The 288358-nt window shown below is 45.9% G+C and overlaps 3 protein-coding genes and 1 non-coding gene across 13 annotated transcripts in view; 2 read left to right on the top strand and 2 right to left on the bottom strand.

The window, feature by feature from the left end:
- TBC1D5 (TBC1 domain family member 5) overlaps positions 1-41271 on the top strand; it is a 498316-nt gene extending 457045 nt beyond the window's left edge. For all 7 annotated transcript variants that reach the window (XM_064490964.1, XM_064490965.1, XM_031470042.2 and 4 more), the window contains 4 exons: positions 17140-17239; positions 32421-32500; positions 33320-33436; positions 37536-41271. In XM_064490964.1, the coding sequence (XP_064347034.1) occupies positions 17140-17239; positions 32421-32500; positions 33320-33436; positions 37536-37817 (579 nt within the window). In that variant the 3' untranslated portion in view covers positions 37818-41271. The remainder of the gene's footprint in view (positions 1-17139; positions 17240-32420; positions 32501-33319; positions 33437-37535) is intronic.
- Positions 41272-96966: 55695 nt separating this feature from the next.
- PLCL2 (phospholipase C like 2) lies at positions 96967-270063 on the bottom strand. 4 transcript variants are annotated; one of them, XM_064490928.1, is made up of 7 exons: positions 269719-270063; positions 162226-164712; positions 159600-159803; positions 132560-132601; positions 131867-131942; positions 109668-109777; positions 96967-97831 (listed from the first exon to the last, which is right to left on the bottom strand). In XM_064490928.1, the coding sequence occupies exons 1-7, from the start codon at positions 270046-270048 to the stop codon at positions 97652-97654; spliced, it is 3429 nt and encodes a 1142-aa protein (XP_064346998.1). In that variant the 5' UTR covers positions 270049-270063; the 3' UTR covers positions 96967-97651. The 4 variants fall into 4 exon arrangements, 3 of the variants coding, with proteins under 3 accessions (XP_064346998.1, XP_064347003.1, XP_064347005.1); XM_064490933.1 differs by lacking the exon at positions 132560-132601; XR_010382904.1 differs by lacking the exons at positions 131867-131942; positions 132560-132601 and having other exon boundaries at positions 97693-97831.
- Positions 221026-221098, bottom strand: TRNAA-AGC (transfer RNA alanine (anticodon AGC)). The gene has a single exon. It is a non-coding gene; the product is annotated as a tRNA-Ala (tRNA).
- Positions 270064-270206: 143 nt separating the features above from the next.
- LOC135319021 (basic salivary proline-rich protein 1-like) lies at positions 270207-271268 on the top strand. Its single transcript, XM_064478127.1, has one exon. The coding sequence runs from the start codon at positions 270207-270209 to the stop codon at positions 271266-271268; it is 1062 nt and encodes a 353-aa protein (XP_064334197.1).
- Positions 271269-288358: the final 17090 nt, after the last annotated feature.

The following is a 288358-nucleotide window of genomic DNA, read 5'->3' as shown; positions in this document are numbered from 1 at the left end:
TAATAAGAAACACAATAATTTACACAGAGCACTCACCATTCACGCTTTATTAAGCCTCTTAAAATTAGCATGTCTGTCATTACAAATGCATCTGATTAACTTGTATTTGATTTGATTAGTAAACTTTGCTCATGTAAGTCTGACCTTCCTCTGGGGTGTTTGCTTGTGAAGGACAGTTGGTCACGAGCAACTCTTTCAGATACATAAAAAAGCAGCCACCAAGACCATTCTCAGTCCTAACACTACAATGTGGCTGAAGGATTTTAAAAAGCCTTGAATATGTGGATCATCAGAAGATAATATAATCCCCCCCCCAAAAAAAGATAATATAATCCAGTTCGCACACAACCTTTTTATCTAAGATGGTGGCAAAGCCATGCGTCCTTTCCCTCGGAATTGTGACCGGCTTAGTGCAGTCCTGTCAATAGTCTTACTGTGTCCAGTCAAAACATCATTTTCCAAAGTTACTTAGGTCAGTAGATAGAAACGTACAGCAGTAATTCAAAGAGCGATGATTGTAGTTAAGCCATGGACAAATTAGCTTTATATGAAATTCTAAAAAGTTATGGGTGACACTGGAAGACGAGGGAGAAAAGAATAAAGAAAACTATTTCACTCCTGGGCTTGTATCCAGAAGGAACCCTACTTCAGGATGACATCTGCACCCCAATGTTCATAGCAGCACTATTTACAATAGCCAAGACATGGAAACAGCCTAAATGTCCATCAACAGGTGACTGGATAAAGAAGATGTGGTATATTTATACAATGGAATACTACTCAGCCATAAAAACCGACAACATAACGCCATTTGCAGCAACATGGATGTTCCTGGAGAATGTCATTCTAAGTGAAGTAAGCCAGAAAGAGAAAGAAAAATACCATATGAGATCACTCATATGTGGAATCTAAAAAACAAAAACAAACAAACAAAAACAAAGCGTAAATACAGGACAGAAATAGACTCATAGACAGAGAATACAGACTTATGGTTGCAAGGGGGGCGGAGGGCAGGAAGGGATAGACTGGGATTTCAAAATTGTAGAATAGATAAACAAGATTATACTGTATAGCACAGGGAAATATATACAAAATGTTATGGTAGCTCACAGAGAAAAAAAATGTGACAATGAGTGTGTATATGTCCATGTATGACTGAAAAATTGTGCTGAACGCTGGAATTTGACACAACATTGTAAAATGATTATAAATCAAAAAAAATGTTAAAAAAAAAAAAAAAGAAAACTATTTCAACTGGAAAAGCAGTTATGAAGGGGGTTGCTCCTCCCCCAGCCCCACCCCACCCTTGATGCCTAGACCCCCGACCAGACTGACTCCTGGCTTTCTGGTCATATTTCTGAGTTGTTTTTTCACCTTCGATGTTCTTATTATTCTGCTTCCATGCTTCTTATCTTTCTCTTTTTTGCATTGTGCATTTATTTATTAAATAAACCCTTCCCACCCACACCTTGTCCCTGCAACAGGAAAGCCTCTCAGGCTGGCATCTAGAGTCACTCTCAGGTGATCACTCTGACGTCATGATCGTCCTCACTTTTTCTCTTTGGAAGCCATCCCAAAGTGAGGACAGAATTATAAAGGAGGTCTTGAAAGTTTGCAACACTGCCCTGAGTTCTTGAGTCCCCTCAAATCTCTCAAGGATTCCACTCACAAGGAAGTGGAAAGACCTGGCAAATGATGTAATTCACCGGCCCCACATACACACACCCACCACCACACAGTCCAAAAATGACAGAGGCCTCAACATGCAGAATAACGCTCCAGTCGGTCTCGAATGAACAGAAATGCTGCCACATCACTTAACATCAGGATGTACGCGGTCTGGACTCTGGGCAGTCTTCTCGGTCTGGGCATCTCTTATCCTTCATGGCAAGATACATGTTTTATAAAATATGAAGGATAACACCTTGGAAAATGAAATTAAGGAAAATAAGAATGAAGCCATCAAGGAACCATTAGATAATAATGCTAACGTTTATAGAAATCTTGAATCCATCTCTAGACAGCAAACCTTAATATCACCCAGCTGGACTATTAATAGCTATTTATTGGCCAGGATAAATGAATGTTGGATTTTTTCCTCAGCGTCTATAGTCAGAGCCACTCATCCGTAGTCTGTACTGTGATTAAACTCCTTTTTTGATACCCTTGATGAAAGTCTTGAGAATCAGGTTTGAAGGCTGGGTAGGCACGAGATCTTTTTCTCAAGTAAATGAGCCTAATTCCTTTGCCAGGAATCGAGATTGAAGTTTCTGAGGTGGACTGATTAAATGTAAAGACTGTTTCAATGCCAGAACTTGCCTCTCATTACGAAGAGACTGTCATGGTTTAGGATGCTTTAAGCTGAGTGTAACTGAGATTCTGACTCAAACTGATACAAATAATAACAAGTTACTAGCGCCAAGAAGTCCAAAGGGCTTCCAACTCCCAGCTACACAATAGAATCACCTGAAAAGCTTAAAAAGACAAGTGACAGAAATGAATCAGAATCTCTGAGATGAGGCTTGGGTCTTGGTAGTCATTAAAAGCTTCCCAGATTATTCAAATGTGTAGCTGAGGTTTGGAGCTGATGCTTCCTCTGGTTGGAAGCAAGAAGAGAGGGAGAAAGACAGACCAGGCCTTCCTGGGGCTCTGGATTGGGTCAGAGTCCCCCGGGGAGGAGGCTCTGGGCGGCAGGGTCCTCTGGGGAGGAAGACGTGGAGTGAACAAGGGAGCCCCAGCTCCTCCCTGCAGAGTCAGAGTTCCGTCAGCCCTACCGCGTGCCACCGCGATCTCCAGAATGAAGCTCGTCTGCAGAGTTACCTTTGTGGGAAAATCTAGCACTTTGTCACCAGTATGTTTGCCTTCAAATGAACAGGCATCCTCGGAGTAGTCCATTTTGTTGTCAGCAGTTTCTATCTTCCCCCAAATCACCGTGCTGTGCAAAATCATGCATTAGAAACCACCAGACTCGTGGGGGAAATGGGATTGGGGAAACAACGTTCAAAAACTGCATCAGTGACACGTAAAGTCGGAACCTAGCAAAGGTGGCAGCTTGGTCTTGCACGTGTTAAAATGATTACAGAGTAAATAAATGCTACAATAAATATCGCCCCTGACCTTGAAAGAGACCGGAAGCTTGGTTGGGGCAGTGAATGTTGGAAAGTTTGCAGCCCATGAGCTACCAGGGAGCAGTGGAAGGAGGATTCTCTGGAATCGGGCAGATCTGCGTCCTGGGTGCCGCCCATTGGCACACACGGTGTGCGCTGAGGTCGTGGCCTGTGTGCGCAGTGTGCACGTGTCTGCGTTGTGTGTATTCCTGCGTGCCGGGTCCGGCTCCACGCGGTGCTCTGCATCCACCTCAGGTTTCTTGTGGATGCAGCTGTGTCTAAGCAAACATGGAGGTCACGCTACGCTCTGTTGTCCCCTAATCCATCAGTCTTGTTGGAACAAATTCACATTTTCAAAACAAGCATTATAACAGAACTGCCTCTACTCTGGGCCTGACCTGCAGCATCTGAATTCAGTTGGGCTGCGGAAATGAAGATAAAGATCATATAAGATTAATTTTTTGCTCTTGGTTGAGTCACCGAGTTCTCAGTACTCCGTTCAGTAACAATACCACGTTAATCAGAAATTTTAGCGTAAGTCCATTTTATTAATGGTCACATGCATCCATCCTGAGTATTGGTAACACCAGCCTTCTCACTGTGAGCATCGGACTCGATGTGTGGCTCCCCATCCAGGCTCCCTCTGTCTGGAACCAATCCTGCGGGTCTGAGGCACAGCCTGCCCTCAGAGTGTGCACCCTGTCCCGCCTCCTCCGGAGGGCCTCCCTCCAAACCCTGCCCAGCCCCCGTCAGGAACGCACAGCTGTCTCAGTGGCCTCAAACCTCGCATGGCGTCTCACACTGTGCTGTTTTGCTCCACTGTCTCTTCTGACCAAAGTGATTCGTGTGGCCGCAAAATTCCTAGAGTTCCTTCCAGGCCCTGCCCAGGCACCCCATGTCCCGTGGAGCCTTCCCTGCCACCCTCTGGAAACTTCCAGCCCTTTGAGTCGATGGCTTTGGTGCTACTTGGACTGCAGATTCCAGGGTCCCTCCTCTAACCTTCGGAAGCAGCACCTTGAGATAGGGGGCATGTCCTGGGTTATCTGCAAATGCGTCCTTTGCGTTCCCTGGGGAAGAACTGCTTGTGTTTCGTGGCAAGGCTGTTAGAGGCACTTGTCTCTAGCACAGTGTCTCCTGTGCCGGACAGCGTGGCCCTCAGTGAGTGTGTAGGAGTGAATGAAGGCCGACAGGGGTTTCGTGTGCTGCGCAAGGATTTGGATGCAGCAGGCTTTCCTCAGGCCTGAAAACTCACCTCGTTTCCCAGTGGCATGCACCAGCCACATATAAAAAATAGCAAGAGTTGTTGGGGTTTTTATAAATTAGTTTAAGGGATAAATCTTTTAAAGTGGGATAGGTATGTTTTAATAAATCAGGGAATTTAGAGAATTCTTTCTCACTTTTTTTTTTAATTTGAGGAGTCTCAGAATTGGTCGTGTTTGTGTTCATCAGAGCCTTCCCAACACTTGGTTTCCTTTACCAGTTGTAACTTAAAGTACTTCTTAACCCAAGCTTGATCCCCAGCTTGGATTGGCTGTAGGGCGCCATGTTTTGTCTGTCTCTAATGGGACATCATGGCGTCAGCGTAGAGATAGTGGTACAAGGATGGACAATTCACTCTCAGTCTGGGTCAGCCAGTGTGCAGACGCCTACTTTGGTGCCAGAAACAGCACGGGAAAGCACGCAGGTGCTGGCTGGGCGGTTTCATCAGTTGGTCTGATCACATGGAAGTGGGGAGGGGAAAACCCTTGATAAATAAGGTAACATCTGTGCTAATTGATATGGTGAAGAGAGAACTGTTCTTCTGGTTTACAGATGACTGGTCAGGCTGCCTAATTTTAAAGCACAACATGAAGGTGATAACCTCAGAGTCCCAAAGATGAGGACCTTTCCCCACAAATGCCATTTAATGAGCCTGCCAAACACAACCCCTTCTAAGAGAAGTCTTTTTTTTTTCCCAGTTAAAATGTTCAGAAGACAGGCAATTGCCTTAACAACTACGCTTAACATTTTACACCTTTTGAATTTTTAAATGCTAGGAAATTCCTAAGACATACTGTATGCATGTGATTATTTATTTAAAGGAGCAGTAATGGGATTTTTGCAAGTAGTAAGGTTTGTAACTATGAAAGTAAGTTTTATTCTTCCTCTGGTGACACCTGTGTGAGGTTGTCCTAGGTGAAGATTTTAATTTCTGGTATTTTTATTTCAGGATTGTAAGTTTATTCAGTCTACTTCAGAATTTATAGTACATGATCTAGTCTTCTGTCACTGTTCCTATCTTTTCTGTGTACTGCATTTATTGTTTTTTTGTAAACAACCTCTAGAAAGGCAAAGTTAGATTAAAATATCCCACAGTGTTGAAATGGCATTAGGCATAAAACATGTTTCTAAATGCACAAAGTAATTAATAAATATTACTTACAATTATTTTTAAAATAGCTTCAAAAACTCAGGGGAGAACTGAAATATCATAGATTATGGATATGTTCTACTATTTTCTTTTTATTTGATTTATGCTTGAAAAGCATCCTTTATTCTCTGATACTTCATACACAGCCTCTGATTTTTCGAAAGGTACAGAAGAGAGCATGCAGAACCCAGTAAAATCAATGTATATTTGGCTTTAAAAGAAGTGCTTGTGTTTATAGTAGAATAAATTGATACCCAATAATCTAAGAGTCAGTTCTGAATAGAATAATGAAGCCACTCTGGACAGAATGGACTGAGGGGGATTGGAAAGCTACCTTACAAGCCTGTCACCCTTCTTCCCTCCACCCTGCACCCTCCCTCGTCTTGAGAAGAGTCTTTTGGACTCTTACCAATAGGCATCTAACCATGCAAACATCTGTTAAAACTGCCTTAGAGCAGGGAAATGTTAAAGTGCTTCCCAGACGTCCCAGAGGGCTTGGAAGCTCTGTTCAGAAGAAACAAGGAGGGCAGGAGATGGTCATTTAAATCCTTGCCACTCAGAGTGTGGTCCATGGACCAAATGTGTACTCATCCCCTGGGAGCCTGTCAAATACGGAATCTCAGGCTCCACCTCAGACCTACTATGTTAGACCTTCTCCGGTAATTTTCGTGCTTATTAAGGATTGAAAAGAATTAGTCTAAGTAAGATTAATTGAATACCAAATCGGAAATGAGGTTGTCTATAGATAGAGCCAGCTTCAAACGTATCCTAATGTGAACATGTCCTCCGTGTGGGTGATGGGTAAACAGTGTACTTTCCACGCGTGGACTCTGCTCTTAGGACATTTTACATGTATTAGCTCCTTTAATCCTCAGAAGGCTGGATGAGGTCAGTGCTATAATTATCTCCCGTTTTACAGATGAAAGAACTGAGGCATAGAGAGGCATGTTTAACTCCCATCTACGAAAAGGAAAGTCACTAGTCATGACTGGACAGCAGGTAATCTCTGCCTTTTCAGGTAGAGGCAAAAGAATAGAATGGGGTAAGAAACCAAGATCTTTTTTTAACTTCCTCAATAAAAATGAGAGGCAGTTGAATAAGAGGAAATGTCTTTCTCTTAATTTTGTGAGCTTTACATGTTCTATTTTTAAAATATCACTTACAATCCGTAACCCATATGTCCCACCCACGGCAAGCATGTGATCTGAGTTAATTATTTTAACCTGACAACACCTGACTTCAAAAGGCTATTTGGATCATTTCCGCATGTAAACCAATGACATGAATGTGGATTTAAGATATAATTGGTCAACTTGAGGGATATGCTTAAAGTCAAGCTGCAGTTTGGTGGAGAACATTTTTGCATGGAAACGTAAGTGTCTCCCTATCCTTGGCCTGGTGCCCTGCCCTCCCCTCCTCTTGTGCTGCTGCAGGGAACAGGTTGGGACCATCCCTGTGGGGACCAGCCAAGGCTGTGTGATCAGAGAGCCCAGCTGCCAGAAGCCTGGCTCCTGCCTCACCTGACCATGCTGTTTTTAGGACAGGCAATTTTTAACTTTTTAGGGAGACAATAGTCTCTTTTTTATTTTGATAAAAAATAGATATAACTTAAAATTTACCATCTTAATCATTTTTAAGTGTAGAGTACAGTGGTATCAAATTCTTTCATAATGTTGGGTATCCATCTCCATAACTCTTTTATCCTGTAAATGTGAAACTCTAGACCCGTTAAACAATAACCTTCCACTTACCCCACCCTCCTTGCAGTAACCACCATTCTGCTGTCTGTGGTTATGATTTTGACTACTCCAAGCATTTCATGTAAATGGTACTTTATCCAAATACCACACAGTATTTGTATTTTCTTGACTAGCTTATTTCACTTAGCATAATGTCCTCAATGTTCATTCATGTTGTAGCATGGGTCAGAATTTTCTTCTTTTTAAAGGCTGTATAATATTCCATTGTGTATATAGACCACATTTTGTTTATCCATCCATCCATCAGTGGATGCTTTGGTTGCTTCCACATCTTAGCTATTATGAATAATGCTCTTGTGAGCATGAGTGTATAAATATCTCTTTGAGACTCTGCTTTCAGTTATTTTGGGTATATACCCAGAAGTGGAAATGCTAGATCATTCAGCAATTCCATTTTTAATTTTTGAGGAACATTCATGCTGTTTTCATATCAGCCTGTACCACTTTATGTTCCTGCTAACAGTGTACAAGTGTTCCAGTTTCTCCAGATTCTGACGAGCATTTGCTATTGTCTCTTTATGGTTTTGATTTGCATCCCCTAATGGTTACTGATGTTGAGCATCTTTTCATGTGCTTGTTGACCATTTGTATGTCTTCTTTGGAAAAATGTCTATTCAAATCCTTTGTCCATTTTTTAATCAGGCTGAATGTTTTTGTTGTTACTGAGTTTTAGGAGTTCTCTGTATATCCTGCATATTAAACCTTTATCATATATATGATTTGTTAATATTTTCTCTCATTCTGTGGGCTGCCATTTTACTCTGTTGATTGTGTTTTTTGATGCACACTTTTTTTTTTAATTTTCATGAAGTCTAGTTTGTTTTTTCTTTTGTTGTCTGTACCTTTGGTGTCATATTTAAGAAATTACTGTCAAATTTAATGTCATGAAGCTTTTGCTCTATGTTTTCTTCTAAGAGTTTTATAGCTTTAGATCCTACATTTAGGTCTTTGATCCATTTTGAGTTAATTATGTAATATGTGTATGGTGAACGATAAGGTCCAACTTAATTCTTTTGCAAATGGATATCCAATTTTCCCAGCACCATTTATTGAAAATACTGTCCTTTCCCCCAGTGAATTTCTTGGAACCCTTCCAAAAATTATTTGACCCTATATGTGACCATTTATTTCTGGTTCTTTATTCTGTTCCATTGGTCAGTATGTCTGTCTTTATGCCAGTACCACACTTTTTTGACTGTAACTTTGTAATAAGTTTTAAAATCAGGAAGTGTTAGTCCTCCACATTTGTTCTCCTTTAGGAGTATTTTGACTATTCAGATTCCATATGAGATTCCATATGAATTTTAGGATAAACTTTTCTATTTCTGCAAAAATGTCACTGGGATTTTGATAGAAACTACATGGAACCTGTAGGTCGTTTTGGATAGTACTGACATACTAACAATGTTAAGTCTTCCAATCCATGACCATAGAATTATTTCATTTATCTCTCTTCTTTAATTTCTTTCAGCAATGTTTATGATTTTCTACATATACTATTATATCATTTAAAAATAGAGATAATTTAATTTCTTCCTTTCCAATTTGAATTTTTTTTTATATCTCTTTCTCACCTAAATCACAAACAGAAGTTGTGAAAAGTGGAACATCTTTTTTTTCTATTCCTGATCTTAGAGGAAAAGCTTTCAGTGTTTTACAAATGAGTATGATGTTCGCTGTGGTTTTGTTCATGTATGATTTTTATTATGTTGAGGTGCTTTCCTTCTATTGCTGGTTTATTGAATGGTTTATCATGAAAGGGCGTCATGAAAGTTTAATTTTTTTAAATGCTTTCTCTGCACCAACTGAGATGATCATTTTTTTTCTCATTTTGTTAATGTGATGTTGTTCACACTTTTATATGTTGAACCATCCTTGCATTCTAGGAATAAATACCAGTATAGTTTTTCAATATGCTGTTGAATTTGCTTTGTTAGTATTCTGATGAGGGTTTTTACATCACTGTTCATACGAGAAATTGGACTATAATTTTCTTTTCTTGCAGTGTCTTTGTCTAGCTTTGGTATCAGGGTGATATTGGCCTCATAGAATGAGTTGGTCAGTGTTCCCTCATCTTCAGTTTTTTAAAAAAGTTTGTGAAGGATTGGTATTAGTTCTTCCCTAAAAGTTTGCTAGAATAGTTACATAAGATGATTTTGCTAGTGCAGTTATTGTGCAGGTGGGAAGACAGATTTCTAGTGGTTCCTACTCCATCATCTAACCCAGAGCTGTATTCTTTAATGAACTTGTTTCATTCAGCCTACTGGAGGAAACTGAAGTATGAAAATTCATATAAAGTGCTGTCAAGTTTAGGTTTTAGTGCCATTCTAGGTGACAGCAAGCAGGAAGGAGCATCACCATTGCAGCCTGGCATGGGGCAGAGGGGAAGGCCTCAGTGGCTGTTGTGAAAACGCCGTCCTGGGAGGACACCCCTGGTATCCCCAGGTGGCATGCGTCTCGGTGGTGGGACCAGCACTCCTCAGTGCCTGAGAAACAAGGAAGCCTGCTTGGATAAGTTCTGCTACCAGCTAGCCACTACCCGTATCAAAGTTTATTTGTAAAAATAAGGGGTTGAAATAAATTATCTCTAAAGGAAATGCCAGCACTGAAATTATATGATTTGCTAAACACCTTAAGTTTTAAATTCCAGTTCAAAATTTCTAAAGGCCTTTTTCCTTCACATTTAACATGTTTGTTTACATCCTGTCTGAAAATAGGAACTCTTTTATTTACTGCGGAATTTGAAACTATCTTTATTTCCTGAAGTATCTTGAAGAATCCCATTCTTTCTGGGCAACCCACGAAGAATAGCATCCTTTGATGTTCCCACGTTAAGTGCATAGAAAGAAGCCGTTGCCCTGAAAGTACTGCTCAGGGTTCGGCCATTGGACAAGATATTGTAATTATTTACTTTTTGCAAGTTATTTCATTTAATTCCTCATACTGTTTAGCGTTGTTTAGAGAACAGATTTGTGTAGACTACAGTGTAGCTTAAAGTTTGATTTGGAATCAACTTTGGTGATCTAAAAATAATAAATACCTCCTTTTTTACCTTGGTAATCACCTTTTAATTTTCTTCAAGTTTCCTCTCTATTATGTTACTGATTTCATTATTACAAAAATATGATCTGATTTCATTGTAGCAAATCCAGAAAAAAATAATAGAGGAAATGACCTATAATCTCACCTTTTGAAGAACAACCAATATAAACAGTTTACTGAATGTCTTTCCTTTTTCCCCCCCAAAACAGAATCAGAACCTTTGAACAGAATCTTTACCTACTGCTTTTCCAATCAGTATGTGATATGTTTTTATTAAATGTTTTCCTCTGAGAACGTTTGATTTCAGGTTGTGGATACTCTGTGCATCAGTGTACCACGAGTTACCCAAGTCTCCTGCCATTAGACGTTTAGGATTTGTGTGGAATATGTGTGTGCCTGTTGCCATCAAGAGGATGAGGAATTTCCTGGGATTTGTTTTGCATGTGTCCATAATTGCTTGGAATGTTTCTAGAACTATATTCATAATTTGGAGGTAATAAAATGAACATTTATTGAGTGCCAAGCCCTTCAGCTGGACTATCTGGGGTAATTCAGTCCTCCAACAATCTGCTGAGATGGGAATTATCATCATCCCCATTTTACAGATAGAAAACTGAGGCTCAGCCAGTTCTGCTCTCTGGTCGAGGTCCCAGAGACAGTCCGTGCGGATGTGAGACACACTCATCTGGGGCTTGTGACCACGATCCAGCTGGCCCCCAGCAGGGCTGACCCCCCAGCAGGGCTGACCCCCCCAACAGGGCTGCCCTGGGTCACACACCCAGACCACTTAATTTTATGCTCCTGAAAAGTCTTCCACGTGCTCCATGTTTTTCCGGTGGTGTCTTCCTCTGCTGATGCCGTCTGCTCTAGCTGGGTTCCATCCATGCTGTGTGTGTGTGTGTGTGTGTATATGTGTGTGTGTGTGGAGTTGTGCCCTTGTGTAACCCTGGCTTCCTCAGAACATCCATGGCCATCCCACTTTTTCTCCTAAGACTTTCCGTTTCTGTCACTTCCCACTTCTTGTTCACCATCTGCTCGACAGAGACGGGGCATCTCTCCTGTCGTCTGCTGGCTACATTTGGCCTGTCCCTGCCACCTGCCCGTCAGTGTCAGATCCTTGTCTGTGTCTCTGTGATCTGAGGACCCCTGCTCAGAGGTGAAGCAGAACGCGGCCCTGGTGCCTTCCTGCCCCACTTTTCACCAAACCAAGCCGCTGGGGTTTCCATTTGTCCGTCCAGGGACAAGGACCCTGCCGCGGACCCTGGGGAATCATTATGAGGGGGCGCATGTTAGGGCAGTGACCACAGCATCAGCACGTCAGAGCCCAGCCCCCAAAACATCATCTTCTAAAGTGAAGACATAGTAGGGATGAAGGTGAGCAGAGGGGAGAACCTTGCTGCCACTCACCACACACCACCTCCACTCCGTGACCAGCTCTCTGCCCGTGCCTTTCACTTTTCTGAGTCCACGCCTTTGTTTACTGGGTCCCTGCCTCCGAAAACATCTCATTCCTCACTTCCTCTGAACCAATTTCTGTTTCCTCAAGACCCATCAAAAATGCTGCCTCTCGGAGGGAAGAGTGTAGCTCAGTGGTAGAGCACCTGTTTAGCATGCACGAGGTCCCAGCTTCCATCCCCAGGACCTCCATTAATTAATAGATAATGCTGCCTCTTCCAGAAAGTCTGCCTTCATTCCCACCTCTATGAATTGGAAGCCGTCTGCCCTCCTTGTGAAGGTTCTTTCCTGTCTTCTGCAAAACTTAACCTCCCACCTCTCTGGGCTTCATGTATATGTCTTACCTCCTAGACATGCAGAGGTCAGAATACACATTTGTTGATTTCCCACAAGGCCTAACACAATGCGGATGAATATATTTGGTGAATAAATTAATGAAAAAATGAATAAACAATAAACTGCAAAAGCTCGTCATGTTACTAACCAAAAAACAGCATAAGAATGTGGAAACCTTTAACAAAATTAATACATAAAATCCATGTATTATAAAACAATTTAAGCAATTGAGATGTATGCTATTTCAGTGGAAGGATAATAACACATCAACTGTTTGGGGGTAAATGATGGTAGTAACACCACTGTTTAAAAAGCAAATCTGAAAAACATTTCTCCAGAGACAATCAAAACAAAAATTATTCCACAAACGAAACAGAACACAGGCAGTCAGGCCTGAATGTTTTTAAAGGCAAACAATTCAGTAAGCAGTTGGGGGTTAGGACTTAACATTGTAAATAGTGGATTTCTCTTAAAGGAAAAGGAGAGATGGAAGTGATACATTGGAAGGGCCTGGTAATTTAGCATGAAAACATACATACACAGGGAAATGGGAACAGTGGGCCACGTGACTTGGACTCTCAAAGAGCTGTCTCAGACTTGGCCTACCCCTCCAGAGAATGTGGCGTACAGAGAAGGAGACCACGCTTCAAGTAGGAGATAATGAGAGCTCTACCTCATAGGTCTGTTGTGAGGATTAAATGAGTTGATGTGTGCAAAGCTCAGTGTCGTGCGTATTATAATTGCCGTACAAGGGTTAGATGCCAGCTGTTTTGCTGTTCCGAGGGGATGACCCCCATCCTGTGGTCCTCCCCTCCGGGGCTGCCAGGCACTGTTGAGGTGTGGTGCACACAGAAGTCTGCACGTGGCCCTGCTTCATAATCCCCCATCTGTTTCTTGCCTTGTACGTCAGTTTGCTGTCCAGAACTTAAGACAGTGCTGGGCACCCCCGCCCTAATTAATCTTCCTGGGCTAAACCCCCTAAAGGTTTTTAAACCAGAAACCAGTGTTTTCCAAGAGTGACTCAGAAAACTCTGTATTTAAAATCTACTTCACTGTTTTGACCTAATTAAAAAAACTTTTTAAAGAAAAAGCAGTTGCCTTTGTTGAGTACCAGCTCCGTGCCAGACACTCTCCATGTGTTACCATTTTGTCCTCCCACCAGTGCTGCCAAGTGAGGGTGAGGGCGGACCAAGAAATTAAGGAACTTGTTCAAGAGGATGCCGCTCCTAACTGGTAGAAAGAGGATTTGAACCCAGCTTTGTCTACCCCGAATTCCATCCTGTTCCATCACTGTACTCCCTCCAGCCCTGGGAGGCAGACCATGGATGCAGAAGTAAATCTAATAAGCATTTCTCTTCACATCTTATTTATACATAAAAATGACACTAACTGGTTGTTTCCACAAAACCTCAAGGCGATTAGCCAAGCATTTGTTTTTGATTAGGGAGGACCAACTTAATGAAAACAAATGACTAAAGCTGTCAATGTTTGAAGCACGTTAGCTGGGAGACATATGGAGCAGGAGAAGCTGAGCTAGAAATGTGAAGGCGAGTCCCACAACTGTGGAAGCTTGTTCTTGGCTTTTTCTTTTATCTGTAATTATATCAAAGAGCGAAGAGTAAATGACAAGCCGCCCTTTTGCCTCCAAGTGATTCTATTCCTATTTATAAAGTCTGAGTGGTCGTTGAAGGGTTTAGGAACGTTTTAAGATGAAGCAGACCCCAGGGAGAGAATACACTGGACTTCAAACTTCCAAACGGAAGAAGTTCTTGGGCCCTTCAACCTGTTTCAGCCAGAATGCTCCTCTTATCTCGTAATTGGGCTCTTGTGCAAGCTTTCCTTTGAAAGAAAGGTTTAAATGAGTGAACTGCCATTTTCTACTGTGTTGATGCCATTTGTGTGGAGGTTTCCTCAGGATTTAGGCAGGCAAGATGCTCCTCGCTTGCCACCAGAACCCTAGGCCAGGTTGCACACTTGGAAGACTGTTTTATGCTCACCTGGCAGGTGCTCTGGGCTGCTGTGCTCTTGGGTCCGCCCTGTATGCTTGTGCAGGTTGTGCACTGCACAGGTTGGGAAGTGTCAGTTGCATCACGTTTTCTTTACAGTAATGTTCCTACTAGCACAGCGAAGTGTTTTGAGGAAGAGACCCCTTTGAGCTGCATACTCCCCTCCAGCCGTCCGACACCTCAGCACCCGCAGCGGGCCTGTGTCCTCTAAAGGGTCTTCTCTCAAGCTCTTCTTCCCTCCCTGCCTTTAAAAAGAAAACAAACTGAATAAAATAAATCCATTTAGGTAGGAATGATGGCTGGAGATGAAAGCTTCCAAGGGCTTTTGAATCTTACAAGAAGTGATTGCTTAATCCAGATTAAACTACATGGAGTAAATAGAGATGATGCTTTTAAGCCAGGAGGTAGGACAGTCCTAGGTCCTTGGGCCATTCTGGGCTGTCAGCACCCCAGCTGGTAGCCAAGTGCAGGGACAAACTCTGGCCACGCTGGGTCCCCTTCTTTCAGAAGACTGCCAGGCTCTGGCTTCAGTACAGGTCTAGACTCAGCCAGTTTGTAAGATGTTGAAAAGGTGACTTGTTCAGTAGAAGGGACAGGAGGTAGGACCAGGATTATCAGAGCGATTATTCTTATCTCATTATAAGACTTTCATATCTTCTGCCTCAAACTCTAGTCAGTGATATAACCCTCCTATTCCAACTACAAGCTTGTAAGCTCCTTGGGAGCAAAGTGTCTGACTTACGCCTTCTCCAGAGCAAGCTGAAGTTAGCCCCAGGCTGGGTGGAGGGCTACTTAAGGTTACATGACTTGTTAATGGCAGGACTGGAAATAGAACTCAGATTTCCTCATGCCATATACCAGTCCAGCGTTTTCTCCATTCCACCACTGTGTCGGGTATCTGTTGCTGTGTAACAAACCACCCCCAAACCCCACCCCTCAGAACGACATTGTTGCTGCTCATAGGTTTGTAGGTCAGGCCTTTGAACGAGGTTTGGTTGGGCTGCCCTTCTGTTCCGCAGGATGCTGACTGGATCACCCATGGGGTGGTTTCAGGTGAGTTGGGCTGAAAGGTCCAGGGAGATGTCATTCACATGTCTAGAACCTCGTTGCTTCTCCTGTGGCCCCTCTCTCTCCACATTTCTCTGCTCCCTGTCAGTGTTCTAGCCTGAGCATCTTTACAACATGGTAGCTAGCTTCCTGTAGGGAAAGCAGAAGTTGGAAGGCCTCTTACATTAGCCCCCGGTTGGCACAGTGTGACTTCTGCTGCATTCTCTGGATCAAGGCAAGTATTAGGCCTGCCCGGATTCAAGAGGAGGGAAACAGACAATACCTCGCGAAGAGTGGAACCACAGGCACGCTGATGGGAAAGAGTTGATGGTGGCCATCTTTGGAGACTGACCACAACCACTGATAACCAACGGATGTAGCCTTCTTTCTCTGCTTCCCGTAGGGCCCTGGTAGAACAGGGAAATTCAAGATTGTGCAGAAACAAAGGCGAAAAGGAGAAGAAAAATGCCCCGAAACACCCCATCCTTTTCCACCTTCAAGCCCAGCCAAAGAGTAGGAGGGTGGCCCACCTACCTGAGGCCCCAGTAATGCATCCTGGGCTGAGCTGCTCCTGGCTGTGTTTGTCTTTATTTGAGATCGGAGGAGAGGCTGCTGAACCCTGTGGGATATGTGAAGTTCACGGTTTCTGCTTGTGTAATCCTACAGAGGGCATTTCACAGTCATTTGTTTTTAGAGCTACTGCTGGGTCTGTTTTCTGCATCAAGCATTTAAATGCATATTCCAAAGGGCTCATTCTCCAGGCAGCCGTTAAAAATGATACTTTTCAGCGCTGCATATGTGTACTGCTAAAATATGGTACACCCACGAGGAACCTTTTCAACCATTAATTTCCATGTATGTGTCAGATTATCTCAATCTCTGAGAAAAAGCATATCTTGGTAGGTTTCTGTTCCCTTTTAATGACACAGGGGATTCTTATGTAAAGGGAGCAGCATCTAAGATTGGAAGAGCAGTTTTATAGCCTAGCCAGCTTTGGCAGCCTCCCTTCATTGTATTCCAACTACCTTGGTTTAAAATATCCTACACAATGAAGATTAGTCTCTTTCTCTGAGAAAAACTCCCTTCATCTTGTAAATTTCCTTGGGAAATTTTTGTGTGTGTATTCCTTTCTTCCTTCAAAAACACCAAAAAACAAAAAAACGGGGAAGGTAAAGCTCAGTGGTAGAGCGCATGCTTAGCGTACACAGTTCCTGGGTTCTATCCCCAGTACCTCCGTTAAATAAATTTATGAGTAAATAAGTAAACCTAATTACCCCCCCCCCAGAACAAACAAACAAAAGACCCAGACTTTATCCTTTTGTTACAGTTAGATTGTCTTTTACCACTTAGATATTTATCCCACCCAGAGTATTTTTTCCTAGAAACAATCAAAATAAATGTATAAATAAAAAAATAAAATCCTCTATTAAGAGAGGAAATGTAAGAGCCGCTAATTATGGGCTGTGGGGACAAAACTCTTCCCAGTGCTTTGGGAAATCTTGCATTTTTAGAGATTATCATTGTCTCAAAAATGATGAGATTTGTCTCACACAGATGGAGGATCTTTGGTTTGTCAATTGCTTGTGAGAAAATGTAATAGTTTTGCACCAGATGTCCAGGGAGTAGGGTCCAGTGAACCCATTTACTCTCCCAACTTATGTAACTCAGTAGTTGTTGAAGATGTTTTATGTGCTTTTTTTAATACAAGGCTGTATGGGTAAACAGTTATACATGGCACAAAGCTGGCGTTCAGTTCAGAAAGGTCCAGATTTTTTTTCAAGCCTCCACCTTCCCCTTTCTCTGTGCTGTGGGCGGCGGCGGTCGTGGGCTTGCTCTTGTTTGTTGCTTTCTTTTGTTTTGTCCAGGACTAGAAAGACATTGTGGCTTAAAATAGTCCAGATCGTCTGGAGAACTTTGGGGATTGTCTTTGATTTTTTTTTCCCCCCATTTTCTTATCCTTGCCCCCTTCATTTTAGGAAGAAGAATTAGAAGCCCAGATTTCCTTCCTGCAAGGACAGCTGAATGACCTGGATGCCATGTGCAAATACTGTGCAAAGGTGATGGACGCTCATCTTGGTGAGTGAGATACTTTGGCCGTGCGGATGATGACAGTCACAGCCACCAGGGCCTGTGCTGAGCTTGCTTCATGTGAATTATGTCATGTAATCCTCACAGCCGGGCTCCAGTAGATGCATGGTTCTGTCCACAAAGATTAATAAAATTTTCCAGAATTGTGACACTAGTAAGTGGAGGAGAAATTCAAAATCAGTCTGACTATAGATTTCAACTCTTTCTTTAATTGAAGTATATTTGATTTACAGTGTTGTGTTTGTGGTGTACAGCATAGTGGTTCAGTGATACATATATTCTTTTTCATATTCTTTTTAATTATAGGTATTACAAGATACTGAATATAGTTCCCTGTGCTCTACAGTAGGACCTTGTTGTTTATCTATTTTATAAATAGTAGTGTGTATCTGCTGATCCCAGACTCCTAATTTATCCCCCCAGTCCCCTTCCCCTGGATTTCAGCTCGTAACTGCTACACTGCCCTTTGTGTACGTCTATCTGCCGCAAAGCAAAATGAAACGTCGAGCTTTCAAGATAAGATAATCAGCTCTACTGTGTGCTAGCCTGTCCATAGTCCCTAATGTGATTATTATTTTGACAGTGCTTTACTTTTTAAATAAATGTTTTGAGCCACCTGCCTGAAACGTCTGTCAGACTCACATGACCTTTTCTTCCTTCTGACTTTATGTTCTAGGAGATGTCTTAGTTTGAAGTTGTTTACATGTGTGTTGTACGTATGTCACATAGGAAGTCTTTAAGCATTACTCTTCACCTTTATGAAAACTGTGTATTTTGTATTAGAAATGGTCTCTGCTGGATCGCATATGTATTGCTTCAGTAACTCCAGGCTGCTTGCAAAGCTTTTGTAACACATACAGTTACTACGTTTCAGGGAGAAAGGAAAGGACATCCCTTCCTTCTCCTTCCTCCAGTGTCTAGCATCTGCAGTTTGGGAGCAGATTAGGGAACTGAGTCACGTGCCGTAATGGAAATGGCCAGGATGCAGCCCTGTGAGTGTGGAGAAGGGGCAGCACCACGCACTGTGAGACATCAGGACACATCCCACCGGTGCAGGAAACCAGACCGAGCCCACCAGGGTCTCCTCCCACTGGCGGGGGCCCTGAGAGCGGCCCATATCCGGGGCCTTCGCTGAAGGTGGACCCCACCGGGCTCTCAGCTCATTAGGTCACAAGTCACTGCATGTGGCCAGAGTGGCTCTCATTGGTACAGCCTAAAACATCCTGGCCTCAAGCAAGTAATAAACGTTCTCTTATGGATTTGAAGAGGTGCTTGATTGGGAGTGGCTGGCCGCCTCCCAGTGTCTTACCAGGCAGCCGGCTGGGCCCTGTTCTGTCCTCGGCCTTCTTTCTGCTTTCTAGACCCTCCTTCAGAGGAAGGGCTCAAGAGAGGGAAACAGCAGGAGAAACCCTGGTAAGTGATCAAAAGGGTAGTATCTCTAACCAAGCAAACATTCCCCTGTCACAAATGATTCCACCCTCTTCAAAACTCCATTTAGAGGGGAGGGTATAGCTCAGTGGTAGAGCACATGCTTAGCATGCACGAGGTCCTGGGTTCAATCCCCAGTACCTCCGTTTAAAAAATAAATAATATTTTTATAAACTCTATTTATATGCTTCTTTATGCTCAAGTTTAAAAGTGCATATAGAATTTTACAAGAATCTTATCTGATAGCATCATACTTAAAAATGCCTCAATAAGAAATAATAAAGAGATAGTTTATATATAAATTAATATGTATTATACTAGTTTCAGTTAAATATTTTAATTTTAAACTAAATGTGTGCACACACATGTGTGTATTTTTGGCTTCTCTAGCTACGTGACTGACCTTTGTATGACTTGATTTGGGTTTTGATTGAAGTCGGGTAGCAAAAAGTGACTGAGAAGGTTTACTGAAATGCTGGAAAAATCCTGTTAGGAAATTTCCAAGTTGTTTGGTCCACATAGCGGCTTTTAAAGCAGCTTTACTTAAGCCTGAGAGTTTTCAAACAGTTTTTGTTCTGATTTTGTTCTTTCCATCAGCACTCAAAGAGCATTTTCTCGTTGCACGGAAGGGGGAAACACCACAGTTAAAGACAAGCCCGTACCAGCTGTGAATTTTCAACTGGCTGCAAAACTCGATTTGTTTTCGGGTGTCCGTTTCACTTTCAGCCAGAACCCCTCCGCATAGCTGTCGGCTTCTTTTCCTCAGATAAATAGCGTGACTACATTTTAACAGTGGGGGTGAGGGTTGCTACAAAGAATTTCTCGCCCTAAGGCCTACAGGTGCATTTTATTTCTTCTGTGTATATAACACTGGTTTGTTAAAGGGTGTTCCTGTGTTGTAGGCAGTTTTGATTCTCAGCAGAAATTTGAGGAAAACACAAAGATTAATTGAGGTGAGCCTCTTGATTTACTTTTTGACTTATTACACTTCCCTTAAAAGTAACTTTAATACCCTAATATTTTTTCCATATGAACTTTTCCATTTTTCCTGATCGGTAAAGTGGTGTAAAATTGGAACAACTGAAAAATTTCATTAAGTGATGGATTATAATATAGTAATGCAATCTTTATAATTTTAAATACTTTATTGTTAACTTAAGGAGTTGTTCATGATGTACTATCAAGTGAAAAAAGCAGGTGGCACAGTGGAATATATTTGACGTGAAAATCACCACCAACAGAGGTGGCCTGAGCGAGAGGAAGATTACGGAGGGACTTTCCAAGGGACCTCATCCTCTGTGCTTGGAAAATCTGTAGACAGCTCAAGTGCTCAAACCAGCACCTGGGGGTCGATCTTTGCGCCGTAAGCAAGAGTCCGCTCTAAGAGCGGCTGCAGTGGTACCTGAGAGGGAGAGACAGCCTAGTGGGCATCAGACAGACACAAGGTTGAAACCAGGCTCTGCCGCTTCTGAGGTCAGCCTGCTTGTGGTCATGTCTTCACATAGAAAATGATAATACAGGTGTCTGTGTTGTAGTTCGTTGCCAAGACTGATGTATTTTTTTTTTTTAAATCGAAGTACAGTCAGTTACAATGTGTTAATTTCTGGTGTACAGTCATGCATATACACACATATATTCATTTTCATATTCTTAAGACCGATGTATTTTTAAAGCCCAGCATGGGCTGGGTGTTCAACACAAACCCTTCCCTCTCTCCCCTTAACTCATAACTGCCCCTTCTCCTGGGAGACCCTGGGAGACTCATCCAGCCCGTGACCAGAGAGCTGAGTAGTGACTTGTCTAGGGCCCCAGGCTAGTGAGGGGAAGAGCTGGAAGCAACACGTTTCCCGACACCTAACTTGAATATTCCTGAATCAGATGATGCAAAAAGATGCTGGAGTTTGGGCTGTGCGGGTCCTTAGAAGGGGTGTGTGAGCTCTTTGAGCAGGAACAGCTTTGTCAGAACTGAGCGGTGTGTCTGCACTCCCTGGCATGAGCTCTGCTGAGGCTCCCCGGGGGCCCTGAGAATTGCCTCAGACACTCATCCTGGGAGTTACTGCTCTGAACCCTGTGCTAAGGTTAGTTAGTTTCACTAAGTTCCTTTCATTTGGAGAGAATTCCATATCACCCTGTGTTTCATCAGACATGCAGTGATATCTTAAAACTGCCAGTATGATTGAAGGCTACTTTTACAACTTATAGAACATGTAGAGAGAAAAACATCTCAGGTAAAAATTACATAAAAGCACGTGTTTCAGTGGTCCTTCAATTATAGCGATAATAAAACTGATTAGCAGTTATTTTCTCTCTGGTTCTGGAACCCAAAACTGAAAGTGTATTTGCTTAATTGAAACTCTACCAAAGGTCTCATTTCATTGCTTCCACATAATTGAACCATGTGAACTCAAAGATTTAGAGACGGGAAATTGAAAGTATGTGTTTTATTAAATCTAAATTTTTCCTATCCACTCCAGAAGACTTTTTTTACATGTTCATTTGTCTGTTGCTATAGTTACACCCCTTCCTGTCATCCTGACAGTTGAGTTGAAAACCATGGCCAGTGTGAACCTTCGTAGCTGAGTCAGGCTATTTTTAGGTGTTCGGTTTGCTGTCCTTCACACATAATTGCACGTGGGTGCGCCGCCCGCAGGCTCTGATCTGTGAGCAGTGGGGCCGAGTGTGCCGCCCACCCTGCCTGCTCGCAGGGGAGGTGTTTCTGTTCATCTGTTTGGTATTTACACGAGTTTCCAGCCCCGTGCCCTCTCATTGGTGGTTCACACAGACAGTGGGAGGGTTAAATGCAGTGAATTAGGGGAAATTAGGTTTCCCATGAACGGGCTGAGAGCACTGTGGTCCACAGGCCCTTAGACAGGTGAGGATGCAGGCGCCCTCCAAGCCCTCGCTGCTGCTCTCCATCTCACAGGTGGAGAGACCTCGGCCCAGCAGGGTCAGTGGCGCACAGCTACAGTATCTACAGGATCCAGACACACAGCCAGGAGCCCAGACCCCACTCCAGGCCTTGGCTCCTCTTCCCCTGAGGCTTGTGCTGAGGCCACCCTTCAGTCAGTGGTTGGATTTCAGATCTGCTGTTTTATCGCACACATCCTTCCTGATCTTGTACTTGTCATAATATTTATGCAAGAATTAACTGTGAGAGGAGGCCATTTTTGAAAATCAGTTTATTTGCCTCTGCAAGAACTTTGAGTCTGATTTTCTGATGTTTATAAAAACAACGTTCAATAGATGTCTGTGGAAATGTTCACTAGGCAATTAACTGATGACATTTGAAAAACTGAGAAGGAAAATGTGATCACCAGACAGCTTTTTCTCTGTCAACCGCACTGTGATAAAAGCTTTTTGTAATTATTTTAAGAATTTTAAATGCCGCATTTAATTGTGAGAGGCCAAGTCCTCTGGAGAAGAATGAGCCATACTTCCCCTGGGGATCTTGTTAAAAATGCAGATTCTGATTCAGTAGGTCAGAGGTGGGGCCCAAAGAGATGTTATCATCTCTACTAGCCCCTGGGGGCCCTGGTGATACTAGGTCATGGCAGACTTCAAGCAGCAGGAGAACCTAAAGTCCTTTGGGAAAATGTAGTTCCTGTGTTCCTCACCCTGTTCCCGCATTCGTGACCCCACTTTTGGGGCGCATGCGCAGCTGGCTCTGGGCGGAGCCCTCTGCATTCTGAGGCGGCCTTCAGCCCCCTGGAGTTCAGTGCTGTTCTCACCTCTGTTCAGCCTTGCTCTCTCCTAATGGAAATCATTTGGTCCCTGGTTTTATTATCAGAAGACTGGGAAGCATCTTCCTTGCACCAACTCTGTACCTATTTAGAAAAACTTAGCAGACTGTACACTGGCTTCTCCTTTCCTGGGCTCTGGTGACACATCCCTAATCACATGGCCTCAGTACAGACCATCCATCCTGTTGTTTTTTAATTGAAGTAGAGCTGATTTACAATGCCATGTTAATTTCTGGTGTACAGCATAGTGATTCGGTTTTATGTATATATATATTCCTTTTCGTATTCTTTTTCATTATAGGCTATTACAAGGTATTGAATACAGTTGCCTGTGCTATGCAGTAGAGCCTTGTTTTTTTCTCTGTTTTATATGTAGCAGTTACTATCTGCAAATCCCAAGCTCCCAGTTTTTCCCTCCCTACCCTCTTTCCCCACTGGTAACCATAAGTTTGTTTTCTATGTCTATGAATCTGTTTCTGTTTTGTAAATAAGTTCATTTGTGTCTTTTTTTTTTTAGATTCCACATATAAGTGGCATCATGTGATATTTGTCTTTCTCTAACTTACTTCTCTTAGTATGATAATCTCTAGTTCCTCCATGTTACTGCAAATGGCATTATTTCATTCTTTTTTATGGCTGAGTAGTATCCCATTGTATAAATATATCACATTTTCTTTATCCAATCATCTGTTGATGGACATTTAGGTTGCTTCCATGTCTTAGCTATTATAAATAGTGCTCCTATGAACATTGGGGTGCATGTGTCTTTTCAAATTAGCATTTCCTCCAATATATGCCCAGGAGTGGGATTGCTGGATCATAGGTTAAGACAGACCAAACCTCTTTCATCATTTTATTTTCCATGTCATGGCCTCTCCATTTTCCCACATGCTTTTTTCCACAGGAGGAACCCAAATTGGATATCTTTCTCTCTTTCTTTCTCTTTTTAAAATATAATTCCCAAATCCTTTGTCTTTCTTAAACTGTCTACCTGAACACATAACCTGTCCTCTGCCATCCAGTACCAGGCTGCCTCTCCACCTCCTCCAAACCCAGCCTCTCCAGCTAATGACCCAGCGGCAAAAGACTGGTCCACCCCATCCCCCATCTCAGTAGAAACCAGCTCACAGCCAATAGCTTGAAGGCTCAAGGACTGTGTGGCCACCACAGGCATCTCATGCTGAGCCTAAGGGCTTGTGGAGGCAGGGCTGGGGAGGCAGAGCCTGAGGTGAGGAGGCTAACGTTCACTGTCACGGACTGTGTTTACTGCTGAGGAGTGGTGCTTAACTTTCACCAGGTCCTCATGCCCACCAAACCTTACGGCCTGAAATTCACACACACACAAAATCCATCTGAAACCCAGTTCAAAGGGTCTCATTGGACTAAACGATGTAACTCTGGACAAAGAGCCAAACTTCTCCCTCCTTGCTCCCAAATGAGAAGGCGTGATGGCAAAACACCAGGGTGTTTCCTGTTTGTAAGGCCCTAGCTCTGTTTCTGCTTTTATTTTTAGAAATACATATCCTGACAAAGACATCTGTCCGTTACTGGAGCTTAGAGACCTGTTCCTGGTTGACCCTAAGATGGCAGCCATATCTTGAATCGGGTGGATTTCACCATGAGAAGCTGTGCTTCCATGACCCCCTCTGGCTGGCAGGGTGGTCAGTCCTAAGAGAAGAATCTGCCAGACAGTTGAGATCAGTACAGATTTGGAACCCTGTGCTAAGCACACTCAGCTTGCTTTAGAGAACTAGCTATTGGCCCGAACACTAATCTTTTTTTTATTGAAGTGTAGTTGATTTACAGTGTTGTGTTAGTTTCAGGTGCGCAGCAAAGTGATTCAGTTATACGTACATATATGTTCTTCTTCATATTCTCTTCCATCAGAGGTCGTTACAGGATACTGAATGTAGCGCCCTGTGCTACGCTGTAGGTCCTTGTTTGTCTGTTTTATATACAGTAGTGTGTGTCTGCTGACCCCACCCAAGCCTAACCTTCAGTGCAAAGCACATACCTGCCTAGTCTTCCCTTGGGCTTCCCTGAGTCGTGCTCCTCCCCAGTGCTGCGTTTAGGCTCGTCACCCATCCTGGCAGCTGAATGCAAAGTAGGCCCCTTGATTATGTTTTCTGTGCGATCTGCTTTTTGCTTTTTAAGAAAATACTGAGCTCAAAACACCTGACTCAGTACTTGGCGCTTAACAGGCCATCAGTGACGGTCTCTGCCTCCCCTGCCCCTCCCACCGCTCAGGCCAGGATCTGCTTAATCATGTTGGCGTCCCTTAATTCTTCATTCAGAAACAGCGCACCTGCATCCGTTCCTCAGGAGATAAAAATCAGCCCTGATGCTGGCAGGAAAGCCTCACGTCGGTCATTCAGCCAGTGTTTCTTAAGTACCTGATTGATAGGGAGCAGTGGAGGAGAGCTTTTACCGTTGAGCTCCGTGTGTATGGAAGAGGTGAGCAGAACTCCAGGGAAGGGAAGGAGCGCAGCAGAGAATACACCTCATCGGAAATCCCTAAAGTGACACGTAGCTTCACAGGATGCAAACCAGGGCCCCCCCCCAGAGCACCAGTGACCTCGGGAACACTGGCAGGGACAGGTGGGGTTCTGAACTCATAGGAATACAGTGAACAGACACCACATTTGGAACCAAAAGACCTGGAGTCCAGGACTTACTGTGCAGAACTGTGCAGGTTCAGGAAATTTTTCACCTCTGAGCCTCATCTCTGAGTGATAGTTGCAAGAGTAAAAGACAATACATGGCACCCAGTGTTCACAGCAGCACTGTTCACAACAGCCAAGACACGGAAGCAACCTAAGTGTCCACCAACAGAGGACTGGATAAAGAAGCTGTGGTATATTTCTGTAATGGAATACTACTCAGCCATAAAAAATAATAAAATAATGCCATTTGCAGCAACATGGATGGACCTGGAGATCGTCATTCTAAGTGAAGTCAGAAAGAGAAAGACAGGTATCATATATCACTTACACGTGGGATCTAAAAAAAAGAAAAAAGAAGATACTAATGAACTCATCTACAAAACAGAAACAGACTTGCAAACATAGTAAACAATCTTAGGGTTACTGGGGGAAAGGGGGTGAGAAGGGACAAATTTAGGAGTTTAAGATTTGCAAATGTTAACCAATATGTATAAAAATAGATAAAAAACAAAGTTCTTCTGTATGGCACAGGGGAGTATATTCAGTATCTTGTAATAACTTTTAATGAAAAAGAATATGAAAACAAATATATATATATGTGCATGACTGGGACATTATGCTGTACACCAGAAACTGACACATTATAACTGCCTATATTTCAATTTTTTAAAAAGGATGGGAAAAAATCAATATAAAATAAAAGAAATAAAATTTAAAAAATTTTTAAACAATGTAAGTTGAATCAGGATGGAGTCCAACAACCGGATGCTTGCAGAGGGAAGCCTTGATGCCTGACAGTTTTAAGGTGGACTTTGGAAAAAAGGAGAATGCAGTGTATTAAGGAGAGTGGGAGGGCCTTCTGGACGGGGACTGGCATTTGCAGGGACGCTCAGAAATACACACCATGTACTAAAGGGTGGATCTGACCTGCACCATCTTCTCCTAAACCTGCCTTCTCCCAAGATCAGGACAGCTGGGGCACGCAGTCTGTGGGCAGAAATCCCTCTGCTAATGGTCCCGCCAAAGCCATAAGTGACTAATACATGTCTGCCCCCTCCTTGACCAACAGCCACATCATAAACCTCTACCACTCTCAGCAAGTGTGTGCCCCTGGGGCAACCCTGCATTTGACCCCTGCATATTTCCTCTGGGACAGTCCCTTATATGAATTTGTCAGAGGTCAGGGTAACTGAATCTCTATCAGAGATTCAGAAATCTCTGGGGTAAGAACCCACTAATCTGGGTACTTAAGGAACTAGAGAAGGAAAAAACATACTAAGCAATGACAGACAAAGCGAGGCAGTATGCTAGCAACCGGCCGCCGTGATTATCGCACCTGTCTTCCGAGACAGCTGTTTCTCCATCTTACTGATGGGTTTAATGACAGACCCATCAGTGTTAAGCCCAAGGTCCTCAAAGTCCAGGCTGTGTGATGCTAGTGCCAGTGTTCTGAAAAGCTCCAGGGGAAGTGACTGGCAGTCTGTTTTGTGCAAAGGTGACTCTTGCTGGCTGACCTCACTTAGGTCATTCTGCCACCAGATAAAGGGCTTGGCATCTCGAGGCAATGGAGTCAGCGCCAGGACACCATCCTGTGCCCCTTCACATCTCCAGCACCCCCATCAGCGTCATAGGCATCATTGTGGATGTTGGGAGGGTTCAGGGGTCCAGTCAAGCTGGAATCTGCTCCTCGCTCCCCCACTGTCTGGTCGGGAGACCTCAGATAGTGACCTGGCATTTCTGAGTCTGGCTCCTGCTTCTGTGACAGGGCATGGTCCCCATCTAGAATGGTCATTGAGACAGTCAGAGGAGGCCAGGTGGCTGTGCAGAAATGGAAGCTGTGGGTGCTGAGCGACTGTGGTGGGCTGGGTGCTGGGCTGTTTACTTATTCTTCACAGTGATCCTATGAGGAGGGTCTGCCATCAGCCCTCAGGCACAGGGAGGGTCAGTGACTGCCCAGTTTCACCTTCACTGTAGGCAGACGGTCATTCGGCTTGTACCCCCTTTCCTGATCCTTCTTAGTGAAGACAGGCTCACTTACCTACCTCTGTTCCCGCCATTTAGCTGAAAACGCGTTTACTCTGGCATTGCGGAGAGGAAGAATTTGAGGAAATTGGAAAGTAGTTTGTGTGCCATTTCCATTATCCTTAAAGACCGATTTTTGTGGCAATGACATTTCATTAAAAACAGTGGAGGCAGGGAACGTGTAGCTCAGTGGTGGAGCGCGTGCTTAGCATGCAAGGGGCCCTGGGTGCAATCCCCAGCACCTCCATTAAAATAAATAAACAAACAAACTGAATCACACTCCCCCCCAAAAAAAACAAAAACAAAATAGTGGAGTCACCATGGGATTGTTATGTTGATGAAATTTTTGTGTAATTTCCACAGAAGTGGTTAGTTCTGTGAGGTTTTTCCCTTCAGTTTCAGTGCCCAACATTTATAATACGTGATGCTTAAATAGAAGAAGGTTACAAAGAACTTAATTGTCCTGCTACACAGGGGAAAAAAGAGACCTTATAACGTCGTTTATTCTGCCTCTTGCTATAAGGAAGCATGTACATTACATTGGAAATGTAACACAGTTCACCTCTCTGCTTTTAATATTTTAAGGTATGAAAAGGCACCATTATGTTTTCCTATTTTTACATGAAGATGCAACTTAAAACAATGGATTTGTTACTGAGAAGCTATATATTAGGAAAATGTTCTTAGTTGGTACCGGAAATCAATTTACAGTGGAACTAGCTAGGCAGAGGATTTACATGGTCAGTACTTTGTTAGTAAAATAAAAATTCTTGATCTGAAACACTTAGTAGCCTCTGAAGATGCCTTTTTGTTGTGATTTGAATTTCTGTACCCTGGATTCCTTCAAGTGTGCTAGTAAACTTAGTTGACTGTAGCAGAGTTTATCCTTAAAAGCAAGTGAATGTTTTATGTATACATGTGGGTTTTGGGGGGAGAAGGCCCTGGTTTTCATCGTATTCTAAGAGGTGATCTTGGACCCAGTCTGAAGATCAAGGCTGAGGACTGTTGGGTGAGACTGCACTGCCGATGACGCTAAGACCCTGGGCTCTTCTCCCTCCACGGGGGTGCCCTCGGCCTTGGTCCCCTTCCATTAGAGAAACTGGGTGATTTTCAGCCTGTTTGGCAGTTTGGCTGCTGTCCTGGTGTTCCCCCCAAATTTGTGTTTATCCAGAATCTGTGAATGTGACCTTATTCGGAAGTAGGGTCTTCCCAGATGTGATGAAGTTGAGAGGAATTGGGAAGGAGGCAAGAGAGAAAGCTCCCCAAGAGCCTGCAGGGAGCGCAGCCCCCAGCACCGGGCTCTGACTCAGTGCCCCCAGAACTGAGAATAAACTTCTGTTGTTTTAAAGCACCCAGTTTGTAGCACTTTGCAACTAATACAGCTGCTAGTCACACCAACTCCCAAAACAGTAGAACAAACAAATCAGGAGGTTATTTTTTTCTGAAATCAAAGGAGCCTAGAGGCAGGCAGCGTGAGCAGGTGTGGCAGCCACGTGGTGTGCCCCCAGCCCTCGGCAGTGACCCTCTTCAATCTGCTCGCGAGGTGACTGGCCCAGCTCCTGCCAGCATTTCCGGCAGCACAGGTGGGGAGGGTCAAGGCCCCAAAGGCACAGACTGAGTCCCCACGAGGCTCCGCCCCAGGGACTGGCCTTACAGCTCTCGGGTCACAGCTGAGTCATGTGACCGCCCTTGGCCGCACAGTAACATCTGGGATGTATTGGTGAGGAGGGGGTGGAGGTTGAGTTGGGGAACCCCCCCAGCCCTCTGCCACCTCTTGAGGCCTGAGAGACAGTGAAGGGGGAGGATCTGGCTTGTGGAGGCTCATGGTCTTATCAAGAGAGAGCACAGGAGGGGAGTGGACTTTAGAAACCTTGAGTGTGGGTCCCACTGGAGCCAGACAGACAGGAGGCTTCTGTCATCTGTCTTCCCGGTGTGCTCCCCAGCTGCCCCGCCAGCATCACTAACACCACTCTTGAGCATCTGGACTTGCCGGAGGCTCACAGCGGAGCAAGGCATCCACGAGAACACAGCGAGGGCCCCCTGGTTCAGGGGATTGTCAGCTAGTGTGGCCAATGTGATCTTGTCAGGCCCCAGGGCTGTGGTGGGAGAGTAAATCTGTACACCCAAACGTGGCTGTGCAGAAACCGTGCTCCAAGGTTTCATTCCCACATAGCAGTCCAGCAGTCTCTTGCCAGTTGAAGGCTGCTCAGTCCCTTACCAGTTAACCATCTTTTCAGACAGAAGCCCACAGTCTGCTTCTCTGCCTTGTCTCTCCTCCTCCTGGGATGGTGTCAGGATTCTGGGATGTCTTACATGTCTGTCTGCTGTTTGAAGAGGGGCCTCTGAGTGCCTGCCAGGTCCTTGCTGGCTCTTTTCCTGCATATTTCTGGGCCTCTGTCCGCACCAGAGCCACTGACTGCCCTGTTGGCTTGTGGCTTATGACCCTAAAGACCTTTTATCCTTGTTGCTGGTGACCATGAGTCCCACCACTAGGTTGGGGCAGAGACCAGGCGATCTGGCCAAGGCCTTCTGCTTCATTGTCCATCCCACAGCAGACTGTCCAGGAGGCAGACAGGAGACGAAGAGACTGTCAGGGCAGATGGACATGTGCATCACTTTTTGTTTCTGCAGATTTCCTCTTTTTCTGCCACCTAATTTGCTGGAGGAGCCTCCCCTCCATTAGTTCCTTGAACCCAAGAACCCACAGATGTGCTGGTTCACTCGCATCCATCAGCTGAGCTCCGCTCAGGGCCCAGGACCCATCCCCCTGCCACCTGCTAACACAGCAGGGAGCCGGCAAGTCTGTCCCCAGTGGCACCCCTCAGGCCTCAGAGCTCTGCCTTAAAAGACATAGCATAAAATCAAAGGTAACCTCCAGTCCTGGAAAAGGGGTACAAAAGTGTTTCTTGTTTCCTGCCGTTGGTTGTCATTAATGTCTTGATGAGTGGAGTTTGTGTTTTTTTATTGAAGAGAGAACAAATCGTAACAGGCTTTTAAGCAAATTGAAAACATTCACTCTCTAATTATATCTATTATTCTGTTCCCATTCATTTTGTTTTCTTGTTTTGAAGCAGGCCTTTCTGTTAGCCAGAAACTACAGTCACATTTTCTGAACCCATTAAAGCTGCCGTTTTCCTGTGCGGTCTGTATGAGGACTGTCAGCCGGTGTGTACATGTATTCTTAGTGAAGGTTCTAATAAACAGTCAGGCTGGACTCGTGATGGTACCAGACTTTGCCCCTTGCTGAAAGTACTTTTGGGAAAGGTTTAGAATAGCAGTATTTTCAAATGCAAGGGTGTTTTTCCATGTATGTTCAGTCAGTCCATACTTACTGTTCACCTGGAATGCACCAGCCACCCTCTTAAGGGCTGGGGGTATTGCCCTGAACAAGACCCTGTGGGGCGCGTTGGACGACAGTTAATCCAGCAGGTGCATGTGCTAATGTCCGGTGGTGGCAGTGCTTACTGTCAGTGCACTAGAGGAGCTGGTGTGGCGGAGCCCAGAGGGTGGCCCACGCCGCTATGGTTTGGGTGGGCAGGAAGGCTGCTTGGAGGAGGCGGCAGGGTGGCCAAGAGTGGACCCTGCCATGGGTCCACTGAGCTCTGGTGGCCGTGGGGCCTCATGTGGACCCGAGGAGTCCTGAGCAAAGACTGGAACAGTATGGCTGAGTGATGACCTAGAATGCGGCATGAGGGGCCTTCTCCATAGGGTATTGTTAAGGCCCCAGGAAGTGAGAAGCAGATGTTCATGGAGGTGAGCCTGCTTGCTGTACTGAGCCTCAGTTTGGTACTCATATGGCATCTTTCTAAAAATGTGTTGTATAGTATGGAGATTCCTCAAAAAACTAGAAAGTAGACTTACCATATGATCCAGCAATCCCACTCCTGGGCATATATCCAGAGGAAACTCTAATTCGAAAAGATATGTGCACCCCAATCCTCACAGCATCACTATTTACAATAGCCAAGACATGGAAACAACCTAAATGTCTAGCAGATGGCTGGATAAAGAAATTGTGGTATATTTATACAATGGAATACTACTCAGCCATAAAAAGAATAAAATAATGCCATTTGCAGCAACATGGATGGACCTGGAGCTTGTCATTCTAACTGAAGTAAGCCAGAAAGAGAAAGAAAAATACCATACGATATCACTTATATGTGGAATCTTAAAAAGAATGACACGAACTTATGTACAAAACAGAAACAGATTCACAGACATAGAGAACAAACTCATGGTTACCAGTGGGGAGAGAGGGTGGGATAAATTGGAAGTTTGAGATTTGCAGATACTAACTTTTTTATTTATTAAATATTTATTTATAAAAATAAATAAACAAGTTTATACTGTATAGCACAGGGAACTATGTTCAGTATCTTGTAGTAACCTATAATGAAAAAGAATATGAAAAGGAATATATGTATGTATATGTATGACTGAAACATGATGCTGTGCACCAGAAGTTGACACAACATTGTAAACTGATTATACTTAAATTAAAAAGGGGAAAAAAATGTGTTTTAATCACCCCCCCACCAGCACAGTCCTCTGCATGCCCCAGGAGAGAGGGCCTTCCCTCCTTAGGCACCCGCCTCGGAAGCCACAGTCACCAGTCGGGCTGGGTGCACCCCGCGGGGGGCGGGGGAAGGTGAGGTCCACTGTGCTGAAGCTGTCGGTGGGCAGCTCCGTGTGATGCTGAGGCTGGTGGGAAGAGCTGGCTGGGTGGGGCCTCAGATCAGGTCCAGATGAAGAGCCTCTCCTGTGGAGGCCAGGCCTCCAGGCCAGCTTCTCCTGCGGAGACCAAGCTGCGTGCAGACCCTGGGTTAGGTCCTGCTGACTCCATGGGCACCATGGTCTGATGACAGCCATAGTGCCGTGAGTCTGTCCTTTTATTGTTACCATTGCGTTGAATCGACAGCCTGATTTACTGTTGAAATTTTTTAATACGGTGTCTTTAAGTCACCTGGGTGGACCTGGTCCTTAGAGAGAGGGGGTGAGTTAACATCATTGAACTGGGAGACAGTGCTGCAGGAAGCCCACCCGGACGTTGGATGAGTTCTCCCTGCCACTCACCAGGTCAGAGGTCAGCAAGGGGGCCTGGTCTGTCTGGGGAAGAGAGACTCACCTGTCTGTAACATGACATGTGCATGTCACACAGGAAAGGCCGGCATCCCGGCACTGGCCCATCATCCTTGTGGAAGAGTTGCTGTGAAATTTTGCAGAAAAATTCCCAGGCTTGCCCAGGTTGTGGTTTGGCAGCAGATAAGTCATGCTCAGAGCAGTAGTTACAAAATGTCATTCTTCTCTTTTCAGTGAATATTCAAGATGTGATACTACAAGAAAATTTGGAAAAAGAAGACCAAATTCTGGTTTCCCTGGCAGGATTAAAGCAGGTATGTCCGTGGATCTGACTTTGTGTCCCCCAGGCTGCCCTTTTAGTGCCTGCTGGAGAGGGTACCACAGGGCAGGGTCCGGTGACATCAGAGCCAGCATCCCCAGGCCCCACATTTCCTCTGAGAGCCCCTCCTGACTCCGCACCTTCTTACAGCCCCTGCTCCTTCCAGCCCTTATGTCCGACTGACTCCCAGCCCACACTGGTTTCTCATCTGCCACCCCGCCGCTTCCTTTTGGCAAACTCATTTTGTTTTCCTCCTCCTCAAAGCTGCAGTGGCGTGTGGGCTTCAGCTGACGTCCAGTCACTCACCGTAAAGACATGAGGGCCCTGGGAGCACACGGCATAAATCACCACCTCCTAGGTCAGGCCTCAGCCCCTTGAGGGCCGCACTTACTCAGTCCTTGAAGGGCCAAGTGGAACAGGAATGTCACTGGAAAGAGCACAGGCCCTCGGTGTCGGCCTGGTTATGCACCCTCAGCTGGGGCAGGGCCACTTCAGGAGCTGAAGGCTGTTCCAGGGGCCGAGTAGCAGACATGAGTGCTTCTGCTTTAGGGTAACTGCCAAGGATGTGACCCCGTGTCTGCCCCTGGCCATTAATAATGACTGAGAAGTTTTCCTTGGCTGTTCGTAAATCGGTGGTTTTGATAGAACTGGGATTTTTTTTTCTGTTCTTTCTTTCTTACGGTAAGATATTCGCACCTGTGCTATAGTGGAATTGTCAATGACCAGGCTAGTGTGGAGGGATTAGAGGTTTAGCGGACGTTTAAAAACAAACTCATTCCTCTTTCTCATTTGTTTTCTTCCTCTTTGGAAATAGATCAAAGACATCCTCAAAGGTTCCCTGCGTTTCAACCAGAGCCAGCTGGAGGCTGAAGAGAACGCACAGATCACCATCTCAGATGACCACTACCAAGGGCCTGGGGCCATCAAGCAGGTACCGGTGGGCTGATGAACACTGTCATGTTCCCATGAGGGGGGCACAGTCAAAGTTACGAATAACAAAACCCAACCAAAGTTTAACTGCAAAATACGAGTGACCTGAGCCCGGGGTGCTGCATAGAGCTACGCGGTAGGCAGTGCCATTCGGAATAATTAGACTAGCGTCTCCCTGGAATTGTGCAGTGCACAACCTAAACACCTGTACACAGCAGCTTTGGTCTGAGCTTCCTGCCATTCCCCTCATGCAGCGTTAGAAAGCCGGATCTCTGCTCAGATCTTGGTCAGTTGCCTCCAGCTGCTGCCTCCTTCCCCTTTAGCACAAGCAGTACTGTCCACGCTCTCCTCATGCTGTCTGGAGTATATTTCACTTGCCTAAAAACCACCTGCTTGCCTCACCAGTGAGGAGACACAGGCTTCCCAGGCGTGGTTTGCGGGGTCCCCACCCCGGTCCCAACAGCTCCAGCCCCACCACACGGCCTCCCTGCGCATTAGTTGGTGGGACTGAATTTCCCTAATAACGTTCTTTCTAAATGGTTTGCAGAGTTTCGTCTTGAAAAACGTACATTAGCAAAATCTCATCTAAGTTTCTCAAAAACTAGCATCCAGAGGATTATGAATTATGTATTTTGTATGATTTTTAAAAAGCAGAATGACACTTCAGAATGGGAGTTTCTCTGTTTGGAGAGTACTCTGCAGGAAGAGAGAACCCGGTGTGGTTAATGTCATCCAGCTCTAAAAGGAAGTTTTCAGAGAGCATTTTGAGTCTGCACTTTTAGCCACGTGAATACAGCGTTAGCATCGCAAGGTTACCTGCATTAGTTTCTCGAAATTCCCCTTCCATGCACAGATATTTGATTTTTAAGAATTATTTACCTCTTCAAGCGTTATTGAGCTTACGCTTGCCCCCACCAATCATTTTTAATTGACAGTTTTATTTTAAAATATAGCGTGGTTGTTTTGGTTAACTGGGTGAAAATATAGAAAAAGACCTTTCAAAGACACTAACGAGTTTGCTAAATTTAAAACTTCTTAATTGTGCTCTGTCATCGTCATTCCCAGTTTTCATATTTGAAAGAAATTTCCTGTGGCCACCGCTGCCCCAGTGAACCCAGTGTGATGCCCTCGTCCCGGCAGGGCCAGCCCCCGTGCAGGCTCCAAGAGACCTTCGTGCCTCTGAAACCCCACAGACCCCACTGCTGCCTTCTCAGCTCTGTAGGGTTACGTGGGGAAGGGCTGCCCTTCTCCCCTCACCCCCTGCCATGCCAGAGGACCGGGCCCGCCCCCTGGGGGCAGAGGGCTCAGGGTCCTCCTGCCAGGAGCTGAAAAGCGCTCTTCCCTGGTGGGTTTGTAGGCCCCCTCGCTCCCCAGTGGAGGTCGGTGGAGATGTGGCTGTTCTTTCCATCTCATTTACACATCTCCTCTCCAGCTCTGCCGACAGCAGCGGTGAAATCGTATTCCCTAGACTGAAAAAGCCGTATTCTCTCCCTCCCTTCTGGAGTCTGTTCCTCACACCCTCCTTTGTTTGGGGTGAACTTTGCTCAGATCTCTGCAGTAGACGGCAGGATGATGTAGGGTCCTGGACCCATTGGTCAAGCAGCCCATCCACATGCCTCGGTGGTACTGGGTCCTCTGTTTTGATCCGTGGTCTGCAGCCATGTGGTCTATTACAGGAAAACTGGCCACATGTGTCTACCTAACATTCAAATTAAATTCATTAGGATTAAGAAGAACTAAAAGTTAAAAAGTCTGTTCCTCAGTCACACTGGGCACCCTTCCAGGGCTCAGTGTCCACATGGAGGGGGCCCCTGGCCCAGACAGCACAGAGAGGGACGTTTCGTCAGCGTAGATCACCACTGTTGCGGAGCACTGATCAGTAGCTGGACTCACCTGCTTCCACCACGATCCTAAATCAAGCTGAGAAATGAGGCGGGGCCAGGGGGCCCAGGCGGTGGTCCTGGCCTGTTTGAGGCAGGACTGACAGGCTGAGAAACTTTGTAAATTGTGTTGTATGTGCCAGGGTCTGGCAGAAAGAGAGGACTGACCCAGAGGTTTACAGAGTTTCTGTGAAGGATGTAAGTGGCACCAAGTAGTCACCAAGGCAGCTGTAAAAATCCAGAAAGCAAGCTGATTTGTGTCTGGAAAAAATTCCAGGTCGGGGGGTCCAGAAGGGTGGGACAGCAGCCAAGCCACCAGGCCTCTGGCCTGGGCTGCAAGATACAGGGGCCGGGGGTGAGCACGGGAGATGGTTGCGGAGGCCCTGTCAGCTCGAGTGTGCTTTGTCTAAGCCAGTCGTGACTTTCTCTGGGGACCAGGGGAGGGCACTGTCAGCCACCACTTACCACTTAGACCCACTGCTTTTCCAGAAACAGGCCAGATAATTAGTGTTGGCAGGAGCCATCATTCCTTCTGGTCACAAGTTTGTAGCCTGTTTCTCCTCTTCAAGTCCTTCCCCTGTTGCGACTGTGCACTGAAGGGGGATGGGTTCTCGCAGCCCTTCTGTGGCAGAGACACCGCTCTGAACAGGGGACCCGCTGTACGTGCTCACTCCGTTTTCAACCAAAGACAAACGCTGCCAGGCAGCAGTCCAGCCCCAGTCCCCGTGTGGGGTGAGAGGGCAGGGTTCTCAGGGCTCCGGTGCGGGGTACCAGTCCCATGGACAGAGCATCCACCGTCTGGAGGTGGGAGGGCACGGCTGGGCCCCGGCCCTGGCCACCTCACACAGGCATCTTTCCCACCAGACTGCCCCAGAGCTGCCTGAGATGACGTCCCCCGCGACCAGGGTGCCAGGTGCCGCGGGTCACTTCCGTTTTCTGGGAATTGATGTGCCGATAGGCTGTAAACAGCTACAAAACTTGAGGCGAAGAAACTCCAGGCCTGGTGTCTCAGCACTGGGATCTTTAGTGCCAATTCTGTTTCTGTTCTCCAAGTCAACCTGTCTTTTTTTTAAAAAAAAAGATTATTTATTATTTATATAACAGAGGTACTGGGGATTGAACCCAGGATCTTGTGCATGCCAAGCACGTGCTCTACCACTGAGCGATGCTCTGCCACCTCGACCTCTTAGAGGTAGGCAGCTTGTCAGAGGGGTAGGCACCTGAGCCGTTAAGAAGCCACTTGCTCCCCATGTCACTGAGGAGACAGATTCAGAGGGGTCTGTCCATCGGGCCTGGATTTTCCTGAGAAGCATTGCCAGCTCCCTTCCAGGCTCTGCCCACAGCCCACAGGTGGCCTCGGTGATACCAGGCTGGAGGCCAGAGGACCTGGGGGCCTTCCAGCCAAGGGGCTCTACACCACTTGTTGGACTTTAGACCCTGCCCCCGTCCCCGCCCGCTGCAGGGGGAGCAGGCTGATGGGGCAGGGGGCAGGCGTGGGCATTACATCCACTTAACCGCACAAGGCGAGGGGCTTTTCCTGCCACGCTGGCAGTGCAACCTCCTTGGTCAGACGGTGGCTTCCCTTCCATCCCAGGGCTGGCAGGAGCATCTCTGATCTTAACCCAAAACCTTTTCCCAGTGTACGTGGATGTCAGCTTCCTTAGTTAAAAAACAAAACACGTAATTACTTCGAAAGAAAGGGAAATAATTATAGAGTAAAGCAATTCCATCTCTATACTATTTGCAAAGTACCATTCTCGGTTTATGTGTTTGTAGAACTCCCCAGTCCCCACCATTGTCCCTGGAGACCCCCAAGGGCACAGCTAGAGGCCGAGCTGGCTGGGAGGTGTAGGGGAGCGGGTGGAACGTGCTAGGCCCTCCTGACTCCCTCCCGCAAGCAGTAGTCATGTCCCTCCAGCTTTGGGGCTCCTGTGGCCTCACATGTGGGCACATCACTCCCTGCGCAGTCACCTCACCCTGGGGTGCAGATGGAAACGCTGGGCTTATCCTTCCCGGCTGCAGATGAGAGACCTCGACCCCGAGGTGAAGGGGTGATGAGTCAGGCCGGGCAACAGCCCATCCCACGGGAGGCCTTCTCTGCTCCCTGGGGCCGTGCGCCCGTCTGCATGCCCATCTGGGAGGATCCCACAGGCCCCGCCCAGCCCCCCCTTTCCCTGTTTCTGCCCACCCCCCACCTCCTGTGCTCTGACTCCTTCCCAGGCCCCTGCGGCTGCGCCAGGGCGCACGGATGGAGGCGGCATGGACGACTTCATCCTCCTCTCCAAGGAAGATGAGGGGGGCAGCCCCAGGGTGCCCCTGTCGGGCCAGGCCCAGCCCCTGCGCCCCATCCGGAGCTCAGCCCGGCCCACCCTGGTGTTCTCCGACCCACTGACCGGCCCGGCCTCGGCCTCCTCCAGCAACCCCAGCTCCAGCCCCGACGACGACAGCAGCAGCCACAGCAAGGACTCGGGCTTCACCATCGTGAGCCCCCTGGACCTCTGACAGCCGCCTGGCCACCTCCGCCGCCCAAGGCCCCACCCCGGCCCCCCGGGAGACGTGCCTCTGAAACCCAGCCTCTTCCCAGTGTGCATGTGGCCTTAGTGCGGCCCCAGGAGCCCTGCAGAGAAAGGCAGGGGGCCAGTGAGCGTGCAGATGGACAGACCTCCCCCAAAACACAACCAGGGCTTTCCGGCAGTCGCTCACCCCACCCACCCTCGCTCTGGGGTGGAGCTGGGTCAGGTACCCAGTGTCACACTCAAAAAAGACCACACCTCAGCAAGATTCACTCCCCCATCCCCTCCTCCGCAGCCAAGAAGGGGTCGTCACGCCACCAGGTGTGTCCGGAGGAGGAAGGGGGTAGTTCCAGGTCCTCCCTCCCCCAGCGTCGGGCAGAGGAAATCTCACTGACAGCAAGAAAACGTTCCCTCTGGAAATTGAAGCTCTCAGCCTATTTTCTCCTTCATTCCTCCCCCAGGAAGCCACACAGCAGAGCCAGATGCAACCAAATGGACTAGAACTAGTGGATTCCAGGAATGGGCTGGAAGCAGCCTCGCAGGAAGTTACAGTGATCCTTGGGAACAGGGTCTAAACTTAGGGATCGTATTTAGGCGTGAAGCGGCTTAGAGTACTTTCATGTATTAAAGAAGATACTTCCAAACCTCAGGCCAGATCAGCTCTGGCCATCGGTGCCCCTCCTGAAACGATTGCACTTCACCCTTTAGAATCCTTCACAGCCAGAAAGGAGGTCACTTCACGCCAGTCTTTGCCACACTCATTTCCAAAGTTGTAAGAATGTTCCTTCCTTGAATAGGAAAATGTGACTCTGACGTTAAGGGATTAACATCTTTCAGACGGCCGATTCTCCAATAGAGTTTCTGTCGTGTGGGGGCCGTGTCCCCCTGTCAACTGTAAAGGGGGAAACCCAGGCTCATTCCCACCCAGAGTCGGGAGCTCCCACCGGCCTTACAGGAGTGGGAACAGGGACTTGGACCTGGGGGACCAGGGCTTCCTCGAGAGCTCTCCGGGTGCCAGGAGGATGCAGGCTTCTGTGGGAGCCAAGTGTGGGAGCTGCCAGGCACCCCAGGCACCACCCCCGGGGCCGGACCAGGGCTCCTGCACAGAGCAGAGATTTCCCGTTGGTGGGCAGCTTAGGGAACCGTTGGGGTCATAAGGCACCACCGGAGCTGTTTCTCCCCTGGAGGAGAAGGGTCTGGGAGAGGACACTGTCCCCCTCCTTGCCCGAGCAGCTCCTGACCGGGTGACCCAGTGCCCTGTCACCTCCACCGGGGGGACCAGCCAGTGCCCTGGGCTTCTGCCAGGACGGCAAGGCCTCTGGGCAGTAAAAGCTCTCATGGCAACAAGGGAGGAGCTGGGTGTGAAGGAAGAGATCTCCCCACCATGCCCCTGCCCCAGCTCTGCTCACCATGGGTTTCTCTGTAGACGTACAGAGAACCCTCCAAAAAACATCAGTGCCTCGAGTCAGCCACTGTGGAGAGAGTTCTAACTAGCTCTATAAGTTGGGTTTTTTTTTCCCCTTAACAGGGGCCCTGGGGAGCGAACCCAGGACCTCGTGCACGCCAAGCACACACTCTGCCCCTGAGCTACACCCCCATTCCTTCCATCTGGCTCTTAACTGGAGCAGGGAAGCCTCCTCCTGACCCAGCGGCTCAGATGACAGGGCCGTCTGCCTTCCGCCATGACTGAGGTGCACTGACGGCTCTCCAGCTCCTGACCCTGAGTGGTCCACTCGGCACCCGGTGGGGATGACACCCTGAGTAGGGGGCTGCCACCTACACGACCCCTGGATGACACCCGTGAGCTCCTGAGGTCCCCACATGGCAAGTGGCCCGGCGGCTGTGCAGGACCTGGCAGGAGGCAGGCAGTGTGGAGCTATCCCCTGACAGCTGGGCCACGGGGGCGCCAGACCCCCAGCACACCCGCAAGGCTCGAGGCTAGTGCCCCTCCCCCGCCAGCGTGCCAGGGCTGGTGCCCCATCTATGCTTCCGCGCCGGTGCCCCCCACCCAGTGAGAACCAGGGGGTCACTCCGAGTGTCGCTTCTTGCCCCCTCCCCCCAGGGCCGCTCCCTCCTCAGAGAAAAGAAACCCACGAGGGGGAGTGGGGCGTGGGAGGGGCGCCCTCAAATTCCCATAGGTTCATGGGGTTCATGATTGTATTACTGTCTTATTTTTTTTTAAGAGACTTGTTTTTATTCTTCAGAGTTAAGCACCATTTGCCTTTTTATTAGTTACAGTGCTTTTAAAGAATACGTTTTCCTTCCTTTTTATTACTTTATCAAGTAGTTATGCTTTGTTGCACATTTTTTTAAAATCCTGAATATATGAAGCCTTTAAGTTTTTCTTTAACAAATATGGTAATCATTGGAAGCTTCTCTTGTTTTGATGTTTAGCAGTTAAATATATTTTCAAGAGGTCAGGTATAGGTTAAGTCTCATTGTCTTCCTCTTTTTTTATACATGCCCCATTTCTCCATTCCTCTCAGATCTGTTTGGAAATTTGAGTTAAGATGGATCTCTGTACGTTATAGTTGCGAGTTACAGAATCAAGAAAGTCACTCTGACTTGCCTTACCTCGTGTGTATGCCAAGGGGTCGCGTAACACTTCAAACAGTTAATTGTGCTGGATTATTCTTCCAAAGATGACCTCCTGCTCATCTCCCCTGCCAACTGCAGTCTGACAAGAAGTAACATCTTTGCAGAGTAAATGTGACTAAAAGGAAACCAGGACCCCCGTGACCGGCCTTGTCTGCCCACAGCTGAGCTGACTCGTGTGCTCCGGTCCCCGCCACTAACACGAACGATGCCTCTCCTTTGTCAGAGACGACGGACAAATGGAAAACTCAGTGACAGTTACGACAGCCTGCCAGAGGTGGCCACAATTATTTTTTGTTTTTATGTTAGTGTTTCTCTAAGAAGTTGCCCCCGGGGGTCATTACGGAACAAGGGTGTGTGGAGGCCCGTGTCCCCGTGTTCTGAGGGGCTGTCCTGGAGCACCTGCGGCCATCCCATCCCTCCTGCCCCACAGGTCCCTACCTGGCTGCCCATGGGTCCAGAGCAGGGCCTGGGGGAGGCCGTAGGGGAGGCGGGGGTGGAGGCTGGGAGGAGGGAGTAGGCAGCTGAAGCCGGGCTTCCTTCGCACGGGCCAAACCAGCTTCCCAGGTGTTACTTTCAAAAGCTCTCTTTTTACGGTGTTAAAAATACAATGTTCTTGTAAACAGGCTGGAGACCACTTTGATGTAAAAGCTGTCATGATCACGCTCCTCCCAGGGGCACAGCTCATTTGATTTACGGGATACGCAGCTGTGCTGTTTCTGTCCGATCGCTGCTTTTCTCACTCATCTTTACTCTGTAACTCATGTTGATTTAAGAAATGACTTATCTGTTGGGCAAAGTGACCCCATCCAGTATGATTATAATAAAAGACTCATTGAAACTGAGAACGAAGCTTGACTTGTTTCCACCGGGGGTGGGCACACAAGGTGCTGGCCGGCCAGGCCTGACCCCGGCAAGACCTGCCCGAGGCCGGGCGCTGGGGCGCAGGCCTGACCCAGGCTCACCCCTGACCCCACCACTCCCTTCCTCTACAGTTTAGGCAAGTTGCTTAACCACTGGGGCCTCAGTTTACCTGCAAACTGGGGTAACAGCAGTCACCTCCTTCCTGGTTGTGGTGAGGACCAGAGGATCACACCTCATGCCTTGGAACCTGCCGCGTGGTGAAGGCAGGACGGGGTCAAAGGTGACACTCCATCCTGCAGGAGCCCCCAGGGCCCATGTGGTCCCACCCTTCCACTGACAGCGAGCCGCCCATCCCCACCGCCTACCCTCAGCACCATGTCTGCCCCAGTCACCTCACTTACACCAGCTAACGTGGGGCTTGGTGAGGAGGGCACGGGGAAGGGTGGGGAGAAGGTGGAGATCCCAAGTCTTAAATGACAGACTCAGAAGGTAAGAGCCGTCTTCACAGCGTCGGCAGAGCCATGGAGCCAGCACACCTTGGATGGATTTTGTGCCTGAGCCCAGCCCCAGCCGAGGCCTCTGTCCCAGGCCCAGCCAGGAAGGGGCCTTCCCTACTGGGCCACAGCGCCCCCAGCCAAGGGACTTTGTGGACCACAGGCTCTGCCATCAAAAGGTTGGAGGGCCCGGCTGCTCTTCCGACAGTTCCCACTGGTGACAGTGATGGGGACCCTGCCTCCCCTGATGGGTGACACCATGAACACCTCCTGCCGCCGGGAGCCCAGACCCTGTGCAGCAGGTGGGGCTGGGGCTCATACGCCCTCACCCCAGGACCACCCTCCTGCTCCTCCCAAGCCCCCAGGGCTGCTCTGTGCCTGCAGAAAGGGGTGGGGGTTCCAGTGTCCTGAGAGCAGCGCCTTCCCCGACTGCCTCCCCCACTCACTCAGCTCCTGGTGCTCCCCCTTGGGCACAAGCCCCTGACACCCTGTCCCTCCAGGACCCCTCCTGCAGGCAGAAGGCCAGCATCAGGCGAGTGCGAAGAAACCAGGGGTCAAGGTGGGTCCAGAGTCTTCGCAGACCAGGGCTCTGTGCTCCTCTGTGCTCAGCAGAGGCACCAGGCCCAGGCCCATCCACGGTCCTGCTGGCCCTGGTCCTAGTTCCTGCTCCTGACCCAGCGCCTTGCCAAGTGACACCCAGGGCAGACTTTGGCCCAGAGGGGCAGTGACCAGCAGCCTTTTATTACTTTGCAATTCGTCTCCATCACAGCCAGCAGTCCTGTCCTTGGTTTTGAATCTTTCTTTAATTGAAATATAGTTGGTTTACAATGTTGTGTTGGTTTCAGTTGTACAGCATAGTGATTCAGATACATATATATATTCTGTTTCAGATTCTTTTCTATTATAGGTTATTATAAGATATTGAATATAGTTCCCTGTGCTACATAGTAGGTCCTGATAAAGAAGATGTGGTATATATATATACAATGCAATATTACTCAGCCATAAAAAAGAATGAAATAATACCATTGGCAGCAACATGGATGGACCTGGAGATCATCATACTAAGTGAAGTAAGTCAGACAAAGACAAATACCTACGACATCACTTATATGTGGAATTAAAAAAAAATACAAATTCTATCTACAAACCAAAAACAGACTCAACGGACATAGAAGACAAACTATGGTTACCAAAGGGGAAAGGGCAGGGAGGGATGAATTAGGGGTTGGAGATTAACAGATGCACATTACTATGTATAAAATAGGCAAACAACAAGGACCTACTGTATTTGCCTTTTCTTGAAAAGAGGACCTAAGCTTTATCTGATCATTCACCCATATTTGTTGAGCACTCACTAAGTTCTAGGGGCTAGAGAGACGTGGCGAGCAAGACACAGGATTCCTGTCCTCGGAGCTTGGAGTCCAGTCGAGGAGAAGGCAGTGCCCCCCTCATGCAACACACGGCCTTTGTGAAGGGGCGAAGGACATCGTTTCAGGTGAGGACGGTGTAGCAGAGGCTCTTCAGGAAGTCCAGGTCCCTCTCCCCACGGGGCAGGGGCACAGCTGGACCGCATTCCACCGTCTCCCTTGCAGGGACTGAGCTCAGACCCCTGTAATAGGAGCAGTATATGGATGGAAAGGCGATGAGTTGGGACCCTGGGAGCCAAGGATGCTGGGGGGGGTGGCGCTAGGAAACCCCCATCTCTCCCCAGATTTGGAGACCCAGCCCGTCCCACATTTTTCTTAAGCCTGTTTGTCATTCTTTGCTTTCATTCCAGCTGTGACAGACTGGGGAGAGATGGAGGTCAGCGTTACTCCTAACCAACAAATTCATTCAGAGATTTCAGCGCCCATCAGACACCAGTTCCCTGGACTCTGCCTGTCTGACTCAACCTCAAGGTGTCAGGGCTCCAGCCCACCCCAGCCCATTATGAGGGGACTTGGGATGAGACAGGTAAGCTCTGCCAGCCTCCACTTCCTCATCCCTAAAGTGGGGCGGGCACCAAGCTCGGCCATCTCACGGGGGTGTTGTTTGTTAAATGCCAGGCACTGGGCATGATTAACTCCCACTGACAACACCCCACGGGGGTAGGTGGTGGGCATCACGTGGCTCCCTTGGCCAGCAGCCTGCAGCCCTGCCCCTGCAGCCGAAGGGCAGGATTTGAGGTGGCCCGGAGCACCCAGGGGTGGCAGGCTCTGCCTGCCTGCGGGACCAAGGCCAGCATCAGCACCAGGACCTAACCTCACCGTGTAGCCTCACAGACAGGTGCGACTCCTGGACACCTGTGCGTGCGTGTGGTTCACCTCGTGTGCTGATGGGGGTGGCCAGGCTCTGCTGGGTTTCTCAGAATTCTGGGCCTCAGAGATTCGGAGAAACTCGGGCTTTCAGAGAAAGTCTGCCGACTTGCCGCAGAGACATTAACCACAGAGCCCGAGCGGCAGCCAGGTGAGAGCTGGCTCAGCAGCCTTCCTGTCCCCGGCTGTGGGCAGCGTCCCCAGGCGCAGGGTCAGTCCCTCCTAAGGCACAGGTGGCCTGGGAGGAGCACCGGACCCGGAGTCCATGCCCCGCGGTCAGCCCTGCTCCCTGCCTCGGTGCCACAGCCCACCCCACCCCCGGCAGGCGCCCTCCCACCCAGACTCGGGGAGGAGACTGTGGGGCACCACCACCCTCCCTGACGCTTGGTTTCTCCCACCTGAAAAGTAGAGGTTAGATTAAGTTAGCGCTTTTCCACACTTTTTGGACCGTAACCCACATTAAGAAATACACTTCACAGCGTATTACGCAGGGTGACGCCTGCAGCGGTAACTCACGGTCCCAAGATGTCAGTGGCTTCACACGAGGCAAAGTTCATTTCTCACTCACAGAACTGCAGCGCGGGGCTTCCTGGTTCGTGGGTAGCCCTCCCCACGCAGTGGTTCGGGGACCTGGCCGCCTCGAGGCTCCACCGTCCGCTCATGCTGCCCCACCAGTGTCAGAGGCCCCGGACCCCACGGTCAAATGTTATTTTCAACCACATTCCATTGGAGAGAGCAAGTGGACACACACACACACACCCCGAAATAGAATATGAGTCGCAAAACAAACGTGCTCAGACTGGGTGTGACGCCTTCTGGTTCTGACTTTCTGCCGTATCACATTACATTACATTGTATTATATATTTTTTTTTTAAGATTTTTTTAAATTGAAGTATAGTTAGTTTACAATGTTGTGTTAATTTCTGCTGTACAGCATAGTGATTCAGTTATACATTCTTTTTCATATTCTTTTTCATTCTAGGTTATTACAAGATACTGAATGTAGTTCCCTGTGCTCTACAGCAGGGCCTTGTTGTTTATCTATTTTACATCTAGTAGCATGTATCTGAGAGTCCTGAACTTCCATTTTATCGCTCCCCATCCCCTTTTCCCCCTGGTAGCCATAAGTTTGTTTTCTAAGTCTGTGAGTCTGTTTGTTTTGTAAGTTCTTTTGTGTCATTTTTTAAAGATTCCACATATGAGTGATATCATATGGTATTTTTCTTTCTCTTTCTGGCTTACTTCACTTAGAATGATGATCTCCAGGTCCATCTATGTTGCTCCAAATGACAAATATTGTATATCACATTATATTAGTGACCCACTAAATTAATCTCTGCCGCCCCAAGGCCCCATCCAGGGCCTTGACCAACTATTGGGTTAATCTTATAACCAACTAATGCCTACAGTTTAAAAACTCAGACAATTCCTCAAGGAAGTGACCATAATCTTACCCAACTCTGAAGAGCACACAGAGTTCAGTGGCCACGTGTCTGGAAGGACTTTTTCAGCCAAGAAGAGAGCCGCTCACAGCTGTAGCAGAGCTCGGCTGCCCCTCAGAGGAGGAGGCAATGCAGGAAAAGTGGCTTTTAATCCACAAAGATTGGGATGTCCTCCTAATCTATCCAAGGAAGGGAGGCCTGGTCGTCTGTCCAGGGGCAGGAGGCGCTCCCGGGACAGGAGGCAGGAGGACGGTTCCAGAAACCAGTTGCAGACCAGGTGTGGAGGATGGGCGTGCTGGCTCCAAGCCACTCTCTGAGGAACTCAGCAGGTGCTCGTCCCAGACTGCAGTCGACTCTGGGCGTAAGTCCAGCCCCGTGGCAATGGGGATTCGCCAGAATGCTGGAGGAGGGGCAGGCATCTTGGTACCTTAGTACCTGCTTAGTACCCAAGGGTTGCCCCCACCCCCAGGAGAGGTCTGGTCCACCCGCCTCCTTACCCATGTTCCCTGAGCTCTGACACGTCTGCAAGACGCCCTCTGAACCTGCTGCTCTTTTTTCAGACACACCTGGGAAGAACCCCGTCACCGTATGTGAATCAGCTCATGACCAGGGTGACAACGGGGACGCTGGCCCTTTTCTTTAAGAAGACCAGTCAGACTGCAGTGAGTGACCCAGATTTTCCTGCACAGGTACGGCTTCAGAATCCTCAACCCCTCTGGGCCCGGGCACCGCCCTCTGTGCGCCTCTCCTGTCAGGAACAGAGCACGGAGCCTCTCCAAGGACACGGCGTGGTGGCAGGAACCCGGGACTGGGCAGCCAGTGGAGCTGGGTCCAGGAAGGGCCTCTGCCCCACGCAAGCTGGGTGCCTTCAAGCAACTCGCACAGCCTCTCTGAACCTCAATTTTCTTACCCCAAAACAGAAGGACTGCCTGCTCTCGGGCTGAGAGGAGCAGATGAGTTCAAGCAAGTAAAGTGTGGGCCTGTGGTGAGAGCCCAACAGATGCTGGCCTGTCCCCCCACCCCATGAGGAAGGCCCCCAAAACCGCGTTTGCAGGGCGGGGTCCACTTCCTGCCCTGCACCAGGGATGACACAGGCCAGCTGACCCTTTACCAGGGACCGAGGTGGGATGGACCCCGCTGCAGCTCCCCGCCCAGCAAAGGAACTGCCTGCCAGGGGGGCTTACTGTCCCCTGTGGAGCTCCTGACGGGTCCAAGTGGGACAGTTTTTGAGTCAAGATGGGTGGAAGGACATGACCTGCCCCAGAGCAGGAGGAAGGGCAGTGGGCCAGCTTCCCCAAGGAGGTGAGGTTTTGAGCCGGGGCTTGGGGTTGACCCAGCAGTTTTGGGGGGCGGTGATCCAGACAGAGAGGGCAGCGTGTCCTGGGGCCCTGGGCAGGGAGCAAGGTGCCCAGGCTGCTCGGCATCCCCAGGGTGGGGACTGGCTCATGCTGGGCAGCCAGGCAAGTCCTGCTCCAGGAGCTGCCCAGGGTCCCTGCAATGAGAGCCTGTGTGGTCTGGGGATGCCAAGGCCTCTCTGGGACCCTGCCACCATTCCAGGGCTGTGTGTGTCAGAGGTGAAGGCTTCTAGAATGTCTAAGGGTCTGAACTTAAGTTGACTTAAGGAATCACCTCAGATTGGCCCAGGCTGTCATGGGACACAGGTCGCTCCTCTGTGGATATGTAGCCATGGGTGGGCGGCTTTAGGACTTGGCCAAAACACCTGTACCATGAGGCTCCTCCCCACCCTGGCCTCTGGGGGCAAGGCCCCTCTGCCTCCTACCAGCTGGTCCCCGTGTTGCTGACCCCCAGGCCCTGGACAGCATCACAGCCAGAGCCAGCAGACAAGCCTGCTTGGCCTCGTTACCGCCTGGCCCAGGCCTGGAGTGAGGCCTTCTCCCAGAGGAAAGGACCATTTGGAGGATGAGGGAGGGTGGGATGGGGAAGCTTGGTGGCCTGAGGAGGTCCTCCAAGCAGAATCCTGCTGTGAGGGCTCCCATCCCCCCCACTCCATGTTTAGAGGAGGAAACAAAACCCCAGGAGCCCCAGAATGGCCTGACCTGAGGCCTCACGCTTCCTGAGGCCGGACCAGACATCAAGACCCCCACTGTGGGTTCGGCAGATGCCCCTTCCAGGGGGACCACTTAACAGAGCTGCGGGCCACAGCTCATCACATCCTTCAAGGCCCCGGGGTTTTTCATCCTTCCCTCTTTTTCCCTGAGCAGAACCATAAAAGCTGTTCATAGGGGTCCTCGAGTGAGCACTGGCCTGTGCGGGGTCTCCTGCACCCAGTGACCTGGCCCCTGTGTGTGATTCTCACCCACCATCCCAGAGACATCCCAGAGCTGGAAGGACCCCAGCCAGGTTCAAGTTCACTCTACCCAGCCCGGCCCCCAGTGTTCCCCTAGGCAACATGGGATGGAGGTGGGGAGCCCAGGGCAGCCTGTGAGGAGGTGCGTCCTAAGGGGGCCCCTGAGGCATTGATGGAACTGAAGGGAGGTTAGCGCAGCTGTAGGGGAACAGCATAAGCAAAGGCAGAGAGGTCAGGGCAAAAGAAGGACATACAAGACAGACTGGAGACACTTCGTGTGTCAGGAGGGAGCATGGGGCGTCAATACCACCCTGGCCCTGCTTCAGCTGGATGACCCTGGGCGAGTCACCTCCCTTCTCTGGGCCCCAGTCCAGTCTCCTTACTGATGAAGTGAGAGGCAGGGACTGGACAGAATTACATGGGGGGCTGTCAAGTGTGGACTCCTGGAGGCTGGGGTTCAGGCACTCTTCTCCATCCCTGCAGAGCCTGGAATCTGGAGCTCTGAGCTCGCGGCTGCAGAAGCAGAGGGTCAGCCAATCAGTGAGGGAAGCCACAGTCTCTTCCAGTAACAACAGGTGGTGTCTGATGGGAGAGTGAAGAAGGGGAGAAACCGGGACTTCCGTCATTTCTGGGAGGAGTGGGAAATGGTGCAACGACTTTGGAAGGCAATTTGGCAGCTGCTAAGAAAGTGAAACATGCACTTGCAGGCGAGCCCACTCCTGCATCCTTGCCCAGGGAAATGAAGTGCGTGTCTCACACAGACGCGTGCTCGTAACAGCCCCAAAGTAGAAGCAGTGCCATGTCCATCGATAGGAGATAGAGAAGGAAAGTGTGGACCAGCCGTACAAGGAGAAGCTGCTCGGCCGACGAGGGAATGAACTTGAGGTACACCCTACAGGATGGATGCCACAGACGAGGGCGAGCCCCAAAGCCAAACCAGGGGGAGGACCTACGGGAGGTTCCACTTAGATACAGTTAAAGCAAAGACAACCAGGAATCTAGACTCGCAGATAGCAGAGCGTGGGAGGAAATCCATCTCCAAATATCACGTATGTTGGTAGTATCCCCCTAAAAAAGACAGACAGACCCGTGCCTGTTCTGTGGTCACATCGACACGTACCTCTGGGCCCCCAGACGTGCATTCAGTGAATATTTATTGAGCATTTCAGACACTGTTCCAGGCACTGGGGAAGCAATAATTTTTAAAAAATCAATATATGTCCTTCTGGACGTGACATTCCAACATCACCGCTCCTGCCAGCCCCCTCCCTGCTCTGAGCCTCCTCTGGGCTCGTACCTGTTGTAAACCTGGGCATTGGTTTGGGTCAATGAACGAGTTCAGAAAAAGTCGTGAGGAATAATAATTATTTTTATAATTATAATAATAACAAAAAAAAACAGAAAGGAGAGGTTGGAAAACATGATTAAATGGGCCATCAAGGCATATTAAATTATACTGCAACATTATACACAAATGAAAAACACCCCATTGGAAAGGGAAGATGGTAGAATTGAGAACACAAGATCACCCAGAAGGGGTTCCTACGGCTTTCTTACATAAGCTTTTTTTTTTTTAACATTTTTTATTGATTTATAATCACTTTACAATGTTGTGTCAAATTTCAGTGTAGAACACAATTTTTCAGTTATACATGAACATATATATATATTCATTGTCACATTTTTTTCTCTGTGAGCTACCATAAGATCTTGTGTATATTTCTCTGTGCTATACAGTATAATCTTGTTTATCTATTCTATACTTTTGAAATCCCGTCTATCCCTTCCCATCCTCTGCCCCCTTGGCAACCACAAGTTTATATTCTATGTCTATGAGTCTGTTTCTGTTTTGTATTTATGCTTTGTTTGTTTGTTTTTGTTTTTTTCTTTTTTTTTTTAGATTCCACATATGAGCGATCTCATATGGTATTTTTCTTTCTCTTTCTGGCTTACTTCGCTTAGAATGACATTCTTCAGGAGCATCCATGTTGCTGCAAATGGTGTTATGTTGTCGGTTTTTATGGCTGAGTAGTATTCCATTGTATAAATGTACCACTTCTTCTTTATCCAGTCATCTGTTGATGGACATTTAGGCTGTCTCCATGTCTTGGCTATTGTAAATAGTGCTGCTATGAACACTGGAGTGCAGGTGTCACCCTGAAGTAGGGTCCCTTCTGGATATATGCCCAGGAGCGGAATTCCTGGGTCATATGGTAAGTCTATTCCTAGTCTTTTGAGGAATCTCCATACTGTTTTCCACAGTGGCTGCACCAAACTGCATTCCCACCAGCAGTGAAGGAGGGTTCCCTTTTCTCCACAGCCTCTCCAGCATTTGTTATTTGTGGACTTTTGAATGATGGCCATTCTGACTGGTGTGAGGTGATACCTCATTGTAGTTTTGATTTGCATTTCTCTGGTAATTAGTGATACTGAGCATTTTTTCATGTGTCTATTGATCATTTGTATGTCTTCCTTGGAGAATTGCTTGTTTAGGTCTTCTGTCCATTTTTGGATTGGATTGTTAATTTTTTTCTTATTAAGTCGTATGAGCTGTTTATGTATTCCGGAGATCAAGCCTTTGTTGGTTTCATTTGCAGAAATTTTTTCCCATTCCGTAGGTTGTCTTTTTGTTTTACTTATGGTTTCCTTTGCTGTGCAGAAGCTTGTAAGTTTAATTAAGTCCCATTTGTTTATTCTTGCTTTTATTTCTATTTCTTGGGTAGACTGTCCTAGGAGAACATTTTTGAGATGTATGTCAGATAATATTTTGCCTATATTTTCCTCTAGGAGGTTTATTGTATCTTGTCTTGTGTTTAAAGTCTTTGATCCATTTTCAGTTAATTTTTGTGTATGGTGTAAGGGAGTGTTCTAGCTTCATTGCTTTACATGCTGCTGTCCAGTTTTCCCAGCACCATTTGCTGAAGAGACTGTCTTTATTCCATTGTATGTTCTTGCCTCCTTTGTCAAAGATTAGTTGACCAAAAGTTTGTGGGTTCATTTCTGGGCTCTCTATTCTGTTCCATTGGCCCATATGTCTGTTTTTGTACCAATACCATGCTGTCTTGATCACTGTAGCTCTGTAGTATTGTCTGAAGTCTGGGAGAGTTATTCCTCCAGCCTCTTTCTTTTTCTTCAGTAATGCTTTGGCAATTCTAGGTCTTTGATGGTTCCATATAAATTTTATTATGATTTGTTCTAGTTCTGTGAAATATGCCCTGGGTAATTTGATAGGGATTGCATTAAATCTGTAGATTGCCTTGGGCAGTGTGACCATTTTAAAAATATTGATTCTTCCAATCCAACAGCATGGGATATCTTTCCATTTTTTAAAGTCTTCTTTAATTTCCTTCATCAATGGTTTATAGTTCTCTGTGTATAATTCCTTCACCTCCTTGGTTAGACTTATTCCTAGGTATTTTATTACTTTGGGTGCTATTTTAAAGGGGATTGTTTCTTTACTTTCTTTTTTCTGTTGATTCATCGTTAGTGTAAAGAAATGCAACTGATTTTTGAACATTAATCTTGTAACCTGCTACCTTGCTGAATTCTTCGATCAGCTCTAGTAGTTTTTGTGTGGACCTTTTAGGGTTTTCTATGTATAGTAACATGTTGTCGGCATAGAGTGACACTTTTACCTCTGCTTGCTGACAGGCACTGGGAGCAGCACAGATGAGGGCGCCAACAGAGGGCCTCTGGAAACAGCAAGCTGAGCTTCCAAAACATTAGCTTTTAAAGAAAGAAATTTAACTTTTTATTTTGAAACAATTTTAGACTCGTGGAGAAATTGCAAAAACTGTGGACGGAGAGTTCCCCTGTTCCCCTCACCTGGCTTCCCCAATGATAGCATCCTAGGTAACCAGCACAGTTATCAAGGTCAGGACATCAACTAAGATGCAGACCCTACGCAGATTTCACCCTTTTTACCTGCACTTTAATGGAAGGGGTGTGAAGTGCTGTGAAACATTATCCCACGGGCAGATTGACACAGCCACCATGCGGTCACCACACACACCACAAGGAGCTCCCCTCAGCTGTCACACCTCCCTAACCCCTAGCCTGGCAGTCAGCCCTCCACTGCTGCCATTTTCTCATTTTCCAGCATTGGATAACCTGGATCAGTGTGTAGCCTTTCAGGGACTGGCTTTTTCCATTCAGCCTAAGGCTCTTGCAACCCGCGTCGTGTGCATCACTAATCGGTGCCCTCTTTCTGCCGCAGAGTAGCCTGTGGTTGCATGTTTATCTATCCCCTCATCCACTGAAGGACATTTGGGCTGTTTGTAGTTTGGGGCTCTTAGAAATAAAGCTGCTAATTACGCCTGTGTACAGGTTGCTAAATAGCCTTCGATGCATGAACTTTATTGTTTCTGCCCACCTCCAGCCCATGGATTTTCAGCCTCAGATCTTCACTTCCGTGGATGTAGTATATGTAGCAACACAGACGTCTGGAACACAAGTGAGAGCCGGGAGGAAGGCAGACCAGACACGGAGAGGCAATAGGAGGTGTTGTAAATGTCGCAGAGTCCCGGCGGAAGTGCCGTTGGCCGTCGGCCCGGATTCGCAAGGCCCATTTTACACACACCCAAAAGGTCTGGCCGTCTTGTCTGCTTGCCCACAGCAGTCTAGAGTGTGTGGAAATGGCTTTTGACAGCAGCTGGAGTTACAGTTGATAATTGGACAGTGGAGGTGAAACTTAAAAACCATCCCGTAAAGCAGAAAGGCGGGCGGGTCAGGCGGTATATCTGTGTCCTGCCGCAGGGGGGCGCTCACAAGAGACACAGAGCCCTCGAGAAAAGATCGGAATTCGTACGTTCCTCAACAGGCATTAACAGATGGAGTGCATTTAAGAGATTTAAGAGTGATTTTCACCTGAAACCATTGACAATTAAGAAGTCAAAGTGCTTCAAGCAGAGAGTTCTAGCAAAGTGACCTGAGGAATACCACATTCCCTGATGCCAGACGAGGAAGGTATCGCTTTGGTTCATTTTAATGAACACATCCCAGCACAAGGCAGGCCAGGAGTCCCACGTGTGTTTTTACCTATAACTGTAGGGCAGAGACAAGAATTAAGCGTTCCCCAAAGAGAATGGCTCTGAAGTCACTCACACTGGAAGGATGCGATTCTCAGCAGGGTGAGCCCAGTCAAGTCATTCAACCGCCCAGAGCCTCAGTTTCTCCTTGGGTAAGGGGGAGCTGCTGGGCCTACCTGCAGGGGGCATCACGAGATGGACTAGGTGAAGGGCTGTGGCACGTGGCACGTGAGAAACAGCTTCCACAGGAGAAGCAACTTTCCCGTGAAGCAGTTCCACCCCCCCACCCACCCACCTGGGTGTGACTGGGCCGGTTGGTGGTGGCAGTGGGGTCTCTGCTCTCAGCACTTCCTATCTCAGTGTCCCCTCTGTGCCTCCCCCAATCTGATCCCACCCACCCCCGTTGAACCCCTCGTGCCTACTGGAGGGGAGGAGCTTTTGCAACTGGGCGTGGTGTCCCAGGGACTCAAATCCAGAGCCCCTACCTGAGACCAGAGGTGGTTCGTCAGAGTGCGCAGGCGCTGGGGCTCCAATCAGTGGCGTGATGGGGGTAAAAGTCCCAGGACTCCAGTGGGCCTCAGTTTCTTTGTCTGTAAAATGGGTTGACAAGCCCCTCTCCCAGGACCGTGGTCGGAATTCAAGGGGATTTTCTACGTTAGGCTCTCTGAACCGTCGTCCTGGACCAGCAAGGCGAGGGCAGTGTGAGCCGAGCGGAGCAGAGGGGCGTGCACAGCCCTCAGGCCTCTGCGTGCAGGAGCCTGCGGACATCCTCCAGGCCGAGCACGTCCCGAAGCCAAGCCTGGAGTCAGGGAGGGGGAGCACCTCCGCTCACAGTGGATGAGGCAGGAGGCAAGCCAGAACAAGACTCCAGCTGGCCCGGGTCTCCGCCGCTGAGCGGGTTTCGAACCTACCTTCTCTTTGGGGGCAAAGCCCGCACGCTATTAACCCGCAGCGACTCAAACTGAGAGCAAAGACTTCGCTGGTTTACTTACAGGAGTCTTTCATCAACCTCCATCTGTAAGTGGCCTTACACTGTTTTCCCAGCAGGGAAAGGTCTCGTTAGCAGGCATTTACAGGCTAAGACTGGGAGGGCTTTACGTATATTAACTCATGGAATCATCTGCACAGCCCTAGGAAGTAAGTATTGTTGTCCCATTTTAGAGAAGGGAAAACTGAGGCACGGAGAGGTTGAATAACTTGCCTTGTGTTTCACAGTGAGCGAGTGGCCGAGATCAGATGTGGACCAGGCTGGCTCCCCCAAGAACCTGGTTCTCACCATCTCAGCAGGGATGCCCTGCCCAGAAGCCCTTCCGGGTCCAAGATGGCCCTTTTCCGGCCTGCCACTGGGCTGTTGGCTTGAACGGAGAGCATCAGAATTCGTGGTGGGCCCCATGGCCCTGCTGTCAGCTGAAGGGCTCTGAGGACAGGCTTCCAAGACAATGTGGGAAACGGGCACTGGGACTGGGGTTTCTGTGAGCACCCCTCCCCGTTCTGCATGTTAGGCGTTAGCTGCCAGCTGTTACAAACAATGAGATTGAAAATCAGGACTTCTGGCTTCTCTTGAAACCTGGAAGGCTCTGCCCCTGGGGCCCACAGCAGGGAGACCAGGGGGAGCAGGGGGCACCCGAGGAGCTCAGGGCTGTGCCCAGTGTCCAGGGGGCCGTGGCGGCCAGGGAGGGGCATCCCTGTCTGTGAGGCCGGTCTTTAGGGCTGGTGGATGCCTTGGTTTTCCCTGCAGCGACCCCGACCTCATCCTGCTCCTCTGCTTTCCTCCTTTTTCCCACCTTTCCTTCTTTTTCATAATTGGCGGCCAGTTTTTCTGTAACTGGGTTAGAGTTTACGTAAAGCAGATCTTAGAGAGTCAAGTCAACGAGTTTTGATGAGTGTGTGCACCCTTGTAACCATCACCCCATCGAGATAGAGAATATTGTCCTCACCCCAGAAAGCTCCCTGGGGCACCACTGACCTGCTTCCTGTCACAGGAGTACCTGCGCCTGCTGTGGATGGGCACGGGGTGGGGGGTATCACGCAGCATGTGTCCCTGTTGCTCAGTCCGTGACACTAGCCCGGGCATGCAGGCTTCCCCAGTGGCTCCTTTTTGTGGCTCAGTGGTGTCTGCTGTGTGCACGTCCCACATCTGGTCCAGTCTTTCTTCTGTCGAAGGACGATTGAGTGGTTTGTGGGATGGGGCGAATAAAGCTGCCCAAGCCTCTCAGGGGAGTTGCTTCATGGGAGAATGCGGACGAGTCCCAGTCTTCCCCACCTTCCTCCCTTCCCCCAGCTTTAAGAAATCGCCCCCTATGTCATGTGCCCACCCTTTCTGTGCGCTCACAGACTGAAGGGTCTGCAAGGAGGGGCGCGGGGTGGTGAGGGGATTAGCCGCGGATGGGAATTTAGTGAAAGGCTGCTAAGGCACCACACACACGTGCATACACACGCGTGCACAGAGGCAGGCAGGCACACGTGCACACATAGCCAAGCCACTGTGCACTGGGGCTAGGTTGCATCTGCTTAGATCAGCTTCTCCTCGTGGAGGCTCCAGTTCAGTCCGTTTTCTGGCTGCTGCCTGCCTTGCCTCTGACCCTGCACCCCCCCCCCCGTCCCAGAGCTGCCAGGTTTCTCTTCCTACACTAGACGTTGTTTTGCTCACACATCTTTCATGCCTGCAGTCTGGTCTCTGCCAGCCAAGACGGCTGCTCCCGCCACGTCCCTCCTGCACACACTCCACACCCAACTCTGCGGGTTCTCTCCCCGAGACCTTTGGGCTTCAGCCGTGCGGGCCTGCCCCTCTTTCTAGCCCAGCCTTCTCCTGGTCAGTCACCCCTTCCTGGACAAAGCCATTCCCAGACGCCAGCAGGCCTGGAGCTCTTTCCACACCGACATCTGCCCTGGCCCTCCCTCTGCTGCCATTGCTGGGGGCAGGTGTCCTGAGGCCAGACCCTGGCATTCTGGGCTGAGTGGAGAGGTCTGACCTGTGTGTCTGTGGCCCAGGAGGGAGGGAGGTGGTGACTCAGATTCAGAGAGACAGACTTGGTCCTCCATCGCCTTGACGGCCTCCTGGGGTCTCTGTTTCCCCCGTGGGCGTGCCAGACCCCACACCCCCCGGACACAGCTCAAACATAAAGGCCACCTTTGCTCACCCATTAGTGACCCCCACATATAGAGCTTTCCCCGTTAGAGCTCTCAGATCATTTGGTGACCACCAGGGTGCTTAGGGATGGGGCTGGATTACTCAGGTGTCCTGTATAATATTTTATTGATTAATTAGCTGCATATACATCCTAAGCGTCTCTTGCAGCTGGAACGTCTTGTGCTACTTTTCTGCCTCCTTAGGTCTAAGCCATCCTGAGAATAAAGCTGCTTTGTGTGACCCAGGAACAGGCCCATGACAGGGGTGCGTGGGGCAGGGGGTGGGGGCGACAGGGACTGAAGCTCCCCAGAGGGGCCCGTGGGGCAGGATGAGGCACGGGGGGCCGGACAGGATGTCTACTCAGGTCCTGCAGGAAACAGATGGCATGTTCCCCTTCAGATAGACCAGCCCTGGCTGCTTTCCCTGCGGTTTCCAATTGCAGCCAGCTTTGACCCATCCACGTCCGCATGCCGAGATTGCTGGACTAGATCAGAGAGAGAGAGAATGAAACACAGAGACAGAGAGACAGAGACAGAGAGAAACAGATACATGCACAAATTGAGAGAGCCAGACCAAAGCAGAGAAAGAAATAGCCAGAGAGACACACAGAGAGATGGACACATGGAGACCCAGCGGAACATGAAGACAGAGACACACCGGGAGACATCTGTGCCTCCGAGGCCGATGCAGAGATGGAGAGAGGGAGAAAGGAGCCAAAGAGAGACAGACTGTTAACATCTGCAGAGGGAAAAAAAACCAAGCACACAGAAAGCTCTCCTTGGCGGCCAGATCCCCAGAGCTCATCTGGCCTTTCATGTCTGGCAATCTCCTTGAACTGCTTGGAAGATCAAAGGCATGCAGCTCTTCACGGGTCTAATAACCTCTTCACCGGAGCCAGATCCTGACCCTAGAACGCTTTCTCAGAAAGGGCTTTGAGAAGTGAAGTTCAAGGTCCTACCCCGAAGGCCGGGAACACGGGCCCCCCACCCCCGTCCCCTCAGCGCAGCCTCCTGTCAAGTCACGTGGCCGAGGCCACAGGGAGAGGCCGGCACAGCTGCGCACCACCGCCACGTGGGGAGCCTCCAGGGAAGTGGTCTGCAGCCCCAGAAACTGTCCCGGTCAGGAGGGGGTCTGGCTGACAAGGAAGGCCCTGCCCTGCCACCTCTCCGCACCCCAGCGGGACCCGGGCTCAACTAAAGGCAGGGGAAATGGAGAGGAGGTGACTTGGGGACCATGGTCCCAATCAGAGCCTGGCTTGTGTTGGTTTGTGTGTGTGTCTACACCTGCTACCCCGAGGAAGCCAGGGGACAGGGGAAACGCTTCTCAAAATGATGGGTAGAAATAAACCCGGAGCCACGTGGCTTCAGACCAGGCAGACAGCAGGAGCTGGAACCAATGCTGGTCCCCAGGGAAAGAGAAATGCCATCACCTCCCCCCAGCACCTCCCTCGGGCTAGGGAGTCAGCGCTTTCCTCCGGGTCTCCATCTGGGCCAAAGGGGCGGCCGGACACCCACATCCTGGGCAGCACGGAGGCCTGGGCTCCCACACGTACGTCCACACATACGCTTCGGCCAGAGGACACTTTATGTTTGCTGACCGACTGTGCAGACAGGTGCCCTAGCAGTCCCTGAATACAGAGCACAGTGGTCGTGCCCCCCGGAGAACACGCGTTCAAACTCTTTAAAAAAAAAAAAAAAAAAAAAAAAAAAAAGGCAGCCCAGCAAGGTGGAGCTACTCCGCGCTGCAGAACTGGGCACCGAAAAATTGCTGAAATCGTCATTTTGTTATGGATGTCTTACATAATTTTTAGCAATGAAAATCTTTGCGATTTTTTACAACACAATTTTTAAAACTTTCTAAAATTGAAGTTGAGTCGATTTACAATGTTGGGTTAGTTTCTGGTGTACAGCATAGTGATTCAGTTGCACATATATATGCTTTTTTGTATTCTTTTTCATTATAGGTTGTTACAGTTTATCCCGCCCTCCCACCCTTTCCCCTTATAACAGTTTTTTTTAAAGGAGGGGTTCAAACAATGTCATCAGAATCTCTCAGCTCTGATGTTCTCCATGGTAACCTTTGTTGAAAAGCAGACTCTGCCCACTGGCTGTTAAAGTGACCAGCCCACCCTCTCCAGCTCTCAAGTTCACACACAAGCAGATTCCCTGCCCCAGAATCAGCCAAGTGCCGGGCCTCAGGCCATGAGCACCTGGGGTCCTGTGAGCCTACCATGGGCCAGGGCACAGACCCTCGCACTGATCAGGTTTGGCTCAAAGCTCCGGGACATCCGTCCTCCATCCTCAGCCAAGGACACTGCTACTCGCCAGCCCGGGACACTCTGCCTGAGGCTTTCTCCTGCAGGAATATCCTGGGCCGTCCTGTGCCCTACAGGGGCTCTCAGCACTGAAGAAAATAATCAACAATCAACGATAAGAATAGAAAAGAGTTTTATTTGAACCAAACCAAGGACTAGCCCGGAAGCCTATTTCTCAAGTTACTCTAAGGAACTGCTCTGGAGAAGCAGAGTTTTCAGCACAGGTTTATATCTTGTCAGAATAAAAAACATCAAACAAGTCAGGGTTACAGTTCTTCAAGGTTTCCAAAAAATAAAAATAAAAAATTAACAGACCAGCACAGCGAGTCAGTATGGCCTTGGCACCTGGGAAGGGAGGGCGTCATCACTGAAGGAGGACCAGCACTGGTGTGTCCCGGGACGAGGGGCATTTAACCTTTTTTATTTATTACTTTATTTATTACAGATACAGCTTTATTTATTTATTACATGGACATGCTTTACTTCTTGCCAATGCATCCTTTTCTTTAATAATTTAAGCTGATGTATGATGTACATTGGAGAGGCCACAAACAGGCTATTTTAGTTGTCATCAAAGCCAAATTAACTCATGTGTAAGCCAGAGGATTTCCCAACATCTCAACATGTGACAATTCCTTTCATCGATTTTCCTGCAGAAATATGCTGGGCCTTTCTGTTCCCTGCAGGACTCTCAGCCCCAGGGAAGGACAGCAGGAGAGGGATCCTGCACCGCCTCCCACAGTGGCACCCGCCCCTTCCTGTCTTACCTGCCCACACCTCCAGTGCTTCCACAGCGCCTTCTAAATGAACTACTGGAACCTTCTAGGCACTTCCCGGGACAGAGCCCTCCCCCATCCTCTGCTGTAGCTCCTCTCTGAAGGACCCAGATAACGGTCAGATGCTAAAAACCACCACCAAGTGGGAGAAATTTACTATGTGATGATCATGAGCACGTGGCCCCCAGACCTGGCGCCTAAGGATTGAGCACTATTGACGGATCAGAACCGTGCACAGCTGGTGACAGACCTCGGGACGCCCCTCCCTCACCAGAGCCTTTAAAAAGTTTCAGCTGAAACCCCTCGGGAGGTTTAGGGTTTTTTTGGGCCTGAGCCATTCATTCTCCTTGCTCGGCCCAGCAGTGAATGTTTCTCTGCTCCAAACTCCGGCATTTCGGTTTGCTTGGCCTCACTGTGCGTGGGGCACACGGACTCGTGTCGGAAACAGTTTCGGGGGAGCCAGCGGGGATCCTGTGCCCGGGCAGGGTCGGCCCCGGCCGGGGGCAGCCCCTCCCCGGGTCCCAGCAGCGGCCTGGGCTCCTGTCGCTCCGGGAAGCAGGAGGGACCCTCCCTGAGGTCAAGGCCGCCCCCGGACAAGGCTCTTTGGAGCCGAGAACCTTCCGGAACTGCGTCCACACTGCGGGGGTGAGTGTCTCCGGCTCGCGCGGGCGGGGAACCTGCCCACTCCATCTGGGCTCGGTCCCTCCGGGAAGGGAGCCGCCCCGGGCTCATCGTCAGCCCCCCCGGGTCCCTGCCCCTCCGAGAGCCGGGCCCACCTGTCTGGAGGCCTCGTCTGGGGGTAGAAGTGGAATTTTTAGGCGACACCTCCTCTGTGGCCTGTGTGACCAAACCTTATCTGCTGTTTGTGTGTGTGTGTGTTTGGGGTGAGCCACTCCGGTTGTGCAGGATGGAAGATTGTCCCCGCTCCACCCGGGCTCCTTCCCTCCCGGAAAGTGGGTCATTCTGGGCTCACTGGGAGCCACGCTGGGTCGGTTCTCTTTCGGGAGCCAGGCCACTGGGGAGCCTCCGTCTGGGAGAGGACGTGGAATTTGGGGACCACACCTCTGAGCTTCTGTTTGTGGGACCATGTCTGGTGTTTGTGCGTGTCAGCACTTGGACTGGCTGGTTGAGACATATTTGAGAAACAGGGTTCTGAGTGACGACACCTGGGTGTCCCCCCTCTCGCACTGGTCTCTCCTGCGGCAGGGCGTCGGTCCGGATGTTCCCTTTCCAGCCTTGGCCTTTCATTCAGCTTCGTCTCTGACGGGGCACTGGCTGGGCTGCTCCCCTTGCGGACTGACAGGGCACTGGTTGGGAGTCTCCTTTGCGAGCTAGGGAACTGTGACACTGAGAGATGGTTTCGCGTTGCATTTGTTTGCTTCAGGTTTGATAACATCAGCTGTGAATAATAATTATGGGCATTCAGAGCTGTTTCACCTGACAGTCCCCTGGGGTATTTTGGCAAAACTGGAAGATATTCAGCTATGCTCCCATATGTGAAAGAAAATGGTGTTTTTATTGTAACACTGTGTGGGCTCAGTGCTCCCTGAGATCTGGGGAACAGTGGCCCCTAATGGCTCTGCTGTTGCATCAAAGTGGGCGGTGTGCAGTTTGGCTTTTATTTTGGCGAGGGGGCGGTGTGTGTGTGTGGGGGGGGCTCAGTACCTGAGTCCAAATCCTGTTCTCTCTTCCTGGTTTTGCTGAAAGTAAGGCGTGTGAGTGTGAGAGTGATTAGATATGTACGTATATAAATATATACAGTCTATTACTGTTATTTCTTTAAACTGAAGTGAATATTTTTGGGAACTGGAAACAAGAAAAAACCCTGAAAATAGCCGAGATGGTTTTCTATAAGCCATTAGAGCAGGAATTTGCATTTCCCTACCTGTGCCTTTGAGATGTAATGATCTACCTGGGCTCTCAAGGGAAAAAAAATAGTTTTAAATTCAAGCAGAAAAACTGAGATCTCTGGTTCTGTCTGTCTTTACATAAAAAATTGTAAATGAGCTGAATTTAACTGAAGAGTAAGCGCTTAAAAATTAAATACTTCTAAGTATAAAAGAAGCTAGACAGAACAGATTTCAGGCTCCTGTGACCTAGGAAGTGAAAATCAGTACTGAGTTGACATCTAATGTTAAAGCTAGCTTAAGCTTGTGGTTGTGATCAATACAGACATGTCTCCTACTGTACCTAGGGTTACTGAAGGTCAGTAGGTTCTGGTTTCTGTTGCACAGTTTGTCAGCAGGAAAAAAAAAAAAAACTAACTCGGTATGATGAAATTCTTACAGGTGAATGGAGTGCAAGAGAGGAGGTTTTGGGTAAACTCTGGAAATGAATTTGTTGGAAATGTCTGCCTTCAGGTGATGTCTCTGGATATTTGATGGCTTGGAAGTTTAGAGTTGTGCTGAACTGGGTTACATGATGGGAATTCATTGAATAGTTGAATGGCTGGGTCATTCCTAGGCAGACTAAGACACTGAAATATTCACTAGAAGCTAAGATTTTTATGAGTTGTGGATTCTAATTTAAATATGTAATTAAGACTACTGGAGATAATGCAGGAGGAATTTCAGTGTAGGGTGGGAAGGTAGGCTGTGTGTTTTGAGTTTATAAAAAAAAAAAAAAAAGGTGTGAGGAATGGAACAGTATTTTGTGAAGGGAAGGTGATCCGGTCCTGGAGCTGATTGTCTCTGGATGGGAAAAGGATAAGGGACAGACTGGTCTAAATGCAGGGAGCTGTGGCTGGGGAGCCCCAGAGAAGGAGTTCTGTGCATAGTCTGGCTGAGATTGGATTAAACTTGATGAGGTAAACGGATTTTGTTATAAAAGTAGGCTTGTGCAGGACTAGATCTGGTTCCTCTCTGTTAAGAGAACAAGCTTACTTAGAATGTTTCTGATAACAGACTGTGAGAAACTTTTTGATATCTTTGACAAACTTCCTATCCATTTCTAATTACAGTTCTTTTGACTTCCGCTAACTTTGGGATGCTTCCAAGGGCCCCTGAGGCATCTCGGAGAAACACGTCATAGTAGGATTGCTTGTTGTGTTGAATTACATGGGAAGCATTGTCAAATGAGCGATAAAACACCTCAGATTATACGGTATAGATAGGTGTGCTTAATATAGATAATCTAGAAGTTGTACAAAGAAGTTTCTGAAATTTAGGTCTGTCTGAGTATAGTGCTGTCAGTCATGATTCTGGCTTGATATCTTAGGCTGCTGTATGTCACAGCAGCTTGCTTACACTTCCTTGTCAAAAACGTTTCAATCAGGCCTTTCACCTTGCCTCTTTAAGCCTTCTGTCATTCGCGGACAGTTAAGCCGATGCCTTACAGGACTACTTCAAGAAGATCCATAAAAGACTTTTGACAAGAACAGATTTCTTTTAAATCACACTGCTGAGCTGGGAATTTTAAAAGTCTAATAAACTGATTTCATGGAACTGTTGGTAAGGGTGACTGGGAGTGAGTGAACTGATGAATATGGTTCTAATTTGGGGGTTTTGTCTGAAGCACTACTGGCTTTTAATCTGTTTTTTAATTATTTTTTAAAATTTATTTTTATTGAAGTACCGTCAGTTACAGTGTGTCAGTTTCTGGTGTCCAGCACAGTGTCCCAGTCCTGCATAGACATACATATATTCGTATGTTTTCTAATTGAACTATTTACCAAATGATTGTCTTCCTATCCGTACTGCCCCCAAAGTTTAGGCTGCCAAACCTCTCTGTCCCAAATACTGTTCCTCTTCTTGTCCCTCACCTGTTCTCCTTGAGATTGAGGGGTATCCAATAAAAGGGGGGAGCTGTAACTGAGCAGGGACCTGTGAGGCCTTCCTGGGACAGACACCACCCCCCGCCATCCTGTGCTCTAGCTTCTCTCTGAAGGACCCAGTAATATTCAGATGCTTAAAACCACCAAGTGGAAGAAATAAACTACTTGATGATCATGAGCACGTGGCCCCTGACCTTCTAGCACCTAAGGGTTGATGAAGGCTTGATCATCATCAACCAATCAATTGTGCACAGGTGATCACAGACTCGGGGTGCCCTCCCTCACCTGAGCCTTTAAGACATCTCAGCTGAAACCCCTCGAGGAGTTCAGGGGTTTTCTGGGCATGAGCCACCCACCCTCTTTTGCCTCAGAGTGGCTTCTGGGGGAACCCAAGCCAGACAGGGCCCCGGAGGAGCCAGGATGCTGCTCGGAGAGGGGAGAGTGGATCCTGGGGAGGCCAAACCCAGCTTCATCTCTCTGCCTCAGATGTGCCAGGGGCTCAGCTCAGGGGCGGGGGGCTGGGCTTTGTTTCGGTGCCGCCTGCCCAGGGGAAACGGCTGCATGCAGGCCCTGCAGTTCCCTCACACCTGACCATCTCCGCCCCTGGGTGAAATCCTACAGAAAATTCCAGGGTGGTGCTTCTCAGGAAGACATTAAGCGCTAAACGTCAGAGCCCACAAGGCTACAATGGATTTGGGCAGAAAATAATCGTCTTAAAGAAGAGATACAGGTAGAGAGAGGGCCTGGGGCGGGCACACGGGACCACATCTCTGCAAATCGCTTTCTGGATGTTGATCTGTCACTTGAGGCGGTGTCGCTCAGTCCCAAGTAACCTTTCATGAGAACCCTCCTACCAGGGAACCATAATTAAGGCTCTGGAGAAACAGAATCCCCTCTAGTTTGTAGCCATAAGAAATTAAGGACAGGAGGGATTCCTGATGACTGATTCTGGAATGTTCTGCTCTTCCAGGCAGCCTGGGCTGAGCTGTCCCCCCACTGTGCTCGGCCTGTCCCGTGGTGGTGGCTGTCATGCCATCTGGGGTAGGACCCCAGCAGGCTGGGCTTGAGGACTGGCTCACAGGCTGGGGGTATTAGTACCAGCACTTACGATTTACTGGGGGCTCTCTGGGGGGCCTGCACCTCCTCTGATTCTCACAGCAACCCTACGATCCCCATTGTACAGATAAATTACTTTGGTGTGCCACAGTTCTTCATCAGCGAGCAAACAGCTGGTAGATGGTGGAGCTAGGATTTTAACAACCCAGGTAGTCCAGCCCCAGAGACCTCTTGGTTGCCGTGGGATTCTGCGTCCAGGGGTTGGGGGATATCGCTGAGACACACAGGAAGATGCAAGCACCCTCCCCTGCAGCACCCCACGCCCAGGCGGCCCTTCCTGCATCAGCAGGCTCCCTGCATCCCCGCGGAAATGAGGCCACTGCGTCCTTCAGCCCATAATGAGTGGCCATGCAGAGCGCTCCATCCGTCACTTCACAGGGGAGATGAAGCTTGACCGGCTGGAAAATTGGGATGAGGACGGCGGCAGAACCCAGCACAGCCCCGGAAAGCCTGCCCTCCACGGCCAGGGTGCGGGACGGAGAGGCCAGGACGCGGCGGTTCTCACGCCAGTGCACAGCATGAAGGGGCCGCTTGTGCCGCTCACATGCCAGCCTGGCTGGAAGGGCTTTGGCAACCGATTTCTAAAACCTGCCCCTCCCTGCCTCCTGGGCCTGCATCATCTGGGGTTACGCTGTGAGACAGGCTCTGTTAACGTCCATTCTGAGGGCCCCTCCCTTCTCTGGTCCCAAACCAATGGCTTAGGTAAAACGTCTCAATTGTCACTAAGGGATGCTGAGCTCTCTCTGCTCAGTCTCCAAGATTTCCGAGTTAGGGGATGTTCCAGGGGCGGATGGTGATGTGCTGTATCCCAGGCCCTCCCCCCGAGACAATTTCACCCAGTAATTTCAGCGCTTGTGCTGGGCGGAGCCCTGTGCTGGGCGGAGCCGTGTGCCAGGCGCTTTCCCTGAATGATCTCATATCGGCCTCCCAGCAGCGCTGGAGCTGGTGCTTTCATTAGGACTGTGTTCAGCAGTCGGTGAAGGCTGCTCACACCAGTGCCTCTCAAACGGTACTTTGCACGCAAATCACCTGGGGACCTAGTTATAATGCAGACTCTAATTCAGCAGGTCTGAGCAGGGGGGGCCAAGAGTCTGCATTCCGAACAAAATCCCAGGTGGTCCTGATGCTGCTAAGCCGGCATCAGAGGCTCCCAGTAGCTGGTGGTTCATTTCTCTGCTGGCTCGGTGATGCTGTCCTTGGCTGGTGTGTCTTTTTTTTTTTTTAAGAGAGAAATCCACAGTCATTAATACGCTTTTTTTAAAAAACTTTTTTTATTAAGTTATAGTCATTTTACAATGTTGTGTCAAATTCGTGTAGAGCAAAATTTTTCAGTTATGCACGAACATACATACATTTATTGTCAGTTTTTTTTCTCTGTGAGCTACCACAAGATCTTGTATATATTTCCCTGTGCTATACAGTATAATCTTGTTTATCTATTCCATATATGCCTGTCAGTATCTACAAATTTTGAACTCCCAGTCTGTCCCTTCCCACTGCCTGCCTTGGCAACCACAAATTTGTATTCTATGTCTATGAGTCTGTTTCTGTTTTGTATTTATGTTTTTTTGTTTTTTAAGATTCCACATATGAGCAATCTCATAGGGTATTTTTCTTTCTCTTTCTGGCTTACTTCACTTAGAATGACGTTCTCCAGGAACAACCATGTTGCTGCAAACAGCGTTATGTTGTCAGTTTTTATGGCTGAGTAGTATTCCATTGTATAAATACACCACTTCTTTATCCAGTCATCTGTTGATGGACATTTAGGCTGTTTCCATGTCTTGGCTATTGTAAATAGTGCTGCTGTGAACACTGGGGTGCAGGTGTCTTTTTGAAGTAGGGTTCCTTCTGGATATATGCCCAGGAGTGGGATTCCTGGGTCACATGGTAAGTCTGTTCCTAGTCTTTTGAGGAATCTCCATACTGTTTTCCACAGTGGCTGCACCAAACTGCATTCCCACCAGCAGTGAAGGAGGGTCCCCTTTTCTCCACAGCCTCTCCAGCATTTGTCATTCGTGGACTTTTGAATGATAGCCATTCTGACTGGTGTGAGGTGATACCTCATTGTAGTTTTGATTTGCATTTCTCTGGTAATTAGTGATATTGAGCATTTTTTCATGTGTCTATTGATCATTTGTATGTCTTCCTTGGAGAATTGCTTGTTTAGGTCTTCTGCCCATTTTTGGATTGGGTTTTTTTTTTTTTCTTATTAAGTCGTATGAGCTGTTTATATATTCTGGAGCTCAAGCCTTTGTCGGTTTCATTGTTTGCAAAAATTTTCTCCTATTCCATAGGTTGTCTTTTTGTTTTACTTATGGTTTCCTTTGCTGTGCAGAAGCTTGTAAGTTTAATTAGGTCCCATTTGTTTATTCTTGCTTTTATTTCAATTGCTTGGGTAGATTGCCCTAGGAGAACATTTTTGAGATGTATGTCAGATAATGTTTTGCCTGTAGTTTCTTCTAGGAGGTTTATTGTGTTTGGTCTTATGTTTAAGTCTTTGATCCATTTTGAGTTAATTTTTGTGTGTGGTGTGAGAGAGTGTTCTAGCTTCATTGCTTTACATGCTGCTGTCCAGTTTTCCCAGCACCATTTGCTGAAGAGACTGTCTTTATTCCACTGTATATTCTTGCCTCCTTTGTCAAAGACTAGTTGACCGAAAGTTTGTGGGTTCATTTCTGGGCTGTCTATTCTGTTCCATTGGTCTATATGTCTGTTTTTTACCAATACCATGCTGCCTTGATGACTGTAGCTCTGTAGTATTGTCTGAAGTCTGGGAGAGTTATTCCTCCAGCCTCTTTCTTTCTCTTCAGTAATGCTTTGGCAATTCTAGGTCTTTTGTGGTTCCATATAAATTTTATTATGATTTGTTCTAGTTCTGTGAAATATGTCCTGGGTAATTTGATAGGGATTGCATTAAATCTGTAGATTGCCTTGGGCAGTGTGACCATTTTAAAAATATTGATTTTTCCAATCCAGGAGCATGGGATATCTTTCCATTTCTTTAAGTCTTCTTTAATTTCCTTAATCAGTGTTTTATAGTTCTCCGTGTATTAAGTCTTTCACCTCCTTAGTTAGATTTATTCCTAGGTATTTTATTACTTTGGGTGCTATTTTAAAGGGGATTGATTCTTTACTTTCTTTTTTCTGTTGATTCATCGTTAGTGTAAAGAAATGCAACTGATTTTTGAACGTTAATCTTGTAACCTGCTACCTTGCTGAATTCTTCGATCAGCTCTAGTAGTTTTTGTGTGGACCTTTTAGGGTTTTATATATATAATATCACGTCATCAGCATATGGTGACACTTTTACCTCTTCTTTTCCAATTTGGATCCCTTTTATTTCTCTCTCTTGCCTGATTGCTGTGGCCAGGACTTCCAAGACTGTTGAATAGGAGTGGTGAAGGTGGGCAGCCTTGTCTTGTCCCAGATTTTAGTGAGAAGCTTTTGAGATTTTCCACCGTTGAGTACTATGCTGGCTGCAGGTTTGTCATATAGAGCTTTTATGATGTTGAGATATGTTCCCTCAGTACCCACTTTCGTGAGAGTTTTAATCATAAATGGATGTTGAATTTTATCAAATGCTTTTTCTGCATCCATTGAGATGATCATGTGGTTTTTGTCCTTCCTCTTGTTGATGTGATGTATTACACTGATTGATTTGCATATGTTGAACCACCCTTGTGTCCCTGGGATGAACCCCACTTGATCATGATGTATAATCTTTTTTATGTGCTGTTGGATTCTATTTGCTAATATTTTGGTGAGGATTTTTGCATCTATGTTTATCGGTGACATTGGTCTGTAATTCTCTTTTTTGGTGGTGTCTTTGCCTGGTTTTGGTATCAGGGTGATGGTGGCTTCATAGAATGAGTTTGGGATTATTCCCTCTTTTACAATCTTCTGGAAGAGTTTGAGAAGGACTGGTATGAGTTCTACTTTGTATGTTTGGCAGAATTCCCCAGTGAAGCCGTCCAGTCCTGTACTTTCACTTGTAGGGAGATTTTTTTATTGCTATTTCGGTTTCATTTCTAGTGATTGGTTTGTTCAAGTGGTCAGTTTCTTCTTGATTCAGTCTTGGTGGACTGTATGTTTCCAGAAACTTGTCCATCCCCTCTGGGTTATCCATTTTGGTTCCATATAGTTTTTCATAATATTCATATGATATTCTGTATTTCTATGTTATTTGTTGTAATTTCTCCATTTTCCTTTCTTATTTTGCTTATTTGTGCTGTCTTTTTTCTTCTTTGTGAGTTTGGCCAGAGGTTTGTAAATTTTACTCTTTCAAAAAACTGTCTTTGGTTTGATTTTTTCTATATTTTTTAATCTCTATTTTATTTATTTCCTCCCTGATCTTTATAATTTCCTTCCTTCTGCTGCCTTTTGTGGTTTTTTGCTCTTTTTCTAATTCTTTTAGCTGGTGGGTTAGATTGTTTATTTCAGATTGTTCTTTTTTGAGGAAGGCCTGTATCGCTATAGACTTCCCTCTTAGCACTGCCTTTGCTGCGTCCCATAAATTTTGTGTGGTTGTGTTTTCATTTTCATTAGTCTCAAGTATTTCTTAATTTCAACTTTGATTTCATCACAGACCCATTAGGTTTTTAATAGTATGCTGTTTAATCTCCATGCTTTCCAGTTTTTCTCCTTTGTTTCTCTGTAGTTGATTTGCAGTTTCATGGCATTGTGGTCAGTAAAGATGCTTGAGATAATTTCTATCTTCTTAAAATTGTTGAGGCTTCTTTTGTGCCCAAGTACATGATCAATCCTAGAAAATGTTCCATGTGCACTTGAAAAAAATGTATAGCCTATTTTTGGGGGGTGTAATGCTCTGAAAATATACACCAACTCTAATTTTTCTATTGTATCATTTAATTTCTCTGTTGCCTTATTTATTTTCTGTCTGGAAGATCTGGCTGGTGTGTGTCTTGATGGTATCCTGCTCCTCTGCCCGCCTCAGTGTATCTCGTGTCTTCCTCCAGCACAGGACAGCTGCCCAAGAACCCTCGTTCAGACTGCAGGGAGGAGGGACCATGGAAGGGAACACATGCTCCCTTGGGAGACTCCCCAGGAGTGGCAGGGGACACTGCTGCTTAATTCGCATCATCCAGAGCTTAGTCATATGCCTCAAGAACGCCCAGAAAGTGTACTCCTTATCCCAGGCAGCCAAGTGTGCAGCTAAGAATTGGGTTGGTGGTGGAAGGTCTATTAGGAGGGAAGAATGGTTATGGGAGACAGCTGTTCTCAGTCCCATTTTACAGAGGAGGACACTGAGGACAGGGTACTTACAGGTAGTCTGACTGCAGATTCACTAGTATGAATGAGTTAATGTGTGAGCATAAAGGAACAGTTAGCTATGGTTTTATCCATGAGTCTGTTTGCAGGATTAGAAAAGAAAACAAGCAACAAGGGCAGATGTGTCTAGAAGTCGGAGCAGACATCTGGAGGAGGTGCCGGGAGGTTCCAGTGACTGTTGAGATGGGAGGGGGAATGACCTGCCTCAGCCCTCTGGGCTTGCTGGCCCAAAGGAAATAGAAAAGGGGCATTGGGCTTTGTTTTCCGAGTTCCCAGAATGCCAGGTACTGTGGTCAAGCGGGAATGAGCCACCTCTTCCCTGAGGAGCTTGTGGCCTAGGGGGGTGACACACCATCTGCTGGACCAATCCAGGTGAGGCTGGGCTACGCTGCAGTAATGATGAACCCCAGAACGTCAGCTGGCAGAGATCCTCACTTGGGGACCAGGCTGATGGAGCCTTCACCTGTGGCTGGTGGTCTAGAAGGAGAGAAGAAGGAGTCCTGGGGTGGTGCTTAGAGCTTCACGCAGACAGGACACCGTGATCACGCCCACTCACATTCCACTGGCCATCGTGAGTCACATGGTCACACTTCACCGAAGGAGCTGGGGTATTGCAGACCTACCACATGTCCTCTCACTGGGGGCGTTTTGTGAAGGGCACGACTGACTGCCCCAGATGCACGGGATGCCTCTCAGGGTCTGGTCGCATCAGGGAGGACTTCTTGGAGGAAGTGGTGCCAAAACTAAAAATGCAAGAATGTATACAATTAGAAACTAATTATTGCTGTTAATATTAAAATAGAAAAAAGAAAAAACTAGACTGACACTTCCTTTTTCCATCAAGCTCACTGGGAAGGAAAGTCACATTATGATCAACCTCTGGGAGCTGAATACTTTTCTAACCAGCGTGTCACCCTCACAGAACCCCTGTGAAGGAGGAACTGTTATCGCAGATGAGGAAACTGAAGCTCAGAGGGGTAGAGCAACTTGCCCCTGAACACACAGGATATAAGTACAGAGCCTGGATCCGAACTTGAGTCTGACTCCAAGGTGTGTGTGTTTCTTGACAACCCCCACCTCCAGGGCCTTTGGGAACATGGAAGCAGAGTCAGCGAGAGTGCTGTTCATCCAGGCAAGTGGCCAAGCCATTCTGGACACAGGTCATCTGATGACAGTCATTGAGCTTGAATCTGGCTATTTGAGTGATTTGGCCAGTACAGTTGTCCCTTGAGATCCATGGGGGATTAGTTCTAGGAACCCTGCAATACCAAAATTCACGGATGCTCAAGTTTCCTATATAAAATGGCATAGTGTTTGCATACAGTCTACACACATTCTCCCATGCTCTTTAAATCATCTCTAGATTACTTATAATACCTAATACAATGTAAATCCTATATAAATACTTGCCAGTGCGCAGTAAATTCAAGTTTTGCTTTTGGGGACGTTCGAGAATTTATTTTGAATGTTTTCCATCTGCGTTTGTCTGACTCCTTGGCCCTGGAACCCATGGATATGGGGGCGGGGGGGGGGCGACTATACAATGCAGTAGAAGGAAGAGTGGGCCTTTTCCAAGCCTAGACCTGAGGATGCCTTGAATTGTGCTCGCTGTCTTGGACCCCTGCTGTGTCCTGAGAATAAACCTAGTCTAGCCTGGTAGGGGATGGGGCAACGTGGAGCAAAATGGAATCAGGCATTCGTCCTAGAAGCACAAGGGAGCTCCCCCAGGATCAGAACTGATATGCTGAGCCCACGGTGGACTACACGTGTCCGAGTAGGCTCATCCTAGACCAGCTTACCCCCAGCCAGTCTGCATGTGAGCCAAATGCGTGCCTGTTAACTTTTTGAAGCACCTCCATATTGTTCCCCACGGAGGCTGCACCACCGATGGACACGCCCACCAGCAGTGCAGGAGGGTTCCCTTTTCTCCGCATCCTCGCCAACTCTTGTCATCTCTTGTCTTTTTGATGATGGCCATTCTGACAGGGGTGAGGTGATATATCACTGTGGTTTAGATTTGCATTTCCCTGATGATGAGTGGTGTTGAGCATTTTGTCATGTCACTTTTGGCCATCTGTATGTCTTTTTTGGAAAAATGTCTATTCAGGTCCTTTATTCCTTTTTTATTTTGATTATCTGGTTTTTTTGCTGTTGAGTTACTTAGATATTTGGATCTTAACTTCTTATCAGAGATGTGGATTACAAAATTCTTCCCATCTTCACTCTGTTGCTGGTTCCCTTTGCCATGAAGAAGGATTTTAGTTGATACACTCGCATGTGTATATTTTTATTTTTGTTACCTGTGCTTTGGGGTCACATGTAAAAAATCATTACACAGGCTGATGTCAAGAAGTTTTCCCTATATTTTCTCCTTGTTTTTTTTTTTACAGTTGCAGGGCTTACATTTTAAGTCTTTAATCATTTTGTGTTGATTTTTTTGTATATATATTTTTATTGAAATATAGTCAGTTTACAATGTGTCAATTTCTGGTGTACTGCACAATGCTTCAGTCATACATGAACATACATATATTTGTTTCCATGTTCTTTTTCACCGTAAGTTAGTACAAGACATTGAATATAGTTCCCTGTGCTATATATAGTATAAACTTTTTGTTTATCTAATTATATATCAGTATCTGCAAATCTCTAACTCCCAATTTATCCCCTCCCACCCACCTCCCCTCTGGTAACCACAAGTTTGTTCTCTATGTCTGAGAGTCTGTTTCTGTTTTGCAAATTTTTTTTTTTTTTTTTAGATTCCACATATAAATTATGTCATATGGTATTTTTCTTTCGCTTTCTGGTTTATTTCACTTAGAATGACAACTCCAGGTCCATCCATGTTGCTGCAAATGGCATTATTGTATTCTTTTTATGGCTGGGTAGTATTCTATCATATAAAAATACAACTTCTTTATGCAGTTATCTGTCAATGGACATTTAGGTTGTTTCCATGTCTTGGCTATTGTAAATAGTGCTGCTATGAACATTGGGTTGTATATATCTTTTTAAAATAAGATTCCCTCTGGATACATCCCCAAAAGTGGGATTGCTGGATAATATGATAAGCCTATTTTTAGTTTTTTGAGGAACCTCCATACTATTTTCCACAGTGGCTGCACCAAACTATATTCCCACCAACAGTGTAGGAGGACTCCCTTTTCTCCACAGCCTCTCCAGCATTTGTCATTCGTGGACTTCTGAATGATGGCCATTCTGACTGGTGTGAGGTGATATCTCATTGTAGTTTTGATTTGCATTTCTCTGATAATTAGTGATACTGAGTATTTTTTCGTATGTCTGTTGGCCATTTGTATGTCTACATTGAGGAATTGCTTGTTTAGGTCTTCTGCCCATTTTTGGATTGGACTGTTTGTTTTTTTCTTATTAAGTTGTATGAGCTATTTATATATACTGGAAATTAAGCCCTTGTCAGTCTCATCTTTAGCAAATATTTTCTCCCATTCTGTAGGTTGTCTTTTTGTTTTGCTTATGGTTTCCTTTGCTGTACAAAAGCTTGTAGGTTTAATTAGGTTATTTTTGCTTTAATTTCTATTGCCTGAGTAGACTGCCCTAGGAGGACATTGCTGAAATTTATGTTGGATAATGTTTTGCCTGTGTTTTCTTCTAAGAGGTTTATAGCATCTTGTCTTATTTGGTTTTAAGCTATTTTGAGTGTATTTTTGTGTATGGTGTAAGGGAGTGTTCTAATTTCACTGAGTTACATGCAGCTGTCTAGTTTTCCCAACACCATTTGCTGAAGAGACTGTCTTTACTCCATTGTATGTTCTTGCTTCCTTTGTCAAAAGATTAACTGACTAAAACTTTGTGGATTTATTTCTGGGCTTTTTGTTCTGTTGCACTGAGCCATGTCTGTTTTTGTACCAATACAATGCTGTTTTAATTACTGTAGTTCTATACCGTTGTCTGTCTGAAGTCTGGGAGTGTTACTCCTCCAGTTTCATTTTTTTTCTTCAGTAATGCTTTGATAATTCTGGGTCTTTGTGATTCCATATAAATTTTAGGATTTTTTGTTCTAGTTCTGTGAAAAATGTCCTGGGTAATTTGATAGGGATGACATTAAATCTATAGGTTGCTTTGGGTGGTTTGGCCATTGTAACAATATTTATTCTTCCAATCCAAGAACATGGAATATCTTTCCATTTCTTTAAGTAATCCTTAATTTCCATTGTCAGGGTTTTATAGTTCTCCGCATATAGGTCTTTTACTTCCTTGGTCAGATTTATTCCTAAGTATTTTAATTTTTTCGATGCAATTTTAAAAGGGATTGTTTCTTTACTTTCCTTTTCTGATATTTCATTGTTAGTGTAAAGAAATGCCACTTATTTCTGATTGTTAATCTTGTATCCTGCTACCTTGCCAAATTCTTTTATCAGCTCTAGTTCATTTTGTGTTGATTTCTGTATATGGTATGAGACAGTGGTCCAATGTCTTCTGCACACAGATGTCAAGTTTTCCTGACACCATTTACTGAAAAGATTATCTTTACTCATTTTGTATCCTTTGTACCTTTGCCAAAGATCAGTTGGCAGAAAACATGTGGATTTATTTCTGGGCTTTCTACTCTGTTCCCTTAATATGTGTGTCTGTTTTTGTGGCAATACCATATTGTTTTAATTCCTATAGCTTTGTAACATATTTCTAAGCCAGGAGGTGTGGTGTCACCAGCTTTGTTCATCTTTGTCTAGGTTGCTTTGGCTATTTGTGACTCCCTGTGAATTTGAATGTTCTTTTTTCTAGTTCTGTGAAAAATATCATTGGAATTTTGATAGGGATTGTGTTGAATCTATAGATTGAATCCTTGGGATTTCACAGTTATTAAATTATGGCACCTCGGTCAAAACTTCCAATTTAACATGCTGTTACATACCTAGAAATGAGTTTGTTGATTTGACTTTACCTTTTGCTTCACGCAGGTAACTTTTAACTTACGAGTGCCAGTTCCTGGTGGTTTCTGCCTCATCTCTGTCCCTGTCCTTTGAGTCAGGTGTCCAAAGTGGCCTTTGTACGTCCAGCAGCGCCACTCACTTACTGTGAGAATACACACGGTAGTTAGGCCCTTATTGTAAGAATCAGCCTACGAAGCAAGTTTTTCTCTTTCTAGAGTATTTCACACCTCCTCTCTCAGGTATAGGAGAACACACTGTAATGTATGCAGGGCAGTTATTAATGCCCTCATTTAATAGATGGGAAAACTGGGACAGAAAGAGATGGATCGACTTGGCCAGGGATCCTGACTCGTGGCCAAAGTGTCTTGCTCCTCTTCCTTTCACCCCTGTGCCCTTCATTCCTTCCTGAGTCAAGGAGCTTGTGACCTTGTAGTCTCTTAATCAAGAGACAATAACATAGATACAGACAGGTGCTTTGGCTTGGGGCTTTTCTTAGGAAGTCCGGGCTAACCCTAGCTTTGAAATCCCTCAAAGGCAAGGCTCAGACATCCTCTTCAACAAACAGTAAACAAGCTGACTATAAAGGAAAATCACAGGCCGATTTAGTTGAATTTTAGTTATTGTTATGAGAATTTACAGGATATTTGTCATCATGAAAGGCATTTATCTTCGGGCAACTAAAGCAATGAGAGAGGCATAGCCTTTCATTTTACCCACAACATTTCCTTTAATCCAATCTGACACCACACAAAAAGAATCAGTTGGAATTTACTGGCTCAGGATAATTTGTAACTCTCAGGTGGCAGCTGCCAGAAAAGCTGATTAATTCAGATCAACTGCTGGGCTTCATTTTTATTTGGATTTTTTTTAAATGAATGAAGGTAGCAGATCAATAGCATATGTGCAGTCTGGACCCACGGTCTAAGACGCTGTCTGCCAGCTGGGTTCCCTGCCCTCCCAAGACTCCATCCCACAGAGGACTGTGCCTTTCAGATATTAGCCTGAGACATAGCTGTCTGGGCCAGGTTCCAGAGCAGGGCAACCAGGGAAGGTCTGACTTCTGAGTTCAGGCAGGTGTGGTCTCGTTGGATCCTTAATAACTGTGCGACTGTGAGCAAATTGATTCACTAGGTAAGCTCAGTTTCCCCATCTGTAAAATGGGCCTGACACTCCCTGCTTTGCAGGCTGGGAAAGGGAATTAAATTGCAGAGTTGGGGATAGTTGGATGGACCACTCTGTCTTCATTGTGTGATGCTGTCTTTTAGAAACCAGATTACCAAGCTCCCGGCCCTGATGGTGTTTACATTCCACCTGGGGGACACTGTCCGGACACCAGCAGGCAGGAAACCCTTGGAAGAAACAAACTAAATGAATGAGCTGGAGTGTGCGGCAGGAGATTGTGTGGCCAGGGGCACCTCGGGGACATCAGGGTTGAGAGCGGGATGATGAGAAGGGGCCCATCTTGTGAAGTTCCTGGTGGGGACTGAGCAGGGTGAGCACCTGGAGTGCATCGGGGCGGGAGGCCCACCTGGACACGGGCTGGGGTGGCTGGCGGCCAGGTCCCATGGGCCTGCTCTTCGGGGGCTGGTACACCTTTTCTGGAAAGGGCCAGATGATGAATGCCGCTGGCTCTGTGGGCCGAATAGGCTCTGTCACAATTTCTCAGTTCTGCTGTTGGAGCTGGAAGCAGCCCTAGACGTGTGCAGAGATGGGGTGTCACTGTCTTCTGATTCTTCTGATAAAATTTTATTGACAAAACCAGCTGTCCAGACCTTGTTCTAAATCATGGCAAAAAGTTTGCCATTTATTCCAGGTCTGGTGGGCTGCCATGAGGCGGCATTTAACAGGGGGGTGACATGATTGCCCCACGCTGATGGCTTCAGTCTGGGGCTTCACGCCAACAATGGGCTGAATTACAGCCGGGCCCCAGGTGCTCTGTACAGAGTCCCCGAGAGCATCGTCAGTGAGAGGACTTGATGAGGGGGAGGGGGAGGGGCAGGAGGAGAATCAGAGAAAACACAAAAAATGTACCTTCCTTGTGTCGAAGAGGCGCCCTTCTCTCAAAGTTACACCTTGTGCGGTGAGCTGTGGCATTTTGTTCATCATCACTGCTCTGACGTGTTCTGCTACGTGCATGTACTGCGATTTATTTCTGAGTTCTCCGGTTGGATACATAACCGGGAAACTTAGGTTCACTTCAGGTGTTGGCACCCAGAGCTGGTCCCACTGCCAGGCCCTGGGGTCTCTGAGCCCCCCGCACCTGTGGGTTTTGGAGGCCCTCGCAGACAAGAGGGAGCAGGTGTGAGAGTGTGCGTTCCCTGGGAGCCCTGGGCCAGAGCCACTCTTTGAACGTGAGCTGATTGATTTCAGATAAATGAGCATCTACCACCTAGATTTGTGTCCAGCAAGGGTACATAGGTGGGCATGGTGGCCAGAGTTGGGGGCACTCTTGGTGTTTGGTTCATTTGTCCCCACCAGGTTAACAGACGCAGGCTGGAAGGATCATACGTGTTGCCAGAATGTTGATATATGGCCATCAGAGTAGAAAATAACCACTGCCTGAAATTTCTTCTCCCCACCCCCACCGCACCAGCCAGGCCCTGTCTGGCTTAGTTACCGCGTGCATTGTAAAGAAAAAGCAAGGCTATCGGGGTGGAACTGGATAGATATATGCATGCTGTGGCTGAGGATAGACAATGTTCCTACATATTTTGGTTCGTGAGAACTTTTATCAGTATAACAGGGAACTGTGAGTGTTTAAAAATGGGCAGAACTTATATCTGTGCCTCAGAAATAACTGTAAATAGTATTATAAATTGAAAAGAATTCAAAGGAATAATCCCAAATATACACATATGGATAAGAATTGAGAAAAGGCTGCATTTTGGGGGCTGCCCCGGGTCCCCACCAGCCCATCTCTGCCCCTCTGGCCAAAGCAGGCCTGGTCCTGGAGGGAGGGAGGGGTACCTGGTACTGGGGCTCACAACTGACCTGCAGGCTGTGACCCCCCAGCCCCCCAAGGCCAGGGGCACCCCACGGCACCCACGATGCTCTGTGCCAGTTGTCAACCATTTGTCACGTCACGTCTGCCTCCCTTCACCTCTTTTCTGCCTCAGACAGTGGGAGCGGGAGCTGCTTTGATGGCAAACTGTGATCGCTGGGAAAGCACTGTGAACAGGAGGAGGAATGAGACTCTTAACGGAGGTGGTGCTGGGGACGGTGGTAGTCAACGTTTCCTCCGCTCTGAAGGGGTCCCAGCCACCATTCAAAGCAAGTCCTCACAGTGTCCCTCTGGGGTAGGTGCTGCAGCGACTTCTGTGTCACAGATGCAGAAACTAAAGTCAGTTAAATTGCCCGGGGCCACACAGTCAGCTGACGGCCAAGCTGGGACTCAAGCCCAGGCTGTCTGACTCCAACGTCTAGAAAGCCAAAGGGAAGAGGAGCGAGTGCCCGCAGTGCCTTGTGCGTGTGTCTCTGCTGCTCCCGGAGGGTGGGAGCAGCGTGTGAAGGAGACAGCCTGTAACCTGAGCAGGGGCACCAAACACCGTCTTAACTGCCTATCTTGGCTCATCAGTGTCCTTTATTTCTCTTCTTCCTGTGTTTTTAAAATCTGTGTTTTTTAAATCTGAAAATGGTCTTACGTAGGAGACTTTGGCGATCCCAGGCGACGCTTCTGTGCAGCAGGGGAGGGAGGCAGCCCATGCAGGTGAGGGAGTGGGTGGAGAGGGCCTCGCTGCTCCTGGTCCAGGGAAAACCCAGGCACTGGCAGGATGTGTGCCCCCCAGGCCATGGCTCTGGGCATCCAGGGTCTCTGCCATCTCTCTCGGGCTCATGGATGAGCTGGGACCTTGCGTGGGGGCGTGTCCACACGGGGCCCCATGGGGACGAAGCCTGGTTGGGGACAGAGCCCTAGTGTTTTGCTGGGCAGCTGGGCTGCTGCTGCTGGCAGTTTTGAAATACGGCCACTGACCTTTCGACTTTCCTCCCGTGGAGAGGCTGGGTCCACACCCCTTCCCCTGGAGCCTGCTTGGGCCTGTGACTCCTTCAAGGCGTGGATCAGGCGGGAGTACTTACTGACCGCTGTGCGGGTCCTGAGGCAAGGCTGTACACGGCCCCGCAGCTTCTGCCTTGTCACCTGGGGACGCTCCCTGCTGGAGCCTGGGGGGTCTGACCTCCTGGAATCTAGAGATTTCCTCTCCACCCCGGGATGCCCCATTCCTCTCAGCAGAGTCACCCAGCTCCATAAGAAGAAGGAATGAGGTCTTGTCAAGGTGGCTCACAGCTGTCCTGGGTCCTCTGTGCTCTTCCTCCGCCCCCTCCCCAGCTGTTCTCGTCACCTCCCTCAGCAGGACGTCCCAGGTACATATGCTAATGACCCCCAAGTTGGATTCTCAGTCTTGAATGCCCCTCCACGCTCCAAAATCATCCAGCCATCTTTGTGACAGCCCTACTTAGATGTTTAACAGGATCTCAACCTCAGCGTGTCCACGAAGGACCTCTTGGTCTCCCCAAAACGTGCTCTTCCCTTAGTCTTTTAGGTATCATTTCTTTTTTTAAAATTTTATTGATATGGTTTATTGTGTAATTAGGTTTTTGAATGTTTTTTTCAACATCTTTTATTGATTTATAATCATTTTACAATGTTGTATCAAATTCCAGTGTAGAGCACAATTTTTCAGTTATACATGAACATATATATGTTCATTGTCACATTTTTTTCTCTGTGAGCTACCATATAGGTATCATTTCTTAAGTCAGAATCCTAGAAGTTATCCTTGGTGCCTCCTTTTTCTCATCCTACTCATCCAATTGCTTAGAAACTCTTTTTCACTCACATCCATCTTGCATGTACCCTCCTCTCTCCAGCTCTGTGGCAGCCTTTGTAATCAGGCCACCATCCCCTCTTGCCATGGATTATACCCTGACAGGTCTTTCTGCTAAAACTCATGCAACCCTCCACTGTTTCCTCCAAGGTGCAACAGAAAGGATCCTGTAATGAAAATTGAACCCTTCGACACCTGCCTAATACTATTTAGAATAGAATTCACACCTCTCATCACCTTTGTCCTAAAAGGTCCCAAGTAGTCTGGCCGCTTCCTACCATTCCAGACTCATCTGGTACCACCCTTTCCTGGGTTTATCTGCCCTTATTTTCCCACACACTCTGCTCCTCTGGGCCTCAGGGCCTTTGCACGTGCTCTTCTCTCTGCCCAGAATGCTGTTTCTACCACACTTGGTATGAGTAAATCCAGTCTCCTCAGTGTCATTTCAGAGAGGCCTTGCCTCCCCTGACATCTGCAGCTGAAGTGGAATCCCTCCTGCTTCTCTTGACTGTGACTCTTGGTTTGTTTCTGTAATGCTCCTACTACAACTTACAGCGTGTTTCCATGTCTGTTTGCTTGGTGCCCGCCTCCCTTCCGAGAGTTGGCTAGTGCTCTTTCTTCAGCACCTGGGACAGCGCCTGGCACACAGCAGGGCACACTCAGTAGGTGCAGAAGGAATACAGACGGTGTGATGCTGTCATTGAACGTTGACCTGGAGAACAAGGATCCTGTCACAAGTATACATGTACGAGGCTCACTTTGTTTGCGAGGATTTTCTTGCTGATACACTTCTTCCATAAGATATATTCATTTAGGTCAATTGAAGGAATGTCAAAAGAGAGAGAGAGAGAGCTTCAAAAAATACTCAAGATGACCAAAAGCTCCTGGCCAGAGACCCCCAAGCTGGACATTCCAAGTCCACTGGTAAAGGTCTGTTGTGTGGTTACACAGGCGCTCAGCCCTGCCTGATTACTTGCAGCTAAATGACTGCACGCCCATGGCAGCGGGAACCTCTCCTAGCTGAGCGCCAGCAGCCAGGCCGTCTTGCTTCTAGGATACAACACTCATTTCTTCTGGACGCCTGTCCAAATCCACTGTGGGGGCGGGGTCCACTGCAAGGAGAAATCCATTTGAATCCAAAACTCTGGTCAGATCTCTGAGACTGTATCTGTTGTTCAGAAAAAAAAATGCCGATGATGACAAAGAAAGCATGGTGCTGAGGACAGAGTGGGTCAATGTGTTGGCAGGTCTGGGGGCTCAGTCCCCCTGGGGAAGTCATTTTCCTTCTCTAGGCCAAAATTTCCTCATCTGGAAGCCGTGGTTTCCAAACTTCCTTTTTCAAATAGTCACAGCTGTAAGAACTGAGGTATAACTTCCATCTCTACCTCCCCCATGGTGGCCCCTGAGTCACATCTGTGGAACCCAAGGGCTCCTGCCAGCCCTCTGTGCAGTCCGTCTGGTCTGCCTGGAGGTCCCTGGGGCTCCCTTCCTTGGCCACAGGCATGGGGTCCACGGGAGAAGCCTTCCCTTGCTCACTTAAGCCAACAGGAAGATTTTCTGTTCTTAGGAAAAATCAGTGATCATTTACTAATGACTCAAAAATTATGGTGAGTATATATGGCATGTCATAAAAATGAATGATAAATCAACACTGATTATAAACTTGTCATATATTCTCACTTATAAATACACTCAGTTTTCCCCCAAACTGTCCATTTTTCCAGTGAGAATCAGTGGGCAAAATTAAATGCCTTATTTTATCTGGTTGTCCAGTTGAAAACCCAAGAGTCATCCTTGATTGCATTTTCTCTCCTGCTGCGCCCAACGAAGACCCCAAATCTGATTGCGTCTCCCCGTCTCTACTGCAACACCCTCTTCCAAACCCCATCACTGCCTGGTGCGTGGAATGAGCTTCCCAGATGGTCTTCCTGTTTCTGCTCTCCATCCTGTATAACCCCATTTTTCATAGGCAGCCAGAGTGATCTTTGAAAATAAAAATCAGACCATATGACTCCCTAATATCTCTAGAATAAGATCCAAGCTCCGTGCAGGCTCTCCTCCTGTTTGCACCTTTGCACTCCATCTCCTATTGCTTTCAGCTTTACTCACTAACTCTCCAGCCACCCTGGCTTATTTCTGTCCCTAAACACTTTACGTCCATTCCCACCTCAGTCCTCCGGGGTTGTGTTCCCTGCAGTGTGACGTTTTTCCCCAGGTCTCCCCACGGCTCCTGCTCATTAGTCAAGGCTCTGCTCCAGGACCGCCTTCTCAAAGGAGCCTCCCTGACCACCTCATCTGAGCAGTCCCCATCCTGCCCGTTTACCATGAGCCCCACCCACCTGTTGTGTCGTCTTAGTGCCTGTCAGTATCTGAAGGGGTCTCATCTACTCATTTGTTCAGAATTTATTGTCTGTTTCCCACACACCAGAATGTCACGTCTACGAGCAAAGGGAACTTAATTGCCGTCAAGAGTCCAAACTCTTTCAATAAATAAAGGCCAGTAAATCAGGAGACGAGGTGTTGGGAGGAATAGCGACTTTATTCGGAAAGCCAGCAGACTGAGAAGATAGGGGAGTAATGTCCTGGAGAACCATCTTCCCCAATGATTCAGGCTCCTTTTATACTAAAAAGGGGAGCGGGCGTGGTTGGTTGTTGCAAACTCCTTGGTGTCGGAATCCTTGTTCTTGCAGCTGTCCACATGGGTCAGGTCATGATGTTCCTGTAAACCCCCAACAAGGCAAATGTTATTCTCTGTTCTGCAACTTTTTATCTCTATGTGAGTGAAGTGTTACATCCTTAAAGGTCAGAGCCTCAGAACGGGCTCTACTGTGTATTTCAGGCTCTAGGCAACAATCTTTTACAGAAGGTGCACAACCAGCAGGAATGAGCCCAGGAAACAGAGCACAGGGTTACAGCCAAAGGAATAGAGCTAACGTGGAGTCAGATTTGTCCTTCCCTATTACTCTGTGTTATTTCCAGCCTCTTGGGTTCCTATTAATATATATCTACAATAAATGTTTATTGAATAAAAAATATATATATATATATATCTTATCACAACATTTAGAATATCAAAAGTAAAGGATAAATCCCAAAAGTGCCCAGGAAAATGAAGCGGGTTATCTACAAAGGAGTAGAATCAGAATGGCATCAGTCTCTTTATAAGCACTACTGGTGCTAGAAGAAAATGAAGTGATACTCAAAGCTCAGAGAGAAAATTGTTTAGAGCTGAGAATTTGATACCCAGGCAAACTCCTAATTAAAAATAAGAACAAAGTCAACAATTTTTGAACATGGAAAGACAGAAAATTTGCCTTTCATAAATACTCTGAAAGAATTAGGCACAGATTACCTTAGCAAAAAACAAAAACAAAAAACCCAACAACCAAACAAAACCTTAGAAACAGCAATAGATAGTAAAGCTAAGTTAGCATCATAATAAATAAAATAAATCCCAGAATTAAATCTGTGCAGCAGGCCTAGCATGCAGTTAGTCCAAATTCAAAATAAGAAATCAGAAGAAGAAAACTCTCCAAAAGGAAATAATCTGAAACAAATTATATGATTAATAAACAGGAAGATTCTACTTTAAGGGGAAAAACCATGAAACAACAAGAATAATATATCATATTCCCTTTTCTGACTCCTACTCTCAGCTGTTTTCTCCTAGTTTTTAAGTAATATTCTTTTTAAAAGCAGAAAGTCAACTTTACTGAAGTATAACTTATATACAATAAAGTGTACCAATTTCAAATATACAATGAGTTCTGACAAATGTCTGGCACATTATAATTATAACCAGTGTAACTACACTCAATCAAGATGCAGATTTCCACCTATATTGCATTTACATCACTCCGGAAAGTTCCCTGTGTCGTCCAGTCCCCCACCAGCCCACCCCAGACAACCACTGATGGGAGCCTATCACTGTGTCTTTGCTTTGCCTGCTCTAGAACTCCTGTGAATGGGACCCGACAGTAAGTACCTGACAGTGTCTGGATTATCCACTCAGCAGGAGGTTTTCTAGAGTCACGCACGTTTGTGGCAAGTACCAGCAGTTTGTTCTTTTTATAATTGAGGAGTATTCCATTTCATGAATATGACACAATTTTGTTTCTCCTTTGTCTTGTTGACCATCACTTAGGTAGTTTACAGTTTTTGAATGCTGTGAATAAAGCTGTTTGAGTCTGATGGAGGATACCAGTATTGATTTCTCTCCAGAAAATCTCAGATTGGAATCACTAGATCATAGGTGCATGTTTACCTATATGGGAAAACTTCCAACTGTTTTCCAAAGTGGTTGCACCATTTTCACATTTTAACAATAATGCATGAGAATTAGAGTTGTTCCTCGTTCTCAGCAACATTCAGTTCTGCCTGTCTTCAATTTTAGCCATTTCGGTGTGCGTGAAGTGGCAGCTTTGGGGTCTTGAATCTGCATTTCTTTAATAACTAATGATATTGAGCATCTTCCTATGAGCTTTTGGTCACATTTTCTTTCATCAGTTGTCTGTTATGCATAATTTCTATGATATTGCTTGTTTTTTAACTGAGTTGGAAGAGTTCTTCACATACTCTGGAAACAAGTCCTTTGTCAAATACAGTGTTACAAATGTTTTATCCTGGTCTGATTTTTAATTCTCTTAACAGTGTCTTTTGAAGTACACAGTTTTTAAGAAAGTCAAATTTATTGAATTTTTGTATTTAAGCTTTTTAATTGTTTTCTCTTTGCCCCATCTATTCCTCCCCCTCCCCTTTTCTGCCTTTTTTGAGCATTTCTTATTCTTCTACTTCAATTCATTTGTTGGCTTATTAGCTATAACTCTTTGTTTTGTTACTCTAGTGGTTTCCTAGGGCTGATTATACAAGCACACCTCTTTTTCTGCTTCATTATTTGCACGTCACAGTTAATACATTTTCTTTCTTCTTCTTCTTCTTTTTTTTTTTTTTTTTTTACAAATTGAAGGTTTGTGACAACCCTGTGTCAGCTGATAGTTAGCTTTCTTTTAAGCAATAAAGTATTTTTAAATTAAGATATGTACATTGCTTTTTTAGCCATAGTGCTATTGTGCACTTAATAGACTATAGCGCATTATAAATATGACTTTTATATGCACTGGGAAACCAGCACGTTCATGTGCTTGCTTCATTGCGCTGTTCGCTTTATGGCAGTGGTCTGGAACTGAACCTGAAACATCTCCAAGGTCTGCCTGTAAGCATCAGTAATTTATAACAGCCTACTTTTAAGCAATATTATGCCACTTTGCATAAAGCATACGAACCTTATAATAACATACCTCTTTTTCTCCCCTGTAGGATTTTGTATTACTGTTGTCATACATTTTACTTTTACTCAGGCTATAAATTCCACACTGCATTGGTATTTTTTTAAAAAGTCAGTCATCTTCTTAAAAAGATTTATGTAATAAGAAAAAATCTTGTATATTTACACATGTAGTTACCATTTCCAAGACTCTTCCTTTCTTGGTGCAGATCAAATTTCTATCTGGTATCACTTTCTTATTGAGGATTTTTTTTTAAAAGAGTTTTCTTGCATGAGTCTGTTGGTAATAAATTGTTTCAGCTTTTGTACATACGAAACAATTTTTATTTTGCTGTTTTTGAAATATATTTTTGCTGGGTATAGAAATCTAAGGAGACCATTCTTTCAGTCAGTACTTTAAAGATGTTGCACCTCTGACTTCTCACTCACATTGCTGTCACCCTTGTTTTTGTTCTTCTGTGTATAACGTCTCTTTTTCTTTCCAGTTGGTTTAAAGATTTTTCTCTTTATCACTGTATTGAGCAATTTGATTATGACGTGCCATGGTGTAGTTTTCTTCATGTGTCTTGTGTTGCGATTCCTGGATCTCTGGGTTTATACGGTGTTTATCAGTTGTGAAAAATGTCCCACTATCACTTTTTTCGAATATATTCTGTCCCTACCACACTCTCTTCTCCTTCATGTACTCCAGTTACACCTATATCAGGCCACCTGAAGTTGTCCCGTGGCTCACTGATCCTATGTTTTTTGTTTTTTTTTTATTCTTTTTGCTGTCTGTGCTTTATTTTGGAGAGTTTCTATTATTTCTATGTCTTCAATTTCACTAATTTTTTCTTCTGCAAAATCAAATCTGCCAGTAATTCTATCCATTTGTATTTTTCATTTTGCACATTGAAATGTTCATGTCTTGAAGCCCAGTTGGAGCCTTTTCAATATCAATTATTAGCTACTTAACTTTTTGAACATAAGGAATACAGCTATAGTAAGTGTTTAATATGCTTGTCAACTAACTCTAACATCTGTGTCAGTTCTGGGTTGGTTTTGATTCATGGATTTTTCTCCCTATTATGCGTCCTATTTTTCTGCCTCTTTGCGTGCCAGGTAAATTCTTTTTTGGATACTAGACTTTGTAAATTTTACCTTTTGGGGTTGTGAGTATTTTTATATTCCCATAAATACTCTTGAGCTTTGTTCAGGAATGCAGTTCAGATCTTTTCAGGTCTTGCTTTTAATATTTTTACATGGGACTAGAGCAGGATATATTTGGAGTGAATTACTTCCCCACTACTGAAGCAAGACCCTTCTGAATACTTGAACCAATGTCCTGTGAATTATGGAGATTTCCAGTCTGGCCGGTGGCGATCAGCACTGTTCCTGGCCCTGGTGAACACCATGTACTGTTCTAATGCATGCATTCTCAGTGGGGGTACTTCCCCCCAAAGAGGCAAAATTTATTTTTTGAGAATAATTTTTACTGTTTATATATAAAGGAGACATATGCATAAATTTCTATATACATATATAAACATACATACAGTACATAACTAGCTGTACAGATATACTTTAATATCTGTGGTATGAAAGTCTCATGGGGGAGAGTGAATTTGAAAATAAATGTCTAAAATGACTCATTAGGGAGTTGATCATCTTTAGAAGGTCGAGAAGTGCTGTTCTGCTGATTTGGAGCGGTCCTTTCCTCTGCCACAGGGAGTTTCCTCACATGTGTGGCCCAATGCTGTGCTGAATTCTGGCAGGGGACCCCTGCAGGTCTGCTCATCCTCTTGGCGGCTCTCTCCTGCCTGGTACCCTGTCCTGCAAACCCCAGCCACCTTGGCCTTCCAGATCTCTCAGCCCTTTTCCTCGGTTCAGGGGCTCTTCCAGGCTCTGCCTGGCGTCCCCCTCCTCACAACAGGTCCTGGAAACGCTCTCAAGGTAATCAGCTGGGGCCGACCCAGGGCTCACCCCACTTGTTTCCGCTCTCTGCGGAAACACTGTCTTCTTTCCCTGCCTGATGCCCAGTGTCTGGAAAACCGTTGTTTCGTGTTTACTTTCTAGTTTTGGGTTGTTTTACACGAGAAAACCGATATGCTCTCATAACTCTATCTGGTCTAAAAGTGGAACTTAACCATATTGACCTTGAATGGTACAGGTCTGGGGACCTGGGATCAAAAATGTCTCCTTCCAGGAAGGTTTAGTCACACTATTTCCCTAACAAATGAGTTCCTATGCAATTATACTATTATGAAGCCTGGTTACTAGTTTTTAATTTTATAACCAACCTTAGACAAAGCATGGAAAGTTTACCATTGCAGGACAGAGTATTAATGCTCCCCAGAGACCTGGTCAAGGCAGCAAACAGTGACGTGGGGGCTGGGGTTGTAAGTGCAGGTGTCATGGATGGAAACCACAGGCAACACAAACATCGCAACCTAACATAGTGTAGAACGAAAGTGTTATAGCCAACAACTGGTGTATCAAGAAATAGCTTTAGATTTATTACTAGAGCTATAGAGGTAAACCCACAGAACTAAAATTAAAATATTCCCAGCAGGGCTTGGGGAGGGAAGGCGGGCAAAGAGAATAAGCAGTGCAATGAGCTGTGTTTGTCATCTTCTCTAGTGTGGAGCCACAGATGCAAAGGAACACACATGCTCTCTCGAGCTGCGCTGTCCAGTATGGTAGCCATTAGCCACAGGGGGCAACTGAGTTATTGAAACGTGGCTAGTGTGACTGAGGGACAGAAGTTTTTATTTTATTAAATATTTTATTAATTAAAATGTAAACAAACATATAGCCACATGTGGCTAGTGGCTGTTGCATATTAGATTGCATATTATAGATGTTTCTATCATCATAGAAAGTTCTGTTGGACAGCACGGGTCTAGAGTTTGGGAGACAATTATCAGAAGAATCAAAACCAGCAATGATTAAGCACGGTATGCTGTTGGTATTGAGGCTAAGGGGTTTGGGAGAAAGGTTTTACTTTTCATATGATACCTTTTTTATGCTTTGAGTATTTACCTTTATCATATTTTGTTACATGTCCAGAATTCTCACCCTGTCATCCCGATGGCCACAATAGTCCACTCCCAAAGAATTTTTATGATTTTTGGCTTAGACTAAAAAATATTTTTAGAGGGAAATATTTGTTCTTTTGAATTCTAGCAGTCACATGTGAAACATGTTGTTAAGCTGATAACAACTATTCCCTCCCTCACATCTGTGGCTTTGATAAAACACAAACTTCCTCTAGTTCATAAAATTGACTCGGCATTTATCGCCTTCTGGGCCACAGAGCTTAACTTCCTAAAAACTCAATTGTTTGATTTCTGTGATCCTTAAAAAAAAGCAGTACCTTTTCTCGAGAGTAGAAGTTAGAACTTCTCAGAGGATGGGGGGCCTTTGTTGGTGGCATGAACATTCCATGTAAAGAGGGCCTGGCCCAGCCATTACCCAGGGAACAGGACGGGCGCTGTGAGGGGCTATCGCGTCTACATTCTTCAGCATTTGACCCTTTTCGTGACAATAAGCATATAATTATTTTGTAACCAAGTAAAACCAAGAAAAACTGGATTAAATGTAAGAAAACAAAATGTTTGCCAGTAACCATTGAGGAAAACAGACCAACGTCCCTGACAAGGCCTGCAAGCCTTTCTCAGTGGGCCCCGGTGCCCCCAGCTCCTCATTCCTCACCCCATCCCTTTTATTCTCCGTGCTCCGGGCATGTCCTTTTAGGTCTTCAAGCACGCCTTGCTCCCTCCCACCACTGGCTTCTGCATCACACTGTTTCTCAGCCTAAATTGTGTGAATGGCTTGACTCTCCCCTGATCATTTATGCTTTCAGGTTTCAGCTCAAAAATACACTGTCTCAGGAAACCTCCTATGGCTGCTTGTATTTCCAAAGGTGGTCTTAACCATACCTCCTATCCCAGATCCTCTTCTGCAATGTCACCTTGCCACTCCCCTATCAAGAGGAGGAGTGATATCTCCACCCCATTAAACCTGGGCCAACTTTGCCACTTTCTTGAAGAATAGGATGCAGAATCGACCTTCTGGGACTCGCAAGGATAAACCCCAGAAGCTTCAAGAAGACTTGCAGCTTCCAGATGGGTCTTATAGAACATTCATTCTTGGCACGATCTCTCTTGGAACCAAGCGTCCTGCTTTAAGAAGTCCCAGCCGCATGGAGAGACCACGGGCAGATGCACTGGTCAACAGCCCCTGGCCAGGGGCCAAGTGAGCAAGCCATCTTTCAGGTCCAGCCCAGCGATGAGCACAGCCCAGCTGACGTCAGCAGCCACAAGACGGATCCCGCAAGGACCACTGAAGAGAGCCCAACAACCTCAAAGAACCACGAGAGATAATAAAGAACCACTGGAAGTTTAGGGGGTTGTGTTACAGAGCAGTAAATACCCGGCGCACCTTCCGAGGAGGGTGAGCCCCCATCACACATGGCTGCACCTTTCAAGAATAACTAATGGTAATAACACAAGTCCACTGCGAGCCAGGCACTGGTCCCAGTGGCCTTACAGGCACCATCTTAATCAGTCTTCCCAAGAATCCTTTGGGAGAAGAAGCATTAAAAAAATCCCTCTTAAGTTATGCTCCCCTCAGTACTCAGCTAGGATGTGGACCCAGGTGTCCCCTTTACAGCACTCTCGTGGGTTTGTAACGCTGCCTGTATCTTCATAATTATTTGGATTCATGTCTCCCCTTTCCACCCAACCCAAGATGCATGGGGGTTGCAACCACATCTGTTTTTCTTCATGGTGAATCTCTGGTGTCTAAAATGTGCTTAGTAAAAAGAGAGTGAGCAAATCTGTTGCTTCTAGGGAGTTCAGATTCAGCGGAGGAATAAAACGCCAATTGCCTCATCATTCTTGACAACTTGGTACCCACCTTGTAGTTTAGAGGTGAAATATGCATTGGAATTCAGAAGAGTAGAGGTAACAGTGCTTAGGAACATAGGTGTTCGAGCAGGCAGATCTGGGGTCAAACCTGATTTAAGCACTCTGTGTCCTTGGCTAATGTCATCGTGTCTTCCCCAGTGATGAAGGAGAGGGAGAAATCACATATGCAAAGTGCCCTGCACCCAGTCCTTGGCACACAGCCCCGACGAAGAGTCCTGCTGCCAAATATAACAGCTAGAGATTCCTTCCAACTCATGGCCAAGGTTAGGGCTGCTCACATTAGCTCTGACGTGAGCAACCCCTGGAAATGGTAGAGGTGTATCCAGCTGGACAGTCTCACTCACTGGGTGGGTAAAGTCAGCAATGCTGTGACTGCCCGAAAACTTATCTTTATGATTTTTTAACTGCTTCATGAAAGATTCAACAAATTCAAAGTATTGACCTCAGTGAGGCCACCTGATGAAGGCTGCAAGCTGGCAGCCCTCCCCATTCAGTGCCCGACAGCCCGCACTCCATGCAGGTGGACGGCATCCTCCCTGGAATGCAGGACACACAGCCTGAGAAGAGCTCTGCCCCAGCCTGGGCTCCTGGACCACATCTGCCCGCAGATGGAGGCGGCCAGCATCTGGGGTCTAGAGGCTGTCTTTCCCACTATTCAGAGCCTGTAGCTGCTAAAAGCAGAAAACAGACCAACACCTACAATGGCTTAAGTAGCTGAGAGGATCGATTTCACAAGCAGGTGCAAGAGGAGGCAGAGCATCCTTAGTGTCAGAGACGCCTGGGGATTTACTCCGTGGACAGGACAGCGACAGGACTGCCGGGAGCCTGGCCCGGGGCTCAGTTTATGTGTTGCTCATGTGACTTTTCACTTCTCACTGAACTGACTGGGTGGTTGCCACATTCTCTGTGCGTTTCTGCCCAAATCTTCATTTTCCTTTACCCTTGGCAGAGCTTTACCAATTTTCTATTTTTTTTCTGAAGTATAGTTGATATACAATGTTGTGTTAATTTCTGCTGTACAATGTGGTGATTCAGTTACACCTACATATGTATTCTTTTTCGTTATTGGTTATTACAAGATATTGAATATAGTTCCCCGTGCTGTACAGTAGGACCTTGTTGTTTATCTATTTTATATATAGTAGTGTGTATCTGCTGATTCCAAATGCTAATTTATCCTTCCCCACCTCTATGCCCCTCCATAACCATAAGTTTTGTTTCCTATGTCTGTGAGCCTCTTCATGGTTTATAAATAAGTTCATCTGTGTCCTTTTTTGGAAGATTCCATGTATAAGTGATATATGATATTTGTCTTTGTCTAACTTTCTTCACTTAGCATGATAGTATCTAGGTCCATCCATGCTGCTGCAAATGGCACTGTTTCATTCTGTTTTATTCCAGTATATGTGTGTGTGTGCATGTGTATGTATATATACACACACACCAACTTCTTTATCCAGTCATCTGTTGATGGACATTTAGGCTGCTTCCATGTCTTGGCTGTTGTAAATAGTGCTGCTGTGAACATTGGGGTGCAGGTGTCTTTTCGAATTAGAGTTTCCTCCAGACATATGCCCAGGGGTGGGACTGCTGGATCATAGGGTAACTCTATTTTTTTTTTTTTTTTAAGGAACTTCCATACTGTTTTCCACAGTGGCTGCTCCAAACTTCATTCCAACCAAAAGTGTAGGAGGGCTCCCTTTTCTCCACACACTCTCCAGCATTTATCCTTTATGGACTTTTTAATGATGGCCATTCTGACCCATGTGAGGTGATACCTCATTGTGGTTTTGATTTGCATTTCTCTGATAATTAGTGATCTTGAGCATCTTTTCCTGTGCCTCTTGGCCATCTGCATGCCTTCACTGGAGAAATGTTTGTTTAGGTCTTCTGCTCATTTTTATATTGGGTTGTTTGTTTTTTGTTGTTGACTTGTATGAGCTGTTTGTATATTCTGGAAGTTAAGCCCTTGTCAGTCGTATCATTTGCAAATATTTTCTCCCAGTCTCTAGGTTGTCTTTTCATTTTGTTTATGGTTTACTCTGCTTACAAAAGCTTATACATTTAATTAGGTCCCATCTGTTTATTTTGGTTTTTACTTCTATTGCCTTGGTACACTGACCTAGGAGACCATTGTTATGCCTTATATCAGAGAATGTTTTGCCTATGTTTTCTTCCAGGAGATTTATGGTGTCCTGACTTATGTTTAAGTCTTTGAGCCATTTTGAATTTATTTTTGTGTATGGTGTGAGGGAGTTTTCTGACTTCACTGGTTTCCATGCAGCTGCCCAGTTTTCCCAACATCATTTGCTGAAGAGACTGTCTTTACTCCATTGTATATTCTTGCCTCTTTTTATTGAAGAGTAATTGACCATAGGTGTGTAGGTTCATTTCTGGGCTCTATTCTGTTCCATTGATCGATATGTCTGTTTTTGTACCAGTACCATGCTGTTTTGATTTCTGTAGCTCTGTAGTATTGTCTGAAGTCTGGGAGGGTTATTCCTCCAGCCTTGTTCTTTTTCTTCAGTATTGCTTTGGCAATGTCTTTATGATTCCATATAAATTTTAGGATTATTTGTTCTAGTTCTGTGAAAAATGTGCTGGGTAATTAGATAGGGATTGCATTAAATCTGTAGAGTGCTTTGGGTAGTGCGGCCATTTTTAACAATATTAATTCTTCCAATCCAAGAGCATGGGATATCTTACCATTTATTTAAGTCATTTTTAATTTCCTTAATTAATGTTTTGTAGTTCTCCACGTATACGGCTTTCACTTCCTTGGTCAGATTTATTGCTAAGTATTTTTATTGTTTTGGATGCAATTTTAAAAGGGATTGTTTCTTTACTTTCTTTTCTGATATTTCCTTGTTAGTGTAAAGAAATGCAACAGATTTCTGTATATTAATCTTGTATCCTGCTACCTTGCCAAATTCTTTTGTCAGCTCTAGGAGTTTTTGTGTGGAGTGTTCGGGGTTTTCTATTTATGTAATCTTCATATAGTGACAGTTTTACCTCTTCCCTTCCAATTTGGATCCCTTTTATTTATTTTTTCTCATCTGACTGCTGTAGATAAGAATTCCAATATGATAAATAGAAAAGGTAAGAGTGGGCATCCTTGTCTTGTTCCAGATTTTAGCAGAAGGCTTTCAACTTTTCACCATTGAATATTATGTTGACTATGGTTTGTCAGAAATAGCTTTTATTATGTTGAGATGTGTTCCCTCTATACCCATTTTGAGAAGAGTTTTTATCATGAGTGGATGTTAAATTTTATCAGATGCTTTTTCTGGACCTATTGAGATGATCATGTGGTTTTTGTTCTTTCTTTTGTGGATGTGGCGTATCACATTGATTGATCTATGTATGTTGAGCCATCCTTGTGTCCCTGGGATAAGTCCACCTAAATTGTACTGTATGATCTTTTTTATATGTTGTTGGATTTGGTTTGCTAATATTTGTTCAGAACTTTTACATCTATATTTATCAAAGATATTGGCCTATAATTTTTTTCTTTTTTTTGGTAGTGTCTTTGTCTGGTTTTGGTATCAGAGTGATGGTGACCTCATAGAATGAGTTTGGGAGTGTTCCCTCCTCTTAAATCCTTTGAAAAACTTTGAGAAAAATCTGTATAAGTTCCTTTTTGTATTTTTGGTAGAATTCCCCACTGAAGGGACCTGGTCCCAGACTTTTGTTCATAGGGTAGTTTTTTTGTTTTTGCTTTGTTTTTACAGATTCCATTTCACTTCTAATGATAGATCTGTTCAAATTATGTATTTCTTCTGGATATCAGTTTTTGTAGGCTATATGTTTCTAGAGACTGGTCCATTCTTCTGGACCAGTTTGTTGGCATACAATTATTCATAGTTTTCTCCTGTGGTTTTTTTGTATTTCTGTGCTATTGGGTAATTTCTCCTCTTTCATTCTTACTTTGTTTGTGTGTTCTCTCTTTTTCATCCTGGTGAACCTGGCCAGGGGTTTGTCCATTTTATTTACTCTCTAAAAAAACCAAGCTCTTGGTTTTATTGATTTTTTTTCTACCTTTTTTTAAAAATGTTTATTTTGTTTATTTCCTCTCTGATCTTTATTATTTCTTTCCTTCTGCTGACTTTAGTTTTTGTTTGTTATTCTTTTTCTGATTCTTTTAGGTGGTAGGTTAGGTTGTTTATCTGAGACCTGTATCATTAGGGACTCCCCTCTTAGGACTGCTTTTGCTGCATCCCATAGATTTTTGTGTGGTTGTGCTTTCACTGTCATTTGTCTCAAGGTATTTTTAAATTTCCTCTTGATTTCATCATTAACCCATTGGTTTTCTTTTAGTAGCATGTTGTTTAGTCTCCATACACTGATTTTTTTTTCTTATTTGTCTCTCTGTGGTTGATTTGTAGTTTCATGCCATTTTGGTCAGAAAAGATGCTTGAAATAATTTCTATCCTCTTAAATTTGAGGCTTATTTTCTGTCTAAGTATGGGGTCTACCCTACAGAATGTTCCATGTGCACTTGAAAAGAATATATTCTGAAGAATGTGACAATGAATATATATATGTTCATGTATGACTGAAAAGTTGTGCTCTACACTGGAAATTGACAGAACATTGTAAACTGACTATAACTCAATAAAATAAAATTAAAAAAAAAAAAATATATATATATTCTGATTTTTTTTTAGATATAACATCCTGCAAAGATCAAATAAGTCCAACTGTTCTATCGTGTCATTTAGGACCTGTGTTGCCTTACTGATTTTCTGTCTGCAAGACCTGTCCACTGATGTTAGTGGGGTGTTAAAGTCTCCTACTATTACTGTATTCCCATCAGTTTCTCACTTTATGTCTCTCAGTATTGGTTTTGTGTACTTAGGTGCCCCTATACTGGGTGCATATATGTTAATGAGTGTAATATCCTCTTCTTGTATTGCTCCTTTGATCATTATATAGTGTCCTTCTTTGTCTTTCTTTATGGCCTTTGTTTAAAGTCTGTTTTGTCTGACATGAGTATTGCTACCCCTGCTTTCTTGTCATTTCCATTTGCATGAAATACCTTCTTCCATCCTCTCACTTTCAACCTATATGTGTCCTTCACCTTAACGTGGGTCTCTTTTAGGAAGCATATTGTAGGCTCTTGTTTTATTATCCAGTCTGTGATTCTCTCTTGATTGGAGCATTTAGTCCATTGACTTTTAAGATAATTATTGATAGATATGTATTGATTGCCATTTTCAACCTTGTTTTCTAGTTGATTTTGTATTTATTCTGTTTCTTTTTCCTTTTGTGGTTTGATGATTTTCTTTTGTGTTATGCTTGACTTCTCTTCTTTTTGGTTTTTGTGACTGTATAGTATGTTTTTGATTTGTAGTTACCCTGTTTGTCAAGTATGTTAACCCCTTACTGTATCTCCTTGCTTTAGACTGGGAATCATCTAAGCTCAAACACATTCTAAAAAGAAAGAAAAAATATACATCTTCTTATTCCCCTCCTCCACATTTTATGATGTTTGGTGTCCTCTTTTACATCTTCATGGTTTTTCTTTTGCTGTTCATTGTAGTTGTCGCATTTCCAACCGTGATTTTCACTTTTCTATAGATTGTTGCTTCTCTACTGTTTAGAGAAGGTCTTTCAATGTTTATTTTGGGCTATATTTAGTATTGCTGTGTTTAGTTTTTGCTTGTCCAACAAATTCTTTCTCTCTCCTTCTATTCTAAATGATAGTCTTGCTTTGTAGAGTATGCTGTGTTGCAGGTTTTTCCCTTTTAGGACTTTGAATATATCTTGCCATTCCCTTCTGGCCAGCAATTTTCTGTAAATACATCAGCTGACAGCCTTATGGGGGCTCCCTTGTAACTAACTCTGGTTTTCTCTTGCTGCCTTTAGAATCTTCTCTAACTTTTGCCGTTTTAATTATAACATGTCATGGTGTAGGTCTGTTTGGGTTCAAGTTGTTTGGGACCCTCTGTGCTTCCTGTACCTGCCTATCTGTTTCCTTCTATAAGTTTGGGAAGTTTTCAGCCATTTCTCCAAGTAATGTTTTTGTTTTTGATCTCCTTTTCTCTTTCTTCCCCTTTTGGGACCCCTATTATGCACAGATTAGCATGATTTATATTATCCCATAGGTCTCTTATATTGCTTTCATTTCTTTCCATTTGTCTTTCTGCTGTTCTGATTGGATGATTACCAGTTTTCATATGCTTCTGATGAGACATCTCCCCTAATTAGGGGGATGTAGTGTGTGTACAGGGAGACAAATGTATACATTAGTCCAGTTTACAAGACAAATGTGTGCTCTGCTGATTTGGGTCATCGTCTTAAATGAAGGGGAACCTGCTCACCGGGGCAGGATCTAGACAAACAGGAGAAACACTGTGACTCTGGGAACAACTCCTCAACAAGCGTGCCTCCTTTTTCCCATTACTTGGCTTGTTCCTTTGAAGAGACAGGTCAATGGAAGGTTGATTTGTTTATTTATATTTTTTTCTTTTAGCTCAGAAAACTGGAGCAAACCTTGGGCTGGGTCACTCCCCCTAACAGACTTTGTGACCCCAGGCTGTGCCTTTTATTGCTCTTGTCTGCGATGTCTGCATCTGGGAGAAGATGTGTCAGATGGAACCATTGATCTCACAGGCTCCTTCAGTTCTTGAGTTTGATGAGTCTAAAAGCCTGTATGAACCACAGCAAATTACATGTGCCTTGCTCTCAGAGTCATTCAAGTCACATATTAGATAATGCCTGCCATTACTATAAATGCAGCATTTTTCTTCAATTTTGTTTTATTTAAAAATTTTTTTTTTTTTTTTTAGGATTTCTGGATTTTCACTTTAAATTGAATATTGTTTACTTGCCTGCCAAGGTCAAAGATTGTTAACAATAATCTAAATTACACATTATTTTCTCAGTCTGTAAATCAACTTTTGATTTTTTTTTTCTATTTGTTTTTGGAGGAATTTTTTTTTTTTAAATCCTGTGTAGTGTTCATTTCAGACCTAAGAGCCTGAGCTACTGGCTGGTTGCTGTCTGGTGTGAGCAGGAATTACTGCACTATCATCCACGTAATGGAGAGGTTTAATTTTTTTTAACCGGAATGACACTGAGCGAAGAGCCAGTGGAAATGCACACCTTAATTTAAGCACAGTACCAGCGTGCAGATGACAAGAACTGGGCAAGGAGTTTTTTTTTTTTTTTTTTTTAAAGAATATTTAGGTGTCTGGGTAGAAATAAATTTAATATATGAGCCTGAGCATCTCCCTAACTGTGAGGAAATCAGTTATGAGACCCCAATTTGGAGATTCCACATAGTTACGTGGCTCACTTACCTGAATCCCGGATAAGAAAACAGACACATCAAAAAGCAGTTTTTGAAGATTTAGATCACTTTTCCTCTCCCCAAATTGGAGTGCAGTTTGGTTTGGGAGAAGCAGTTAATTAGGCAGCAGTGTCCAGGATCTTTGCAAAAATCGCACGAAGTATCATTGATTTGGAAAATAAAATCTTGGACTAAAGACTCAGCGGGCAGGGGAGAGCTGCCCGCACCTGCACCTGTTGTCTGCTGACTGTCGGCACCGCTTCAAAGCACACGTCACTCCGGTGAGACCCGGGACGCTGGGAGATGTGTGGGTTTGCTTGGCAGAAAGCTGCCAGTGTGTCAAGTCGTGGCCACTGGACTGAAAGCAAAATGCACCTTATCTTTGATAGCTGTTCACCAGGTCATCAGCTGCTCTTCAGAACAGAACATCGTGGACCATAAGTTTTAAAAACTGAACATTCATTAAATGCACGCACCGCTATTGGAGAAATATCATAAAACATCTTTTTAATGTGAACACTACTCCGTACAATGAAAAACTATGTACAGTGTGTTGCTTCCAGGTTGGCTACTTGGACATCATCTGTGTACCCGGCACGTGACTCCGGCTGGGAGCTCCCGTCTGGCTGCGGTGCCCCCGCCTCCCCTGGCAGCTCCCCAAGTTCACGGAGGCTGTACAGTCACGCTTCCCTTAGTAACCGTGGCTCAGCAGGCTTGCCACCCCAGTCACCTACGACCCAGAGATCCCGGCAGTCATACAAAAGTAGAACTCACAGAGTAGGCTTTTCCCCAATAAATACTCATTAGACAGTACAATCCATTTCCATCTTAAGACATTGTTTTCAGTTAGGAAAACGTTTGCTTCTCAATGGAACTAGAGTGACTAGTAGAGAGACAGTGTGCGGTTCACACTGCAACTGAGTTAGGATGTCTTTGTGTACAAATATAGCATATCTGGGCCAGGAATATAATTTCTAGTTGAAGAGTTTATTAGGCTTCACACGCAGGGCTGCTAAATACATTCACAGTTTTCACAGACTGTCATCGGCTGTTCCAGTTGTACTGTAAAATCTCCAATATTATTTTCATTCGTGAGTGCAAAGCAAGTGTCCCACTTGGCTACGATTGGTCCTGGAGTGATCAGCTCTGAAACGATTTCAAGAAAGTTCCCTCATTCTCCAGTTTCGTCATTTGCCTTCTCAGGTATGACTTCCAGGCTCCGGCGCGGCTTGTGAACGTCGGCGTTTTCTGTGCCGGGTTTATTCAGCCCACAGGAAACAGCAGCATAGTGGATTTGTTTCAGGTTCTCCAAGGTCTCATTCTTGGCGTATTTCAGAAGATCCGCCTGTCCCTGCAACGAAACACGCAGTTAGACAACGCTCGCTAAGCCAAGCCTGGCCGGTCCAGTTTGACCACAGAGATCTTCCACTGAAATAGAAATATTTTGGTTCCACAAAAGGGCATATTCGTTTCTTAGTGGCGCTACATCCAAATAGGTCCATTTTTAATTAAAAAACAAGCCTGCTTTCCCAGTTTTCCACACCATACTCTGAGTGTGTTGCATTTTCAGTCCTTTCCATTTATGCATCAGCAGAGAGTCCTGTGTGTTGACTGTTCCCATCTGCCCTGGTTAGAGTGACATCTTTCCCTAATTGTGCGGCCAGTCTTGCATTTTTCCTTTTAAGATTTTTTTTTTTGCTTTAACTTTTTATTCTGAAATAAGTATAAATGCACAGAAGGATGCAAATATGGTACAGAGAGGTCTTGTGTACACTGTCCTAAATTTCTGCCACTGGTTCCATCTTATGTAAGTTTAGTACAACACCCAGAACCAGGGAGCTGACACGGTACAGGTTTATGTCATTTCACCCAGTGGGTAGATTCCCGTAGCCGCCAGTGCAGTCAACACAGGGAGCTAACTTATCACCACAAATACAATCTATCGCCTTCTATTATGACTCTGCACACCCCACCCCCACCCCCCTGCCGTCCCCAACCCTGACAAGCCGCTCTCAAGTTCTGCATTTAAAGCAGGCGCTGACAGTCACAGGCACACAGCAGATCCTCACCGAGTTCTAGTTAAGAGAAGGGATGGAAGAAAGCATTCTCTACTTTGAATAAACCCTCTTAGCCAAATTTTAACTTCTTTTCTAGGGTGTGACCATCAATTTGACATACGTGCAGCCTAACATGCATACAGGTCAGAAAACGGGGGGGTAAACTGAAACACAGTCACTGGGAGCCTGGACTGGGAGCTGCCGGCCAAGGCAGTCTGTCAACCTCATCACTCGACAGTTTGCCCAGAGAATTATTTTGCTGGGTTACGGGTGGCGGTGGGGGCTGTCTTGTGCATCCTAGTAGCATGCCTGGCCTTGACCCACCAAAGACCCCCTCAGTGTGACAACCACAATGTCTGCAGACACTGCCCAATGTCCCCTGGGGGGTAAAGCTGCCCGTGCATCAGCAAGGATTCCAAGAGGCCCAACAGAAGGGATGTGAAGCCCCGCTGGTCCAAGTCCCAGCACTGCTCTCTTGTTCTTCGCTCCTTCCTCCCTCCCTGTGTCTGAGCTGCTTCCTCCCCCGGTTCTTTCTCCTTCACGGTCACCCTCCTCCTTCCTGGCTCACTATTCTGTTCATGCTCTTGGGCTCTGATTTATTCTGTTACTGTCTTTATGGTGCTCTGTCAGACATGGTTTGCCTTTGGGTTTGACTTTTCTTTGCCGTACCTCCATGCTTGGTACTCTCCCTTCTTTCTCCCTCTTTTTTTTTTTTTTTTTTTTTGAACTGCCTTGCAGTGTGCACACCCTTTTAAGTGCTCCTGCACAGTTAAAACTGGGCCAGCTGCGGAGGGTGACAGGGGAGGACTTACCTCGGCAGCAACTGGACTACAAGCAAATCCCAGCTGCGCGGGAGACCAAACTGCAACGCGGTCCTGTGCCACATGAGGTTGGAAAGCACCCATGGCATGCTTTGCTGTTTCCCACTTAAGGTACATGATTTCCCCGCTTTACAGACGCCTTTCATGAGAGACGACACATGGTTCCATTGCATTGTTTAACTGGAAAGAGCTGCATCTGCATTCATTCTTCACTGAACTCATACGCTGGAATTTTACAAGCTGTGAGGTCTTTCTGCGTAAGTATTAGCATTACTGGGCCAAGAGTCTAATTTCTTGTTAAAGAATTTGCCCTCACATGCAAAGCTGCTATATACATTTATGATTAAGATATTTTAACTAGATATTTGTGCTTTAACATTTCAAATATTATTATTACTTAATAAGCTGTATTTTTTTTTTTTTTTTTTAGAATAGCTTTGGGTTCACAGCAAAACTGAGCTGGAAATGCAGAGGGTTCCCACATTCCCCCTATCCCCACCCAGGCACAAGCTCCTCCACTACTGACATCTTACCCCACAGTATACGTTTGTCACCACTGATGGATCTACAGCGACACATCGTTACCACCCAAAGTCCCTGGTTCACATTCGGGCTCAGTCTTGGTGTTGTATATGCTATAGGTTTTGACGGATGTATAAGGATGCGCGTCCACCATTAGCTGCAGTATCAGATGGACTGGTCCACGGCCCCAAGCATCTTCTGTGCCCACCTCTTCCCCCCTCCCTCCCCGCTAACCTCTGGCAACAACTCATCTTTTTATTGGCTCAGTAGCTTTGCCTCTCCCAGGATGTCATACAGCCGGGATCGGACAACATACAACAAGAAGCCTTTTCCAACTGGCTTCTTTCACTTAGTGGTATTCATTTAACTTTCCTCCAGGGCTTTTGTGTCTTACGAGCTCTTTTTTTTTTTTTTTCCCTATTGAAGTCTAGTTGATTTACAATGTTGTGTTTCAGGTATATAGCACAATGCTTCAGTTATACACACACACACATACACACTGTTATATATATATGTTCTTTTTCATATCCTTTTCCATTATGGTTTGTTACAGGATATTGACTATAGTTCCCTGTGCTCTACAGTAGGATCTTTTTTTTAAAAACCTGTTCTATACATAGTTGTGTGTATCTGCTAATCCCAAACTCCTAATTTCTCTCTCCCCTCCACCACCCTGGTAACCATACGTTTTCTGTCTGTGAGTCTGTTTCTGTTTTGAAAATAAGTTCATTTGTGTCATTTGTAAAGATTCCATACATAAGTGATAGTTCTTTTTTTTTTTTCTTTTTGGCTTACTTCATTTAGTATGACAATCTCCAGATCCACCATGTTGCTACAAATGGCATTGTTTTCTCCTTTTAAGATTGAGTAGTATTCCATTATGTATGTGTGTGTGTATGTATACATACACACAACTTCTTTATCCAGTTACCTGTGGATGGACATTTAGGTTGCTTCCATGTCTTGCCTATTGTATATGTGCCCAGGAGTGGGACTGCTGGATCATATGGTAAGTCTAGTTTCAGGTTTTTAAGGAATCTCCATACTGTTTTCCACAGTGGCTACACCAAACTGCATTCCCACCAGCAGTGTAGGAGGGTTCCCTTTTCTCCCCACCCTCTCCAGCATTTATCGTTTGTGGACTTTTGAATGATGGGCATTCTGACTGGTGTGAGGTGATACCTCATTGTAGTTTTGATTTGCATTTCTCTGATAATTAGCGATATTGAGCATTTTTTCATGTGCCTTTTGACATTTATATGTCTTCACTGGAGAACTGCTTGATTGGGTTGTTTGTTTTTTTGTTATTAAGTTGTATGAGCTGTTTTTATATTCTGGGAATTAGCCCTTGTCAGTTGCATTGTTTGCAAATATTTTCTCCCATTCTGTAGGTTGTCTTTTCCTTTTGTTTATGGTTTCCTTTGCTGTGCAAAAGCTGGGGGGCGGGTGGGGGAAGGAGAGGACAGCCGGAAAGGAAGGAAGGACCCACCCAGTAACCACATGCAAAGCCCAGCTCGGCGCCCTCCTGCGGTCAGCTGGAATAGTGCAGGTCAAGCATCGCTAACACCGCTGGAGAACATGCTAACACACCTCCTGAGCCCATTAACCCTGGGAAATCTAAACTGAAATAATGTCAACTATCAGCCATCTTCTCCAGAATACTTAAGGGAGCATTCATTGGAGATGGTATGGAATGCAATGAATGATAGATGCAAACTTTGTACAAAATAGGACTGTTAAGTATTTTTGAGCAAATTTGCTGTAAAACCAAGTATGGAAGGAAATGTAGAAAGTCAACACAACCCTCGGGGGAGGGACCAGAAGCCGCCTCATCCTGAGTCAGGGAGGTTGGGGGAGATGCAACAGTCCCCACATATGGACAGGGATGAAGGGGAGGGGATGGGGCCAGTCTGCGCCACTGCCGGCAGCCGTGAGGGGCTGCAGACTGTGACAGAACATGAGACAAGCACCTGGCAGGAAAGCAGGCTGGCCTGCGGTGTCTCCCACCCCTCTGAAGGGAAACCGCTTCGTCCACAGCGTCTGCTCCTGTGAACACGGCCACCAGGGACGCCTTCCATCCCCATCCAGGCACACTTTCCCTGCCCTTGAACCTGGACTGGCCTCGATGTGCTTTGATCACCTGGAGGAGGTGAGGCCATGACCTTGCGAAGCCTTACTTTCTAGGGTCCCAGCAGCCCCACGGAGAAGCTGGCGCTGGACTTACCGGCGGTGAGCCCCACGGGGAGAGAAACCAGCCCTTCCCGCTGCCCAGAGGAGCAGCCGGTCCCAGGAGGGAAGCCTTCCTGGTGCTCCAGGCCCAGCCCTGTGAGTGGCTGGAGCAACGGCACCCTGAGGAATGAGCCACCAGCTGTGGTGTGGTCTGTCCCCCAGCAACAGATGATGACGCAGCCCAGAGGGGGCTGTGTTTGTGTGGGGTGACAGGCCCTTCCTGGATGCCATGGGCTGAAGCCAGGAGGGACCCCAACCCACAGAGGCTGGACACCAGAGAGGCTCAGAGCTTGCGGGTGGGTGGGCTGGGGCTGCAGGGACAGGCTGAGCCCCCCGGAGTTCCTCTCCTTAGAATGCGGACTAGGAGATACAAATAGTCCTGGAAAGAAGACCTTCGAAGGTACAGTCCGGGCTAGGCCAAGACAAGAGCAACTTATACAGCGTCAGAAGCTCCAGTTTCCCTGAGATACCGTCCCCCTCACGACGCCCGGGGTAGGCCGTGTCTTCTCCTCTGAGTTGAGTTTCTGCTCCTCACCAAAAATAGAGCCTGTAACAGTTACCACAGGACCCTCCGTTTTAGGAACGGCCCTACGTAGAAACCGTGTAAGTGATTAGCACCGGGAGGACAATGGCACCGAACATTTGGATGAACCCGGTGGGTTCAAATCACACGACAGAATTTCCTTTCCATGTTCCTCGTGAAATGAGCAAAAAGGAAAATGGGCTCTCTCACACACACGTGAGCAGCAGCCACACAAAGAAAGGAACATAATTTAATGAAACTCACAGAACTCACACTGGCAATTCATAAAAACTCTTACTAGTCACCCAACCTGGAGAGAGAAACTGAGTGTCTTTTGAGTTTTATTTCTGAGTGATGGAGAAGAGGGGACAGGAAAGTTAGGAATGAGGCAGATACAACTGGATAGAACACAGCACACACAGTAAGTGATGGCTGTGCAGAGCAAGGCGGTGGGCCGCGGGAGAAGGGCTGCGGATCCGAGGCCCAGCCCGTCACGTGGAGAGCCTCCAGGCTGCAGCGTGGGGAGGGTGGAGCCCAGACAGGGCCCCACAGTCCTGTGCAGCTGGGGACACAGCCTGGAGCTCAGGGAGGCCCAGCAGGTGCGAGGTGGGAGGCAGGGTGGGGGAGGGAGGGAGCCCTAAAACGGCCACTGTAAACATCATACATGTTCTAGAAGGTACAGGATGTCATGAGCACAAAGCGGAGAAGCGGGGAAATTCAAAATGAAAACCCCACCGCCTAGGATTAATGTCGGATTAGATGCTGTAGAAGAGACAGCAATATTGCTCTAAGATGTAGCAATAGAAATTATTAAAGAAAACAGAAAAAAAGGCCTAAAAACAAATGAGCAGTGTGCATCTGCGACTTGCAGGATAGTATCAAGCATGCATGTGTATAAATGGACTTACAGAAGAAGAGAGAAGGGGTAAAACGGAAAAAAATTTAAAGACACAATGGCTGAAAAATCCCCAAATTGGATGAAAACTACAAACCCATATCTAGAAAAATCTCAAGAAAAAAAACCCCTCTAAGCTAAGCAGAAGAAACATAAAGAAAACCACACTAAAGCCCCTCATAATCTTTTTTTAAAAACCTAAAAACAAAAAACCCAAAACAGAAAAGATGCTCAACCTCTATACGCTTACTAGGCTGGCTACACCGACAAGAGCAAACGTTGCCACGGGTGTGGAGTGACTGGACCGCTCACAGCACTGCCGGGGGATACAAAATGCAACAGTTCGTAAAGCAGTTGGCAATTTCTTATGAGGTCTGACACTCACTCACCATATGACCCAGCAAGTCTACTCATAGGTATTGACCCAAGAAAAAAAAAAATGCGTGTCCACACAAAGACGGGTAGGTGAATGTTCATCGCAGCTTCACTCCTAATAGCTAAAAACTGGGAACAACCCAAATGTGTTAAGCAGTGAATGTACGAACAGAGGGTGGTTCAAGCTCACTGAAACATACATCAGCTTGGCTGATGCTCAGGAGAGTCCTGCGGAACGCACTCCACTCCATGAATCCACGTACAAGGCTTTTCTGAGACGGGTAAAACTGCAGAGGCAAAGCAAGGTGGGGGTGGTTTACTCCAAAGGGACATAAGGGAGTTTCTAGGGGTGATGGAAGTTCTCTGTCAGTCAGTGCTGTGGGGATGGCACGACTGTATACAGTTGTCAGAATTCCTTGAATGGCACTGTTAAAATTGGTGAATTTTATTTTATGCAAATGATACCTCAATAAAGCTGATCCAAAAAAAAAAGAATGGTGCTGTTTGACTAATAGTTGTGAGGTCTTGAGGGCTGGCCTATGAATTAAAGAAGCTCTCAGAAGCCCGTGGGGGTGGACTTCACCCCACCTCCCCAATTATGCAGCAGAAAGTCTAGAACAGGATGGTTACAAACTCTGAGAAAGCTGGGCCCAAGTGTCCAGACAAAGGCTGTCTATGACCCCAGCTGAGATTTCTCTTGTTTCTCTGCCACACCCTCTGTCTGCAGAAAAGCATGGGTGATGTCTGGGACTGGCGGTGACAGTGAACCAATTTAAATATTGAACTTACAGCAAGCAACGTGGGAATTACAGTCCTGTGACGAGCTGGGGATATTTAAACCCAGACGATGGAAAACTAACCATATGCCTAACTCCCCATCCAGAAATATTAGTGCAAATATTTTCATCTTTCACAGCAGAGGGTCAACCCAACAAAACTTACAATTGAAATGCGTAGCTTTCAGAGAACCCAACAAAATGACTCCAATTAATATTTTTCAGAATCTCTTTAACTCAAGAGGGATTTTCTAGGAAATAAATATCCCTTAAAATAAAAATTGGTCAGCAATTAATTTAGTTTCTTTATGGTTTGCTTTTTTCCTGTTAAGTAAAGTGAAAGTTAGTACTTTAAAAAAATTAAATAGAGCACTTACAGTAGGATTCTATCTACTAATATACCTCATTTCACAAGACACTAGTGCCTGTGAGACATACCATTCTATATACCACTAAGGAAGAAAATCACTGCCAGTTTAAGTAGGACACGATGCAAAGATGCCATGGATTAACAGATACACACGAATATCAAAGATGTGAAAAGTATGACTCAGAATCAATAAAATGTATTTCCATCCACCCACATGCATATGAAAAGGTTCCTGGAATAAAGTCACTTACATTTAATAATTATTTATCAGAGGGAGGATCAGAGGTCGTTTTAAAACTTACCTTTTCTACATTAAAAAAAAAGTTCTTCATAATGAAGCTGGAGGCATAATCCCTCTCAGACTTGAGACAATACTACAGAGCTACAGCAAAACAGTGTGGTATTGGCATAAAAACGGACACATGGATCAATGGAACAGACTAGAGAGCCCAGAAATAAACCCACACACCCATGGTCAATTAATCTTTGACAAAGGAGGCAAGAATATACAATGGAGAAAAGACAGTCTCTCCAGCAAGTGGTGTTGGGAAAACTGGGCAGCTACATGTAAATAAAGTTAGAACACTCCCTCACACCACACACAAAAATAAACTCAAAATGGCTTAAAGACTTAAATATAAGACAGGACACCATACACCTCCTAGAAGAGAACACAGGCAAAACATTCTCTAATATAAATAGTAGCAAACTTTTCCTAGGTCAGTCTCCCAAGGCAACAGAAATAAAAGCAAAAATAAACATGTAAGACCTAATTAAACATAAGCTTTTGTATAGCTAAGGAAACCATAAACAAAAATGAAAACACACCCAATGAAATGAGAGAACTATATTTGCAAATGATGCAACTGACAAAGGCATAATTTCCAGAATATATGAACAGCTCATACAACTTAATAACAAACAAGAAACCCAAGCAAAAACAGGCAGAAGACCCAGACATTTCTCCAAAGAAGACATACAGGTGGCCAATAGGCACATGAAAAAATGTTTAATATCCCTCATTAGCAGAGAAATGTACAATGAGGTATCACCTCATACCAGTCAGAATGGCCATCATTCAAAAGTCTACAAATAATAAAATGCTAGAGAGGGTATAGAAAAGGGAACCCTCCTACACTGCTGGTGGGAATGCAGATTTGTGCAGCCACCATGGAGAACAGTATGGAGGTTCCTTAAAAAGCTACAAATAGACTTACCATATGATCCATCAATATCTAGAGGGAACGCTAATTTGAAAAGACACACACCCCAATGTTCATAGCAACACTGTTTACAGTAGCCAAGACATGGAACCAACCTAAATGCCCATCAACAGATGACTGGATAAAAAAGTTGTGGTATATATATGCAATGGAATACTACTCAGCCATCAAAAAGAGTGAAATAATGCCATTTGCAGCAACATGGATGGACCTAGAGATTATCATACTAAATGAAGTAAGTCAGAGAAAGAAATAAAAATACCATATGATATCATTTGTATGTGGAGTCCAAAAAATGACACAAATGAACTTATTTACAAAACAGAAACAGACTCACAGAGAACAAACTTATGGTTACCAGTTGGGGAGGAGAGGGGGGAGATATAAATTAGGAGTTTGGGATTAATTACAAATTAGTATATACATAAAATAGATAAACAACAAGGTCCTACTGTAGAATATGAAAAAGAATATATACATGTATAACTGAGTCACTATGCTGTACACCAGAAAATAACACAACACTGCAAATTAACTATACTTCACTAAAATAGTTCTTTGTAATGAAGATGTATTTACAAAAATAAATGGTTTTTATTCAAAGAAAAAATAACTGGAAATAAATACGCAAAAATATTAACAGTGGGTGGTTCTGGGTGTGGTGATAGAGGATGATATTTCTCCTTGGTTCACTGCTGCATTTTAAAGCAATTCTTAAAACTGGAAAAACTAAAACTGGGCTGGACATGCTTGGACGAAAGGGGTTTCTGGCGGGCTGCCTGCTCTGCAGGTGACAACGGGTCATCCATCTGCCTGGACAGTCCCTCTTCTGACAGTAAATCCTATGTCCCATGCCTCCTTCGTTATTCAAATGAGTGGGGTGATGCACAGGGAAAGGTACTTCTGATTCGATTCCAGGGCAGTGGTACTTGGTTTTTTTTAGGGTCCCTCAGAATCCATAACAGGCAGATTCCTGTGTCCATCCCCAAGAGTCTGACCCCAAAGGTCTGGGGTGGGGCTCAGGAGGCCCCGTTTTAAGCGCCCAGATAATCCCTGTGTCTGGCCTCAGCTTCAGGGCCCCCTCAGCACAACCTCCTGTCTGCTCTCCACATCCAGCATCACCTGGAGCCTTCCCCGAGCCTCCCTGCCATCATGAGGCACCTGCTGCCCACCGCACACCACACGGGGCCCTGGAGGGCCGACCCTCTCCGAGCTTGGCGAAAAGGACAAGTGGCGAGGGGGACTCACGGGACTCCATCCCCTCCGGCCGGGAAAGGCGGGGAGCTCAACTCTGACCCGCGTTCCTGGCCGGGACTCCGTGGGCGTGGATTCTTCCCTAGAAAGTTTAAGTCTGTGAAATGTGCAGCAGTGAGAAAAGCCCTTCCCTCGCACAGCAGAGACACACCCCTCTCTCCAGCTCTTCCGCTCGTCGCCTGGGCTGCCCCAGACTCCAGCACCGCCCGCAGCAAACACCGTCCTAGGCGCCTGACAAAGATCTGTCACCCTGTTCAGTGCGTCTGTTCCCATGTGAACATAAGTCTGAGGTGTTAATTCTCTCTCCCCGACATAATGCAAAAGAAAATTCATTTCCTCGGTGTAGCTGTTTGGTTTAGTTTTGTTCTTTCTAAATTTCTACTTCACGTCAGCTGTTTTTCATTAATATGTGGGCCATTTCTGGTGGCTCTTGGCCCAGGGCTTCTCAAACTTTAATGTGCATAAGAATCCCCCAGGATCTTATTAAAACGCAGATTCTGACTCAGCAGGCCTTGGTGGGGTGCGGGAGTCTGCATTTTGAACAAGCTCCCAGGTGACGCCCAGGCTGCTGGATCCTGGGCTGGAACGAACAGCATGGATGGCTGACGGATGAAAGGATGCTCCTTCAGCCTGTTTTTGCCCATAATAAAATAAAAGCCAAATGGGCATCCGTTCCTACCACAGGGCCATAAATTGCTGTGTTCTTTTTTTCCTGAGGTTTGCAGGAAATTTGTAGCGTACCCCCCACCTCTGGTTGACAGGGAGTCAGCAAGTAGGAAAGTCAAATTCCTCTTCATTGTCAATTTTTGCATCTGCTGTTTACTGAACTGCAAATGATCAGTTACATACTAAGCAGAAGATCTAGCAATTTAAAAACAGTCACCAGGTGCTGGGTTCAATCCCCAGTGCCTCCAATCAATCAATCAATCAATCAATCAATCAATCAATCCTAATTGCCTCCCCCCACCAAAAAATTTTAAAAATGATTTTAATTATAAAACTGAGTAGGGGCTTAATACGAGGCAATGCAAGCTGGCTAGCTCTGGAAGGGTGACTTTTTATTTAATTAAACCAGAAAACTGCTGTCAGCTGCAGGATGGATCTTTTGCCTTGAAGGGGAACAGAGAAACTCAAAGAGGCAGCTGTGGTAACGTCCTCACAGTTTTGAATTCAACCGAGCAGAAAGTTTGGAGGGTGGACCAGAGAGTCATTTTACATTTAGCTGTCCAAGGTCTAGAGTGAAATAATGTTTCTGTGTTATTATTATTCAAGGTCCCAAACACTGACAAAGAAAAGTAAAGACCATTGAGACAAAACTCACAAAAGTTCCGAGGCACAGACACAATGTTGTTTTACAAATCATGTCATGTTATATAACCACACAGAGAAAAGCCAGGAGACTGCAGAGCAAAAGACTGCTGGACGGTAGGGCCACGTTTACCTCTGGTTGTGCTTTTCTGACATTTTCTACAACGAAAATACAATACTTTTACAATGAAAGTAATAAAACTCAATTCTTTTAAAATGGTCATGCTGAGACAGAAAGACAGAAGGAAAGGAGGGAAGGACAAACAGACTGGAAAGGAAAAGAAGGAAAGAAGCGAACAAGCGGATGTAGATGGTTATCCCCTTGAAGGAAAATTCCTTTCAAATGGCAATTCCTTTATCCATTTCTCCGGATTATGCCCCCCTCAATTCTTTCCTTTTTTCCCCCTGGGATCACATCGACATTAGGCTGCGATTATACTTTAAAGTGCTGCATGAAATCTGAGTGACCAGCATGTTCAAATTCCCAGGCATCCATCTGTAGTCAGCGTTCTCGATTTCACACAAAGCAGCTGCACTGACGAACCCGACAGGGCTTTGAGGAGGAAATGCAAGGCCCTCTCCCTTCTCGGCAGAATCCACAGCGTGCGGACCGCTCGAGTCCCCAAGTCCCCCCCCCCCCCCCCCCCCCGCCGTGAGCCGCACTGCCCAGCTACCGTGCCCGCAGACGCACCCCGCCCCCGACCCCTGCAGAGAGCAGACCTCTCCCTGGACCTCGGTGACCACGCCCTTGAGCGGCTGATAACGTGCCACTAGGGAACAGTCCCGCTGACGGGACGAAACCTGCTGGAAACAAACAGCGTTGGCGCACCGTACCTTTAGGATGGTGATGTTCCAGGTAAAGCTCTCCACGGCCTTCTGCAGCTTGCGCTCCTTCAGCCCCTCCTTGGCGCCTATGCTGTGCAGGTGCTCGTGGAATTCCATGGCTGAAAGGAACGAGAAGACGCAGGCTGTTACTGCCCGTCTGATCTGTGGGAATGACCGGCGATATTCATTCTCCTCGGCGTAGTGAAAAAGATTCCCCTCCCCACTGGGAACCCATGAAGTGCCTACTGAAGACCGTAGCAGTGGGGCGGGTGTGTGGCTCAGAGGTAGAGCGCGTGCTTAGCGCACAAGGTCCTGGGTTCAATCCCCAGCACCTCCATTAAAAATAATAAATGAATTTTAAAAAGATAATCACATCCCCCCCTAAAAAATGTTAAAAATAAACAAACACATGGTAGAATTTTTAAAAAATTAAAAAATGAAAAGGAATGTAGCAATGGGGGAAACACGGACAATTCACGGCATCAGCAAGGCGGGAGGATCTTAGAGGGGGCGACCGATCCTCGTGCTTCTGAAGGGCAGTCAGGGCACGTGTGATTGTTCTGTTTTATTTTAGAGATGAGGCAACTGAGGCCCAGCAAGGTTCAGAGATTGAGGCTGTGGACGGAGCAGGAGGAAGAGCTGGACCAGAACCCAGGTCTCGGGAACCTCAGAGGTGCATTGCAGCTCTGCTGAGGACGTGGTGTTGGCCACTGGGGATGAAAAGAGTGCAAAGTGATGTGTTTCCTGTCCCCGCAAGAGTCGGTCTGAGGGCAGATCCCTAAGCCTACTGTAGGGGGGAGGGGAGGGGAAAAGCCCAAGAGCCTAACTCTGCTTCTGTGACTCTTCACCAGAACTGAACGTCATCAGCGAACGCTCCCCACTGTCATTCGAAGTAGTCTCAGCGCAGAGTGGGGTGACAGACCTTTACCTGTTTGACACTACAACTCATGGGTTTTTTACATATTCATCTGCAGTTAATTATTCCATCTCTGGCCAATGGGAGCCCTTCAGACTGGTTCCTATGTCCTTTTGAAATCACCGGTTGGCCTCTGATACTTCCCTTGCTTCCTGACACATGACATTCTAGACTCGCCAGCACACTTCTCATCCCAGATCTGGGACGGGGCATTTCCCCAAGGGCCTCTGGATGTTTAAAGTGGGGATGGTGTTTAAAGGCCACAATCTGGGGGCTGGGGGTGCTCATTGTTACTGAGTTTTCATGGATTTTTAGGTCTTTTTATTGAACAGATCTTGGGTACATAGATATATTTTTTTTTTAAGGGAAGAATAAGATCTTGGTAATACTTCAAATTTAAGCATACAAGATTTTTACATAATTTTTAAAAATTACGCTTATTTCTTTTCTCAGACAGAAAATCATTCTTAACCACATCCACATAACTAATAGTAAAACGCTAAATACACTTAAACTCTGCAACTCGTTTGTTTTTTTTTTTTGTCCTTAGTGTATATCTCACTGAGAATGTACAGTAAAAATATTGTGTTCTACAGTCAGAATAATTTTTTTTTTTACATAGTTCTGTCACTAACAAAGTACAATTCGGTTCATGTGTTTCCTTCTTTTTTTTTTTTTTTTTTTCTTTTTTGGATGTACTTTGTCTTATGAATCCAAAGTCAAACTACATATCAGGGTGTGTTCAGGTAAGTCTGACTTTCTTCCTGGTCTCCTCTGCCCTCATCCCTCCCTCCCCTTATACATTTTTATTAGTTCCTAATTTCTCTTATGGCCTGGTTTCTCCTTGAAAATCCAAGTACATGTGTCTCTGTGTTCACAGTCCTCCATTTCTCGCACAGAAGCAGCACACTGCAGACCTGCCTCGTGTCACACATGTGGTTGTCACGCCGTCCAGTGTATGGACCTCGTCCTCACCCTCTGTCTGTCTAACAGCTGCACAGACCCCAGCGTGTGGGTGGGCTGGCGCTTGCTAACCAGTCCCCTGATGGACCAATGGACATGGCTTCAAATCCTTGGCCATTACAAACAACGTGGAGCAGCTGTAATTCTCACATTTCCTGTGTACTTTCATACGTCTACTGTTCAGCTGGGCATCCGGATTTCTGACTCTCCTTCTATGCAACCTTTCCGAAGCAGCTCCTCACACAGTGACTGACAGCATCTTTATTCCTGAGTGTCTTTCAACAGAGAGCAGGGACTGCCACACACACGATAAATACAGTAACCTGCTGGTTTAGTGTGTCTTCCAATTTTTTTTCCCTCCTGAAAGAAACTATGGTCCTAATTCCTGTCATGCTAATAAGGCTTAAGAACCTCACTGGTTTCAAAAAAAAAAAACAACCCAGTAAAATTCATTATGTTGTCTAGGGAACCACCACATTGACCACCCTCCTCTTCCAAAAGCTCTCTTTTGCCAACACCCCAGCTTGGTTCACTAAACACCCTCCCCGACGCTGCTGGTGACCTGGCTCTCCCAGGGGGCCACACCCCCACATCTAGTTCAGATTTTTACTAGATGTGCTTGGCTTAATACACCAAAAAAAGAAAAAAGAAAAATAATAACCATGAGTTGGTAGTGATGATGTTCTAAAACCCAGGATTTCTGTTAGAGTAAAACACACAGACACACATACGTGTGCACACACACACAGTACACACACACACACACACACTTTGTCCCCTGGTCAGGTCTGAGAGACTCCCTGGCGTGTACCTTGCTGATTCAGACCCACTTCCTAGAACATGACCAGGTGAAGCCTGATGGGCTGGCTTTTCAGCATGATCTGGATTTCAGGACATGAGTTATTAATATTCATAACGTTTCTATTTCTGATAGTCAAGAAGCACTAGTCTTATAAGAGTTTTGGCAGATGGAATTCAGGACTGGAACAGGGGAAAGAGGAGAGACACAGGAGAGGCGGAGGAGGGGTGACTCTCTGTAACGAGGTCCACACCTGTATGGTGACCAAGGTGCACAGGAAAAGCATCTGGGAAGGGAAACAGAAGCGACACTCACACGGGACTACACAGGACAACTGCCTGACCAGAGGCGGGCTATTTAAGATGCTTTCTTGTTGCAGATTTCAAAACTGGCACGGAGGTGGAATATCACAAAACTGGGGGATTTTTCAACTGCCCAAATGTCTGCGTGGAAGCCCTGCTGCTCTGGAGGCAGATGGTTCGTCCTGCCCTGCTGAGCATCCGATCACCACAAAGGCAGCGAGGCAAGGACCAGGCCCGCCACGTCGTGCTTCACTCCAGCCGACAAGAAAGAATTTCAGGTAACAAAGCATGGGACTGCGGAAGGAGGGCGGAGATGCTGAGCTTGGAGAAGCAGCAACCCCAGATTTTAAGAAAGCAGCTTTTAGAAAGTTCAGAAGGACACGGGGCCAGAGGCAGCAACAAAATAAGCTGCCCCGAAAAGGACTGAGAACCCAAGGACGAAACACAGTCAAGATAATAAAAAATGCTATTGATGAGGATGAAACGAGGAAACATTGAAAGAAACAGGTATGGCTGTCTAAAGAGCTCATGTTTTACATGTCTGCTAAAAAGGGGCAAACCCCCTTCTCTTCCCCCTCTTAAAGTATCTGTAATTCAATAAAAGTCCACAGGGAAGTGAAAAATGTGTTATTAATGAAGTTCTTTAAAAATGGGCACAAACTCTCCTGCACTGTTGGTGGGAATGTAGTTTGGTGCAGCCACTATGGAAAACAGTATAGAGATTCCTTAAAAAACTAAAAATAGACTTACCCTATGATCCAGCAATCCCACTCCTGGGCATATATCCTGGAGAAAACTCTAATTTGAAAAGACACATGCACCCCAATGTTCACAGCAGCACTATTTACAGTAGCTGAGACATGGAAACAGCCTAAATGTCCATTGACAGATGGCTGGATAAAGAAGATGTGGTGTATTTATACAATAGAATACTACTCAGCCACAAAAAATGAATGAAATAATGCCATTTGCAGCAATAGGGATGGACCTGGAGAATGTTATATTAAGTGAAGTAAGCCCGAAAGAGAAAGAAAAATAACATAATATCACTTATATGTGGAATCTAAAAAAAAAAAGACACAAATGAACTTACTTACAAAACAGAAACATACTCACAGACATAGAAAACAAACTTACGGTTACCACAGGGGAAATGGGGTGGGAAGGGATAAATTGGGAATTTGAGAGTTGTAGATACTAACTACTGTATATAAAATAGATTTTAAAAAAAAGGTCCTACTTTTTTTTATAATGTGTACAGCACAGGGAGCTATATTCATTATCTTGTAGTAACCTATAATGAAAAAGAATATAAAAAGGAACATATGTATAGATATGTATTACTGAAACATTATGCTGTGCACCAGAAATTGACACATTGTAAACTGACTACCTTAAAAAAAAAAAAGGGCACAAAAAGGTGATAAGTTGAAAATGAAAGTTACATTAAAAACATAAAACCCCAGATTTTAAAAAGTGAACAAGACTGTTAGACCCCTCGTTACATCATTGCTTGGTTTGCTACGTAACACATCTGTTTCTTTACAAAGATTTTTATATTATTAACTTCTAGACTCATCTTTGCAAATGTTCTGCCAACCCACTGATATGCAGTTTGTTGATTTTATTTTTTCAGCAAATAAAAGGATTCTCACCTTGACCTGTTGTCAAGCTTGTACCTCTCACTGCTCCCCCATGAGCACAAAGCCCAGGCCAAACACTTTGGGGAACACATTCAGGGGAGACAAACGGGAACTCGCCAGGGACTTGACAACCTGGGGAGAGGCTAGAGGATTTCCCAGGGAAATGAGAAGGAAAAGGGTTGGACTATCGGTTTGTCTGAGCTCAATGGCCCAGGGTTTTCCAACTATCATGCATTATTTTTTTTTAATAGTTTATTTATTTTGTTTGTAGAGGTTTTTTTTTGTTTGTTTTTTTGTTTTTTTGCAGGGGTGGGTAATTGGGTTTATTTATTTAGTTAATTTTATGGAGGCGCTGGGGATGGAACCCAGGACCTCGGGCATGCTAAGCATGTGCTCTTAACCACTGAGCTACACCCTCCCCTTCATGCATCTTTTCTATATAAGAGTCTCGGCCCCTAACACGAGCTCTTGAGATGGTTGTGTGGATCCAGCAGTCACGCTGTGAGGTACCCGTTGCAGGAGCTGTCGGATGGGCACTGACCCAGTCCTAAGGGAGCGCAGCGGGGGGAGAACGAGGTTGTGCCACGGCCCTGGCTCAGTCCACGTGTAATGAGCAAGTGTGATGATATATCTAAGATGCGAATGGCACTGTTCCCTTGGTACTGAACTAACTACCAGGAAATCTGCTCTAACGTGTCACAGAGAGGCTTCGCATCTGCAGTGACTACAGAGAACCTGTCTGGGCTACAGGCTAGCTAACTTTCTCTCTAGTTCCCAAACGCCTTTCAGCAAAGACACATGAGCCCAGGGAAAAAGTCCTTATCTTACTAAGAAATGTAAAAGCAGCATCTCTTTTCCTCCTGTAGGTCAAACCATTCTGCCCAAAGAGCAGAGAAATTTTAAAGTCACTGGTGAAAATCAGGTGAGGAGAAACTTTCAGACTAAGCTGCCACCTTCCCCTGCCCCCGACAAAGAAGCTAAGTTGCTTTTGTCTTTAAATTCCTCGCTCTTTCATTAGTGTGAGGTGGTGGGGTTCGGAGCCAGAGGACAGTGAAGAGGTTTGGAGTCCCCATGGTGGGGGTGAGGAGGGGCGTTGACCCGTGGGAGGATGAGCTTGGGGTGGACCAGGAGCTGGGGTGAATCCCTGGCTGCAATCAGTCAAAACATCTGAAACTAACACGACACTGTACATCAACTATATTTCAATAAAAATAAATTTTAAAAAAAGTAACGGAGGCAGGGAGGTCAGTTAGGAGGCTGTCACGGCAATCTGCGAATTTTAAAAGCACAGGGCCTCAACCGTAAGAGTGATGTTGGGGAATGGGTAATGTGGCTTCGGGGGAGTTTTAGAGGACCGGGAACAGGCTTCGCAGAAAAGTCACATGGAGCCTGGAGCGTGGATCTCAAAGCGGAGTGGACAACAGAATAGTGGAGGTGCGGGTTGAAAATGCAGGTCTTCTGCCTTTCCCTCCACCACCCCCAACACAGGGGACTCTGAGTCAGAAGGTCTAGCAAGCACCCAGAAGCTTCCCACGCAAGAGGGCTAGGATCACTCCGAGGAAAACCAGACTAGGGAGACAGGGAGATGGGACTGAGGGACGGAAAGTCATGCTCAAGACGGGAGTGGCTCCAGCAGATGTCAGAGGGCCATGAGTCCAGGGGCATCTCCCGAAGTCTCAGAATTGTGACACTGTCAACTCCATTCTAATCGAAGGAAGGAAGGAAGGAAAAGAGAAAGAGGGAAGGAGGGGGGAGACAGACAGACAGACAGACAGACACGGGCAAGACAGTCAAGATCCCACTTTTTTTTCAGTGACTGAAGCTCACATACAAATACTTGTTTCCAAGTTAGTTTACCTTGAACAAGGGCTTTTCCTAATGTTTTCTAGTTTCACATTTTTTTTTTTAAAAGGACTCCCAACACGAAACAATCAGGAACATATGAAGAGGTAAAAGTGGGTTTCTCACAATAGTTCTCTATTTCTGCAGTTAGTAGTCAATATTCATCATACAGAGATACAAACAGGTCTCATCGTTTTGGATAACGAAAGTAATTTTTTGATGCTTGAAGTAGTCAGGCAAATTGGTCAGCCAATAACATTGATTGCTCACACCCCGCGTACAGGTGATTTGACTGTCTGCTGTGTTACTGAAACGTGCTAGATACTGTTAAGAGCTACAGCCGTCTAGAAGGATGGGAGTGAGCTAGGGAACTAGGGTTTGTATCAGCAGCTCACGGACAGCCCGTTCACGAAGAAGTCTTTATAACTTTGCTCTGGAACACAGCGGCTGAGTTCAGACGCATTAGGAGAGCACACAGATCAGCAGCTTAAAATGATGATATGAGGATGTGCAATTCCTGCTCTTTTAAATCAGTGAGGAAATACTGTGGGTGCAGTATCGAATCAGGACTTTGGTACAAGGAAACACACTGTGTAAGGGAGATTTAGTAGGCATGTAAGGACTATATATAATAATGTAAAATTTTACAGAATAAATTACCCCAAACAGGTAATTTACAAAGTATTTCTTAAAGTATTTTAAAATTTAAATTATTAAATTATTATCTAAATTAAATTTAATGATTATTTTTTAATTATTTAAAAATGAACTAAAAAATGATCAATCAGAAAAGTTTGAATTTCTGAAAACTCTGAGGACATCCCTTCTGTTTCCACCTTCGTGCCTGGATAGGAAACGAGAAGAAATGCCCTGGCAGGGCTGAAGCCCCTGTACCTGTTACAAAGCTGGAAGCAATTATGTTGCAAGGTTACGTAACAGGGAAGAAAGGGCGTTCTTAGTTAGCATTTCCTGCCTGAGGTCCTCAGTGGAGTCGCAAGAGTACTGAACCCTGACTAAAGAAAGGAGCTGAGTCAGCGCCTGTCCTTGCCGACAGGGCTCCGCGGCCTCTCCATCAGAGACAAGACGGGCCCCTCGGGTCAGCTTGCGGGGTTAGTGCCACCCCTGCCTTCCTCCCAACTACTGTGAACTCCACTGACTTGCAGTCCCCACCCTGTGTTTACACAAAGCAAACATCTGACGTTTGTGCAGGTCCCTCGTTGACCAGTCATCACTGTGTCCTTTATCCCCTGCCTCAACTGCTGATAGTTTAGGGTGACAGTCCCTGCCCTCTGGGAAGGGGACTGTCCGTTGACACAGGTACAGCAGCCCTTGCAGGCAGGCTTTTAAGAAGGCTGTTAAGTGGGGCCTTTACGGTCTTAAAAGGATAAGAAGGTGCGGGAAGACACCCTGAACCAGCTTCTCCTGTGCTGGAAAAGACCAGCCGCTGTGCCCCCGTCCGTCAGGGGCCAGCACTGAGGGCTGCTCCACGCAGGGCCTGTCGGCACGGGGGACACACAGACCGCGCCAGCTTTCTGTGCAGCCCCTGCTCCTTCCTCTGGGGTGTCAGGGGCTGGAACGGGGGCTTCCCATCAAGCACGTCTCACTGATGCCCTATACGTAAGAAAAGCCTCCATCCTTCTGCAAATATTTAGTATTTTATTAAAAATGTCTCTTGTGATGACTATCTGCAAAAATCAATGTTTAGAAGTTTCTAAATTACAGATCTGAGCTGAAAGACATCTATTCTTAAGGAGCATGGCCTGGTGGGCCCCCGGGGAGACCCCCGGGGCAGGAGAGCAGAGCGAGGCGGGCTCTGGACTCAGGAACAGCAATTCCCACTGGAAACACAGCTTTCAGGTTCCCAAACAGAAACCAGCCCAGTGAGGATGAGGGAATTAGAAATGGGGCTGTTTGTTCTTTTAGGAACAAGTTCTATTTCCTGTATGTTTCCAGTAACTTCCCAAGACTACTCCAACCCAGTTTCATCATAAACGTGTGTATTTTAGACCCGGGCAGTAGTTCACACTGGCTTGAAGTTAGCTGTTTAAGAAAGAGCTGTACTTTGCTATTAGTCAGCGTCCCACCTACCAGTCTGACTGCAGCTAAAGGGCATCAGGAGAGCCTCAGGTGAAGTGCGGCCTCGCCCTGTTTTCTTTAAAGGCAAAATGTCACATTTGGAGGCAACTCTTAATGAGGCAGGGAAAGCAAGCAGGATTCCTTGATTCTACACGGATGCTGCCACCCAAGTGAGATAAGAGGTAACAGTTCATCCTGGCCAAAGAAATGGAAAGCTTTGTTAAGTTTTAGTAAACTTCATTTGAAAGCCAATTCCAACTGGGTTAAGTAGGCTTTCGGAAAGCATGACATGTTACACGATTTCAATCTGCTACATCATTTAACAGCCAAAATATACACTGCGGGCAAAAGCATTGAAGTCTGCAGGCATGAGCATATTACACAAATCCAATGAAGAGCTTGAACGTGGACTAAAACTTGGAGGAAACATCCAGAGAGCCGAGAATGACCACGGCTCACGCCCAGTCCTGGCGGGGCCCGCTGTGACTGCCTTTTTGCCAAAAGTACTGTCTTTTGAGTCTTGGCTGCTCTGTGCCAAACACCCTATGGTTAGGCTGTCCGACTCCGTGACCCCAAGTGTGTGTTCCTAGAAGAAAGCTCTGGGTTCTTTTTCTTCTGGAATGTGATCCGAGAAGGAGAGCTGCTCAAATCCCTTTGTGGTCATGAACTTGAGAACCGAGGAAATAAACAGCAGGTAATCAAACAGCGGAGAAAGGACAAATGCTGTCCAGACTTGATTTCCACGAGGGTCTAGTTCAGTTCTGCTCCAAGGAGAATGGAAGACATAGGCCACGAGAACAAAAAACAAGGCCCAGCCAGGGGTCCACGGTGGACCCTTACAGCCATAATGTTAAATTGTAAAAATCGGTATAACCCAGCAAAAGTATATTATTTGATTTTTATGTAAAGAACTATATTTTGGAAATGTACTGCTTCTTTCCATGTCATCTCTCAAAAATTCAAACAGCTCAGGGTTTTTTTTTTATAAAGGGAGGTGGTTTCACATAATTTCCCAATTATTGTTTCCGAACAGTTTACAACTTAAATACATATATTTTTTTATGTACGAAGCGGATTTTATTTTCAGCATCATTTTTTAACAATATAACACTTTTTATTGGCTTATAATCATTTTACAGTGTACAACTTAATATTTTAAAAATTGAAGGGCTTAAAGCTTCAGGACAAAAAAAAAAAAAGAAAGGTAATGCTGATAGATGATTATGTTTTTGAAACCTTAATAAAGAAGTGTAAATTTTCCAAGCTGGTATGTAATTGCGCTAGCTGAGAACGTGATTACAGCTGCACAGAGTGGAAGGCAGTGAAATCTCCACTCTCATCAAGCTTGCTGCCGCTCGTCACAGATAAACTTAGACGCAAACCGAAGAGCCGTAAAAATAAAACAAAAATTTTAAACTTTATGATACATACACTACTAAGATACGAAAAGAGGCTTCGCTCTGAAGGGGAGGGTGGTTCACGGGAGCCTTTCCTCTCTCGTTGAAACAAATGCCACTAATTCATGCTAACCAGAAACCAGGTGCCCTTTCCAACATTCTGGATGGGGTTTTCTACACCAGTCTCAATGATCTGAATCTAAAATACACCACGCAGCACGTGGCTAACCATTTTTAGAAGCAAATATAATTTTAAAAAATACTCATCAGAGATACACACTGATCTTCAACTTACAAACGTAAAGACTAGTTTTTCAACTGAGAACTCGCTGTGCTCTCCTATAAAGCTCCTGCGTCACAAACGTATCGAGGGCAGAAATATTTGCGTGTGTGCTGCAGATAAAAACCCCAAATCAAAGGGGCAAATATTTCAAAGGGTGTCCAAAGGAAGATATATTTATAATTTTAATTTATTTCAAATTTCCCAAATTAGGGACTGTGAGATACTTCCTGGAAGATGGAATTCCGTGTACATATATATAGACAAGTCTATCTGGGACCTCGTTCAAGAGGCCAACTTATCAACTATTAAAATCCCTCACAGCTCAACCACCAAGTATGCTGAGAACAAAATATGGGAATCTGATCTTTTTTTCCAAATAACTACATACAGTACTTGTTTAAATGTAAGGCTTTGTAAGCGATAATGCTCTGTCCCCCAGAACCCCAGGGGTCTGAGGTTTGGGTGGGCCTCCCACATGTGGGCGTGGGCACCCTCGTCTCCATGGAGACACAGAAATGCCCCGTTACTTTTCACACAGCTCCAGTGGGTGGTCTCCTTTGTTTCTGTGGGGTTTTTTTTTTTTTTTTTTTTTGGCCTTCTTCCCAAATAATCTTGGCATTAACAGAGCTGAATTATTTTAAGATGGATTTTTAACTGTTAAGTCCTATTTCCCATGAGATGGAATCGATAAACCAGGTCCCTTAAATATATCCATGAAACCCAGATGGATGACAGGGTCCCAGAGAGGCTGGTCCCCAGCGGTACGCACCGTCAAGGGACTACGTGAAGGCGATGTCCCTCCCCACCAGCACCTCCCCCTGAGGAAATGTAGGTGAGGTGGTTGCATCATTCCGAGTCCTTTTGTGGGATCTAGTTACCAGGCCACCATTCGAAACACAGGGCCACGTGACTCGCTTGGGGCGGGGTCACACAAGGAATGAACAGCAGACCCTCCGCATTTCATCTCGCTGAGAAATCAAAGGGCCATCTTCACCCCAAGGACCCTCCAAGATCAGCCTCTCACGCCAAGGACACTTGTGTCTGGACGGCCACCCCTAAGTCAGTTCTGTCCCCTCTGCCAGACTGTCTGGATCGCCGGACACACGCGGCCCTGGTGACCTCACCCTGTGCACCTCTCCCTTTATACTTACACCTCTGCTTATTTTAAATTTTGAACATATAACATAGCAACACGGCTCAGTGACTTAGAAAGTGCACACTGGTGTACGGAGAACGACCTTCGCCTCCCCGTCTCCCAGCCTCCTCGCCTCCCTCCCTGCGGACCAGAGCCGCTCTTCCCTGTTGGGTACCCTTCCTGCACACAGGGCTCTATTCTCCCACCTCGCCTTTTAAAACAAATATTAGCAAACAGCACACGCTGTTTGCCTTGCCTTTTAAAACTATGTGTGTGTGTATATACATGCTTATTTACCTTATGTAGGCTGTGTGTGTGTGTGTGCGCAGGTGAATATATACATATATATATATATTTCTTTATTTTTTAAGTGGCAACATAATATTCCATCATATGCATCAATCATAAAGTATTTAACAAGGACCCTCCTACTGAACATTTAGGTGGTTCTTTGAGTTAAAAAGAAAACTCTGCACATATGTACTTCCCCAAATATGTGTTCGTATGTGTAGAATAAACTGAAAAAAAAATGGAAGTGTTGGTTCAAAGTATATAACTTGCAGTTCTGAAATTTGCTGCCATGTGACCTGCCCTGGGTGTGGGCCTAACAATGGGACAGTTACCAGTTTCCCCTGTACTCTCACCAACCTGTCACGACCTGTGTGGGATAGAACTTTGGGGTCCTCGATACAAACATCTGGATCTGATGCATGAAGAAGGCATCTCCTGGAAACACCTCATTCAGGGGACCTCCGGAAGGTCCCCGTGTTCTCCGACCTGCTGGCTGCCCCTGAACCTCCTGTGCCTCCATCTCCCCAACATCTAAACGTTGGGGGAACCAGGGCTCCATCTTCTCTGTCCAAAGTCACTTCCCAGATGGTCTCGGTCTCCCAGCTTGAGAGACCAGCTTGGTGCTCACGGCTTCCAAATTCCTCCAGCCCAGATCTCTCCTCGAACTTCTGACTGGGAAGTCAACTAGGCACATCAACCTTAACACATCCGAATCCAAACCTCGGCTCTGCCCTCTTGAGCCCTCTCCCCAGCAGTCCTCCTCCTCTCAGTATACAGAATCTTACCGTCCTGCCCTCTTTCTTTCCTCCCACCCCAAGTCCAATCCATGAATAAATCCTGTTAGCCTGACCTTCCGCCTTGCCACACGCCATCCGCCGGGGATGAAGCCACCGTCTCCGACTGGGCTGGATTATTGCAAAAGCCTACTGAAGGTCTCCCGGCATCGGCTTTTGCCACCACCCCCGTCCCTGGCTGGGTGACACAGCCTCCTCCGCTCAGACCCTCAGTAGTGCTCCCGTCTCTCAGGACAGAGGTAGCATCCTCACAGCACACAGCAGCCCGCGCCACGCGAACTGCCTGCCCCCCCCGCCCCCCCCAGCAAGCCCCCCTCGCCGCCCCCCGCCCTGGCACCGCGGCCACGCTGGACAGCCCCCCCGCGCACTCCCTGTCCCCCACTCTCTGCCCCACAGTCTCCAGAACACTCAGCACTGTCAGACACCATTAGTGTTGTATGTACTTGCTTTTTCGCTTACTTTCTGGCTCCCACCACTCGACGTCAGCTTTGAGATGCCAGGGATTAGACTCCGTGCTCAGAACTGCCCCTTCGCCTGGAGCAGGTCTGCATGGTTCATGGATGAGGCCGAACGTCTCTTCCTTTTATCTGAGAGTCTCCTGAATCCCCCTTACTGTGGATGGGCTCCTATTCTTTGCAAAACACACAAACACCGGGGGTGGCTGGCCTCGTCCTGAATGATGTTCGGAGCTCCTCCTGCAGGAGGGATGTGAGCCCTTTCTGATACATACTTGCTAACATTTTTTCTCGGTTGCTGGTTTTTGCTGCAACTTGGCTTCTGATCCCCTTTACCACACAGAATTCTGTTCCCGCAGTCCAGCATGTCGGGGTGTTTTGTCTGTCTGTTTGAACGTTCTGTTCAAGCTCTGGGTTTGTGTTGTTTTCCCTCCTGTCTCCCCAGCCTCCTCTGTGGTTCCAGCCGGTGTCACGGCGGCTGCTGGCCTGGGCCCGGCTGCTCTGCGTGCACTCCTCCCCCGGCCTGGGATTCCCATCCCCACCTGCCCGGCTCCAGACCAACCACCTCCCTGACTCCGCTGCACTTCTGAACCCTGGTTCCATGCGGACCTGCGATGAGTCAGTCCTGGGATGTGCTGTCAGGGCTGCACAGCCACGCCCTCTATCCGGGGGACCAAGGACCCTGTGGGGGAGGATTTCCTCCTGTGCTTCTCCTGCTCTCTCTCACCCTGGAGCCCCCACAGCAGGGAAGAGAAGCCCCCAGCCTCTGTCAGACTGATAAGCGCCTCTACACTCAATTCAATTCAACAACTGTTTCCGGAGCGCCAGCTCTGTGCCAGGCACTGTTCCTGGCGCTGGGACACATTTTGGATGAACAAAGCTCCTGGTCCTCGAGAGTTTACATTCCAGTTGGAAGAAGACACACAATAAGCAATGAACATAAGCAAATTACCTGGTAGCCTAGAAGGGAAGGGTTGCTATAGAAAAAAGACAACATAGAGCAGGGCAGGGCTCAGATGTGCCGGGAAGATTTGAAGCTTTAAGGTTGAGTCAAACACCGGGTTCTGAATTACAGACTTATACTCACATCACAGGATTTTCTGTATTTCCTCCCAAACGTTTCTTCATTAAAGATCACAGCCATTCAACACATCCATCTGGACGACACCAATTCTATCTGTAGACCCGACTCCATCCCAAGCTTCACTTCCTTCCACTTGGCCACCTGCTGGGTCACACGTTGTAATCCTAACGACAGTTCACACGCTGCAGTCCTGCTGCCTGAGGTGACGGTGCTGGGGTGGGGCCTCTGGTGGGGGCTGAGATTCTGAGTATAGGGCCCATATGAATGGGGTTAGTGCTCTCACAGAAGAGACCCCAGAGAGCCCCCTGCCCCCCACCCCGCCATGTGAGGACACAGCGAGGAGATGGCAGCTACGACCTCACAGCCACATCAAATCTGCACCTGCCCTTGGACTTCTCGGCCTCTAGAGCGGTGAGGGGTAAGTCTCTGTTGTTTGTAAGCCACCCGGTCTGTGATACGTTGTCCCAGGAGCCCGACTGGACCAAGACCACCACCAACTGTGATCTCGTGCCCACCAGACCTGAGCCAGACCTTCACCGTCACCTCTATCCCAACAGCTCAGGCACCCATACTCCAGGGCCTGGCAAGTAGTCCTGGAGCACGGAGGGCAGCGGGGAGGGGTGGGCAGTCAGGGAGTCCCCGAGCCTGTCCCAAACTATTTCGTGACCCCACCGCCCACAGCAGTTTCCAAAAAGTGTTCAAGACACTGACAGAACTTGGAACAAGGGCTCTATAACCAAATATGTTGGGTTTGGGAATTGCTGAGTTAAGCGGGGGGACGTTTAGCACGTGATGTATGAGCCTCTCCAGACGGGACCAGGTTGTGTTGCAAAGATGTGGTGAGGAAACCCTTTGCTCAAGGGGCATGACCAGTGCTCCTCAGACCAGGCTTTGGGCAATGCTGGTCTAAGAAATCAACCCCCAACACTTTACCCTTGAACGAAAAGGCTCCCATCACTTAATCCAATCTACACGTCCAACCCTAATTTCTGCCGCTTCCTGAAGCGGACACTTCATGTGCACTTGATGACGCAGCCTCCGACCCTGCGGCCACCGGAGAAGCCCGTCCCTGCACCTGCTCACCAGGTTCCAGCCCTCAAGCCCCCGGTTCCAGCCCCACCCCCTTCCCTGCCAACGAAACCCTCTGGTTGCTCCGTCCCTCAAACTCCACTTACACCTGTTATCTGCACCCCTGGCTTGGCTGCGTTTTATGACTTTCAATGATTTAGAGACCGTCCATCGTTTTGTGCATTTCTAATAAGTACTCAGTGCACCGACCGGTCACCGAGCACGACTGCGTTAACACGTGTAATGATGTGTTTATGACTTGGCACTGACTGGCCTCTCAGGAAAGAATAACAGGTCCAGGAAAGTTGCTTTCCATTCCTTATTCTTAGAAACAGGCTCACCTCTAAATATTGTTAACACACTCTGAGAACGCGTGTGTTCACTTTCCCGACTACAGCTCCTTATTTATATCATATTATGATTTGTAGACCATGGAATTTGAAAGGCGGAAAAGCCTTAAGATCATCCAGGCTGTTTACTTAACTTTAGATCCAAGGATATCTCTCAGGTTTTATATACAGATTTGCCTGAGGAAGATGATTTACTTTAATGTCAACTTTACTTGAACTGTGGTTCTCCTGGGCTGTAATAAACAAGTATAACAGATTAATAACAAAAAATATTTCTATGGGAATGCCAGCGCTGAAGGACGCCTGACCCTTCCCCATGCAGAAAGTCTGTGGAGAGGCTGAGGGTTGCTATTTAAGTGAAATGTGATGCTTTCAGACCCTGTGGGTTTACAGAGGAAGGGGGAGGAAGAGACAAGGCACAAGAAAGCACAGCTTTGGGACCTGCTCACAGGACAGGTAAAACATCCCCTCTACCTACCCTTCACGCCACACCCGGCACTGGGAAGCCTCCCCAGTGAAAGCCATGCGGGGAGGAAGGAACAGCCCCCAAGGAAGACGGCGCGGCGGCCAGTCAGTGTGCAGGCAAGTGCACATTTGCTCTGAGCAGCCGTCCTTGGAGAGGCAGGGGACAGGGCTCAGAGGTGAGCATGAACCCAGGAGGGGGCCTGCTCTGCTCCGCCCTCCAAAGAGAGGTCCTCAAAACCTGACCTGCTCATTCAAATGCAAATTCCCGGCCCCAGCCCCAAAGATTCCACATTGTGGGCGTGATGTAAAGAGACTGCACTTTAAACAGGCATCCCCAGGAGATCCGACCACCCAGTTATGGGGGCCCTTAAAGCAGGGCAGGACGGCGAGTCCTCTCAGTGTGGGGTGTGGCGAGGCGGCGGGCTCCTGGAGACTGGGTACTTGTGCACCAGCTTCCCCCGAGTTGGCCGAGCGGCCACATTTGTGCTTGTTCCCTGCGCCCTCCTGCATCATGCATGACGGCTCCTCTGGGGGGAAGAGGAGAGGGGGAGGGGGCAGGCTGGCCAGCTGCTGCCGCCCCTGCTACTTCTTGCCTTCGCTCGTTGTTGGTTAATTACAGTGCCTGGGGGAGCATCTGGTGATTCTTTAAGAAGAGGAGGAAAGATGGTGAGGGCTCCAAAGGAGTTGAGGGTTCATGTGTCTCACTCTTCACCTTCAAAGCCAGGAGGTAACTTTGCCCCTCGACCCCCATGCTGACAGGCTGCAATTCACACGTGCCAAGGATTGCGAGGGATTGCCTGGGGTGACTGACCTCCTACTATGAGTGACTGTCATCAAACGACTCCAAAACTGCTGGTAGGCAACTGATTGAAGGTCATTGCATCTTAGAGCCCACGAGACCACCTGGGAATCACACTTCAATGCCACTTAGGAGGCGGAAAATGAGGCAGAGAGGAGTCAAGTGACCAACCTAATGCCACACAGCAGGACGTGGTACAGAGGGCACAGGAACACGGTCTCTGGGACCCCAGGGAAGAACCTCTTACTTCTGTAAATTGGAGCTGAGAAGCATCTTGACATGAACGAAAACACATGTTATAGGCGCCCCGGCTTCCTTGTGTGAACATTTTTAAACAGAACACCTGTGAAGTGCTTTCAGGAAGAATCTTCCAGATGATCTTATGTGTGCTGTGCTGGGTAAGAAACAAGGTGAGCAGACCCCATGATGGTGGTGACAGGGGTTAACCTATTTGGAAATCTCGGCTCCTGAGAACACACCGAGATCCAAGGGGCTTGCAAAACAATGATGGTCTCTGAGCAATCAAATCCTGGTAACGGTCACGGTCACGGTCACGGCGGGCTGCCTGCCCGCATCCCGCCTGCTCTCCCCACACGGGCAGGCGGGCGGGCGTCAGGGTCCCCTCGGCTTTGAGGTAAGACAAATCTATCAGGCTCCATCACAGGGGAGAGGCCAAGCACCTGCCTGGCGGATGAGAAGCAGCAAATCCGAAAGACAACAAAAAGGGCAGCATGCAGAGACAGGCGGAAACGCCGTACAAGTGGCAGGATGTGAACGCTCAAGGGAAGGAGACGGGATTATTAACCCTGGGAATAGCTCTGAACAGGCACAGCTGGAAGCCGCCAGAGCGCAGGTTACAGGGCCCCCAAAACTTCAGGCTCCCGGGGGCACAGCCGGGTTATCCACAGCCCATCACAGATGCTTCTCAAAAGGACCCGAGTCATCAAAATCTCAAATCACTCTCGGTAAAGCCAAAGTCCAGAAAAGCAGGGATGCGGAGCGTCCCGTATAGAAGAATTTCCATTAAACGGATTAAAACGAAGGGTGATTAAAGCTTTCGTTATTTTGAAAGCTGCCTTCCATCCCACTTTACTCAGTACACGCAGCCCTGCTGTGCGAGGACCCCACAGAGCTTCTATTCCAGCAGCGGCTGGGGAGGGGACTGGGTTTTCTTTCACTTAGAGCTTGGTGTCCCCTTCTCCTAAGAGACATTCCCAAAGAGCAGGGAACATGTTCTCCTGGTGGGAGAGGGGCCAGCCCCCGACCCCCCGTCCCTCACCACCTCTGCGCGGGGCCCACCCAGAAAGCAAGGGGTGGGGGTGGCGGCGTCCTGGGCAGTAACCACCTGACTCACCAAGTGTCCCCGAGCCTGGTGGGTGTGGCCACATCTCCTCCAGGCTCACCCGCAGTCGCGGACTCCTGCCGCAGCTCCCATCCCTGTCCCTCCATCCCTTCCTTCTTTTTTCTTACATTTAGTAAATTAACTTAAATTTAAATTTAGTGCTGACTGAATTTTTACTAGAAGTATGCATGCACATAAAGAGCCCAACAGTTGTCACCGATCCCCCTTCACCAGAAGCAGTTACTCAACCCTTTTAGCTGAGTTTTTGCTTCCTTTTTTAGCATTTGTGTCTGTATTTCTAAGTAACACACATCTATTGTTTAGTTAGATTTTTGTTTCAAGCATCCCCCATATAAAGGAGGAGAATTTTGCTCACTTTAACCTCCCCACTGTCAGGACATGGGGAGTGTCTTGGCCACCTGGGGTCTAACTGCTCCTGAATCCAGCTTTTGGTCAGTTCTCCTCTTTTATATGCCCACCATTACCCCTACTCCCTGAGGCACCTGGTGCCACCAAGCCCTGAGCTGGGGGCGGTGGTCTCCACCTACCTGCCTGTCACCCCTCCCCCAGCCCTGCCCTCTGCCAGCTTCAGGCCCAGCTTGCTCAAGTCAGCTAAGTTGATTCTCCCTCCATCAGCTGTCTCTCGGTTTTCAAAATGTTGTTGTCCCCATTTTCTTTGTTTTTCTAAGTTTAAAAAAAACCCACCCCTACTGTCATTTTAATGAGGCTCAGAAGGGAGTGGAGATTAAATGCATGTGTTAATTCTTGGACAGGAACTAGGTCATTGATTTCTTGTTTTCCTTTCTAGAAAACAAATGATTTTCCACTTAAATCCACCCAATAAAAACATCCAGTCACTGAAGCAAAGCGGTCGGTCTGGTTTTATGAAACAGACCGGTTTGGGGACTTTTTAAGGAAATCAACATTCAAACATAGGCTGTCATTTTTCGGCCATTGAAAGAGAAGAGAGAGAGAGATGTCAGAAAGTGGACAAGACGTTTCCCCTGCAAGAATCTGGCAAATCTTTTATCAGCTTCTATAAACTAGCTTAAAGGAAACTGTGAACTTTTACGGTGCTTCTCCCCCGGGAGACTCCGGTCCTGCCCCCTACGTGTGTTCCTTACGCATCACCCACTGGGCTGTTTCCTGGAAGAGCAGCACTTGTGAGGTCCAGGGGGACACGTGCTCGTGAGTTAACCCGGACCGCTCCTGCACGGCCCTGCCACCTGTCACTTCTCTGTGCTCCTCACTCCCCACATCCCTCCTGCACGAGTGACACATTTACCGTCCCTGTCTCAGGTACCACCACCCTCTTGCTCTGGCTCCTCCTCCATGCCCGCACCCCCGCCCCTAGAGCTGACCTTCCCCCTCATCCACCTTCTCAAAGGAAAAGATTTTCCCCCCCAGAATCCCTCTAAATGCCCGGCCACCTGTATTATCTCAGAATTGGGGTCCTGCCCCCTCTCTAAGGTCCGGTGTTTCCCGACCGCACTTGAGATGCCCGCCCTCCTCCCTTCCCTTCCTCTATTTGGGTCTCATCTTTTAACGCCTTCCTTTTACTGGCTCTTTCATAATCCTAGAACCATGGTTTTTTCCTTTAGGATTTCCCTTTAATCCTCCAACCTTCTGAGCCGCCTTATTCTTTTCCTGAAAGACTGGGCCATGCAGGCCGCCGCCACTGCCCACGGTCTGCTTGTTCCACTGCCCTGCCCTCTCCAGGCCCCTCTGGGTCCCGGTCCCTGTGGGTCGCTGCCTGCTGGGCCTGCAGGCTCCTGGCCTACCTCACGGGTCCTTACTTTGCAGTGTCCCCCACTATCCCCGCCCTCACTCCCTCTCTCCCCAGTAAGTGGGGAGCATCAGCAGACACACTTCTGGCTCAAAAAAAAAAAAAAAAAATCAGTTACGTAGCTGGGAGTCCAAACCTGTCCAAACTGGGGGCGCTTTTCAACCTGTGCCTGGACGTGGGGGTGTGACTCCCGGTTTTCACTCAATTATTTAAGTGAAGGTTTATGTACTCAGAGGAGAAATTTGTGTTTGAAAGTTTGCAAGACTTCTAAAATAATCCTCTCTTCTAGGCTTTCTTTTGTGGTGACAAGATGAAAGATCCTGTGAGCAGAACAACACTTACTTATCAAAGTCAAATCTCATGCGCATGTTTTTGAGCCCAATACAAATTAGCAACTCTTCGTATGACTAAGAACTCTGCGCCTTACGATAACTGTAAACACACGAAGCAGAGATCAAGGGGGATCTAAAATAAGCACCTGCCACCGAAGGGCAGTGTGGGCAGGCGGCAGTCATTGCGAAACCGAGAGAGAATAGGTGCGTGCTTCTGAAGGTCTTTAAACCCAGAGCAACGCGGACCATTTCTCAGGGGTGGTCCCCCACCTCTCCCAGCAAAATCCTGAACAGACAAGACTCTTCAGCCTTTTCAATACAAGCAAATCTACCCCTTCCTGAAATCAAGCAGGAAAGCAACACAAAAGCGCGTGAGGCTAGGCATGATCAAATTTCCTAAACCAACGAAGCTGGAAAGAACTGATCATAACTCAAGTTATGTTAAATTAATACACAGTTCTGGTTTTCCAAGAAATGTGGTTTCAAATTCTGATAGTCCACAATTCTCATAGCAATCAACACATGCGTTGAATAGAATCTAACACTTAAAGAAGAGGACAGACTGGCAGAGAGGAGGGAAGGGGAGGTCCTACCAGAGGCACAGCCTATGAAAATCCATGCAGAAGCATACAGGGATGGGGAGGGCAGCCCGGGACCAGGCTGGGCGAGCACCCGCATGTCCGTGGCTTTCTCGCTGCTCCCACGACTGTCCTCTGCACACAGCTACTGTCGTCCTCACCTTAGAGCCCTGCTTCTCCCCCTTCCACAAAAAAAACCAGGGGCTCTCCATCACCTCGCAAACCGACTTCAGGCTCCTGAGTAGCACACAGTAGGTACTCAATGCATCTGACTGTGCGTGGTCACTTTCATGTGCCCTGTTTGATTTGAACGTTCCAGAAGGCAAAAACCAGTCTTGCTTAGTTTGCAAAATTTTGGTTTATAACAGCTCTCACAAGCACCTTCTGCAGAGTAGAAGTTCAAAACATTTATATTAAATAAATGAACAGATTCCTTAAGTAATTTTTTTTATATAATATTGGCAAAATGGGTGAGCCCGTTGGCCGAGACCCTTGCACGGGAAGTTAGAGGCTGATAGACTTGCTAAGCTATTCAGTAATCTTGTGCAGGGCAGTGACGTGATAGAAATGGTACTTGGAGTAACTTGCTTCAGTCATGGTTGTAAGTCCAGAAAGGACTGGAAGTAGAAAGAATACTTTGCTAACAATGTTTTGCTAACAAGATGAGAAAACAAGATGAGGGTTTTTATCTATGGATTAGTCACTAATGTGTATATTCTGCAATACACACCAAAGGAGAAAACTGGCCCATGTATCTTTGCTTTTCATCTATTTTAAACGAGTTCATTTCTGAGATGAGAGATGACTCTTTTTTTAAGGTGAGGTAACAGTTATAGTTTCAATTTTAAAGAACAGCAACCAAAACTTAGAAATTTAAGGACAGGTATTCTCATTTATGAATTACAAATATTCTCCACACTGACACTCAAACAAAATCTGAAAACTGAAAGAACTCCATCTCGCCTACTTGTATTACACTGTAGAACACTTGACTTCTTTTTTTATCACAACTAAAATTAATTAAACGGTTGTTCGCGGAAGGAGAATTTTATAATCTCGTGTAACATTTGGATGTTAAATGAATGAACTCATCAGCATTTGAAAATGCCAGTGCATTCAAAATCGAAGGAGGCTGTAACCGGTGGTCACTCTCCTTTCTAAGAATATGCAGTTTTTTTCTCCACCCAGGCCCCACCTCTCCTACCAGGTGCTAGAAAGTCGTCACAGGTCACACGGAGGAAGAAGTCCAGGCAGAGGGTTTCAGTCGAGGCTGCACGTTAGAAACGCTGGGAACTCTTAACAGCTATGAATTCTTAAGCCACGGCCCGGACCACGTCAATATATTTTAAAGAATCCCCTCCAACTGGTGGGGGGGGGGGGTGTCCTGCGATCCAGGCCTGAGACATGTCATAGCTGATGTTCTTGACAGAGAACCAAAAAGATGAAACAGTTCAGGGGGCCATGATATGACGCTGCTAAGTAAAGAAAAGCAACGAGCTGTCACTTACCCGCCTTCTGACAGTGTACGATCTTCTCATACACAGCGTCCGCATTTTCGATCAATGCCTTGAGGGACTGGATCATCTGCAAAGGAAACATCCAGACACGAGGTCACGCCCGACAGCAGGACCCGGGGGTCTGTGCTCGTGCCCGAGGCTCCTCCCTGAACACGGCGGACGGATGAGGCAACCCGGCCCCTCGCCTGACACCCCACTACTCAAGTTCAAACGCCAACGGTGAAGTCACGCCTCCCCACACAACGGCTTAAATGGGGCTGTGAGGAGTGAGTCCCAGGTGTAGTGGGGCTTGTACAACACCAGATCGGAACCCGGCCGCTACTGAGCGGAGTTCGTTTCCACGGGACAAGCTGCCCATAAGTACGTGCACACCTCGGATCTAGCCATCGTCTTAACAGAACCTCCCACTTCACCGAGTGTTAAGCACCTACACGCCTCACTCGCTGCAGCCACGATGCCTTCGCCCGAACATTAGTCTAAAACCTCCCATGAGGATCAGAGAACTGCGTTTATTTGACGCATCACAAATGATCTCACTCAGACTAGGGTTTTTAATGTTCCTGTCAGTGATTTTAAAATAGTCAGTTTTGAGTTCTTGTTCCAAGTTGCAATGTGCTTGTTTTAAGGGCCAAACCTTGAATAAGGAAAAGGATCGGGGCACGGCTGACCAATTATTTTACTCACTAAAATGCTGGGAAAAGATCTGTCTGAAGAAATCTTTTGGCTCTGAAATGACAAGGAAAATGGGACAAACAGACTCAGTCTCGTGGCTCAAATAGGTACAACCAGGACGCCGGCCATAAGTGCAGACTGTAGCTTTTTGTATTTAAATGTTCAAACCCTTAACACTGTATTATTACTCATCTATCTTCCATGACCATCCTGTTTTCAATAACAAATACCGATCCTTCATTCTCCATCCCTTTAAATTCTGCCTTCTTTTGCTTTATAGTGTTAACTGCCATAGTAATGATTCTATAGAAATTAAATATAGTTAGGGTGGGTTATTTATATAACTCAAAGAACACCATATTTTATTAGTTATTCTTATTTAAACTAAAGTACAATCCACACGCCTCCTAAGCACACCAGAGCCTTAGAGTGAGTCACACGGCATTTATCCACTTCCACTGTTCTAAGAAAATTATAGTAAACACTGTGAGGTTTGAAGCCCAGAGCCAGTGTTCACTTCTGCCTTTATTCATTATTCACAGAAGACCCTACAGGCAGCCCCTGATAGGAACGGGGGACACAGTGACCCACAGGACTATAGCCCTGTCTTCAAGAAGTCCACAGCCCAGTGTCAGGGCTCACACCCCGGGATTCTGCATATTCATTCTTCAAACTGAGTCATCCCTATAAAATTAAAATATTCTACTTCACAGCTTGACATACTGAACAGGCAGCGATAAAAATGAATACTTAACAACTCAGTAACGCCGATATAAAGTCATTTGTCCCATCATGCGATCTGCATACTGAAAAGGTTCATGCTGTCATCAGTAACCTTTTCCAGCTTTGATGTCAAGCCAAATAGGAGACAGGAAGAAACAAGGACTTCTTCCAGCAAGGATGGTGCCTGTCACAGCTCAGTATCACGGAACTGCTCAACCGTGCCTCCATCATTCAAACGGGGAAAGAAAGAGCAAGGAGATGAACCTGGTCACGAAGCCACCAGGCAGGACAGCAGCAACAGCAGAAGGGGTATGAGAGGACGACATTGAGCACCGGCTCACGCAGACAACCTGCGAGGGACAGTGTCCAGACGGACTCACGCTGCAGGTGGTGCAGGGGCGGAATGAGAGCCGATTTACACGGCTTCCTTAACTCCGTCCTCTAAGATGAGATATTAAACGTCATGGAGCCACAATCTCCCACTTGCAAACTGAGTTTCATACAAGACCCTTCCCTCCTAGTGCTGGGGGCTTAGAGGAGAGGGTGCAGGTGGCTGGAACTTGCCGGAGATGTCACGGTGGACTCCCCCCGACCTGGGGGCCTGGCTGAGCACCTTCTGGAAGCCCAGAATTAGCTGAACGAGGATGCCTTCGTACGCTTGCTGGCACCATTTCACACACCCGTTACTGATATTACTTTTACTTGAAAAGCCTGGTGTGACGAATCTCAGAGGAACAACCGATCGCACTGTTTTCTTAGAATCATCTTCCAGCTCAAGGTATCGCCAAAGGCTAAACAGCGCTGCACCGAGGAACTGTCAGACACGCCAGGCTTAAGAAATGCACGTCCATCTCCAGGGTCAGGAGGGGACGCCCACCTGCCCCCTGTGCTCGGTCCTACCTGGGGGACCAGTCCTTTATTCTGGGGACCATCCTGTATGAGGCTCTGAGTGTGGGACCCTGAGCTTGGGGCTGAGAACACGTGAAGGACAGAAAGACCCGGGTCCACCAGCAAACAGTAATCACAGTGGAATTAGCAGTGCCACCACTGCCCACATACACGCTCCTGGAGGGGACAAAGCTGGGGCAGGGCGGTGGGAGGGTTCACGCTCCGCCTGCGGCTGGGACCTCAGTACACAGGTCTTCTCCCCGTAATGCGGGGGAGGCGCCCCCTGCCTAAAATAAACACCCCTGGGAGTGAACAGCAGCAGCATCCACGGAGCGCGCTGGAGGGGGCTCCAGAAGCACCAGCCTAGGAGGAGGCGGGCACGCGGCAGACCCATCAGCAACACTTCAGCAAGGCGGGGAGAAAACACATCCAGACCTCGTGGAAATGATGCACTCTGTCAGTGAATGTTTTCACCACTGCCTTTGCGAGGAGGAACTGCCAGTTTCTATCTTTTTACAGTTGCAGGGTACATATTTATAACGAAGTTACTCTATGGTAACCCACTGACAGCTCGTGTTCATAGCGTGGGTTCATCAACCCTCAGCTCTTGCGGTATTTGCCTGAGTTCTCGTCCAGGTGTTCTTCTGGGACCTCTCTGGACCGTGAGATGCTGTGAGTGCTCTGGTTAAAGGTGCAGCAGGTCGAGAGGGCAGGGCTGCCCCCGGCCTCCCTGCCCGCCGGCCGTCTTGTTCTCAGCCAGCCAACAGTGATGACAGCGCCCCTGGGGACACAGCAGGGACAACACGGGGCTGCATCGGATCTGGGGGTGGGTGGAATCTCTGGCTGGGTCGGCTGCTTTATAACGAGATGCGACTATAAATAGCACAAGTGTTGGGTGAATGAGTCAAAACGAAAGTAATTCAGCGCCTCCTCGGCACCAGGTACGTGCTTGGCGTTCTCTGTTTCCCTTAATGCTCACCAGGTCTGTGCGGGCTGCGTGTTTGTGGTGCTGGTTTCACAGATGTGAACACTGAGGACCTGAGAGTGGAGCGGCTTTCCCAAGGTCGCCAGGAGTTACGGGCAAAGGGCTGTAATAATGAACAGTGGAGCTGGTATCCGTCTGACTCACAGTCACCGCTGTTTCCACGACACCACAATGGGTCTTGACACACGAGAGGCAGCAACGGCGTGGAGGAGGCGAGGACAGCACATTCCTACCAGAAGCGTGGGCGGGAGCAGAGGAGACTTTCCCGGCTCCTGCCACGAACCACACACAGCACGTGGCATCCTGTCCACTACTGACATGGGCCCAGAAGGGTGTCTGTAAATAATATTTCTATAAAGCACTCTGGGAAAACATTTTTCTAAAATGACAACAACAGACCATTCACTTGGCTCCACTTAACAATTCATTTACTCAAAACCAGAAGCCATTTAATATTTAATGTGAAACCACTAGAAAAAGCATCCGAGACTAGCCAAAGCAGACAGACACGTGGGGAGAGACATCAGGAGATGAGTCAAAAGGAAAAAGGACTTTAAGTTATCTTACTTTCTTAATTAAAATGTCAATATAACGCAAGGTCCAGTAGAGTGGCCGGTTTTGTAAGCATTATCTGCATTAATGCAAATGCATTAAACTCATGTCCCTTTAAAGGCACAGGTGTGCATCTCAGCACTGCAATCAGATATCGTGCTGCCGGTGGTCGTAACTCACCACGTGGGACCTCACATTGTTTACGAAGTAGAAGATGCTTCGATGTATTTGTTAATGGACTTCAGTGTCCAGTTACCAGTACCTCCTAAATTTCTGCAACTCATGCACTAGGAAAACTTAGAGATTTAACATAGCCCAGAAGCCCATTTCATAAATTTGATCAATTTTAATACAAGGTTTTAATACAGGACTCAAGCAGGTGAAAAGAAGAAATTAATATTCACATGTTACTAAGCTGGAGAGAAACCAGAAGTGCCTTTCCTAAGAACGCTCTGTTTTGAAAGTCACGCCCCCTGTTAGTACAAGGCCAACTTCCCTGTTTATAGACGTGGTTAGGAGAACTACCACGACGTTAATGTATTTTATTTTACTAGATTTCTGTAGACCACGTCTTTATTTTCTGTTTTGAAACCTGCACATCAAGTGGGAAGATTCTGTTTTCAGAATAAGCAAGTCTGTGGTTTTACGGGAGGATCTCAGGTCTGGTTTTGGACAGTACCCCAAATTCCCTGTCACCCCAGGGACACAGATTTTGATCATCACAAAAGTAATTTGCTAATAATGTTAAGTCCCTGGGTGACGGACGCTTAATGATAACCGTAATAGCATCTTCCGAGTTCCAGGTTTCTTCCCCTTCATCATGCTTTGTCCCTCAGCTTCAGGCAGAAAAGGCCTCCCCCTGCGTTCCTCCTTCTCCCGACCCCATCTTCACACCCGGATGCGGCTGGGGCTTGGGCTGTGGCTGCTTCTAATGAAGTTACGAAGTCTGAGAAGTGCTAAGGTTGTCATAAAAGAGAGTGCCTAGACAGCAAAAAAGGTTTCTCCTTTTACAGATTCGGTGACTGTGGGACACCTAACAAGTAAACATCTTCCCAAACTCAAATAGTTGGGCAGCATTCTCAAACTTGCCAGTGGACTCATAAAAATGATACACGCCCCCCACCCCATCCCGCCATGAACACCCTGGAGCTCCAAGGTCAGTGGATGCCCAGGTGGCAGGTGTGACTCAGGGAAGATGCTGGGAGGACCAGACCACAGCAGGACGTGCCTCTCAGGACCCTAGGGGTTGATAACAAAACAGCACATGGAAATCACGGGTCCTGTCTTCAGAAGACAAACCAGTTTAACGCAAAGCCGTATTTCCTGTCCCAATTCCACAGAGAATTCGGCGGCCTCTAAAGCTCAGTGTCACCATTGTGCTACACAGCCTTACGCTCCCTAACGCTGAGAATGGACAGAAAATAAAGGTGAAATTCCCCAGGACTTTGTAAGCTTTGGTGCTTTTCTCTGTGCTCTGGAAAGTAACATCCTCTCTGCGTTAACAACTCTTCTTTTTAACATTTTACAGTAAGTATCACTGTGTGGGTGAAGAATTTTCGAATCAAATGCAGAACACTGGGATTCGGGACTTCTAAACTGAAATTCAGAGGCAACACTTCCTTTTGCTAAAGCTTCCGAAGTGCAGCAAAACGTCACAGAGCTGAACTAATGGAAGAGAAACCATTTATGAAGTTACTGTTGAAAATCACAAGGCAGCTTTTTAATATTTTAATACTTTTTAATAGATAAACAAGATTATACTGTATAGCACAGGGAAATGTATACAAGATTTTGTGGTAGCTCACAGCGAAAAATACGTGACAATGAATATATGTATGTTCACGTGTAACTGAAAAATTGTGCTCTACACTGGAATTTGACACAGCATTGTAAAATGACTATAACTCAATAAAAAATGTTAAAAAATACTTTAAAATAATTTTTTATTAAGTATTTTTTATTTTTAAAATATTTAGATATTTTAAAATAATTTTTACATTAAATCACATGTTTGAACTGGAGTGCAGAAGTCACAGGGTTGTGGGGGTCTCTGCCCAGCTGCACACTACAATTGTAGCTAGTCCCCTGCATCTCCCACATTCTGCTGTGGGGACCGGGCAGGGAGAGGGTACTCTCCAGGGGCCGAGGTGCACCAGGTCATAATAGCTGTGGTCACCATCCCTTCCAGCAAGGTCACTGGGAAAATACCTTATTTTCTTTTTAAATTGAAGTATAGTCGATTTACAATTTCTGGTGTACAGGATCGTGATTCATTTACCCATATATATATTCCTTTTCATATTCTTTTTCATGATAGGTTATTACAAAGTATTGTATATAGTTCTCTGTGCTATACAGTAGGACCCTGTTGTGTATCTATTTTATATATAATAAATCTCAGACTCCCAATTTATCCCTCCACCCCCCTTCCCCCACCCCTGTAACCATAAGTTTGTTTTCTATGTCTGTGAGTCTTTCTGTTTTGTAAATAAGTTCCTTTGTGTCATTTTTTTTTAGATCCCACATATAAGTGATATCATACGGTATTTGTCTTTCTCCAACTTACATCACTTAGAATGACAATCTTCAGGTCCATCCATGTTGCTACAAATGGCATTATTTTACTCTTTTTTATGGCTGAGTAGTATTCCATTGTGTGTGTGTGTGTGTGTGTGTGTGTGTGTGTGTGTGTGTGTATACCACAGCTACTTTATCCAACCATCTATTGTTGGACATCTGAGTTACTTCCATGTCTTGGCTGTTGTATACAGTGCTGCTGTGAATACTAGGGAGCATGTATCTTTTTGAATTACTTTTCTCTGGATATATGCCCAGGAGTGGGATTGTCGGATTATAGGGTAAGTCTATTTTCAGTGAAAACACTTTCTAAATAACAAACTGTTTCCAGAGTAGCTTGTCCTAGTTTCCTCATGAAACGTCACTTCTATCTCCACATTTTTCACTATGCAAACTGTAGAAAGTTACAGGAAAAAAAATCCCATATACTAGAAAAATCACAGAAAGAACTCTGCCGGATGAAAAGCACTAGCAGACTGTTAACACACAGGCTGAGAGGAATGTATCTGGGCTCTGGCACGGAGGGACCCCTGCAGGCGTGCTGGGAGGGGCAGGATGTAAATCCACATCCACGGGAAATCTCCCCAGGCGCTAGCATCTCCACGAGCTAGAGGAAAGCAGGGAATGTGGTTAGGAAACGGCCAGGCTGGCTAGAATACGGGGTTATGATTTTAAGTGGGGATGTGCTGGGATCAAAGTGAAATTTCAGGATTCTGAAAAAGGGTGAAGGAGGGGCTGGGGGTGCGGGTTTGATGGGGTGGGGCAGGAAGCAGGCAGGATGCAGGGGGGCTGGGAAAGAGAGGTGGGCTGGAAAGGGTGTGTAGGGAAGGATAGAGCCTGGCTCGGTGACCACACACTGTGCGCACAGAAGGAAAAGCCAAGGACAGGGCAGGAGGTGGGGGTATAGGTCAGTGGCACAGCGTGTGCTTAGCATTCACGAGGTCCTGGCTTCCATCCCCAGTCCCTCCATTAAAAAGTTAAATTAAATAAAATATTGGGGATAGGGGTATATATAGCTCAGTGGTAGAGCACGTGCTTAGCCTCCATAAGGTCCTGGGTTCAACTCCCAGTACCTCCATTAATAAATAAACAAACAAACCTGATTACCTACCCCCTCCTGGGAAAAAAAAAAAAAAGAAAAAGAAAAGCCAAGGACAAAGAAGGTAAAGGGGGCAGATGAGAAAGAGAAGACAGTGCCGCCCCCCGCAGTGGTGAGACTTGGAGGTTCCCAGAGTGTCACGTGTTAGTGGCGCATCAGGATGTCATGTTCCACCGACCTGAGCACCACCTGGGAACTGTGGGAAAGCCTGGCTCTGGCCCTGGGACGCTGGGAATTTCCTGCGCTGAGGTAGCCGTTGAGATGAAAGGATGCCTACATCTCCGAGGGAAGAACGTTAAAGATAAATGAGATTAAGACCTCACGGTGATAGATGTTCCAGAATCACAAATTAACAAGCAGAGAGAACTCGCGTAAGAGACAGAGGGGGAGCAGCCAGGCGAAGGAGCCGAGCAAGGAGACTGGACCTTTCCAGGTGTGTGAGGAGACTTTCTGGAAGGTCCACAGTATTAGGGGCTTGGCCTCGGTCATCTGGTGATTCTGGACAAAGCTGCAGTCCCGAAGGTTCTGCTATGGTGGGACATATGACACATTTTTAGCTGCTCCTAAAAAACCACTGCACCAGGGAAAACACAAGGTTTGTGGCGGAAGTGGGGTTCGGGGCATCACACTCAGAAATTCTGCAGTGACACATTAAAAAAAAAAGCAGGGACAGAACGCAAGTGCTAGCACGGCCCCGCGCGTGTCAGGTTAGGTAAGGAACGCCCAGCGCTACGGCGAATGTGGCACGTGGCACTGGACCCTGGAAAAGACTGGAGGGTCTTGCGGAAGGGGGCTCGGAGGGCTGCAGCCTGTGAGTTCCCCAGAAGAGGTGGAGGGAGGGGGTCTGCAGCTGATGAAAGGTTGGACCTGAGAGGTGGGGGTGGGGTGGGTCAGGACATACTCGGAGAATGAGGCGGCCAAGGTCGGAGGGGTGTGTGTCTGTTCTGTTCACCCAGGTGCAGTGCTCTGGGCTTACAAGTGTCTCCCGTGGTCAAAACTGTGCACAAGCAAACATGAAATTCACCTGAGGGTAAAAACTTTTCCCTAATGTGTCAATCATATTCAAATAAATTCGCATTTTCAATACAAGCGTTCCAGCAGAACTGACTATAAAAGGGAGAGTATTTCAAAATCTATGCAATCGCATTGCGGACTACAGTTAAACTCTCTGTATCTATCATACTCAACCTAAGGATGTTTCTAGTATCGCATAAGCCAGCCTCGACCCTGTGCTCAACAATTTTCACCATCATTTCTTGCCAGAGGAGAGATGCCGAGTGCTGTACAAATCTGGAGCAAATTATGACGTAGGACTGACCGAGGGTCCACATTCAGGAAGCCAAGAATTCTCCAGCTTTCCAACACGCTCTAACTTGTCACAAAGTTCACAGCAGAGCCAGGACTGTACGTACCTCAGGGGTGAGGAACGTGGCCCTCCTGTTACTTAACTTTTATCTAAGCACCGCTACCGTACTCTCATGCACCACGTTTCAGATCAGACCCTGGAAGGTAACTTCCCGTCTCGTCGGCAAGGATCTAGCGGAATTTTCACACAATGAAAGCCCCCTCTACCACGTGTCATGATCACCATCTCCACCCACCGCTCCTCGCTCTAAATCAATACATAACCACAGTCACGCTTAGAAAGGGCTGCATCTCACAGCCCAATCTTCAAGTTTTATTTAAGCTGTAGTTCCAGAGGTGAACCACCATGTACATATAAATGCAAAGAGACATGATGCTTGTTTTCCACAGGGTAACACAGGTTTTGCCTATATGTGCCTAAATAACCGTTTAGATCCAGCATAAAACTCACGGAAATAAATTGTACCATGTAGTTAAAACAACCCAATTATTTGCCCTAGGTTCTCATTTTCTACCAGTTGCTTTGGTGCCCAGTGTCCGCTTGGGGTGTTTCTGAGGGGTACTTCCAGTGTTAGCCACTAGAAGTCCTTAGTAATACACATTTGCTGGGCTGGAGGAGAGGAGAAAAGAGCAAAGATGAGAGAAAAAACCAAAAAGAGGAACTTGAGGTGGGGGAAGCAGCACTATATAGAGGAATAAAAGAAAGGAAAAAAAAAAAAAAAAAAGACAAAAATCACAGAGCCAGAGCTTAGAGGAATTCAAACAGAGAATGGGCCATTTGGATAAATGTGATTTATCCAAAACCATCTTTTAAATCAGATAGGAAAGTTTTATTTTATGCAGACAAGTGAATAAACTATAAAGCCACAATCAAACTTTTATGTGAAAGGAATTCACTCACATTTCTAGATTAATTGAGACTTAGCGTTACCAGACGTCTCCAGGTGTTCCCAAGGTGTGTAGCGCAGAGCAGCCGGGGGAAACAGAAAAGGGGTCTGGAAAAGCCGAGAGTTTCAATAAACCAAGAGATGAGTGATGGACAGACTGTAAACCGTTGGCAAAGTTTTCAAATTTCTGAATAGTTTTAGTTTCAGGAAGTACACAGAATTTCAGAAAGCTGCAAAGAAATTTTGGTTTTGATCTTGTATTGTTTCTGTTCCCCCAAGCAACACCACATTCAGCGAGAAAACAAAAATTGCTGAAGATTGAGCAACAAAACAGGACCTAAACTACCCTAAAAAGGAACCCCCCTCGCAGTGATAAAACTATCCAGAAAGACTGTATAGCATTTCCTACCGGTTCACGAATCACGTATCATGCTGTACTTCTCTGCATGGCGAGCACGTCTACAGTAAGTTCACATGCACGCAAATCATAACAATCCTCATTTTTTTTTTTTAAATTGAAGTACAGTTGGTGACAACGTGTCAGTCTCTGGTGCACAGCACAATGTCCCAGTCTTGCATATACATGCATATATTCATTTTCATATTCTTTTCCACTAAAGGTTATTACAAGATATTGAGCATAGTTTCCTGTGCTATACAGACCAAACTCTTTATTTTCTTTTCTCCATTGTATGATTGATCTCACGTGATCGGAAGTCCCGTCAGAAAAGAACACAGTGTGCTCCGTGTCACTTTGTCCGTGATCACGGTGGGAAGCCTTCTGCAACATTCGCACACCGAACAGGCTACCTTACAGCGCGCGATGAACCGTTCTGCACGTGGTTGCCCCCAGGATGCGCACACACAAACCCCTCCTCTAAGGGGCCTTTGGTCACACTGCCTCAACACTGTCCAGCGCCTCTCCAGTTTTCTAACACTATGATCACGAGATGCTTATGCGACAGCCTCAGACCACCTCAGACAGCAAGAAATGTAAGCGCACCTTGTGCTCAAAGCCCCTCTCTGGTCAGCAGAGCAGGAAGGGATGTGAGCTAGTGAGGGACCGAGCAGCTGGGGAAGGACTAGGCTTGGGGGAGCTGGGGCAGCCTGGTGGGGATACAGTCTGCGGCCGGCCACTGGCTTCTGCCTCTAGTAAATGCCTGGAAAGAGAGAAGGCAGGGCCAGGACACTGCTGTGACTCCCTTGGTCTTGACAGTTTTAAGGTTTTGGGGGGAGGTAATCAGGGTTACTTATTTATTTTTAGAGGAGGCACTGGGGATGGGACCCAGGACCCTGTGTATGCTAAGCATGTGCTCTACCACTTGAGATATATCCTCCCCCGGTCCTGACAGTGTTAGAGACAGTTCAGAAGCTACATCTTGGAGGGAGGGGAGGGTCTCCAAAGAACTGATGAGAATGGTTTAAAACCCAGCCCACGCGATCCCTGCAGGAGGAAAGGAGAGCTCAGTAAAGACAACTATTCTGTGGGCAACTTACTTCCGGAGAGACGGTGTTAGCAAGTTCTGGATGCTACACTAACTCTTTCAAGCCACCAAGGACCATTTAGAGTTCCGACATGCTCATTTAAAAACTTTTATTACTAAATTAATTAAATTTCAAAAGATACAATTTGGATTAAAGATAGCACCACTTTTATTTCCGTCTACTCGTATCAAGGCTTTTCTCCAAGGGGAACAAGGTGATTTGGAAACTCCTAATTAACAGAAGGTAATTCAATCATAGTCTTACTGTAAGCGAGCATTAGTTCCTCGCAGGTCTGTGATAACTAAGTACAGATGTTAGTGAACAGAGAAAAGCAACTGGAGGCGTCTCCGTAACGAAGAGCAGTGTTTTTGAGCACAGCGAGGTGTGTGCAGTCCCCTGGGCCACAGAGCCGGCGGGGCGGGCAAGAATCACTGGACCAGCTACTCCAGTGTTTACGGTACAAGCCCAGGCATCCTTCCTGGTGTTGACCACAGGACTCACCTGCTCCTTCCCCTTTCGGGGCAGAGGCAACTCCCCTAGCAAGGTGGCGAGAAACCTGACCTGCTTTTCACTCTGTACGGTTCAACCTGCCTTTATGAAACGGAGTAACCGCGTCCCCACATACAGCAAAGCGGCTGCTCTCAAGTGCGAGTGGTGGTAAAAGTACACGCAGAGAGGTCTGGCAGCACCACCAGCTGCACGTCTCTAGCCTTTGAAAATGCATACTGACATGATAAGGGCCACCGTTTGCTGAGCATGTACTATGTTCTGGGCCAGTTACGTGCAATCTCTTCCCTTCTGTGGGGATGAGACTCTGCCCGTCCCACGGATGAAGAAACAGAGGTGCCCCAGTCACAGAGAAGGCACTAGAGCAGGGACTTTCATTCATCCTCTGAGCTTACGTTCTGTGCCAGCACTGCCCCCCGAAAACACCACCACCTGCTTCCCAGGGTGCAGTTTCCTTCTCCATCCCCCAACTGCTAGTCCCAGCATCTCTGTACAAGAATGCTATTGTGCACACGTGTTCACACCCAGGCACACCTGCACGGGTCTGCATGAACCCACAGCTGTGTGAAACACACCAGGGCACATCTGTCGCCCTGGGAGTCAGCTCATGATGGCAGGTGAGAAAGTACCAGGACAAAGATTTCCCAAGGTCGACGCATGGCCGGTGGATGCTGTGGGTGAGTGAGGGTCACGGTTTCTTCCGCGGGGAGCGCAGGAGTGTGGTCCTGTGAGTGTTAAAGACGAGGGGGGTGATGGCTGAGGGAAGGGGGCCATCTGGCACCCAGGCCCTCCTGCTTGGCCCACCAGGAGCCCATGCCCACCTATGAGCTCCCGTGGCACTGGACTCCTGAGCACACTCCGGGAAGTCACACCCATATATACACACATGAGCAACGCTCTTGTCTCAGGGGCCGCGCTGAATCAGGCTGCACTCCTGTCTGGCCGCCTCTCCCCCCAACTCCTCAACTTTGCCCTATTTTCTTGTTAGGACTCATGAATCTTCAAGTCATGCATTATCAGTCAAAGCAAAGAATCCTCCAGGTAAAGTTTAGGGGGCACTTCGAGGATCTGAACAAGAGGCAAATGGTCTGGGCACCTGGGAGCCTCCTGCCTTCCTTCCTCCCGCCTGGTCTAGGCCTGGCCTCCCGCCTCCAGCCCCGCCCCTCCCACGGGCATCCGGAGCTGCCCAGGAACCCCAGTCCGCCTCCACCCCCTGGACCAGCACAGGCACCACTCACCGCCCCAGGATGGACCCGGGGGCCACCCTCTGGTACTGAGACTGGAAGGACAGCCGCTCCGGCCTCCAGCCCTTGCCAGCCCCAAACCTAACCCGTCTAAAGAAGGCTTCCGGTGCACATGAGAATCAGCCAAGTCCAGGGGAAGGCGGGCACCCCGGGACATCACCGCAGAGCAGGAAGGACACCTGGTATCTGTGTCCCCCAGACCAGGGTCACTTTCCCTCCTTCCTTCACATTGTGAGGGCCGGCCCTGTGGCAGGCTCTGACGTGACAACACTGTGGGCAGTGAGACACACGTCGTCGTCTACATCATGGGGCTCAGACCTGGGGGAGGGAGGGGGAGAGGCCTTAGAAAAGGGGATCAAACCAAGGCAGGTGTCGTCCCAAGTTGGGACAGGGCAAGAAAGAAACAAAGAGCACAAAGAAGAGCAGTGACCCTCACTACCCCATGGGAGAGGGTCTCCACCTCCAGAACCCTTTCTAATGTAATTAATCCCTTCCCTTAGGAGAAGGCTTTAAACAGAAGCTGGCCTGCCCAGATTGCATAATTGCGTAATTTGAGAGAAAGTCCTCCTCCCTGCCTTCCGGGAGGGTGACAGGAAACAGGGGTTTTCAGAAAAGGAGCTCACCCTTCCTCCACCACCGGCTCCACCCAATTCCCCGTTCTCTGCTCCACCCTCACCTCCCCTAACAAGAGATGCTTGATTTGACTGAGGAAAGGAGCACTGGTGAAACCCAACTCTTAGCGGCTCGGGCTGTTTCAATGCCTCATCACTGAGCAGCACCATCGTGATTACGTATCCCGCTAAATGTGTGTGTAGTAAGTTAGTTACAAATTTTAGTGCAGTACAACACACAATTCTGGTCGACTATCCCCATTTTCTGCTGAAATAGCATGCTTTCCTCATGAGCCCTGTAAGAGATCAGAGCAGACTTTAATTTTTGTAGGCTTTCCTCTTCCCGTTCCCGCCTCTAGTGTTTCTAGTTCTGACCATCAAACACCAACGAGTGATTTTACTGCTTTAGGGGTTCACTGCCTCTTCCAGGACGGGAGTCCCAGGGTGAGGACAGCTCCCGCCTCCTACGGGGTTAGTGAGTAGCATGATGGATCAAAATTCAAAATGCACTGAGTTAAATGCATTTAAAAAAAAAAAAAGCAAAGGAAGAAAACCTTTAAAGCCATGATTTAAGCCGGCCAAAGTGAATCTGGAAACCAGTGCATCAAAACGCCCTAAGGACTTTTTCCTCTTTTTGCGGGGTTGGCAAACTTTTCCTATAAAGGAGCAGACAGACAGTAAATATCTTAGGCTGCCACTCGTCCCTGCTGTGACAGTGGGAGGGCAGTCACGGAGGACACTTAATGGATGTGCGCTATTAAATTTTCATTAGGGATACCAAGGCTTGATTTTCATACAATTTTTACATGTCACGAATTTTGAGTTTTTTCAACCACTCTTAGCCTGCAGCCCCTACAAAAGCAGACGGTACCAGATCGGCCCACAGGCCAGCACTCCGGCCCCTGCTCTGAAACGTCATGTGATTTGTCATTTGGTGATACTAGACTAAAAGTATTCGAGAGAATACAGTTTGATGCGTGACATGCGTGTTTTGAAGAGAACATCAAAAAGCAAGTGCGGCTCATATTTTAAAAGGATAAACACGTCATAACATATGTAAACAAAGGAAAAATTTGGCTACAGACCACTGTAACACTGGTCGAAGACTTTCACAGATTTGTAACAAAGCTAGAGCTTAGTTTTAGGAAATCAACTAAAAATTAGTCACTGCCATCCTGGCTATATTTAGCAAAATACTCAAAGTAGCCATTTCTCTTCACAAAGAGTTTTTGTTTGTTTGTTTTTTGCTTTTGGCACCAGATAAGTGATTATTTAAAGCTACAATTATTTTGTGACACATAATGACATAAATGATGGTGTAACTCCATTTGATCACTCTCTGGTGTGGGAGCATACCAACTGTAAAGAAAACCAGAATAATCAACACTGATTTCAAAGAAAATACTTGAAGATTTCCATAAGTAGACAAAGGATCTCCTACATAAAATCTCCACATAAAAATCTGTAACATTTAGCCCTAAAGATCTGACTAATACTAAACATAGCAGGGAATAAATGTTTTAAACTACTTAATGTGTTATTTTTAAGTTAATTGATAATTAAGCTTGTAGCGTTAAACTTAACTTTTAACACACCATATTGTCCACCCCCTGAGTTTACTGCAAGAGTAATTTTCTTATGGTTCAGAATTTGAACTGCCTTAATTAAGTTAGAAAAGACTTTGAAACCATGATTAAGTGCTATTTTTACTCCTGATAAATTCCATCTGGTAGTACAATCAGATTTCTGGTGTCAGAGGTGGCTATTTTAGTGGGGTGAGTGACATTAATTATTTCACAGCAATCCGGGGGAACATAAGTGAACAGAATGGAAAGCAAGAGCTGTTGAAACAGAATGAGAAGTGACAGTCCCTGCAGCCCCCACGACAAGGCAGTGAATGTGTGTGGCGGGGAGTCACCACCAGACACGTGCCGAGTGGAGCAGTTTGGTGAGGCGGAGGGCGAGTCCTGGTCCCCACACAAAAACAAGAAATACTGAATCCACCAGCAGTGTGGAGTTTTATTTCTCTTATAAACATGAGGTCAAGTGTAATGTATCAATGAAATATAGGCTGAAAGCTTATAAAGTGCTAAATGTGACTGACAGGAGTACCTCGAGCTGCAGAGAAAAATTACTGCTACATCATTGTTAAAGAGATTGTGGAAAAACACCTTAAAAACATTTTTTTCCAGGTCACAACTAGGGACATAACAGATAAAGAGAGGTCAGAAATGAGTGCGCCCTACTGCCAACAACTGATGCCAAAAGGTGGCCCACGGAAGTGTCAACAATTACATTCAGCCCTCAAAAAAGTTCCGAAAGGTGTGATTTTTTCAATAAACTGATTATGTGGATAGCTTCATTTTTATGGAGCAGATTCCATCCAGATTATCCTACTTCTTAGAAAGAAAGCTGTCTTCTAAAATGTGATTGCACGTCCAAATGGTATGTTTCTGCAAAAATAGGGGTGCCCATGACTGCATCTGCAAACACATCTCTGTGTCACCCCTGACAATTTTCCAGAGTTATTCCATCTTTCCAACTCAGCTCCAAATAGGACTTGCAACACCACTGAATTTCTCAATAGAAAAGCTATGTTGCTCTAAACAACACAAGGATGGTTGTCAGTCAATCAGTTTTTAACTTCTGATGAATGAGTGGGTCTTGCCTTTCCAAAGTCAGGGAATGATAGCCGAACGTCCAGGTAACGCTAAACAATACAAGTCTGTTATGACTGCAACTTACCTCCTTTCTAAACTCTAACCGGGATCCCAGCAACAACGGGACACAACAAAATATTAAACAATTCATCTTTATGATGAATCTTTGACAAAAGAAAAATACTGCTGGAAAAAAGTTCCTGTGTGTAACTCTTCCTGGTTAATTGCAGCCAGCACGCTGAAGCTAAAATAATCGTGCAGGCAAAATACCCCCTTTACCTCGCTGGAGAGTGTTCTGCACCCCACATGGAGCTGGACGGCAGGGCCAACCAGAGGCTCAGGTGCCCGAGGCAGCCACCTGCCCAGGTGGGGTGGAGAATGATCTGGATTCTGGGATGAGAAGAACCACCCCCAATTCCCCACCTGGTCAGAAACGGCTGCCTCAGGGAAACTGTTAAACAGTGAAGGTGCATTCCCTGGGCCCTCCAGTGCAGTGGAGCCCAGAGGGTGCTCGGCGCTCCAAGGCCTCTGTCCCAGGACTCTGCAAGCCTATGGTGACAAGAGAGGAACACACGGATTCCTCTGCACCAGCAGCGCAGGTTGGAGGGCCAAGGAGAGACACGGCTCCCCTCTGGGACCACGGTCCGCGCCAGCCAGAGGGCCCCGACACAAGCCAGGGAGCAGGCGGAACCATCAGCGAGCTTGGGGCGGCAGGTTCCAGGTCAGCCAGTCTTCACTTTTGTGAACCTGAAAGGCTTTGGAACTCACCAGCTGCAGGAAGATGCACAAATGATCACACACTGAAAGCCAATTAAATCCTTTGTGTCTTTGATCATCACTTTTCTGTTTTGAAAAGGGTTTTGACAACAGAGGACAATCACAGCCACCACCAAACTAGCTGCAGAGAGAACACCACGCTGTGGATACCACGGCCGTCAGTACAAACTTCAAGACGGCAAACAAACTCTGGATGCAGTAAAGACGTTTTCTTTAAGAAAGGGCCGTATATTATTAACAGTGTTTGATGCATGTTTCAATAGCAAATCAAAAATTCTGATTCTGGGTGAAGGGTACGGCTTCACAGTAGGGTGCCTGCTTAGCACACACAAGGTCCTAAATTCAATCCACAGTATTTCCATTAAAAAAAAATCTGATTCTGGAAAACTTCAGTTGCTAGAAGAATACACACACACACACACACACACACGCGCGTGCCACACACGCATATACACGAGGTACGTGTCCCTAAAGTCATTTCCCCCTTTTTCCCTCTCTTGGCAATTATTAGGCTTAACATAAATTCTTCATCAATCCTGATACATCAAAGGGAGGCCACTTTCCCAAGGTGCTCTAAGAAGAAAGTTATTCACCAGCAACAACAGTCAAAGTAACAGAGAGCAATTTGGCTCCATTTCTCGTGATGATCATAATGTAGTCCCTAGTCCTTAAAGCTGTCACATTGCACTTCTATCTCTACCTTCTGGCTCCTCCCTGCAACACCCAGGTCCTCCACCGGGTGGTATCTGAGAAGCCAGTCTCTCTGGGCATCCGGGGGGAAGGGCAGTGGGGAGGGGAGGCAGCAAGCTGGGTGGGGAGGCAGTCATAGAGGTGTGATGGGGGTCGGGTAAAGGGGCTTCTTTCCCAGATCCATCTCCACAGTTTATAAATCATTTTGCCCTGGGGGCTTTCCGCCTACTCAAACAGTGACTTTCAGAGCCTGGGTGACGAGCAGATACCCTGTAGAAACAAAGACACTTCTCAGTTTTAAAGGTCAAATTAGATTCTTCTTTGGGTTCCCACCAACAGGACCGGCTGGAAAGGCAGGATTTGTCAAGGAGAAACGACTTTCTAAATGATTTTAACATATCAAGAAACAACCCAGACAGATCCCACAGTGTCATCCCTAGGGTCGATGAGACTGTCCCTCCACCAGCCAAGGCTGCATGGGGTCTGCACCCCAAGGATGGAGGAGGGAAAGGGCAGCAAGGGGAACACTGGAGCCCGCCTCCTGCAGCCCTTGGGACGGGAGATGGAGCGAGGAAACTCCTCTTCTGCAAGGACCAGCCTCCATGTGTGTGTGTGGGGGGGGTGTCCTAAAGAGCCAAGCAATCACAGTCCAAAATGGACAATGTGAATGAAGGCAACAGATCACTTTTACCGAACTGAACTAAAATTGAGGGACACCCACCCGCCCCTAAGAGGGTTGGGAAAGCTACATTTCCCTCCCTTTCTGAGACCCCCCTCTGTACAGTCTGAACTCAAACTCTGCCCCACGACAGGCCAGCACTGCTGCTGTCACTCAAATTGCATTTATTCAAAGTCTAATGGGTTGTATATTTATACAATGGAATATTATTCAGCCATAAACAAGAATAAAATAATTCCATTTGCAGCAACATGGATGGACCTGGAGATCATTATACTAAATGAAGTAAGCCAGAAAGAGAAAGAAAAATACCATATGGTATCACTTTTATGTGGAACCTGAGAAAAGAAAAAAGAAAAAAGATGACACTAATGATCTCATCAACAGAAACAGACTCACAGACATAGTAAACAAACTCATCACTACCAGGGGAGAAAGGGATAAACTGGGAGTTTGGTATTTGCAAATGCTAACTACTATATAAAACAGATAAACAACAAAGTCCTTCTGTACAGCACAGGGAACTGTATTCAGTACCTTGTAGGAACCTACAATGAAAAAATATGAAAACGAACATATGTATGTATCTGCATGACTGGGACATGATGCTGTACACCAGAAATTGACACACTGTAACTGAGTATACTTCAATTAAAAAAAAAGAAGAAAGAAGAAGGAAAAAAAGTCTAACAGGGATAGAAAGTTGGCTGAATAAACCAGGACAAGGAAGCCAAACACTTCTCCCAGCTTTGACAAGCTGCCGGTGCACGCAGTGACCAACCAAAGGAACTGTTTCTATTATTGATGAGAATGTGCAGGATTTTAAATATGTACACAGTGCTTTTAAAAATGTCCTGTAGAGTCCTCAATGGGAAGAAGAACTCAGCAAATGACTTAAGGAGGTGCCTTTAGCCACTGAAGAAACATAAAGGGAATGAATTCTAGTTGAGAAGCACATGTATCAAAAATAAACTCTGAAGGAATTATACAGGAGCAGAATCCAATATTCATAGCAGAATTTGGTGGGAACAGAGGAGACAGTTCCTCTGTCTTGCCTGGGAAGAAAAAAGACTGCAGCACTTCAATGATCTCAGTTTTATCAAAAGTGGAGTGGTGTGCTTCCTGCGTAAAGCAGAGGTTTAAAAAGAAGTTCCTTAACTTTTTCTGAAGCTTAAGGTTTCAGACATATTTTGGACATAGCCTACCAGATTCAGTGATATAAAGTGTTTGAAAAATGAGCAATCTCGTTCTGCCCCCTTAAGGAGCCATAGAAAGGCTCTAATGGAGAGTCAGACAGTGGTAACCCCACCAAACCTGCATGGCCCCGAGCCATGAACCCCAGAACAGCTCCCCAGGTGGCCTGGTCCAAATGAAATTGTCCCAGAACTGAAGCCATGATGCCAACAGTGGGCTCCAGGTTCTGGAGAGCACCTCCGTCACTCCCTGGCCCACTTGGGAGTTTTAAATCAGACGGTTAGCAGATCAGCTGACACAGCGGCTGGCTTAATATCCTTTACTGTTTCTCATCGGAAGACAGCACATGGCGACGTGGGGAACTCCATGAAGCTCTGCGTCTCGGTCGTCCCCGAGACCTGGGAGCTGAGCATCAAATTCCATCTGAGGGGACCAACTGCTGTGAGATGAAGGCTCTTCCAAGGGGACTGTCGGCCCCTAACATGCTACTTACTCTGTGCCAACTGAGCGCTCAGTGTCTGGTGTGTGTGTGTGTAAGAGTACTTCTAAACACGTGCTCCTTGATGGTTTCCACGGAGACATGTAGACCAAGGATGAGAAGCAGAGTGGTGTCATCACCGCCACGTGCACCTTGAAGCCCTGTCTCCCTAAACTTTCCCGACCTCTCTGCTTCTAACAGCCGAGTGGCAGCCTCTCCATCCGAACAGATGACACGGGTGATGCTGTAATCACATTCTATCCTTTAAACACCTCTCTTTCCTTCCTGCTGGCTTGGCAGTCGTCCTGAGGTGGGTCAGCTACATGGCTTCAATGATTCCTGGGCAACTGCTTTTGGAGACGTCACTGGCTAGACCTCCCTGTACGAGCTGGGAAAGTTGACCCTTCCAATTAAAAGATGCTTTTAGTGTGAAGTTCTGAGGCAGAAGGGTGAAAAAAGGAGCCACAGAGGAGACGAGGAATCAATAAACTTATTTTTTTATTATTATTGAAGTACAGTCAGTTACAATGTGTCAATTTCTGATGCACAGCACAATGTCCCAGTTAAGCAAATACACACATATATTCCAACAGTAACCTTATTACAGGCCATCTCTGCCTTGGTCCAGACGGGCAGACCCCATTAATGATGAAGTGTGATCCATCTCTTCCCTGCATCAAGCAGCGGCCAGACCAAACACATGCAACCACACCGACGACATGCAGCAGATACTCCGGACGCTGCATGCCGACCGCCAGCATGTCTGTGTAAGAAAACCTTCCTCTCACATGTTTTATTTAAAGAACCATGTTTTGTTTAAGAACGAAAGTTCTGAGTTAGAAGGGACCACTTCAGAACGCATACAAAAATATTCACAGAGAGCAAATAACATCCTCCTAGACAGAGCATCTCGTTCCTTTTTTTTTTTTTTTTTTACACACTAAAAAACACTGCTCTCTACTGGATAAATGGCTCCCCCAGGGCACGCTTTCTTGATTAAGTGTGAAGGCAATTAGAATCGAGATTTTTGTGAAGCTGTAAAGGATCGAAACAAATTCATTTCAGACAGAAAGTAGAGACAAAGGAAGCGCAGGGACAAGAATGAATTCCGGGATAATGTCTGAGCCAGCAGGTGCGGCCGAGAGTCCGCTGCCCCGTCTGGGAGCTACCAGGCTGCCTGCAACGGGGTGGGGCATCATTTCCTTGACTTTTCGCTCTTCTCTCCTTTTCCTCCCCTGCAACTTCGTCCTCAACTTAATTACAATGACTGAGGCATATTCCGTACTGCAGAGAAACTGCAGCAAAAGCAAGGCAAAACTTTTCTTTCTTTACAGAATGTTCATTGGGATCAGAACACTTGACATGAGATCCGCCCTCTCAACGGGTGTTAAGTGTACAGCACATCACTGTTGGGTGTAGGGGCCAGGCTGTACACAGATCTTGAGAGCTAGTTCATCTCGCTCATCTGAAACCTTCCGCCTGCTGGTTACTAACTCCCCATTTCTCCCTCCTTCCCGCCCCTGGTAACTCCCAACCTTGTCTCTGATTTTAAGAACCCAACTATTTCAGATCCTCATATGAGTGGAACCACGAGGTACGTGTCTTTCCACGTCCGGCTCATTTCACTTAAAATAACATCCTCAAAGTCCAGTGAAAGAATCCTACAGAGAGCTTTCTCTTTATGTAACACCTCATAGGACATTTAAACGCCCAGTGTGTTCTCTCTGTAGAGGAAGAATGCTGACTTCTCGGTCTCTAGGTGTTAGTACAGACCTCATAAATTTTTTAAAAAATTTAAGCCTCAAGCAGATGGTAAATCTGAAACTAATAAACGAAGGTAACTAGAGAGCTGAATTATTACTTTCATCAACATTAAAGGACTCACAGACATAGAAAACAAATTTATGGTTACTAGGGGACAATGAGGGGGGGAAGGGATAAACTGGGACTTTGGGATTTGCAGATATACTATATATAAAATAGACTACTAATTATATACATAGTAACTACTATACATAAACTAGATAAACAACAAGGTCCTACTGTACAGCACAGGGAACTATATTCAATATCTTGTAATGGCCTGTAATGAAAAAGATTATGAAAAGGAATGTGTGTATATGTATGAATGAAACATTATGCTATACACCAGAAACTGATGCAACATTGTAAACTGACTATCCTTCAATAAAAAAAAAAAAAAAAGGGGGGGGGGGATGGTGAAAGCTTTAGTTTAAAAAGATAATGACTGAGATCCCCTGCGTGGATGGGAGAGGGGAGATGGTGCTGGAACGCCTGGCACGTCCACTCAGGAGCGTCGTGTGTTGTGCAGAGAAACCACTTCCTCACTAGACTCTCTCTGACTCAGGCTACACAGTCCTTATGTTCTCCGACCCAGCCTTTAACTACATGAGACAGCAAGCTCAGTCGTTCTGATTCTCACCAGTGGATGCATTCAAGTCCATTCACACACATTTTAAGTATAATATTTAAATGTTCTGTTTTCTCAAGCAATCACATGAAAGATATGTTCAGGGACTCACAGTCAGACTTCTTTGAGTGGCATCTGATCTACTGAATACAATCCTCCTTAAGCTCATTGAACCTGCCTTTTAATAGACACCAAACTATGCAAAATGAATTCTTCTCTACCTTTAAGAGGAGTGAGAATCACAAATAAGGTACGTATGACTTCGAGAGCCCCACCTGAACACCTTCAGGTTGTTATTATTGGATTTGATCATCCATCCACCTACCGTGTGTGCCTAGTTTTCCTGACCTGATCACAGAAAAAAAGACTAGACAAAGAGACTAGTCGGGCTCTAAACCTGGTTCTGCCATTAGTGTGAGGGACCACAGGGTTTCTGTGTTCTCATCTGCAAAATCAAGGCACTCAGCTGCCTGAGTCTCCTTCACCCTAGCCCTCCTGCAGTCCACAGTGCCTCATCCTGAGTCCAGCCTTTCGCTGCTGAGCAACGGTGCAAGAACTCCCACGGGCCACACTTCCGTTTCCCAGGATACGTGCTTCTCATTTCTGAGAACCCAGCCTGTGACAGTCTCCTTCTCGTACTTGCCTGCTGACTCCGACTCCTCCTTAAAGGTCTAGCTCAAAGGCCAGGGTTTCTTAACCTTGAAACTGACCATTCTCTCCCATGAACATTCAAATCATGTGTTCACATTATTTCAAGACAGCTCTCTGTCGCCTCACTGCCTATGGACACATGTCATCTCTTCCACTGAACGGTGAACACCTCAAGGGAAGGAAAGCCTCACGTGTCTGACCACGCACAGCCAATCCCACTCTGCACACCCCGCCCCTATTCTACCCGTCTGCCTCGTCTAAGAAGGTGTCTGTACCCTCTTTCTCCTCTGTTCCTGAATGGTTTGACAGCCACCTCCTGAGCTAGGTAGGTCCCAGGCTCAAACCTCCCCACTTCCAGGATCCAAGGAGGAACCACCAACGGGGGAAAAACCACCACCCGGGCAGCTTTGAAGACCTGCTGGTAATCACAAGCACCACCAGGACAATCCAGGGGCCATGGGCGGGGTGGCCATACAACTAATCACCTAAACAGGGACACACTGAAGCATTGGTCCCGCTGGGACAGCAGGTGTATCAGCAGGGTCTTTCCCAGGAAAACCGGGCTGGGTGGCCGCCCTGAGCAGGGCACTCTTTCCTGGTCTCTATACTGGCTTCCACGATGTCCATGTTCCCATGGCCAACCCCTCCCCTGCAGCCTCCTTTCCCACAAGGACACTGGCAAGTGTCTGATGCACTAGTTTAGTAATAAGAGTTCAGACACAGAAAAGCAATTCCAATCTCAGGAGCACAGATACACATCTGTACACTCTTAGGACTGCACAGTCCTGTCCTCACTGGAGAGCGAGCTTCAGCGATGTGAATGAGCAGTGACACTGGACTTCTGTGGCGGGGGCAGGATTTCTCAAACCACACTAACTTCTCATTTGGAGTCTTCAAACTATAAATGGGAAGTCAACAAGATGAAACAGGATCTTATTTCTAAGGTTCATTTTGGGTTAAGTGCAATGTAACAGTACAAAAATCAAGGCTACCCAAGACCTTAGTACATTTCCCATCAATACTTGGTCAATTCCATTAGTTAGCCTTAATAAGTTAATTGTCACAGGGTGAGAAACTATTAGGTCACTAAAAACATGGCCTGTAAAACATTACAAGAGTTATAATATCACCGTAGCAATATTATGATGTTTAAAATTCAAATTATAAAAATTTGAATTTAATTTTCAATATTTTATGGCTCGGTTTCTCAGGTGGAATTGACAACAGAACAAATCAATAAAGCCTGGGGTACCATGCAGCAGGCACCACTATTTCAATTAAACATTATGGAAGATTAATTCCACAATTTCAAAAATTTAAACTGGCAAATACGTTGTCTTACCATGTCTCCAGGAACACAATTATAAAGTTATATGCAAACAAGAGTTACATAGTGAGTGCTATCATTCACTGGTCCGGGGAACAAGGAATGCCGAGCGCTTCCTGGGCCAAGTGATGCTGTGGGGGCTATTGGGGGGCAGTGTCGGTGTCGCCCCAGCCACGACCACACTCCTGCCCCAGACCAGCACTCAGCCCCCCACCAGGTATCACCTGCGGGGGGCACCACACCCCACCCTCAGGAGGCTCCTCTTAAAAAGGTCACCGTGAGGACACATCCCTGCGTGCGCAGTGACACACCTACGGGGGGGTCACCTTAGACACTGCTCACCCCACAGGTCAGCAAAGTGTCTGAGGATTTTATTTGTGGCTTACATTTCAAAAGCATTTACAACCATCAGCTACTTCTTTTGGCTTCTTCTCATAAAACATAGAGCGTTAGGAACTAAGTAGCCCGAATAACAGCATGGAAGAGCTTTTCAAACTTTTTCACTTTTTCCTCTTTTTCCCATCTTTCCTTTTCCCCCCGCAAAGGAATCTCAGCACACGCTGCTCAGGTCTGGTCCCCCAGCTGCCGTCCTAGCAGCCTGGCCGGCTCCCTGGACAGGGCCCCTCATGCCCCTCTGTGCGGCCCCTCCAGCACCCAGCACGGCGCTCCCGCGTGTTCACCGCACACATTCGCCCCCCCGCCTCCCTCCTTTCTGCAGGTCGACTGCCACCCCCGAGGTCCGCCTGCAGGGTCGGTCCGATGGTCCGTCCTTATTTCTTGGACATCACCGTGAACTCGAAGCCAGGACTAGCCGAGAGTGATAAACACCTGCTACAGCGTGTGCCTGCCGCATAGGAACCCAGGAGAAAGGACAAGCACCACTTTTTTTAAAAGGGACGAACTGATGCACTGTTTTAAAAAGCCTGTATTATTCTAGGTGGGAAAGTAAATTGGCACAGCCACTATGGAAAACAGCGTGGAGGATCCTCAGAAAATTAAAAATAGAACTACCATATGATCCAGCAACTCTCCTTCTGGGAATATATCCAAAGGCAACGAAAACACTAACTCAAAAAGACACCTGCACCCCCGTGTTCACAGCAGCACTGTCTACAACAGCCAAGACATGGAAACAGCCTCAGTGCCAACTGATGGGCATCTACGCATAAATACATATAGTGGAATATTACTCCATCATAAAGAACGAGGAGAGCCTACCATTTGCGACAACATGGATGGACCTCGAAGATACTACGCTAAGTCAAGTAAGTCAGAGAAAGACAAATACTGCATGATCTCACTCACATATGGAAACTTAGAAACAAAAACATATCAAACTCTTAGAAAAGGAGATGAGACTTGTGGTTACCAGAAGTGGAGGGTGGAGAAAGGGAGACCTGAAGGAGGTGGTCAAAGGCAGACGTTTCCAGTTAGGATAAGGTAAATCAGAGACGAAATGTACAACGTGACGACTGATGGATCGGGGAGGCGTTAAGAGAGTAAAGCCTAAGAGCTCTCATCCCAGGGAGACATTTTTTCCTTTTGTTTTTTTAAAACCTGTATCTGTATGAGAAGCCAGATGTTAGCTGGACCTACGGTGGTCAGCATTCCACAGTATACAGACATCAAACCCTCATGCTGCACGCCTCAAACTTGTACACGTGCGGCAACTGTTTCTCAAATCTGGGGAAAAGAGAGACAGCAAAAATGATATTGCATTCTTCTGATTTGTGCTTCCAGATCTTCTGCACCCAGAGATTTCTTCACCCAAGAAGTGAAGAAGCTCAAGAACAAAAATCCTTCTGAACTCTGGTTTTTGGAAATTGTACCCCATGGCCAAGCCAATTTGTGATCTCCATCACCCTTCGGGAAATCACTGTGCCAGCCCGTAAAAGGCCCTGAGCAGTCCTGCAGTAAAGACAGCGGATTAATTGTGGTCAAACCAGTATTTCCGTAAATCATTCCAACATGGAACCCTTTCTCCCGTGTGATACATATTAACATCCTAGGAAACCGAGGTTCCTCGGCACACACTGTGGGAAATGCTGACCTAAAGCATTTTTTTCTTTCCTTTAAGTGGTATAAATCCCTCTGAACTGCAGCTTTCAGATCAGTTTATAGAACAGTAAGAGATATTTCTGTTAAGGTTTACGACGCCTATCCTGATTTGTCTTAGACCATAGCGGGCTACATCAGAAGCAGCCCCATGTTTCTGCGGTCTTCGCTCGTGTCCTTGGTGTGTGTGTGTGTGTGTGTGTGGTGGGGAGGTGCTGGGTGGGGCCTCTTACTTCCGAGCACCAGGAATGGTAACAGCTGACTGCCTCGCCCATCTGGGAGGGGACTGGCTGTCCACCGCCACCCTTGGCCCTGACCTGCCGGAGAGGAGCTGCCAGTGCTCACCGTGGGTCCTGTACACTGTGAGCTGGAAACAAGTGCTGTCCACCCACTGACGCCTCCCTTAGGATTACGATAAATCAAAACGTGCAGCAAGAACAGGATGCAATTAAGAAAATGCAGGACATACCTTCAGTGCAAAATGTAGTACTCTAGGGTCCTGAGGCTACCTCATTAATGCCAAGCTGATTACAAATTACAGGCACTAGGGGAGGGTATAGCTCAGTGGTAGAGCGCGTGCTTAGCATGCACGAGGTCCTGGATTCAATCCCCAGTACCTTCATTAAAATAAATAAATAAACCTAATTACACACCCCCTCCCCACCCAAACCAAACCAATCACAGGCATCTCAGTGCAACTGCTGTGAGGCAGGAAAGCAACACACAGCAGAGTCACGTGACAGGAGCACCTCCCCCACCCCCCGACGGTACTTAAAATACATTTTAGAAAAAAATTAACTTTCTCACCTTTGCCGGTTTGAAAAATGAGACAAAATAAAAACGAGTGTATCAATGGCAGATTGCGGGGACAGAGTAAAAAAATTCTTTATCATCTACGTGTGGAAAATAGACTATGCTGGAGAAATCAGTTCAGATACGTCTGTGAAAAGCTAATGACTATTTGATCCAGCTCAGGCAAGGGTCTGAATCCTGCTTTCTAAGACAGCAACAATGAAACACTCAAGTCTTTCAAATACAGAGAACTTGGAGGAATCACTTTTACAACCCAGGAAAAATGAAGCGTGAAACAGGAAAGCACACCTTAGCAGGAGCCCCCAAGCACGTCCGGGTTCTTGTCCCAAGACCCCCTCTCCCCAGGCTCCAGAAAAGTGCAAAGAGGGACTCACTATGTCGTAAGTTGTCACGATCTTCTTCAGAACCTCAGGGACGATCCCCTGCAACTCCATCGTGGGATACTGCTCGCTGAGATTCAGGACCACCAGGGGCGTGTTATCGGGTCCCAGGAAGCGGGGAGACACGGCCAGCATGCACTGCATGAGGTTGGCCACAGACGAGAGGCCACACAGCTCCTTGAAGGACACCACCGCATTCTGCTCAGTGGGAAGAGACAAGGCGCGCTGTAATTCACCTGGGGTCTAACTTCTCATGGACATTATTACACTTGATATACACTGGGTTATACTTGGACTGCCTGGTACGACAGTATTAGCAGTGTTACAACAGACGTGGCTAAAAATTATCTTATCTGGGGGGGAAAACATGGCTATTTTCCAAAGCAAACATAGTTACGGACATTTGTCATGACAATTTATCAGAGGTACAGAAAATGCAAATAAGTTAAATTCTTCCCAAGGGCAAAGCCTCTTTTCAGATCAAAGTTCACAGTGGTGCTAAGGCTGATATGTAATTATGAGCAAACAACCAAAAAAAAAAAATCTGCATTCAAAAAGGTGACAATTAAGAAAAAAAAAATCAGGTTTAAAATAAATATCAAATATGCCAGCCATCCGAAAAGGAGGGGAGTATTTGGGAGGCAGAAACCTGAGTCTCTCTCACCTGTTTATGCCTGCTGGTTGCACAGCTAAGGGAACTCTGAGGTCTGCCCACGGGAGACCTTGGGTACCCACGGTCTTCCCTTCCCTGAGTCCCATCTCCAGGGACCTCACTGCTTCTCCTGCTCCCAATGCTCTTCTTTTTCTAATCACCAGAGGTGCGCCATTAAAATACCCATGAACGAAGGCCCTCCCACACTGTAAAATGCCAGGAGTCAGCATCCTCTGAGCGCTGACCAAGGGCCAGCTCCATCTGAGGCATATGTAATACACGTGACCACAGCTGACCCTCCCAACAAGCCAGGCTGTGCTTAAGGAAGCCGAACCCCAGCTGGGACTTCCCTCTGTGGCCTGTCTAAGGTCACACAGCTGGGAGGTAAGGGGGCCAAGATCCTACCTGAGGTCCACAGAGGCTGAGGCCTATACTCTTAATCACTGGGCTACAATAACAGGTAAATTCTAACTGAAATAGGAGTTCTTCGGGCACACCTGGCTCCTGATCTGGGCTAAGCGCGGCAGCCGGGGGGTGGGGGTATCTATGCCCCCCTCCAAGCCCTGTGCCCTCTGCTCTCAGATACGCCAGTTCTTGGAGTTAGTACTGCTATCCAGTTTTAAATTTCACCATTTTCTTTTTATTAATATTGCTTTAAATAGGGGTGTCAAACATCAAAATGTGTATCATTTTGTTCCAAATCACTTGGATGTTGACTGCCTAGAACAATAAATTTTAATTGAGATCTAAGGGGGTCCCCAGCCCCTCCATCGCTCCTCCTTGTTATTTCTTCCCCATCTTCCCAACTTGTCCTGTTTGTTTATTCTCAGCTTGCTACCTGCTGCCCCTTCCCTTCCCGCTGCCCATCCCCGACCAGAGTCATCTGTCTGCTCCCGGCTGCATCCCGGCCCCTGCGCCTGTGCCCCGCAGGCACCCTCGACCACGCCGGGGTGGGGTGGGGGGTCAGTGCAGACACGCGGCCCCAGAGGGTGACGCTTGGCTTCATGTGCACAGTAGCAACTGCAAGGCGGGGCCCGCTCAGCGCTGAGGTCCACCAGCCACATCACCTTCAGAAATAGGGACAGCCTTCCACATTGCTGTGACGCAGTTACTCTGAGACAAACAGAAAATGCAATTTCTCTATTACGGGAAGGTCTTTTAATTTTACTTGCTGCTGGCATTCTGCTCATACTCGTTATAAAGATACATATATATATATACACAAAAAGATGTATCTACCTTTTTGGTTTTTTGTTCTCAAACTGGCCCAGAGTGCTCACACACTGGGACCAGCCAGGGCCAGCGTCTGTGGGAGGCAGGCCCTCCCTGCCTGGTTTTGCATTGCTCGCGGCCCCAGTGTCCTGTTAAGACACGTGGACGATCCTTAATGACATACATAATCCTCACTGGCCACCTTTAGCCACAATGTGGTTCAGAGGTAATTATCTTCACCATCTAATAAATACAGGCCTCACGTGTCTTTAACTTAAATGATTAGGTAACAGCTCTAAAGTCAAGACAGGCGCAAACACTCTGGCTGGTGTGAGGGATTGCCAGTCTCCCAGCATCGCAGCCCCACAAGACAGGACTGGAAAGTGTCCCTTCCATTCCGATGGGCTGTTAGTGCGTGTCCCAGCTGAGGAATATTCAGAAATATCAGACACTCCCATGCAGGCGTCTAGAGAAGACGGGGGGCTGCTGAGTGGCAGTTAACAGAGACCAGGACCCCTGTGAGACAACGCAACAAGGCTGGCTCCTTCCAACATGCTGTCAGCGTCTTCAATAGCAACTGTGGTTTCAGAAATTTAGACGTTACAAAAAAAAACCAGTGGTAAACATTCTAATAACTAAGTGGAGTTTACAAAGTATTTAGGATCAAATACACTTGTATTTTAAGAAATCCCCCAACCCACTCATAAACCACATGCACACACGCACAGAGGAACACAGCTGGGCACCTGAGCATACCTGCATGTTCTCCCGCAGGTCCGTGGCATCCCGGATCGGGGGCTGGGCGTTCTTGAACACCTCATCCACGGTTTTAATCCACAGCGTTCTCAAGGACGCATAGTCCCTGGACTTCTTCCCTTTCCGCACAGAAAGGCCCCTTTTGTGAGGTTTCCCGCCTCCCCTTCGGTTAGTGATGGCCACGTGGACGAAGAGGGACGCGTGTGCTAGGACCTCCCCGGTCAGCGACTGCAGTGGGACGTGGCGGTAGCCAGTCTGCAAACACTCGAAGGGAATGGTGTACTGACCGATGAACTCGTCCCCGATGTAGTCATCATCCAGGACCACGAAGCGCACCATGGCCAGTTCCGGCAGGTTGATCTGAAACTCAAAGCTTTCGTCAAATATGGGGGCGTCTCCGTTCTGGTGCACGGTTTTTGTCCTTTGTTCTGCACAGTCAGCAGGGATCCCGTGAATCTCCACATAGACGTAAGGGTCCACCACGTCCCCTTTGGCGCCAGACCCCTTGGGCTTGGGGAAGTTCTGCCCGCTGATGATCTTGATGTGAAGGAGCTGCGGGGAGACTCCTGGGACAGAGTCTTTGGTATTGGCACTGAAGAAGGAGACCTCCTCCCTCATGATGGCCGGACGGAGGACGTAGCCACAGTTCCCGTTCTGCCGGAACCAGCCGATGTTCAGGTCCATCATGAGTCCCGGGGTCTGAAAGTTCATGGCCACGATCTGACAGCCGCACTTCCAGAAATCCTGAGGGTTCATGTTGCTGGAGTCAATTCTCATGGGACTGGGGAAGACCCTGGCCAGAAAGCGCTTGTTGTAATTGACGAAGTCCCCGGGACTCTCGTTGGCGTATTTGCTGGCGAGCACCTCGTTGAAGGAGCAGACCTCCCAGTACTTCTGCACCTGGAACGACACCTGGAACTCTCTGAACTGCACTGACTTGCAGATGCTCACCAGCTCGGACAGCTCTTTGCAGAGCTGGAAGCGCTTCGCGGGCACGTGGTTGGCTTGCTCCACGTCCTCCTTGCCCGCCCTCTGCGACATCTCCGCCCCTTCGTCCTCATCGGTGACGTCTCCCTCCACGCCGGAGCAGCTCGAGGACAGCTTCTTGGCTTTAATCAGGATCTTCCCTTTCAGGACATCTGGGGATGGCAGGTACGACTCCTCGACGTTGGGCGACGTCGTGTAGAGCTTATCGCCTAAAATCTTCTTCATGTGTTGAACCATCACCTTCTGCTGTCTGATGGAACAGTGGTTTTCCAAGCACAAGATGAGAGGGTATTCTGAAGCGAAGAACGCGTACTTGTTAATGATGTCGATGACGCTGCGGAAGACGATCTGAGAGGTCATGGTGTGGCCTGTGTAGATGACAGGCTCATTATCTGGCCCGTCCCACACATCCAGCTCGACGCTCCGGCAGCCCATCTTAAGAGCGCGGATGTACCCTGTGATGTCAGAGGGACCTCGGAACTGGTCCTCTATCAAGTACGTGTTGTGAGATGAGTTTATAAAGTAATGAGACAAGGGCTGCTTCATATCCTGACAGACCTTCTTGTGCTCCGGGTCAAATATGTAACAGTCAGGTGACATAAGGTAATTAGTGAACCCGTCTATGGAAAGCCAGCCCTTTTCCTGACCCTCTCTGGATGGCTCATACTTGTGAATAATTTCAAGGCTTATTTCCTCGTTGATATGGGCCACACCCTGCTCTGCCTCAAGAAACATCATAAGGTCCTTGGTGTCAAGGAATTCTTTATTGCTTGAAAACTGGACTAAGAGGAAATAAATTTCAGGTCGGGTACAAAGCTCATGGAAAACCTCAACAAATTCTTCCTGGGTGACTTCAGTACCAGCTTTGTCCTTGGATTTGTGCAATTCTTTGAACTTGAGCTCAATTTTGCTCGTTTTTAAGCCAGGATTGAGGTTTCTGATACACTGCACAGCACTGCACAGGCTTACATGTCCAAGGTTATCTACATCAATCTCACTAAACTTCTGCGAAACCCAAGAAGTCCTCATGTTGTCCTGACTACTTTCTAACATATCGAGTGTGTGTTTCCCGTAAGAGATGAGGTACCGCAGGCCCGTGACCCAGATGTTCGCAACATCTGCAGAGTTGGCCACCAGATCGAGCGACTCGTAATTCTCCCCGTAGATGACCGAAAACGCGCAGTCTTCAGATATCTGGTCGGAAATGCCGTTGCTGCGGAATATGTCCGTGTTTTTCCCCGTTCTCACTTCCTTGATGGACTTAATGTCAATCTTGGCTTTCTCAGAGTCCTTCTTAGATGGTTCCCACCTCAGGCTCTGCATGTCAGCGTCCAGCAGAAAATACCGGTGGTAAATTCTGGAGTTGGAGCGAAGCTTTTTGAGCTCTGAGCCCTCCACCATGGAGTTGATGCAGTCACTTGCACTGCTGATCTTCTTCTCCGTGGGCATGCTGCTGAACGAGACGGTCTTTTTCCGCTCTCTCTTTTGTTTTGTACCATCCTAGGAGGAAAAATAATAGTGCATCAGGATAACACAGATGTAGGTTTCTATGCTCAGGACTAGGAAGAAAAATTTAACTTCCCTGGGGAAATAAATCATACTCTTAGAATTTCCTGTTGTGTGTCCTGCAATGAATGATACTCACTTCCAAAGCTTAGAGGTGGCCCTGGCGTTTACAGCCTAATACAAACAGGTAAAGAATTGCTATGGAATAATTGCAATCCATGAACGTCCAGAAACACATTTCCAGTAATACACAATAAAAGCTAGCAGAGAGAACTGGCCGCACCATTTGCAGGGCTCAGGGGAAAGTAAAACGCAGACTCCTCGTTCAAAAATTATTACGAATTTCAAGAAGTTCACGGAAGAGCAGTGAGCCAAGCACAGGGTCACTCTGCGTGTCGAGACTGTGCAGGTGCACAGGTCACACACCCGCTAAGCAGGTCCTGCTGTGTGTGCACCTCCTGTACCAGTGCTTCTCAAAGGGTTGTCACTAGGCCACTTTCCTCAGAATCACCTGGATTACCTGGTTAAAATGCAGATCCCCAGCCTCATGGTCTCAGCTCTCTAGGGGGTGGTGGCCGGGAATTTATAGCTTAGGGAACACTCCAGGGATGGGAATGTCCAATCAAGTTGAAAGCCACTTCCTAACCAACTGGACTCATGAAGATGTCTGGGCTATTTCTGGAAACCAAGTGTGAACCATTACATTGTGTGTCAAATGAGTAGATGTTGGAATTCCAGCAAAAGTCCCCGGCTCTTTGGAATCTCAGATTAGATTCGTCATGGTCCTGAATACTTCAGATTTTTACTTGGATTAAGTCTGGGTGGGAGGCCCAGATTTCAGCTGGAGGAGCTGCTAAAGTGCTGGAGGTGGGTTTATGGAAGCCTGCTACCATGCACCAGGCTGCCATCTAGACAATGGCACCTAAGTTCTTCCAATGTTCACAGGCTATTAACACCAACAAGTGAGAAAGTCACGCAGCATCTATTTGTAAAGCAGTCTGCATCACCAATCCGGACGCCTCAGGATTGGTGAGGGTGCACGATGTCACGGGTGCTGACTCCACGTCTACGTATGTATTTAAGTTCTTTCCCTGGACAGACACTTTTATTATTTTTTTTTTAAAGAATTGGTCAAATGGTCTTACAACATCTTTCACAATTTCAACCTAAAACGTGATTGCCTTTCAGGAGGTACATGAAGTGTGTGATAATTTTTCAGTAAGTCATTATATTCATAAATAAGAAACAGAGATGGAGGCTGGGGTTCTATACCTTTCATGGCCATAAAGAAAGCAGTGTGCAAAATATTATTATACAAAGGCATTCATTCTACCTTTCCTGTGCTGGAGAGAAATCTGTTTTGAATAAAACCTCCACATTTTAAAAAGTGCTTATGCCATTCTCTAAGTCTGAAATTTAAAGCCACTTTTACTTTTTGACTACCCATACTTCCAGAAGCAATCTGCAGAAGGTAATTAGACCTAAAACGTTAAATCATATGGGGATCATTTCCCTCAAAGTTTCAAAATGAACCATAGAGGCTTCTGTGATCCAATTGCCAAGATAAAACACTGGATCCTCAGAACAATAAACTGCAAGAGCCATGAAAGCTGCGATAACTGTGTCCTTAAGATACACCGTGATATAGCTGTTCCCGTCCCGAAAGCTGAGACTGTGTTCTCTCTATTCAAGCAAGTCGGCATGAAATTAAATTTGTAATCAGCCACTCAGAAGGGCGTGAAACAAATGTATGAATTCCCTGTATTTCAGAATGAGGGCTGTCTTTACCTTTAAAAACAGACATTTACCTTTAGCAGACAAAATACTAATTAAGTCCGGGAATTTTGCAGTTGTTATAAATTACATCTCAAAGCTGCCACTAGTAAAAAGCAATCACAAAGATAAATGTTGGCGCCTACCCATTTATTCGTTAAAATAGAACGTACAGCACTTTCTCAAAACTGTAATCTTTTATTCTGTCATTTTCAACATATTGGTTAATATTTAACTACCACTTTCTAATTTATTGCAAGTGATACATTTTTAATTCTTAGGTCTCCTTTTTTTTTCTTAAAGCCCAGTATTTTGTCCTTTTTGGGGGGAGGCTAATTAGGTTTATTTATTTACTTCATTATTATTATTATTATTTTAATGGAGGTTCTGGGGATTGAACCCAGGACCTCGTGCATGCTAAGCACACACTCTACCACTGAGCTATACCCTCCCTACTATGTCTCCTTTTTATTAAGAGGAAAAAGCCAAACTGCACAGCAGGTGAGTAACATGCACATGTGCTCATACACCCACGTCTGTGGGACAAGCAGCAATGTCAACAGCATATCTGTGCCTTGCTTTTCACAAGCCAGGCCAGGCTTTGCTCGGTGACTTCAGATCACTGACTCCGACACATGAAGGAGATGATGGTCACCCAAGCCCAGGCTGATGTACTGACAGTGGGGACTCCCCTGACCAGAGACGGCCTCTCCTCCCTCCCCCTCAATCTGCTCTCGCCTGGAACTGCCCCATCCTCTCCCCGGCTTAGAGACCAACAGGACGACAGACCTGAGCTTGCGCTCATCACTGGATGGACCAGGATCACCGGCTGGAAGCCACGGGTGGGTGTGAAGGTGGACTGTTCCCCCAGAGCCCAGAGGACAGGGCGAGGAGGACAGAGCGCTGTGTGGGAGGGAGGAGAACTGAGCTTCATCAGCAGGAGATCCTGGCCCCCAACCGGCCCGCCTTGACCTCAGAATCGTCACCCCACACCTACGTATCTGCACCCGCCTTCACTTTCCAGCCTGGCAGCCAAGGAACGGGGCATGAGCCAAACACCGAGCTCGCTCAGCAGCAGCAGGGCTGGGACCTGCTTTCTTTTCTTTTTTTAAGGTTTATTTTATTTTCAATCACGGTGCTGGGGATTGACTCCAAGACCTCGTGCATGTTAGGTATGCACTCTACCACTGAGCTCTACCCTCACCCCCTATTTGCTATGTTCCTCTTAGTGTAAGTTTGTTTAAATGTAAAATTAAAAAGTGATTGAACCGTATGTGCCACACATACAGGTTTTTAACTAAAGGAGAATTAAATGCATGTAACTTACAGGTGCTCATCACCTGAAACCTGGGGGGAAAAACACACGTTTCTGATGAGATGGAGATGCCTCCGAATACTTTTTTAAAAAAGTATAGATGACGTTTCAGAACTGGGTCTTAATATTTTAAGTACCCGTTGCCCAAAGCTTGTGAGTGGACAAAACTACACGTCAACTCCGACCCGGGGGGTGTTTCTGCTGCTTGATCAGCACTTGCTAACACACCCCGAGAGAAGGGACACAAAGCTGACGCCCAGCCTGGAAGAAGTCCAGCCTCCAGAAGAACACACCTCCCTGTCAACCCTGGGATTCTGAAATCTACATAAGGAATCATGAAGCTTTGAACTGAAGAGAAGCCTAAAGATTTGTTTACACATGTAAATGACACTCGTTTACAGAACAACACGCTCGTACCAAGGATAATTTTATGGAAGAGATGAACTAGGAGGAGGCTACCCAAGCTTTTCTGCACCACAGCAAACTCAGGGAGAATCAGAACGTTTATAGGATGTACATGTAACATTAAAAAATGGAAACGGCCACGTGGAGCCCAATGGAAAAACATGCCTATTTGTAATAAGACTGCCTACTTTATTTAACAGCAGTCTGTCCCTGCCTTTTGGCCTCTAAAATTCCCATCTGGGCTATTTCAGAGGTGGCAGTTTCATAAATGGGTGTAGGCAATTTCAGAAATTCTCATCCTGAAATGAGGTGACAAACAGGTGGGCTTCACTTCTTTGCTGGTCACAAAGAAGTACTTGGCTCTGATCCAACTGCTTTAGTGCCTCCTGGAGCAGGAGAACCCACCCGCGGAGTCCGAGTCTCGTCTCATGTCCTGTTGGGAGAGAATCGTCTCCCCAGTCCTACGGCATTCCTCTTGTATTTCTTTCTTTCTTTTTTTTAATTAAAAAAATGTTATTTTGGGCAGGGGGAGGTAATTAGGTTTGTTCACGTATGTTTAGAGGGAGTACCGGGGATCGAATCCAGGACCTCGTGCATGCTAAGCCTCTGCTCTGCCACTCGAGCTGTGTCCTCCCCCTCTTCTGTCTTTTTTTAATTTGAAGTATAGTCCATTTACAATGTTGTGTTAGTCTCTGGTGTACAGCATAGTGATTCAGTTATACATGTTTATATATATATTATATTCTTTTTCATTATAGGTTATTTCAAGGTATTGAATATAGTTCCCTGTGCTGTACAGTAGGACCTCTTGTTCATCTATTTTATATATAGTAGTTTGTATCTGCTAATCCCAAACTCCCAATTTATCCCTCCACTTCCCCTCCCCCCCCAGTAACCGTAAGTTTGTTTTCTATGTCTGAGTCTGTTTCTGTTTTGTAAATAAGTTCATTTGTATAATTTTTTTAGATTCCACATATAAGTGATGTCATGTGATATTTGTCTTTCTCTGTCTGACTTAACTTCACTTAGTACGATCATCTCCAGTCCACCCATATTACAGTAAATGGCATTATTTTGTTCTTTTTTAATGACCTCTTGTATTTCTAAACTGATTTGTTTCCATTTTCTGTTTGCCTCTTTCTCAAGAAACACCACGAGAAAATGATGAATCAATATCTAGCTTCACACCCCGGCACAGACGGTGCCCGAGTCTCGCCATGATGCTATATGGGGGTGGGGACAAAACAGGACCAGGACGCAGCGCGAGGACAAAGCAGCCATTTATCCTTCTGGTTCATTTTGAGTCAAGGTATTGAATCTGATTTATAAGTAACATTAAAGAAGAATTGGAGACCTTTATGTTTATTGAAGGGAGTCTAGGATTAAAGAGAGTTTAGAAACGCTGGGTTAGAGAAAATTCTGTCCTTAACAAAGCAAAGCAAAACCCCCAGAAACAACTCGAGGCCCATCACACAAGCACAGCAAGGCCTGACCTTTCTCTGGCTCAGTAATAACAGCTCTGAATGGAGGGGAGAGGTCGGGCCGGCACATCAGGGTTCCCTCGCAAGGTTTTTCATACATCTTTAAAACTTTGATGTGCTCTCCAAGATGAGCAAAAAGGAAAGAAAGAAAAGGATCTGTAGCAAAAACTCTGAAGGTCATTTTATAAGATCAGATGCACTGAAACAGGATAAAATAACATGAAGAAAAGCTAGGTGTGGTTAAATGCTGAAGCTGCCAGGTCCCGTGGAAGGGCCCTTCCCTGAGGGAACAGAAAGCTGTTTGGCCCCAGGACCGTCTCCTCCCTGGTCTGCTGATGGGCTGGGAACCTCTGGGTGATCCGGAAGTCCTGAATGTGGGCGAGTCCAGCTCCGATGACAGCCGGGAATGCAGAAAGCCAAGAGAGAACGTCACTCTCACTGAGCCAGGAAAAGCCGGACTGTCAATAACATCATGACCTGTCTTGTATCCATCAGAGAACTGCAGTTACCGGGGAATGGAAGCCCCTCCGGGGAGAGACAGGACCCAGGCTGTGCTTCCCCATCTTGCAGAGCACGGGAGGAAGAGGCCATCATGGAGGCACATAAAGGCAATTGGTTAAGATTTTAAGGGAATCCTGAAGGCCCAGTGTGGAGTCACTGGGAGCCCAGACGCGGGCAGACTTTGTGCTCACAGGTGAGCCCTCATGGGTGCTCCTGGGAAGGACAGGGGCAGAGCAGGAGAGAGCCCCTCTGCAGGGGACCAGGGCACAGGTATGCAGCAGGCGATGGGGACAGCAAAGAACTCTGCCTCCTTCCCCATCTGTCCTCTCTCAAGAAGCAAAAGCCTTAGCCCCTGGGGGAATGGCGGCCAGCCCCTCTTCTCCCTGGGCCACTGGGGGAGGGAGCAAGCAAAATCCACCTACTTCTGCAGCCAAAGATCTACTGCCAGAGGGGTTAGAAGAACCCTGGACTCAGCAGAACTCTGTGGCCACCAAGAGAGGAGCAGAAAACTGTCTCCTGTCCAGACTCACCACAGATACAGGCAGAGCCGGCTGCCTGGGGAGCAGGGCAGGAACACCCAGAAGGTCTCACGTGCACAGGGCTGCCTAAGAGTGAGCCTAGACCAGGAGGACGAAGAGACCCCCCAACTCCACCAGAAGCCGGGCACCACGTGGCAAGTGTACCACAGGGGAGGGGCAGGAGCGTGGAAAGAGACCCCTTTCCAACGCAGGCATCTGCAGATGAAAGCTGGGGTAGAGCAGGAACCCTGAGTAAACCCTCTAGGACCCTAGTTCCCATATCAACACAAGGTTATGGTGGCCCCTGGGGAGAGGGATTTGCAGCCAGTGGTACACTGAAGGTCACAACAGCAGCTCGGAATAAACCCAGACCAACTGTAGACAGTAGCCACTCAACTTCCCCAGCACTGATGACCTGGGAGAATAAGACCCACGCTCATTTCTGAGCATAAATGTTATTGACTTCAGTCTTTATTAATGTCTAGCATTCAATGAAAATTACAGCACACACACACAGAACATAGGAAAAAAAAAAAAAAAACCACTGTCAAGAGATAAACCAATCAACAGAGACAGACTCAGAGGTAACCAAGATGTTGGTACTATCAGACAGCGTCTTTAAAACAACTATTATTTTTTAAATTTATTTTTTTATTGAAGTATAGTCAGTTTATAATGTGTGAGTTTCTGGTGTACAGCATAGCAATTCAGTTATACATGTATATATAGTCCTTTTCATATTCTTTTCCATTATAGACTATTACAAGGTATTGAATATAATTTCCTGTGCCATATAAATTGGTTCTATTTTCTATATAGATATCCCAAACTCCCAGTTTACCCCTCAACCCCTTTTTCCCCCTCTCGAACCACAAGTTTGTTTTCTATGACAAAAAACCTACTATTAATATACAAAAGAATCTGGGGACAGGGGCAGAGGGGAGGAGCAGACAATATTCATGATCAAATGGGCTATTTCAGCAGAAGGATGGAAATTATTTAAAAAACAGTCCAATGGAAATGCTATTTAAAAACCCCAAATATCAGAGGTAATGAATTCCTTTGATAGGCTTATAAGCAGACTGAGCACAGCCAAGGAAGGAATCTGTGAACTCGAAGAGATGTCAACAGAAATTATCCAAGCTAGGACACAAAAAGGTTAAAAATGTGAAAATGCAAAACAGTGCATCCAGAGCTGCTGTGAACATATGTGAACACTGAGTCCCACTAGGAAAAGAGAGAGAGAGAGAATTTGGCAGACGAAATATTTAAAGAAATAATGTCCTAGAATTTTATTTTCCAAAATTGGATCCAAGAAACTCAAGCACGATCACACACACACACACACACACACACACACACACACACACACACACACTCCTACACTTACATTATTATAGTCAAACTGCTGGAAAATAAATACAAAGAGCAAAGCTTAAGGTAGTCAAGAGTGAAAAAGTGAGATATAGAGGTTAAGAAAGATAGTTCAGATGGATTACAGGTGATCCATTTGCATCCAACCACAGGCTGTCTACTTGACTCAAAACTGGCAAAGGTACTACATTTAAGGAATACTTTAATGGGAAAAGCTATTCTCTTGTAAAGGACGGTAGTCCCCAGATTTCCCTCTGCTCTCAGAGACAAATGTCTCCCTAACATAGAAGTAGATCTTTGACGGGTCCAGGTGAGTTTCAGAGGCTCCGTAAGACTGTGATTGGATTCTGAAAGTAATCTGCAAACCTCTCTCTCTTCTTTGAAGAAGTTAAGAATTGTGGCTTTAACATAAACTTTAGAAGGCAAAGAAAAAGATGATCATTTCCTAAGAAAGAATGCCAGTCTTGAGTGTTACAGGCAGAGGAGAAATGTTTCACAGGGTTGCAAAGGGAATTTTAAGGCTTTCCAAAAGAGAAATGACAAACTGAGAGACAGGAAAGGGGAAAAAAACACATAATATATGGATACAAGTAAAGGAATTTTATAATGAAAACAGCCAAATCAATCAATCACAGAAAGAGCTCTTATTAGAGCTATGAAATGGTTTTTATTCCAAAGTAGAACAAAATAATCCAATAGCTTATAGACTTTCTAGTTTTGGAACCACCTATGGAGATGCAATGGGCCCCAAGAAGTCAAAGAGCATTGTATGTTCTCTATTGTCTCAGTTTTCCCACCTGTAAAATAGACATTTACAGAAATACCTTCAGCCCCCACCATATTTATAGTAAGTACCTGCTTCATAGGGTTGTTGTAAGGATAGGCTGAGTTCATATTTGGTAAGGGCTTTGAATGCTGCCTGAAGGTTTGTACACCCAACATTAGACCCTGTTCAATAAATACGTTTCAGGCTGAAACTACTTCTTCATGAAAGAAAAAAAAAAATCACTATCATATATGTGTAGCTTCAATATTCTCATCATTTAGGATTTGATGAAAGTTAGCCCCACCCCAGAAGAAACAGAATGAACATCACTCTCCCTGGGTCTTATTTACCCAAGGCCACTACTTAATGCTACCATGGAACTTTTGCTCATGACCAAATGGAGCTTATGCCCAAGACACCTTGGGAAACTATCAAAGAGAGACAGATGCCCTCTCAGCATAAAGCTTTAGAAGGCTGCACCCCCATATCTATGAAGGACAAGGAAGTCAATCATTTCCTAGTCATTTGTTAATTTTAAATCCCATCAATATAGTGAAAATTAGAATTTAACTCATGTGTAAGTATTCACATATTTTTAAAAATCTGAAGCAATGAACCCCATTTTATAGTTCTGTCTAAAAAATAATCAAACGACTTTGCTCTAAGCGCTCTGGTCAGAATTATTCAGACGATTCCTTTGACGTCTTACTCCCATGTTCAAAACAACTACATGCAAAGAAAACAAATTTCCAATTCCTGTAAGATGAAGTTTTCAAGGTCAGGTTAAAGCTTCCAGATCAGTCTATGTCATGTGTTGCAGTTGCCTTTAAGACACTGGGGTCTTTAATTATAAAATCAGAGGACCGTAACGAAATACAATATTTCCAGGACAACACCCTTTCAGTGAAACACTTTCACTACTGCTGAAATATTTATTCCAAGTAAATTTACAAAGCCATCATCTCCATCTGTGTCCAATGTAAACTGCAATAGAATTCATTGGTTTTCTCCAGTAATGAAAAACTTGATGGTGGCACTGAGCTCCTCTAAACTACACTAGCACCACTTAACATTCCAGTGAAAATACTGATGCTCATGAATTGTAATTTATGATCTACAATAATGGTACTTGAGTGGCCCACTTTGGGGTGAAAGCTGTCCGTGTTTCTCAACTGTGTATATGGTAACTCCTTATTCAGCACAGTGTAAAGCCAGCTGACTTCCTATAGCACAGAGCTGTTCTGAGATGTGGTTACAGAATTTTAATTGTCAATAACTGCCCGGTAAATCATACTGAATTTGAAAAAGGCGTGCAAGTCGAATCACATAATGTGAATTCTTAGCTATAAACATGATTAATTCTAGGAGTACCTTCCCAATCACAATTTTCTCCCTAAATCGGGCTGGTTCTTCACTACTTCCAGACAGGTTAGGAGGAAGAACTTATTTTCCTGGTTTTTTAAACCTTAAATCTGTCACTGCATTGAGGGGACAATGATGACGGTCCAAAGCTAGAAAGAAAGTGTCCAAGAGCCCCTGCCTTGGGCCGTGTCTACCGCAAAAACAAGAACAGCTGCTTTTTCAGTCAGAAAATTTAACATTTCCACAATTATTTTAAAATTAAAATTTTAAAGAAAACTTGCTTTACCCACAGCTTATAATGCCATCATTTCGTTTTTTCTTTTCTTTCTATCTTGTAAGGAAAAAAAATTCCTTTCAAGGGCTTTTTTTTTTTTTTTTAACCCAATGATTTAGTTGCATATGAAATTTGTGTGTTTGTGACAATTACCAGAAAAAATAAACAAAATAACAATTCATCTGAAAGGGAAACTCAGCTTTCTACAAAATATTCTTTTAAGCCCCAAGTCATTCATGTGCCTGCACTAATCCAGCCCTTAATGCTGTCTCTTCTCTAAACTCGTATGGCATTTACAGACTCTACCCTAACCTTTAACACTTAATTATAATCTTGTTCAGTTCCCTAATTGTTTTATGTGGGTTAGCCTTATCTCCTCAGGTAGAATTTTTGAAGGAATGGGCCATGTCTTATATTCTATAACCCCTGGCTAGACCAATTCAGGCAGTCATAACAGTAACTTCTTTTGAAGAATCTTCATCTCAATCCAACAAGAGGATATAACACTTGTAAATATATATGTACCCAACCTGGGAGCACCTAAATATATATAAAGCAAATATTAACAAACCCAAAGAGAGAAATGTACAGCAATACAGTAATAGTAGGAGACTTTAATATCCCACTTTTGTTGATGGTTAGATTATCCACACAGAAAATCAATAAGGAAACATTGGCTCTAAAGAACACGTTAGACCAGGTGGACTTAAGATACATACAGAACATTCCACCCAAAAGCAACAGAACATACATTCTTCTCAAGTGCACATGGACATTCTCCAGGATACATCACATGCTAGGCCACAAAGTAAGTCTTAATAAATTTAAGAGTGAAATCATATCAGGTATCTTTTCCAACCACAGTAATATGAAACTAAAAATTAATAACAAGAAGAAAACTGGAAATTTACAAATATGTCAAGATTAAACAGCATGCCACTGAACAACCAATAAGTCAAAAACAAAATAAAAAATGCCTGGGACAAATGAAAATGGAAATGCAACCTGCCAAAATTTATGGGATGCAGCAAAAGCAGTTTTAAGAGGGAAGTTCATACTGATACATGTACATTAAGAAACAAGAAAGGTCCCAAATAAACAACACAATTTCACACCTCAAGGAACAGGAAAAAAAACAAACTAAGCCCAAAGTTGGCAGAAGGAAGGAAATAAAGACCACAGTGGAAATAAATGAAATGCAGACTTAAAAGACAACAGAAAAGATCAACAAATCTAAGAGCTATTTTTTTGGCCTGCGGGCAACCCTGCAGAGGGAGGCCATGGCCTCTGAGGGAGAGGACTCGGCGTCTCCTCTGGGAAGACTGCTGCAGCCTCGGGGGCATGCTCCTGGGTGACAGACAGAAAAATACTAATGTGTGCAAAGCTCATAACCACGTGCATTTTTCTTGTGTATGCAAATGCAAGTCACCACCTGTTCTAAAGGGTCAACAAATAAAAAAGACCTTGTTTGTTTTAGGACTTTGAGAATCAACAGCCATTCATGGAGGTATTCTGCCTTAACAATCTGAAAAAAAAAAAAAAAAAAAAAAAAGCAGAGCTAAAGGATATATAATAATGCTTAAATGCTTATCAATGCCCCTGAATGAATGAATGAACTCAAAGGTTACCACTTACAGGATCACCATTTCAAACACCAGACAGAAACCTATCTACTTTTAAAATAACTTTTTTAGACAGTTACAATTATCTCAAAATGTGATAGTATACAGAGTTTACATCCAAGTGTTTTCCTTCCAGTTTTGTTGAGATATGACTGACATCCGGCACTGGGTAAGTGTACGGTGTACGGCATACTGACCAGCCTTACGTACATCATGGAATGATCACCACAATAAGTTAAAAAATTGTTTTATTACTGAAATTTTTTTAAATATCAAAAAATAAAATTACAATTTCGAACCATTCCTTTTCTACATAGGGCTGTTATATGCAAATAAAAGATTTTCTAACACAAACCTCTGCTGAAGTGTCACAACTATGCCTTTCCAGTCTTTGTATCTACTTGACTTACAGCTACAACACACACATGCGCTAGGTCATGCCCAGAGTAAACCCTGTTTTTGTTTTTTTTTTATTAAAAGCCACAATTGGGTTAAGAAATCAATAAAAATGCCAATGCCTACATGGCAGGAATCCATAAGACTCGCACGATCAATGTAGAGCATTTGGAAAACAGAGCAATGCCAACTTGGACTGCAGCAGGTCCGGTCTGCCACTTCCCTGACTCAGCGTACACCCTTTTAAAACCACAAGTCCCTTCCAAATTAATTAGCTCATCAAAGCGAAATGAAAAGCAGTTTTAAAACCCAGCAAAAGCTCATCATTAATGCATTTCAAATGGCCTCTGCTGCCAGTGACTGAAGCAACTGAACTCCTTCAATGAAATCTTGCGTCACCACTTCCAGCCCTCCTGGCGGTCAGCCCCGACCACGGAGAGAAGCGACAAGACACGAAACACATGATTAATTCATGCAGCAGGTCCAAATCTCACCGTAAATACAGCTTCCTGAACCCGGCTCGTGGTTTAAATGATACAACGCAGACACACTATTAACAGGGGTCTCTGCACCGTACTGGACAGGACACAAAACCAAGAGGGTCAGGCGCCCCTGCAGAGCGTGTACTGAAGACTTCAGTTTTGAGATTTGGAACTGGGAGGGCTTTATGTGAACATGCTTCAGGGAACTGGTGTGAACGTGAAACACAGGCACTTAGGAGGCAGGCTTAGATTTTACATGACAGTATGATAACGTAAGCTTCAAGTGCCGCATTTGATTATACTGTACTTTACTGCACTAAAGTTATCCAGGAGTGAAAAAAAAAAAGGACCAATTCTGGGTGGACTTGCAAACTAATCACCAAAAGCCCTTACTAAGCGGGGTGGGGTCCTTATTCCAAGAAGCAGGCTGCCACACCAACTACTACTTCTAAACGATGCTTTGATTTCTGAGTTTCAAAGGTGACTTCAGTACGTTACACAAGCCTGCACTGAGTCCCTGAGGTCCCCACTCCTCACAGGGGAGACTCCGGAGAGAGGGTGCTGGGGAATAAAGCAGTGGTAACAGAAGACTCCAATGGGAGGGGGCAGCACCCACAGACCAGAGGGATGGTCGGGACCACCAGCACCTGATGGTCTATGTTTCCCCGTGGTAGAGTGATGTCTAAACTAGGGCACTTCTGATGGAGATTCCTTAAGAAACTAAACATGGAGTTTCCCTAGGTTCCAGGAATCCCACTCCTGGGCATATATCCAGAAAAAACTATAATTTGAAAAGATTCATGCACCCAATGTTCATACCAGCACTATTTACAATAGCCAAGACATGGAAGCAACCCAAATGTCCATAAACAGACGACTGGATAAAGTTGTGGTACATATATACAATGGAATACTACTCAGGCATAAAAAAGAATGAAAAATAATGCCATTTGCAGCAACATGAATGGACCTAGAGATTATCATTCTAAGTGAAGTAAGTCAGACAGAGAAAGACAAATATATGATATCACTTAAATGTGGAATCTAAAAAAATGAACTTATTTACAAAACAGAAACAGACTCAGACAGAGGAAACAAATTTGTGGTTACCCGGGGGAAAGTGGGTGCGGAGGGATAAATTGGGAGTTCAGGATTTACAGATACTAACTACTGTATATAAAATAGATAAACGACGAGGACATACTGTATAGCACAGGGAACTATATTCAATATCTTATAAGAACATGTAATGAAAAAGAATGTGAAAAGGAATACATATATGTATGTATAGCTGAATCACTATGCAGTACACCAGAAACTAACACAATATTGTAAATCAACTATACTTCAATAGAAAATTAAGAAAAAATTAAAAGTGAGACATTTCTGGGTGGTAGTGGGAACTATTAATATATATCTCATCACAACAGGGACTGTCCTGGGCAACTGGAAACATATGGTCACCCTACTTGAAAGTGACCTTATTAACAACATGTTAAGTCCTTGCCAAGGGGCAGGCACCGGAGGCTCAGGCATACCCAAAGTCTAACCTCAGTTACAGGGAGGTTCCCATCCTGACTGCCAGGCAGGCTACCAGTTTGGTCTGTCTGGACACTTCCAAGCTGCAGGCCTCACCCTGTCCAGCCTGAGAGCCCATCCTACCCAGGCTACCCATCTCCACCTGTTGGTCAGGCCTGGCTTGGTCTTGCGGCCCTGAATTAGCAGACTGGCAGCCGTGTGCACCTTTGGGCATGGTGGCCTCGTTCTCCCTGCTGCTTCTATTTCCTGAGGCTGCTACGGTTCTCCCTACCCCTGCCCCAAGTGTACGGAGGGAACCTTCGCCCTGTCCCCAGCCTGCCTGGCTAGCACTCAGTCCTTGCCCAGCTCCCAGCTGGAGCTCCCCTTTGATCTGTGCAGAGCTCTGGGCTCCCATGACTCTCAGGAGGTGGGGCCTTGCGGGCACCGGCCTGGGATCACCGCACACCCCTGAACACTGCGGTTCCCATCCCGTTTTCAACTCCTCCACATCTTGACCTTCCTGGAAATCTCATGGCACTGCCTGTGCAGCGAGACCCAGAGGGGAGTTATGATGTGCCTGATGTGATTAACAGAGGAGGGGTGCACGCTGCAGAGGGCGGGCAATGGGAGGAAGGCCTTTGTGAAGGGATGCAGCTGCCAGAATGGGCTACAGGAGGTGGGGTAGGAGTTCCTGGGAGCAAAGGAGTGAGGTGTGCAGCAGGGTGAGGGAGCCGATGGCCGGGCTATTCCCACCCACCACCTCAACTGACCGAGATCAGCTCTTCTGGGGGTCAAATCCTTCCCTCTCCCCCAAACATGCACACGTATTGCAGCTCTTACTTTAATCTCAACGTTATGTGTTACATGCATCTAACATCACCGCTGTCATGGTGTCACCATCGACAATCTAGGACTCTCCACCCCGCCATCACCTTGAGACCCAACTCCCCAAGTTCAGAAATCCTTTTTGAGGGTGCTGAGTTGAGTCTGTGGCTCAAGGCATTTGAGAAACGCATTGACAAGTCAGATTAGCCAAAAGTGTATCTTCTAATCTGGTTTGCCACACCTCCACCCTCCCCGAACCCAAATATGATGTGAAATTCACCTGGGGTGGCTGGAACTTATAATGGCAACACAGAAATCCCATGTGTCCTCCAGAAAGAGCTGGAGTTTTAGTCGAACCCTGTTCATTTCAGTTATAAATGTGTTTTTCAAGTAATCTAGCTGTGCTTTTAAACGCATTACTGTAGAGCAGTTTTTAATTTAATCAGACTAATAAAAACTTGAGACCAAGGGCTTTTCAAAATATGATAGGATTAGGGATGTGGGGAAATGAGCCCTCCCCATTGCCTGGACCGGCTCCCCACAACGAGTCTTGTAACCCACCACCTGGGACGAGCAGATGTGTCCCTGAGTTAGATAATGTGATGGATTTTTTAATAACTGATGTTCTTTATGAATTGAGAAGGGAGAAAATTTCAAAAAGAGTGAAGAGTGAGAAGCGTGGCTGGCTGGTGATTAGAAAAACCTACGGCCATGCAGCTCTCCGAGAGACATCACGATCAAAGCCACTCTCACCTGTCACACTCCTGAAATTTGGGGCCACACAGCAACGGCTGCCCACCGGAACCGCAGCTGTCCCCATGGGACGGGGAGGCAGGCTGACCTTGGCTGAGCTGCTGTCACGCACAGGTCCTTTACAAACACGATTGCTTTGCAGCCTCCGCTCTGCGAGGTGGGACCCACCATCCCCACATCAGAGGAAACGGTTTCCCCTGGCAGATGGCAAGGTTCCACTTCCAATCCTACTCTGCTCCACAGGGCCAGAGGGCTGGCCCTGTGGGGCAGATTTCCTCAGACCCCAAGTCAGTGGACGCCTGCTGCGTTCCTCCACCAGGCTCTGGTGAGGCCTGGAAGCCCTGCAGGGGGAAGGGGAGCTGGCGGCCCTCCTTCCTCCTCTCTCTGCAGAGGGGAGGCACGCAGAGGCTGCTTCCCCAATCCACTCCCTGCCTCTCCACCCTGCAGGTAGGGCGATCTGCTAACCTCCAGGCGGCTTCGTTCTCCTGTTCGGCCTGTGGTTCTTCCAACATCTGAAACAATCCCCTAGATTCAGTTCTCAAGGAGGGCTGTTTTTTCTTTTGAACCCAGAGGGATTCAGCGCTCAACGTCGTGGCTGCCAAGGGCAAAGCCGGGTCCTGGAGCTGGTGTGGCCTGGTCCCTCCCTCGGCCCCGGCTGGCCCGCTCCGCCAGCCACAGCGAGTCCTGCCGGAGCCCAGGCGACCGGCTCTGAGGCCTTGGGAAGGTCTGTAAACCCCTTGAAACCTCAGCCACTAATTTTATAAAATGAGGAGAGTAATTACTTGCCCTTAATCACTAGAAAGGGCTTGTCGAGGCGCGGGTGAGCTAGTAACTGCGAAAGCCCGGTGGGGCTGCGCGGCTAAGACTTTCACACAAGCTGACCGTCCTCGAGGCTCGCTGGCTGGGATTACTGGCCAGCGCAAACGGAGTGCGCCAGAAAGTAACCCCCCAGCTAAACTCACGGCGCTAAATGGTTAAAAACGACACAAAGCTTCCTTCTAAGAGCTCTTTGCGAGCTTACGGACCCTTGTCTTTCTCAGAACTAGAGGGAAGTCAGGAGGCCGAACGTCCCCACGGCTTCCACGCGTGTCCGTCTGACCGCCTGGCCTGGGGCTGCCTTCTCCCCACCGCTTCCCGCGCAGCCACCCTGGCCTGGGGCTTCAGCAGCACGGGCCACGACAACGAGACCTGCTGAGTCCTCCTGGGACTGCCGCCGAGTGTTACAGCAGGCCACGAGGACATGCCTAGTGAAGTCCCCAACGCCCTCAGGAGATGTCACAGGTGCCTGACGTGGCTGGTCTTGTCACTACGACAGTTACTAGCAGCGTCACCATTCTCTCCTACGACCGATGAGCTTTTCCCGGGGCTCGGTCAGAGCTCTCTCTGCCACTGTACCCAGTCTCACATGGACCTCCTGGACATGGCTCCAGCCTCAGGCAAGCGTCACCACGGCAGAGGGCCCTCCTCCTCCCCGACCCCTCCTCATTTATTTCTATTCTAAGCATCTAGAAACCTCAGTTTCATGTTTACCTTTCCTTAAAAATCATACTTGTGAAAGAAAAATAAAAGATGCTATCCGGCCACACATTTACATAATCATGGGCTAATTAAAGGACTCTTAAGAAACATATACTCTGATTTCCTATCCTGTTGTACTTTGATTGCTGTTGTGTGTTCCAATTACAAACACGAGTACTTACAGGGAAAACACTTAAGGCCTTCGGGGATGGATCCTTTCCCGCAGTGATACCACTGGAAGACAGCAGATACACTGTCTAGATTAGTGGCATCTAAAAATGTGTTAGAGTCACATATGTAATTTAAAATTTTCTAGAGCCTCCTTAAAAGACATAAAAAGAAACATATGAAATAAACTTTAACAATTTATTGAGCCCCAAATGCTATCATTTCAACATGTAATGAATATAAAAATTAAAATCGTTCACCTTCTTTTTTCATACTAAGCCTCTGAAAGCCAGCACGGTGCACACCTGGAGCACATGTCGGCTCTGACGCCCACACGGCAGGGCTCAGCTCGAGAACCACCTGGCTCCAGGGCTGGTGGGTCGGACGGTGCCGGTCTGGATGTCAGAATCCTTCAGGGCGGGGACTTGTCGAGTTCAATTTCAACTCCTTCCTGACATCTCCAGGGTGGGGCTTTGCCCAAAGCAAGCACTCAGCAAGTTTCATCACTGAAATGGGGGAAAAACGGCTGCCAAGAAGAGCTGTGGCCCCTGATGGCAGGCGAGGCCAATTGAGAGGTTTTAGGAGGAACATTTGGTGGGTCTTATACTTCAGAGCATCACAAACAAACATCACTGCTTAAAAAAAAAAATCCCATGATGCTCACACAACCCTCATGTCACCCCAAAAGCTACACAATATACATAGAGAAAGCAAGGTTCACAGTCCTCCAAAAAAGAAAAAAAGGTTGGGGGGTGTAGGGCAAGAGAAATAAAAAAGGACCCTAATTAAGGAGTTTGGGACTAGCAGATACACACTATTATATATAAAATAGATAAACAACAAGGTCCTACTGTACAGCACAGAGAACTATGTTCCATACCTTGTAACAGTCTACGATGAAAAAGAATATATCCACACACACAACTAAATCAGTCTTCCTATGCTGTACACCAGAAACTAACACAACATTGAAAACCAACCATACTTCAATAAAAAATTTTTTAAAAGGCCCTAGAGTTAGATCTCCATACTAAATGTCCACAATGAACCATCAAATACTATGTAAGTGACCTCGCATGCCTGATATTGCGTAAGAAGCTGTGACGTGCCCTAGGGCATAGACATAACCCGAAAAGGAATTAAGAACTAGCATTTCAACCAGGTAATTTGTGAAAATGATGACTTTTTCCCCTCAGGGTTACTAAAAGCATAATTTACTTGAAAGTTTAGAGGCTTATTAATAAATGCAAATTACAGTCGGCCTTCACCTAGTTGATACAAATTAACTTGCTCAGTCGAGATAACCACTTAAAAATAATTTGAAGTTCCTGAAGGCCTCAAAATTACACTATTTATAGAGCTACAATACAGATCAGCCAGAGGAAAGGCGGTAGCTCCTTCCAACCCGTGGTACAGAAACTGTGTCAAGTTCCTTTTTTTATTGCCGTATAGCTGATTTACAATGTTTCAGGCGTACAGCAAAGTGATTAAAAAACTCATGTTTTTCAGATCCTTTTCACTGTAGGTTATTGCAAGATATTAACTGCCTCTTCGCCTTTAGTGAAAAATCCTCATTCAACCAAAACTTGATTTATTCCACCCAGTAGAATCTCCATCAGATCATGGCTTGATGAATCCATGGTTCTACGGTTACTAATAAAACGCCAGTGCTCAGCTCGTCCTTTGCAAGACTCTCACAAAACACACAGCTAACAGCTTCACTGATCTGGCCGAGAACTGACGTAGTACATTTCCATCTTAAATTGTTACATTTACTTCTACTTTTCAGGGTGATTGAAGGCTGTTTGTGCTGGCTTTACACGAAAATACAGAGTGCTTTACAAAAAGAAATCTCCATCATGGCAACTTCTGAACATCCTAACTTCGGGGAAGAGCAGTGGGGAATACGGAATCAAAATGTACATCATGACTTTTTAAAAGACATTTTTAGGCTCATCAGTTGCCTTTTTCCCAGAGGCAGCATGTGCCTATTCAGTCATTTGAAAAACTGTTGACATCTTTTGAATTGTATTTTGTGTCAGTTTTTCATATATTGTCCAATTCTAAGCACAGATCTTGAAACTGCTGGATGTCCACTTGAGTGGGGCCTGTGTTAGTAAATGTCGCAGGTTTTGGAGTAACTGAACAACGCTGATGACAGATTTTACATTGCTGACAACCAGTCACTTGCTGAAATAATTAGCTTTCTACCTTAACTTGGGACTTTCATGCACTCAGTAAATATTTGTGGAGCGTCTGCCTCGTGTCTGGCGTGGCTGGGCCCTGGGTTCACAAGAGCCCGGCCTTCCAGGCGCTCAGGGGGTGGACGGGCTGCTGTCCAGCCTCAGAAACCTCTCCTGCAGGGCGGCCTTTCTGCATTTTAGCAGAGAGCACTGGCGTTCACCCCTGCAGACCTGGGCTGAAATTCTGCCTCTGCCTGCTCGTGGCTGATGGCTTTAGGCTACTAAATGCATCGTCTGTTGGCCTTGACTTTCTCTCATCCCTTACACAAGGACAATAATTTATTCTATGGGGTTGTCATGAGTCAAATGAAATAATGGAGGTACAGGGAAAGAATCCAGCCCTCAGAGGCCCATGAATGTCAGAATTTCCTCCAGTTCCCCTCATAAACGCACAGCTTTCTACGCACAACTTTCTATACCAAGTGGACACTCCAGTTCTGAAGCACAGAAATAGGTAAACCATAAATCTTAAACATGTACTGGTGTATCAAATATTTGGGAATTACATGTAATGATGGCTCTTGGTAACCAGAGAGCTTATCACCACCAGTTTGAGCTCCCCAGCCCACGTTTCTCTGCCAGGTGGCCCTTTCTGGGTCATTTCTGAGGTTATTCTTTGTTTTTCGCCTATGAGAGCTTTGAAAACAGTTCTAACCATGCCCACAACAGGAGCTGAAGCTCCCTGAGGGGCACAGCCCTCCCATTTGTGGGTGATTCACACTAGAAGAAGAGCTGGACGGTCAGGAAGGAACTCAGACAGTGAGCAGTTACCACGAGCCGGGCCCAGGGCTGGTCAAGCACGTGGTCGCCTCGTCTGCACCCACAACCACTCTAAGACGCAGGGATAATTATTTCCTACCCTCTCCAAAGAAACCCACGACTCAGGGAGGCTAGGAAAGTTGTCTGCAGTGACAGAGATCTCAGTAGCCCAACATCATCTCCCACAACTTCTCTTCTGATTTGTGGGATCGTTAAACTCTTCAGCTTGGAAGATGTCTGCCTGGGTCCCGCCTCCAGCTCCTCAGCCTGTCCCTGTGGTCGGACAGGGTCTCCCTCCTTCAGGATAGATTCCTCCATGTCCCAGCTCCACTGACGGCTCGCCTCAGCATCTCCAAGGTGGCCAGACTCGCGGACTGCTCATGATGCCACGGTTCTGCAGAGCGTCTCATTTTGTGTTCTGCTGGTACCTCCACGGGGCTACCGGGACCCAACCTCAGTGCCAGCGACCAACTCTGTGTCTTCCGCAAAGCCCCCAGAAGTTGCCCCTGGAAATGGGCAGACACCCTCCCTCCCTTCCTGTCTGAAAGCAGCCCACCCACGCAGACCGCTAACAGGATGAAGAGCCTTCCAGGGCACTGCAGGGTAGCTGTTTTCTCTCCTCCTGGCATTGCCCAAGCACGGGTAATAGAGAGGCCACGACCCTAAATCCCTTTCACACATCCCCTGCGTGGAGACACCAGCACCTGGGACGCCAGTTCAGCACAGACCCCGCTGTGTGACTCAGCTCCCTGAGGAAACCAACGAGTCGCGGCCCTGGAGTAGAGCAAGGAGCCAAAGTGTCCCTCACCTTCACCCTTCAGTGCTTCAGCGTGAGCAGCAACGGAGCAGTAGACTCACAAGTGTGCCGTCATGCTTTCTACTTTGGCTTCTAGTTTAGTTTAACTCAACAAACGATAATTAAAGCGTCATGAGTCAGGGACTGTGCAAGTACTAAACAAGCTCTCAGTATAGGGGGATGGCAGAAATAACAACTCAAAAGTATGTGATTAGACAAATGATAAATGCTGGAGAGGGTGTGGAGAAAGGGAGCCCTCCTACGCTGCTGGTGGGAGTGCAAACTGGTGCAGCCTCTATGGAGGACAGTATGGAGGTTCCTTAAAAAACTGAAAATAGACTTTCCCTATCATCCAGCAGTCCCACTCCTGGGCATATATCCAGAGAAAACTCTAATTCAAAAAGATATGTGCACCCCAATGTTCGCAGCAGCACTATTTACAATAACCAAGACATGGAACCAACCTAAATGTCCATCAACAGATGACTGGCTAAAGAAGATGTGGTGTATTTATACAATGGAATACTACTCAGCCATAAAAAAGAATGAAATAACGCTATATGCAGCAACATGGATGGACTCAGAAATTATCATACTAAGTGAAGTAAGTCAGACAGAGAAAGACGAATATATCATATGATATCACTTATATGTGGAATCTAAAAAATGACACAAACGAACTTATCTACAAAACAGAAACAGATTCATAGACATAGAAAACAAATCTGTGGTTACCAAGGGGGAGAAAAAGGGGATAAGTTAGGAGTTTGGGATTAGCAGATAAAACTACTGTATATAAAATAGATAATCAACAAGGCCCTACTGTACAGCACAGGGAACTACATTCAATATCTTGTAATAACCTATAATGAAAAAGAATATGAAAAAGAATACAAACGTGCATAACTGAATCACTACGTTATACACCAGAAACTAAGACAACATTGTAAATCAACTATACTTCACATGTTAAAAAAAAGGGAGTGATTAGAAGGTAACAGAGAAAGAAGCAGGTCCAGGGAGCTGTAGCACCCAGAGTGGAGCCACCCTTCCTAGCCTGAAGGTTCAGAGGAGTCTCCCCACGGACTCCTGACCCTTAAAATAACTAAAATACACAGGCAAAGTTACTACATCCTCTACTAAAGAAAAGAAGTAATGAAAGAAATTCCAGGAAAAGTTATCTTTGCAAGTAATACAATCCAACGTCCAAAAATCAGGAATGAACCTATGTGCAATCCTGCTTCAGGAAAGGAATCACCCTTTGCTTCTTTTAAGTGATCTATTTATGCCTGAAATTCCTGGGGAGGGGTCTGAGTCTCAAATCATAACCCTTTTCTCCCCCCTGTTGGTGACATCCTCTTCTTTCTGACTTTCTGACATTATGAACGTTATTACTCTCATGTTCTAACTGGTGGAGATCGGAAGCCGAGCAGGTTGCCCAAAGAGGTAAACCCTGAAAAGATTCACACCGAAACAGCAAACTCTAACACTTCTGCCCACACACAAAGCCTTACGATCAAATAACCAAGGAAGTGATTTATTATTTAATAGAAGCTTTTCCCCCCCAAATTCCAGAACTTTACAACCACTTACATGTCTGCTAAGCAAAATCAACAGGTGACGTAGAAAGGGAGAGCCAGTGACGACAGCTCGCGGTAAGTTATTTTTATTTTTAGAATTATTAGAACTTTATCCTTATTTCTTCTTTTAAAAAATCATAATATTAAAAAACAAATCAGCTGTTGATACAACTCCTCATTTCTCTTAAAAACAAGTCTCTATGCCTGTCAATGGGGATTCATTATTTAAGTTTTGCATATTAGAAAAGAAATACCTTCCATACATGTGAGTATGGAAAGAAACAATAAAATGGCCTTTGGCAGAAATCACAGAACTAACCCATTTCCTGACTGGACTGTAAATAACAATTTACCTAAGTGGTTGAAAATAAACAGCTTTCACATCTTGACTAGGGGTCCCCACAACGTACAGAAAAAAATGGAGTTTGCTTCAAAATCAGTACATTTGAAAATGTAACTCCAGAATGCACTGGGAAGCCTTGGACGGATTCCACATTCATTAAGGAATAAGAATTTGCTTAAATAATATCTTATAAATGTGTTGGAATGCTTTTCTGGATAAAGAATGGAAAGTCTTTGCAATGAGAACCTCTCTGTCCCTATTAAAATCATCTCAGTTTAGTCATTACTGGCATTATAAAAATGCATGGCCAGTGGTGGACAGCTGTGGCCACCTCTCTGCTCAGAGCACAGTTCTAAAGACACGGAAGCTCTTCTCCCACGTGGACCATCTTATCCCCATGGGAGTCACTTTGCTCTAATTTGAACCATGACCACAAACCATACCCTTCCTTTTTAATGTGGCTGGGCATTTTATTAACCCTAAAGAGAGTCGGTTGATGAGAGACTGGCCGGATCGTGACAAGTCCAACCCTGAACAGAGCAAAGAGCATCCTTTAACAAGAGCAGTGTGAGAGACGGGCACCAGCGGAAGGCACTATGCCCGAGTGAAAACAGCTGTGTGGGAGGGGTGAGTCCGAGAGAGACTCTCAAAGTGGTCTTTAGTGCATGATTCTCTCATTTTTAAATTAATATAAAACATTTAAAGACATAGGTAAAACACTGCTGCTACGGAAAAGCAACTCCAAGGCACAGGTTAGTATCCAGGCAGAATACAGAAACGTAGACAGTCATCAGGTCTAAAAGTAAATTCATGGATTAAAGCAAGTTTATTTTAGTTATTACATAAGGGAGAATGGACTCCATTTTTAGAAACCTCCTCTATGGCTCTCCTCTTTTTGTTTTGTTACTTTATTTTGTTTTTAAATTTTCTGGTAAGAAAAGCACAGCTGTGGAGTAGCCGCTCCCCTCCGAGCCAAGCAAAGAGAAGAAAGTCTGACTGGCGCGGGGACAGCCCACCCTGTGGACAAAGGAAGCCGCTCTCCCTGCGCCAAGGGGCTCACAAGTGCCGGCAAAGACAGGACGCGACTGCTACACACTGGACACTGCGTGAAACCAGGCGGGCCCCCCCGCCTGCCCCGGGGCCTGCTCCTGACACTTGTTCTTCAGTTGCAAGTGCCTGGGAAGCCCTCTCCCCAGCAGCGTGCATGCTGTCCTGATGGGGGCCCCACTCCCGGGTTTTGGCAAACATGGGCGGGCCCTTAGCTGCATTTATGATGACCAGCATCATCCCCTCTGCTCCAGAGGAGGAGCAGGAAACGGGAAGGGTGAGCCCTGCGAACTCCGTGGTTGAGAAGCGCTCCCGGGATTCTCAGAGGGTAAGTAACAGTCCCTGAAAATCTGCAAACACCTAAGTCAACAGGGAAAAGGAGAAAGAGGCCGGATGAAGACCAAAAGGCACCGGGGGAGACCGGGTCTTGGTGTTACAGTCAGGGGAGAGACACGAGATGTGGTGTGTCCACCTCACTCCACAGAGATTAGGGAGCGCCTCCTGTAAATTCTGGAACTTTCTGACGGACTCTGCGTTTGGCATTTGTGGATGTGAAGCAAAAGCATCTCCCGCCTCAGATGTTCCTCCTCTGCACTGAAGAGAAGAAACTTACCAACCAGAAAACGTATTTCTCAGAATGCGCATCTCGCCTACTTCCAAAACCTCAGTGGGCTAAGGACGTAACATAACAGAAAGCAGGGCTATTTGGAGCGAAGAAAAGAGAACATCTAAAAGAATCTTCAAGGTACAATGTCACCCAGAGAAAGACAAACATCACATGACATCACTTAGATGTGGAATCTTAAAAAAAAATGACACAAATGAACTCATTTACAAAACAGAAACAGACTCACAGACACAGAAAACAAACTTACGGTTACCAGCGGGGAAAGAGGGTGGAAGGGATAAACTGCGAGTTCAAGTTTGCAGATACTAACTACTATCTATAAAACAGACAAACAACAAGGTCCCACTGTACAGCACAGCGAGCTATGTTCAATACCTTGTAATAACCTATAATGAAAAATAATACGAAAAGGAAATATATATGTATAAATGAATCAGTATGTGGTACACCAGAAATTAACACAACATTGTCAACTGACTATACTTCAACCAGAAATTAAAAAAAGCACTGGGATATAAAGCGGAGGGTAATTACTTTTCTACTCGGGAGAGAGAAACCCAAAGAAGTCAAAGTTAACAATTACATTAGCCTTCAAGTACGGTCTTTGGCCTTGCTGCAAACAAAATATAAATCGTTCAGGAGATGCTTCTTGTTTGAACTGAATAACCAAACTCGTAGAAAACTTCATTACTCTTTTAAATTCCATATAATGTCCTGCATACTCATTTCTCATAGACAGTGAAAATGAAGATGGAGTCACAATTTTAATCATGAGATTATTGCTGGCTTTCTTTTTTCAAACCCTCGATCTAAAACCTTAGAGTGTATTATTAAAAAAAAAAAAACCCTAACACAAAATACGCTTAAATTAAAATGGAAAATAACTGGGGAAGGGGGACATGCTTTTTAAATTTTTGCTACTTGATCTATACATTATCAATATTCTAGTATTTAAATAAATGTATTTCTGGCAAATACAAATGATGACAACTCTAGTTAAGAGTGGTCTGATGGAATTTACTTTAGTTCAAACCAAACGTCAAATGGAGTTCGTACATGCAAATCCCCTGAGAGAGGGGGACACACCAACACAGACTGCAAGAAGCAAGAGTTCACACCTTAGACTGAACTGAGGCTTTTAATCACAAAATACGTGGCCTGTGCCCCCTTCCTCCCCATAAAGTATAAATCACATCATCAGATGAGTGTGAGACGCTAGCCCAATACATCAATTCCTACTTGAGCTTATAACGGTCCGGAGGCATACCATCCAAAAGAAAACACGGCAACAGCAAAAGCAAACTGCCGACGCTCTGAAAAAGTAAACATTCTGAAAACAAGACTTTGGCGTTCCCTAGAACGCTATTCTCCTGACCATTACTCTTTGGTCCAGCATCCCTGCATCAGCTCCAAGTGCTGGCAGAACAGTGGGGGAGGGACGATCACACAAGCGCCTCCCCACGCGTTGGCGGAGGGCAAGATCTGCTTTCCTCCCTGCCAGCCAAACTTCCTAATGTGAGAAAAGAGTCACCTGCAGTAAGTTTCCAACATTTAAAATTGTCTCTGGGACTCCGGGCTCGCTGCAATGACAGTGTTGTCCGGCATCCAGGCAAGCCGACGCCTCTGGGACGAGGAACTAATGAACGTGTAAGGTTGTCCTTACATTGTCACCCCCTCCCCTGCCCGGAGAACATACCGCCCGCTGGCGCTTCTCCAGGGCAAGGACATTCCCTACCCTGTTGGTGGTGATACCTAGGCTGGACCCAAACTCACTGAAGTGCAGAAGGCAGGAAGGCAGGCTCTGCCCACCCCTTCTCTCCACGGCCCGTCACACCTCCCTCCCCCCATCTTACTGGCCTGAGGGCGCCCAAGCGGCAGCTGAGCATGAGTCATAAGGAAAATGAAGTTTCAGACCGCTGCCGCTGGCCCCCAGGGGAGGGCATCGTCTACTGATGGGTGAGTGTCGGTGGAAGGGGGTCCCCTGGGAAAGAAGCTGCATGCTGCTTTTAGGCTGTCTTGCAGCCATTCGTTTTCATCCTTAAAAATGAGCCTGGTGTTTTTTGTTAGCTACCCTCTCGCCAGCAATAACAAATGTAGGAAGTCCACTCCTCCCCCCGTCCTCTGACTACATTTCAAATACAAGAGACAAGCGACGTTTGGGGTCGGCTACGGCTTCACACACACGTGCAGAGCGCCGGGGCCCTGGCGGGGACACAACACACACTGTGAGAAGGAGACACCACCTTCAGGGCAGAGGCTGGACGACACATGTCAGCGGTAAGAACGGAAGACAGGGTGTGAAGGGGCTGGGTGCTCTGAACACAGGGAGGGGGGTTCCTGCACTCAGGTCCACTGAATAAGGGACCGAATGGGTAAAAACGGAAGGAACCGGCGAGCAAGGGCACTGGAGGGGAAAGGAGCACGAGAGTGGACATGCTCTCGGGGGGCTGCCCAGGGCAGGGAGCTGTGCGGCCTGAGTGAGGGCTGGGGGGGGGGGGGGGACAGTGAGAGCTGAGGTAGAAAGGGGCCCTCAGGGACCATGAGCGCCAGCCCAGGAGGAAGGACGTACAGGACCATGTTCCATGATACACTAGTTTGAAATCATTCTCCTCCAATCAGGGAAAAAAGGAAACACAAATCCCAACATACAGTGATGTGAAATCATTCGCTCAATAAATACATATTCAGTGGCTGTTCTAATACCCATTACAGTGCCTTGAGCTTGGAAGACGTGAAGTCTCTTTGAATAAATAATGTCCATTACATAGAAGGCTGAGCACGAGGGTCCTAGACACCACAGGGCCACAAGGTGAACACACACGGACTCTCCCCTGGAGGCGCTCCGGTCCATACGGATGGGCCCCACGGAGGACCAGGAGGCTGATGCTCTGGCCGGTACCAGGGAGAGTAACCCTCTCAGAAGGAAGTGATCCAGGATGAGCCAGTCCCCTTCATGTCCCCGAACTGGGGGCCAACAGAAGACTCAAAGTTTAAGAATAGCGAAAGACCGAACTAAGTCAACGCCACAGGTAAGGACAACACCCTCTTCCTCCCCATCTTCCCACTCTCTCTCGAAAGGAAAACGGCTACTTGATGACCTTCCTTCAAGTGTTCCCTGAGCATCATGGTGACAGTAAATTCATGGGTCACCTTGGGCAGAACTGCTGTACAGCGGTTTGCTCAAACACTAGTCTACACGTGGCGTAGGGGGACTTTTTTGACGTGATTAATACCCACCATCAGGGGGCTTTACGGGAAAGCACATTAGCCTCCACAAAGTGGGTGCGCCTCATCCAGTCAGGTGAGGCCTTAAGAGCAAAGACAGGTTTCCCTGAGAAGGAGGAATTCCGCCTCTGGGAGGCGGCGCAGAGACTCTGACATCGGCCTCAAGACGGCAACACCGACTCTTCCTGAATCTCCAGCCTTGTGAACACGCTGGCCCTCGCAATCGCTCAAGCCAATTCCTTAAAATGCATCCCACTCTCTTCTCTCTACACACACACCCCCACACACCCCACTGGTCTTGTTTCTCTGGGGAGCCCTGACTTCTACAACTGTGATTTGACTGCGGCCTCTTTTATACGGTTACACCCCCTGCTCCTCGACCAGGCTTCGGATATCCCTGCTGCTCCTTCCCCTGTTTCTTCATCCAGCGGGAACCACCTGGGGGGCGAGGTTCAACTCTCCCCTCTCCCGCCAGCTCACCCTGAGATGGGGCTCGAGGCACCATTAGGTCCACCTGCTCCCGCCCACCTCCTCCTCCACCACCAGCAGCTCAGCCACACCAGACCTGGGCCGGGCCTTTTGGAGGAGGCCAGCAGCCCCACGGCCGGGGCACGGCACCCGGGAGAATTGTTGTGTCTCACCCGCTCCCTCCTCCCCATCACTTACCCTGGACGTCTGCCCGACCAAGTCTCCGGCCACCCAGCTCAGGGCACACCTTCCTGCCACCCCAACGCCCCACAGGGAGAGGCCCCCAGAACTCCAGTATCTGCCTGTGTCTGAGCATCACATGGGGACAAAGCCCACCCTACCCGGCCTCTCCGATCCTCCTGCCACTGTGAACAGTCCAGAAAGCCATGGTCCCTGGACCCCGGGATCTGGGAGTCTGACCCTTCACAGAAGCCCAAGCTTGTACAACGGAGCTCCCAATAAGCGGCTGTTACCTCCGCCCGGGGTACTGCAAAGCCGCCGGACGCACTGCCTGAGCGAGCAAGGGGCTGAAATCTTGGCACTCCTTCACTGGGGATGCTGGAGTAAGTGAGGGAGGGACCGCATCCCAGGCTCAGCCTCTCCTGACACCCAGGGAAGGCCACCAGGACTCCCGGGGCCACCTCCAGCAGGCCCCCGGAAAGTCTGCGTGTTTGTCCAGGCCCGTCCGCTCCCTCTGCCCCTCAGAGCATCGTCTGGGGCCCGGGAGCAGCACCTCTTTTGTTCTTCCAGACCTTCTGGAGGAAGGCAGCGCTCCAGGACCAGGCTGGGCTCTCCATCACTCACCAAAGCCAGTGCACAGCCTTCTGTGGGAGCAGACCTCCCACACCAGGCATATGTAATCAGGGAGAGGGCCAGCCCTGGGGCTGGACCCCGAAGGAAGCAGGGGCCTCCGGAGCAACGCCACGTGCCTGCTGTAGCCCCCAGCCCCTGCCCTCCCCACCTGCTCAGAGTCTCATGAGGACAAATCCCAAGACTTTTCAATAAGCATCTGTTATGCACAGTGAGACATAACTGCATCTTCAAAGGTTATCGAATCTCGATGCTATCAGGCAGAGACCTTCGGACTTAGATGTCCCCTGGTAAACAATACGAGGTTCAGAATGGCAACCACAGTCCAAAACGGGAACCCTTACTGCAGCAGGGAGAGCGGCACCAAGTGCGGCGGGGACCCAGGGTCGGGGACCACGTCTACCCGGTGACGGCAGCCTGGAGCTCTCAAGAGGACCCGAGTGGCAGGTCCAGCTGCTCCCCGGGTGCTTCTCCTTGGTGTTCTCAGGGGCTCACCTCGACTCCAGTGTGCAGCAAGCTGGACCCCGCGGGGCCTCCGGCGACGCTCCCTCCTCAGCGAGGACTGGGTCTCCTCCGGCAGGAAGCCCAGGGCACCTCTGACCCGCCCATCCTCCCTTCTGCTCTTCTGGCCGATGTCACCTCCCACATCCAGCTCCAACCCACCCTCCTCCTTCCTCTCCATCACAATTACTGAGTCTCTGGGTTCCTCCAACAGCCTCCTAGCCTGCCACTGTCACTCAGTCCTGCCCTCTGCCCCACCGTCCAGTGCAGCCACAGGATTGGTCTTGACACCCGCCTGCTTAAAACTCTTGGATGCTCCCCTTCCCTCTCCGGATGGAGGTAACGCTCCTGACGGCGGCCAGCAAGGCCCCGCGCTGTCCAGCTCGCTCTCACAAGCCCCCCTTCGCCCCTCCCCAGCCTCCCCATCACCTGCCGCGCCTCTGCCTGTGCTGTGCTGCTTGCCCCAAATGCTCTTCCCTCCTCCTCCCCTCTTTGCTTACTTAGCTCCCAGTTAGTCTTTGGATCGTGAAACCACTGTCACTTCCTGGATCTCTGGAATTAAGTCCAGTTCTCTTATATGTCCTTCCGGTCCCACGGACCTCTCCCGTCCAACATTTGTCATCATCGCAATTTTACATTTACTGTCTCACTGCGTGATGAACGTCTGTCCTCCCACCAGACCCTAGCCCCTTGAGAGCAAGATGGTGATTATTCATACTCACCAGTGGCTCACACGGGGGCAGAAACTGGGAGACCCTAAGTTAAAAATGTACTGAACAATGAGCACGTACAACTCATGGGGGCCCAAGGTCACACGGACGGTGACAGCAGCAGAGTTAGCGGCTGGGCTGGCACCCTTCTCACTCCCGCGGGACTCCTCCTGACCACACTGCAGGGCTCTCAGTGTCTGCAGTGACGACACTCTTTAAGGCTCATTTTTTTCCTTTCCCTGTCTCCAACAGAATTTTAAAAATACTTAAGAGACACAGAGATTTCCGGTAATTTATGTCGTTAGAAGAATGCATTCACTAAATCTGGGTAAATTTAGACAGTACAGCTTTTCGGATCTTTATTTCAAGCGCTGTCATTCACTGACTACGATGTCTGAACGCAGTGCTAAGCACCAGGAACATAAAGAGAGAAACACGCCCTTGGTCTGTATATAACGAGGCTTTCGAGCCCTGGCCCCACTAAGTTCTTTGGAGGAATTTTATGAGGACCTGCTGGAGACGCAGACTTAAATAAGACTGCTCTCGACTTTCGAAGAATTCACAGTCAAAAGGGCAAGTCAGTGATGAGTAAACAAGTAAGCTGAACGTGGCGTCAGACATGCTGCGCTCAGGTCCGGACAGGTTTCTGGCACAGGCTTTGAGCACACCGTTGCATTATTTGATTTCATCATCTATTCATGAACGAATAACACACAATTTACTCTTCTCTCAAGATAAGCTATTTTTTTGCACCTTCATGATTAGGATGGCCTGTTACTTTTCTCAAGCTCTGATAAGAAATATTGCCTCAAGCACTTAAATGTGTGTGAACACACGTATATGTACATGTGTGGTTAAACACACACACACATTTACTTTTTACTACCAGATCCAATCATCTTCAGGAATCAAGAAGAGGGAGATTTAATACTTAGAGGCAGTGTTTTTCAAATCTCTTATTCCAGTAAGAATAAATTTACTCTCTAAGAATTTATTTATTATCAATTTATTCTAAAAGAATAAACTTATTCTAAATTTCTTCAGCTTTAGAAAGGTCCTCATAGTTCCTTTTCCCATCAGTTGTTCTTGGTTTCATTTTTTGAAGCCGTTTTCATTGCTTTTGCTCGCTCACACTTGCATTTCACTGCACAAAACTTCATGGTATCACATTCTATCAGCATGGGCAGCACCACAGGGCAGGGTGAGGATTATTGAAAGTCTCAGTGAGAAAATCCATTCCTTTCATTCCCTTCACTAATTATTTATACTTAGCTTATTGAAAACAATTCTCTCTGAATTGTTCATACTGAGGAAATATTACATAAGAGCCAAACACAGAAGTTTCTTGGGGCAGTGGGGAAATTCTAGACAGGGCTACTCTGGATTGTAATGAGGACCCCAGAACCTGACACTGGGGCCCAAGGCACACAGGCCACTGAGGCCCGCCCTCCCTCGAGGTGGGACAGACCATGTTCTGACCAGGTCTCATCTCGAGCACATCTGCAGGCCTGGGTCTTCATCTCAAGAGTAAATCAACTGAGCATAACCGTTCAGGATAAATCTCTTTTAAAATCATCTCTCCTCTAATATCCCTTCTCTTCCATTCTTTTAACAACTTTCTATTCCTAATACATCAAATGTCACAAAAGGGAAATGTCTGCGTGGTCAGCACCACTCCACTCTTATCTGGCCCGGGCCTGCCCAGGACGCACAGGACCGGCTCACCCTGCTCATCCTCCCAAGTTCCTCCTGCAGGAGCGGGCCCTGGGCACCCGGGAGCACTGCAGCCTCAGAGGGCTGGACTCCTGCCCAGCGGCCCGTCACTCACCTCATGGTGGTCCCCTGGGCATCTCTGCGGGCAGTCTCAGGCCTCTTCCCTGTATCATCTCTCCCACTCCCAGGAGGAGACGACTGTCCCCTGCAGGTTAGGATGGGTGCTCCCCACAGGGGCCTTCCACAGACTCCACCTCCCTAAGGCACTCTGCTCCTCTTAGCAACAGCCTGGAAGTCTACTTCACCAGAGAGGACACGCATCCTCCGCTTCCAATGCCCCTTCGATTCCAGTCTGGTTGGAAAAGCCACCCTTCTCTGCTCCACCCCTACCCGCCATGCTCTGGACCTTGCTCCCTTCATGGGCCTTCAAAGGGACACTACTGCCCTGGTGATCCTGCAACCAGACCTGCAGACTTTCCCCCCTACTTTCCCTCAGCATTCAACTTCCTCAATCCTTTCCACATTAAAACAAAACAACGCAGGACAAAAAACATCTCTTCCACCCCATTTCCCCCCAGCAGTGGGTCCTCTGTCTCCTCCAGCAGACCATGCTCTCTGAGGACGTCTTGTTCTTTGTCAAAGCTCACTGCTGAGTGGGGACTGGCACTTAGTGGGAGCTCATTAAGGATGTGCCGCATGAACAGATGAGTGAATGGGACATATGGAGATGTGCAGCAGAAGGGCTCTGGACTTCATAAAAGAACACTAGCCTCAGAGTTACCCTGTGATCCAGCAATCCCACTCCTGGGCATATATCCAGAGAAAACTCTAATTCAGAAAGATTCATGCACCCCAGTGTTCATAGCAGCACTATTTACAATAGCCAAGAAATGGAAGCAACCTAAATGTCCATCAACAGATGACTAGATAGAGAAGTTGTGGTATAGTTATACAATGGAATATTATTCAGCCATAAAAAAGAATGAAATAATGCCATTTGTAGTAACATGGATGGACCTAGAGATTACCATACTAAGTGAAGTAAGTCAGGGAAAGCCAAATATTATATGATATCACTTATATGTGGAATCTAAAAAGAAATGACAAAAATGCACTTATACACAGAACAGAAACAGACTCACAGATGTAGAAAACAAACTTATCATTACCAGGGGAAAAAAAGGGGTGGGGATAAATTAAAAGTTTGGGATTTGCAGATACAAAATACCATATATAAAATAAACAACAAAGTTCTACTATATAGCACAGGGAACTATATTTAATATCTTATAAATAACCTATAGCAAAAAAGAAAATGAAAAAGAACACATATGTATAACTAAATCACTATGCTGTATACTAGAAAGTAACACAACATTGTAAATCAACTGTCCTTTGGATTTAAAACAAAAAGGAACACCAGCCTCTAATCCCAGCCTCGCCATCTGCCTGTGGTGTAAGCTGGCCCTGAATTTCTGTTGGCTTCGATTGTGAAAGGAGGAAGTTCGGCCAGGACTACCTCTAAGGCCTCTCTGGCATCCTTCTGTGACTCTAGTCCCTTACGGTATGAGATGGTTTTACGTCTTACATGTTAGAAGGCTCTCCTAAGAAAAGTGGCAGACCGTCCGCTGATACCAGAGGACATACACCTGAAAAGTAAGTATTTCGTCTAGAAAACAGTTTGTGTTTTAATTCCAAGAACATTAGGCCCTGGCATATGTTGCCAACAGGAATTTTTGCTATTTCATTGAATATAGATGTTTGGATTGTTTGAAATCTTACTTAAGTATTCAAACTCTGATGCCCAGCAATGAATCAATAAGTAGTTACTGAAACTGTGTAACACTGGTCACCAGAGGGGACAGAGAAGGGGATGAGATACAGTCCTACCCTCAAGAAACTTCAAGTACAGTTAGGAAAATCAGACGAAAATGTATTAAGAAATGGTAGAAAATGGAAAATGTTCAGACAAGGCTTCCGAGGGAAGGGAAGGTTTACCCCCAGGGGATTGCTTATTTATCCACACAGGTGGAAAAGGAACAATATTTGAGTCAAGCAGGGGATACTGACTTTGGACCTAGATTCGGAGAGATGCTGGCAGTCCCTGAGAGCCAGGGAGGACGCGGAGTGGAGTGCTACAGGCAGTCCTGAGACTGAGGCTTGAACAAGAGAGCGTGGCCTGTCCAATGCCAAGTGGGAGGAAGGAAGGATGTGGGAGGGAGAGGGGGAGGCAAACTCCGGGGCCAGGAGCTAAGACAGTGTCAACCTGAGTAAGGAACCGAGGAGGACCAGCGGTGTTTGAAGCATCATCCGATGGCCATGACCCTGAAGACGGGAGGTCACTGTCAGGAGGCCGGGTGAGGTGGGGTGGACCGGGGCCCTGGCTTGGTCCTGGGGAGCTGACGTGAACCAGCGCCCGACTCGGGGAAGGATGATGGGGTGTGCTGCTTTAAGAGGCGTCTAGACTTTCAGCAAAATCACTAGTAAACGTGGCGTCATTTAGAGAGAGAAGAATAATGGTGATGCTCTGTTGAAACAAAGGATGTTTATGAATGAACCGGTTTTTTGGAGAAGATGAGACTTTCTTTTCACCCAAAGAATCACAGGTTCTTACGTCAGGAAGGACATTAAGCAGAACGTGTAACTGGGAAGTTATGAACACAGGCAGGGTACAGTACTGAGAGCCTGGTGAGTGATCTCCCATCAGGGGTAGGACTGTGTCTTTTTGAGAAGTGACATCTGCTGCCATGGGAGCTCTGCAAGGGGAACTAGGATGGAGGAGACCAGGGACCTGAGGACAGAGCCGTGATGAACGCCCACAGCCAGACAGACAAGGGAGCAGGGAGCCAGGACGGCCCAGCTGGAAAGGCAGGAGACGGATTACAGGGGGTGATGTGAGGACAACCAGGAGGGAAAAGTTCTCCCTTAGGGCACAGTCAGCAACATGAGTGTAGTGCAAAGGCCAGAGCGAGAAATGCTCACCAGGAGACCTTTGGATTTTGCAACAGAAAGATCCAGCACCAAAGAAAGAAACTGGTTGCTCAGCAGGTTGTGCAAACGAAAATCAGCTTGGAGAGGCTGGGAGAGACTGGGGCTGAGCCCCTGGTTCAAGGTGCCTCACAGTGAAAAGGAACAAAAGGGAAGAGGCACGAATATTACAATAGAGGCGAGGTGTAGGGCTGACTCCAGGCAGATGGGAGGAAGATCCTAGAGAGAGTGAGGGGGAGCGTGGCACAGGAGCCACAGGGGGAGAGCGACGCCGTCGGGGACAGGTCAGGGGTCAGCACGGAGTGGAGCTGGGGGATCCCTTCTCTGTCTGCGGCTGGAGGGCCGGAAGGATGTACACAAAGCCAAAGATGGTCAAAGGTGCTAAAGGTGCTCAATGTAGGAGTCAGACTTTGGCTGTGGAAAACAGAACGCAAAGCTACCTAAGGCCAAGAAAAGGGGAAGGGAGTCAGGAGAAAAGATCTAAGGTGGTAGGAGCATCTCTCCGTGGGGGTCAAGGCTACTGGGAACCAGAAGCCTCCCCTGGCAGTTTCCAAAAGCTCGCTGTCACCATCGCTCCAGACACAGGCATGCATTCTGAACCGTCTGTTAGATACTCACTGAAAACAAACGACCAGCTTAGTCAGAGTGGAAAGGCATGCAAGCAACAGAGAAAGACAAAAGCTGTGCGTGAGCTTCAAAGTGATTAAAAGTGGAACTCTTGCAAAATTACCCACAGTGACTTCCCTTTTCACACACACAAGAGTTTGACCTCATTATTTTAGGCCAGTAACTTTATTTTTCTGTCATTAGCATCAGGAATCTAGCTCAATCATTCCAAGTGTCACTGATTTCAAGTATCTGCCAGTGATCCTAAGGGAAATAATGGCGTAACCGACCCACTAAATTTCAGGGGACACACTGCAGCTGAAATTATGTCTGCTCCTTCCACATGCACTTATAATTTGCTTTATTACAGTTTTACTTTTCACACTGCACCCACATTTACTGTACACAAAGCACGTTTTCAGCTTCCAGAAATAAAATGTCGAAGCATGCAAACACGGAGTATGTAAGCTGCACTGATGTGACATTTCTACAAACATTGTTTTAAAATCTGGCTTCATAATTACCTATAATTAATGGTTTATTGCTACTCCTTTTCAAGCCTGGCTTTTAGTTAAAGTCCTATGGCAGCTAGGCATTTAAGGAAGGGATGGCTAATGGACCTTCTCGAGAAACATAAACGCCGCTGAATGCAAATTATAGTTTAATATTGTACGAATTAATAGGTATTTTACAGTTCATCAGGTACATTAAATGAAAACGAGAAATCAACTCAAAATTTAAATATCTGCACTGATCCTTTTAACTTTCCCTGATACTTGTGACCCATCATAAGTGACAAACTCTTCTAAGACTTACTTCCGTGTCTTCTACGAAAGATACAATGGTGCAAACACTGTTAAGCTTTATTATGTTTCACAGGAACTCCTATGGAGTTTTTGAAAGTCTGCGCTAACATGAATAATTTTACCCACACAATTCCCTTCTCAGGTTAAGTATCCACCTTTGGGATTACCTGACCTGCAGAGGATAAGCACCCATGAAATTAGCACTAGTTCACTGAAGTAAGAAAGTAGTAAATCCTGACATTCAGGGCCAAACCAGAGCCAGATTCATTGTGGTCATCATTCCCCAATACGCTATCATGATGTTGTACACCTGAAACTAATATAATGTTATATGTTAATTATATCTCAACTTTTTAAATTAAAAAAGAATTTACTAAATAATAATTATTTGACTTGGAGCAAATTAAGCAGCATGTTACTATCCATTAAAAATAATTATAGGCATGCTGTAGGCCTGTGACAAAGAGTACCTGAGGGCGAGTTCCTCCCGAGCTATTATCCATTTTACATGCTTATTACACCGCTGGGCACATGACCCCACAGAGAAAGGAAATACAGAAGTGGTATCTGATTAGGGTGACAGCACTTTTTACCTTTTGAAATTTACTTTTAATCAAAATTTGCTTAACTTAATTCATGTTTGTTGTAAACATCCAAAATTATAGTAATACACGAAGTAAGGTCACCTAGGGTCTGTCTGCCCTTTGCTCACAGGTAAGTACTGTTAACTACTGCACGCATATTTCTCCAAAAAAATTTTAATGCACGTACGTACGTGTATAAATGTGTATACAGACAACCCAGTCTTCAAAAAAACGGGATCCTACTATATACAGTCATTTGGAACTTATTCTATTCAGTTTCAAGTGTATCTTGGACATTTTTCCATGCCATTATCCATAAAGCTCCCCTTTCTTTTTAAGGCTTGTATAATAGTCCCTTGTTTGGCTATAACACAATTTATTTCACTAGTTCCATACTGGTGGATATTAGAGTTTATGTCTTCCAGTTTTTTTCACTATTATAAACAGTGCTTGGTGAAATCCTTCAGTACTTTTATAAAAAACGCTGCAGAATTAATTCATAGCAGAAAACATTCTAGGTCAAAGAATACATTCAAAATTTTCACACACATTGCTAAATTGCCCGTCACAAGTTGCCCACCACTGCTACCAACAGCAGACAGGAACACCTATTCCCCCATCACTCCCTCCATCACAAAATGTAATGGTCTTTTTACTTTGTCCATTTGACACTATTTTAATTTAAACTTCATTCAGTATATTTTAGATTAAATCTGCCATACTCATTTAAAGCATTTAAATCATCATTGTAAAATTTTTGAAAACATAGTTAAATGTGAAGAATAAAATGCAATGATCTATATCATCGTTCAAGAGATAACTGTTTTTTATTCTATGCATATATTTAATGCACACATATTTTCTTAAAATGCAATCACAACATACTATTTTATATGTTGATTTATTAAACTGATAACAGGAATAATTCCCTCCCCTCCATAATCTTAGTCTTTTAAGAACATGATTTTCAAAGCCCACAAAACATGTCTTCATGTAACTGTTACCATTGGACATTTACGTCTGTTTTTTCATTATTATAAATTATGCAGAAAATTTTATTTGACTACTTGTCTGAGTATCCTGCGAGGTTAGAGAGAGTCCTAAGAGTGGTCAGAACAGGTTCTTTGCTTTAAAATAATGAATGGTCCCTGTGCAATGCCAAGCCCTTAGGTTTCTATCATCATTAGATACCATCCCATCCACGTAGGTGACTCTTCACTTCCTTAGGATAAGACACAATTCTGTATTTATAAACATATCCTCTCTTTTTTTGGCAAAATTGTTCATGACCTTAAATATCAGTATATTTGATTGACAAAGCATTAATCATGGAAAAACTTCTACCACATCTTCCTCAGACATCATCAAATCAAGAAGAGGAAACTAGGAGTGAGAGCATCTGAATAAACATTTACAAGCACGAATCTTTATTATCTTCATAAAAGTGACCTTGTGCTAGGCCACAAAGGAGCTCTCAGAAACATCCTCAAAGCAGAACACATCCAAGCCAAATCATCTGACAAATCTGCACAGCCAAAAGAACCCATACGTGTAGAAATTCTAAAACACATTTCCAAAGAACGTTTAGGTTCAAGAAAAAAAGCGAAATGGAAATCACCGACTGTTTAAAACTGAACCATGACAGAGCACCGAAGGCTGAAACCTTTGTGCTGCTGGAAAAGCGGCCCTCAGGAAAATTTACAGCCTTAGCTGCCTGTTGAGAAGGTAAGAACAATAAAAAATAAGTAGCCTAAAATTTCCATTCAAAAAACTAGAAAAAGAAACAAAATACACATACAGAAAAGAGCAGTTAATAAAGACATAAAAAGAGCTGGATGAATGAGAAACCAAGATTCAAAGAAAATAGTAGAGTTGATCAAGAAAACCAAAATCTGGTCATTTTCAAGGACAAATAAAACAGACAAATCGAATTTTAAAAAGAAAAAGAACAGAACTATTCTTTTTAAATGAAGATAACATATAATCAACTATGAATTGGCTAGAAATAAATAAACAAAATAGCCAATTTTCCAGGAACATAGAATTATTAAAGTTAGCTCAAGAAGAAAAAACTCACTGAGATGGATATCCAAAAAAAAAAAACAAAACAAAACAAAAAAGAAACGGAAAAGGAACTCAAAGATCTAGCCTTTTATTTTATCTTTTAATTAAAAAATATTTTATTGCTAAAAAACACTAACCATAGTCTGAGTCTTCAGTGAGTCATAGCAGTCACATCGGATCCCAGACCACCATCACAAATACAGTAATAATTTTAAAAGTTTAAAATCTGTGAAAAGTACCAAAATGTGACGCAGAGACATGAAGTAAACAAACGCTGGAAAAATGGTGCCGACAGACCTGCTCAAAAGGGCTGCCACAAGCCTCCAATGTGTCAAAAACCAAACAAAGCAACGCACAGCAGAACAAGGTGTGCCTGCGTGGAAAAGACGACCCTCAGAGAAGCACCCAGGTGAGGTTACAGAGCTGAAAGCGGTGGAGTGGGAATGTGAAGCCAGGTGCGACAAGAGTTTTGAGATGCTCATCGCTGAAAGGTCTAGCCTTCTAAAAGGCACCAGGCTCAGGCCATTTTAGGTGAATTACACCAAACTTTCAAAGACTAGGTAAATACCATGTTATATAAACTATTCAGGAACTTAGGGGAGAAAAGAGAAAGCCACTCAGCTTACTTCAGGAGTGTAGCAGACGCTTTCTCTCAAACTCAGGACGATCGACACTTTGGACAGAATCATTAACTGAAGAGGGGGGGAGGGGAGGGGTCGCCCTGGGCATTGTGTGGTTTAGCACAGCCCTGACTGATACTCAAGCCATGCAATAACAAATCAGAGAAGAAAACCGCAGATCACTCACGCAAAGATTCACAATGCCTAAATAAAATACTGGCTAATCGATCTGTCAGGGACAGGCAGGATTTATTCTAGAAATATAATGGTGGCTTTATAATTATCTATGAAGATAATTACTGTCTTAACAAAATAAAAGAAAAATCGTATGATTGCGTTAATTTTTGCAGAGGAAAGATCTGATAAAATCCAAAACACACTCATGGTAAGATTCTTAACATAAACCAGAAATAGAAGAAACTTTCCTTACCCTTAACCTGAAAAAAGGGATCTGTGAAAACCAATGGGAAACTTTTTTTTTAATGATGAAATGCTGGAAGCATCCCAATTAAAGAAAAAGACTTGTACTCAAGAAAAAGAAATATGTAAGATACACACATTAGAAAGAAAGACACAGATAACCATTATTTGCAGATTTTTAAACTGTCCACATGAAGAGCCAAGAGAAGCAACTGGCAAACGACAAGATCTTTAAAGATGTCAGCAAGGAGGCCAAGATCAAGACCAGAAATTATTAGCTTCTGTATACATTAGCAATGATCAATTAGAAAACCTTAGAAATAAATCCATTTGAAATAACTTGAAAATGCCTGATATGCAAGACTGTTGTGAAAAAATATCCAAAACCTTACTAAAGGACATAAAGTAATGAACAGACATAGCTGGTCCCTGGATGAGAAGTCTCAATGTTACAAAGATTTCATTTTTCCCCAAAATTATTTATATAATGTAATCCTTAACAAAATACCAAATGGAATTTGCAAGGAATTTGACATGCTGATACAAAAAAATTAAAACAAATGAATAAACAACAGAAGACAGTTGAGGAAATCTTAAACAGAAAGAACCAAGGTCTTGCCCTACGAGATATCAAAAAAAAAAAACAAAAACCCAAAACATTGTGAAGACATAGTAATTAGAACAGCATGACACTGGTGCGGGAACAGATCACCAGATTCACAGAAGACAGACTCCAGACACAAGCCAGTGAAGACAAGGGACTTCAAAACATACTAAAAGTGGCATTCCAAATCACAGGATGAGGATTAACCACTCAACAAACTGTTGACATGGCTGCTTGTCCATCTGCAAAAAGCATAAAATAAAAAAGATAGTAAAAATCTCGTCTTCAGACAAGTGACACACACACACAAAGTCCAGAGTAACTGAAGACCTAACCTAGCCTAATATAGCAGATGAGCAGGACCAACTACATAATTTGCGGGGCCCAGTACAAAACAAGAATGCAGCACTTTCAAGATGACGACAGCTGAGAATTAAAGTGCTTTGCCCCCCGGACGTTTCATGTAACTGGAATCAGAAGTATGTGGCCTCTGTGACTGGCTTCTTGCACTTAACATGCAGTGCTTCCAACGTCCATCCATGTGTCGCACGTATCGGTATTTCATTTTTTTTTTTTTATTGTCAAGCAATATTCCATGGTATGAATGCAACACCTTTTATTTAATCATTCATCAATTAATGGATATCTGGGATGTTTCCACTTTGGGGGTATTACAAATAATGCTGCAATGAACATCGGTGTATAAGTCAAAATATTTTCTTAGGTACACGTTACTATATGTAAAATAGATAAACAACAAGGTCCTACTGTAGAGCACAGGGAACTGTATTCAATACCTTGTAATAACCTGTAATGAAAAAGAATATGGTAAGATTCTTATATATATGTATAAGAATATACATATAACTGAACCACCGTGCTGTATACCAGAGACTGACACAACATTGTAAACTGACTACACTTCAATTTTCAAAAATGTGCTTTCTTTAAAAAGCTGAACAATTCTATGTTAATGTGTCCCGGATGATTCAGAAAGTTTTTCCTTTATTCATCCTAACAAGAAATCCTTCATGAATCAACTGAACCATCTGATAAAAATAATGAACAGGAAACAATTACTGGCATCATACTAATCATAACTAACTTCCAAATTAACCTTCCCTTAAATGCTACATTTTAAGAAATGCGTTTTTACAGCTGGAGAAATACCGTGGCCAGCAACGGATTTACTGATCAGAATTTTCTGAAGGCAAAGGAAGGAAAGGGCTCTCTGGAAAGTGGCGGGGGTGGGGAGAGGGTTTAAATCTTTCCAATCACCGGACTAATCGAACATTTTTGGTCACAAAGATACTTTACACTCTGACTTGGAGTGAACTTTTATAATGATTTTGAATAATAAAATAATTGTAGACAAAACTATCAAAAAGCAGAGGATATTCTGTTTTTAAAGTACTTCCTCCTCGTAGGTGTAATGAACTGCCCTTCAAAAGCACAAAGGTACAGGCAGGTGAGGCGGCACCGTCTAAGGGCCTGCGGGTGGCCCCTGCGCTCTGACGGCCTCAGTGTAAACTGTCCCTCCTTCAGCCCCGTGTACTGGGTGTGGTTCTGGGGACAAAGGCCCACCCTTCTCTTAGGGAACCCACACTGTAAGGGTGGGATCCCCTGAAAGCATATCTTGATTTACTGCTCTCTTAGCAATTTGGTTTGAGCTCCCAAAGAAAACAGCGATGGCTTGTAAGAACAAATCTTTCACCTTCTGTTCACTCAGCTCACTCTTTCTAAATTTTTTACTGAAGTGGAGTTGATTTACAACGTTAGTTTCAGGTGTACAGCAAAGTGGTTCAGTCATACATACACACACATATGTATATCTTTTCTTTGCAGATTCCCTTCCATTGTATGCTATTATAAGAAATTGAGTACAGTTCCCTGTGCTCTACAGTAGGTCTTGGTTGTTTATCTATTTCATATATAGAAACGTGTGCCACTCTTCTTACGAGGGAAAAGGACTATAAAAGAAAGGCTCTACCTGATCACTATCTGATCAAAAGGCAGAGAACTAGTCAACCTTTTTCAGTGTTATAACATAGTAAGAAATCTGAAATAAAATGACATACGACAGGACTTACAACCTGTTTTCGTGTTTTGGTGAGCTGCCCAGAGTACTCAGAGTCAAAGCAAAAAGCCACCCTGGGCTCCACTTACCAACCAGACAAGCAGAATGTGACACTGAACATTTCTGCGTCAGCCAGCTGTTTGCAACTCCACATTCATTCTCCCCAAAAAAACAACAATGTAAACAGTGCTTGTAATCTCAGATCCACCCAGGAAAGCCTATTTAATCCAAATGTCGCTAAAATAATGTATACAGACAAAAATGGGGATGTTACTGCTGAAATCTAGTCATTAAACCAAACAAAATAATTTAAATTCATTAAGAAGTAATTTTTAAATTTTTATTTTGCTTCTTCTCCTCAGTCTGGTACGGGAAGAAAAGCGATTATTAACTGAGTGGAAACGCCCGAGGCCCCGAGGGGCTCCCTGCCTCTGCTTTTTGATTTTCACGTCCTCCACTTCCACCATCTTTCCCTTCTCTTCTATCCAAATACAGCTGGGTTCCAGTCTTCAATTTAAATCATTCTGTGTCCACAGAGGCCCCTCCGCCTGGAAGGACCCTGACCTACAAGTGGATGCTGCTCCCTGGGCAGTGAGCAGCCGTCGGGCAGAAACTGTTATCTCTTGGCTAACCAAGGGGGCCAGCGTGGGGGAGGAGGACAGCAAAGGAGTGGAACTTCGGGGGGTAAGCGGAGAGGAGCCCCGGGAGACAGAGAGAGGAGGGGAGGGCAGGGAGAGGGAAGTGATGGGTAAACAGCCCAGGGTCAGATAGGCCCTCCTCCTCTCAAGAGCCAGACCACGAGCTCAGGTCTGCCAGTCTGCCATGGATGGGGACAGAGAGCGGGCTGGGGGGCTACATGGATGCTCTAATGTTTGTATCTATTCATTGCAGCAACATGGATGTACCTGGAGAGCACCATTCTAAGTGAAGGGAGCCAGAAAGAGAAAGAAAAATACCGTATGGTATCACTTATACGTGCAATCTAAAACAAAGAAAAAAGAAAAAAGAGGACCCTAATGTACTGATCTGCAAAACAGAAACAGACTTGCAGACATAGTAAACAATCTTATGGCTACCGGGGTAGGGGGTGGGAAGGGATAAATCTGGGAGTTTGAGATTTGCAAATGTTAACCACTGTATATAAAAATAGATTAAAAAAACAAAGTTCTTCTGTATAGCACAGGGAACTATAGTCAGTATCTTATAATAACATTTAATGAAAAAATACGAAAAGGAATATATGTATATATATGCATGACTGGGACATTGTGCTGTACACCAGAAATTGACACATTATAACTGACTGTACTTCAATAAAAAAAAAATATATATATATATATATAACTTCACTAACTGTTTACTGGGCACCTAGTACAGAGAGGGTACCACTGGATATGTGAATCCAAAACAGGCATTTTTTTCTGCTCAAGGAGTTGCAGTCTTTGGGGGCAGAGACAGCACACAACTGCAGTAAATCCAGAAGACCTGAAGGACCACAAGCAACGTGGTACTGTTGGAGCACAAAGGAAGAGGGGGAGACTGGAAGAGAGCCAAAAAGAATATCCGTTCATTCAAAAAAAACACTTATGGGGTGTCTAATTGGCGCCTGGCAACGTTCTAAGCATCGTGGATATACCATGAATCAAAGTCACAAAGTCTTCAGCCCTGTGGCATGGATAATAACCAAGAACACAATACTTAAAATTCAAGTGAAGTACATGGTGTGTGAGATGATGGTAAAGACTATGGAGAAAAATAAATAAAGCAAGAAAGGGGGATAAGAGGGCAGTGGGGGGGGGAGCGGGGACAGACAGTAAAGCCTCACTGAGAAGATGGTACTTTAGTAAAGACCTGCAGAGGTGAGACTGAGCTCCATGGACACCTAGCAGGAAGAGTGTCCAGGCAGAGGGAGCCCATAAGCACAGCCAGATGCCCAGTGCAGGACCAGCAAGGAAGCAGGGGCGGCTGAGCAGGTGGACACAGAGAATCAGTGGAGAAGAAGCTGGAGTAACACGTGGCCAGGTCCCGTGGTACCCGTGGGCCACAGGGTGGATGTAAGCTTTGATCTACAAGAGTGGAGCTGAAGGGAAGAGACGGATGTGATCTGACTTAGACCACACCCTCTGGCTGCTGTAATAATCCGGGCTCCAGATGACGTGGGCTCGGACAAAGGTGGAAGCCGTGGAGGGGGGGACAAGAAGTATTCAGATGCTGGACGTGCTTCTGGGGGGGAGCGGATGGGATTTTCTAATGGACCGGATGTGAGAGGCAGAGGAAATGAGGTGATGTGTGAGTTTGCTGGGGGCCCCCTCAACAAACACCAGACTGGGGGGCTCAGACGACAGAAAGTCCTTTCTTTGCAGTCCTGGAAGCTGGAGGCTGAGAGCCAGGTGTGGACAGACTGCTTCTCCTGAGGCCTCTCTCCTTGTCCTGCAGGCGCCGTCTTCTCCCTCGTCTTCACATGTTCTTCTCTGTGTGTGTCTCTGTCCTAATCTCCTCTTCTTTTTTCTTTTTTAGTTTTATGTTTCTTTTATTTTTTTAAATCTTTAAATTTTTTTCTTAAAAAATTTTTTGTTGTTGCTTTTCTTTTTTCTTTTTTTAAATTTTATTTAAAAAAATTTTTTTAACCTCCTCTTCTCATAAGGACACCAGACCTACTGGATTAGAGCCCACCCCAATGACTTCATGTAACCGTCATTGGCTCTTCGAAGAATACACTCACATTCTGAGTCACTAAAGGGTTAAGACTCCAACATATGAATTTTGGGGCGGCATGATTCATCCCACCACCAGTGTCAAGGATGTTCTGACCAAGCGGAGAGACAGGGTCACCTGAGCTCACCATTAAAGGATGGGGCAGGCTTCTGACGCAGGGAGAGGGGCGTTGGAAGTGGGAATCATTACAGTGAAAAGATCAACAAACATGCATGGGGTGCTTATTTGGTGTAAGACACCACACTAAGCACGTCACTACTTCAGTTAATCCTTACAGCAACACTCCAATGCCAGGATTATCATCTCCGTTTACAAATCAGGAAGCAAAGGCTTAACAAGTCACAGCATGGAAGGGGGACAGGAGTTGGATCCAAGCACTCTGACTGCAGCAGTCCTGCCCTTAACCACCATCTGCACCTCCTTCGCCACAGAAAGTCGTAAATGTGATCAAAAGTGACCTTAAGTACAATGCCCAAGAGATCAAGTCCAACTCTGGACTTCTGCAGAAGCCAGCCTAGATTCACAGGGTGATTAGATCATTTGTCCAAGTCACGCTATCTACAAGAGATTTAATTAGAAGACTGTTCATTTCATAAGACTAAAAAATTGGGAAAAAACCTAACTGCAGTTGGTCAGAAAATTACGGAATAATCTCAGTTTAAATAAACATACACCGTTAAGCAATGATGGAGAGCTACACTGATTACACAGATAGCTATCTGTGTTACATTGAGTTTTTTTTAAAGCAAGGAATAAAATTACATTTTAGAATAATCTTTAAAAAATATTATTGTACATATGTCATATGTACATGCAAAAGTCTAGACAGATATACACTAAAAAGGAGATGGTAAGAAAGAGGGTCATTTTCACTTTCTAAAAAATTTTTCTGCCATCTCTGATGTTTTCTAGAGTAAATAAACATTGTTTGTAAAGTCAGAAAAATAAGAATGCTATTGCCAACCTGATTTTTTCAAAGCTATTTCCTTTACACTTTGCTGCTCAAACTCCCCCCAAGTTTAGGGGCTCGTGGAACAGGCTGGCCTTTGAGACTTCTGGGAGTCCCTTCTCCCGGGGGGCTCTGACTGTACACAGAGCAAGCCTCGGGGGCAACGTGTCAGGCGAAGCGTTTTGAGAGCCGGTACAGGGATAACTGCACTCAACAGTTTACAACTCACTTAGACTCAGAGAATCAACTTTTCACAAAGGAAGTGTCTGACCTCAAGAGGTACAAATTATATTATTCAGCTGGCATTTTTTAATAGTATCAAAGCTGTCAAGACTGTCATTAATGTCAAAGACATTTACTTGAGGAATATAAAATAAAGCACCGACAATAATATTTAAAAGAAGAAGGCAGATGAGGACACGAAAGAGAGAGCGGGGGAAATGCTTAGGGGCAAGGCAGCCAACAAGTGGGCGCAGCACCATGCTTCACAGTGATTAACTCACGCCAGCTGGACAGACAGCACCACCGAGCACTCTGCGCTGTGTGTGCCCCAGGCTACGCTCTGGGAAGACAAGGTGAGGGGGACACGGCCCCTGAAGGACCGCCATCACTGTTAACACGCCGCCTGTGACACGATCACGAACTCCTTTCCCTTCAGTAAGCGGAGGTGCCCAAACGAACTGGACGCCATCTGAGAACACTGCTCCTCTACAAGTTTTGTTTATTGCTGTTTCTTTCATTCTTTGCTTTTGAGGAGGTGGAGGTGAGGAATGGGATAAAATGAGGAAGAAAAAGGCATAGAAAGAAGATGGGTGGTGAAAATCCGAGAGGAAGGGGTAAACGGATACTGAATTTGGAAGAAAGGTGCCCGAAGGATGACAGGACAGCCCAGCAGAGTGGAGAGGTGGCGTGTGTTACAGAGCCGGGTCTGGCCCCACCAGGACGAGGAGGGTAGGTAGGGGAGGGGAGGTGGGAAGTGTGGGGACCCCGCCATCCACACCAGGAGCCCCTGGGTGGGGCGGTGTGGGGGATGCTCTCCTCGTCCCCAGGGCGTGCTTCCCGGCCGGCCCGGCAGGGAAATGTACAGGAAAGACTATGGAACCTTCCACGTGCCCCTCTTTCCTTCCTCTGCTACCCCGGCTGCAGGACGGCCCCCTTCCACAGTCTGATGTGGCGGGAGCCCAGCGTCACTAAAGAGATGCTTTTCCCCTGAATCAGCACAGCATCTGCTCACACGCACGTGTGCAAGAGGACAGGCGTCTCCCCGGCAGACTCTCACGGGAGGTTTCCCTTGACTGGTCCACGGCACAATGGAACCTCAGGCCGGGGCCCAGAGTTAGCAACTGCTTTAGACTCAGAGCAGCCACCTTTCCCACAACTATCTCCGTCAGCCTGGGAATCCGTGTGCTCCACTGCTCCGCGCACCCCGGCTTCCCTGAGAACCGGCCGGCGCCCTTCAACAAGCTCTTTATCGGACTGCATACTCTGCTGAATGTCAGGGCTGGAAAGAGAATGGTCCTGGCTCTTAAGGGCTTTATAGGGCTTTATAATCCACGGGGAAACACAAATATAGTTTCAGGAGAATCGGCAAATCTGGTTTTCAAACTTTTTTTGGCGCCACCCTGAGTAAAACCTGCAGTTTACACAGCAGCCTGATGCACTTATACTCAAACACGCGGAACAGCATTTTCTCTTCTGGTCCATTCTGCTTTTATTTAGTGTTGTAAAAAAAAAATATGAGGTCACACCTGTAGCCCAAATGGACAGGGTGCTGTGGGAGGACCAGGAGAGGCCCCCAGCCTGGCCTTGGAGAGGGGGGTCTGTGTCAGAGATGAATGACCACAGTGAGCCGGGCTGAGGAAGCAGGACAGCCAGCCAGAGCAGACGCCACGAGGCTGGCAGGGGACGACAGTGGACCTCGGGCACCGGGCATCACCAGACAGGTACTGGGACGGGGGGAGGAATGGCGAATGGGGGCTGAGTGCACAGGGGCCAGGAGTGGTATGTGGTATGGTTCCTGTACATATTTCAGATGTACAATTTGATGGATTTTAATAGATGTATCCACCCATGAAACCATCACCACAATCAAGACAGCTAACATCGCCATCACTCCCCCAGAGGTGCAAACTGAATTCCCAGTTTATCCCTTCCCACCCTCATTACCCCTGGTAACCGTAAGTTTGCTCTTTTGAGTGTCTCGCAGAGGTGCCCTGCTTGTGCTGTGGGGCCAGGGCTTGGCTGAAGGACTTTTGACCAGGAATAATCTGATTTGCCTTTTCCAGAGACCCACTCTGCCTCTGTGACAACTAAATTTAAGGCAGGCAAAAACAGGAGCAAAAAGAATAGTGAAGAAGATCATGTATCTAGTAGAAATGAGATGTGATGAGCTTTTTCACAGGCTATGAGCAAAGGGGACAGAGATTGTCCCGGGGTGACATCAGCAGGCACCAGAGACAAACAGGAGAGCCAGGTGCACACAGGAGTGACAACCCTAAGGAGACAGCAGAGCGGCGAGAACAGGGGCCAAGGAGGCCACAGAGGACACTGAAAGAGGTAGGCAGGGTCAGAAGCAAATCTCCAGCAGACAAACGAGGAGCCAAGGGCCCGGGGCCTAGTGGCAGGGCAGCCACCTGTCACCAAGCACTTCCTGTGGGCGGGCACCAGCCTGCACACTTTACTGCACGCAGGACACACTTTATCATATTGACCATCGTCATAAAAGATGGTGTGGTCATCCCATTGGATGACGTACGGCTCAAAGAGGTCAAGGAACGTGTGTGATGCCACTTGGTGAGTTTGTGGCAGAGCCAGGGCTTATTTTGAAAGGACTAAATTTTACAGCACAGAACTTGGTTGCAGCCTTTGCAAAAGTGGACACAAGGTCTTCAGTTGTTGGGGGCACAGGAAGAGAGGTGGTGAAGGCAAAGGGCTGACTTCTCTTGCAATCAAACCAACAAGGGGGGAGACCACACGGAGGAAGCTGCCGCCTGCAAAGAGGGCCGGTTCGGGGTGTGAGCGAGGTGGGTGTGCTGGCAGGCTGCAGGGAACGCCAGTCCGGAGGAAGCATTTGAAGAGGGGGCAGGGGCCAGAGGGGAAATGGGGACCTGGGGGACAGGAGGTGCTGGCCGCCCCAGAGAAGGCAGGATGCCCTCTGACATCTCACCCCCACCCAGCCTGGAGGGAGGCGGAGGGCACCGCCTAGGTCCTCGGCACAGGTGGTCCAGACGGTCCCTGTCTTCCTGTGCTTTGCTGAGTCCTTTTCTTATCCTCTGGGGTTTCCCTCAAACTCCATTTGCTTGGAGTTTTGAATGCCACGGTCTCAAATAATGGACCTTTCTGGTTCTATAAGCATGAGCCTTTTCCTTTAGAGCTGAAGGTGTCAGGTACCACCACCACCCACACGCTCGCTCACGGGGGTGTCCCCTCCCCTCACCGTCACCCTCCAGGAGGGGAAGAGTGGCTCAGTTTCTTCTTCTACAGTGTCTGGAAGCAAACATCTCCCCGAGGTCTTCCAACACATGTCACTTTGCAGGGAAACACACAGAGCGGAATAACGCAAGTCTCACCCCAAGGAAAACTGTCCCCAGTATTCAGCGCAACGTAAACAGAACGACACCTGGGGCTTTTTGTACGTTCAGAAGCTCTACAATTCTACCATTGTTTTTGTCCCACTGAGGCCTAATCCATCTTTACTGATTTTATTTGAGAAAGAACTACCTTTTGATTATTTCACCCAATTTTAACAATCTGTGTGCACTTACCTAGTAAGTTTTCTCAATTATTTACACGAGTATGGCTTGTCCTGTTTACGGGTGTGCGCCCAGCACAACAGACACTGACGGATGCCTGCGGGTGAGCACGGCCCCCTGGAGACCACCTCTTTAAAGGCCATACCATACAGTCATGGAATCCGGCGAAGCCAAGGACTAGGTGCCCAACTCCAGCTTGTGACGTCAGCCCCAATAAATTCAACCAACGGGCTTTTCTAAAATAAGCATCTAAAAATAAAAATCCAAAGGCTAACAATCTATGTTTGCTTCCAAATCAATAGACCTAGAAACTCGAGAAGACGAAACGCTAGGAGTTTGAATCCACCCACCTTCCAACAGCTATCACACCACCGCCCTAAAAGAAAACACGAGCAGAACCCTCCCCCTCGCTGCTGTCTGCAGCGGGAATTAAATTCCCACCATGTCCACGAGCACACGTGGGCCGTCGCTGATTTTCAGGAAGCCAAAACGGAACACGTGGATGGACCGTGTTCCCAAAATGTCTATCCTTGGACAAACACGAGGGCAGATGATTCAAACGATACAGCTAGCTGCTTGAAAGTTTTTAAATTTGAGTGAAGGTTAGGGACAGGTCTAATATCATTCCTCAAACACCTGTATACATTTTCCTCACATTTCTGGATTCTTTTGTCACTTTTTAGGCTGACAGTGTTGGCTGTCTCACAAATAAGAAAGCAGTGAACTGAATGTGAATCCTCCAAATAAAGACCTCAGGCCTGGGCGAGGCGTTAACAGAAGAGGAGGTATGTGGACAAGACACCCTGAAGGCATCTTCAGCTCCAAATTTCCAAGGAGGGGCCTGGCGTCAGTCTCATTAAACTGCTTCTAAGTGCTACTTTTGTACTACACATGCAACAAAAGGCAGGCTCCTGGCACCGGGTACCATGTAGAGATGAATTCTGACAAGGGCCAATCAGAATCTGCCCGGAAGAAACCTAATGTGCTGTCTTCCAAAGTGGATGGCTTTCTCCGGGGCTGTGGCTTCCCTTCCGCTGGCCAGGCGACTCCTGTACAAGGAACACCAAGGCCGGCCGGACTCAGAGAGCCTGAGGAGAGCGAGGCTTCTTGTATTTCTTTCCACATGCTTTTTGTTTTCAACAATACCTCTTCTTTAGCAATGGTCACTGTGATCACTGAAAGTTGACTGTAATTATTACTCTATAATCCTTTAAAAATTCATTAATGGGCATTTTACACAGTGCAGGAATCCTTCATCTTAATCTGGTTATCCCAAAGCTTTATAAAGTCATCAAGCTTTTTTTTTTTGTAAACAGATCCAAACATGTTCAATTGCTTGTCCTGTATAAGCAATGTTTTCAGCAGATTTATAACTTGCTCCAGTTAAGCAAATAATAAAAATACATTTAGCAATGAGTTAACACAATTGCATCACACAGGCAGTTGTGCTTTCAAACAGTACTAAAAACGGTGTATGACAAGTAAATTTCAATGTGAAACATCAAATTACACATCACTCGCCACCTTTCAGGCCAATTTTTCATAAAGTAATTCCTACTGCATTATTAAGGGAAAACCCGATGTAAAACCATAACCTGTTATCCAAAATTAATGCAAGTACGACATTCTCTTTTAGAGGCTGAGTCTGTGACATGCCTCTTTTGCCTTCTCTGTTTGGTCTGTATGGTCAGTGTTCATAAAAAAGGAAGCACCTTTAAAAGCCAGCAACAAGGTGGGGAGGGTGTAGCTCAGTGGTAGAGCACGTGCTTAGCATGAACGAGGTCCTGAGTTCAATCCCCAGTACCCTCATATAAACAAATAAATAAATACCTAATTACCCCCCCAAAATAAAGACTAAATAAAAATTTTAAATTTAAAAAAATTCAGCAACAGTGAGAGGGAAACTGAACCATATGTGAGGAAAACACAGGCCCCTAATTTCTGGCCGGGTGTGTGACTCATAGTCATTACACACGTAGTCATGGAAGAGCTTTGTTACAAGCTTTGATTAATTTTCCAGATTTTCCCCAGCTGGGGAGGTGTTTCATCTGAATAGGTCAACTGTCCACAGACGGCCACAACCTGCAAATCTTGTGCAGCCTGGAAGGGCAAGCAGGTATTTTAGGAAAGAAGAACCCTGTTCTTTGATTTATGCCATCAGCACAGCAAGTAACTAAGTGTAACGACCGTAAGTGACTCAGCCTAGAAGTGCCGTGTGACTCCTGCCTTCGACTGGAGTCGACTGAGGCCCACAACAGGTAAGTCTCTCGAGACAGTAACCTCCCAGCTTCTCAAGCTGACCCTCAGGCCTCAGGTCAGTGATTCCAACTGCAATGTAACTTTCAGTATTATGAAATGTAATTGTATTTCCACTGGAGTTGATGGAAAGGTGCCTTCCGGAAGCCAGTCTGCCCCGAAGACAACCACCCCATCTGCCTTGAAAGGAGACCACAGAAAAGTCAAATTTAAGGTCTGGCCAAGCTCACCTGCTCCACAGTGACTGTAGCAGGGATTACGTGCCCCTGAGGGGACACTCTGCAGTGTCTGGGATGACACTGTTTCACTGTCATGGCCAGGGGGGGCGGGGTGCTACTGGCATCTAGAGGAAAGATCACGGATGTCGCTAAACATCCTATGACACAAAGGCTAGCCCCTCACAGTGAAGAATCCTCCAGCCCAAAATGTCAGCAGTGCTGAGTCTGGAAACCCTGGACTATAAAGACTGAAGGGTTAATACCTTCACCCGGACAACACAACGCGGAGAACTGGGCCCGAATAAACAGAAGGACGACTTCTAACACTCATCCTCCCGAGGCCCACGCCAAGGGTAGTCAAAGACAGCCTTGATTTTGAAACCATATTGCTAAGCCTGCTGAAATAAACGTTTTTACAAAATCATGTATTCATTTTCCTAGCTAACATATGCAGCCTTTAAAAAAAAAGACCTAATCCTCCCCTCACCCAAAAAAAATTTCCCCAGGGAAATAATCTTTTGTTCTTTCAGGGATGCAGTTACACTTAACATTTTCCCTAAATTTATGTCAAATGATGAGCACTGAACACAGCTTGCTTGCTTGCTTTTCTTTCTTTTTTGAAAAACAAGTTGGCAAGAACATAGAGAACAGACAAACCACAGACTTTATCAAACAGAATCACATGGCACTCTGGGTGGCCTGGAAGGCACAGAACCCCAGCTCAGTCTCCTGCAACGGCATTTACTGAGAAGCCCGGCTTCGGGGAGCGGGTGGGACAGGCTGGTGCGGGCACCCCAGCCCCAGGAGACGGGCGCACACGCAGTCCCGGCACCAGACTCATTTCTCGATTTCTCCTGAACAGGCCAATCAGGACAGTGCTTTCTAGAACACCAATCAGGCTCCAGAATGAAAAAATAAAATATGTAAGAAATTGCAGACTTCCATGAGGCATCTCTTGCTGAAAGTTCGGGAAATGTTTATCTTGCTGCCCAAATGACTAACGCCAGGGGCTGTGGCATTGTGTTTCCTGAGTCACGTGGGGGCTTTGCTTCAGGATGGTGGGTCAGGATTCCACCATCTCTGGTCCTGTTCTGAGACCCTCTACTGCGGTCAAGAGAAGGGGTTGTCCTGGGCGGTCCCTGTAGAAAGGAACCTATGACCGTGTGAAGATTACAGCCACCTTCCACCCGAAAAGCCATTTCGATGTTTGCATTAATGTTTCAAAGAGGAAGGAACTTTGAACTTTAAGTGAAATGCAGGTTACAACCACATAAACCATGAGCAGTCTTTTATAACCTGAACTTTCCCATGCACTCCTGATCGCAAACATTCTTTTCTGTTGACTGCCTAAGATACCAAATGTCTCAGAAATTTAAATATCACTACATCTAATGTCTGAAACTGCCTCCCATGCAAATTACATAAAAATTCTTTTATTTAAATTTTTTTTCATAAAAATTCTTTTAGATGACGTATGTATCCTGATTTTTGGTTTCAGGAAAAAAAGATTTGTTTTTACCCTTTTTTTAAACTATGGGGAACTCAAAAGGTAGATTCCTATGACAAACACCAGAAAAATCCTGGTTAATTAAAGATTTAAAGGTAGAAAATGAAAATAAATGTGAATATTTGTACAAATTCCCATCCTTATGTAACCCAGGATTGAGGAAGGACTCTTTCGACACTAAACTGAAGACAGAAAGCATGAACAAAACATTTTGTTACATTTTAGAAAAATCTTCCTGATCAACAAAAGCAACATAAACAACAGTAAGCGCCATAACCAACTAGTGAAATGCTACAACAATCAGGGACACCCAGCAACAAAGATAGAAGACTAAATATTTATAAAGCCCTTGGAAATCAAAAAGACAAACGGCTGAGGAAAAAAATAAGCAAAAAACATGAACATGTAATTCATGGAAAAATAAACATGAAAAAACTTCAATCTCCCCAGTGCTCACAAAAACACAAATTAAAACAAAGATATGCATTTTCTGCCTATTAAATGAGTGTTGGTGGATAGTGATGGTGACATGCAGCGAGGCTGAAGCTGCGAGGAGACAGGGCCTTCCTCGCTGCTCGTGGACCTGCAAATAGGTAAAGCCTTTATGAGTTTGCTCACCTACAGCAACAGACTCACAGACATAGTAAACGATCTTAGTGCCAAGGAAAGGGGGTGGGAAGGGGTACGTCTGGGAGTTTGAGATTTTTGCAAATGTTAGCCACTATACATAAAAATAGATTTTTTTTTAAGTTTCTTCTGTATATAGCACAGGGAACTATGTTCAACATCTTGTAATAACCTTTAATGGAAAAAATATGAAAACAAATATATGTATGTATCTGCGTGACTGGGACATTGTGCTGTACACCAGAAATTGACACATTGCAACTGACTGTACTTCAATTAAAAAAAAAATGTTCCCTTTGATTCCATTTCCAGGGTTTATCCAAAAGAAATGATATGAGATGTTCATAAAGATGCACATATTAAATGCACTGTTTATCGTTTTAAGTGAACAACCAGGGGCCTGCGTGTCTGGGCCTCGTGCCCACCTCCCGCAGTGACTGACTGCCACTAGTTCCACCACCTGAGGGTGCCCAGCGTCTGCCTCTCCCATCACCTCGTTCAGCCCCCATCTCTTCACTCAGGGGCCCGCAACAGCTCCCTACACAGCATCCTGTCCCTTTGCAGGTCTTCCTCCCTCCACCTGCCATCAGAATGAGATTTTTTTTAAATTGATGTATAGGTGATTTCCAATGTTGTGCTAGTTTCAGGTGTACAGCAAAGTGATTGAGTTATACATACATAATGTTCTTTTTCACATTCTTTTCCATTACAGGCTATTACAAAATAATGAATACAGTTCCCTGTGCTGCACAGTAGGACCTTGTTATTCATCTTTTCTATATACAGTAGTTTGTATCTGCTAATCCCAAACTCCTAATTTATCCCTCCCCCAACCCCTGCCCCTTTCCGCTTTGGTAATCATAGTTTGTTTTCTACGCCTGTGAGAATCAGATTTTAAGAAGACAAATCGAGTAACTTCACACCCTTGGCAAAAGCTTCAAGGGCCTTCCGCAGCCTTAAGTCCAAACTCCTGACCCCTGGTCGAGAGCCGTGGCTCTCCTGACCTCTGGTCACCCAGCCAGCGTCCCCTCCCCGCCCCCAGGACACTCTGAAGTTCCCGCAGCGGGCCAAGCGGGTCTCTGTGTGCGCAGCTCCCTCTCCTGACCTACCCTCCTGCAGCGCATCCTCAGGGCCAGGGCCGCAGGCGCCACCTGGGGGAGCCTCCGCGCCCACGACCTCGGCACACCCTGTCCACGTGCCTCGCCCCAACCCCACCGCGTGGGAATGAGGGGCTTAACTGTGGGTCACCTGGCTTGCAGGTTTCTCAGGTCACCTTTCTCATGGCTTTGCCTTCTCAGAGGACACAAATGCCTCTGCAAGCCCGCCACTCCGTCCTTACACACACGCCGAGCCCTTCCAGGTCCACAACGTCCGCCAGCAACGCTCCTGTCACTCACACTCCACCCTCCACGGCACACACGCCTGGGGCAGCGGCCAGAGACAGCGAGACTCCAGGTGGGCACCGGTCCTGAAAACTTGGCCCTTGAGACGTCACAGGTACATACAGTGGACACCACATGAACTAACTAGTAGGATGATGATCAAATCCAGGCCTATAGATATATATAAACTCAGATTCAACTAAAATTTTTTTATTCTTTTTGGGGGGAGGTAATTAGGCTTTTATTTATTTATTTTAATGGAAGTACTGGGGATTGAACCCAGGACCTTGTGCATGCTAGGCACACGCTCTACCACTGAGCCATACTTTCCCCCCAGATTCAACTAAAAGTGAAGTGAGCGTTTGTTCTATGTCAGAACTTACTCTAGGACTTACTCTATGCAAAGTGCTTTCATATCCAGTATCTCCCTGAATCCCTGAAATAACTTTTTCGGGTAGGTGTTATTATTATTCTCATTTTGCAAGGGAGGAAACGGACCCTGTGAGACACTGGAGACTTGCCGGGGTCACTCAGGTCGTAAGTGGCAGCAACAGGACTGGAACCTGGGCCGTCAGATTCCGAGACCAGCACTTTCCTCTGTGAATACTATTTATGAGGTCTTCTTTTCTAGTCTCTAACATCAACACACAATTAATTCAGCTTAATTAAATTTTGACAGCCAACACTCATTTGGCAACCAGGTGATTCTATCTGCTGATATCGAAAGTCTGTTATTTAAACTGTTTTTATAGGAACAGAACTTTTATGCGCTTTTTTTCTAAGGAAGAGAAGCAGATGGGGAGGGAAGAGGGAAAAAAAGAGTAGAAAGAGATTAAACGAGAAATAATAAGCATCATTTAAGGGTTCCTCTCCTACCTCATATATCTTTTTCTAAACTCAAGTCAATTAAATCGAGCCATGGTCAGCTTCTGGGCTGACATACGTCCCAGACACAGACCTCAGTACAAGCTGAGTCCCGGACTGGGAGGAAGAGAATTTGGATCTGAGCAGAAGCATTCATGCCAAGATATGGGCCCTACCCACCCTATCACCACATTTATAGAGAAAAAAATTACAGTGACTTGACCAGAATATACATCTCAGAACATGGGGTAATCAGATGTACACTGGAGGTCAGTGAAGAAGGAGACGAAGGTGCTTCCAAGGTTTCTTGCTTGGGCCATAACAACAACAACAACAACAACAACAACAACAACAACAACAACAACAACAACAAATGCCGTTAATGACACAGGAACTCTTGGAGGGGAAGCAGACCAAAGGGGAAAATCAGGAGCGGCACCTGGGACATGCTGACCTTCCGGGGCCTGGAAGAGAGTTCCATGAGGCTTAAGAAATTCAGGGACGCGAGGTGAGGGGGATGATGGGGTTGCCAGATCTGAGACTTGTCCCTCGGGATGTTGATGGAAGCATCCCTTGTTTATTATTCTTGGTTCAATTTCTTAGAAATGAACAGAGGCTGCAGAAGGCTGGGTCAAAAGGGCAAACACTGACTTGCGAGGAAAGCCCTTGGAGTTAAAGAAAACAGTCACTCTGGCTCTCTTATTTATAGCAGCTCTGATCAAAACAGAGGTATGATCAGCCAAGGTCCTCTCCAGACTTGTGCAGGACCACTGATGCCCAGAGAGAATACATAACAATGAGGAGCCTTTGGAACACGGCCGCTCCCAGCACTGCTCTGCCCCGCAGAGGCGGGGCCAGCGTCTCCTGCCAGCCACCAGCACCTGGGCACCTGCAGCGCTGCCCCGCGTGCGGGCGCCCTCCTGTCCCCTTGGGAATCTGGCCTGTCTTCAAATGAGGGGATGGAAATAGGAACCCATGAGGTTGCCTCCTCCAGCTAAATGGAGAAATAACCAAGGCATACTCTCAACTACTCTAAATACTTTTGAGATTAAAGGAAGAGGGAAGAAACGTGGGGCTTTTCCCTCGGAAGAGCACTGCTCCGGGTTCTGAGATGGAAGACACACCGGCCACATTCTGGCTGGGAGGATATGACCTACACTAAGGGTGACGTGACTCTGACTCTGCGGCGACCTTGGCCAAGCCCCCTCCCAGAACACATCTCCACCTGTAAGGAGAGGCCTCGTCTACCTGAGAGTCCCTGAGAGCCTTCCTTGGAGAGGCTGGATCCTGGATGCCAGCGTGGAGCCTTCTTTAAGTTTCGGGAAGGCCCAGTCCTCCCAGATTCGGGGATGGTGGGAAAGCTTCCTGGAGGACTGGAGACTGGCCAGAGACGGGGGAGAAGGAAGAACACACCACATCCATGGCCCCCAGAGCAGGAGAAGTGTTGGCAGATGTATCTGCGCACGGAGTACTCAGGCGGACTGAAGCCCACGGCCGCAGTTGAATAGGCTGAGAGGCTGGGGAGGCTTTTTATCATTTATTTATTTGTAGTGGAGGAACTGGGGACTGAACCCAGGACCTCGTGCATGCTAGGCAGGCGCTCTACCACTGAGCTATACTCTACCCCTACCCTGTGCCAGGCTCTTTTCTAAACTTAAGAAGGACTCAAAGCGACTCCCAGAGTGCTGGGTGACTTTGCCACACTGCCCCGAATCCTTGCCTGTCTCCTCAGGGGACTTTTCTGGATTTGGAAACATGTTATCTCTGCGGCAGAGTCAACCCTGATTTTCAGGAACCTACAAGTCCCGAGCCCAGCTCCACCTAGATGCCCTGGGGCGAGTCCTGGCAAAGGGCAGGTCTCTCCCGGTCCTGGGTCCTGGCCCCACCCCTTGGCCTCTGGGTCTCTTACCCTCAGCACTGAAATGTGCTCAGGCCTCTCCCTTCTCCCTTTCTTCTTTTTCCTTTAAACCTGTCCTCAAGCTCTCTCCAGCTACAATCCTCCCCCAAACCATTCACAACGAACCTTGAGAAAATGTCTCAGCTCCAGCCTCCACTTTTCCACCTCCTACTCACTCCTCAAACTGTCACTCCTTGGAATGGATGTTTGCCAAGGTCACCCACAACCTCCAGGACACTGAATGCAGTGGCTGTTTCTGAGTCCTTGTCTTATTTAATAACAATGATGCTACCACTGTTTCCCGAGCACTCCTTTTAAAAAAAATTTTTAATTGAAGTATAGTTGGTTTACAATATTGTGTTAGCTTCAGCTGTACAGCAAAGTGATTCAGTTATACATATATATATAATATATATATATTCTTTTCCATTATAAGTTATTACAAGGTATTGAATGTAATTCCTTGTGCTATTCAGTAGGACCTAGTTGTGTTATCTATTTTATACATAGTAATGTGTATCTGCAAATCCCAAACTCCCAGTTTATCCCTTCCCATCCCCTTCCTCCACTGGTAACCACAAGTTTGTTTTCTATGTCTGTGCGTCTCTTTCTGTTTTGTAAATAAGTTCATATGTACTAATTTTTAGATTCCACACAGAAGTGATGTCATATAGTGTTTGTCTTTGAATTACTTACTTCACTTAATGCGATAATCTCTAGGTCCATCCATGTTGCTGCAAGTGGCATTTTTTAGGGCTGAGTAGTATTCCACTGTATAAATATACCACAACCCCTTTATCCAGTCATCTGTTGACAGACACTGAGGTTGTTTCCATGTCTTGGCTATTGTAAATAGTGCTGCTGTGAACGCTGGAGTGCAAGTGTCTTTCCGAATTAGTCTTCCCTGGAGGTATGCCCATATGCCACGTATGACACTCCCTACCGTGTGCACTTTACAAGTCTTCACCACCAGTTGATGAAGTAGGGTTTACAAACCGCCTGTCTCCATGCTTTCTCCTCCCTCCTTCCTGGTCTCCGCTTGGGCTGCTCTTTGTCTTCCCCTTAAACACTGACGTCCCCTAGCTTCTGTCCTTGGCTCCTCCCAGGGCTGCTCTATCCAGGTCCCGGCCCCAGTTACTATGCACAGGAACCACAATCCGTCTCTCCAGCCAGGCTACAGACTGGTCCCTCCAACTGGTCTACTGTCACCTCCTCAGAGGCCTCAGGGTCAACATGTCCACAGGGACCCCAGCTCCGGCACCACGTTTGAATTAGGTGCTCTAGCCGGTGCTCTCCCCAGGCCTGCCCAGCCCTGACCACCCTGTCTTGTAGTCACCTGTCCCAAGTACTATGCCTAAGCCTGGGGCTGCCACACAGTAAGGGTCACTCAGTGATCACAGAATTAATTAACGTGGAGCCATGGAGTCTTTAGCCAGTCAAGTAACCTCCCTGGACCTCAGTGTCCTCCCCTGGAAAGTGGCAGAGATGCATCAGAGGAACCAAGGCGTGCTCATCCTGCAGGCTGCCCTTTGAAGGGTCTGCAGTCAAGTCAGTGGAGACAAGCTGCCCGTCCTCCTCCAGTTCACCGCAGACAGCCCAGCACAGCTCTGACAGCCACGCGCTGCTGTTTAAATAAGCATCTCCCACAGACTCTCCTCTTTCTGGAGTATCTCAGACCCTCCAGGGTGAGTGGTGCTTAGCAGGGAACACGCTTTGGCAAACACTAGACCAGCGATTCTCAGTGGGGGGCAATGTTGCCCCCAGAGGACACCTGGGAAAGTCTGGGGGCATTTTAGTTGTCACAAGGTGGGGGGGAGGTGCTTCTGACATCCAGAGGGTAGAGACCAGGGATGCTGTTCCACACCCTGCGATGCACAGGAAGCTCCCACACAAAGAACTCTCAGCCCTAACTGTGACTGGCGCCTGGGCTGAGAACCCCTAGACTAGACTGATCTTCATTATCCAGGGTCCCTCTGGCTCTAAAGCTGCCAAGGCCACGAGCCACAAAACCGTACCAAGATGCTTCAGATGGAGAAAATGGGATGTCCCGTTCAGAACAGAGACCAAGCAAAGATGGATTCCTTTAAAACCAAGTCAGGTTTGATCAGAGTGTTCACTGACCATTCTGGGCCATTTTCATTTTCGTCTTCAAGTGTTTATCTCATAGGTTTATTTTTAATTATTGAGTTTTGTCAACATTTTCTTTGTGTTATTCTAGTAGCATTATGTTATGGGGAAATAACTGGAAAAAAATTCACTTTAGTTACTGACTCCAACAAATAAGGCAAAATTAAAGGGAATTATGACAGCTGATAGGCTATTGTGCAATCAAATGTTTTGCAAACATTCTGCGAAGATTTATCCAATTCTTAATTGGTGCTGAAAGGGACGATGACTTTATCGTTTCATTTCAGCTTAAAAAAAATTTTCTCTGTGTCTAGATTTCATTTGCTTCAGGAAAGAAGGAAAAGAAAAACAAATTGCTTTAATTTTATATATAGAGCAAAGGATAAAATGAATAACAGCTACCAAAAAGCAATTTTAAATGGATTTTGTTCATCTGTTCCCCACTCCCTTTCTTCCCTCACCATCAAAAGGTTCTGATTATAAATTATTTTATTTGCTAGAATGAAAATCTGATCATGATAGTAAAATAAGATTCCTCTTCAAGCAGCTTCAGAGCATAATTTAAATATTATTTAATTATTCTTCCAGAGGAAATCTTTGCAGCTAAAGAATATAATAGTAATAATAAGGTTAACCAAGGCTAACATTTATCGAGCACTGGGGATGTGTCAGGCAAGTGTTTTTCACACGCAATCTCACTCTGAGACTTACAGGCACACCTGGAAGTAGACACTATTATCCATCCCATTTTACAGAGGAGAAAAATGAGGTTCAAAAAAGGGAATTATTCCCCAAAGTGACACTGCTAAGACCCTAAAAGCAGAGCCAGCTCTCACATCTGTCTGATTCTAGAGTATTTGATTTTATGAATAACAGGCCTTGCATTGTTTGTTTGTGAGCAATTCAAAGTTCCTTGAGCAGAAATGCCAGCTATCCTGAAAAATCCATAAAAGACTTAATTCTGATGAGCACAGCAGTAATGTTTAGAAGTACTGGAGAGAGGGATCAAAAGAAAACAGTTCTGTTTTCATGCACTCTCCCTGCAAATTGTCAGCATTTGAAACATGTAGTTCATAGAAGTGAGGGCCAATATGGCCAAATCCTTTGTTTTGTGAACTTGAAACAGCCACCCAGAAAGCAGATGGAATGGCTTTAGAAAACATTTGGCGGTCCCTCAAAAAATTAAACAAAGAGTTACCATAAGACCCATCAATTCCACGTCTAGGTATATAGCCAACGAGAAAGGAAAATGAATGCCCAGATGAAAAAACTGCACACAGATGTTCACAGCAGCATTATTCAGAATAGCCAAAAAGTGGCAAGACCCAACATGTCCATCAACTTCTGAGTGGACAAGCATGGTATATGCATCCAATGGAGTATTTCTCAAGCCATAAAAATCACGAAGTACTGACACTACATGCAACCACGTGGAGGAACCTTGAAAACATTCTGCTTAAGTGAAAAAAGCCAGTTGCAAAAGACTGCATATTGTATGACTCCATTTATAGGAACGGTTGATTTCAAATTCAAAGGACAAAGTAAATGTGTAGTTGCCAGGGACCAGGAATGACTGCTAATAGGTACAGTGTTTCTTTTTGGGGAGATGAAAATGTTCTAGAAGTCTTAGCCATAGCAATCAGAGAAGAAAAAGAAATAAAAGGAATCCAAATTGGAAGTGAAGAAGTAACTATACATAGAAAACCCTAAAGAAGTGACCAGAAAACTACTAGAACTCATCAATGAATATGGTAAAGTTGCAGGATACCAAATTAATATACAGAAATCAGTTGCATTTCTATACACTAACAATGAAATAGCAGAAAGGGAAATTAAGGAAACAATACCATTTACCATTGTGCCAAAAAGAATAAAGTACCTAGGAATAAACCTACCCAAGGAGGCAAAAGACCTGTATGCCAAAAACTATGACACTGATGAAGGAAATTGAAGATGACATAAACACATGGAAAGATATACCTTGTTCTTGGATTAGAAGAATCAATATTGTTAAAATGGCCATATTGGCCAAGGCAATTTACAGATTCAGTGCAGTCCCTATCAAGTTACCAACAACATTCTTCACAGAGAAGGAACAAAAAATGTTAAAATTTGTATGGAAACACAAAAGACCCTGAACAGCCAAAACAATCTTGAAAAAAGAAGAATGGAGCTGGGGAATCATGCTTCCTGACTTCAGACTATACTACAAAGCTACAGTACTAAAAACAGTATGGTACTTGCACAAAAATAGACACATAGATCAATAGAATAGGATAGAAAGTCCAGAAATAAACCCATGTACATGTGGTCAATTAATCTACAACAAAGGAGGTAAGAATATACAATGGAGAAAAGACATTCTCTTCAATAAGTGTTGCTGGGAAAACTGGACAGCTACCTGTAAAAGACTGAAATTAGAACATTCTCTAACAACATGTACAAAAATAAACTCAAAATGGATTAAAGACCTAAATGTGAGACCAGATACTATAAAACTCCTAGAGGAAAACACAGGCAGAACACTCACGGATGTACATTACAGCAATATATTTTTTGAACCAGCTCCTGGAGTATTGGAAATAAAAGCAAAAATAAACAAATGGGATCTAATAAAACTTAAAAGCTTTTGCACAGCTAAGGAAATCATTAACAAAATGAAAAGACAACCTACAGAATGGGAGAAAATATTTGAAATGATGTGACAAACAAGGGACTAACTTCCAAAATATACAAACAGCTCATACACCTTAACATCAAAAAAACAAGCAACCCAATCCAAAAATGGGCAAGACCTAAACAAGCAATTCTCCAATGAAGACATACAAATGGGCAATAGGCACATGAAAAAATGCTCAGCATTGTTAATTGTCAGAGAAATGCAGATCAAAACTACAATGAGGTTATCACCTCACACCAGTCAGAATACCTATCATTGAAAAGTCTACAAATGATAGATGCTGGAGAGGGTGTGGAGAAAAGGGAACACACCTACACTGTTGGTGGGAGTGTAGATTGATGCAGCCACTATGGAAGACAGTATGGAGGCTCCTTAAAAAACTGAAAATAGTTTTGTGACCCAGCAATCCCACTCCTGGGCATATATCCGGAGAAAAATAAAATTAAAAAAGACACATGCACCCCAATGTTCATAGCAGCACTATTTACAATAGTCAAGATATGGAAACAACCCAAATGTCCACCAACAGATGACTGGATAAAGAAGAAGTGGTACACATATACAATGGAACACTACTCAGCCATAAAAAAGAATAAAATAATGCTATTTGCAGCAATATGGATGGACCTGAAGACTGTCATTCTAAGTGAAGTAGGTTGGAAAGAGAAAGAAAAATGCCATATGACATCATTTATATGAGGAATCTAAAAATAATAACAATAATAATAAGGACCCAAATGAACTACTTATTATTTATAACTATTATTTCTTGAATATGTGTAAGCACATCTGACTGTCCTTTATGACTGGATTACCACATTCTGTTGATTCTTATTTTGTAGTTGGCTTTATTCCTTTGATAACTATGTAAGTTTGAAAAGCTAAAGCTCTAATCTGTTCTTAGAAACAATAATTAGTACATATATGTAAACTAAAAAATGTGCAATATACTGTATATATGTATTTACATGCAATATAATGTGTACGTGCAGTCAAAATGTAACAATGCTACCTAACAAAACTGAAAAAGGAAAAAAAAAATGTTCCAGAATTAGACAGTGGTGATGGCTGCCAAAACTACGAATATACTAAATATACTAAAACCAACACTAAAAACCAATCAAGTGTACGCTTTAAAAGGGTGAACTTTATAGTATGGGAATCACATCCCAACAACAACAAAAAAGCACATTGGATAACTCTAATAAACAAAACGAGCCATAAAGCTCATGTTTATAACTTGAATTGGCTAACATAAATATGTGTGCCAATGGAATTTGGAATTTTAAGTGGACATGTTGATTAACTGTGATGACTTAGGTCATTCACATTAAAAAAAAAAACAAAAAACCCTGTATTCCGTAGATTTAAATTCCATATACATGAAATATAGCCGAATAAAATCTGAAATTCTGACCTAGAGGTATCTCCAATATCTAGTAGCCCAGTTCCTCCCAGTCACTGACTTACACTCAGCAACGCTGGTCATACACCAGCCTCCACCCCACGCTGGAAACAGCAGAGCCCCTTACAGAGCTGAGGGGGAAACCGACTGTCCCCGTTTTTGTGCCAATGACCCTGAACTGGCACAGACAGTCAGAGGTTGCCTGTAGGTTGTGGAAAAGACAGCTTGCTCATACTGACAGCTCCAGCGCCTAGAACGTTCACATCCTAGACTTCTTACATTTCACTCTTTTTGTTAAAGACGTTAAATGACCTAAGATCATTTGTATTCATTTAAATACGAGGGAAAAAATAAAAAACTCATCCTGACAGGTCCGACTGGAAGCGAGTAAACGAGACGGGTTCTAAAGAATGCGGTTTTTAGTACTTTCGGAGTAAGCCACAAAAACTAAGGCTGAGACCCCGGAAACTCTGCTGTAACTGCATTATTTCACTTAACTAAGGTCTAGATAATTCAGTGAGTACAGATCTGCGCTCCAGAGTCTTCATCCAACAGCTTCTGTGTTTGTTCATTTGTTCTACAAATGTTTCTTGAGCACCTGTTGTGTGCTGGGCACCATGCCCGAGCTGAGGGAACCAAGGTGAATAAAACCAGAGACTGTCTCTGCACTAGAGGGTTCTTGGACCACTGGGCAAGACTGTCAGCCATCAAACAGTAAAATACACACATGAAAGTGTGCGATGAACACTAGCGATTTAGAAGGCAGGTAAATTCTAGGAAAGCTGAATCTTATAGAAACTGATGGGATTCTCCAAGACTTATCTTATTCACCTTCATGCAAGGGAGTCCTATTTTATTAAAATAAGGTATTAGACTTGAAATTTTTATTACTCTAACTTGGGAAAACCAACTTGATCTGGATATGCTTACAGACTCTAGAGGGTTCCAGAAAGTATAGTATTAAGAAAAGCAAACTTTGACATATTGAATATAAAAGCAGCAAAGAGTATATCCATTCACTTATTTCAATGAAAAAGATTCATCAAGAAAGGTTGCAAGTTGGATGCTAAATTAAACAGCTACAGTTTGAAGTTCACAGACGCCCATAAAACCAAAGTCAGATGGTAAGTGACATTCGTGAAAATAGTAGAGCAGGAAGCTCCCAAAGTCTGTTCCTCCACAGAAGCACCAAGGAAACTGGCAAAACTGTCTAAATCGACATTTCTGGAACTGTGGAAGCAACCAAAAGAAACCGAGGGAACACTTAAATCAATAAAAAGCAGTGGAGACTCAGTAGAACAGTCAGCTTTGTGGCATTATAACTTGCCTTGGTCCCATCCTCCACCCCCAGCTCAGGGTCAGGGGGTGGGGGGCACCCTGAAGACAACAGCCCACGTTCCCGGTCCAGACACCATCACCAGAAGCAGCAGAACAAAGCTTCTTCGGAAAGACTTGTGGTTGTTTGTTCTGATCTGGTTGCTTGGCTCAGCTCAAAGGGCTTGGCTTAATCTCTCCTAATCTGAAACTCTTCCAGTGTTGAGGTGGGCTCCCTGGGGCTTTGGTCAGAAACACTTCAATGCAAGTATATCAGTTGCTGCTGCCTGGGGGCGATGGGTAACAGTTGAGGCAAATAACACGCTAATCAAGGCCGAGAGATGAGATGCTATGGCACATAAGGACTTCGAAAAGATCAGACACACTCCTGGGAAGCTGAAGCGCTAAGTACATGGAGAAAGCCCTGGAAGAGCCCAAAACTCTCACCTCTGAGCAACATGCAGGTTCCGTGCAAGAAGGAAGTGAGGGCTACAGCAGAGCTGCACACGTCTGTCTCATCACCAGCTAATAAAATAAAGATAGCAGTGTCTACACACGACAAAGAATACAGACTTTATGAAATTAGTACAAAAAAAGCCACTAAAGCCACAACCCTGGGGAGTGGAAGCTGATTTCCAGAATTGCCACATTATAGTGTTTAAAATCTCAACAACAAAAAATTATACAGCATGTAAAGAAACAAGAAGGTATGGCCCATATATGAGGGGGAGAAGGCAATTAATAGACACTGTCCCTGTGGAGGCCTCACATTGGACTTACTAGATAAAGACTTTAAATCTGTGATTTTAAATACACTCTAAGAGCTAAAGGGAACTCTGTACAAAGAACCAAAGGAAATCATGAGAGTGGTGACTCATCAAATAGAGATGATCACTAAATAGATAGAAATCTTTTTTTTCAAGGAGCCAAAATGAAATTCTGGATTCCAAAGCACTGTCATGGAAACGGAATTCCCACGAGAGGGGCTCACTAGCACATTCAAGCAGGTGGAAGAATCAGCAAAGCTGACACCAGGTCAACTGATACGGTCCAGTCTGAAGGGCGGGAGGAAATAAAAGTGCAGAAAACTGAACGGAGACTAAGAGACGCTGGGTCACCACCAGTCACACAACGTGCGCACAGTGAGAATCCCGGGACAAGAGGAAAGGGAAGAAGGACAGAAGGAATGGCTGAAGAAACAATGGCCAACACCCCCCAGTGTGATGAAAAGGAAGAACTGATGTTTACTTAAGGGCAAAGCTAACAGAAGCAGTCGTGTGACACCACTGAATCAAGCCCTATGCCCCGGGTGTGTCTGACTCAGGAAGAGGGAGGCTTTGACAGAAGAGGGGAGTGGCTTGGGAGATGTCACAGCACCCAGGCCAAAGACCTCCCCAGGTGATCAGAGGAAGCAGCAGACAGAAATCCGGGCCTGCATCCCCACAGCCCAGCCTCTCCTACCGGCCTTCAGGCCCCCGGTCTCTGCACTCCTGGCCCTTTCGTAGCTGCGACCTGCTAAGGCCAGGGCCCGCCCCACCCCTCAGAGCCGGACTGCCCGAGGACTCCCGCAGACCCCCTGCTGGGCCCTGCCCACTGCTGAGTCCCCCGTGATGATTGAGGGCTGTCTTCTCCCTCTGACAAGGGCTGAGACGCCCCCCACCAGGCTGCAGGGGTCTGAGCCCCCGTGGCTGCTTGGGGAGTCCAACACAAACCATATCCCAACCACTAGCTGGAGGAGCAGGGTGAGAGGTGAGCGTCTTTTGAGCACTTGTAATATTAACAGGTAGCAATCTCTGAAACTTACTCCTAGAAAGAGGTTGTGATATTTTACGTATTTATTATAGAAGGGTTACTGTCTTCTCCAATCAACCCTTTTCTACTTTTTCAGCAGGTATCAATAGGGAGATCAGGGTTCCATATGAAACCTTGGCCTCCAGACGCTTTCTCTTTGTCCAAAGTATTAACTAATGGATGCCTTGATGGGGGAGGGGGGGAGGGGAAAGGGAGAGACTGTCATTAATTAAACCCTGGACTCTGATTACTCCTTTCTGAGGTAGCATACTTAGCTGCCTCTAAAAGATTATTTTCCCCTGAAACATACTATTTTCATTTTAATTACTGTGGGCTAAGAAAGGATTCTGTCCCCGTCCAAACATGGAATGTATCATTCCATAGCCTGTGCCAATTGTGAATTTTCTATTGAGAGAAATATACCCGCGGGAGAGATTCCAATAGCACCACACTTTCTAAGCTCTCTGTTCAACACATTGTACTATTAACAAATACAAGCACAGGAAGATTAACTTCCCAAACGTGGCCCCAACCACAACTATATTTGGTGGAATTACAAGATCTTAGGAATGACTTTTTTTGACAAAGACAGCAACCTTTTGTGAGAGTTAAGAGAGAGAAGACATTAGCAAAGAAAGTTCCATCCAGTCAGAAAAGTATGAGAGACTTCAAATCTTTCAAGTTACCATTTCTAGACCATCTTTAAATCTCACGGTTGTTTTAAAGTTTTGAGGGGTGTTACATGCTTAAAATAGGTTCTGACTTAGCATTTCTATTCCAAACTCGAAATCGCAGTGCTGAATTCCAAACACTAAAATTCTGCTTGAATACGTTTTAACATAACCAAAACCGCACAGCCAAACTCTTCCAGTAGTTAAGATTCTACTTCGCAGAAATTAATTTTAAAAGTTCATTGACTATGAAAAAGCACAAATTTTCCCCCACCTTGCCACAGATTCAAAATAGCTTTTGTTGCATCACATTCTTTACAAATAGCTGCGCGCAATTCTCTCTTTTGTTCTCCTGTTAAAAATATGTGTTAACTTAAGCAACGTACTCAAATCAAAGCATCTTCAACTTTTTTCCCACAGCTACCAGTTTCTTGGAGGAAATTCTTCCACATAGATATTAATTCAGATACTAATATCTTAAGATTTCCTGTGCCCTTATTTAAATAGACAGTAGGTCTGTTCGGACTCTTCATTAAATTCTTTCTTCGTAATTGCCTGATTAATAGGCAGAGGCCGTGGTAAAGACTGTGCTAAAACCACGTACACCTGTCCTCAGAAAACATTTTCTGCACTTGTACGCAAAAATGAACAGTGGTATTCCGGGAGTTTGGAGCCTTGTTCTTCCAAAGTCGTCAGTATTTGACTTCACCTTTGTCTAAAATGCAGGTGGCAGGGTGTCTCCTGCTTTCCTCGTCTACGTCCCCATCCGGCCTTTGAGGAATTCTGAAAGCATGGTGAAACGGGATCTCCTCTTAGGGAAATCCAGATGCTGTTTCCCTCGAAAGATTGCTGTCAGCTCGCGAGCTCACTTAGAGATGTGTCATCAGCTTGCCAACATCAGGTGTGACAGTCACCAGGCCACAGTTCTCCATTAAGCAGGTACCTCGTCTTCCCAATACATCAGTCCCTTGACCTCTGGGTCACTTTACCCAAAGGGTTCTTACATGATACAGACAGATGGTCAAACATATAACAGGAAAACATAATCTCCCTGCCGAATTATTTTAAAGAGAGATTCTCTACGAAGGTAAATTTATTCTGGAATTGTCCATTTTCATAAGATATGGGTAAAACAGCAGACTAGCATCTCTCTACTGACCAGGTAGCAGGTATCTGTTGCTATGAACACATACCTAAAAAGCAGAGAACCTGACCCACTGCCCTTAGAGAAATTTAACATACGGGTTAGATCCACAAATAAAATAAAAGATGTAATACTTAAAGATGCTTTTAAGTCAAAATGTTAATCACTTTTTTTTATGGCTTTGATCTGTTCTGTTCTTCTGAGTGAGATTCCTAATTCAAACTTTAATTAAAGGTGAGAGATCATTTTAATTGCAATTACCACACGAAATTTCTTCCAAACGGCAAGGACAACAGAAAACTATAAATGTGGCATAACCAAAAACTCATTTACAGATTATGCCTTGAGGATGAGGACTGAATATTCAAAATGTTGTGCTGTATTCTCATTTAGTAGTGGTTGAAATACAGCGGTTATCAATACAGTCACCTCCTACTTCTTCATAGTGTTTGAGGAACTGCGTGGCCTCTGGTTAAATGAGAAGCAAATCCATTTTTATTTGTTTCTGCTACAACACAGAAGTTGTTTTTTTTTTTTTTACAGATAATAAAGGAACGAAACTACAAACAGTACCATTAACAAAACATTGTGGACGAGCTCTTTTAATTTGTTTAAAAGCACACAGGCTCCTTGCCTCATTGATCTTTTGTTGTTTTTGTTGTTTTGAGCCTCAAAAGCAGTGAGGAAAAAAGGCTGGGTTGGCAGCAGCATATTCAGGAAATGAAGCTTTTAGACAGAGGCTATACACGGGGGTGTGAGTTATTTTATAATTTGCCTGAATGAACTTTCTGTTGCTTTGCTAATTTTCACACCACAGTGTCCAGAAAATACCATTCTGGAGTCCATGGTCACAGGGTCTTTGCAATGAGGGTTCCCAGGAATGAAGACTTAAGAGCTGCTACCTGGCGTGCGTCCTCCTTACTCTGAGGGGAGCCCTTCCAGGAAGACAGCACCCACCCAGCCTGACTCCCACAGCCGTCAGCCATGAAACCCCACCGGACGGGCCACAGAATCGGTAACCTAAAGGGAGGTGAAACATTGAAGAGACAAACATATGGCTTAAAATACCCAGAAAAATAGCCAAAAGGATAAACCCGATGAAAGAAAAAGGAAAGAAATAATAAGGAGAAAGGCAAAAGAGAAAAGCAGAAATGAATGAAACAGGGAAGGGATACAACAGAGCAATAGGGAAGGTCGACAAAGCCCCAAGCTGGTTTTTAAAAGAAAATTATTTGCATGATTGGATGACTTCATTCTGTTGATTCTTATTTTGTGGTTGGCTTTATTCCTTTGACAACTATGTAAGTTTAAAAAGATAAAGATCTAATCTGTTCTTAGAAACAATAATTAGTACACATATGTAAGCTAAAAAAAGTGCAGTATACTGTATGTGTGTATTTACATGCAATATCATGTGTATGTGCAGTCGAAAAAAATTATTAAACTGATAAATCACAGGTAAGCTGGATCAAGGAAAAAAACAAATAAACAATACTAGTAATGAAGAGAAAGACGTAACTACGGACGCAGGGGATTGTCAAAAGGTATGAGAATATGATAAATACTATGTCAACTAATTTGAAAACTTAGGCAAAAGGGACAAATTCCTAAAATCTTACAACCGAACAGTACAAAAATAATGCAGGCCCGAGACGTCAAAGCAGTGACAAGTCCTTCTCCAAAGGCACGGTCAGAGCCCAGGAGGACCAGGCAAGCCCTGGAAGCCCCACTGCACTCTCTCCTATCAAACGGTTATTTAGGAATCGAAATTCTGGCTCCAGAGGAGTGAATTCAGGTTTGGGGTTCAAAGGTACAAAACTCAACATCTGAACCAAAATATTTCACATCTAATTTATTATAATTTCTAAACGCTCAAAGGTAAGAACGATGTCCGCATCTTTTTGAACAACTGACAGTCCCGAGTTTCCCCACGGTATTTCTGTGTAACTTTTCTGCTTAAGTCAATACAAGTTTATAGATGTTGCCAAAAGTCAAGCGATAAGGATTCAATAACTTTGCGAAACTTGTCGGATTGACCCTTGTACCTCAATTTAATATTAACTCTGAGCTGCCACCTAATTGCCTTTCTCCGGTGCTATGTTAGTGCAAGAACAATAAATTCACAAGAGATCTCCACCCCTCACTTTCCAGATGGGAAAACGGAGGCCCTGCCAGCTCCAGTACGTCGGCCAGGTTGCTCCGTTAGCCCGGTCTTTTTCCTCCAACACAAAGTCATGATGATTCTGTGTCTGTGGGACATCATTCCACCTCATCACCTCACTGGTAAGGTGACACGAAGCTATTGCTAAAGGCCCAACGTGTATCCCTCTGGGGCAGGCTGTTTAGAACGAGCCCAGCAGACAGCGTTCAGGGGAGTTTTCACATGTCATCTAAAAAGGTTATTTTGCATACATAAAAATTGCCCGTTTTAACATTTCTCTCCCTCCACCCTCCTGGCTCCACAGCCTTGTTGACTGTAAAGTTCATGGTGACAATCAGCTCCTCCTTTACAATGGTAACCTGGCAAAACCTCGTCGCCTTATTTCAGTCTCTCAGCTGGAGGGCATGAATGAATGCTGAGCTGAACGGTCCTCCTCTGACCCTGCAGTCACACAAAAGCTGTTTGTTAGCAACACATATAGGTGAAAAGGCAGTTGACCAGAATTTTTTCAATATAATACTAAATGATGAGACCCTGGAATGATTCACATACAAAAAGAGAGATGTGGCATTATGGAATCGAAATGTCCAGATGCAGGTTCCCCTCTGCACGAGTCCTTCAGGTGACCGCCACCATGTCCCTCATGCTCCCCTCTCTGCTTGGTGTGAACCTGACACCCACCCCCTGCCCATCAAGAAGAGGGTCTCATTCCCTCTGCCTGAAGCTGGGCCCGCCAATGGTTCACTTGTAACCAAGAGAATGCAGCACAAGGGACTCCGTGTGACATCTGAGGCCCTGTCAGAGGAGACCATACAGCTTCCACCTGGTTCTTTGGGGGAGCTTGGCCTGGGGGACATTCAGCCACTTGTGGCCATCACGCAGGCACTCCGGTGGACAGTCCGCCGAGCCCCGCCTGCCCGTTACCCCACGAAGGGGCTCGACATCTGACGAGGAGGAGGCCGTCCTGGCCGGGCAGCCTCCAGCCTTGGCGCCAGTGGTTTGAGTCACCCAGCCCTCCCGACGTGTCCTGCCCAATGTAATGACCCAAAGAATCCGTGATCAATAAAAAGGTGACTGTTCATGCCGCGGGGTTTAAGGTGGCTTGTTACACAGCTGCAGGAACCGGAAGGGCGTGTTTTGGCCAAGAAACAGAAAACTAAAAAAAAAAAAAACCCTGAAAACTCTACATTACTGCCAAGTCTGGTGATCAGACTAACTCTTACACTTGGTAGCTAGGGAGCCGGATGGACCGGGTCGCAAAGGCCCTTCAGACCTGACCCAACTCAGAGGCAGATCAGTGCACCGGCGCACAGAGGATGCGTGTTCGTAACGAAACGGGGCCGTACTCTGCACACCCAGACGGCGAAGGACAGCAAAGGGCTAAGTACCAGGGAAAGGCGGGGCCGGGGAAGGAAGGGCCTTTTACAGCCCTACCCAGCACAGCTATCTCGTTCTCCAGGCGCTGCCAGGCAACCTCCCAAGGAAAGTACATGCATCTCCAGGGTCTCCCAAGACAAAGAGCACCGGCGAGGGGAGGAGGGGAGACGCAGGACCCCAGGGGTGCAACTTCGCCCCCGAGGTCCCGATGACACGGGGCTACCCCCCCCCTGCCCACAAGAGAGAAGAGCGCCCAAGACACCCTTTACTGTAAGACCGGAAAACCAAAGAGGGGAAACAAAGTATTTCAGCGATCTCTACCTTTCATCCTTCAAAATTCCTGCCAACAGTACACTTAGGTTTTAAGTCTCGTGAGGTAATTTGGGTCAAAATAATTCCAAACGGTCGTCATCAACCATTTGGGTGTTTGCTCTTAATAAGCAGATGACAGAGTTCTATGACGCCCACTCACAGGATGCCACAGCACCACTGGCTCTTCACATGGATGGTATTTTCTTCTTCTAGGCTTTTCTCTTTAACACACTGAATGCTCCTGGTGGGAAATTATTCCTGGAGACTTGGCAATAACAAAACTGAATGCCAATCTGCAGAATGTATTTTTCTCATGGGAAATAGTTCCAGGAGCGACTACATCCCTCCTGACCATCTCTCCACCTTACAGACCATTTTCCTTCCTTCAGTGCCTCCAGGAGTGATACGTTCAGTAGATGGAAAATGAGTTCAGTACAGAAACCAGCAAAACCTACCACACAAAAAGGGATATGCTATTTTCTTGATGAAAACTTGTGAGAAACAACTGGTTGAAAAGCAGAATATTTGGTTATTCCTTGTTTTAAAAAGCTGAATAATCTTACAGTCCATATTCCCCATTCTTCCTCAAATGTATCTGTTCCCTAGTTCGGCAGGTTTTAAGGAGTCAACTCTGCCCATCCCAGTGCTGTGGTACTAAAGTGGGCTATAATCTGCAAAACAGCAAAATGAGACAAAACAACAACAAATTCTTCAGTCCAATCAAAATATGGAATGCTTTTCAAAATTAGAGGGCCTTAGTAAGAAGCCTGCTTTGATTTAATTAATTAAAAACCATAGGCGCCTTAGCAGACTATTTGAGATGTTGGTGAATCACTTTTCTGAGGGCTGAGCAAGTTAAGCCTAGGTTTTCTGCACGATTTTGTTCCATCCCGGGCTTTTGAGTGGAAGCTGGGTGGGTGTCCTGCCTTTACTCTCCAATCTTTCTTCCCCCTCACCTCCATCTCTGCCCTCAACCCCCGCCGCCCACAAACCTGGGGCTGGGAGAGGGGTGGGCAGAGAAGGAGCACCGTCCTCTCCCCTACGGCAAGCCTGGCTTGGCCCAAATAGTGTCAGATTTACCTTTTCAGGAATAATCAGCTTCCCAGAGTTCCAATGCCTTGAAAACCCATGAACTGCAGAGCACGGAAAACTCGAACATGAAATACTCCCTGGAAAATTTCAGCGATCCTAACAGCAAGTATATGCTGACTTTCTCCATGTCAGGTTTTGGCTAACTATTAGCATAAAGCGAATGTGTGAACATTCTTACTCAGAACTCTCACTTTGAAAATAAACAAACTAAGGCTGAGAATAAACATGCCAATTTCAATGAAGTCTTAAGTAACCTGCAGGCCTTGAATCAAATCAAATTTCTCATAGGGAAAAAGAATGTTCACTAGTATTACACATTGTTAGGTTTATGTTATTTTTTCTTTACCACATTATAAGAGATATGTTTTAATTCTAACATCCACTAATACAATTTTTATAAACAGATGAAATATTTGTTCCTCTAAATTTAAAGTATTATTTTACAATTTTAAGGGGTGTTCTATGAATTCAATTTTACATCTTTAAACATATCCTCTTAATCCTGTAATAGGAAGAAGACTCTCTAACAAACGTTGCAAGAATTTTTAATCATTCCTTTCTACTATTGTGAATTTCATGAAGACTAAGATTTATCAAATTCTATTTAAAAAAAAAGATACCCACATATTTTAATCTGGTAAAACTAGACCACTAAGAGGGGAAAAAACTTGAAAATTCAAATGTATCATGTAAAGACATTAATATTTTAATTAAGATGCTCACAATTAAATTCAACATACTAATCTTAATGATGGGTACACTTAAGAAATGTGTTTTTTGAAAATTCTTCTTTCTTTTAGACAATATTAGTGTTTAAGAAAATTAAGTTCAGTTAATATACTTCTCCCTAATTCCTCCCCTCGCTGCTAATACCTATTTCTCCATATACAAAACACACTTTATTAGCCTCACGAAAACTTTAAAGACTATATTAAGATCTGTGTTACAGTCACCTTAATTTTCTGACTACTTTCTCCACAACTCAGAATTAAAACAATTTCTCATAAAAAATGGCATACGCGTCAGAAATGATGGCACAGGTGTGGGGGACTCTGAGGATACGGTCAGCAGGCAGGAGGGGCCCGACCTCCCACACCAGCGTCTCAAGAAGGGTTCTGTTTGTCTGGGTGGCTCATTTGCTCTGGTGAGGGAGTCACTTTTATAGACCTCACTAAGGTTCCCCGTGGTTGAGCTTTCCAGGGTTGTGTCTTAGTATTTGTTAGAGCAAAGCCAGCAGAGTAACTGGGTGGAGAGCACCTGCTCTCAGTCAGGGGCCCAAGGCTATTTTTGGCTTTTTGAGCAACACTGCTCATCACCTCGCACCACGGGATGGGTCTCAGTTCCCTTCGAAGAAAAGCGGCAGAGCAAACGGATACAACTCACAAGCTGATTCAGGGGGAGACAGACTCGGATCCGTGGAACAAAGTGCCCAGGAGTAGAACCACCCTACAAATGCTAACCCGCTGCCGAGTAAGATTTTCTAAAAGATACCAGACAGACCTTCAATTTTATCACACTAGATGCGTTTTTAGGTTTGGTTTGATGAGGGAGCTGAAGTCCAGACACAACAGGACTAAACTTCAGCCTTTTACCTACACAGGGCCGTCCTTCCATGTCTGTTTTTTGCTTCTACAGTTAAAGATCAATCACAACAGTGATACAATTTTAAAACACTTTAAGGATTTTTTTTTAAAAACTGACAAAATATTTCCACCAATTCAGATCCAAATCAAATATTTCAAAACCAAGTCATTCAGTGGGAACACGAAGCCACCGGGCGGGCTGTCTATGAGGCAAGGTGTCCGTATGATACTTATGAAAACAGAGGGAGAAACGAATGACAGTTTTCATTTTGCACAAAGACTGATCCCAGGGGACACCTAACGGTCCCTGGAGCCAGTTCAGGTTTTCGCTCGTCCACTCAGGCGGACGGCACCAGCTCCAAGGGCCCAGCACCTCAAAACAGCAGAAGTGAAGCTTGTAGGTTATTAGCTACTTGGAGAAGGAGGTTCTCAACTCTGGTTTCTTAAAGACCCGGGTTTGTTCAGAAGAAAACATGGTCTAGTACATGAGTTAGATTTCAGTTTCCTAGAACTAGGGAGACACATTAAGTAAATTCTAAAGATACCCTAGAATATTCTTTCTCAGTTCTGAGTGTATCCCTACTCTCCCATTAAGCTATGTCTTTTTTAAAAAATTATGCAAATAGAAAAAAAACAAACTATATATATATATTTTGCATATATATATATATGCAAAATAACAGTGAAGGCTTTGGAGCTCAACGGACCTGTGTCAGATCAGAGCTGTGCCTGTTACTTCCTGTGCGATGGGGATCCTACTCTCGTGTTCCACATATATTCTGAAGGTAGAACCAAAAGAATGTGTTGATAGACTGGATGTGGTGTATGAGAGAGAGTCAGAGAGAACCCCCAGGCCTCAATAAGGAGACGCTGCCATCCCACTGAGACGGGGAGGCTGCAGAGAAAGGAAAAAGGAGAGCCGTGTTTGAGCCAGGCTAAGTGGAGACATCCAGGAGGCGGCTGGAGATGCAAGCCTGAGGTGGGGAAGAGTTACTGGGCTGGAGAGATAAACCTGGGAGTGGCGGACAGAGAGATGATGTGCAAAGCCAGGACACAGGAGGAGATCCCCAGAGTGTAGACAGACAGAAAAAAACAGGTAGAAAAAGACTGCATTCACTGCAACACTTTGAGGTTGGATCAGCAAAGGGGACTGAAAATGCTGATGATGAGACAGGATAATTCAAACCTAGGTCCTTGCTATCAAGAAACATAAATTAAAAAACTAAAAATAAATAAAATAAAAATTAAAATAATTTTTAAAAATAAAAAAAAAAAGAAACAGCCAAAACCTGTATGTTAAAAGTGTACATTTTAGAGGGGAGGGTGTAGCTCAGTGGTGGAGCATGCGTTTAGCACGCACAAGGTCCTGGGTTCAATCCCCAGTACCTCCATTAATAAATATATAAATAAATACATAAATAAATCTAATAAACTCCCCTCCAAAATTGATTAAAAAATAAAAAATAACTTGTTCATTTTAAGTTATCGCATCAAGAACTCAGCCCAAGAACATCAACACGGATAACAACTGTTTAAATGTGTTAGACAAAAACATAAAAACACTGATCTCTGCAGCTGGCAAAATATTTCTGCTTTTACCAGGTTCAGCAGGTAGATAAGACAGTCCTTCCAGACCACTGCTGGGACTGAGTGATAACTCTGGTCCGTCCTCTGGAATGCCATCGTGGGCCAACATCACTTTTACAGCCAAAGGACAGAAGGCTGAAGCTTTGTTCCAGGTATCTAGTTAACTCAGATGCCACAATGCTTACCACACGTTACCATAAATCTTCAATTTAGACATTCCCAGAAAATACGCGTTGCGCTGATATACTGTATCATTTCCAACAGTCTCTACTACCATCACATTTTTATTAATTTCATCTTCATCTGAATACACCAGCTATTTCGATACCAGCATCAAAAACATATAATAACCACAACCGGGACACAGCCTGCAGCCCCGACATCTCCTCCCCGAGGCTGCCCGCCTCCAAGACGGCGCTAGCACCCTGCCAACGTGCTGCGCCGTGCCGTTCACACGCCTGTGCTCATGCTGTTCCCTCTGCCTGGAAGTTCTCCACTGAGCAGTGGTACCACGGGTGCTCTGCACAAGTGCCCCAGCTGCTCTGGATGTTGTCAGCTAAGAGCTCTCAGCAAACCCCAGGATGCATGTCCCCCTGCCCACAGGCAACGGCTGACTGACAGGGAGGAAGACCAAGAGACTTAAGAGACATGCCACCCAACCACAACATGTGGGACCTGATGTGGACCCTAAATTAAACAAACTATAGATAAATATATTTATTGAAGTATCGTCAATTTACAATGGGTTAATTTCTGGTGTACAGCATAGTGACTCAGTTATACATACATATATATATATATTCTTTTTCAGATTCTTTTTCCTTATTGGTTATTATAAGATATTGAATAGAGTTCCCTGTGCTCTACAGTAGGACCTCATTGTTTACCTATTTTATATATTTTGTATCCACAAATCCCAAACTCCCAATTTATCCCTCCCCCCTCCTTTCCCCTTTGGGAACCATAAGTTTGTTTTCTATGTCTGTCTGTTTCTGACCGTTTGTTTTTGCTTGAAAAAAGGCAATTGGATATATGAAAGGCAACTGGATATCTGAAAACTGACTCTATATTTGATGATATTAAGGAATCAGTGTTAATTTTTAGGTATAATAAAGATATTGTGGCTTGTGTAAACAAATTTATGGATACTGTGGTATCTGAGGTTTGCTTTAAAATAATATGGGATGGGGATAAGTGGGTTGGCGTTACAGAGGAAACAAGCCCTCAGCTGATAACTTCTAAGGCTGAATGATGGGCACATAGGATTCACCACACCATTCTGTCTATTTGTGTCTGGTTCCCACAGAAAACAGCCCATGAAAGACAGAGGGGGAGTTAGATATGCAATAGGAAGGTCGACCTGATGGTGCCAAATCAGTCCACTCAGTCCACAAAATTACATTTTCACTTATACCTGCTTCAATATTATTTGGAATAAAACACTGGAATTAATAGATAACATGAGAATAAAAAACGTAGTGAAGTAGGGGAGGGTATAGCTTGGGGGTAGAGTGTGTGCTTAGCATGCACGAGGTCCTGGGTTCAATCCCCAGCACCTCTATTTATAAATAAATAAATAAACAAACCTAATTACCCCCCTCAATAAATAAATGAATAAATAATTTTAAATTAAATTTAAAAATTTTTTTAAATAAAATAGTTGGACGAAAAATGTTTTTAATGTAGTAAAGATTCATGAAACATGTTTTGAGATCAACTAAACTAAAAATCTACTGATGTGAACTAATACTTCTTTCCCGCAGTCTCTATGAAGGTAGATAAAGAAACCTGTCCAATTCCAGCTGAAAGGCATGACCCAGAAACGCTCAGTTAGACGCCTGCTGCTCTGTAACTCGGCACAAACACAGTCACTAATACGCATGGAAGGCTGAGCGCTACCAGTGTGACATCGAATGCTCACAAAAAGCTGGGGATGGGGATCTCATTATTCCACGTCCGTATGTTAGAGACGAGGAAACTGAGACTACCCCACCTGGACTCACAGCCACGCCAACGGAGCCCTCAGCCTGAGAAATCAGCTCTTCCCCCCAGAGCAGTGCCCTGGGCCACTGGCACCACCAACGCCCCCACACCGGGCTGCAGAGAGAACAAGCAGTGACACGTGGGCAAGAGGTCCTGATACTGGCAGACGTGTTCAGTAACACGGGTGACACCTCTGGGCGGCCCTGCTGGTCACTTCCCCTCCGGGGCTCTCGTGATCCATGGCACAAGTGACAGGCTTGTCTGGTCAGTGCTCAGCCCTGTGAAGTTGTGTCCTGCCAAGGGCGTAAACCAGCACAAGAACTGAACTCGTGGCCTTTTAACGCAATGATCAAAAAAGCAGCCATCTTTTTAGATTACCATGAAAAACACAGGAACACGTAAAATTATCAGCTGACAAATGTTGAAAGTGTAATTATGAGTAAAACCCACAATGTTCAAATTGTCCTTTCGTGGGACAGCGCTTAGATGAAATACATAAAAAGGAAGGCGGATGATAAGAAACCCAAACAAATGTAAAAGTCAAACTCGTTTTTAGATGCTAGCACATGAACATAATTCATCTGAGTTGTCAAAGAAAGGAAACAGGATTCAGAAGTTAAAAGGATGATCCCTTCCTTCAACTCTGCAACAGGGGGAAAAAAAGAAAAACATCATCCTCCAAGTCACCATCGACCTTCCCCACGCCTGCAACCACACGGCTATGTTTTAGCCTGGGTGGAGGAGAGGGTAAATAAACACAGCTCCTATTTTTAGCACACTTTTCCTGGCCACTCTGAAATTTCCAAGTCACAAATTATTGCCTGTTATCTTTTAAAGTGGATTTTACTCAAAGAATTCATAGAAGACTTCTCAGCATCAGGAGGAGAAATAGACAAGTTCCTCCATAAAGCTGAATTCTTTTAGAAAATAATTTATTATGTAGAATGTATTATACATTCATAACACAAATAAACTGGAAGGAATGCTTACAATATTTTCCACTGCATATACTCAAAAGGATAAATCTTCTCAAATTCGGTAGAATATTAGTTACGGATGGTAATACAATAAATTTTTAATTTTTAAAACTCAAATGTTATTAAAATTTTGAAAATGAACTCCTTCAGCAAACATTCACAGTACAATAAAACCAGACTGAAGATACATATTAACTAATGCAAGTTACATATTAACTAATGCAAAACTCTCTCCAAAATTTAAGTTCACAGTACACTCAGGGACCTCTCTCAACTTTACTCAAGAATAATAGACTGGATGTAAAAAGAGCATATTTATTTGTATATTCCACTCCTTCTATACACTTTAGAAAGAAAATCAAGACCAAAACTTACCCACGGACAGCAGGTACAACGGACAGACCCACATATTCTTAAGAGCCCACAAAAAATGTTTTAAATCAGAAGGAATAAAAAAGACTTTAAAATGTTTTAATATACATTCTTTATATCAACAATGTTGTAAAATATAATTTTTACTTCGTTTTAATGGAGGAAGGAGCCCACAAAGGAAGGGGACTGGGCCCACAGAAGTCAGTATGCAGCCCCGCTACCTTCCTGTCCCAGAAGTCTCTCCAGTTACACTTGGACTCTGTTCCTCAAAGCACGAGATGCTTAGCGGTGCCTTGACTGGGACCAGAAAGTCACGGGCACTGGTTAGCCACTCTCCCCCCATTTGCAGGGACCCGTCCCAGCTCCAGTCTCCTCCAAAGACGGGCGCACAGAATTAACAGGCTCCCATATGCTGTCCATACCCTGATGAGGCTTAAACACTGAGCTGGAGCTGCAACAGCACCATCTCGCTCTGAATCAATTGTTTGGTGGTTTTTAATTTCCAATGCCTTTGAAAACTGCCGAAAACCTCTCTGAAACACAGGCACATACCTACAAATGTTTGCATACAATTAATCTCATCATTACAAAGCCATTCTCTTCACATAGAAGATTTTTACATTTAAAAATTTTGTAAATAATAATACTTCTCACTCTCATTTTAAATGCAGAAACTAACTGGCTGCTCCTTGCACCCCCTCCAAAAAACTGAAATAAATCTAAAGAAGGCATGTCAAACAGAAAGTATACTATATCCTAAAAGGAAATTTCAATTAGAAGGCAGCGACTGTGCTTTGATACTGAGGTTGAAATTGGGTCCAAGCCTTTGACGATTCATCAGCTTCACCATCTAGTTTTTGTCTGAGTGATGAAAGGTGTGCGGGGCCAGGCAGACCCACAGCCCAGTCCAATGGCAGCTGGGACATGCATATGCAGGACAGAGCGTGCCCAAACCTCCTCCTGCTGCTCCATGTCCCCCCATCACTGCCTGCGCCCCTACACTGCAGGCCTTTCTCCACCCCACGCTGTCCCCGTCACCAAGGACAGGATTCAGTCCACGGTTCAGTGGGAGACTGGCAGGACCAACATCATCTTCAAAAGCCTCTGCCGTCCTTCCTGGGGGCTCCGGGCTTCTGCCGGCTAAGAGCCCACCCCAGCCGTGTCCCTGCCTCTGGCTGGCAGACGTTCTTGGTTATCTGCCTCCAGGATGGTGTCTGGACCAAAGCAGTCCCAGTCCCGCATCAGCCCCCATCGTGCTGACTGAAGGCCTGGAACTAAATGATGGGCCTCACTCAGAGGGCCAGAGCCCCGCCACTTAAGCCAACCTGCCGGTAAACTCCTCCCCATGAACACGGGGTTTCCCTTCTTAGCACAAATGTGCCTGTTGACACACACTCTGCTCGTGTCTGGCCTGTGTGTTAACCAAAGGAATGCCACGATCTGCTCCCATCTTCTGTCCAGGTCGCTATCTAAGATTATGAACGAAGCTCATGGCTGGGCTTCGGCCAGCCTGACAACTTTGCCGGCCTTGGATGTTTTCGAGGCGTCCTGCCTGGTAGGCTTGATAAAACCGAGCGGGACACAGAAAGCTACATTCCTGAGACTCCTGGGACTTTGATCACCAAAGCAGCCAAGGCAGACCGGCTGCCCTATGCCCAGATGTGCCCTCTTTCATGGGACCAAGGCCTTCGAATTACTGTCACAGTTCTGCACGTCAAAGAGACCCGTGGCTGCCGCACTTTCCAAAAAGCGGTCACAAAAGATGAAGTCTTTGAAACGTCACACATGCATAAGCCATGAAAATCATCAGGTGGCTGTAGTGAAGGATGCCCGCCTGCTCACCCGGGTGCAGGCTGAAGGGACCTGTCCTGCCGAAACCGAAAATACTAGGAGGAACGCGGCAGCCTTGCGTGTGTGGCGCCTTGGGAAAGAGGCTGCTTCAACTCTCTTCTCTACCCCCAGCTGCAAAACCAGCACTACTTCTCAGAAATAAAGCTTCACAGGCCTCTGGGCGGGTGTGGCTTCCCCCACCTGGCTGTGCGAAACATCACCTGCTGAACCTCTGCTCCATCCTCTCAGCATCCAAGGACCTACTGCCGAGTGCGCCAGAGCCCCTCCTGACCCCACGCTTTCCCTGGCAGGGGTCTTGCTGGACAGCCCACACAGGGTTTCACGCCTCATCATATTCAGCCACGAAAGGATAACGAAAGGGCTGGAGCTCCCATGTCTTTTGCTGTCTTCAGCATTTTCCAACATAAGAAGAGACAGATGTCCGTGGTCTCACGGGGGAACAGCGCCTATCAAGGGAGAACTAAACCAGTTCTGTAACATGACTGTCACTCCAGTGGTGACCTCCAGCCCATGCAGAGTATCATTCATTCCATCTCCCCTGATACTCACCTGCAGCAAAATGGCTTAGTAATATCTCTGGCACACACAAGAAATTTTCACAGACATAAATTTCAAAGAAATAGGAAAGAAATCAATGAGGAAAAAATTGTACATCATAGGTCCCAGAATAATAACTGCTGCCCTTGTTCAAAGAGGACCAGACTCCAAACTGAAACCTTAAAAGAAAATAAGTTCTTCATGTAGATTCTCCTTTGCAAAATGCTTAAAAATGGCCCCTCTCTGGCTCACAGATATGCCCATTCCTAACTTACAACACCTTTCCTGTAAGAAACAAGTGTTTCTGAGTGATACCAATTAAAATTTGCTTTGCATAAACAGCAAGTTTATATTGTATAGCTCAGGGAACCACATTCAATATCCTGTAGTAATCTATAATGAAAAAGAATTTGAAAAAGGAATATATGCATGTATATGGATGACTGAAACATGATGCTATGCACAAGAAACTGACACAACATTGTACACTGACTATACTTCAACAATAAAAAAAAAATTTCTCTTTGCAATTTTAAGTGAACCAACGCATGGCAAATAATGATGAGAGACTCTCCAAGATTAACAGAGGTTGAGGGTAGAGGCAGATGACTACCTAGATACCTGAATGATTCCCTCCAAACCGTTCTGGAATGAAAATTAAAGAGAAAGTTATACTTAGGAGTCAAATCACTTTAATTCAGTAAGCCTATGTTCTTACTATAGAAACTGTGCACTTAGGGCTTTTTTTTCCCCACTTACTTGGTTTTAATAGCAATATACATCAGAACCGTTAAATTAAAAAAGGTAAATGCCAGCACTTTTCTTATGAAAGAAGAGCTTGCTATAATTTCTTAGGCTTTCCAATCCCTTAAAAAAAATACTCGGGGTGGGGAGGGTGGGTATAGCTCAAGGGTAGAGCACATGCTTAGCGTGCACAAGGTCCTGGGTTCAATCCCCAGTACCTCCATTAAAGTAATAAATAAATAAACAAACCATATTACCTCCTACCCCGCCAATATAAAAAAATTTAAAAAAAAGGAATTTTCATTCTGGGTCATGGGTTCAAACCCCAGTATCTCCATTAAAAAAAAAGAAGAAAAAGAAAGAAAAGAAAAAGAAATTACAAAGAAGAAAAGAGAGTTTAAAAAATACTCTTTCATCCAGACTGACTCTGTGACCACAAAGAAAGGAGAATGGATGGTGGTACCATGTGCCAAACTGCACAGCTGCAGAAAAGGACCAGACAGGAGGGTGGGAGCAGGGTAAGGAAGGGGAGGCAGGGAGTGCTGCAGTCAGATGCCGGGTGATGGGCTGGAGGGTGCTGAGTGACAGCTGTATCCTGGGCTGGAGGGCGAGGCTGAGCCAGAGGCATCACTGCCAAGGTCCCCGTGAACATACTGCGCTCTGCTGGGGAGGAGGCTCGGATCAGAGAAGGAAGCCCACGCACCATGAGCCCTGCGGGCCCTGTCGGAGGGAGGCGCGGGGCGCGTCCACGCCAGCACTGGCGACGGAGCAGAGGGCGCAGACAGTCGCTCAAGACGCAGCTGAAGAGGGAACGTTCTCGCGTCTCTCGACTGTTGAGAACCTGAGCGTGTTTCCGGGCTGATGGGGAGACGGAAGAGGTTAAACACAAGGGCGGGAGGGGATGGGATCAGGAGGCAGGGCAGAGGGGAGAAGGCAGCCCCACCCTAACAGAGGGCGGGCGGCCGGCGTGCAGGTCCCAAGGACAAGGCCGAGAGGTGTCTCTAAGACGCCAGGAGAGGACAGCCTGCTCAGGATAGGAGGGCGGAGCGGGCGGCACGGCCGGCACAGATGTCCCGGCCCGCGGCAGCCCATCCTCGGGGCGCTGCGCTCCCGCTCCCGGAGTCAGGGCTGCGGGCGCGGCACCCCCTGCGCTCCCCGCTCAGAGGAGGCAGCCCGCGCCCCTGACCCCACCTGCACCGGGTCCACACGGCCTTGGGAAGAGGACTGCCCGGCACAGCTGGCACGCGCAGCCCCCACGGCCCAAGGGTCTTCAGTCACCGGGGGCAGCACCTCCCCTGCGGCTCCCGAGAGCAACAGGTGGCCTGCAGACTGGCGGGACGCACGCTGTGACTTTCCTGGAAGAGGTCTGACTCGCTAAATAAATTTAGCGCAAGAATTTTTTTTTTAACTTCAAGGACGTCCAGATGCTTGGCCTTATCAGAATAAGCAGTGAAGCGGTGAATTTATCTAGGTAATGTTCCAGGCACGACACTTAAGTTCCCTTCACAGCAGAAAAGCGGCTCTTCACTTTTTCCATCAGCCAGAAAGTCCACCTCCTCCGAGGGGCCGAGGGCCGCTACCCTTAGGTTACCTTCCATGAGCCTGGGTTGCTATTTTTGTGTCTTGTTAATTCAGCGGGGGAGGGAGGGCCTCCTGCCCAGCTGACAGGGACTCAACATGTGAAGGTCCCTGGGCGGAGGAGGGGAGGAGGATGGGGCGCGGGGCAGAGACCCGGCGCCCCCAGCCCAGCCATGCTGACACAGGGGTCGACTTTTTCACCTGGAAAAGAGAGGCACGAAGGGCGTCCACCGCACAGGAAAGTCGTGAGGGTAAACTAAGTTGATGTTACAAGTGCCTGGTGGCAAAGACAGAACTGTGCCAGTGTGAGGCATTATGTATGAGCTCACACACGGACTTTCCCAGTTTTTGGGTTTTTTTTTTTTTTTTTTGGTTATGAATCGTCGCTACCACTGTGTTATGTCTTCATAACATCTCGCTTTAGGAATTTTAAACTTCTTTGAAAACATTAGGAAAATCAAGAAGTGGGCAGATAAATTAACAGCGCTGTATTTCTATTTATAGACAATATAATGAAATGTAGAGAGTTAAGCCAATTCTCTTAAAACTCAAAACAATCTGAAAGTTCAGATTTTGTCTTCAATGGGATACTCTCTATGAGAATGAAATAATGTGTAATTTGCTATTTCATTAGTTAAAAACTGGATTGTCTTTTCAAGTCCACTGAAAAATACTAAAAATACAGAAACAGCTGTATTTAAAATGATTGTTTTTGCCTTAAGAGACTTTCTAAATTCTTCTCTGAATTTTTATCTTTGTCCAGAAAAACCTTTGTTTTTTTTTTTTTTTTCCTTCAGTATCACAGTCACTGCTTAGCTCATAACAGAACCTGTCATGACTCTGAGATTAAGACCTCAGTGGCTCTGCCCTGGTGGGGACGGAAACAGTCACGCCAACCCACCAGCTCCCAGTGCTGAAAAATCGTAAAAGTGATGGGCTGGGGGACAAGGCCCGGGGCCTGGGCTGAAGCATTTCCATTTGAAACAGTAAGTAAACTGAAGCCAGAGTGAAACAAATTAAAAATGTGAAACCAAAACATGATATTCAAATAAGGGAAAACAGAAATGTGAGTGATGGATGGTAAGCAGGGAGGGGTGGTTTAATGTGACCTTTAAAATGGGACAGAGTCCTTCCTTAGGGTTTTTAGGAAGGGGAGCGAGGAGTTGGACAGATTTATGAGTCAACTTGCGGGAACTGCGCAGATCTTTCTTATGCAAAGAACTGAAGGTAAAAGAGCGGCCATGGTATCATCCAGACCGACAGATCCTCCCCAAGTCTGCACAGGTTTCTCTTACCACATCAGTCACTCCCAGAACACGGACCCAGGCGCCCAGAAGACACGTGAGGAATCCGGCAGACTGGATTTCATGCATTTCCTCTGTGAAAAGGGAGAGGCAGCTCCTCCGGGCCCGGGTGACATCCACAATCAGGCGGAGGCACAGTCCCTGAGTCTGAGCCCAGGACTCTGCACCTGCAGCTCCTGGTCCCCACAGAGCAGTGCCCCGAGCCCAGAACTGGGGCCCACGCCTCAGGCTTGAACCTCTGCAGAGAGAGCAGGGGAAGTTAGCCTCTCTGCGTCCTTGAGGCCCTTTTGTGGCTGGTTTTAAACATGACCCCAACAGTCTGCTCTGTTCAGATGCAGGAGAAAAGCCTAAGGCGAGGTTCCCAGTCCTCTGTACACACACCACCAGCCGGGCTGCGAGCGCAGGTGCCTGACGGCTGCTCCCACTCTTGACATGCCCCGGCCGGTCCAGTTCTCACACCTGTCTACTGATGCTGCCCGTGCACGCTCCACGGGGCTCTGGTGGCCGCAGCCCCACGGCATGTTTTGGGGCCGAGCTCCCACCCACCACTAAGGTGAACTGGGCCCCTGCAGTTGCGTTATGGGGGATGAGGGGGCATCACCTCAACAGACACAGACAAAGAGCTGACCGCACCTTTCCTTACACCTCTGTTCTCGTCTCCACCACCCAGGAAGCACAGCCTCCTACTAAATGCTCCCCAGCGTGCCCTGGCCCAGCACTGTGGGCCACCAGGGACTTGCAGGCCTGCCAAGATACTGACCTCTGCAGCCCCCCACTGTCCACCCCTGCCCTCACCATCGCTGGGCTGGGGCCTCCAGCCCCAGGCCTCCTCTGCAAACTTACCTGTACCATTCTATCATTCTCCCTCGGGGCCCTGGTTTACAAGAGGTTAAAAGTGCGCTTCTGAAGGAACACAATGTACAGGTCCTGTGGCCCCAGGTGCTCCTGAGAGCTGGACAACTCCATGTGGGGACAGGAGCTTTCTCACAGCCCATTACTCTGGTGACCTCTTCTAAGCCATCTTCCTCCCGGTTTTACCTTGCTGCCTGGCCACCAGGGTTGATGAGAACAGCAGGATAAACGCACCCAGGTCAGGGTGCTGCCAGAAAGGAAGGACACTTCTCCTCTGCGTCTAAGGAACAACCTTGTTTTATTTTGGTGTTTTTGAAGGGGGGAAGTAATTAGGTTTATTTATTATTATTATTTTTTTTTTTTTTAATGGAGGTACTGGGGATTGAACCCAGGACCTCATGCACGCTAGGCACACGCTCTACCACTGAGCTCTACCCTCCCCCTTCTCTGCTCCTAAGTAAGGGTCCCAGCACAGCACAGTTTGTCTGTTTCTCTCCCTTTGCCTTCACTTTGTTGCTTCCAGGACCCTCGGGGTATCGCTCATCAAAGGCAGGTATTCTTTGAAGCGAAACAGGTATTGAACTATTTGAAAATATTCTTCGGCAATACTTCCTTCCCTAACAAAGAATATGGGTGAGAAGACCCAGCTACTGACGCTGCAGAAAAGGAAACCTCTCCAGCTCTCAGCTTGGTAAATACCACGGCGCACTCAGCTTTCTCACAGGCTGTAGACTGTCTCCCCCAAAGGATGTTAGAGTTCATTTCCACTCTGCCTCCTGTTTACCAGCGAGTACATACAACTGCCATTAGAGACGTATGTGTTAATAAGTGGGTCCCCATCCCAACCAGGAAGGCTCAACACCACTTCTCTGTGGCCAAACTGTGGGGTCCCCTCCAGTCTCTAGGGACTGAAGACCCTCCGAAGCCTTTGCACCCAGGACAAGGGGACCCCACTTCTCTTCTGGAATAGCAACTCAACTTGATTTGGAAGAGAGAGAAGTTGACCTAAAAGGATAAATAAGGTAAGTAATGATGATCTGCTTAGTGGTTGGCAGGGATTAAGGAGGAGGCAGAAGAGGGAAGTTGGTGAAGTTGTCTGTTTAAGGGGGACGTGTGGGAACCTGTGATAACAGGCATTTTCTGTATCTTGACTTGACCGATGCGAACGCCCTGCTGTGACAGAGCGCTACAGTTCTGCAGGATGGTACCTGAGGGAAACTGGGTGAAGTACACAGGATCGCTGTCTATCATTGCATACAGCTGCATGGGAATTTACAAAAATAAAATTTAATTTAAAAACAAATTAACGATGATCTGCTAATAGAGCTGCCAAGTTCTGGAGACAAAGCATTCACACCAAGTCACAAAGACTATGAACCTGCGACACTCATGTTCTCATGTTACTGCTCGGCAGTCAGTGAGATATGTTTTATAGATGCTCTGGGAGCTCAAAGGTTCATCCTCCTAACCGCAAGCGTCCGTGTGGCCAGAGGAAAACACCACAGCACTCAGACGGGAGATGTTCCCCCAAAAGTCAGGACACACCTGTGCGGACTGCCAGCCCACCACCGTGGGGTGCACTGAAGCATCACCAGACTGTTCTCTTCCTCCTGGCATAAATGACCTGGACAAAGAGACACCAGTCCGGCAAGTGTCAATTTATAAACTTCCATGAGTTAAACACTGTTTTTACTGCACATCACCACCCGAGGTAGTCAAAGGAAAATTGAGGACCCTTTGCAGCCAAGTGTGACATGTACAGTCACCTCTTAGTAGAAATAATGCTTGTGCCTCGGTCCAATTAGTTCTTTCAAAAAATATCCCCCTGCAGGGGCTCTTCTTCCACGATGCAGGATGTCATGGGTGCACAGATGTCTTTTCCCTCGTGTGGGATGGAAAAGGGCCAAGAGACAGACCAGGAGACAGTGGCTGCACAGTGATGATCAATCCGGGTAGATTAAGGCTCCAAGTAATGAATCCAGGGCCTTTTTAGGTACTGACACAACATACTCCTTCATTTGGATCAAAAATACATTCAACAGCCAAGACATGGAAACAACGTAAATGTCCATGGACAGATGACTGGATAAAGAAGATGTGGTGTATTTATATAAAGGAATACTACTCAGCCATAAAAAAGAATAAAATAATGTCATTTGCAGCAACATGGATGGACCTGGAGATCATCATATAAGTGAAGTAAGCCAGAAAGAGAAAGAAAAATACCATATGATATCACTCATAGTGAAATCTAAAAAAAGATACAAATGAACATATTTATAAAACAGAAACAGACTCACAAAGAAAACAAACTTATTGTTACCAGGTAGGGAAGGGAGTGGGAGGGATAAACTGGGAGTTTGAGATGTGCAGATACTAACTACTATATATAAAACAGATAAACAACAAGTTCATACTGTACAGCACAGGAAACTACATTCAAAATCCTGCAGTAACCCATAGTGAAAAAGAATATGAAAAGAATATATGTATGTACATGTATGACTGAAACATTATGCTACACACCAGAAATTGACACAATGCTGTATACTGAATATACTTCAATAAAAAAAAGAAAATACAGATTGAAGAGACTGATAAAAGCAGTGTCAGCATTTGGGACCATGTTCTGCACATAGCAGTGTTTTTGTTTTGTCTGATTTTTTAAAAACTCAATAGGAAAAAATGATGATTCCAAAAAAATAAAATAAAATAAAGCAAAACCTTCCTGTCTGGTTCAAAACAAAAATATCTATCTGTCTGTCTGTCTGTCTGTCTATGCTTCTGGTACAACGATTAGCACAGAGGACAGACCATCACTTTCACATATAAATCGATTTCTCCAAATTTGACTTGCTAGAGGGGCGCTTGGCTGATATTCTATACATCCCCTCAGAGAAAAGGCAACTCAGCTGGTTGAAGGCAAGGCTGCACTGAGGCCGCTGAAGTCTGAATCTTCCGCGCTGTGCCCCGCCAGCCACGGGAGCACCCATGTTTGTCACCTGGGGGATCCTGGGGCTGCCTGTTCTCTCGTATCTAACAGAGCTAAACAGTTTAAGTCCCAACATCTGAGAAAGGTTTCAGCAATTCTCACCCCTGGCTGCACCTGAAAATCTCCCAGGGTGCTTTAGGAAAATCCCAGAAACTCTGATTTAATTGGACTGGGGTGAACCTTCAGATTAGCATGTTTCAGAATCCTGACAATTCCAGCGTGACCCATTTTGACCCTGGCGTTCTTCCCACTGCAAAGAAAGTTTAGACCGGACAAGGTAAACGCTCAGCAGAGCCAAACAAATCTCTGCTGACCACCGGGGGTCCCAGGGAGATTGTTGTTCCGTGGTCAACCAACAACGCTCGCTTTTGTCTATAAACCTGGATAGCTGGCTTCTGTTTGTTAACTGGTTTTGAGACAAAAAGTGCTATCTAGAAAACGGCCTCACAGAGAACAGGTTCTCCACAATTGAGTGGTTCTCAAAGTCTTGTAGGAGCAGCACACTTTCGAGTATGAAACCTTTTGAGCGCACCTGGAGGGATTAAAACATGCAAAACCACACCAAACAAACTGGCAGAACTCCCAGCGGTCACCCCAGTGTGAGATGACCCCAGGGACCAACACATCCCTCACTAGTATGTCAACCCCCACTCCCAGGCCCAGCTCATGACCTGTTCTCAACACAGTCCAGGAAAGACCCCGTCCCCATGCTATGCCAGTCCAGCCAGTGCCGCCCCCCACCAACCTGCCCTCCACACCACTGCTCAGCTCAGGGCTCCATCAGGTCGCCCCCAGCTCCACTGCAGGAAAAAGACACTCTATATCCTGATCCACAGACAGCAGCACACTATGAAAGACGCTGTCCTAAATAGTGCAGGGTGAGGCAGCCAGTAAGTATCTGAATTTGGTTAATTTTCACAATTGCACAAATCAACGTATTTAGTAAAGTATGCTATACCTCCAGAAAAATCACGAGTGCATACAGTTCAATAGATTTTTGCAAATTGTCCACTCTTAGAACCACCCTCAGATCCAGCAACCAAAAATCACTGACACCCAGAAGCCCCCTGGGTTCTGCGTCCTGGTCATTACCCTCAGATGTGACCACTATTATGGCTTCTGTCACCACAAAGTGGCTTTTCTGATTTTGAACTTTATATAAATAGAATCGTACAACATGTATTCTCTTGTGTCTGGTTTCTTTCCTTAAACATTATATTTGAGAGACGAGAGACGTCCATGTAGCCGCCATCCACTCTTTTTTGTTCTCCCTATCTGTCTGTCTGTCTCTTTTTTCTTTATGGTATCCCATTGAATGATATGCTACTTTGTAAGAAGAGCATCTGGGTTGTTCCCAGTTTAAGGCTGTTACAGCTAATGCTGCTACAAACCTTTTTGTACATATCTTTTGATATGCAAATAGACAATAATGTCTGTTGGGTATCTACCCAGTAAGGTAGACAGTGAACACAGAATAAGCAAATAGACCGATGTAACAAAACAGACTCCAAAACAAACCTACACGAGTAGAGTCACTCAACAAAGGGCCAATGTGGTATAATAGGGAAAAACGGTATTTTCAAATAAATGGTGCTGAATTAACTAACTGGAGATTTATATGGAAAGATAATATTGACCCCCTACCTCACACCATACACAAAAATAAACTCCAGATCGTAGATCTAAATGTGAAAAACAAAGGTTCTAGAAGTTAATTACAGGAATATCTTCATGGTCTAAAGCTAAGTAATGATACCTTAAACAGGACACAAAAAGGACAACCATAAAGAAAAATGCTGATGAACTGGATTTCACTAAAATTAGAATTATTATTCATTCAGAAGTGCCACTTCAGACAGTGAGAAGACAAGTCACACACCAGGAGAAGAAATTTCCAATACACAAATCACAGAAAAGACACAGCCAGAAAACATAAAAAAGTCCTACAAATCAATTTTTTAAAAATATAAAAACCCAATTATTAAAAAATAGGCAAAAGGGTTGAATAGGTATTTTAGAAAGACTATCCTAATGGCCAAGAAAACATATTAAAAAGTGCTCAACATCCCTTGTCATTTGGGAACTGCAACCTAAAAGCCACACTGAGATAGCATTACATAACTGTCTCAAATACGACTTAAAAACAAACAAAAACCACCGACCATCCTGAGTATTAAAAAGCATTTAGAGCAACTAGAACTCACATAACCTGGTGGGTGTGTCAACTGGGTTTAGCCGGTTAGGAAAACATGACAGGATGTCCTGAAGCTGAGCATACACATATTCTATGACAGTAATTCTACTCGTGACCCTATTTCCACATATAGGAAAACATTTTTGGGAATATACATAAACCAGAAAAAGTCCTGAAAGGGCCCTGAAGATTCTTTCAACAAACCACCAAAATCTCCACAGATAAAGAAGAGATAAACACATCCTTAAAACCAGCATGACATCAGGAATGCCATTAGTCCCCATGTGAAAACCCCCGGAAAAGTCCATTGGTATTTAATATAATCTATTAGCATGGACTCATAGAAATAAAAATCTTAGCAACTTGCCACATTTCCTTCAAGGATAGACATTCAACCATTTTAACTGTTTGAAAAATTACATCTACTTATGTCCACAGGACATCAGAGCTTAGGAGGACGATAAAAAATAGAAAGTAGCAGGGAACCATATGGAGACTCTCGCTTGTGACTCTAACGGTGGCTCCAAACCAGGTCACTTATCCCTCCGTGGCCACACTAATTGCTTAAGAGCAACAGACACTTCATCAGCAACGCTCGTAAAAGACAGCCTGCCCTTCCCGGGCGTTTTCAAAGTGGAGAGCGGACACCTGCTACCCATCAGTCTCATGAGACAGGACTCGTGTCAGCCACCGCTATAGTATTTGGCTTGCTCTTAATCTTTACTATTTATAGACGGAGTCTTCAGAGTATATGCCGGCACGCACAAGGTTGTACACATGCGGCTATCTATAGCAAAAAAAAAAAAAAAAAACCAAAAACAAATTCTCAAAAATAGCCGTTTGGAAGACCACATCTTGTTCTATTAATACTCATATACTGCAGTATTACATAACAATTTTTTTCCAATTCTGTTATGCTAATATGCAAATAAAAGAACTCAACCGTAGCTAGGAGCTAAATGTACTCATCAGGATGGCCCTGCGTAGCTCTAACTACAAAAGAATTTTACATGCTCTCTTTCCGTTCTGAAAATCCCGTGAATTTACATTATTAATCACTTTAAAATCCAGCTGCTTGGCTTCTGGGATGGGAATATCTGCTATTCCCAAATTAGTCTATTTAGCATACTCCCAGAAGAAACCTGAATACTGAGTTCATAGCAATGTGTTGAAGGCATAAACATATTCTATCATTTTGTAATTATTTGACAATTCCAAAACAATAATGGAACAGATACTATAGAAAAAGCGCACCTAAAAACAAATTGTTACTAGCCATTATGTGTTTTACCTGCTAGGACCCTAAGAAGTATATAACTGTAAATCAAATTTTGTTAAAAAGAAAGAAAAGTGGAAAATGACCCTCTCCTAAAAAAAAAAAAAAAATTGCTTTGAAATCCATCCATGGAGAGAGGAGAGGAAACAAACAAAACCCTGGTTTGTGGATCAGCCTAACCCTACGGCATAGTGGACAGGACCATGGCTATGGCTGTTTATTGATTAGGGACATGTTGGCCTCATCCCAAGATTCAGCCACAAAATGTCAAACTCTCCTAATCAAAAATCGGTCATCTATTTTAGGACTGATAGAAACTGCTATGATCGTGGAGCCAGAATGCCTTGGGCAAGGAGGAAAAATAAAGGGCAAGTCAAAGATGCGTTACAGAAGGTGAGGTGGGAGGAGGGGGTGGAGTAGGGCAAGTGTGGGCTTCCACGTCCATCAAACTGCCTGAGCGCTGGCTCGGCCCAGACAAGCTCTGTGGCCTTGCTCGGGAATTCCCACACCTCGAGGAAGAGGTTTCCTTGTCCATAAAATTAGGGAATGAATGATAACATCTCCTTGTAGGTGGGGGGAGTCTTGAGGCATGAGATGATGCACAGAAAGCATCTCCAAGTATCTCTTCTTCACCTGGTTCTTGATTTGCAGCAAAAGGTAGTATTTCTCACATTATATGACAGAACATGCTGAGGGGTCAAGGATCCTACTTGTACAACTCTATATTCCTTACCTACTTTCTTTTTTAGCATTAATTCCACAGCGCTTCTAAAAAATACCTTTTGACAGTCCAATATTAATGATGATAAAAGTTTAAGTAATTTAGTTCCTTAAAGATTAACAGGAACTAAAGCTATCACTTACAGAAACCAAATACTAGAAAAGAGATCAAATATCTTAACAAACAATAAAGCTCGCTAGCCATGCTTTTTAAACTTCGACAGCAGAACATAAATCAAAAGAAAATTCCAAAGGTCTAGTCTTATTTCAGGGGCACAAAAGGAACAGATCACTTATATTAACATCTTGCAGAACAATTCTGGAGCCAGCCAAATTCCTGGACCCAACTTCAGTGAAGTTATTTCCTTCTGTTTGACTGTTCCCAAAACTCTGCACATGACACAAGTTTCTTCTTTGAAATACACAGCGCACCAAGCTTTATATCCCAAACAAAACCAGTTGGAGTTAAGTCTAAATAACATCTCCATCAAACTCCTAGGATGAGTCATGTCATTCGTGTCCGCTTCTTCATCCATTCATACTTTCATTCCACAAATGCATACTTAAGTCCATGCTTTCGCACAAGACGTTAAACTAGGTGTTCTCATAAATCCAAAGTGAAAAACATGAAATCTCCTATGAGGCAGAAGGAAACAGGGCTGTAGAGAGAGACAGGCAGAGTGCTGGCTGGAAGGCAGACAAAGAAACAGCTCATTCTGAGCGGCGCTTCACTGAGCAAAACCCTAGGAAAGCATTCCAAGCTAAGAAAGGTAGATAAACAGGAAGGCCAGGTTCAGGCACAGAGAGCAGTTTCCCAGGGCTCCAGCAGAGGCTGTAACAAAGAGTTCGTGAAAAGCAGATAAGCAGGGTGACCAGGTCATTTCTCATCCAAACTGGGACACCTTTGGGCGCGGGAGGAGGCACTGTTAACGATTTTGTCAGGACAAAGGCTGCAAATCTGGACTGTCCCGGGCCATCTGGGTGCTTGGCTCCACAAAGCTAACGGTCAGTACCCTCTGCTCATTTAAGTGGGGCTGTCGAGATGCGTGCATGGTTGGCCTGAGACATCTGATCGAGGAAAGTACCAAAACAGAATCTTTCCCGCGGCACCTTCACAACAAGTCTGAGAAATTTACCAGGGTACGTTCTCTGGATTTCAAACGATGAAACTTCCAAAATGTAGATGGCAGTGCTAGTGCTCTCCAACTCGGATGAAGCTACACTAGTCTGCTCAGCTCAGGGCCAACTCTATATGAAAAACTAAAAAGCAGAAAATCAAACATACTAGGTACCGCCCATTGAGTGCTTATTACAGTCCACACGCTGATCTGAACATTCCACGCACATCGTCTCATTTAATCTTCACAGCAACACGATGGGGTGGGTATTCTAATTTAGAGATGAGTGAACGCAACGTGCAGACTTCCATATCGTACCCAAGGCTAACAGAAAGAAGAGAGGGAGCCACAACCTGATCCAAGCAGCTAACTTCACACCCTCTATTTTTCCCACCAGTATCCTGCCTCCTGAATCATCCAGACGTGCAAGTCCTGAGTACAGACCAAGCCCCAGGGTGCAGGCACACCTCGGAGTTACTGCAGGTTCCACTCCACACCACCTCGAAAAAGCGAATATCGCAGTACAGTGAGTCACAGGAATTTTCTGGTTTCCAGTGCATATAAAAGTTATCTTTACACTATACTGTAGTCTATTAAGTGTCCAATAGGATTGTGTCCAAAAAACCAATATACGCAGTTTAATTTAAAAATTCTTTAGTGGTTAAAAAAAAAAAAAGGTTAACCATCATCTGAGTCTTCCGAGTTGTAATCTTTTTGCAGGCTGTGGGTGGGGGGGTCTGGCCTCTGTGCTGGTGGCTGCTGCCCGACCAGGGCGGTCGTCACTGAAGTTTGAAGGTATGGCAATTTCTTAGAACAAGACAACAGTGAAGTATGCCCATCAACTGACTCTTCCTTCCACGAACGATTCCTCTGTAGCATGTAATGCACTTGACAGTGTTTTACCCACAGAAGAACTTTCAAAATTGGACTCAATCCTCCAAATCCTGCCACTGCTTTCTTCACAAAGTTGATGTCACGTTCTAAATCCTTTGTCATTTCAACAACTATTACAGCATCTTCACCAGGAGTTGATCCCATCTCAAGAAACCACTTTCTTTGCTCGTCCATAAAAAGCAGCTCCTCATCCACTCGAGTTTTTTCCTGAGATTCAGCAACGGAGCCCCACCTTCGGGCTCCACTTCTAATCCCAGTTCTCCTCCTGTCCCCACCACATTAGCGGTCACCTCCATCACTGAGTCTGGAACCCCTCCAAGTCATCCATGAGGGCTGGGATCAGCTTCCTCCAAACGCCTGTTCATGCTGATATTTTGACTTCTTCCCACGAATCATGAATGTTCTTCCTGGATCTAGACTGGGGAATCCTTTCCAGAGGTTTTCACACCTGACTGTGCCCGGATCCATCAGAGGAACCACTACCTATGGTAGCTGTGGCCTCACAAAAGGTATTTCTTAAGTAATAAGGCTTGAAAGTTGAAACGACCCCTTGATCCACGGGCTGCAGACTGGGTGCCGTGCGAGCAGGCAGGGAAACATGAACCTCGCTGTCCTTCTCCAGCAGAGCTCTGGGGTGACCACGTGCACCGTCAAGGAGCAGTCATCTTGGAAGGAGTCCTTTCTTCTGAGCAACGGACCTCAACAGGGGGCCTAAAATAGTCAGTAAGCCACGTTGTAAAAGACGGGCTGTCATCCAGGCCTGTTGTTCAGTCTACAGAGCACAGGCAGAGGAGATTTAGCATCATCTTAAGGGCCCCAGAATTTTCGGAATGGTGAAGGAGCACTGGCTTCACATGACAGTCACCAGCTGCACTGGCCCTAACAAGAGAGTCAGCCTGTCCTGTGAAGCTTGGAAGCCACGCACTGACTTGTCCTCTCCGGCTATGACAGTCCTAGACGGCATGCTCTTCCAGTAGAAGGCTGCTCCCTCTACATCAAAAAACCTTGTTGCTCAGCGCGGCACCTCCACAAGGGCTCTGCGCTCGACCTTCCTGAGAACCTGCTGCAGCTCCTGCGTCAGCGCCTGCGGCTTCACTTCGCGCTTCCACGTCGCAGAGACGGCTTCTTTCCTTAAACCTCATGAACCAACCTCTGCCGGCCTCAGACTTTCCTTCTGCAGCTTCCTCACCTCTCAGTCTTCACAGAGGTGAAGAGAGTGAGGGTCTTGCTCAGGACGAGGCTTTGGCTTAAGGGAACGTGGTGTTTGGTTTGACCTTCTACTCAGACCACTCAGACTTCCTCCACGTCGGCAACAGGGCTGTTTTGCTTTCTTATCACTGGTGTGTTCCCTGGGGCAGGACTTTTAAATTCCTTCAAGAACTCTTCCTTTGCATTCACAACCTGGCCGGCTGGCAGAGGAGGCCTAGCTTTCGGCTTTTCTGGGCTGCTGACTCGCCTTCCTCCCCAAGCGTGATCATTTCTAGCCTTTGATTTAAAAGAGAGACATGTGACTCTCCCTTTCACTTGAACACTTTAAGGCCGTTGTAGGGTTACTAACTGGCCTCGTTTCAGTACTGCTGTGTCTCAGGGGACAGAGAGGCCGGGGAGAGGGAGAGAAAGCCTCAGAACACACACGACATTTATGGATTAAGTTCGCCGTCTAATACAGGCACAGTTCGTGGCGCCCGGAAACGACTGCAGTCGTTACAGCAAAGATCACTGACCACAGATCACCGTGGCAAATACAATCATAATGAAGTACTTTGAGACATCGTGAGAACTGCCAACATGTGACACTGGTTCACCAAGTGAGAAAATGCTGCTGGAAAAATGGCGCCGATACATCTGCTTGACGCGGGGATGCCACCAACCTTCAATGTCTAAAAACCGCAGTGTCTGTGAAGCACAATGAAAGGTGGTCTGTCTGCACAGCCCCGCTGAGATTACCGGCCAGAATGCGTTTCCCCTACCTGCCCCCGCCGTATGACTGAGCCCCCCGCCCTCCGCCGCCACTTGGAAACAGGTAAGCACCAAGGGCCCTGCCAGCAGACTGGACGATTCACACACCTGCCGCTAAAGCTCAGCGTAATTAATTGTATCCCCGGAGCACCCTAAAGCTATGGAATTATCCTGACACGAGGAAAGCAGGTCCTGCTGAAACTCCCCTGGGGGTTCGGACGTGTCTGAGTCACTGCTCACACCCAAGCAGGTGGAACCCCCTGGATTCACCATTAGCAGCAGCACAATCCGCTGGCCAGGCAGCTGCAGTCTCACAGGGGCGGATCCTGTGGCTTCCCTGGTAAAAATATCTGAGTGTCTTCTGCACTACAGAATCCATTCATATAAAATTAAAAGTAGCTAAATGAATCCAGAGGTCTAGTAGATGAGTAGGTAATAACAGCCAACATTCAGTGTTAATAAGGAACGGAGCGTCTATTCTTAGACACGTTTGTATAAAATAGTCTGGACAGAAATCATGAACGCTGGCAATTCATTTATACCTGCACAGAGGCTGTAAATAACACTGCCCTATTTGGTCGAATACTGAGGCATGGGTAACTTGAGCATTAAAGAAAGAAAAAGAGAAAGAAAGAAAAAAAAAAAGGAACAGTCTAGTTTAGGCCCCTTGCAGAGCACACAGCACTATAAAAGGAACTAAAGAGATTCTGGGAGAGAGCATTCTAAGAAAGTAACTGGAGTGGCCAAGATCAGCAATTAAAAAAATAAACAACTTCCTGTCACTTGTCTAAGCAGAGCACCCCGCCAGTCAAGCATCACTGGAGGAGAGGTGGGAAGAGAGGCAAGGGAAAAAGCAAATGGGGTAAGTAATTTTTAGGGTTTGGAAATGAACACCCTCTGATGACTTTTGAAACTGAACTCTGAATCGTGACGAAAGCTCTTTGAGAGGCTGAGACCCGCGGCCTGTCAGCAGTTACCCAACCAGGGCGACCTGAAATGCATCCGTACAAAGCCAAGTGGGGAGAGGCTGACTGGCCACCAGATTTTTTCTGACCTCAGTGACCCAGGCTGCCTGTCTGTCCAGATTCACTTTGTGATGCATTTACTGTCTGCTGAATAATTATGACATGCCCACAAGGTTGCTGGGCATGCAACCCCCACCCGCCACTATTCCAAAAAAAAAAAAGTTTCAAGTCAAATGCAGATATCATTTTTAAGATAAAGTTCAGAAAACAGTTACTGTGTGTTCGCCTTCTGTGCAGAACTGATAAATACAGCCCAGCTTCTGCCCGCAAAGAGTCCAGTTTATTTAAACCACAGACCAACAAAATATCTGCATGTACATTTTCCTTATTTTGTTTAAACATGTGTAACAGATGTGAAAAGCCGGCTTATTCCCCGCACTGGGGGACCAGGCATCAAGCTGGGGATCAAGTGAGTAAAAGCATCTCTCCTCCCCACCATGATACTGTAATAGCAGCAATAACGGTACTAGAAAACGTAAGGGCTGTCACCCTGGGCAAGGTCAGACCTTCCGTCCCACAGAAGCTGGAGGCTTGGGTCAAGCAGCCGTAACAGGTGACCAGACAGCTGCCTGGCAATGCTATCTGTCAACTTCTTCTCTCCGCAGAACAGAGAGCCCCTTTCCCCTCAAATATCCCCTACGTCTAAAGGGGAAAATCCAATCTGGTGTTTCCAGACCATGGATGCTACCTCAACAATACAAAAAAGTTACTAACACCACCAGTGTAACTCGAGGGGCCAGCGGAGTGCAGCCGCACCCCAGTGGGGTACCACAGCCCGCTCTGGCACCCAGGCCAGCGGTTAACCTCTCTGACCTCTGGTTTCCTTCAGCCTCCGTGGCTGGTGCAGGATCGAGTCACAGAATCATGTCAAACACTTTTTGTGTGTTTTGCACATAAGAAGTGTTTAATTAACAGTGGCCGTTGTTACTACATTTAACACCAAAATAATACAATGGCTGTATTTCTTATTTATGAAAAAAGTACTCCAGATCAATGGTCTGGGGGTGGGGGACAGAGTGGAGGCTACAAACGGCCTCGGGGAATTTTCTGAGGCAACAGAGCTGCTCTGCATCTTGATTGTGGTGGTGATTACGTGACTGTGTGCATTCGTCATATTTCATAGAACCAGGCACCAACAAGAGTGATTTTTACTTTATACAAATTACACCACATCTTTTAAAGTACCAACCAACACATTTAATTAGTTTTGATTAAAATAAACCATCCAAACTGATAGACCTTAAATTTTTTACTGATTTCAAAAATTAAAAAGGAATCCAAGGCCTAAAATATTACTTCCTATATTTAGATCAAGCTCTTGAATTAAAGGATTGAGCTATTTGTAAAAGATGAAGGCCATCTGAACAATTAACCAAATTAATTGCTTCAAAATAAAGTGTGGATTATATTACATGATGTGATGAAATGGAATATGGAAAGAGAAAATGAAAGTGAGGTTTTCGTTTACTAGATTACTTAAGATGACAAACATAATGGCTCCTTCCCTAAAAATCTAGTAATGGGCCTTTGCAAATAATCTAGAAAGTGTCACATTAGTTCCCATAAGCTAAGGAAAAGCAGAAAAGTCCGGCGATCAGTTCTGTGATGTATTTACCTTCACCGGGTACTTATACAAGGTCCCACAAGGCTGCTCACCCCGCATTTCCATCAACACTGTTACCAGAACCAACAAGCTCGTTCAGTATAGATGTGTGCATCTATTTTGGCAGAAAATGTAGTTTTACAACAACTTCTCACTCAACACCATATTTACAAACAGATGGAGTTCCAAAGAAATAACTTTAAATAAGGAATATAATTCTGGTCAGCCTACAGTGGATTTCTGCTTCTGCCCTGCATCTCAGCAACAGTCCCCCTTCCCTGCCCAATGTTGATCCCAATTCGGCTGTTATTTCTCCCTCTGATTCAGAGATCTCCACCTAAGAGGGAGGTCAGGCCTGCAATGAAGATGGAAGCTAGCAAACAGGCAGAGCCCACACTTCAACAAATGCCCCCCCACAAAACACTGGCCTCTGCCCCCAGCTCTCACTTCGCTTACTAACCTTCCCCCGCCTCTCCCCTCCCACCCTCTGACTGCATTCATCCCTTTATTCAAAAACCAAGGAAACCAAGGAAAGAGGTCACCAGTGCTTTTTCACGTGGGCTTCTGCTCAGCTGTTGATTATTTTTTTTTTCAACAAAAGTGAAATGTAGCTCTGCCATTCATGCGACAAAAATGCCTGTGCACTATTCGTTGCTGTATGAAATTTGATATCAAAGTAAAAGAGCTCTTCATTCTATTAGGCTATTAGCTCGAGGCTGTCATGTCTTTAGAAAATGCCACACTACATTTCTAAAATCTTGATCCTTCAAGGTGCCAACTGAAGAGAAGTACCGAGTAATTACCTGTTTAAATATAGCATACTCCTTTTCTATAACCAAGGCTTAAACAACTTGCAACACTATTTCCATAGGTTTTAAAGGGTGTTTAAGAAAATGCAAACCGATCACAGAGTCAGGAAAAAGGACTCAAGTCATCTCAGGAGGTACAAGGCAACAGACAAGACATGAGACTGGTAAATCCAAAACCAGCCATTTTATAAATTCAAAATATAGAGAAAATATGTCCTTCGCTACCGTTTCTTCATTAATTCAAGAAGCAGTCCGCTGACCCCCTCCTATGTCCCAGTAATGGGCTACAGCTGCAAACAGGGAACCACCTGCCTTCATTAGAAAGAAGAAAAATGACCAAGGTACCTGGGAAAGTTTCAAAATTCCAATGATTTCTGAATAATTCATCCTTTCCCCAAGTGTTTCTAGAATATTCAGTGAAGAAATGATATCTACCAACAAGTTCTCAATCCCACAGATCAGAAATGTTGGCGAACCACCCTTCTTCCTAATCTCCCATGAATTAAAATTAAAACAGATGCTATTGTAAATAAATAAGTTACACTGTGAATCCCGTTACAGACACTAATTTGAATTTTTTTTTTTGAAAAAGTACAAAAACAGGCCCTCCAAAAAATTGAGGGAGAGGAGCTCAAATGTGGTACGCTTGTATCTTTGGAATTTTCACCTCAAGTTCCATGAACACCACAATGCAAAACCACCCCCAATACCTGGCAACCAATAAAAACAGATGTGACAGGTAACTCTGTTAATGGCACTGATTACATCATCCACAGCTGAAAGCAACTTCCATAATAACATAAGCTACAGAGTAACAGAAAACAGAAGTCACTAAAAGCTGGGCAGGCAGCAAAAAATATACTTGGCTTCCCTTCATTCAACTCTGAACTCCTGCAGCAGACAGTTAATACATTTGATCTTTAAGCCCTTCACTTGTACCCTTGCCCAGACATAAACTGGGCAAACCGATGACAAAGCGGAAAGCAGTTTCACAACTGCCTGTTACATAGAGTAGCAAGGTGGTATGTTTCACGAGATAACTGCAGAAGCTCATTGCACCCTCAGACACCTACACGGTACTCAGAAGATTTCTGGAGGTCCAATTACATTTCAAATACCACTAGCACCAAATCTCTTCACTGTGGCTGGTCCTGCCCTCTCTCCCACCCATAACCCACCACAGGAAGGGTGGGTGCAGCCCAGTCAAGGTGCTTTGCGGCTCACTGTCCTGGTAACCTCTCGATTTTCAGAGAGCAACGTTTTCATATTTGCTCCAAACTTGAGCCCAAAGAGCCCTGTCCTGCCTAGGTCTCCACTCTGAGCTCATCAACTATTTTTTCACTTCATGTCACGAGAAATATCTTTACACTGTAGACCAAAATGCAATATTAGAATGAAACCACCACCAACCCAGGAGTTCCTAATATTACTTCTTGAGTTTAAGATGCACAAAACAACTGCAACTTCCTTCTCCTAAATACCACCAGGCAGAAGATATCCTCATCAAGCAAACTGCCCGAAACAGAACTCCACAGAACTGGAGGCCTGCCTACTGCAGCAAGGAAAAGATAAAACTGCACAGCTGTAATCTCCTAGCGCTTTTGACCCTAAGAAAGCCGAAATCTGCATTTCTGTTCAGAAACCTGCATCATTTCTCAGATTTTTGCACCCTTGGAGTCTAATCGTTTGCAAGAGGCAACGGCAGACAGATCAGAAGGAATCTATTAAATAATCTCTGTTCACTGCCTGAGATTTTAAAGAAAATGTTTTCACATGATCACTAACTGTTTTTAACACACAATAGGAAGCTTACAGGGAGTCTGTAACCAGCCTAGCCAACCACAGGAGGAAGGGTGCCCTGCCCAAGCAAATACAGGCCATCATTTCAGGCCAGTCCAGGGCGAGGTGACAGCCCCAAGTTCCACCGGGGATGTCAACACTGCTCCCGGCACTCCAGGGACCACCTCTCCATTCTCCAAATGCCATTTGCACCCAATCCCCGCTCAACCACCCCAAGCACCGGTGCACCCATGGTGCCCCTTGGCACGGGGCTCCTCGCACGACCTCCTCCGGCCACCACCACACCTTTCGCGGGGAAAGACCCCACCCCCACCCCCGGACGGCTGGGGTGGGCGACGAGCGCCCTTCTCCCACCTACCTTGATGATGCTGCTCCGGCGAGGCAGGCCGCCCGGCTTGCTCTCCCGGGGGAGGGGGCAGGCGGCCGGGCCGGTGGTCGGGGCGAGCGCGGCGCCGCGGGGACCCCTGGCGGGGCTGGCCCGGGCATCGTCCCCGGACACGCCGAGGCTGCAGTCTCCGTTGGAAACCCCGCCGCTGTCATAGCGCGCCCGCCCGTGGCCGAGGCGCCCTCCGCCGCCGCCGCCGCCCTCCCCGGCTCCGGCTCTCAGGGCGCCCTTGGCCACGAGGGCCGGGCCCGGGGAGGTGGGCAGGGCCCCGCCGGCGGCGCCCCCCCGGCCGCACTCCGCCATGGGCGCCCCGCGACCCGCCAGCACAAAGCCGCGTCCCCGCGTCCCCGCGTCCCCGCCGCCTCGGGCCGCGCGGCCCCTCCTCCTCTCCTCCTCCCGCCGCCGCCGCCTCGGCCGCTTCTTCCGCTTTTTTTTTTTTTTTTTTTTTTTTTTTAATTTAGATGTGCTGTTTGTTCCGAGCTCGCCTCGCGCACGGTGAGAGTCGCGGCGGCGGGATTAACGGAAGATTCCTGCAGGGGGAGAAGAGAAACACAGTCAGCGCTCCGGCGGCCCCGGGCCCGGCACCTGGGGAGGGAGACACCCTGGACACGCGCGCCACGGGCGCCAAAGACACCCGCGCGGACGGGGCTGGGGCACCACCCCGGGGGACCGGGGACCCCACCCCGAGGGAACGGGGACTCCACCCGGGGGAACGGGACCGCACCCGGGGAAAAGGGGCCACCCCGGAGAACGGGACCCCCACCCTGGGGTATGGGGCACCCACCCTAGGGTCAGAGCACACACCGCGGGGACCCCGGCGCCCACCACAGGCTCGGGACGCCGGGAAGCGGCAGGCGCCCCCCGAGGGTCCCGCGGCCCCAATTGGGCGGAAGGCGACACGGGAGTCTCCGCGGGCCCCAACTACCCCCCAGAGGCCGTCGCGCTCCCGGCCCCGCCACGTCCCCCCGGGTCCTCGCCGAGGCCGGCGGCGCCGGGGGGCGGGCAGGCGGGCCGGGGCTGCTCCTGAAGGGGGAGCCTGGACGCGCCCACCCCGCCCTCCGCCTCCTCCCGGGCTCGGCGCTGCCCCCTACAGGCCGCAGGGCCCTCCCCGGCGCCCCCAACCCACCGCGAGCCGCTCGGCTCCCGCTCGAGGTCGCCGCCGTCGCGGCTGCTCTCTCCCGGCCGGCTCATCCGGCCGCGGGAACCTCGCCGCCGAGCGGACGGCGACTGGCGGCGGCCGCGGGCCCTGGAGACTCCGGGGCCCCCAGAGCTGCGGCAACTGCCAATTACCCTCCCCGCGCCCCGAGGGGCAACGACCGCGCAGGCCGCGGGGCCGCACGGAGGTCCGGGGCTCGGGGCTCCGCCGCTGTGCCCCCTCCAACCCCCGCCCGGCGCGGGACTGGTTCCCCTCCCGCCAGCTCGGGGAGAGGCCCTCCGGACGTTCCCCTCTGGGCTTCCCCAGTGGGTCAGACCCACTTCTCATACAGAAACCAATTCCGCCCCTTTGGGCTCCTGAACTGTGAATCTGTGAATTGATTCAGCTGGTTGCAAGGATGCTGGGGTGGGGGGAGGTGGGGAGAGGAGAGAAGCAGAGGACCTGGGCAGAGCCTGTTCTGTGACCTTTGAGTCGTCCTCCAGGGATTTATCTTCACCATCGTCGTCCCTCCCTCCCAGTGTCCTTCCTGATCCCGCCGCCAGAAATGCCAGCTGGTCCAACCCTCTGCGGACCCAGCCCTGGGTCAGGCTCATCTTGGGGAAAGGATCCACCTTGGGTCACAACAGCCGGTGCCTCCTCTGTCTGGTCCTCCCTCCTTCCCCTCCCCCAGTGCTTCAGGTAGAGTGACCAGCCTAAAAATCAACCCTGCGCTCATTGCTTCCCGCGCGAACACCTCCCTTGAATCTCCATCCTTGGAGCCATACAGGGCCCAAACTCCGCAGCGTGGTACCCACGGCCGCACCCAGCCTGGCCCCACCCACCTCTCCATCCCAGGCTGCCTGGCTCCAGCCTCCGGCCCTTCTCCAGCTAGTGTATTTCCTTTTCCGGGAATGCGCTTCCCGCAGGGGCGCGAAACTGATAGTCCGCTGGGGGTGAACTTAAAGACATTGTTTTCATTAGCATGATGTCGTCGCAATCTGCCAAGTAGCCTATGAGGAAACGAGCTTTACATACATATACATATCCGCCCTGGCCTCTGAGGCAACTTCAAATACCTTCATGTTATTCTTGGGGGCGTTTTAATTCTTCTGATCTTCTGGATTCCTGTTTTTGTAACCCATCAGACAAGCTTTAATCCAGCTCTTGCCAACCTGGGCCTTCAGGCTAACAAATTTTCACATCGATGGACAACAATGTTTTAATATTTTATTCAGTTCCATCCTTTTTCTTTTATTTTCCCCCTCTAGTTTGGTTCAACTTTTTTCTCTCTTGAGATAGTTTTGCAGGAAAATATATTCATATAATTCAAATCAGGTTCTTAACCTGCCTTACCGAATTTACAGTCATAGTAGCCGGTGAGTACACTGTGGTGAGGAAAGGGAGAACGCTGGGCCTTTATTCTTAAAGTCCTCTAATTCTGATATTTTGAATAAATGCCTGGAGATATTTCTGCCTTTTCCTGCATTTACCATCACTAGTAAAATGCTATGAGAGTCATATACCCTTGTAGCCTGAGTTTCCTAGGGTGAGTGGGGACACACAGATTTAAACCTCCAGGATGCTTCTTATAAAACCACCATCTAATTTGCCTAATGCTCTCCAAAATGAGCAACTATCCATCTCACTCTGGCCTCCCAATGGGTCAAACCGGGGAGACTTCATTGAAATAGACTTGGCATTTAAATTAAAATGTTTCCCAAAGCATCTTGGCAGACCGGTAGCTAATGATGCCAGAAGCCCAAGGCCTGTGCCAGGTTCCTTTCTATCCCCCTAAGTGCTCGTCTCCCACAAGCCGCTGGTCACATGCCTGCAGATGTTACATCTGTACTTCTTCATCTCACAGCCAGGTTGTGGGTACCATTCCTCCTCCATCGTGACGGGATGTTGCTCTGACAGGTGCGTTGCTCAGCCCCCAGCGGGCTTTTTTGTAGCTCAACTCGGACTTTTTTCATCACAAACAGCAGAGTAAGCAACTGTTTCTCCTCCTTCCTGCCGGTTTTCCTGCGGTTACTAAGAGACTGCTTTCCATTTCTCCTATTCCACGAGCAATGTTATTGAAGAAATTGTAAATATTTTGCCAGGATTCTTGCTGAAGTGTTTTCGTGGCATCATAAAATTCATAGAAGTTAGAGTTAGAAAAAAAGCCGAAATATCATAGGTGTTCCTCAGCAAATACTGTCTAATGGTTCCTTCAGAGGAATTTTCAGAGCAGGATAATAAGAGATAGGCAAGATGTTAATAAAATGCTCTTTCTGGAAGACTCCATGGTGCTTATGCCAATTTATTATATCTATATACCAATGGTAAGGTGCTGATGAATCACTTGTTCATAATGTTTAAAGTAAATAAATGCCTTTAAAATCGCATTATTTTTGTCATGCCATCAACTGCAGAGCTTTCTCTCTTTTAAGTTTTCTTCTTATTGCAATCTGCCTCAGCTTTTAATCATTGTTGTCACCCTTGACCACACTATCTGCTGTTTGTTTGTATCTTAAATCTGTTGCCTAGAACATGAGATGTTCAGGCTCCCTGGTCCATGATAGCCTCCCTTCAGCCTCCCAAAGTAACGCTGACACTGTTGACCGACCTCCCTCCCTGACTGATAGCCTCGCAGATTGTGAACTCATATCTGGTTTCCAGTTCACAGCCTCTAACATTACGACTCCCGAAATGGTTCTGACTCACTGAGCACTCGGCCTTCAGATTATTTTTACCCTCAATGTGTGATGACAATTTTCATTTCCCAAACCTCACTCTCATTTTATTTCGGGATTTCTCTCAAGATACAGTTCAAGACCCTGAGGCTTCATATTCGACAGCTCTCCCTCCCCTGCCATCTCTGCTTAATGCGAGCGCTAACTCGAACCAGAGGTAGAAGACCAAAACGCTGTAAGAAAATACCAGATTGTATCAATGTACTGGTCCACACGGGCCACCCATTTGCTTCCTGAGTTCCTCCAAGATGTTGATTTCAACCTATCACACTCCTAAGGGCTGGATTATGTGTATTTTATCATGATCTTCTACAAGAAATAGCCATTCCATTTCTTTCTGGGTAACAGTGAGGCAAGTTAGACCTGCCAAGAGCTTTCATTTTCTTTCTTTTTTTTTTTTTTTGTTTTAAATTGAAGTATAATGTGTGAATTTCTGGTGTGCAGCATAATGTTTCAGTTATACATATACATATGTATATTCCTTTTCATATTCTTTTTCATTATAGGTTACTACAAGATGTTGAATATAGTTCCCTGTGCTATCATTTTCTTATTCTTCCTCTCCTCGGACACTAAAGATTCTTTACCCATTTTCCTTGGACCCATCTTACACATGTATATAGCTGCAAAGGAGTTAGGCACTCAAGTAATTAAACTGACAATTTCCAGCCGCTGAGGAACTGCTGTGTGCATTCATTAGATTGTTCTCAGTGGCTATTGAGTTAGGTGGCACTTTGAGGGCATCTACTAATTACTGGAGATTCGATAAGATTATTCTGTTAGCAAAAGTAACACTACGATTTGGTCTAAAAATTACTGTTGCTTATCACACTACTTTTGTCAGCTCTCCTGTATTTGATTGTATTCCCGCTATGACTTTATTTACACGAGGCACTGCAGACTCAAATGCCTACAGGAACCAGGTAGATACCATCATGAGTGAAGCTGGAACAGCATCATAATTTCTAGTTTGCAACAGTGGCGTATTTGCATATCAAATACAGAGGAATGCTCTTCCTGATTCATCTTTGGTTTCCCAATTTTGAAAGAGCCTTGGTTAGAAGAAATATTTCACTCTTCTCTTAACTCTCAGAAAGACAGTGTAAACAGCCAGGTATGGGATAGCAACATGGAGTAATGGGAACTCAGAGAACCTGGTGAAGAATCTTTTTGCTGCCAAGAAGGAATCCTCGGCCCAGTGCTGCCAGGATCATCTTATTTTTCCAGAGAAGCCAAAAATTTGCAGTATTTAACTTGATATTATGTTAGTTTGTTCTCTTAAGAGAAGAACATCGCAAAGTGGAATTCCCACGTATTGTTTCTTTTTCTTTTTTCTTTTTAGCTTTTATCCTTTTAAACTATTGATGTCTAGCTGATGTACAAATTTATGTAAATTTCAGGTGGACAGCAGAGTGATTCACAATTTTAAATATTATACTCCATTTGTGGTTATTATAAAATATTGGCTATATTCCCTGTGCTATACAATATATCATTGTAGTTTATTTTATATGTAGTGGTTTTTTAAGTTAATTTATTTTTTATTGAAGTATAGTCAGTTTATGCTATTGTGTCAGTGTTTCCTGAGAAGGTCTACAGAGAGCCCTGTTTTATCGCATCCTACTTTCCTAACTGCATGAGAAGCTAAGCATAGTAAACGCCTCCCAAATTTGGCATTTATTTCGGTTTCATCGATCTGAGTTTCAAGAACAGATTTTTAAAAATATTTTTTGGAGGGGAAGTAATTAGGCTTATTTATTTTATTTATTTTTAATGGAGGCACTGGGGATTGAACCCAGGACCTCATGCATGTTAAGCACGCGTTCTACCCCTGAGCTAAACCCTCCCTCCAAGAACAGATTTACATTCATGAGTGGGGAAGTCTGATGACCGTATCACTATAGGTGACGGACGGCTCCCAATCCACTTCCCTTCATCCACCCATTCCCACATCCCAATCCCAGCAGTATTTCATCTCTGAAATCTGACACTCAGAAACCCAGTGTCCAGCCAAAACCTCTGCCCTTTCATCAGTCCCATTCCTTTACTTCCCCGAGACCCACCTGCCAGCCTCAGCAAAACCTGCACCTCCCCCACTCCATCCCCCATCTTCAGCCCATCAGGGCTCTCGTCTGTACTCATTTCCTTCCCAGCCCAGGTTCATGAACAAGACTTTCAACCACATGCTCACCAGCAGCCCAGGCCCTTCATATCACTGTCCTTCGGTTTTGTCCGCCTTACCCATCTATAGCTTTGCATAAATCCAACCATGACCTTCTCCTTTCACACCCCAGGCTGCCACTCTGTGGGAGAGGAAAAAAAACATAGCTATGATGACTGACAGGTGTATGATTTCTATGTTCAGTGGGGCCTTTGGTGCTAGTAAGGCAATCTATTACCTTTGCTAATTGGCTTCAATTTCCATGCTCCAAACTCTTCCTCTGTAAATCACAATTAGCCCACTGCCTCTTCATCTCAGCGTAGCCCTAGGTATGCCATAGACAATAAAATACATCAAGAAATAAACTGCTTTAACCTTTCCTCCATCCCATTTATCCTTACCTAACCCCTCCACCCTGTGTATTAGGCTAACCCCACATCAGAAACCATCTAGGAATGTCTTGTATGATTATTGGACTCCTCTGTTCTGATGTGAATGTTTTTTCCTTTGGGGACCAAAGGGTTGTGTAATCCTCCTTTGGGTAGAAGGTGGAGTGAGGTCGCTTCCCTGAAGGCCAGTCTCAGTGCCAATCAAATAAGGACAAGAATCAAGGGTCTGGAAAGGCAGCCTCAGACCAAAGAAAGGAAAGGCTCCCCTCCTTCTGCGCCACATCCCCTTGGGCCTGGCGACCCGGTCTTTATGCAGGGCATCCAGGAGAGTGGGATGCCAGGAGCCGGGAGGGAAAAGAGCTCCAGGCGTCAATCAGAAACCCCCGAAGGTTGAGCCTGCAGCTCTGCAGATAAGGACCTCGGGTGGCTCTTAGTGTGTGAATTTCCCCATGCTGGCAGTGAAGAGAGGTTGCGTATCAGAGCTCCTGCCAGCTTTCCCATCATGGATTCTGGGACGGATGGCCTGGGAAGGAAAGAGGAATGCCTCCCCTTCCCCCACAGCCTGTAGGAAGGCAGCATCCGCATTAGTGAGATTCTGGGAGGAAAGGTAAATCCCTGCGGCAAAGAGGCTCGTGGTACCGCAGGGGCTCCTCTCTCTTTCGAAAACGGGACAGGACTGGGGTTGTTCCCCGCCTCTCCCACCTTGTTCAGTCACATCTTTCATCCTTTTCTCTCTCCACTAGGCTTTCCTTCTCTGTATAAATAGAAATGAATTCCTAAAAATGTTCAGTTACCAGCCTGTGTAACTACTGGCTTCCTTCCTCTTCTACTGAAACTGCCCTCCCCGAGGTCATGGTTGACATCTAATTAACAAACCCAGTGGCTAATTTTTCATCTTCACTCTTCTTCACCTTTGTGAAGCAGTTGCGATCGCTAACTCTCCTTCTATCATTGAAACTCTCTTTCCCTGCTGAGATTCTCGGCCTGATGGGGCCAAGTCAACACGCCTTAGGTTTGATTCACTGAATCTGTTCTCCAGACATCTGTTCTCCTGCACCCCGTATTTCTTCCCATGGTGTTCTGCCTACATCACAGCCTTACAGAAGAACTCGGCATCAGCCTCGTCCACCCATCCCAGTTAACTATTAAAGAATAAACAGCAAAATCAACCTAGAAAGGTCTCTCAAGCCCATTTCCAGCAGCCTGGCCTGATTACAATCTCATCCCACTTGGCTTGGACCATTGCAGAAGCCCTAATACCCTGCCTGACTCTAGTGCCTCCCAGCTTCTCTCTGATTCTCAAAACACCATCAGAATTGTCCTGGGGGGATCACTTCTCAACCTAAATGTCACCAATAGTTGCCAGTTCAGGACAAATGTCATTCTCCTGGGCAGGCATCCATGGCCCGTCATAACTTGCCCCCTCCCCCACCATCTTCCCCGCTGGCACCTATAAGCTAGTCACCCTGACCTCTTCCCTGCAAAGGCTGTGCATCCTCACCCTCTGTGTTTGCTAACGGTGTTTGCTACATTTAGAATTCTTGCTTCCCTCCCTTGGTTGGAAGAACTTAAAGGCATCCTTCAAGAAAGCGTGAATGTTTCCTCCTTTGCTAGGATGTTCCTGACTCCAGGAGACATAATGCATCGCTCCTCCAGGCTCTTAAAGCACTTGGTACACACCTTGGCGACAGCCCTCATCACACTGCCTTGTAATTATTTATGAGTCTTTCCCCCGGATGAGTTAGAGCGCAATGGAGTACAACTCCCAAGTCTTCTCTCCATACTCACTGAGCTCAGCAGAGTTTGACAGCAGACAGGATTCACCTTCAAACTCTCTGCACCAGCCCAGAACCCGAGATCCTCAAGAGAGCCTCAGTAAGTGTGTTGATTTTAATACACCTTTTTGGAAGCTCCATCTTTTTCCCTCATAGGCTTATACCATTCTTTCTTATCTCACACGGCCTCTTTCTTTGGATATGCTGGGTATGGTTTATTCTATGCCTTCTGACGTTTCTTCCTGGTTTTCCTTATTATCTGTTGCAAATAAATGCATTCAGGAAGCTGGCATCTGGCAAGCACACATGTACTTTGTGGAAAGGACTGTATTGGGTGCTATCAGGGAAGGAGCTGAGAGTTTGGGGTTGGAGGGAGGTTTGCGTCCCATTGTGTGTGCAATACAGTTCCAATTTTGGAAGTCGTTCAAAAGAATAAAAGAGCAGTCCCAGCCCTGTCCACGGATCCGTAGAAATTCTGACTTCACTCGGAGAGGGATGATGTAGCAAAACCTGATAAGACCAAAAACATCACCCCTCCAGCTTGGCGTGCTACCCACCTCCTTTCTTAATTAGGAATTCCCACTGTTAGCAGTGCACCACACAAGAGAAGACGGCATCTCCAGAAGGCTGCTGTTAAGATGTACAAATTACCTGGCAAAAGGAAGCTTCCCTGGACAGCTCCCACTTACGCACATTAGCGAGAAAATTAGCCACATGTCATCTTGTCCTTTTCAGCACAGACATGCAGCAGCCACATGAGAGAGCAGACAGGTTAATCTTGTCACCCAGGAGGTGGAGGGCAAGGCTCAGGACCCTTGCCGACCCACTCCCAACACCACCAAAAGAACTCAAAGACCAGAGAGAGGATCTGGGGCAGGTGCAGAGAGACCGGGAGCCACATGTCACGGTTCTACGATCTGCTCAATGTGCCTGGGAGCAGAGTCACTCCTAGGAGGGGGCTTGGGACCTGAACAAGACTTGAGTGAACCCAGGCTCAAAGGAAGTGACAGGTTGGCTTGCGGAACAGGGGTCGGAAGGTCGCTCCAGGGAAGCCAGAAAGCAAAACCAAGACACATCCTCTCCCTGTCCCCAGTTCCTGTGCAAACACTTCTTGCGTGATTAAACCTTCATTCGGACATACCGCAGAGGGAACCTTCAGAGGTCTTTTCAGATCATGTGATTGTATCAGTAGAGGATCTTGAGCTCAACTGGGGCTAACAAGAGCAAGAGGAAGTGGATAAACGAGGGCCACGGGGATTTCAGGCTCCACAGAGAGGAAAACCTCATGCTGCCACCAGGCTCTGGGACGTGTTACCGAGAGGGCCTTGGAATTTCTTTGTCACAAGAACCTTAAGAATAGGGCAGGCAATTATCTACCAGGATGGTCTGAGCCACTGTAGCCTGAAGGCAAAAGGTCCCCATGAATGACTCCTTTGACCTACTGATTCTGGGTGTTTAATCACAGATTTTTTTTTTTGAACTTTTTTTAAAAGTCAAATTCAATGTTGGGGTTTTTTTTTTGTTCATTTCTATGGTTGGTTGCTTTGTTTTGTTTGTTCAGTTCTTGGTCATCTTCAATTTTAGCGAATTACTACTGTGTGTCATGTAATTTGTAACTGTTAAGGGCAATTCAAATGTCTGCTAGAGGACAATGGTATGCGGAGTAATCTGAAATCAACTTCAATCTCCAGTTCTGATCATGGGTTCCTGGGGTCTTTAACTTTGTGTTGTATCCATGTGGGGTTTTTTTGGTGGGGGAGGCGGTAATTAGGTTTACTTATTATTATTTTTTGTTTAATGGAGGTACTGGGGACGGAACCCAGGACCTCGTGCATGCTGGCCATGCCCTCTACCACTGAGCTGTACCCTCCCCCTCCTATGTTGTATCCAAAATAAGAAAGTTTATTACCATATTCTCCCGTGTCAAACTCAGGCTTGTTGCTCCATAGACACTTTGCACACTGAACTGTCTCTATGCTCTTTAGTTCATCTATGTCGCTACAAAGACTGTATGAGTCTACACTGATATTTCAGCCGTAAAAATGATCCTGGCCATCTCCGCTCTGCATCTCTTTTCCCTCTAAACACACAGCTTAAATCTTAAGTCTTTCATAAGCCCCTTTCTCTGCAGTGGTGTGTAAACACTTCATTCCAGCAGTCTGCTGTTCTCACTCTTACTTGCGGGGAAATTCAAACCTTCCGTCTGACTTGGGATGCGAGGAAGCTGCCTGGCTGTGTGACTCAGCCCCCGGGCCCGACGTGCTTCAGCCGGGAGCTGGGATCAGAGCTGCCGTTTGGTCACTGCTTGACGTAAGACAAATCCTTTAAACCTTGGGGATTTCATTTTCCTCTTTGGTCACACAGGGCGAAAAATGCTGACCTACCTCCCAACCAGCCTCCTGAGATGGACGCAGACCAACATTTGCAAGTGTGAAAGAAGGCTGTGAACGCACATTAAAAAGGTAGCGGTTTGAGTAATTTCCCCCAAAGGTCAGTCAGACCCACAAGAGTTCTCTGTCGCACACAGGATGTCTCAGCCTCAGCTAGGTTTAACTTACTTCCCTTCTCATTGGTCCCCATAGAGGTGAGTTTGGGGTGCAATAAATAGTTCACAGTAAAAGTTTCCATGCCCCCAGATTCCAGAGCCCCAGTCAGGGGCCCCCTTCATTTCACTTTGAACATAATGAAGTGTCTGCTCCATCACAGAATAGTGGTATTTGTTGCAACACACACGACACCCCCTTAACAGTATTGTCGACCACGGTCTCCTGTACATGACATTGATTTGGGGATCGTTAAGACTGTCCTGTACCCCCTCCACCAGCGCACAGCATGTTATAAAAACTTCTTAGTGTCTCCAGTGCATTGCACAAGATAATAATTCTTAAGAGAAAGAAACACAAAACCATGAGAGGACAGAAATGGTGTCTTACATTGTGGTCCCATCACGAAGAAAGAGAGAGACCCGCCCAGCCACCAGAGACGGTAGCAGGGAAAAACCATTTCTCAATCCAGAAAGGAGGCTGAGTAACCAGGCTCGTGGGTTGGGAAGAGGATTTTTCCTTTGTATCAAAATGAGAGAAAGCATTAGTGGAATTCGAGCGCTCCTTGTGCGGCTGGCTTGAGGACCCCATACCTGTCTCTGGGCTGGGAACCAGCTACTTATCTGTCAGTGTCCCTGGGCAAATTCACATCATTCCAGGCCTCGGGGTGGGGTGGGGGGGCCCACGCAGGCATCCTGGGATGAGCAGGACACCTGAGAAGTAGCCTCACCTCCCTGTCCAGGCCCAAACACAGGCCCTTCGAGGGCTGAGTAAACCGGGGTCCTGGGGTGGGCCCACTTTGAGAATCAAACTTTATGGATTTATCTCATCAAGGCTCTGTCTCCGGGGTGTGGAGGTAGGATTTCTGTGAGTGTAGTTATAGCCTGTGGTAGTAGCTACACTGAAGGAAAAAAAAAAAAGGTGGTCAAATTGAGGAATGAGGAGAATGAGGCCAAGGGGATCGGGGCCTACGGGCGACACAGAGCCTGCTCTCTCCTGAGCCAACAGCCTCCCTCAGGGAGGGGAGGGGAGGAGGACTGGGGCTGAGGGCAGGGCGGGGCAGGGAGGGCGTGTGTGGTCTCACGCTGCAGACCAGCTGCAGACGCACAGGCACGGTTAGGTAACCGGCCCAGGGCCTGGTATGGCTCCATCAGCTTAGCCAGATGCAGTTCTGAGGGGCAAGAAATCCAGGACGGCCTCCTGGGAAGTCCAGCCCTAGGACGGCGGGTAGCCACGGGGACACATTTATATCTCCGTACTATTTTCAGCAGATGGAGACCCAGTTCAGTCATCCTGGTGGGATGATGCCTTTGCCGGGGGCACGCAGGCCTGGAGAATTCCCCTACATCCCTTTCTGAGGTCACTGTTCAAAGAGACAAAGAGGCCCTCCGAGGCTCTGCCGGACCCACCTTGGCACCGGCTGGAGGGCCGGCAGAGGACACCACTTTGAGGGCCTCCCCGGCTTCCTCTTGCTGAGCCGTCAGAGGCACAAGGATAAATATATTACTGTCATTTCCTCCATTTTACAGACGTGAGGACTGAGATGGCTCAGAAAGGTGAAGTGACTTGCCTGAGCCTGAACCACAGGCAAGAGACAAGCCAATCTCAAGTTAAAATTTCAGGGATGCTCCAGGGGGGGCGTTGACCCCGTCCGGCCCTGGGACAGCTCTCACTTCCGAACTTGCATGGAAAGGCTGAGGCTGTCTCCTTCACTCCACCAGAGAAGGGCTATGTTGGATGGAAAGTCCACGTGGGACCCCCAGGATGATGGGAGCATACGGCGAAGGCAGAGAGAAGTAGGGCAGGAAAGGATCCTAGAACCAAAACCCCACGCACAGGGGAGCGAGACGTCCCTTTTGCGTTGGGAGGCTGGGGAAGGTGAGGCTCCCTGGGCTGTGTGGGCAGGAGAGACGGTGGGGGCAGAGCTTACTTTTGCTTTTGCTGCTGCTTCCAAGCAAAAGCCCTGGTGAGGCCTGAGCCGAGCGTCCTGTGTTGGACACCCGACCACAAGCCCCTCCAGCGCCTTTGGAAGTAATAAAAGAACACCTGACATTACGTGAAGGAGATGCCAGGAGACCACGCTTAGCAGCGATCTCACCGTGGAAGGAGGGGAAGAGCTAACGGGAGGGCCTTCCTGAAGCTGCCTGGCTGGAACGGGGTCTCGTTTAGATGATGGAATGGCTCATCTAGAAAATCCAACAAGTCATCTTCAAGGAGCGTGTGATAAAAATGAGTTCAGCAAAGTCGTAGAACATAAGGAACCGGCAGGGCCGGAGACCTCGTTTGCAGCAGCCGGTTGCAAAATAAAAAAGGCAGGGCCTTTTGTTCAGAAATTACTAAGAATTTCCAAACAGGAACAGCAAAGCCTTAAACCAAGTACAGGGCCCCTCTGAGAGCAGGGCTACTGCACAGGCTGAGATGACCTTGAAGCCAGTTCTTGATTAAGGCAGAGCTAGGAGAAGCTGGCCGTCGACAAGGGAAAACTCGTAGAAATATAGTTGTAGATCTCAGGACTGAAAGGACCTGGCAGAATCTGTGCACAAATGGAAGAGAAACCATACAGCTGAAGAAGATAAGGAATAAAGTAGAGCTACCAGAAAGTTTGGCAAAGGATTACAAGGATTCTTTCCAGTTACACAAATGAACCCTGCACTGGGACAGAGAAATGAACTTACTTAATGCAGAAAGCAATAGCATGAAATCGATGAAAACTGTATTCTGACACCGCAACATAACAATACCATTATAATTAAATAGGAAAAATAAAATTCTATGGAAACAAATCACATGGAAATTAAAATTTTAAATACCATATTAAATTACATCGAGGAAAGTGATAGTAACGAAAACATTTCTTTTAAAATAGCAAAGCACAGAAGGACGGCAAATCACCATTAATGAGATGCTGGCAGAAATGTGCTAAGAAAATGTCTTTCTCTGAATATATATTAACAATAAAAGGAGGATAGAAACATCATGAATTAATTCTGTGCCTAAAGAACTTTAAAACGGAAAAATGTAGTGCACCAAAACAAAGTAGTAAAATAAAAATACAACAGAAATTTTTTAAATAAAAGAGGAATAGAAATAAATCAACAGAACAGAGCTTGCATTTTGACAAAATGGATAGAATTGAAAAGCCATTGGCCCAATGAAAAGGAGAAATTACAGATTAGTGTAATCAGGGAAAAAACAATTAAAGTAGCATAAATTTTGTTAAAAAGCACTCAGGGTATCATAGGACACATGTCCCCCTTATTCAGATGACGGATGTGGTAGAGAAACGGGGAGAGTAGAAAGGGAAGGTGGAATATTCAGTTTGTAAATAAATCATCTCGGGCCCTAAATTCAAGGCAATTTAGATGATCTGCAGCAGGGGAATGACTGAGGTACCTCCCTGTCCCATGTTTCTGTGGTTTGGACTAAGCAGAGAGATCTACCATCCTAAGAGTTTTTTTGTTTTTGTTTTTGTTTTTGTTTTTGTTTTTGTTTTTGTTTTTGTTTTTAATTAATCATTACCATTTTCTTTTTTTTTTCTTTTATTTATTTGGGGGGTAATTAGGTTTATTTATTTATTTTTTAATTTTTTAGTGGAGGTACTAGGAATTGAACCCACAACCTCGTGCATGCTAAACACATGCTCTTTTTGATCAGACTGATGGATGCAGAGATTGGCAGGCTTATTTTCTGAGGCCACGGGTCATTCATTTATTTAATGTCGGTTCACCTTCAGGTGACAGGTCAAAAGAGAGTGGGAAGGAGTGTAATGAATTTGTCCCATAATCTTATTAGGTGGTTGACTACTTATTAGGTAGACTAAGCCACAGTGAGGGCGAGGTGAGTGTATGGGACTGTCTTTCAGTTTTGCCTTCGTTCATGCCACGAGCTTCACTTTGTTTATGCTGGTCATGGCTTTGGAATCAGACATGGTCGGGGGTTTGCACCCCAGCTTCATTTTGACTAACTGGGCGACCTCAGATAAATGACATCATCTCTCAGCACCTCAACCTGCCCATCTGTGAAGTGGGCTTTAACATAGCACCTACTTCCTGGGGGTTCTGTGAGGGTGGAAAGGAGGTGCTGAAGCTGCTGCATTTCTGGGGGGGGGGGGAGCAAATGCCCACTTACTATCAACTGTCATTCTTTGTTAATATTAGCTGTCATTCTTTGCTACCATTGCATAACTTTGTGTAATAAGCAAATAAGTAAGAAGTGTCACTAAGTCTTTAAAAAAAAGGTTAAAGAACATCGTTCTTTGTTGTAACTGTATGGCTAATTGGGTAAAGAATCATGTGTATATGATTTCTCACAAACATGTAATAAAAATGTACACAGCAAGAAATGGAACACATTATTAATTCATGATATATGAATAGGGAAAGTGAGGTATTATGACCCTGATGCCTTAACTGGAGAATTTTCCAAGCTTTTAAAGAATAAATCACCCTTTATACTACTTAAATTGCTCCCAAAATACGTATTTTTAAGTATGATGTGTTTCCTTAGGGAACAATAATTCCTAAGTAAATTTGGTGGGCCTTGGCAGGGTGAGGAAATCTCATTAATGAAACAAAGATGCAAAAACCTTAAGCAAAACCTTAGCAAACAAAATGTAATAGGTTTAAAAAAATTGTCTAATATGGAAAAAGCAGGATGTATTCCAAGAATGTGCAACTGGTATATTATAGCAAAATATTTAATAAAATTAATCATAAAAAATTAGCAAAATAAGCCCAGTGGATCATTGCCTTAGAAGAATAAAGCATAAATACTTTAATAGTAAAAGCCAAATACAAATTGGAGCATGCTGCATTCCAGAAGGAAAAAACGTGACTTACAAATACAGGAAAGAATGACATTTTGAATTCTGTTTTTGTAAGGTAATGTAGCTATATTTAGAAAGTAGAAATAAACAAGCCACAAAAGTATTAACGATAATTAAGAAGAGATCAGCGGAATTAAGAAGAGTCACCAGAGTCAGTGGCCTTCCTTTACAATGACACTCCAATAGAAAATACAAAAAGAGTTCCCACTGACACAATGAAAACGGTTAATGATGTCAACTCAGAATAAACTGGCTTAAAAAATGTAAACGACAGATGGGAAAACAAAGAAATGCATAATAAAGCAGAACTCAAGCACCTGGGAAGCCTCAAATTAGAAAAGATGACAATATTTTTAAGTTAATGAAAAGACTTAATGCACTATGAAGTAAAAGTGCTCATGATGTAACATACAGAACTTTATAAATTGGTGGTACACAGTATCTAGAAATGCAAGAAACCAGTAACGCCAAGTGCCATTTTAAAGGTATCACTGTACTCACATTCTATTTCAAGCATATTTTAAATTATTAAAACAATTATAAAAACCGCAGGAATTAGGTATGAATTAGGGAAAATTCATCAACTGAACTGAAAAATCCAGAACTAAAATCAGGGTGTTGGATCAGTGCTGTCCAAAAGAAATATAATGTAAACCATACGTGAAATTTCCTAATAGCCACGTTTTGAAAAGTACAAAGGGACAGGTGAAATTAATTTTGATAATGTTTCATTTAATCCAAAATGTCAAAAATATTTTTCAATATGTAATCAATATAAAAATGATTAATAATATATTTTATACTATTTTGTTCATATTAATTTTCAAGATCCAGCATGTATTTTATACCCACCACATGTATCAGTTCAGACTAGTCATATCTCATGTGCCTAGTGCTACCACATTGGATAAGACAACATAAATAATAACAATACTTGACAAATTGTATATTTATATATGTGTATTTATATGTAGATATAAATGATTCTAAAGAAAAAAATGAATACAAGATTCTTAGCCCATTCGTGCTGCTATAATAAAATATTGAAGATTGAGCGGCTTATAAACAACAGAAATTTACTTCTCACAGTTCTGGAAGCTGAGAAGTACAAGATCAGGGGGCCAGCACGGCCACTTTCTAGTGAGGATCCTCTTCCTGATTCATAGCCAACACATTCTCACTTTGTCCTCACCTGGTGGAAGGGGCTGGGGAGCTTTGTGGGACCTCCTTTTATAAGGGCCCTAATCCTATTCAAGAGGGCTCCACCCTTGTGACTTGATCACCTTCCAATGGCCCTGCCTTGTAACACTGTCACCTTGGGTGTCAGGATTTCCACATGTGACACTCAGACCTAAGCCACAAGAATTATCACTGTAGCATTATTTATAACATCGACATACTGGCAACATTCAAGTCTCACTAAACAGGGACAAGACTTATGAAACAGTGTGAAATCAAAAAAAATAATAAGTATCAAAATGTAACAGGTCTATAGATACTGTCAATGCACAAAAGAAAATGAGGCTATAAAATTGCATGAAGTAAACAGAGGCCAAACAAAACAATATGTAATATTCTTTACAACTATATGAAAAACCACTCTTGTGCAACAACAAAGAAAATACCTGAATTGAGAGGAATGCAGTATTAATATTGCCATAAAGGTACACTGTGTGACCATATTCAAAGTAGTTTTATATTAATCGTAGTTCAATGGATGTAAGGTCTCTTTTCTCATAAAGATATTTCTGTTTATGAAAGAAGGAAAGGAAAGGAAAGGCTAAGCTATATTGCAACATGACCACAGTAGTTGCCAAATTTTGGTTATACAGTGCAGTTGCACCACCGTCTAACTCAGGGGCTTTCAACTATACTTCCTTACATTTCTCTCTGATGTAATTTAAAATGCTGCCTAATTGTACTTTGTCTTTTTCACCTGGGATTCCAGGGGAACATTAAGCTTCAGTGTCCTAAGACATCCATTCATAATATATGGTGCATTTACTTCTCTCGTTGGCATCTGGAATTGTCCTTGGGAGACTTGAGAAAATAGTCACTCTGATCATTCTCTGTGTTTTGTGCTCCAGAAAAGAAACCTTGATAAGTTTACTAAAAATTTTTGACTTGTTCACTAGAAATGGGTGAATTTTAGGTTGTGCACATTGTACTTCAAAAAAATTGTTTTTTTTTTTTTTTTAAACTCTTTTGGCTATTGAAAGAACAAGTGTTTTTCTTTGCAGGGGGAAGAAAAGACACCAAGACTACAGGACAGCATCGTTCAGCAGAACTGGCTGCAGTGACGGAAGCGATCTACATTTGCACTGCCCAATACTGTAGCCACTGGCCATGTGTAGCTAGTCCACTTGAAATTTGCCTAGTGTGAAGGAGGCGCTGCATTTATTTTATTTTATTTGAATTAACTTAAATTTAAATAGCCACACGTGGCTGATGGTTGCCATATTGGACAGCATGGCCACAGGAAACGCAAGGACTGACCCTAAAGAGGCTCACTCAGGAATGAGCTGACCTTCTGGAGAGTTCTGCAGGAAAACATCGACTACAGCAGTCCTAGAGACATTTTCACCAAAGGCAAATTCTGTACACCTGACACTTCCTCAGAAGGCATGATTCCAATTCAACTCATTCCCTCCCTTCCCTACCCCTCACCGAGATCGCCTGATAGAGAATTTAATCCCCAACAAAGCTGCTTTATAGTTCAGTCTGGGAAACACTTCCTTCATAGATGAGGAAATTGGGATCCAGAATCTTAACAACTGGGCTGTTTCATTCCTTAGACTCCATAGGCTCAATGCCCAAACTCCAGGAATTTTTAAAGGCTGCAGAAAATGAGGGGAGGGTGTAACTCTGTGGTAGAGCGTGCGCTTAGCATGCACGAGGTCCTGGGTTCCATCCCCAGTGCCTCCATTAAAAAAAAATAGGTTATTCTAAAGGCTACAGAAAATAGTCCAGATCTAAAATGAATGAATGAATTAAACAGTCCAGATCTAAGATGAATGAATGAATGGCTCAAAATATGAAAAGGGAAAAAT

This window comes from Camelus dromedarius, chromosome 2 (assembly GCF_036321535.1).
Source record: "Camelus dromedarius isolate mCamDro1 chromosome 2, mCamDro1.pat, whole genome shotgun sequence".
In the NCBI taxonomy this organism is placed as follows: domain Eukaryota; kingdom Metazoa; phylum Chordata; class Mammalia; order Artiodactyla; family Camelidae; genus Camelus; species Camelus dromedarius.
The sequence above is the reverse complement of the archived record's forward strand: the minus strand, read 5'-3'. Positions and strand labels throughout refer to the sequence as shown.

What these genes read in the sequence shown, in the direction of transcription:
- PLCL2 (XM_064490928.1), bottom strand. Translation starts at nt 270,048, where the DNA reads ATGGCGGAGTGCGGCCGGGGGGGCGCCGCCGGCGGGGCCCTGCCCACC. An exon ending in TCGTGACAACTTACGACATA is followed by an intron (nt 132,602 to 159,599) that starts GTGAGTCCCTCT and finishes TTGTCATTTCAG; the next exon opens with AGCCAAAAGATTTCTTCAGA. An exon ending in GATCTTTTCCCAGCATTTTA is followed by an intron (nt 131,943 to 132,559) that starts GTGAGTAAAATA and finishes TTTCCTTTGCAG; the next exon opens with ATGATCCAGTCCCTCAAGGC.
- LOC135319021 (XM_064478127.1), top strand. Translation starts at nt 270,207, where the DNA reads ATGTGCTGTTTGTTCCGAGCTCGCCTCGCGCACGGTGAGAGTCGCGGC.